The sequence below is a fragment of the Macaca fascicularis genome, chromosome 10, assembly GCF_037993035.2.
Source record: "Macaca fascicularis isolate 582-1 chromosome 10, T2T-MFA8v1.1".
Lineage (NCBI taxonomy): Eukaryota > Metazoa > Chordata > Mammalia > Primates > Cercopithecidae > Macaca > Macaca fascicularis.
Window position 1 is genome coordinate 36,221,161 of NC_088384.1, and position 285,748 is coordinate 36,506,908.

Genomic DNA, 285,748 nt, shown 5'->3' on the forward strand with positions numbered 1-285,748 from the left:
TTCTGCCTCGCTCGCTGAATTCAGTAATAAAAGTGTGTACATGTGATGAAAAGAAAGTGAATTGATGTGTGTGGTGATAATTTTCAAAGTAGGTATATTAGAGTTAAATGTTACTAACATAATAAGAAGGCAATTTATAAAATCAGTAACAAAAATATTTTATCAGGTGGTTGTGAGGCAACTTTAAGAAGTGGCTGATCCCTGTAAAAAATTAACTACGTTAGAGTCTCCACTGGAAGGTACATCACATTGTCACATTAATTTGGATAAGACACAGGCCTCAAAGAAGAAATTATTTCAAGTGGAAAGTCAAATATGTATGGAATTTAACATGTCGACAGTTATTCTGTAGCTGGTTGAATTATATAACATGTTTTAGGATACTGATTTTGGCAGAAGCTTGGTTTTGTATTTTCATTTTAATTATTTCCATTTTACTATCTTTACAATGTACTTATTTTTTTATATTGTGGCTTTCATTCTACCATTTTGAAAAACCATTGCATAGCTTTTCTCTTACAGTATGTACCCTTGGAAAAATTAAGAATTCTACATCCTTCCTCACAGAAAATTGACTTTTTTCCTGTTCAACATATTTTCAAGTAATTTTTGTATTGCGATGATGAGGCAGGCTAGATTAAATCAGAGGGGAAGATTTAATGGAATGTTCCAGAAAATTGTCTTATTTCTTCACTTGTGAATGGACACAGAATCTGTATCTATTTATTTCACAGATTCTAGGTTAACTTGTAGAGAAAGGCCATTATACTATTCTTTGAAATGTACATGTTTTATGTTAATTTACAAACTTTGAAAAGTTAGGCATTCTCTTTATCTTTTATTTAAAATATACTATAAAAGTGTAGAAATACTTAGATCTGATATAGTATGTACATCAAAAATTGAGAGCTGAGAAAATTATCTTGATCCTGCCATTGGATTTTAAAAACAGTTTCACTGAGATATAATTCACATATCAGACAGTTCAACCATTTAAAATGTGCAACTCAGTATCTATTAGTATATTCACAGCATTTTTGTCACCCTGAAAAGCAACCCCACATCTCCTAGGCATGACTGCAGCCTTCCTCCATGTCCCTTCACCTACCCCTGTTGTGGGCAACCACCATCTACCTTTGTCTCCATAGGTTTGCCTGTTTTGCATATTTCACATACATAGAGTTCTACAATATGTCGTCCTTTGTGACTGGCTTTTTCACTTAGCATAATGTTTCCAGAATTCATGCATGTTTTAGCACACATTGATAGTTTATTTCTTCTTATAGTTAAATGATATGTATTGCATGGCTATACTTGTTTTCCATTCATTCATCAGTTGATGGACCTTTAGGTTAGTTTCCACTTTTTAGCTATTATGAAAAATGCTGCTGCGAACATTCACTTACAGGTTACTATGTGAACATGTGTTTTTATTTCCCTGCTCTTGGACTTTATCCTCAGAGTTAATTGGGCAGGTATCAGCACTTGTCTTGCTCATGCTAGCCTTTCTGCCTTCTTAGTTTCTGTTTATCTAGCCTCATTCATTCAGACCTGTCAGACAATTTTTTTGTTTTCCTGAAGCTTTCTCTGACTGTTCTGACTCTCATTGACCTTATGTGTTAGCAATTGTTGTCTAGTCTGTGCAGAAGAACTTAGTCCTTAATTTTTACATGGCTTTTATTTTTTTATGGAAGATAATTTTCTCTCATTATAAATTTGCTTAATAGGGGAATAACATATAATAGGTATGCCACCTATCCTTGCATAAATTGAAAATATTTTAGCTTAGAAGTTTTTAGCATACAATTAAATACTTTATACCATACCAATTATTTCTTTTTTGAGACCTTGACACAGTAAGGTTTATATTCTAAATGTATTTTTAGCAATTAACTATCAAATCTAAACCAATTAGTCTAATAAAGGAGAATCGATCAATCACATGTTTATGTTTTTCTCACTATGAGAAAGAATCTAAATTGGCCTGTTTTCACGATGCAGTCAGAACTGTCTTTCTGGACTGCTACCAGTTTGTCAGCTGAACAGTTCTGGCTGCAGCTTGTCTGATGAATGATAGCACAGCCCCTCAATCTGAGTGCTCAGCAGAATGCTTGTGAAGGCAGCACCACAGCAACAGTTGGTCAGAGGGAACTGATTCAGGAACTTCAATTTAGCAGTAGCATCCAGGGTTTTTGGCTCAGTGTCTTTAGCCTGTCTCTGCTGGTTATGTCAGTTATGTACTATTCAATCCAGGAGGTGCTATCTACATGGTAGTACATGCATAGTCATTGCCTACTGAGTCACACAGAGAGAAAAGTTACAAATATATGCCCCCATTTGCTGCAACTCTCAGTGGTGAGAATGATTGCATGCAGTTATAGGAGACCACTTCCATTGGCATGCCACCTGCCTAACATACACAATTTTGTTAAGATACACAATTCAATTATTATGCTAGGAACAAATATTTTTGTAGCTCACTATGTTCCATGTACTCTTCTAAGTGCTTCATGTTAGTCCCCAGTTAAACATTAAAAAAAAATTTAAATACTTAGCTGACGCATGGTGGTGCATGCCGGTAGTCCCAGCTACATTGGGAGGCTGTGGTAGGAGGATCACTTGAGCTTGGAATATTGAGGCTGCAGTGAGCGGTGATGAAGCCACTGCACTCCAGCCTGGGTAACAGAGCGAGACTCTGTCTCATAAATAAAAAGTTTTGTATAGATTCCCATAGAAGTGAGTTAGACATCAGGCTTAGAGTTATTAGCCACTTTGATGTCTGCCTTGGGAGTAAAACATATAAGGGACAATATTAAACCATCTCAATCAATAGCCTCTAACTTCTTGAGAATGTTCTTATTTCATGAATTTCTAAGCAAGAGACTACCTGGATTAAGACATTTGGTGGACACCATTTTGAGATGAAGTATCTCGATTAGGAGGAAGGGAGACCTCTAGTTGACTGGAGCTTCCCAATGATATAGCTGAGTGTCCCCTGAAGAAACTTTAGAACAAGACTTTCATCATGCTATATCTCTATGGCAAAGGAAACTCTTTAAAAGAAAACAAAGGCAAACAAGTGATAATCTGATGGAAAAAAAGGGCTGGGTGCTGTAATCCCAATATTTGGGGAAGCTGAGGTGGGTGGATTACCTGAGGTCAGAAGTTCAAAAACAGCCTGGCCAACATGGTGAAACCCTGTCTCTACTGAAAATATAAAAATTAGCCAGGCTTGGTGGTGGGCACCTGTAGTCCCAGCTACTTGGGAGACCGAGGCGGGAGAATCACTTGAACCGAGGAGGTGGAAGTTGCAGTGAGCTGAGATGGCACCACTGCACTCCAGCCTGGATGACACAGTGTGACTCCATCTCAAAAAAGGGAAAAAAGGGACAAAGTATACTGGTCCAAAAAAGAAGAAAGAAAAAAGGGACAAAGTATACTGGTCAGTATCATAATGGTGAGACTGTCCCCCTTTGAGATTAGAAAATAACAGTATACTCAAAGTAATATCAGTAAGAACCAACAGAATAGACAAGAATAGAATATACAAGATTCACTATCTGCAAAAGTAATCTGCACAAAGTAGCAATGTATGAGTGTGTGGTTGAGAATATTGTCTATAATATGTGTACTAGAAGGAAGAGGCCTCAAGATAAAAGGTCAGAGCTGGAAATGTAGATTAGAGAATCTAGGTCAAAGTTTTGAGATTTTAGCAGTCCTGAGAGAATTTAAAAAGTGGAATAGCAGCTGAGCGTGGTGGCTCAGTCCTGTAATCCCAGCACTTTGGGAGGCTAAGGCAGGCAGATCATGAGGTTAGGAGTTCAAGATCAGTCTGGCCAACATAGTGAAACCCTGTCTCTACTAAAGATATGAAAAATTAGCCGGGCATGGTAGCACATACCTGTGATCCTATCTTCTTGGGAGGGTGAGGCAGGAGAATTGCTTGAACCCAGGAGGTGGAGGTTGTGTTGAGCGGAGATCGTGCCACTGCACTCCAGCCTGGGTGACAGGCTGGAGACTCCATCTCAAAAACAAGAACAACAACAATAAAAACAGAAAGGCATAGGGCCGAACAACAGGTTGCTGCATTTAGAAATAAAGTGGGGTCAGAGGAGCAGAGGGAGCATTTGGTCACTGCTCGCAGTTGCTGCTGAGTAAAGCAGGATAAAGTCCTTCATGACCCTTGGACTTTTTTATTGGAATTATTAAAAATTAGATTTCACTGTTAAAAACAACTAGTGATGAAAAATAGATTACTGGATGAGACCATGTGTCATAGAGTCCAATGGAAGGGGAGAAACAGGAAAATAGAAAAGCCACAAAAAGTAGACAAAAGTTGTGTTTTTGTTTATTATAGAAAAAAAAACTTTATTTAAAAAGAAATGGTTAAGAGAAAGGGAAAAATTGAAACCTATGAGTGAATACTTACAGAGAATGACAGTATTTAGCTCAACCTGAAGACAGATGAGGACCAAAAATGTAATGAGAACTAGATAAGAGTTTTCTAAAAATCGTCTTAGTAAGATGTAATTTAAGAAAAGTTGGAATATCTTAAACTATTAATGAAAATGTTTCTAGAACATCTTCAAAAACTAAAATGTAAATATAACTACTCTTTTTTTTTTTTTTTTACTAACTCAGTATTTTGTGTGTAAAACCCCTCATTTGTAACAAACATTTTTGACAGTTTAAATTTCAGAAAAGATAATGATGAAAGTATGAATCATTTTTAGCATTTTGAGAAAAGTGACTAGTTTTAAAATCTGCCCTTATTGGCATCAGGTTTATAAAATGCACTTTATAGCCCTGCCTAAATACATATTACTCATCAACTTATGAGAAATCATATTTTTAAGATAAAAGAGGGTCTCTGGATCTTACAAAAATAATTTTAAACACTTTTTTTAAGCCTGAAGAAAAAAATGAAGACTTAAGAAAACTTTTTGAGTTAGTATCATCACTGGAGTATAATGTGAATCAAATAAGAAAGAAAAATCATGAATTAAAAGAAGAGGCAACTGGGTTTGATTTTAATGTTGTAGAACATGTTAATCCTTTATTAATTGATTTAACTATAATTTTACTTGACTATAATCAAGATACAAATTCATTTTATGTCTACATTTTCAAAATTAAACGAATTCTACTTTAAAATGTATTTCAGAAACTCACAACACAACTTTATAGGCATGTGCCTCATGGGGGGCGGGAGTCAGCTGAGCTGTTGGGGCAAGGTTGGGATGAAAAAATTTATATTAAAAATATGTATATAAGAGAAACAACATAATCTGAAATTATTTTAGAATGACAAAATATTATACTTATTTTATTTTTATTTTTATTTTTATTTGAGACACAGTCTGGCTCTGTCTCCCAGGCTAGACTGTAATGACGCCATCTCGGCTCACTGCAACCTACGCCTCCAAGCAATTCTCCTGCCTCAGCCTCCTGAGTAGCTGGGATTACAGGTGTGTGCCACCATGCCCGGCTAATTTTTGTATTTTTAGTAGAGATGGGGTTTTGCCAAGCTGGTCAGGCTGGTCTTGAACTCCTGACCTCATGATCTGCCTGCCTCAGCCTCCCAAAGTGGCATGAGACACCATGCCTGGCCACTTATTCTTTAATGATTTTGAAAACAATGACAAAGCTTTGGACAACGTCAAGTGCACTCTTCATTATCTAGTTTGAATTTTTATTTCTGAAGATACTTTTGCTGTCTGTGGTCATCTTTTCTTCCTTTTGTAGTATCCTCTGCTGCATTCAGATTCTTTAAAGAAGACCTATTTGTGTCATTCTTTAACATCAAAATTTATCTTGATATGTAGCTTATATTTTGTTCTGCTTCTTTTTCTTTTAGATATAAAACAATGGAAATTTACTCATTTTACACAGATACCTCCGTTCTATACATGAAGTATATGTGTTATTAAACTTCTGTCTTATGGAAATAAATTCCATATGTATATAAATATATGTATAACTTAAAAGTAAAATGAGCATTCATGTTTTGATCACAGATTTTTTTTTTTTTTGAGACGGAGTCTCGCTCTGTCACCCAGGCTGGAGTGCAGTGGCCGGATCTCAGCTCACTGCAAGCTCCGCCTCCCGGGTTTACGCCATTCTCCTGCCTCAGCCTCCCGAGTAGCTGGGACTACAGGCGCCCGCCACCTCGCCCGGCTAGTTTTTTGTATTTTTTAGTAGAGACGGGGTTTCACCGTGTTAGCCAGGATGGTCTCGATCTCCTGACCTCGTGATCCGCCCGTCTCGGCCTCCCAAAGTGCTGGGATTACAGGCTTGAGCCACCGCGCCCGGCCCAGATTTTTTTTTTAAATGGAATGTGTCTTTGAATCCCCGAACTCAGCTACTTTTCTGTTTATTTACTGAGCACTTAAGTTGGTTTTCTGATTCTAATCGACATTTTTCTGTCATTGCCTTTCTCTATATGGTTTTGTATCTCTTTCATTTTGTTGACATTACGTCAGCAAAGATCTCTAGATCTCTTCTTCAAAGTCTTTAAATCATTACACGTCTCTCTGCCCCTTTCCTTTTTTCTAAAACTGCCTGTTTCCTTTTTCTCCTTAACTCAGATATTAAAGATGTTTTCTTATTTCTCTTTCTACATTGAATAATGTCCTTGATGCTTTTTGTGTGTACTTTTTTTTCTTCTTGTGGAATGTGGTCAGTGGGTATCAAAATTTATTTTTGTGTCTTTTTCAAATGTTACGTGTTTTACTTTATTATCTTGGTTACTAATCTCTGGGTTATGGCTTATATTTAGTAATAGGTTATTTTATCTTAGCATACCAACATGGATATGAATAGTTTATTTACAAAAAGTGGATGGTTAGGCCAGGTGTGGTGGCTCACACTTATAATTCCAGTACTTTGGGAGGCCAAGGTGGGTGGATTATTTGAGGTCAGGAGGTCAAGACCAGTCTGACCAACATGGTGAAACCCCATTTCTACTAAAACCACAAAATGAGCCAGGCGTGGTGGTACACGCCTGTAATCCCAGCTACCTGGGAGGCTGAGGCAGGAGAATCACTTGAATCCAGTAGGCAGAGGTTGCAGCGAGCTGAGATCACACCATTGCATTTCAGCCTGGGCAGCAAGAGTGAAATTCCATCTCAAAAAACAAAAACAAAAACTAAAACTGTAGGGTTATAATACCACTTTGCCTGCCATATATGCCATAAAATGTTCTTCATATTATGTATCTAAGATTATAATTTCATATAGAATGCTTCCAAACTATGCTCAGTTGAAACTGAAAGGATCATAGTTTATAGATTTGTTTCTTTGATATGCCATGACATAATATCTGTTTAAACAATTATTAAATATTTACTCTTAAAAATATTTACTAATTCTGTGCATTTCTGCAGATATAAGAAACTCCTGGAAATGGCAATAAATATGTTAAGTGCATTTGGAAATGAAGACTTCGGTTGCCATCGAGACTTAAAAACAGATCAACTGAAAATGGATATTCTGATTAAGAAGCTAAAGCATAAGGTAATTTTTTAAAAAAATTTATTTTATCTTAAGGTCTAGATTACTTGTGTGAGATATGCAGGTTTGTTACATAAGTAAACGTGTGCCATGATGGTTTGCTGCACCTGTCAATCCATCACCTAGATATTAAGCCCTGCAGGCATTAGCTATTGATCTCCATGCTCTCCCTCCTGACCCCAACAGGCCCCAGTGTTTGTCGTTCCCCTCCCCAAGTCCACGTGTTCTCGTCGTTCAGCTCCCACTTATAAGTGAGAAAATGTAGCGTTTGGTTTTTCGTTCCTGCGTTAGTCTGCCGAGGATAACAGCTTTGAGTTCATCCACGTCCCTGCAAAGAGCATGATCTCATTCATGTTTATGACTCCATGGTGTGTATATATCACATTTTCTTTATCCCATGTATCACTGATAGACATCTGGGTTGATTCCATGTCTTTACTATTGAGAATAGTGCTGCAATGAACATACAAACGCATGTATCTTTGTAATAGAAAAATTTATATTCCAACATACGGTAATTTTAAATCGGTTTTGGGCTTAAAAGTCATGTAATTTGGGAAAATATTAATAGTGGAAAAGCCCAAATTCTGTCAAAATATGTTGAGAAAATAGAGGGTAAATATATCTTTTCAGACTTTAAATGTTTCAGGCTCTTAATCTTCCCCATATCTGGGAAGACCTAGAAGGGGAGAGACTGGGTTACATTAATGAGGGCCATTTCAATCTCTTGGCCCTGCAGCAGCCATTTCAAAATATGTAAAAAAAATATATTTGGGGTTAAATATTTTGATTTCCTTCAGCAGCTTCTCTCTGTGATGCTGTACCAGAATCAGGTTAGAAAGTAAGCCACATTATAAGAGTTAATAAAAACCCATCTGATGAGATTTTATAGTTTGAAGCATGCGATTCCTAGTCCCTTTATTGGGGCCAAAGGAAACAAGGTCTTATTCCTCAATATAAATCTCTCAGTGCTTTAAGCAGTGAAAGATTTTTCATTTAATTTTACAGACTTGATACTAATAAAAAGGATAGTTTTTAAAATGCAAATTTTTTTTTCTATAAAAAGGACATGCTGTTGATTCTCTTATGTCTTGAATTCTGGCAAGTGATGTGAAACGAAGCAGTACCTGTCTCCAGACCACTAGTACCAAATTAATTTGTGTGGGAGGGGGGTGGTGCGTAACAGGTTTATTGAGAAATCTTGAACACACCATGCAATTTACTCATTTAAAATATACAAGTCATTGACTTTAATATTTTCAGACAGTTATGCAGTCATCATTACAATCAATTTTAGAACATTTTCGTCACCCTAAAAACAAACCCCACATCATTTAGCCATCTTCACTAGTTTTCCCTTCCTCCCTCAGCCCTAGGGAACCACCCACCTTCTTTGTATGGATTTGCCTATAAGCCTCTGAAATAAAAAGCAAGTGGTCTACTGTGACTGGCTTATTTCACTTAGCATAATTTTTCATGCTGCATCTGTGTTGTAGCAGGTATTGATGCGGGGTTTTTCTCCTTAGTTCAGCTAAATCTGGGTTCTTCTCTCGTGACCAGGAAAAATTAAGCACGCAGACACACTGAAGGGTGAGGAGGACAGAATTTATTATGTGAAAGGAAAGCTCTCAGCAAAGAGAGGGGTCCTGCCAACAGGTTTCGACCTCACAATTGAATACCCGGAGCACATGAGCTGAAGTGGCCAGGCTCCTCCCCTGCATAAGATGTGAATTCCTGGTGGCTACACCCCATCCCCGCAATGCATGTGGGCCTCCAGTTTGCTGCCAGCATGTCTAGGCAAGACAAGTCCAGTTTCCTTTATCTGCACATAACATCTGGTGTAAACACTTAAGGGCTGGTTGGAGATTCTCTGGCGACCCTTCTGTATCTGCCTAGACATTTTGCTGTCTCCTCCTCCTATCAGTATCAGTACTTAATTTCTTCTTATTGCTGAGTGATATTCCATTGTATGGATACGTCAAACATTTTATTTATCCATTCACCAGGTGATGGACTTTTGGGTTCTTTCCCACCCAAAGGTGATGGGTGTTTTGGTTCTTTCCACTTTTTGACTCCTGTGAATAATGCTGCTGTAAACATTTATGTATGAGTTTTTGTGCTTGCATATGTTTTTATTTTCCTGGAGCATATACTTATGACTGGAATTTCTGGGTCATATGGTGACTTCATGTGTAACTTTTTGGGGAGCTACCAGTTTGTTTTCCAAAGTGGCTGCACCACTTTACTTTCCCAGCAGCATTGGGTAAGGTTTTAATTTCTCTACGTTTTTCCTAACACTTACTTTCTTTTTTTATTGAACAAAGATTTTTATCCTGTGGTGTGAAGTGATACCACATGTGGTTTTGATTTACATTTTCCTAAAGACTAATTACATCAAGCATCTATTAATGTGCTCATTATCCATCTTTGTATCTTCTTTGCAGATGTATCTGTTCAAAATCTTTGCCCATTTTTAAAATTGAGTTATCTTGTTACTTATGAATTGCAAATGTTCTTTACATGTCTTATATATGTAAGTCACTTATCAGCCATATGCTTTTCACATACTTTCTTCTACTTAGTGTCTTGCCTTTTCATTTCTTGATACTGTCTTCTCAGGCACAGCAGTTTTCAATTTTGAAGTTCATTGAATCCATTTTTCCTTTGGAGTCATAGCTAAGAAAACACTGCCAAATGCAGTCACAAAGATTTATGCCAGTGTTTTCTTCTGAGGGTTTTATAGTTTTCGCTGTTACAGTTAACTGTTTTATTTTGAGTTAATTTTTAAATAAGATATTTGGTCCAAATTTATATATTTTTTTGCATGTGGATACCCAGTTGTTCCAGCACCATTTGTTGAAGAGACTATTCTTTTCCCATTTTGTTCTTTTGTTAACCTTATATGAAATCAATTGACTGTAAATGTGCAGGTTTATTTTTAGATCATCAACTCTTAGTTTGTTTATGTCTATTCTTATGCCAAGGTCAAATTGAATTTACTGAGAAGTTTCTTTAATCATGTTGCATATTACCAGTTGTCTTATGTCATAATAAAAATTAAATTTAGTGGAATATCTTTAACTTCACCTTTTGTGTCTCAGAGGAGTCTCTGGACAGCTTATACCTTACTTACTCTAAGATTTGATGGGAAGCCAGGCCTACAAGACATACTTTATTTCTTTTTTTCTCCATTCAAATCTGTAGTATCTTTTCCATTGCCTCCTGCTGTCATTTTATTTTCATTAAGTTTTGGTCACAGGATCTGCTGACATAGTCTAATATTTAGTGCATTATGTTTTGCTAACTCATTATAATTCATAGAATCTCCCATAGATATTTACCATCCAGGAAGGAGAAGTTTAAGTCTGGGCCACCAGCTTTCCTCAGTGGAAATCAAGTGAAGTCATCATCTTTCAGTTTGCAGATCCTCTTTCCACCCGGTAGCTAGTTCTGTTGTGTAGCACTGTGTGGCTAATCCTTTTCTTGGTGCAGATCTTGCATTCTCAGAAACCACAGCTCCCTGTGTAGAGCTCCTTTTACTGAAACAGAGATGCACAGCTCTGCTTTCTAGCTCAGCAGAGGATTCTTAGAATATAAAGTTTAACTCATTCCAAGAAAAAGTCTTAGGAGTGCAGCACTTAAAAATCAGGTAATGTTCAGGCAATTTATCAGAGACACATAGTAGATTAGTATTTTGACTTTCAAAATTTCAGAGCCAGCTTGTGTGCTATAGAGAAGCCTTGTGGTATAACACAGAGATGGGATGGTCTTAATGTCTCCATACAAACAAGCTTGGAGTAAGGTAAAGGAGAAATTGCATTGGATTTCTTAACACTCAAAGTACATTGTTTATTTTACTTCTGCGAGGACAGAAAATCACTCCATAATGTTCTCCTTATTTCCTTATTGAGAAAAGGAAAATAAAAATTAAATACTAGATTGATTAATAAACACTCAAAGCTTACCTTTTAGAAATTTAGTTAATTGAAATTAGGTCAATGTCTGATTTTGATTATGTAACCAAGTATTTCTAGTTGTTTTTCAAATCATATGTCTTCTTGCTTCCCAGTCTTATTTCCTAACTTGAGGGGAACCCTCGCCTTGTTATTAGAGTTCATAATTGAAGGGGTTTTAGGAAAAGTTCCTCCTCAGCAGCTTATGTCTCTCTCCTGGTTATCTGCTGCTTCTCAGTAATGTTTGCCATCAATAAATTAACCTCAACATTTATTATATCCTACTTTAAAGGAGACTCTTTTCTGTTGCATGTTGTGTTTCCTGTTGTCTCTTTTTGAAACTTATTTTTCTAACAATTACCCAGAGTTTTGTGGCTTAAAAGAAAAACTTTTTTTTTGTTAATGAACCTGTGGTTTGGAAAAAGTTTGGCCAGGACAGCTTGTCTCTGCTGCTCTCAGCTTCCCTAGGAACAGCTGATCAGTTGGGGAAATGGAATCATCTGAAGCCTTTGTTCACCCATGTGTTTGATGGTTGATGCTGGCCATTGGCTGGAACCTTTGTTTGGGCAGGCAGCATGAATACTGACACTGGCACTGCCAGGTTCTCTTTGTGGCCTGTGTGTGCTGACAATCTGGGGGCTGGATTCTAAGTGAAAGCAGTCTGGGATAGAGAAGCCACATGGTATCCCTTTTACTGCATTCTATTCATTAGGAGGAAGTCAGTAAGGTTGGCCTATATTCGGTTTTTTTAAATGGGATGAATATAGCTTTTCTTTTGACACATATATCCATAATTATGGGTTAGTGATATTTTGATACACGTATATAGGATGTAATGATCAAGCTGACTAGCACATTTACTACTTCAACCATTTTTCATTTCTTTGAATTGTGAACATTCAAAATCTTCTGGCTTTTAAAAAATATACAATAAATCATAGTTAACCATATTCACTCTACAATGCCGCAGAATACCAGAACTCATTCCTCTTATCTAACTGTAATTCTATATCCATTAACCAAACTACCTTCCCCTAGTTCTTTGAGCTTTTTTGTTGTTGTTAAGAGACAGGATCTTGCTAGTGTAGTCTGGGCTCTGGGCAACTGTAGTCACCCGGGCTGGAGACAGTGGTTTGATCATAGTTCACTGCAGCCTCAAACTCTTGGTTCTCACTATGGAGTCATTTGATGATTAAGACCAGTTGGCATAAGAAAAACTTGTGATTTAGAAATCATGTGATACTTTTGAATTGGTCTTAGCTACATCGTTCATTGATCACTTTTTAAAATTATGAATGGATTCTATTTTTATATGACCAGATTACATTAATACTAACATAATTATGATTTCAAATTTTTATAAATCAGACTTAATTGTGAATTCAGTTATTAGTTTTGATATTGCTGATAAACATTTTAAGCTTCAGCCTCTTTTTTTAACATGTTCAAAATTGCTCTTTGAATCACTGACTCAAAGTGAAAGGCAACAAACATAATAATTAGGTTATAATTGTTTTAAAAGTGTATTCTTTTCATTTGTTTTAGGGAAAGCACAGTATGAAAAACAATTAGAGCAGTTAAATAAGGATAATATGACTTCACTAAATAAGAAGAAAGTCGAGCTTAAAGATGCGGAATGTAAATTCTCCGAAATGAAGACTGCTTATAAAGAGGTTACAACTGAATTAGAAGAATATAAGGAAGCTTTTGCAATAGCATTGAAAGCTAACAATTCCGTGTCAAAAACATTAATGAAGTAAGTCAAAACATACACTCATAGGGAATGAATTAAGCTCATTAATTTGTTTTGAAAGCATAATTTTTAGTGAGATGGCTTCAGGATATTAGTAGGAAGTGAACGCTAATTTGATCATGTAATTTTGGAAAATAATGTTAGTAAATAAATGTTAGTCAAGGATAGTTTCTGTCTCTCCTCTCACTTTTTTTTTGTTTTTTTGCTTTTGTATGGCTTTTTTCCCCTGAAAAGTCTCATGTAGTTAACCTGATCTGTTAGTTTTTTTCACTAAGTATTTTTGAAGTTTTATAATTAATAAAGTGATCTTGTTATAAGATTACCTGTCAGAATTTCCCTAAATAGAAATATTAATGATTTTAATTTAATTTTTGGTAGATCACAACCTAAACCCAAAGTGTCAAGTGGTACTGCTACTCTGGGCACGATTGTTTTTGATTGTGATCTTTAGTATTATCACTAGAGGGTGCCTCAAGAAAGACTATTTGTGTAACATTTTTAAGATGTTACAGAAAGGCATCCTTGTGCAATGGTGAATAATTATCACAGGAATTTAAAGAAGTGTAATTCACAAAGTGGTTAAAAAATAACACCTTGTTCAGCCTGAAGGAGTGTGTGGAAGGCAGAGAGAACAAGCCGCACCTCCAGTGCCTTGGTCACAGTGCTGGGGGCTAATTGCCTTCAGAGATGCTTCAGTTCTTTTTGATCACCAGCCAATCTAGTTCTCCCCAGGAGCTGTTTCTCTGAATTATTCCTCAGTGCCGAATGTTTAATTGTTCCTAGATAATGGGTGAAATGTACAAGGGTGAAGCCTAAAACTGGTTTACTCAACACAAGTATTCCTAGATTTTTTTTGTTCATTTTAGTTTTCTTAACCTACATTAAGGAGTACAACATGATGTTTTGATATAATTATTTCTAGTGAAGTGGTTCTTATAATCAAGCAAATCAGTATATTCATTTTCCCGCTTTGTTACCTTTTAAATACAAGTATTTCTAACGGAACTTCAGAATCTTACAAGTAGAGCCATTTTAGAAGGCAGCAAGTATTGCCTTTTGAGCCATACATCACTGACAACCATTATCTCTTCCTTGTCTACTTTGTTTGAACTGCTTGTTCAGTATAAATCACCTTAGAAACACAGGTGCTCCTTTAGAATTATTTTAAAATTATAATTCCTTACAACAGATATGCTCTCACACATCTTCGATGTGAAAACACTGTTTAGTGGGTAATTTGGTTTACTCTCAGGGCAAGTTTTTAAAAACTGCAAGTCATTAAGAGTCATTTAAGGAAAAATGAAACACTAAGCATTTGTCTTTGCTATCTTTACAGATCGAATAAGAAAATAGCAATGATCAACACCAAGCTCCTTATGGAGAACGAGCAGGTGAAATATTTTCTCAGCACTCTTCCTATAAGGCGAGACCCAGAGTCACCTTGTGTTGAAAATCTTCCCTGTATAGGACTCAACAGAAAATATATTCCCCAAATGCCCGTAAGAATTCCTACTTCAAATCCACAGACTTCAAATAACTGCAAGAACTACTTGACTGAGGTTAGTTATATGACCGTTTCTTTTATGGGTTTCACTTCTCTAATATAATTCTTGTTTTTAATTTGGTGAAATACTGAGTTGTTCTGTTCATTTATGCGTTTTAAGTAAAGATCATAATTAGCTGTGTTAGCACAGAAAGGAAATGGGCACTTTACATTTTTTAATTCCCTGGAGCTCTCATTTTCAAGAGATACCCATTTGCTAACTTTATTCAATAAACGTGACTAAACTGACATGTTTAAAATGTCTTTAAAATCTGCATTTAAGTTAGGTTTTAGAAATAGCATGTTATTGCCTGATAACTGATGATATACTTTGAGATGCTTTGGCTTACTTTCTAACTGATCATAGTTTAGCTGTGGTTCACACCGCCTCTCTTTTTTTTTTTTTTTTGGAGGCAGTGTCTCACTCTGTCACCCAGGCTGGAGTGTGTGGCGCCATCTTGGCTCACTGCAACCTCCACCTCCCAGGTTCAAGCAATTCTCCCACCTCAGCCTCCCGCATAGCTGAGACTACAGGCGCCTGCCATTACACCCAGCTAATGTTTGTATTTTTAGTAGAGACAGGGTTTCACCGTCTTGAGCAGACTGTTCTCAAACTCCTGACCTTGTGATCTGCCTGCCTCAGCCTCCCACAGTGCTGGGATTACAGGTATGAGCCACCGTGCCTGGCTCATGTCACTTTTAAAGTTTCTTTGCACCGGCCAGGCACGGTGGCTCATGCCTGTAATCCCAGCACTTTGGGAGGTCGAGGCAGGTGTGTCATGAGGTCAGGAGTTCAGACCAGCCTGGCCAAGACGGTGAAACTCCATCTCTACTAAAAGTACAAAAAAAATTAGCTGGGTGTTGTGGTGGGCACCTGTAATCCCAGCTACTAGGGAGGCTGAGGCAGAGAAATGCTTGAACCCGGGAGGTGGAGGTTGCAGTGAGCCGAGATCACACCACTGCACTCCAGCCTAGGTGACAGAGCGAGACTCCATCTTGAAAATAAAAAAATTTTTAAAAAGTTTATTTGCACCATCTCAACTCTTCCCACCCATAATCACAACTGAATTATTGGCATCCAAACACTTTACCCCACATATGGATGTTTATTATATAATAGAATTCAAAATAATTGCATTTTATAAATTACACAAAACACTAAAATGTTCATTTCCATTTTTATGTTAAAAGCTTTGTGCTTGACCAGGCATGGTGGCTCACACTTGTAATCCCAACATTTTGGGAGGCCGAGGCAGGCAGATCACTTGAGGTCAGGAGTTTGAGATCAGCCTGGCCAACATCATGAAGCCTGTCTCTACTAAAAATACAAAAACTAGCAAGGTGTATTGGCAAGCATGTGTAATCTCAGATATTCGGGAAGCTGAGGCAGGAGAATCACTTGAACCCAGGAGACAGATGTTGCAGTGAGCCAAGATCATACCACTGCACTATAGCCTGGGTGATGGAGACTCCATCTCAAAAACAAAAAAGTTTTGTGCTTTTCTTAAGAGTACGTTCTCTGACTATAAAAATCCTGGAAGAAAATGTAGGAAGTACTCTTCTGGACATCATACTTGTCAATTAATTTATGGCTAAGTTCTCAAAGGCAATTGCAAGAATAACAAAAATTGACAAGTGTGATCTAATTAAGCTAAAGAGCTTCTGCACAGCATGAGAAACTATCACGGGATTAAACAGACAGCCTAAAGAATGGAAGAAAATATTCACAAACTATGGATACAGCAAACACCTGTTATCCAGAATCCATAAGAGACCTAAACAAATCAACAAGCAAAAAATAAATAACACCAGTAAAAATGGGAAAAGAACATGAACAGACACTTCTCAAAATAACACATGTAAGTGGCTGACAAACATATTAACAAATGCTTACCATTGCTAATCATCAGAAAACATCAGTGAGATACCATTTCACACCAGAATGACTTTTGTTTAAAAGTACAAAAAAAAAAAAAAAAAAAAAAAGATTTTGGGGAGGCTGTGGAGAAAAGGAAACACACACCGTTTGGGGCAATGTAAATTAGTTCAGCTACTATGGAGAGCAGTTTGGAAATTAAGAACTAAGAATGACCATTGGATGCAGCAACCCCATTCCTATACTAGGGGTATACCGAAAGGACAATAAATCATTGTAACAAAGATGCATGCACATGTATGTTCATTGCAGCACTGTGCACAATAGCAAAGACATGGAGTCAATCCTGGTGCCTCCAAGGTAGATTGAAAATTCAAGGTAGATTGGAAAATTCCATATATACCATGGAATACTCTGCAGCCATAAAAAGAACAAAATCATGTCCTTTGCAGCAATATGGATACAGCTGGAATCCACTATCCTAAGCAAACTAGCGCAGAAACAGAAACCAGATATCTCGTGTTTTCACTCATGTGGGAGCTACACATCGGGTGCATGTTGTCATAAACATGGGAATAATAGACACTGGGAAATAAGAACAGGGAGGGACAGAGTCGGCCAGGTTTGAAAGACTACTTATTGGGTCCTATGCTCACTACCTATGTGATGGGTTCAATTGTACTCCAAAATTTGGCATCCCTCAATATACCTTTGGAAGAAACCTACACAGGTACCACCTTAATTTAGACTACAAACTAGAAAAAAAAAGAAAGAAAGAAAAATTTACTATAAAAAAGTTTGCTATGAGTAGAGAATAGAAATTTCTTTTTAAGATAAAATTTATTGAAGTAAAACATGGATTAAACTTTATAAAGGGCAGAGTTTTGCTAAGAATTTCAAAGCAATGCATTCATTGCAAAAGATGACTTTATTTAATTTTTTAATTTTTTTTTTTTTGAGACAGGGTCTCACTCTGTCACCAGGCTGGAGTATAGTGGTGCAATCTTGGCTCACTGCAATCTCCACTTCCTGGTTTCAAGCAATTCTCCTGCCTTAGCCTCCCAAGTAGCTGGGACAGGTGTGTGTCACCACACCCAGCTAATTTTTGTATTTTTAGTAGAACTGGGGTTTCCCCGTGTTTGCCAGGATGGTCTCGCTCTCCTGATCTCGTGATCTGCCTGCCTTGGCCTCCCCAAGTGCTGGGATTACAGGCATGAGCCACCATGCCTGGCCATCGTTTAACCTTTGTACTAATAAAACACTACCTTTCTAAAATCATGTATATTCAGTAGACCAATATTAACTGTATTTTTGTCAGATTACTCTAAACAGCATTACACAGATACATCCTCTGTTATCTAAACTTAAAATAAGTAGAAATTTTACTTTATTTATGTGATTATTTTTCTATTTAAGCAAACTTCGAGTTAAGTCTAGTCACTAAAAGTACTAAAGGCCACATTTTATAAGTGACATATTATTTTCATAGTAATGTTTCTTGTTTAACTTAAACATTATTATTATTTTTACTTATTTTAGATGGAGCTGGACTGTGTAGAACAAATAATTAGAGAAACAAAGAGAAGTATGTTTCCAAAATTTATTAATTAAATTTAGGTTTATTTTAGAAATAAAATGTAAATAGCAAATGGCATTATTTTTCATTGTTGGGTTAGTAGATACTGTGTCAAGTTTTGTTTTGTTTTGTTTTGTTTTTTTTGTTAGACACATCTAATGAAAGATGTGAAAACAAAAACTTTCACGGAGAAGACTCTACTTATTCACCATAAATTTATCATGTTCCATAGCTTAAAAAATTCCAAAGAAGTCTATGCATCTCTTTTTCACTGGCTCTACAATTTCTTCAATCTTGCCATCCTCATGGAACTGTCAGCCTGCACACTGAAACAGTTCTCAGAAAACAAAGTCATCATCAAGTTCTCAGGATTTTGATAGAGATTGAAGGCCAACAGACCTCAGACTCATTTCAAAATCCTTAGCTGAGCAATAGCCCTTCATAAGCAGTCACTTGACAGGAGACATTTTAAATCTCCTGTCATTTACTGTGTCATCGGCTTACATCTGTTCTCAGGAAAAGTTCCAAATTTTTCACCATGAAATAGAAATACCCACGTCAATGTGATTCTTGTCAAGTTACTCAGCCTTGTCTCTTTCCACTTACCACATTCTGCCCTTTGCTCTAGCACCAAACGAACTCCGCAGGGCGCTTCCTCACCTCAGGCTCTTTGCCTTAGCCTCTTCCCTCTATCTGGCAAGGTTTTCCCTGTCCTTCAGGTATCAACCTATGTTATCTCCTCCACCAGAAAGCCTACGATATTGACATAAAAGTGGGCTAGATGTTACTTCTGTGTGTTCCAGTAGTGCCCTGCTGTATACCTGTCATGGTATCTATGACTGTATGTGGACATTGCCTGCCTTCTGTTTTTTTAGGTTAATAGCATATGGACTGTTGAGAGGTGGACCATATCATCTTCATCTTATAATTCCTGTGCTGGTTCTAGTACCTTAGCACGTAGCTGTTGATTACATGAATGAAGAATGAAAAAGCTCTGATATTTAAACACAATTAGAATTAATGCCATGTGTAAATTATTTAATAGTAATTTTGTATTGTAAATGTACATACATATTTCTCATTCTTATTAACTCTGATAAAGTTCTCAGTTCTTTAGTTTTCTAACTCACACTTAGTTAACTGAAGTGTTCTAGGTAAAGAACAAAATTCTTTCTTTTTCTTTCCAGCTGTTGCTGTGTTGGACACTTGCTCCCGTCTACTTTCTTCTCTAGAATCCACTGGTAAGCCACATCTAATGAAGAGAATATTTAACCATGAAGTGTTAAGGAAAAACTGTACGATTTAAAAGATTATAAAACTTTATTACTGCGCTATTTACAGAACATTTTTAATTGTTTCTCATAAAATATTTAACATTACAATATTTACTGAAGTGTAGGATATTTTTGTATCATATGTATGATGATAATTTATAGGGTATTTTAAATGATTTTTTTTAGCCTCCTTAAGTTTTAAGTGGATCTTGCAAACAAAAACCATTTTTATTAAGTTTGACATACTCAAATTGCCCAAATGTCAGCTGTTTAAACAGCCAAACAACCAAGTCATCATTGATACTTTTAGCCAAACAACCAAGTCATCATTGATACTTTAGTAAAGGTCATAGAAGGCTTATTTGCATTTTACAGTTTTTATTACTTAGGATAGTTAAGGAGTACCTGCCAGGTTTGTCCATGCTAATGTTACAATTTTCTTTTTGTAGTTCAACCGTATTTTGTATGGAGCTACTTTGAGGCTCTGTAAATATCTGGTTACTCCTCAGAACCCACTAGATTTAGCCTTTCATGGATGACTTGTGTTTTAACAATTATTACTACGATGGTTGCCAGATGATTATTTTCTTGTTCTCGTCTTTGTTCTACATGGAGAAATGAAACCAATAAATAAGAGAGGAGGGAAAGCTCATGATTCTGGTGCTCCAGTTCCCCAAGATTAGATTTCAAGCTGATTTTATGTCTTTTTGATTTGTCCCTGTTACTCCATCAGCACTTTTTTAGTTTCTGGCACAAGATGTCATCTAATCTTGTATTTTTTCTGCCCCAGCCCTGGAATGAGTGATTTTTCTTAGAAGCAGAGGTGGAGCCACTGAGGAAGCACAAGCGAGTCCTCCCCAGCACGTGCTTACTGGTCCCCAACAGAAAAACTGCTGCTGCATCCACTGAGGTACCAAGAAACAAGCAAAGGGCCTTGTGACTGTCTGGGGACAGTGCTCATGTGGTCCCTGACTCAGCCTCAAAGGTTGTGGATTAGTCTTCGTGTAGCCTCTGTGCTGTGTCTTTAGATTGGGGTCTGTGGGAAGGGCCCTGGGAGACCCAGCAGCACAGGGTGTCTCTTCTGCCAAATGTCCCTCCGTTCTTCACACTCTGACACTCAGGAATAGGGTAGATGGCATCTCCAGGCAGTGCCAGGCTGCTTACTGTCTCTTTTGAGTTGGGCCCAGAGGGCCTTTGGGGTGAGTGTGGAGCTGGTCACCTGGAGCCTGAGGCTGACTGTCTCTCCCTGTGTCTTGGAGGAAAGGCAGTGTCCCAAAAAAGACCCCAGGGCCTGACCTCTGGGCACACATGCAGGGAGGCGGGGTCTGTGAGCTGAGGGGGACATTGTAATGAGACTTTGAGCACTGCTGCTCAGGGGCCTTGTCAGTGGACCATGGTCAGAGATGACCTGGTCATCAGGACCTAGTCAGCTGGGACCTGATCAGCAGGGGCCTGGTTAGTGGTGGCCTCCTCAGTAAAGGCCTCATCAGTGGGGACCTGGCAATCTGATGTGCATATGTGTTTTTCATGGAAGTATGTTCCTTCGGGTAGATCCTTAGGAGTGGGATTGCAGCGTTGGGTGGTAGTTCTCTTTTAGGTTCTTTGAGAAATGTCCACACTGCTCTCCAGGGGATCTGAAGTAGTTTGCATTTCCTCCAACAGTGGACCTGCATTTCTTTGCTCATCTGCCCCACCAGCCTCTGTTGTTGTAGACTGTGTGTCATAATTGCCATTCTGACCAGTGTGAGATGGTATCTCAGTATGTTTCTGATTTGCATTTCTCTGATGATCAGTGAAATTGAACATGTTTTCACGCTCATTGGTTACTGGTACACCTTCTTTTAAGCGTGTGTTCATGTCCCTTACCGTTTTATAAATTGGGTTTTTTTCTGATTTTATTTGTTTAAGGTCTTTATGGTAAATCCTGGATATTAGACATTTTTCAGATGCATAGTTGGGGAGTATGTTCCCTCATTCTATAGGCTGTGTGCTGACTCTGTGGTTGTTTCTTGTTCTGTGCAGCGGCTCTTTTGTGTATTACGTCCCACTTATCAGTAATTGTTTTTGTTGCCATTGCTTTTGGGGACTTGACATATAAATGCTTTGCCAAAGCCTCTGTCAAGAAGGGTATTTGCTAGATTCTCATGCAGGATTTTTTTTAATAGTTTCAGGTATTGGATTTTTATGTATTTATGTATTTATTTACAGACCAAGTCTGGCTCTCTCATACAAGCTGGAATGCAATGGAGCAATCTCGGCTCACTGCACCTTCCAGCTTCTGGGTTCAAGTGATTCTTCTGCCTCATTCTCCTGAGTAGCTGGGAGTACAGGCACATGCCACCACGCCCAGCTAACTTTTGTTTTTTCATTAGAGATAGGGCTTCACCATGTCAGCCAGGGTGGTCTCGAACACCAGGACCTCAAGTCATCTGCCTACTTCGGCCTCCCAAAGTGCTTGGATTCCAGGAATGAGCCACCGCGCCCAGCCCAGGGTTTTCCATTTCAATCTTTGATTCATTTTGAGTTGCTTTCTGTACATGGTGACACATAGGGGCCCAGTGTTACTTCTTCTACATCTAGCTAACCACTTATCCCAGCATCACTTACTAATAGGGAGTCCTTTCTCCATTGCTTAGTGTTGTTGATTTTTTTTCCAAATATCAGATGGCTTCAGGTGTGCAGGTTTATATCTGGGTCTTCTAATCTGTTCCACTGTTCTGTGGAACCGGGTCCCCAGCTTTTCAGTGAAAACGACAAGCCATTACATTGTCTATGGGTGTTTTCTTGGAGTGTTTCCTTTGTTTTAATGTTTTTTAAATACCTTTAGCAGCCTACATGTATGGATTTCTTTTCTAAAATAATGCACACCCTATGTTTTCTTGTAGGAGTTTTGTGGTTTCAGAATTGAGTTTTAGGTCTTTAATGTATTTTGCATTGATTTTTGTGTTGTGTGACATAAGGGTCCTATTTCAGTGTTCTGTATGTGAATATTCAGTTTGCTCAAAATCATCTATTGAACAGGCTCTTTTTTTCCCATTGCATCTTTTTGGTGTTCTTTTGAAAACCGTGTTCACTAAATGTAAATTGGGGTTGAGTATTTGATTTCCTCATTCTGTCCATTTTCTTAGTTTATGCCAATAAAAGATTGTTTGGATAATTATAAAAGTTTGTGTTTTTCATTCGTGCTTTTAGCTTCTAAGTTTGTATTTTTTAACATAATTTCTATGTTTATTATAGTCTAAAGGGTACAAACGCATTAGTTACTGCCTTTGGTATATTGCATGACATTGCGACTTGCGGTCTAAGCAACCTTATCATGCAGGCAGTGGGTGGACCCACCAGGTAGGTCTTCAGCGCATACCTCATCCCTTCATCCTTTTTCATCGGATAGTCACCAGTGTTTGTTGTTTTCACTTTTACGGTAGGGTGTATTCAATGTTAGCTCCACCTTCTAAGTGAGAACATGTGGCATTTGATGTTCTGTTTTTTCCTTATTTCTCTTTAGATAATGGCCTCCAGCTCCTTTCATGTTGCTGCCAAGGACATGATTTCCTTCTTTTTTCTTTTAATTCCTGCCTAGTTTTTTGTGGTATATATGTACCACATTTTCCTTTTCGGATCCACTGTTGACAGGTACCTAGGCTGATTTCACGTGTTTGCCATTGTAAATACTGCTGCCATGACCATTTGTGTGCATGTGTGTTTTGGAAAGAAGGATTTCTTTTCCTCTGTGTATACCCCAGTGGTGGGATTGCTGGGTCAAATGGTAGTTCTGGTTCAAGTTCTTTGAGCAATCTCCGAAGTGCTTTCCATGGTGTCTGAACTACTTTACATTTTCACCAAAAGTGTACCAGTATCCCCTTTCTCTGCTGCCTCAGCAGTGCCCTTTTTTTTTTTAACTGCGTTATCACCATTCTGACCAGCGTGAGATATATCTCATTGTGCTTTTGATTTATATTTCTCTGATAATTAGGTTGAGCATATTTTCAATTCGTTGTTTGCTCATCATCATCTTTTGAGAAGTCTGTGTTTATATCCATTGCCTATTAATTATGAGGGTGGTTTTGCTAATTGATTTGTGTAAGGTCTTTAAGGTAGATTCTGGATATTAGAACTTGGTCTGGTGCATAGTTTGGGAACATTTTCTCTCATCTTGTATGTCGTCTGTCTACTCTGTGGGTAATTTCTTGTGTTGTGTGGTGGCTCTTTAGTGTATTAGGTCCCACATGTCGATTATTGATGTTGTTGCAGTGTCATGGGGGTCTTAGGCATATAAATGCTTTGTGAAAGCTGATGTCAAGAAGAGTATTTCCTAGGGTCTCTTGTAGGATTTTTGTACTTTGAGGTCTTCCATTTACATCTTTCATTCATCTGAGTGAACTTTGATACATGGTGAGAAGTAGATGCCTCGTGTTACTTACTCTTCTGCATATGGCTCGCCATTTATCCCAAGACTATTGAAAAGGGAGTTCTTTCCCCATTATTCATCATTGTGTATTTCATCCAGCATCAGGTGGTATGAAGTGTGTGGGTTTACAGGTTCTCTGTTCTCTTCCACTCATCCATGCAGAAGCAGGTCCCTAGAGTTTGAGTGCAATTTCATATCAGGGAGTGTCATGCATCCAATGTAGTTTGGATTTCTCAGAATTTCTTTGGAAATGCAGGGCATTTCCTGGTCTCACATGAACTTCAGCATTGTTTATTTCTATGTCCTTAAAACCAATTTGCTCTCTAGTATAGTTATACAATTAAAGAGTAGAGCGGGACATTTTAATCCATGCATATGTACCTTGTGTAATGATGAAAGCAAGGGATTGACTGACTATCTCTGTTACCTTGTGTAGTTATTATTTATTAGTTCTCTGTGGTCACAATATTCAGAATCCTTCTTTTCAGCCTTTTTTGGAAAATATGGTAGGATACAGTTAACTCTAGACATCCTGCCATGGAGTAGAACAGCTGAATTTATTGCTGTCATCTGAGTGTAACATTGCATCCATTTCCCAGTTCCTGTGCTGCCTCCCCAACCCCCAGGCTCTCTTCACTACTATGAAATGTTCTACTAGGAGATAAAGTCGTTTAGAGACAAAGTTGATCTCATTCTCATAGGCATGGAATCATGCCGTGTTTATTTCTCTCTTCCTGGCTCATTTCATGGAAGATCATGTCCTCCAGGTTTCTGTACGTTGTTGCAGTTGACATGGGTTCATGAATTTCTATGGCCGAGGAGGATTCCATTGTGTACCGCAGTTTCTTTATCCCTTTATCTGTGCATGAACAGGTAGGTTGATTGGATACCTTGGCTATTGTGCATAGTGCTTCAATTGCCATAAGAAGGCCGATATCTCTTCAACATAACAGATTTCATGCGCTTTCTGTGTGTAACCAGTGGTGGTATTCCTGGGTGAACGGGTAGTTGTAAAATGTTTAAGGCACCTTCAACTGTTTTCCTTCATGTGTATAGTAATGTACATTCCCACCAATAGTGTATAAAATCTCTTTTTCTGCACTTCTACATTGGCCACTGCCTGCGAATGTATGGGTTTTTTCTTGTTTTTGGTAAGTTTCATCCTAATTAGAGTGAGAGGTATCTGAGTGTGGTTTGCACCTAGACATGTGTGTGATGATTAGTGAAGTTGAGCAGCTTCTCTTTGACCTGTCAGTCAATTTCGTGGTTACTTTTCAGATGTGCCTGTTGAGGTTCTTTGCCCAGTTTTAGCTTGGGTATTAGATTTTGTTCATTTTCCCAGAGTAGTGTTAGTTTCTCATACATGTTAGATTGCAACCCCTTTCACAGATATGTTTCTGCTGAACTTTCTTTCAATGTGTAGGATGCCTTCTTTTTTTTATTATTATTACACTTAATGTTCTAGGGTACATGTGCACAACGTGCAGGTTTGTTACATATGCATACATGTGCCATGTTGATGTGCTGCACCCATTAACTCATCATTTACATTAGGTATATCTCCTATTCTATCCCTCCCCCAACCCCCGAACCCACCACAGGCCCCAGTGTGTGATGTTCCCCTTCCTGTGTCCAAGTGTTCTCACTGTTCAACTCCCACCTATGAGTGAGAACATGCGGTGTTTGGTTTTCTGTTCTTGCAATAGTTTGCTGAGAATGATGGTTTCCTGCTTCATCCATGTCCCTACAAAGGACATGAACTCATCAGGATGCCTTCTTTAATGGTTCATTGTTTCTCTTTCCCATGCGGAAGCTCTCAAATGATGTATAGTCCCATGTGTTTGTATTTATATTTGTTAGCAGTGATTTTTGTGTCCCATCCAAAAAGAACAAAAAATAAGAAAGAAAAAGTAATGCCAAATCAATTGCATAGCCTAAGGGTTTGCTGCCATAGATACTTTTTGCTGTTGTTTTCTTTCTTTTTTGCAAACTGCATGCATAGACAGAAGTTTTGCTGAAATAAACTCCCACTTTTCTTATAGGAGCTTTGTGGCTCCAGGACTGGATTGAAGTGTTTATTTTGTGTTGATTTGGGGGTATCATATTTCAGACCCTGAAATGTTGATTTCTTTGACTTGTTTTTGTCTGATATACCACAATGGGGCTTGTGTACTTGTGTTCAAATTAAGCTGTGGGACATCCTTTAGATATTGGGTTCAAACAATTCTCTCCTTCCTTGATGTTCCCTTAGGGGAGAGGTGTCAGAAAGTCTGGGAAGATCCATAGTGGGAAAAGTTTATCTGTATTTCCTGGAGACTCATGGCCAGCTCCCTTGTGCATAGGACTTCTGGAGAAGGCCAGCCCTACCACTGGCATAAATACCTCCCATCTCCAGCCCTTCAGTAAATATTTAAGTGATTCATTAAATATTTACAACTTAAAAAAGTAGAGTAACCCAGTGGAACTTGAATTTAACTAGAATTTAGGTTTGAGAGTAACTGGTCAGTAGAACAAGTGACATAGATTGGGTGACGTACTGTGGTTTTTCAGTGTTTTTTTGTTTGTTTGTTTTATTTTTTGTTTTCCTTAAACAGAGTTAACAATAATTAATTTGAATAAACAAGGAAAACATTAAACGGTTGGCAGGTGTAACGCGAACGCTATTCCATGACTTGTTCAGCCATAGCCTCAATTTGACATGCTAGACGATGAATCCTAAAGACTGGTATACGGTTACTGCACTGGAGTTACTGTTCTCATTCCAACAACTATAGAACATTCTGAATAGTGTTTTAAAATTTTATTTTAACAAAAGCTAAGAAAAAAAACCGTTACTTATACATTAAAGAAAATAAACATAAAATGGTTTCCCGCCTGACATGCAAAAGTCCCATGACCTGATCCTGGCCAGCAGGAGTATCTGGTATTGAGGAGCGGGGTCAAGATGTAGCTGAGCTGCCAGCCACCTAGATGTGGTTTCCTGGTGTCTCCGGTCTGGGTGAAGGATGATGCAGAGCCGGTGTTCTGGCCATCATCCCAATAGGGCCCAGCCACTGCAGGATGTTTCCAGCCTACTGGGATTCGGGCTCCAGCTGACAGGACAGCTTGTAGCTGCAGGACAGAGAGGCAGCTGTGAGGCCACCATGAGCCACACATCGGGTCCCTTCTCATTGCCTGCCCAGCTGGAATCCTGGGTCCCCAGCAGTCCCCATGCAACAGGGCTTGATGCTGGCGGTGGAGTCATGGCCATAGGCTCTCTGCAGCTGTCCACAGGAGAGCCTCCTCTAGGCCAGGTGGGGTGGCTGACACCTGTACTGTCAGTACTTTGGGAGGCTGAGGTGGGTGGATTGCTTGAGGCCAGGAGTTTGAGACCAGCCTGGACATCATCGTGAAACCCCACCTGTACCAGAACAACAACTGGAGAACAACCGGACACGGTGGTGGATAGCAGTAGTGCCAGCTGCTTGGGCGGCTGAGGAAGGGCTTGAGCCCAGGAGGCAGATGTTGCAGTGAGCAGAGATGGTGACACTGCAGTGCAGCATAGGCGACAGAGCCAGACCACATTTAAAAAAAAATGGAGAGCCTTCTCCCACCCTCTACCCATGTGCCAGGCCCTCACCTCTCCTTTTCACTGAGCTGCTCCATTCTTGAGAAACAAGTGACAAATTTCTCCAGAGGCCGAAGCCTGTAATTCATGGCAGCCACTTGGAGCAGCTGCATTTCTTGCAGAACTCGGACCTCCTAGAGACAGAGGATAGGATGCTGACAGGGCCTGGGTGGAAGACACTGAGGGGAACTTTGGCAGGCAGGGAGAAGGGGTTGGTCCCTGGGGCCATTCTGTGAAGGGGCCCCATACAGCCCCCAGCCTGTTCTCAGAGTTGGATGTGAACAGCCCCTCCTGCAGGAACTGGTCTTTGATTCCAGTGCCTTTCCCACTCTCTCCACTGGGATAGGTCTCCTCCTCCTCCTGTGTGTGTCAAACCCTCCCAGTAAACCTAAGATGTAGACGATGGAGCCAGGGAGTGTCCTGCCCAGGGTGGACTGTGACGTCCACATCCCCAACCTCATCCAACGAGAATGCCCCAGCTGTTCACCTTCCTCCTCTTGTTGCTGTTGCCCTGGAAGTCAGATAGAGCCCATCAGAAAGGTCCCTGGCCCACAACAGCCCCACCCCATCCCTTCCCATGCTGCACTACTGCCAGGGCCACCAGGGTCAGGGGATGTGCACATGACAGAACTTGAACCTGCCTCAGGCTCTGAGGTCTAGGGCGGGGGGCATGGGAGCTGAGGCTCAGGGACCTTCTGCCCCAACCCTCTGAGATGACAGACAGAGAAACTGAGGTCTCTCGTAGAAAGAAAGTGCTCAGTGACCCTGGAATTGCCTGCCCTTGGAAAGGCTCAATTTCACCTTCCTATTATGGGACCACCCTAGGGAGAGGCTGAGTCCAGCTCAGCCCACAGCTCAGCATCGTTGCAGTCAGGTAGCTCTGCAGCTTCACCACTCAGGGATAGGGGCTGGTGACTGCCATGGAGCCTCTGTCAGTCAGAGGTAATGAGATGGGCCTGGCACCCCCTCCCACAGGAGCAGCTGTGAGACTCTCAGGAGAGGAGGTTTTCCAAGGGCTGAGATCTAAGGGCTCTGTCCAGGCCCCTCTCCTCCCAAGCCTCAGGATCCTGGTTCCCAAGCAGCCTGCCCCAGGCTCACTCACATCCAGATCATCCGGGATGGCCGAATCCAACCTGTGTAACTCAGTCAGAAAATCCCCCAGGAAGGGGACCACGCCCTGTGCCATGGAGGGGTGGGGAGGTGGGAGGGGTAGTGGTGATGAGTATTGACCCTGAGGTGCCTGCCCAAGGCCCTGTCCCATGAAATCCCATCAGCCCCTGTCTCCCAGAACCCCCCTCCCCAGGTCTCCCAGTTGTAGCAGCCAAAGACCCTCAGCTACCTTTCCCAATTCTCTGCCTCCTCTATTCCAGCTGACCTCCAAGTCTGGCAATCACTCCTAGTTACCTCTATGGTGGGATTTTAACAAGTCACAAGGGCCTGTGGTCCCAGCCTTACCCTTCCCCACATCCACTCTGAGTTCTCCTTTCCCAGACCCTTGCTCTGGTCTCTCCAATGGAGGTTTTCCAGGCCCAGTGGCCATAGGAGGACAGGGCTGGGGAGGAAGCCCCCGCTGTCTTGATACGGAGGTCTCCAGCTGGTGGGGAAAAGAGCCCTGTCCTCTGATCCCCTGCGGTCCCTCCATGCCACAGTCTCACTCACCTTATTCTGCCTCCGCAGCCTCATCTGGGCTCTCTGGGGGTTCCTCTCCTGGGTGGCCACCTTAAAGCTCCCCGCCTGCCAGGTGTCAGGGACAGGGACAGTGAGGCTGTCTTCCCTTCCCCCAGTTATACCCCAGCCATCGCACACTTGGATCCCCAGGGACTGGCGTGAGTCACCTGGCACAGTGCTCATACCACTGGCCAGCTCCACACTCCCTGTGTGTGCACCCAATCATACAGCCAGGCCTCCCTGAGACTGTTTCCTCTTCTGTAAAGAGCCATGAAAGCCACAGCTACCTCACAGGGCCTCCTGAGTACTGTTTCCTGTAGCTGTTGTCATTGTTCTCCCCCTCATCCCTCTGAGGAAGAACCATTCAGGAGCACCCTCCAATTGCTTTCTTTTCTCGAACCTGATTTCCACCCTGTGAGGCCCGCACTACAGGCTCAGCATCCCTTCATTTTCCAGATAAAGAAACAGAGACCAAGAGTGGGCAGTGACTCCCCAGGGCCCCAAAAGAGAGGGCACCTCCTCCCCTACTGGAGGCTCTGTCTCGGCTGCCTTCACCCCACATCCCAGCACCACCACCCATCAGGGTCTTGTTCTCTGGAGTCTCTGAGTGTCTAGGACTCCAGCCTTGCAGAGTCGTGATGGGAAAGGGACAGGGCATTTTAGGAGACCTGGTTAAATGGCACCTGCGTATCTGAGCCCCACCGGAGTCTCTGCCACACAAACTGGGTTTGCGCCATGCCAAATCCACGGTTTGGCCTCGTCAGTGATCCCCCAGGGGAGTTCCATGCACAGAACTCTCTCTTCCTCCACTCAGGATGTGGCCTCCTGAGGCGACATCTCTGACGGATATGGCAGGGTTTTCCAGAATCCTGGGTGGGGTGGCATGTTGCCTTCTCATTTGCATGGAGTTTTTGAGATCTGGTCAGGGAGGATCCCCTAGGAATGCATGGATCCCCCAGATACTTGTCATGAGCATGTGTCACTGCTAACTGGTGAGAATCCTGTGACACGACCATTTTCAGATGTCTGCAAAGGGCAGAGCTGGGAGTCCCAGCAAGCACATACATGTGTCCTGAGTTTGCCCATTGGTACCCATAGCTGGGCAGTCTACTGGACTCCCTGGCACATGAGCTTCCTCTGTTGTTGTTTCCCCCAGTGTGGACTGCAGTCCCTGCCCATGGAGGTGCGCTGCAGACAGATGCAGGAGCAGAGGCCTGGCTTCCTGAGGAATTGCTGCCAGTTTGAGGAAGGAAGAAAGTCCCACCTACAATGACCACCCGCCAGCCTGGAGGAAGCTCCATGCCGGCAGCATTGACCAGCATGGGAGCCAGAGCCCTGCTAATGCTGCAGCTCATCACCGCCACTCAGAAGCCCAGCAGCCATTGCCACATCCCATTTCCAGGACCTCCTGTCCCCGTGCCCCCACGCGCCCATGGACCCACACACCTTTCCTCCTGTTTGCCCAAAGTAGGCATGGAGGGAATTTTTCAAGTGCACTTTTTGTAGGTAAGTCAAAACATTACAAAATAACCACTGCACACCAGGTCCAATGCCCTTCCAAACTCACTCTTTTCTCTGACCCTTAAACACTTGTGCCGCATCTCCCAGACTCCACTGTACCTTGATCAGCAGGTCCCTCTTCACTGCAGTGTCCTTTTTGCAGAGTTCTTTTAGATATTTTGTGCTCTTGCTATTGACAGAGGAAAGAAAAAAGGGTAAATTTGGGAATCACGGGGGAGATTTGTGAGTTCCAATCCCTTGTGTTTGAAAACTCAATGAATCTCGGCTTCCTGCGTGAGAGTTTCCAGTGGGGTCGTCTGATGACAGGGGCTCCAGAGGACCAGGGTGTGACTGTCATGCTCCTCCCCTGGCCCATCTCCACTTCACATGAGCCCCTGCGTGTTCACAGTTAGCTTCCAGCTGGACACAGTTCCACTGCTGGGTACAAACACCTGAAAGCCTCCAATTGGCTCCAGTCTGTTCCTGATGGTTAAAAAACCTTCCTCCTGAGTTAGAAATCCTTGCCTAGGAGTCCAGGGCAGCTTAGTGAGCACACCCACCAGCCCATCCCTACCTCCACCGTCCCTGTTCTCCAAGAACCTTTCAGAGTCGTTGAGGGCACATGGGGAGACCTATGGGTCCCTAGGTCAACTCTGGTGCTCCCGTGGAGGGAGCTCCTCACCTGGACACTCCTGCCCACGTCTTGTGTAGCCGATGTATTGGGTTGCTGCGCAGAGCAGAGACGATGGCGTGCACTGAGGAGAAGTTGTTGAGGCGTAGGCACTCCTGGAGAGGGAAGAGTGAGCTGTGAGGTCCAGAGTTGGAGTCCGACCCACTTCAGCCTCAGCCCTCTCCGCTGAGATCTCCCTTCCTGAATGAAGCAGAGGCCCAGGGAGCCTCAGGAGGGTACACCTGGGGCTGAGTGAATGTCACTCATCTGGGAAGATTTCAGTTCAACCCAAGGAAGGTCCCAGGTCAGAAGTGAGCAGCCACTACTGGGCCATGGGGGTCAAGGTCAGGGAAGCTCTGGGAAGAAGGGCTTAGGGGATGTGCAGGGCTCAGGCTAGAGATACAGATGCCAATCCTGAAAGCCGATGGTGGAGAAGAGGCAGTTCCCCATTTTGAGAGAGGGAATCCCAAGGCCCAACCATGGCTTACCCTGGCCACCTTGATCCAGTGCTCCACCACCCTGGCCCTGTCCTGGGCCCTCATGCTGTGGTCCCCGAGGCAGGAGGTGGTGACACAGTTGGTGAGCCTGTTGAAGTGTGCAATGGTGGCACAAACTGTGGGTGCCACATGCTCACTCCCCTTCTGATGTCGTTGGCCCCAGATGGAGCCCATGCATTCGTAGAGTTCCACCTTCTTGAACAGCTCCTTTGGGGGAGGAGGAGAGTGTCACGGACACAGCACAGCCCAGCTCAGAGTCACCCACAGTCCCAGGCAGGAAGTGAGCTCACAGTCATCCACAGTCTCTGGCATGAACAGAGCTGGAGCTGAGAAAGCTTTAAAATATGCTCCAGACCTGTGGGAGTCCCTGCATTTGGTTTTCTGCCCACCGAGGGCCCTGAATGCATCATGGCCCAGAACCCAACAAGGGTGGAAAGGGAGAGTGACGTTTTCTTCCAGGCCATTCTCACTCCAAGAAGTAGAAGGTGGCTCAGGCCTGCCCATCCTGAGGCCTCTACTTCCTCCCATCCCAATCAGCCCTCTACTCCTTCTCTCCATACCGGTGCAGTTTCCTTGCAGCAACTGCAACCCTGGGCTCTGTTTGGGTGTGTGCCATAGAATCTAATATGCATGAGATACCTAATAAGTGCTGAGGGTAGTGAGGCTCCTGAGCAGCTGGGTGAGTGACCCATGGCCCTGCCTGCCCCTCACTGATCACCTGCCCTGTCCTGCTTTCTGTCCATCCCCTGTCATTCAGTCTGCACAGTCACTCTGTGCAGCTGGCATGGGTGATTTCCCATCTCTGCTGTCCACATGCAGACAGGGAAGGCTTGTGGTTGAGGAAACTCATCCAGATCCCATGGTTGGTAAGAAGTGGGGCTGAAACTGGACCCAGGGCATTGGCTGCTCTTCAGGGAGAGGCTGGTCTGAGACAGCTGGTGCCAGACGCACAGCCTGCAAAGCCCAGCTGCTCACCGCATCTATGAGGGTCAGCTGCTCTGCCAGCAGCCTGGGAGGGAAGGTGGTGATGTCAGGCCGCTCCTCAGTGTGTTGGCTCTTGACAGTCCCGGGACAGGGACAGGGTGACTCTGGGGCTGACTGTGGCTCCAGCACTGTTCCTGGAGGGGGCCCTTCCCCTGGTGCTGGTGCTGGTGTTGAATGTCGATATCCTTGTGCATCCAGGGCTACAGGTGACTCTGGCTCCAGAGCAGGCGGCAGTTCCGCCAGCAGTGGTGGCGCTGGCTCCAGGGCCAGCATTGTTAATGCGTGTTGCCCAGGAGGTGGAGCAGGATCTGGAAAAGGAGAAAAGGTCACCATTCCAGTCACTCCTCACTGGGATTTCCAAGTATAGAAATGACTGGATGGAAATTAAGGGAATTGTACCCCGAAAACACCAGCCCTGGAAAGTCTTCTCACCATCTGGCTTGGCCTCCTTGGGCTCCGGAAGCACCAACTGGCCTAGGACAATTCCCTGATGGTCCTCCAAGCCCAGTCCAGGCCAGGTGAAGGTCCTGAAGGCCAGCTTTATCCAGAAAGATGACCGTTGCAGGGCCTGGCAGCAAACTGAAGGGTTTTCAGGGGGCCAGGTGAACAAAATGGAGCCGGTGGTGCTGGTGATGGAGTGGACAGCTGAGTCAGAGGCCTGGCCTTCTCCCACACAACCCTCCAGGGCACCCTTATGTGGTTCTGGGTCCCTGGCCTCTTGCTGCCTGTGTAGAGGACAGCCCCACCCTACCCCAAGCCATCAGTGCTGTCCTGGAAGGGGCAGACCTGGCCATGTAGCAGGGCTGTACGGACCCTTCTGCGCCCCAGCGTCCCACTGACATTCTCTTCCCAATGGCCCTGGAGCACAGCACTGTGCAGCTGGGCACTCAAGACTGCAGCTCCAGGCAGATTTGTGAGCAGCTTGCTCATCAAAGCTCCAGCTCTGGTCCTGGGGTGAGGAGGGTAGGGGCAGATGTTGGGTGGAGGAGGACAGGGAGAGCTGGGAAGGCACGGTGCTGGGGATGGGTCTCTCAGTGGCCAGTTGTGACCTCAACCTCACGTCTCCTTTGCAAGGGACCTAAGTCTCCATTTACAGAATTCACTATTTGCCTCGTGCAGGGGAAGTCCCCAGATGTCAGCCTTGTTGTGGGAATTACAGGACATATGAACCCCAGGGCTCCTTTAGTCTCTCCCCAGCCAGAGTCCACATATTTCCCCCCATGTTTTGTGGGTGAAGAGGCCCTTCAGAACCCTAAGTCCCCCCAGTTGATACTTGTTGGGCTCCGTCATTCTAGTCAGGATCTGGGAAGATGCCACCATACGTAGAGGAGGCCATGAGGGTTTCACCTCTAACATTCTGAAGATACCATTTGTTTATTGTGTCTACTGTGAGCACCTGACTCTGAGTAGAATTGAGGCCCAGGGATTGTCATCTGCCTTGTTTATGAAATTATGCCAAGTCACAAGAAGAACGATGCACAAATGAAGTGTTTTGTATGTATGTGTTGAATGAGTGAACCCCAACCATTGGAGAAACTCAGTGAGCCTCTCCAGATGTCAGAGAGGGCCTGTGGCTCCTTTCTCAGCATGAAGGGACCCCACTTCTGTCTGTATCAAGGAGAAAGTCCAGCCAGAAGGAAACTCAGAAATCGTTTACTAATGCCATTGCAGACTTGCTTTCTATGTGCCTTTCCAAACAGGAAGAGAGATGGGCCATTGTGGCAGAATGCTGAGAGCTGCTTCAGTGAGGGGGAAGAGAAAAGTAATAAACATGAATCACAGCACCCACAGCAGATTGTCCAGAGTTTTAGGCTCTAGGGACCCCTTTGTTTGCTGTGTCTTAGATCATTCAGTCCCTACAAGAACCCTGTGAGGTTCATCTCATTACTCCCTGTTCCAGAGGAGCCAACTGAGGCTCCAAGAGGTGCATCTTCAAGACACAGCCAGTAGGGGACAGAGGCACCTCGGTGCCTTGGAGGGGATGGACACTCACCTTCTAACCAGTAGTTCCAAAAAGTGTGGCACGGTGATAAAGTCCCAGGAGGGACCCAGGCAGGTGGCATAGGAGGAGATGGGTTTAGTTAGAAAGGCTGGAACCAGGGACTCCAACAGCTTCTCCCTTGTGCTGGGCTGGAAAGTTGGCATCCTGCAGATCTCATTTTCATACTAGGGGGACAAGGAGGGACATGAGAGTCAGTGGTAACACCAATGAACCACCAGAGGATCGGGATCTGGAACTCACACCAAGAAGCATCAACCCTTCAGGGACTTGTGCATGTGGAGAACCTGGGTGCCCATGGTGAAAAGGGTTCTAGGCTTTCAAGGTAAAATTGCATGTGAGGATGGGGAAGGATAAAATGATTCATGCCTTCAAGGCATCAGCATGGTGAATGTGAGCTGTGGGGCAACAGCACCCTCTGTATCAACAGCCTGCATGAAGAGCATCATCCCTGCACTCCTCAAAAATCACCCTCATGGTGGAGAAGAGGAGACGCGGGCTTTTGGATGTCAGATGCTTGCTCAGCAGCACCCGGGTCAGAAGAGAGCACCTTCCACAGGGAGGACTGGATGAAATTCCCCTAGGCCACCTGAGGCTCTGCTTCTTATATGGAAAAGAAGGGTCTGGGGAGGTCTCATCCTCTCCTTATTTTAGTGACAGCACACCGGACAAGATGCTCTAGAAGAACCCTTTGACTTAAAGGGATATGATTGTTTTTGTTCTTTAACATGAATGTGAGTCTGGAGAAACAGCTACGGCCATCCCAGCCCTGGTCAAGGGGAAAGTGCCGGAAGACTCCAGGGTGGGAGGAAGCGCATCCCAAGGCCCAGGATCTGCCAGGCGACTCGTGGAAGAGACAACGCAGGCAGGTATTGAAAGCGGGAAAGGTTACGGAAATGTATGGTTTAAAGTGGAAATGAAACAAGGTGATTCTCTCTGCCACACAGACAGCAGATTGACAAAAAGTTAAGAACATGTTAGTATTCAGGGGAGGTTGTGTTCAAAGAAGCAGCTACGTTCAGAGGCTGCTGGTGACCCTGTGAGCAGCTGGAGCCCTTTTGGAAAGTCAACTGGCTACACCTGTTGAAACTTGCTATCTGCACATCCTTTCACCCAGATTTCCCTTTCCCGGGTGTGTGTCTTCCGCAGGGGATTTGTGTATTTTATGGGTTGAATTGTGTCCCCTCCCCTAAATGTAACTGTTTCTATTCTCAACCCCAGAGACTCAGAATGTGACTGTGTTTGGACACAGAGTTCTCCAAGAGGTAATTCAGGAGAAGTGAGTTCATTAGGGTGGCCCCTAAGTTAATAGGCCTGCGCTTCTTACAAGGAGAGGTGGTCAGTGCACAGAGAAATTCAAGAGAAGACCCTGTCCTGACTGAGATAGAAATCAGCCATCTCCAAGGCAAGGAGAGAGGCCCAGAGAAACCACCCCAGACTGACAGTTTGACATTGGGCTTCCAGTCTCCAGAATTGTGAGGAACCAGATTTCTGTGGTTAAGCCATTCAGTCAGCGTGCATGTTATGGCAGCCCTGGCAAACTGCTCCAGCCTATTAGGACACACATAGGATTATGCTCCCTGTAGAAAGGCTGCCTAGAAAGGGAATTTTATCACGACAGGCTCCACCAGCACTGAGAGGCTGACCCGCTGTGGAGCATGGCCTCCCTTAAGGAATATTACAGTGACATGCAAGAGTGCAGCAGCTGCCCGGTGTGTCTGCAGGGATGAGTTCTCTGAGATGACACTTTCAACCCAGATGCATAGAGTAGCTTCACCTTCTTTTGTTGTAATCACCACCCCCCCATCTTGTCTGTGTAGAAGTGTTGGATTTTAAGTCCTGGAAGAGGTCAACAGGGCAGGGGAGCTGCCTGTTGCTGGACATACACTTAGGGTGGGGAGTTAAAATGATAACAGTATGAGTATGTGCTACAATGTTACCCTCATACCCAATTCTTGTAGCAACATGCTGAGATACTCCTGGCATAGCATCAAGTGAAAACAGAAGGATTTTCTCTGATCTTCCTCTGATAGGTGAAAGGGACTTTGCCCGTAACCAAGTTGCCACTGGGGACTAATGGCAGCCAGATTCCTTTGGGAGAGGACAGTGGCTCACTCAAGTGTGAAAGCCCTAGGACAGAGCCTAGGGAATCCCCATATTCGTGTTTGAGTCCTGGGTCCACCCTGGTTTTCTGGAATCCCTGTCTGTGGAGACCCTTCTGTGTCCAGTCTCACCCCAGACCAGCACTGGCCGTGGTTGGTAGCAGGGGGCCCCTGCCCTTCTTTGAAGAAGATGGAGAAATGGAATCCATCCAACAGCTCCTGCTTGATCTGCTGTGTGGAGCTCTGCAAAGAGAGTGAGCCAGGCGAAGAGGTGTCAGTGGCCTGCCTGGCTGACCCCATAGTGGGACACCCCCATTAGAACTCCTCCCTGGCGCCCCCTTCCCCAACAGGATTGGGCACATAGGAGCATCTGCATAGACCTCCAGCCAGAGGAGCTTGAGATCTCTGGCAGATGACAGCTTGAGGTCCTGGGATTCAGATCTGAGCAGACAAACTGTGTCCTCGATACTCACCTTCCCATCCTGAAGGCATGGTCTGGGCTGTGAACCTGACATAGTGACCAGGCTCCCAACCCCCGACAACCTACCTGCTCCTGTCCAGGGAGGGCCCCTCTTCTCCTGTTTCCCCAAACACATGGGGAGGGGCTCAGCACTGCCCTAGTGGGCACAGTTGAGGCCTGGCCTGGACGGGCCTGCCCTGGGCCCTGGGTTACCTGTGGGTGCCTTCTGGCAAAGGGCCAGAGGCGTCGAGGGTGAGGGTTGTACCAATGTCTATATTCTCGAGAAACAGTCTCATTTTGGCCTCTCCTGCGACGAGGAGGTCGGCAGCATGTTGGGACACAGCAGGAGAACATGTTGTTCTCTGGAGTGTCGACTATCAACTGAGCTGGAAATGGGGCTGTGTGTATAATATGGGTGCCTAGTTACCAGAATTCTAAGTTCTGTTGGGGTCTGTCAGTAAGGAAGTGAGGTCACATCTTGTAGGTTCCATCCTGTAAGCACCTCCTTTCCATAAGACCTACTCAAAGGCCCCACTGGGCTTCTGGCCGCTCACTCTCCCCCATCAACTCCTTACCTTTCACCATTATGCCAAAGTGTGCCCCTTCAGCACCTTGGGAAGACCTGGATGTAACCAGGGTCCCAGGTTTGAGGAGATAGTTCTGGGTCAAACAACCTTTATCTTAGCAATTGTGAGACCCTAGAGAACTCCTTTGGTGTTTTGGGGCCTCCCCAGCATGCACAATGGGGGTTATGCTAGCATCTCCTTCCTAGGGAACTCATGAGGTGTGTTTGAGATAGATTTATAAAACTCATGGTGTGGTGTTCCCTGTAGATACTGCACACACTTACAGATGGAAGAAATACAAGAAGGGGTGAGAGGTAGCATAGAAGAGAACTCCAGTGGGACTGGGGTCCACAGTGTGTTCTCAGGAGAAGACACTTTTGCTCTGGGCCTCGTCTGTCATTCTACAACAGTGGAGATTGAGATTAAATGAAATTCAGACCTCCACCTCTGACATTGTACCTTCCAGTGCCTTCTCGTCTTATTTAGACCCAGATCCTGTGCCTCATCTCAGCCTAGGGTGGGCAGCATCCACAAAGACAGCATTGAGGGGTTAGTGACTCCCTTCTGAATGATGGTATATGACACAGATGATGGAGTCGCACTTCTGGGCTAGTTCAGGATGTTACAACAAAGAGCCATAGCCTGGGGATCTGATCAAAAACAGAATTATGTTTCTCCCAGTTCTGGAGGCTGGAAGTTGGATATCAGGGTTCCAGCCTGGTCAGGCCTTAGTGAGGACTCCCGCCCCATCACTGAGCTTTTACAGTGCTGTCCTTTCCTTGGAGGATGGCTCAAATTTAGGAGCATGGGTAGACCTCCATTCAAACCCAGCTCCCACTTGTAGCTTGGTGATCGTGAGGAAGTCATAGAACATCCCTGTGCCTGTTTTCTCCTCTGAGAAATGGTGTTAGTGAGAATTGCTTCCCTTTTTAATCACAGAAAATAAAGTATGCAAAGAAGTAAACTTGGTGCCATTGGGTGGAGAGTGAGAGCCCAGCAAACCAGAGACATCAGCTTGCCCACATCAGTGGTGACGACTGCGGAGAGTGGGTGAGGCTGGGGCAGGAAGCAGGCCAGCCTGCCAGAGCCCAGGAACGGGTGAAAGGTAAGAGTGAGCCCCTCAGTCTGAATTCTCAGGGGACACAGACATGCAGGGGCTGTAGGGAGCATAATCATCAGGTCTGCTCTCATTCCCCTCGTTCCCTCCGTATCTGACATGGTCCCAGGGCCCCCTCTCCCTGTGTTTCCTCTCTGCCCTGCTTTCTTCCTGGCTGCCCTCCCAGGACTCACTTTTGGCCCTGATCAGGTGGAGTCTTGAGGTAACTATAGGTCTGTTAGTAACTCCTCTGAGCTTCAACCCGCCGTTTGTTGAGACCTCTGAGCTTAGTCAGAGACCTCCTCCTGCTGGGACCTGAGAGAGGGCTGGAGGGAGCTGACAGTGCAATGGCAGTTTTTCCTGGGGCTGCCGCTCCAGGGCCCAGTGACAGGTATCTGCTGAAGTGGAGCTTTCTTTTGGGTCTCTGGGGTTCTGAGGTGTGATTTTCCCTCTGAAGACAGGCGGAGCCCCTGGTGGGTGCCTTCACCTCAGAAATGGGTCCCCCTGAGCTGGGAGCTGTGTTCTAGCCTCAGTGTGCTAGGACACCTCTCACCTGGCCCTGCCCATTCTGGCTTCTGAAGCCCACAGAGAGGGTCTGTAGAAATTGTTAGATATGGAAGGGCTACAAATAAGTCACAGGAAGTATATTTACATAACTCAGTGGTTTTCAGCCATTACTGTACTTTTATTCAGCAGAGGAGATATTTTAAAATGCGAATACTCTGTGTCACCCTGCGGAGATTTGGATTTATTTGATGAGGCAGATGACAGGCATCTTTGGTTTTTTGTTTGCTTGTTTGATTGTAACAGGATCTTGTGCTGTGGCCCAGGTTGTAGCACAGTGGCATGATCATGGGCACTGCAACCTTGACCTCCCAGGCTCAAGGAATCCTCCCTTCTCAGCCTCCCAAGTGGGTGGGACTATGGGCATATACCACCATGCCATGCTAATTTTTGTGTTTTGTAGAGACAGGATCTCACTATTCCACCCAGGCTGTCCTTAAAGTCCTAACCTCAAGCTGTACTCCTGCCTCTGCCTCCCACAATGCTGAGTTTACAGACGTGAGCTACTGTGCCTGGCCCTGTATCTTTTAAGAGCTTCCCTAGTGCTTTGAAGAGGCACCCAAGCAAAGAAGGCTTTGCTTGCAGAAGGCTTGTGGAACCCTGTTGAGGCTGCATCTTCTTCACAGCCATCAGATTATTCCCTGAGGTATCTGCTTAGCAGTGCACAGGCTATTTACATGGAGGGCTTTGGGGAGCTGTTGGGTTTGGGTTTGGCTGGGGCATGAGTGTTGGCTGTGGGATCGTCACAACCAGGTCGTATGGGACACCCAGTCTGGGATCCTTCTTCCCAGACCACCATCCTGCCTGTCACCGCTCCTATGGCAGGTCCACAGCTGCTTGCTGGAAGGGTGTTGGGAAGTATTGGTCCTCCAGCTGTCACGTCCTCCTGTTCGGCTGAATCCCAGTGATCCTCACTTGGAGTCTGGGTCTCAGAAGGCTGTGGCCCTGGGTTCTTGGCTGGCTGAGCTGGTGCTTTTGCAGCCTCTGGGGCCCTTGTATGTGAGTCCTGACCTGAGTTGCTTCAGGAAACTTTCACCCCTGAGGCTGCCTCCTGCCTAACAGCAGAATCTTTGTGTGGAGATCTGGCTGGCCTCCCTGGCCACCATTCCAAGCCTGTCCTCATATTTTTATCCCTCTCATTTTTTCATCTTCCTCACCAAAGATAGGTTGCTTTATCTTGACGGTTTTGTTTTTTTTTTTCCATGTGGATTCCTGAACACCATCCAGCCCCTTGTTCTCTCCCCAGCCAGCTCACACTCATTTGTCACAGCTCCTGGGACTCCCATTGACACCTAGAGAACAGCCCCCCACAGTGGACTGTGCTGTTCTGTTTGCACCCTTAAATTTATCTTGCTTACAGAATGCCACTTCTGCAAACTAGTCAAGAAGGGGGAAGTGGCTCGTGGATATGCACCCTTGCTCATCCTCTTTGAAAAGGTAACCAGCTCTGATTTCTTTTTTCTTTGAGAGGGAAGATCATTCTTGTCACCCAGGCTGGAGTTCAGTGGCACAATGTTGACTCACTGCTACCTCCGCCTCCCGGTTCAAGCGATTCTCTTGCCTCGGCCTCCCAAGTAACTTGGATTACAGGTACGTACCACCACGTTCTCCTAATCTTTTTTCTTTTTAGTAGAGAGAGGTTTCACCATGTTGGTCAGGCTGGTCTTGAACTTTTGACCTCAAGTGATCCACCTGCCTTGGCCTCCCAAAGTACTGGAATTACAGGCATGGGCCACCATGCCTGGCCCCAGTTCTGAATTCTTAAGAAACTCTCAAGAGGTTCTAGGTCAGCACTGATAGACCTGGGTTCTGCAGTGCTGGGTGTGGTGGCTCACACCTGGAATGCTAGCACTTTGGGAGACCAAGGTCAGAGGCTCTCTTGAGCCCAGGAGTTTGAGACCAGTCTGCACAACATAGACCCCATCTCTACAAAAAATTTAAGATTAGTTGTGGCCAGGCAATGTGGCTGACATCTGTAATCCCAGCATTTTGGGAGGCTGAGGTGGGTGGATCACGAGGTCAGGAGTTCGAGTCCAACCTGACCAACATGGTGAAACCTCGTGTCTACTAAGAAAATACAAAAATTAGCTGGATGTGGTGGTGTGCACCTGTAATCCCAGTTACTCAGGAGGCTGAAGCAGGAGAACTGCTTGAACCAGGGAGGCAGAGGTTGTAGTGAGTCAAGATCATGTCACTGCACTCCAGTCTGGGTGAAAGAGCGAGACTCCATCTCAAAAAAAATAAGAAAAATAAAAAATAAAATTAGTTGGTTATGGTTGTGCTTGCCTGTAGTCCCAGCTACTTGGGACGCTGAGGTGGGAGGATCGTTTGAGCCCAGTAGGTCACGGCTGCCTTCTGCCATGATTGCACCACAGCGCTCCCACCTGGGGGACAGAGTGAGACCTTGTTTCAAAAAAGAACCCTTGCAATGATAGAAATGCCCCATATATGCACTGTGTGAAATGGTGGCCACTAGTTACATGTGGCTATTGAGGTCTTGATATATGACTAGAATAGCTGAATTTATTTAGTTTAATTAAAGATATATATTTTTTGACACAGCCTTACTCTGTTGCCCAGGCTGGAGTGCAGTGGCATAATCACAGCTCATTGCTCAACCTCCTGGGCTCAAATGATCCTACCTCCTCAGCCCCCCAAGTGGCTGGAACCACAGGCATGCGTCACCACACCTGGCTAATATTTAAACTTTTTGTAGAGACTAGGTCTCACTGTGTTGCCTAGGCTGGTCTTGAACTGCTGGGCTCAAGTGATCCTCCTACCTTGACCTCCCGAAGTGCTGGGATTCCAGACCTGAGCTGGCATGCCCAGCCTGGTTTAATTTCATTATACATACATACATACATACATACATACATACATACATACATTTATTTACTTATGATAGGGTCTCGCTCTGTCACCCAGGCTGGAGTGCAGTGATGCAAACACAGCTCACTGAAGCTTTGACCTCTGGGGCTCAAGCAGTCCTGCCACCTCAGCCTCCGAAGTAGCTGGGACCCCCAGTGTGTGCCACCATGCTTGGCTAATTTTTGTAGTTTTTGTAGAGATGGGGTCTTGCTATATTTCCCAGGCTGCTCTTGAACTCCTAGGCTCAAGGAGTCCTCCCGCTTCGGCCTCCCAAAGTGCTGAGATGACAGGCATGGGCCATCATGCCTGGTCCCAAGGCATATTTTTACTTCTCGTGTAGTTCAGCCTTAAGACTGTACCAGCAGATAGAGATGGAAAAGTAAGATGAATGGAATATCAAATTATATTTATAAATAAAGCAGTTACTAAGTAATGACTTTCTTTTCTTTCTTTCTTTTTTTTCTTTTCTTTTCTTTTTTTTTTCTTTCTTTCTTTCTTTCAACGGAGTCTCGCTATTGCCCATGCTGGAGTGCAGTGGCACGATCTCTGCTCACTGCAAGCTCCACCTCCCAGGTTCACAGCATTCTCCTACCTCAGCCTCCTGAGTAGCTGGGACTACAGGCGCCCACTATGATGCCCAGCTCATTTCTTATATTTTTAGTAGAAATGGGGTTTCACTGTGTTAGCCAGGATGGTCTCGATCTCTTGACCTCGTGATCTGCCTGGCCTAGACTTCCCAAAGTGCTGAGATTACAGGGTTGAGCCACCACGCCTGGCCATGTTGTTTTTTTTTTTTTTTAACCTCCATTTTCTTCTGGGTTAGATCATTCCCTGGCCGTCTTTACCCTAGCATCAGTGAGTCCTGCAGTCACTACAGCCCCCTGTGAGGTCAGATATTTTCGTCACCATCAAGTGGATCTTTATTTTTTATTTAACATTTACAATTCTGCCAGTTCTGACTCTTAAATTATCTTTGCCTTGAATTCCAGGGTCCATCTCTGATATTCAGTGAAGACGACCAGAACAGTCTGCTAGAGCAGTACCATGTGGGTCTGGATCAAAAATGCAGAAAATACGTGGTTGGAGAACTCATCTGGAATTTTGCCGATTTCATGACTAACCAGTGTAAGTGGCAGTTTGGCTCATGGGATAAGGTACCCGTCCTCATTTTTTCAGGTTGCCTTGCCCTTTCTGGATATTTTGGTTGTAAAAATATTGGAAACAAAGTGAGGAAGCTGGTTTAATCCATGTAGGTCGCGCTGAGGATTTCCTAGGTAAAGGAAGTTCTGCTTAGGAAGTAGGAAATCAGTCAGGTCCCCGCTTCCCAAATACAGTCAAAAAGCAAACTGGAGAGTCTCCTACAGTGAGATGGAAATGGTTAGCTTGCCTTTTTCTTTGTCTATTTCATAGCCAAGTAGGAAGGAAAAACTGGACCTCATTATGGATTTACTTTTGGGATACACTGATTATTCCAGAGGAAGGTACAAAGCCTGAGAAGCTGAAGGTATTTCAGTGTGTTGTATATTACTCACTTGAAAAAGCAGGCTCATCAAACACAGGTGAGTTTCAACACATCTTGAATATGGCAACATTTAAAAGTCTTCAGACCAGGCATGGTGACTCATGCCTGTAATCCCAGCACTTTGGGAGGCCAAGGTGGGAGGATCCCTTGAAGCCAAGAGTTTGAGACCAGCCTGTTAAGCAGAGTAAGACCCCATCTTTACAAAAAATAAGCACATTAGCTGTGTGTGGTGGTGTGTTCCTGTAGTTCTAGCTGCTTGGGAGGCTGAGGCAGGCAGATCGCCTGAGCACAGGAGTTGGGGGTTGCAGTGAGCTGTGATTGCACCACTGCACCTGAACCTGGGTGACAGAGTGACACCTGTCTTAAAAAAAAAATGGGTCTTCAAAGACCAGAAGATCTGTGCTGTCACATTGGGTGACTGACGGGCTGCAAATTTTGCAATGAATGTTTCCCATTTCTTCTTAGTTTATGGACTTACCACCCTTGGCAGTTTGGTGGGTTGGAGAAGGATATGGTGATGTCGGGAGTTACAATACATTACTTATAGGGGAAGACAGGCTTTTAAAGGTTAACGCTTAAAAGTGAGAAGGGAAAAGGGATGAGTGAATGAACAAGATGAGGTGAGAGGGAAGAGGGAAAGGGAAAAGGAGAACAAGAAGCTCTTCTCTGCATGGCACCTGGGATGAATGGTTTCTGGGGACATCCCTGATGGCAGTTTTGTGGAGAGGCACAAAGATTTCTGTGGTAAGAAATGAGCTGTAGGCGCAGCGCAGTGGCTGACAGCTGTAATCCCAGCACTTTGGGAGGCCAAGGAGGGCGGATCACCTGAGGTCAGGAGTTCAAGACCAGCCTGTCCAACATGGAGAAACCTTGTCTCTACTAAAAATATGAAAATTAGCCGGGCGTGGTGGCAAGTGCCTGTAATCCCAGCTACTCAGGAGGCTAAGGCATGAGAATCGCTTGAACCCGGGAGGTGGAGGTTGCAGTGAGGGAAGATTATGCCATTGCACTCCAGCCTGGGCAACAAGAGTGAAACTCCATTTCATGGAAAAAGAAAACAAAACAAAAACCAGGGGGACTGGGCACAGTGGCTCATGCCTGTAATCCCAGCACTATGGGAGGCGGAGGTGGACAGATCACGAGGTCAGGAGTTTGAGACCAGCCTAGTCAACATGGTGAAAGCGCATCTCTACTAAAAGTACAAAAATTGACTGGGCAGGGTGGCAGGCGCTGATAATCGCAGACACTTGGGAGGCTTGAACCCAGGAGGTGGAGGTTGCAGTGAGCCGAGATTGCACCACTGCACTCCAGCCTGGGCAACAGAGCGAGACTCCACATCCAAAAAAATAAAATTAAGTGAAGAAGGAGGAGGAGGAAGAGGAAGAAAAAGAAGAAGAAATAGTTAGGTGTGGTGGCTCAGGCCTATAATCCCAGCAATTTGGGAGGCAGAGGAGGAGCAGGAGGAGGAAAGGAGGAAAAGGAAACAGCCAGGTCAGTCGTGGTGGCTGGTGCCTGTGAGGAGGAAGAAGAGGAGGAGGAGGAGGAGGAGGAGGAGGAGAAAGAAACAAACAGCCAGGCCTTGTGTAGTGGCTCATGCCTGTGAGGAGGAGGAGGAGGAAAAAGAAATGGAGGAAGAAAAAGAAAAGGAGGAGGAAAAAGAAACGGAGGAGGAGCATTAAAAAGAAATGTAGGAGGAGGAGGAGGAAAAAGAAATGAAGGAGGGGGAAGAGGAGGATAAAGAAACAGAGGAGGAGGAGGAGTTGGAGGAGCAGGAGGAGTTAGAAGAGGAGGAGGAGGTGGAGGAGGAGGAGGTGGAGGAGAAGGAGGACTTGGAGGAGGGGGAGGAGGAGGAATTGGAGGAGGAGGAGGTGGTGGGATTACAGGTGTGAGCCAATGCGCCTGGCTGGAAAGCACATCTCATCATGAGATCTGGAGGGCACATATCCGAACCACATTAGCCTTCAAGGGAAATTCCGGGCACCTAGCTATTCTTGAGAAGTGAATTAGCAAGTTGATAAGAAGAAGGTAGTAATTGGCTGGGTGCACTGGCTCACACCTGTAATCCCAGCACTTTGGGAGGTCGAGACAGATAGATCAACTGAGGTCAGGAGTTCCAGATCAGTCTGGCTAACATGATGAAACCCCATGTCTACTGAAAATAGAAAAATGAACTGGATGTGATTACAGATGCCTGTTTTCCCCGCTACTGAGGAGGCTGAGGCAGGAGGATTGCTTGAACCTGGGAGGTGGACGGTGCAGTGGGCTTAGACTGGGCCATCGCTCTCCAACTTGGGAGACAGAGAGAGACTCCGTCTCAAAAAAAAAAAAAAAAAAAAAAAGAAAGAAAAAAAAGGATAGAAAAAAGGTAATAATAGCTCAGAACAATAGCCACCCAAGTCGGTTAGAGCCACAAGATATTTGATCCCCTATAGAAAGTAAAGATAACATCTTGACAAATGTCCCTAAGTTGTTTTCAGAAGTGCAGATCTCCACAGGATGAAAAATGCTGACAGCTTTCCCTTCGACCTCAGATAAGGGTGAACCCAAGACTGAACTCTCACTGGCGTTCTTTATTCCAAATTTCTTCCTGAGGGGCTTGGAGGGAATCACACTCACAGGTAAAAACTTAACACACCTTCTGCTGATCTCAAGGTTTTAGATAAAGCTTTGCTTTCTTACCAACCGTAAACTGAAGAAATAGTTGATTGGCCAGGTGTGGTGGCTCATGCCTGTAATCCCAGGAGTTTGGGAGGCTGAGGCGGGCGGATCACCTGAGGTCAGGAGTTAGAGGCCAGCCTGGTTAACATAGTGAAACCCTGTCTTGGTTAAAATTACAAAAATTTGCTGGGTGTGGTGGTGAGCACCTGTTATCCCAGCTACTCAGGAGGCTGAGGCAGGAGAATCACTTGAACTAGGGAGGTGGAGACTCAAAAAAAAAAAAAAAAAAAAGAGAAAGGAAGGCATCTTCTCTGGCACCCTTTAGTCTTATTTTTTTCTTTTCTTTTCTTTCTTTTGTTTTTTTGTTTGAGATGGGGTCTCGCTCTGTCACCTGGGCTGGAGTGCAGTGGCACAATCTTGGCTCACTGCAACCTCTGTTTCCCGGGCTTCATCAATGCTCCTGCCTCAGCCTCTCATGTACCTGGGATGATAGTGTGTGCCACACCACCGGGGTGATTTTTTTTTTGTTTTTGTTTTGTATTTCTTGTAGAGACCCTGGTCTCATTATGTTGTCCCGGCTGGTCACAAACTCCTGGGCTCAAGTCATCCTCCTGCCTCCCCCTCCCAAAGTGCTGGGATTACAGGTGTGAGCCACTAAGCCCATCCTGAATTACTGATTTTTACATACTGTATAAACTTTTGCATCCTACTTGTTCTTACTTTTGTTAAATGTGGCCTAAAGCTGCCTCATAAACAGTGAACTATATCCTAATTTAAGAATGTAAGTATTTCACTAAAGGAATATACAAGTAAAATTTTAAAGAAAGAAAATAAGAAAAAAAACATAAACATTTGAGAAAAAGCCTTTAGGCCTTGTCAATTTCTAGAATGTATTTATTTTCACTATGCTGGGGACTCCATTTCCAGTATTAAGGTCCATTCTCAGAAGGTGGATTTGCGAGCATGAGAAAAGGGGTGGGGGAGTAATCGTACAAACAATTGTGTCCAGTCCAGGTTCCTAGGACCAGAGGGACCCCTCTGTATGGCAGAGGCACCCGACAGCCGTACCTGATGTGGACCCTCAGAATGACTTTATGGTCGAAGAAGAAAGTGTGTTCGGAGCCGCAAGCTAAGGAATCAGGAGTGACAAGATCCTGGAAGGATGCCAACCTGTGAAACTCTGAGTCAAGAGGTCAAGCTGGGCACTTGGTTTCTCAGGTCGACCGCTTGGCCCTCTTCCAAGTTGTGCTTTCCTTCTTTCCTTTACTTCCTGTTCTAAAGTTTTTAATAACCATTTTTTTTAAATACTATCTCACTCTATAGCCCAGGCTGGAGTGCAGTGGCTCAATCACATCTCACTGCAACCTCCACCTCCCAGGTTCAAGAGATTCTCCTACCTCAGCCTCCCAAGTAGCTGGGATTACAGGCACTCAGCATCACACCCAGCTAATTCTTGTATTTTTAGTAGAGACATGGTTTTACCATGTTGGCCAGGCTGGTCTCGAACTCCTGATCTCAGGTGATCCACCCGCCTCAGCCTCCCAAAGTACTGGGATTACAGGCATGAGCCACCACGCCTGTTCCTGGCCTGCTTTTTAATAAAACTTTACTTCTGCTTTGCAACTTGCCTCTAATGGTTTCTACCTGATGACCCTCAAATTCTTTCTTCTGAGGAGGCAAGAATTGAGGTTGTTTCAGTTGTGTATGGATTCACCACCGGGAACCCGGATACCTTCCACCTGTAACAGGTCGAGGATGCTAGGTGAAAATGTGATGGAAGCTGCATGCTTTTTACAAATGTAGTGGTTCTCATGTCCAGCCACAGCCACTGCACCTGTGTGAAAGTCCCCTTAATAAACCTATGTCTTTTTCACTGTCTCCAGATCTCTTCCTCTACTCTTCCACAGGGTGCCTTTGCTACTGGAGTAAAGTGGGGTTCCGCAGGGCACCCTCTCCCTGCAATTTTTTTTTTTTTTTTTTTTGAGATAGATTCTTGCTCTGTCACCCAGGTTGGACTGCAGTGGTGTGACCTCGGCTCTCTGCAACCTTCGCCTCCTGGGTTCAAGTGATTCTTCAGCCTCAGCCTCCTGAGTAGCTGGGATTACAGGTGCCTGCTATCATGCCTGGCTCCTTTTTTTTTTTTTTTAGTATTTTCAGTAGAGAGGGGGTTTCGCCATATTGGCCAGTCTGGTCTCGAACTCCAGGCCTCAAGTGATCCGCCCACCTCAGCGTCCCAAAATGCAGGGATTACAGGTGTGACCCACTGCAGTTGGTCTCTCTCCCTGTATCTTCATGTATCTTCAAAGCCAAGGAGTTTCTGTCCCCTTGGTTAGGGTCGGGGTCCCAGATGTCCAGGGTCAAGGCTACGACCGCCCCGCAAGGAGGTGCATCCCTGCAAGAGGCTGCCTCCAGCAGTCATGGAAGAGGCTCCCGTGGGGCCTGCTCCAATTCCTGCTGGGGAAGGCAAGTGGAGGTGCCCCTTGAAGAAACGGGGATGCCACTAATCTCAGGGGCTCTGTCCTGGCCTGCGGCCCTGGATCGTCCAACCTCTGCTGGGATGGGGAGCAGACGACGCCCTTCTTGGCTGGAGCTGAGGGTGGGGGGTCTCGCTTCCCCAAAGGCCTAGCCCTGGATTCCAGCCACAGGTTCTACTGGGCAGCGCCTGGCGCCGCCCCGCCCCTCCAGGCCTGGCACTCGCCCTCAACAAACATGGCGCCGACGGCCTCACGCGCCTCACGCCGCAGGCGCGTCAGGCGACCGGCCGCAGGGCTTTCCCCGCGCGGCTCTCATCCCCTCAGACTGGCTGACAAGACAGGGAGCGGGAAGTATGGTCTGGCTGGTGGCGGTGTCCTGGGCGGCTCTCGGGCCGCTGTTGTGTGGCTGCGCGCAGGCGCTGCTGGGCGGGATGCTGTACACCTGGGAGAGCGCGTAGGGGCAGCGCAAGGAGCTCCACGCCTCTGAAGCTGCCAAGCCGACTTCTCCGGCAACCGAGGCCTGGGCTTCCAGGAGCAGAGGTACCGGCGACCGTTGCGAGAGGCGCCCGGAAGGCCGGCGTTGGGAATGGCGTAAGCCTCGGCGCCCGGCACGCTCCTTCACCTGAGTGCCCGGGAGCTGGGAGCCCGGAGGAGGTTAAAGGTCAACGGGCTTGGGGGCGCGGTGTTGGAGGACTGGGGAACCGGGGGGACTAGGGAGACTCAGGAGGACCAGGGCGGGGAAGGCGGAAGGAGGAGGAAGCGCTCCTGTCTAGCCGCGTCCGGTGGCCAAGGCTGAGCCCTGGGAAGTGTCCTTTCTAATATTTATTTTTAGTTTTTGAAATGTTTTTGAGAGGGGGTTTGACCCTGCCGCCCAGGTTGGAGCGGAATGGCGCAATCCTAACTTCTGAGCTCAAGCGATTCTCCCGCCCCAGCCTTGCAGGTTAGCTGGGACCGCCATGCCTAATTAAAAAAAGAAAGAAAGAAAGAAAAGAAACTTGGTCGGGCTTGGTGGCTCACGCCTGTAATCCCAGCACCTTGGGAGGCCGAGGCGGCCGGATCACGTGAGGCCAGGAGTTCAAGACCAGCGCGGCCAACGTGGTGAAACCCCATCTCTACTAAAAATACAAAGTTAGCGGGGCGTGGTGATGAGCACCTGTAATCCCAGCTACTTGGGATGCAGAGGCAGGAGAATTGCTTGAACCAGGAAGGCGGAGGTTGCAGTGAGCCGAGATCTCGCCACTGCACTCCAGCCTGTGCGACAGACTGAGACTCCGTCTCCAAACAAAAACCAACTTTTTGGTTTCGTTTTGTTTTTTAAGATACAGGGTCTCAGTACGTTCTCCAGGCTGATCTCGAACTCCTGACCTCAAGTCCTCCTCCCACGTTGACTTCCCAAAGCGCTCATTACAGGCATGAGCCACCAGACACTCGTCATGCCTGAGGGGCAAGCCGTGCACAGAGCTGGGCCCGGGGATCGGAGGAGGGGACAGTTTAGACATTCTGAGATCGGCTCTGCCGAGGTGGGAAGGTAGCTTGGTTTTCAGGGTTCAGATAGAGGACAGACGGTGACATCAGACCAAGGACGCCACCCCTGTTGCCCTCCTGACTTGGATGTGGTCAGCAGAGAAGTGGGATCCGGTGAGGTCTGGGCCGCGTTTGCCTGGTCTACATCCTCTTTTTCTTTTTCTTTTTTTTTTTTTTTGTGAGAGAGTCTCGCTGTGTCACCCAGGCTGCAGTGCGATGGCATGATCTTGGCTCACTGCAGGCTCTGCCTCCTGGGTTCAAGCGATTCTCCTGCCTCAGCCTCCCGAGTAGCTGGGACTACAGGCGCCCGCCACCACTCCCAGTTAATTTTTGTATTTTTAGTAGAAATGGGGTTTCACCATATTGGCCAGGCTGGTCTCCAACTCCTGACCTTGTGATCCGCCTGCCTCTGCCTCCCAAAGTGCTGGGATTACAGGTGTGAACCACTGTGCCCAACCTACATCCTCTGTTTCTGACTTTGTGGTATTCAGTACAAGAGAAAGAGAGGAGAGGGCTGGCTGCCAGCGTGGGCCTCACTCACAGTGTCCTAAGCAAAGCTCCCCCATTCCCCTAACCAGCCTTCCTCCCTGTGACAGGCAGTGGGTCATTTGCATCTTAGTCACAGGTCTGAACTTTCTTGCCTTTGGCTGGGATGTGCCCCTGGGTTCACCCCTGTCTCGGGAGATACTGGGTGCTATCCGCTCCAACGAGGATCTCCTGGCCCCACTGGTCCAGGTGTACAACCTGCCCTGGCAGTGGACCTGTCATCAGCAAGTTATCTGTCTTTTCCATCAGGAGTCCCCGCCATGTGTCAGGGCTTGTGCTAGGCCTGGGACCACAGCTGTGCAGCACACTGGTCCCGGATCCCTTTGGGGGCCTAGGAGCTGAGCCCAGCCCTTCTCTTTGCAGTCTGGCCCCACCTTGGACATACCGGTTCTCTCCATCTTCAATGACATCAGCCAGGACTGGGCATTTTGTCAGCTGGGTGTGATATGAACGGGAGGTGACCCTGCTGAAGCGATGGATCCAGGACCTGCACAGAAGAGTGGTGCTGAGGATTGGCAGTGCCCACTTCTATGCCATTGTGGTCAGTGTGGCCAGGAGCAGGCAGGGCGGGTGGGTGGGCACAGCTCCTGATCAGCATGGGACCCTCAGATTCCACCCACAGCCTGTTTCCTGGGTTGGGACGGTGGGAGGCCTTACCCTGCCCTGGGGGCTGTGCCCTGTGTAGGGGGATAGGTGGCCTGATCTACCCCCACTGGGATGTCGTTCTTCCCATCTGGCTGGCAGGCCCCTGAGCCCCATGCTGCGGGTTATGTGAGGGAGTGCCCGATAGCAGAGCCCCTCCTCATGCCCCGACCTGCCACCCCCTCCCCATATCTCCTATGTCTGCAGTGGGTGAATGGTGTCCACATGCTAGAGCATGAAAGGGGCTACCTCCCCTTCGAGGCTGACAGCAGCAGCCTGTTCCAGGTGGGGCCCCTGCCCACCCGCCTCTATGTCACTCTTGCCATCAACAGCCCACTCACTCCCCCACCGTGCCACCAGGGACCATCCGTATGTGACCGACACGTCCAAGTGTGTACCATCGTGCCTCCACTGCACGCACTCACCTTCCCGCCCCACCCTGTGGTCTTCCTGCCAGGGACAGGGTGGCCTTCGCAGAGAGGAGGCCCTGATCTGGGGGGCATGTGAACTGAGGGCAAAAGACCCATGGCGAGGGCCCAGCGAACCACAGTCCTCCCGTCCTAGGTATCCCAAGGGTTACTTTGTCCAGAACACAGACTTTGATTTCTTCAAGTATGCGAGACTGTAGCCGTCTGTGCTTCTGCACACGACACCAACTACCTGCATCGATGACATCAACATCACCACCGGCGTGGAGCGAGACAGTGGTGACGGCTTCTGGTAGGATCCTCCCTCAGCGGGGCCCAGGGTGGCTCTGTTTGTTCCCTATTTGGAAAACTCTCCCAGGAAAAAGGTTCTCCCAGCATCTCTAAACCTTCACAGGTTCCCATCCACCTACGAAGCTAAAATCCAGGCTGTCTGAGCGCGCACGGGCTCCCGAGATCACTCGTGGTTGATCTCACTTGGAGAAGAGGGGTCTGGCCTAACGTCACATAGCTCAGGGTGGCAGTCCTGTCCCTTCCCCACGGTGCTGCTCTCACTCTCGCTCCCCTTGTTACACATCATGCTCAAGGAACAGGCAGCTTTGGAGAGCTGGGTGCGGAGGCTCACGCCTGTCATGCCAGCTGTTTGTAAGGAGGACTTGGTAGGAGGATCACTTCAGGCCAAGAGTTCAAGAGCAGCCTGGGCAACATAGCGAGACAATCACCCCAAAAAATTAAAAAATTCGCCAGGCATGGTGATGTGTGCCGGTAGTCCCAGCTACTGAGGCAGGAGAATCAGTTGAGCATGGGAGGTCAAGGGTGCAGAGAGCCGTGACCGCGTCACTGCACTCTGGTCTGGGCAACAGAGGGAGACCCTGTCTTCTTTATTTGTATTTGTTTTTGAACTGGAGTCTCACTCTGTAGGAGCCCAGACTGGAGGACACTGGTGCACTCTTGGGTTCACTGCAACCTCCGCCTCCCAAGTTCAAGTGATTCTCCTCCCTCAGCCTCCCGAGTAGCAGCGATTACAGGCAACTTCCACCGTGTCCAGCTAATTTTTGTGTTTTTTTTTTTTTGTTTTTTTTTTATTAGAGCCAGGGTTTCACCATGTAGGCCTGGTTGGTCTTGAACTCTTGACCTCAGATGACTCACGTTCCTCGGCCTCCCAAAGTGCAAGGATTACAGGTGTGAGCTACCGTGCCTGACTGGGATACCCTGTTTTTAAGGAAAAAAAATTTTATTTATTTATTTATTTTTAATATATCTTTTTCCTTTTGTGAGATGAGGCCTTAGACTGTCACCCAGGCTGGATGGCAGTGGTGCAATGATTGACAGCTCTTTTGGGTCCGCAGTTGTAAGTTTCAAAGAATTTAGGCTGGGTGTGGTGGCTAATGCCTGTCATCCCAGCTCTTTGGGAGGCCACGGTGGGTGGATTGCTTGAGCTCAAAAGTTTGAGACCAGCCTGGGCAACATAGTGAGACCCTGTTTCAAAACGAAGAAATAATTAAAATAAATAAAGAACTTAAATAAGAATCACACAGCAAAGGTGATGCAGCATAGAGCAATTTATGTAACGGGAAAAGTATTTTGCAAGTGAAGTGCAGTATAGCCCGGGCACAGTTGCTCACACCTGTAATCCCAGCACTTTGGGAGGCTGAGGTGGGTGGATGACCTGAGGCCAGGAGTTCTAGACCAGCCTGGCCAATGTGGTGAAGCCCCATCTCAAACTCTGTCTCCAAAAAAAAAAAAGACAGTGAGTGGTGGCACACACCTGTAATCACAGCTACTAGGGAGACTGGGGCTGGAGAATCTTTTGAACCCAGAAGGCGGAGGTTACAGTGAGCCAAGATCACCCCACTGCACTGCTGGGCATGGTGGCACGTGCCTGTAATCCCAACACCTGAGGAGGCTGAGGCAGGAGAATAGCTTGAACTCAGTGGTCAGAGGTTGCAGTGAGCCGAGATGGAGTCACTGCACTCCAGCAATCCTTAGGAGACTTAAGAACTAAACATAGTATGGTCTCCTGGATGAGATCTTGGGACAGGAAAAGAACATTAGGGGAAATAGTAAAGAAATCTGAATCAAGGTGAACCTTAGTTAGTAATAATGTGTCAGTATTGGTTTATTGGGACCGGAGATGGTGGCTCACATCCTAGCACTTTGGGAGGCTAAGATGGGAAGATCTTGAGGTCAGGAGTGTGAGACTAGCCTGGGCAACATAGCAAGACTACATCTCTCTAAATTTTTTTTTTCTTTTAGTTAGTCAGCATGGTGGTATGCACTTACAGTCCCAGCTGCTAGGGAGGCTGAGGAGGGAGAATTGCTTGAGCCCAGGAGTTTGACGCTGCAGTGAGATGTGACTGTGCCACTGTGCTCCAGCCTGGTCCAATTTTTCATTAAAAAAAATTTTTTTTTTGAGATGGGGTTTTGCTCTTGTTGCCCAGGCTGGAGTGCAATGGCGAGATCTCGGCTCATTGCAACCTCCGCCTCCTGGTTTCAAGTGATTCTTCTGCATCAGCCTCCCAAGTAGCTGGGATTACAAGCGTGCCCCACCACGTCTGACTTATTTTGTATTTTTAGTAGAGACCGGGTTTCTCCATGTTGGTCAGGCTTATCTTGAACTCCCGACCTCAGGTGATCCGCCTGCCTCGGCCTCTCAAGGTGTTGTGATTATAGGCATGAGCCACCGCGCCCGGCCTTAAATTTTATTATTATTATTTTTTTAACTAAAACAAGGTCTCACTGTGTATCCCAGGCTAGTCTTGAACTCCAAGACTCAAGTAATCCTCCCACTTTGGCTTCCCAAAGTGCTGGGATCATAGGTGTGAGGTACCATGCCCAGCTAGGTTTTTTAACTGTAGCAATTTACCATACTAATTTAAGATGTTCAAAAGAAGGAAGCCAGGTACAAGGGTATGTGTGAACTTTGTGCTGTCTTGGCAATATGTCTGTAATTCTAAAACTGTTTTAAAATTAAAAGTTTACTCAACTTCCCAATGTGCTGCTAAAGAAAAAAAAATTAAAAAATTAAAAGTGTTTTATTTTGAAAATATTTCTTATTTTTTTTTTGAGACAGAGTCTCACTCTGTCACCCAGGCTGGAGTGCAGCAGTGCAGTGTTGGCTCACTGCAAGCTCTGCCTCCCAGGTTCAAGCAATTCTTCCACCTCAGCCTCCCAAGTAGCTGGGATTACAGGCGTGCGCCACCACACCCGGCTGATTTTTGTGTTTTTAGTAGAGACGGGGTTTCACCACGTTGGCCAGGCTGATCTTGAACTCCTGGCTTCAAACAGTTCACCCGCCTTGGCCTCCCAAAGTGCTGGGGCTATGGTCGTGAGCCACTGTGACCAGACTATTTTTTAAATACTTTTTAGAACCAAAGTCTTGTTATGCCTCTCAGGCTAGATTCTAACTCCTGTGCTCAAGCAGTTCTCCTGCCTCAACCTCCTGAGCAGCTGAGCTACAGCTTGTGCCACCACAGCCAGCCAAAAAGTTTATGTTTCTTTTTTAAAAAAAGAGAGGGCTTAGCACTCTCTGGAGCACAGACTTCAAATAGCAGTTGAGTCCACAATTGTGCTCCCTTCCCTCTGGATCTTTCTTCCTGAGTGCCTGTGAAAAGCAAGCTTTTCACAGGAGCTGCCTGTGCAGCTCCAGCCCGCCGGTGATTGTCGTTTCCTGACAGCCAGTCCTGTGGGCTCTGGGCTTGCTTAGCCAACCCCACAAATGCAGAAGCCAAGCTTTTACCAGTATATCTGTCTATCTAGATGTATGTCTGTATATAGCTTTTTTGTTTGTTTGTTTGTTTGTTACAGTCGGAGTCTAGCTTTGTCACTCAGGCTGGAGTGTAATGGCACGATCTCGGTTCACTGCAATCTCTGCCTCCCAGGTTCAAGCGATTCTCCTGCCTCAGCCTCCTGATTTGCTGGAACTACAGGCATGCACCACCACACCTGGCTAATTTTTGTATTTTTATTAGAGACAGAGTTTCATCATGTTGGCCAGGCTGGTCTCAAACTCCTGACCTCAGGTGATCTGCCTGCCTCGGCCTCCCAAAGTGCTGGGATTACAGGCGTGAGTCACTGTGCCCGGCTAGAAGCCATCCATATCTTTATCTATGCAGATGTGTGTCACTGTGTGTTTATGTATATCTGAATCTGTGTATCTCTCCTACTGGTTCTGCTTCTCTGGTTTGAACCCTAACACAACTATTTTTTTTTTTTTGAGTTGGAGTCTTGCTCTGTCACTCCGGCTGGAGTGCAGTTGTGTGGTCTCTGTTCATTGCAACCTCCGCATCCTGGGCACAACTAGTATTTTATAATCTGTTAGGAATTCAAATGTTTTTCAAAAGATTAAACTACATATTTAAATACATTTCAAATATAATCTTTTAAAATGATATTATGAAGCATTAAGTAAAATTCTACATTATTAGGCCAGGGACGGTGGTTTATGCCTATAACCCCAGCACTTTGGGAAGCCAAGGTGGGCAGATTGCTTGAGCTCAGGAATTTGACACCCCCCTGGGCAACATAGCAAGACCCTGTCTCCACAAAATTAGAAAAATGAGCTGGGCATGGTGGTGCGTGCCTGTGGTCCCAGCTGTTTGGGAGGCTGAGGTGGGAGGATCACTTGAGCCCAGGAATTTGAGGCAGCAGGGAAGCATGATTGAGCCATTGCACTCTAGCCTGGGTAACAGAGTAAGACCCCTTCCCACCCCCCAAAGAAGTTTACATCATTATATAATTGTACTCTAAATTATTAGCAAAATGAAAGAAAATTAAGTATTATTTAAAAATACGCAAGGTGCAGTGGCTCGTACCTATAATGCCAGCACTCTGGGAGGGCAAAGCAGGTGGATCACTTGAGGTCAGGAGTTCGATACCAGCCTGGCCAACATGGTGGAACCCCATTTCTACTAAAATTGCAAAAGTTTGCCTGGTGTGGTGGCGCGTGCCTGTAATCCCAGCTACTCAGAAGGCTGAGGCAGGAGAATCGCTTGAACCTGGGAGGTGAACGTTGCAGTGAGCTGAGATGGTGCCACTGCGCTCCAGCCAGGGTGAAGGAGCGAGACTCTGTCTCAAAAGTAAATTAATAAATAAATAGCGAAACACTTGGTTCAAATGGACATAAAGATGGAAATAACAGACACTGGGAGCTCCACAGGTGGGGAGGGAAGGAGCGGAGAGGGTTGAAAAACTGCTCATTGGGTACTATGGTCAGTGATTGGGTGATGGGTTCACTAGAAGCCCAAACCTTAGCATTTTGCAGTGTACTCATGGAACACACCTGCACATGTGCCCCGTGAATCTGAAGTTTAATACAATAAAAATAGTAAACTTAGTGCAAAAGACAATTGTAGACGTTTAATCATAAAACACTTAAGATAAAATAGCACTGATTTTTTGTTTTGTTTTGTTTTGTTTTTTTCAGGCCGTCTCATTCTGTCACCCAGGCTGGAGTGCAGTGGTGAGATCTCAGTTCACTGCAACCTCCGTCTCCTGAACTGAAGCAATTCTCGTGCCTCAGCCTCCCTAGTAACTGGGATTACAGGTGCACACCTTCCGCCTCCTGGGTTCAAGTGATTCTCTTGCCTCAGCCTCCTGAGTAGCTGGAATTAGAGGCACCCGCCACCGTGCCCAGCCAATTTTTGTTTAGTGGAGATGCAGTTTCATGATGTTGGCCAGGCTGGTCTTGAACTCCTGACTTCAGGTGATCCACCAGCCTCGGCCTTCCAAAGTGCTGGGATTACAAGCCTTGGTCACCGTGCCTGGCCAAATATTTTTCTTAAAGTCCTTCATCTTTAAATAATCTCATTTCATTTTGATGACTTTGAGATTATCTGACAGAATTCTTGGGGAAAAGGTTAGGACTGTAATCTTTTTATTGACAGCAAGCAGTGTGTTTTGCTCCAAAAAAATCGTTCTGCTTTCTTTTGGTCTTTGGGTTTCATCATGTATGAATGGGGAATTTTTTTTTTTTTTGAGACAGGGTCTCACTCTGTTGCCCAGGCTGGAGTGCAGTGGCGTGATCGTGGCTCACTGCAACCTCCACCTCCTGGGTTGAAGTGATCCTCGTGGCTCAGCCTCCTGAATAACTGGGATTACAGGTGCACACCAACACGCCCAGCAAATGTTTGTATTTTTAGTAGAGATGGGGTTTCAGTGTGTTTGCTGGGCTAGTCTCGAACTCCTGACCTCAAGTGATCCGCCTGTCTTGGCCTCCCAAAGTGCTGGGATTATAGGAGTGAGCCATTGTGCCTGACCTAGATGGAGATTTTAATCGATTCCTCAAATCAGTTTCAATTCTGTCATGTTCATTGTCTGCTTCTTCAACAAGTCTTTGAACCAGAGTTAAGAATAATGTTATTGTGTCAGTAGCCGGGCACAGTGGCTCATGTATGTAATCCCATCACTCTGCGAGGCCAAGGTGGGTGGATCACCTGTCAGGAGTTTGAAACCAGCCTGGGCAACATGGCGAAAACCCGTCTCTACTAAAAATGCAAAAATTAGCCAGGCACGGTGGCAGGTGCCTGTCATCCCAGCCACTTGGAAGCTGAGGCAGTGGGTACCTGTTTGAGAGGTTGAGGCAGGAGAATGGCATGAGCCCAGGAGGCAGAGCTTGCAGTGAGCTGAGACCACGCCACTGCACTCCAGCCTGGGCAACAGAACGAGGAGTTTCTGTCTCAAAACAAAAACAAACAAAAAAAACCCCACAAAATAAAGAAGTGGATTATTTCATAGACCAGAGCTTTCAGAACAAGCCAGTATTTTGGCTATTCTTGGACCTTTGCTTTTTTTTTTTAGAAAGAGTTTCACTCTTGTTGCCCAGGCTGGAGTGCAATGGTGCAATCTCAACTCACTGTAACCTCTGCCTCCTGGGTTCACGTGATTCTCCTGTCTCAGTCTCCCGAGTAGCTGGGATTACAGGCGTGTGCCACTATGCTTGGCTAATTTTTTATTGTTTTTATAGTAGAGATGGGGTTTTGCCATGTAGGCCAGGCCGGTCTCAAACTCTTGACCTCAGGTGATTCACCCGCCTCTGCTTCCCAAAGTTCTGGGATTACAGGCGTGAGCCACAACACCCAGCCTGCATTTTCATATAAATTTAGAATTAGCCAGGCATGTTGGCAGACATCTGTAATCCTAGCACTTGGAGAGACTGACGTGGGAGGATCACTTGAGCCCTGGAGTTTGAGGCTGCAGTGAGCCATAATTGCACCACTATACTCCAGCTTAGACAACAGAGCAAGACGCTTTCTAAAAAACATTAGAATCAGCTTGTCAATATTTATTAAGAAATATGTTGAGATTCATCCTAATGGTAACTGTTTATTAAAGAAAAAAAAAAAAGGCCAGACTCAGTGGCTCACATCTGTAATCCCAGCACTGTGGGAGGCTGGGGTGGGTGGATCCCAAAGTCAGGAGCTCGAGACCATTCTAGCTAAAACCGTAAAACCCTATCTCTACCAAAAATACAAAACAAACAAACAAAAGCTGGGGGGAAGGTGCGGCGGACGCCTGTATTCCCAGCTACTTGGGAGGATGAGGCAGGAGAATGGTGTGAACACGGGAGGTGGAGCCTGCAGTGAGTCGAGACTGCGCCACTGCACTCCAGCCTGGGTGACAGAGCAAGACTCTGTATCAAAAAAATAAATAATAAATAAAAAGAAGAAAGAAATATGTTTAGATTTTGATAAGAATTACATGTAATCTAGAAATTTTGAGGAGAACTGATCTTTATAATATTGAGTATTCTAATCCATGAACATGGTATATTTCTCCAGACTCACACAAATATTAATGAAGGCAAAAGAAAACATCAGGATGGTAGGGTTGTTGATGCAGAGAACACCCATGGGAATGTCATTCTGGCACTACTTGCCTTCTAAGGGCTGCCTCTGCTCCTTACTTCCTCTTTCTAGGTTGCCCGATTATCATGTGAACTGGTCCTATGCCCAGTGCTGATTGATTCAAGGGAATGCACCTGCCCAGACCAGTCCAATAAATGTCCTTACACAAATTTTTCGAACGGAGACTGAAGGAGAGTTGAACCAGGCTCTCTGATGGCAAAATATAAAATTTAGGAGCTCCCTGTAACCATGCTTCAGATTATGTGAACTAGAGGATTGGGAGAATTGCTGAGATAAAAGGACAAATCTCAAAGAAATGGAGACATGACAAGAGAAGAGAGTGGTGTTTGAGTCTCTGGCTCCACAGAGTTCTTAAGGCCAATGAGTTCTGAGAGATAGTCAGAACGATCTTGTTTATGAATTCCATGAGACAGTCCATAAATCTGTCTTTAGGCTTAAGCTAGTTTGAGTGGGGTTTCTGTCACTTGGAACAAGAGTCCTAACTACTGAAATTGAGTGGAGTTAAAAGGTATAGCCTCAATAGGTGAGCTAGCTCTGGCTCTAAAAGGCTTCCAGTTTGAATTACACTCCATTCCCTCTGGTGCCCCTAGAAAGAACCCTCTCTAACACAGGCCAGCAATTGGCAGACATGCTTTTGTGTTTTTTCTTTGCAGCAATTTTACTGCCTTGATCTGGGACAGATTATCAGAGGTGGGCACCCTTATCCTCTCTTTCATGCAGGATTTATCACATGTAAGTATTTGTCGTATGTTTGGATGCTACATTTTGGTTAGAATTTAATGATCATGTCTGTCATCAAGATTACCCACATGATCACTCTAAGGCTGTTGTAAGCCTAACTGACAAGTATTCCATATGTCAGGATGTGAAGTGCAACACAAAATAAGATGCAAGCATCAAATGGGACTGAGAGAGAAATGCTAGAAATCTTCACTTTTACTGCCTTTCTTGATGATAACCTTGCATCTTGTGAGGGAAATAGTGTTATAGTGATAGAAAGATAAGGTTCTGAAATTGGAAGAGGTTGGAGGCCAGGTGTGGTGGTTCATGCCTGTAATCTCAGCATTTTGGGAGGCCAAGGTGGGTGGATTGCTTGTACCCAGGAGTTCCAGTTGTGCTGGGCAACACGGTGGGACCCTGTCTCTAAAAAAAATAAATAAATAACTGGGTGTAGTGGCTCACGTCTGTAATCCCAGCTACTCAGGAGGCTGAGATGGGAGGATTGCTTGAGGAGGTCAAGGCTGCAGTGAGCTGTGATCATGCCACTGCACTCCAGCCTGGGTGACAGAGTGAGACCCTGTCTCAGAAAAAAAAAAAAAAGATTGGAGGGAAGAATTTTTGAGGATACTGTGGTGCAGGGAAAGGGCGTGCTGTGTATATGCAGATGGTCCTCAGCTCTTCAAACTTAACTCTGGAACAGGCTACCTTTCATACATTTTATATACTGTATACTGACAGACCCAACACACTTTTCAAAGGCCACATTTGAACTTTTTAAAAAATTTATTATTTTTTTAAGACAGAGTCCTGCTCTGTCACCTGGGACATAGTGCAGTGGCACAATCTTGGCACACTGAAACCTCCACCTCCTAGGTTCAAGCGATTCTCCTGCCTCAGCGTCCCAAGTAGCTGGGACTACAGGTGCATACCACCATGCCCAGCTATTTTTTTGTATTTTTAGTAGAGGCGGGGTTTGACTGTGTTAGCCAGGATGGTCTGGATCTCCTGGCCTGGTGATCCCCCCGCCTCGGCCTCCCACAGTGCTGGGATTACAGGCGTGAGTCTCCGCGCCCAGCTGGACTACTTTGAATAGGTCTTAATAGGTTTTAATTGTTAATTATTTTTAAATTGATTTCAAAATCTTCTACAACATGGATGAAACTTGAAGACATTATACTTAGTGAAATAGGCCAGACACAAAGAGACAAATGTCATTTGAGTCCACTTTTATGAGGTACCTAGAACTGGCAAATTCACATAGACAAAAAGTAGCTTTGAGGTTATCAGGGCAAGGGGGAAGGAAGAATGGGGTACTGTAGTTAATGGGTTTAGAGTTTCTGTTTGGGAAGATGAAAGAGTCCTGGAGATGGATGGTGGTGAAGGTTGCCCAAGTGTGAATGTACTTAGTGCCATGGGGCTGTACATTTAAAAATAGTTAAGTGGAAATATTAATGCTATGTATGGTTGACTGCAATTATAGAAATGGAGCCAGGTATGGTGACTCACACCTGTAATCTCATCACTTTGGGAAGCTGAGGAGGGTGAATCACCTGAGGTTGGCGGTTCAAAACCAGCCTGGCCAATGTGGAGAAACCCTGTCTCTACTAAAAATACAAAAAATTAGCCGGGCGTGGTGGTGCATGCCTGTAATCCCAGCTACTCGGGAGGCTGAGTCAGGAGAATTGCTTGAATCCGGGAGGTGGAGGTTACAGTGAGCCAAGGTTGTGCCATTGCATTCTGGCCTGGGCAACAAGCGTTAAACTCTGTCTCAAAAAAAAAGGAAATGGGGCTCTATGTAGCAGGAGAGAGAGAGGGAGAGACAAAAAATATTATACTTCTTTTTTTTTTTTTTTTTTTTTTGAGATGGAGTCTTGCAAAAGAAAAAGAAAAGGAAATGGGGCCGAACATGGCAGGAGAAAGAGTGAGAGATCAATTTTTTTTTTTTTTTTTTTTAGATTGAGTCTTGCTCTTTTGCTAGGCTGGAGTGCAGTGGCGTGAGCTTGGCTCACTGCAACCTCCACCTCCTGGGTTTAAGCCATTCTTCTGCCTCAGCCTTCCGAGTAGCTGGGACTACTGCTGTGTGCTACCATGCCCAGCTAATGTTTGTATTTTTAGTAGAGATGGGGTTTCACCATGTTGGCCAGGATGGTCTCGATCTCTTGACCTCATGATCCGCCCACCTCAGCCTCCCAAAGTGCTGGGATTACAGGCATGAGCCACAGCTCCTGGCCAATATTACACTTCTTTTTTTTGAGACAGAGTTCCTCTCTTGTTGCCCAGGTTGAAGTGCAATGGCACGATCTCAGCTTACTGCAACCTCCACCTCCCATGTTCAAGCAATTCTGCCTCAGCATCCTGAGTAGCTGGGACTATAGGTGCACACCTACACCAGGCTAAATTTTTTTTTTTTTTTTGAGACGGAGTTTCACTGTTGTTGCCCAGACTGGAGTGCAATGGCATGATCTTGGCTCACCGCAACCTCTGCCACCTGGGTTCAAGCAGTTCTCCTGCCTCAGCCTCCCAAGTAGCTGGGATTACAGACATGTGCCACCATGCCTGACTAATTTTGTATTTTTAATAGAGACAGGGTTTCTCCATGTTGGTCAGGCTGGTCTTGAACTCCTGACCTTAGGTGATTCCCCCTCCTTGGCCTCTGAAACTGCTGAGTTTACAGGCATGAGCCATAGCACCCAGCCTTTTTTTTTTTTTTTTTTCAATATTTTAGTAGAGATGGGGTTTCGCCATGTTGCCAAGGCTGGTCTCAAACTCCTGAGCTCAGGCAGTCTGCCCACCTTGGCCTCCCAAAGTGTTCGCATTACAGGTGTGAGCCACCGAGCGCAGCCCAATATTGCAATTCTTAAATACACTTCTCTATTCATTAATTGTCTTAAATGTTATATTCTCATAATTTTAAAAGAGGAAAGAGTTTTTTGGGCTGGGGCATGGTGGCTCATGCCTGTAATTCCAGGACTTTGGGAGGCCCAGGTGGGTGGATCACTTGAGGTCCGGAGATTGAGACCAGGCTGGCCAACATGGTGAAACCCTGTCTCTGTAAAAAATAGACAAGTTAGCTGGGTGTGGTGGAGCATACCTGCAGTCCCAGCTACTTGAGAGGCTGAGGCATGAGAATTGCTTGAACCCAGGAACTCAGAAGGCGGAGATTGCAGTGAGCCGAGATCATACCACCGCACTCCAGGCTGGGCAACAGAATGAGACTCAGGAGGAAAAAAAAAAAAAAATGGTTGGAGATGGTGTCTCATGCCTGTAATGTCAGCACTTTGGGAGGCTGAGGCGGGGAGATCACGAGGTCAGGAGTTCAAGACTAGCCTGACCAACATGGTGAAACCCCATCTCTACTAAAAATACAAAAACTGGCTGGGCTCGGTGACTCAAGCCTGTAATCCCAGCACTTTAGGAGGCTGAAGCAAGTGGATCACGAGGTCAGGAGATCGAGACCATCCTGGCTAACATGGTGAAATCCCATCTCTACTAAAAATACAAAAAATTAGCTGGGTGTGGTGGCAGGTGCCTGTAGTCCTAGCTACTCAGGAGGCTGAGGGAGGAGAATGGCGTGAACCCAGGAGGTGGAGGTTGCTGAGATTGTGCCACTGCATTCCAGCCTGGGTGACAAGAGCAAGACTCTGTCTCAAAAAAAAAAAAAAAAAAAAAAAAAGCCAGGCGTGGTGGCACGTGCCTGTAGTCCCAGCAACTTGGAGGCTGAAGCAGGAGAATCGCTTGAACCCGGGAGGAGGAGGTTACAGTGAGCCAAGATGCCACCACTGCACTCCAGCGTCGGTGACTGAGTGAGACTCCATCCCAAAAACAAAGTTTTTCTTGAAAATAAAAAATAAAGGCCAGGCAGGGTGACTTACACCTGTAATCCCAGCACTTTGGGATGCCAAGGTGGGTGGATCACAAGGTCAGGAGTTTGAAACCATAATGGCCAACATGGTGAAACCCTGTCTCTACTAAAAATACAAAAATTAGCTGGGCGTGGTGGTGTGCGCCTGTAGTCCCAGCTAGTTGGAGGCTGAAGCAGGACTATCAGTTGAACCTGGGAGGCGGAGGTGGCAGTGAGCCGAGGTCGCATCACTGTGCTCCGACGTGGCGACAGAGCAAGACTGTCTCAAAAAAAAAAAAAATCTCGCTGGGCATGGTGGCTCATGCCTATAATCGCAGCACTTTGGGAGGCCCAGGATCTTGAGACCAGCCTGGGCAACATGGTGAGACCCCATTTCTCCAGAAAAAAAATTAAGAGAAAAATAGCTGGGCGTGGTAGCACATGCCTGTGGTCCCAGCTACTCAGGAGGCTGAGGTGTGAGGATCGCTCGAGCCCAAGAGATCAAGGTTGCAGTGAGCTGTGATGGCGCCACTTCACTCGTTTGAGTATCAGAGTGAGACCCTCTCTCAACAAATAAATAAGCAAATAAACAAAGAAAAATCTTATGTTCACATCACAAAACCAATCACCAATTACTAGACCAGCTTCTAAGGTAGAAACACTCCGGTCTGAACCCCTGGCAGGGAGCTTGCACCCAGTAAGCCCCAGCTCAACACCACATCCTTGTACCAAGGAGAGTTTGAGATTAAAATCCAGAAAAGCAAAGTTCACTCTTCTTGTGGTTTTAGAGTCTCAGAAGGTGGTTTTATTGTTTCTTAATCATATTGAGCCTTCTTTCAGCTTTAAAGGGAATGTCACCGGGTACAGTGGCTTATGCCTGTAATCCCAGCACTTTGGGAGGCCAAGGCGGGCGGATCACCGGAGGTCAGGAGTTCGAGACCAGCCTGGCCAATATGGTGAACTCCCATCTCTACTGAAAATACAAAATTAGCCGGCTGTGGTGGTACATGCCTGTAATCCCAGCTACTCTTGAGGCTGAGACAGAATTGCCTAGAACCTGGGAGGCAAGAGTTGTAGTGAGCCAAGATCACGCCAGTCTGGGCGACAGAGCGAGATTCTGTCTCAAAGGAGAAAAAAAAAGGGAATGTCTAGATGCAGTAGCTAAGTACGCAGAAGCCGTTTCAGTGTGGGAGGCGAGGTGACTGAGTCCAGGGACTCCAGGTTTCTGGCTGAGGGGCTGAGACCGCCCATGGTCATTGTGATGAGTTGAAGGTGGAAAATGAGCTGGGCTGGGGGAAGGTGGTCATTTCCTCTGGATGTGATTAGTTTGAGAGTCCTGTTGGGTAGCTCACTGGGCATGGTCAGTAGGCAGTTGAGCTGAGAGGGTTTGGAGCTGGGATTGACTCCAGCCTCACCATGTGGGCAATAGTAGGGGTCACAGAGTGTGAAGATGGCCAAGAAAGAGGACTGAGTGGCGGTCTGGGGGAGTCAGCAGCTGGGCATGGGCCATGGAGAAACAGATGCCAGGGGAAGAGGAAAGGGGAGTCAGACCCCAAGGGGAAAAGAGTCACTGGAAAGAGGGGCAGCCCCGTGTCACATCCAGCAGAGACACCAGGTACAGCAGAAGGACTTTGGACATGACCATGAGGAGTGCCTTGTTGGCCATGACCTCGGAGAGATGGGGGTGAGAGCATGGAGGACCACACCATGTCCCCAGCACAGAAAACAGTGCCTGGTAGACAGGATTCATTTATGGATGGACGGACAGGTAAACGGATGGATGAATGGATAGATGATAGATGGATGCAAAGACAGATGAATAGGTGGACAGATGGAATGAATGATCAGAAAAGGCTTCATGAAGAAAGTGAGACTGAGCTGCATCTCCATGGATAGATATGAAAGCAGAGGAATCTCCTCTTGAGTCGGGAATGACCCAGCAACCTGGTCCAGGGAGGAAGTCAGCCTGGCAGCCTGGCTTGACTGGGGACACTTGTGGCGTATTTTAGAGGCCCTTAAAATGGAGCCAAGTGAGGTTGGGCAGGTCTGAGCCAGCTCAGCACTCCTCAGCCACACCGCACAGCTGCCTGAGGGGATGTGTCACTCAGGGAGTTGCTCGGACTCACTGGGCCAGGTTGTCATCGGCACCAACAGCTTCAGAGAGTGGGACACAGGCTGCGGTGACTCCAAGGCTGTGGACGGCACCTGCCTCAGACAGAGAACAGGCACAGAGACACTACTGGGATACTGGGCACCCCCTGCCCTGTGCCTAGGTCACAACCTCCACACTGCAGCCCTGTGCCCCTCACACCCAGCAGGTTCCTGCTCCAGCACAGCTCCTGGACTGGCCCCAGGTGCTGGCCCCGGAGGTTTCAATCCAAGCATAATTCACCAAGGCATGTGCTTGACAGCAGGACCCAGCTCACCGTTTTAGGTAGGTGGCTCTGACAACTTTCCCCAGCCTGTCCCACCCTCTCCTGTCTCTGGAAAAGTCTGCTTTCTTTCTCTGGGGCTTCTTCTCTGCCCTCCAAGTCTTAAGCATGGAACCCTTCCTTTCTCCATGGAGTCTGGGGGAAGCGGGCTAGTCTCAGGGTATCCTGCAGGAAGGGCCACCACAGTGGGAACAGCCGCCTTCAGGTTCCAACAGCAGGACACAGCCTTTGCCCGGTGCCTGGGCTGAGATTGGGCAGGGTCAGGGCTCCCCCACTCTCCCAGGGCAGATGTCTGAGTGAGGGACAGAGGCCAGTTCTGATGGGGGGCCCTGCAGTGGTCTTGGAGACAGTCCCCTGGACCCCCGGGTCTAGGCTGAGGGCTGGGTGCTCATCCAGCCTGGGAGGGCCACACGGGGGCCTGGGGACACAGGAGTCACTCCAAGGGGAGACCAGTGGAAGGCACAGGACTGGTTCTAGGCTGCAGCTCTGTGGCTTGTGCTGGGTCATGAGGACATGGGGACACCAAGGGAAAGATGAGACTGGGCGAGGTCCAAGAGCTCAGCTATCCCAGGACAGTAACAAGAAAGGAGGGGGTCTCTTGGGGCAGAGATGTGTCTGTCCCTGGAGCCCTGTCACCTCTGGGGCCCACTGTCTCCCTGTTCACTGGTCAACCTCCAGTCTTCATTTGAGGAATGGCACCTTAGACTCAGGAGGTGACTAGCAGGCAGTAAACGGGGGTGCAGAGAACTCCAGGGCCACCAGGTGAAGTCCAGGGGCATCAGAGGCTGCTGGGGTGGCCATGGGGCTGCAGTGACCCAAAGTCTGGGGGAACAGCCCCAAGAACCCAGCCAATGTGAAGGGTCCTGTGGCCGGACTGGTGGGACGGGGTCGACGGCAGAGCCCCAGGGTTTGTCCGGGTGGAGCCTGTGCTTCACCAGGAGAGGTGAGTGGGCCAGGCTGGGGCACAGCCTGGTGTCCCAGGGGATGGGAGGCTCCAGGCCATGCCAGGCATAGGCCTCCCCACACACTGCCAGAACAGTTTTGTGTGCTGTGGGAGAGACTCCTGGTTTCCAAACTCAGACTCCAGAAACCAAGAAGGAGGGAGCACAGCCTGCTGTGGGTACACACGGGGAAACCGAGGCTGTAAAGGAAATGACTGAGCCAGGACACCTGGCAAAGGTGACTTGGGAAGGCCCCTAGGAAGGTGCAGGGTTGTCTGCTCTCCAGAGGGCTCTAGTGGAAAGGAGGGAATTAAGATGGGGGGAGAGACCCTGGGTGGACCAGATGGCCACACCATGAACCCTCCCAGAGACTTTAGACAGAGAGAGGTGCTCCACAGCACCCCACGCTACCTCTGCCATCTCTCACACCCTCCTTTGTCCACACAGGCCAGCCCAAGGCCACCCCTCAGTCATTCTGTTTCCGCCATCTTCTGAGGAGATGCAAGCCAACAAGGCCACACTGGTGTGTCTCATGAGTGACTTCTATCCAGGAATCTTGACGGTGATCTGGAAGGCAGATGGTACCCCCATCACCCAGGACATGGAGATGACTGCGCCCTCCAAACAGAGCAACAAGTATGTGGCCAGCAGATATCTGAGCCTGACGCCTGAGGAGTGGAGGTCCCGCAACATCTTCAGCTGCCAGGTCACGCATGATGGGAGCACCGTGGAGAAGACAGTGGCCCCTGCAGAATGTTCATAGGTTCCCAACCCGTCCCCCACCTATGGGGGCCTGGAGCTGCAGAATCCCAGGGGACGGGTTTCTCTGCATCCCAAGCCATCCAGCCCTTCTCCCTGTACCCAGTAAACCCTCATTAAACATCCTTTGTCAACCAGAAATCCTGCTCCCTCTCTTCATTTCTTATCTCTCATACAATTTGATGCTTCTCCTGGGTTCTCAGTGTGGCGTTGGGGGAATCCTGGCACCAGTGGGAAAGCAGCCTGGAGGAGAGGATCACAGGCTCCCAGGCATGTCCCCTGGGGAAATAGGCCAGGGTAAGGGGAGTCAGCTCACTGAACACCGGTCCATCCATTCTCTCCCCCCTCCTCTTCCTCCTTGCAGCTCACCCTCCAACTCGCTGCCTGCGTTTTGGAGGGAGCTATTTCTGGCTGAGCCTCCAGATACACCCTCTGTCCCTGTCTTGGTCTGGACCTTCGCCTGACCCACGGCCTCTCTTTCCTCAGCCTGGAAATCCTACTCTAGGCCTGGAGTCCCTCTGCTTCTGGCTCTGGCCCTTGGAATGCCCTCCTTTCTCTCTGCCCAACTCCCCACCCCCAAGGGCTGGACTGTCTAGGACACTCCCACACCATCAAATTCATGAGCTCTTAAATTTGGGGCCCACCTTGATTTTTCACCTGACAGCAGGTTCAGAGGTGTGAGAAAAATAGGAGGAAGTCAGGAAGGAAGCACACATGAAAGGCCTGCAAGAGGCTCAGTACACTTGTAAAAGATAAGCTCTGAGCTCCCCAGGAACAAGTGCAAGAACGGCAATAGGTGCTCCATAATTTTTTTTTTTTTTTTTTTTTTTTTTTTTTTTTTTTTTTTTTTTTTTTTTTTTTAGATGGAGTCTCCCTCTGTTGCCCAGGCTGGAGTGCAATGGCACGATCTGAGCTCACCGTAACCTCGACCTCCCAAGTTCAACCAATTCTCCTGCCTCAGCCTCCTGAGTACCTGGGATTACAGGTACATGCTTCAACACCCAGCTAATTTTTGTATTTTTATTAGAGACAGGGTTTCACCATGTTGTTGAGGTTGGTGTGCTCCATCATTTCTAAGAGATTAAACAAGTCTGCTCGAGGGAAGTTGGTGTTGTCAATGCTGAGGCCAGGCAGCTCATCATAATTAAAAGTGGGGATGTGTTTTACCCAAGGCCTCGCTATTGATGGGATTTGGGCTCCAACATGTGCACAGGTGACTGCCTGACAGCCCTAGGACATGGAGATTTTCTCAGATGTTTGGCACAGAAAGTCACTGACCATCTTTGGAGGAAGCATCATTTTTGGGAAACACTTCTCCATTGGATCCTGAGGCTCAGGTGGAAAACCAGGTCCTGTGTTGGGAATTTCTCTGGGAGGCTCCCTGGGTCTGGGGCTCCAGCTGCTCTCTGAGAAGAAGGTGTGGGAGGAGAGAGCATGGCCCAGCCACATCCATCCCCTCCTGCATGGTTCCTGCTGAGCAGGGTGTTCGAGGGGTGGGGGCACCAGCAGTGGTCAGGCCTGTGTTTCTGTGGATGGGGCCAGGGAGGGACACTAGGGGCATCCTAAGGAGTCTCTCTGATGGCTCCTGTTTGACTTTCCTGTGGCTGCTGTCACAAATGACCCCTAATTTAGAGGCTTAAATATCACGTATTGATTCTCTCCCTGGTATGGAGTCAGACGTCCAAAATGAATCCTAGAGTCTAAAATCAGGGTGCCAGCCAGGCCAGGCTCCTTCTGAGGGCTCTGGGGAGAATCCATTTCCAGGATTTTTCCAGCTTCTAGAGGACACCCTGGGCTCCTGGCCCCTTCCTCCAACTTCAAAGCCAGAGCTCAGCATCTTCAAGTATCTCTCCCACTCTTCTCTGTCTCTTATCACTGTCTTCTCTCACCTTCCCTCTTTCTCTCCCTTTCTTTCCCTCCACCCCCACACCTGCTCTCACTCTGATCCTCCTGCCTCCTCCTTTCCCTTATAAAGACCGCACCTTGGACCCACCCAGATAACCCAGGATCATCTTCCACCTCAGGCTCCTTCACATCCTCACATCTGTAAAGTCCCTGTGGCCACACAACACTGCACATGGACAGGTCCCGGGACTGGGACACAGCCATCCCTGGGCCCTAATTCAGCCACCCACAGCTCCTTTCCCTCCTTCCTCTCTCCTTCCGGTATGAAAAGGGAATGCAGAGAGGTTGGTCAATGAATACACAGTTACAATTAGATGCAAGGAGTGTGTTCTAATGTTGGATAGCAGAGTAGGTTGGCTATGGTTAGCAATAATGTATTGTATATTTCAAAATAGCTTCAAGAGAGAACTTCAAATATACTCAACACATAGAAATGGTAAATACTCAAGGCCATACTCCAAATTCACTGTCTTAATGATGACATGTTGGATGCAGGGAACCAAACAGCACATGCGCCTCATAAAAATCTTCAATATTATGTATCAGTATAATATTTTCTATGAATAAGAAAGGCAAAAAAAGAAGTTAAGCATAAACTAGCCATTTGACCTAACAATTCCAGCCCTAGGAATTTATCTAGAAGAAATGAAAGCATGTGTTCAAAAAGATGTATACATAAATGTTCTCAGTAGCCTCATTCACTCCAGGCAACAACTGGAAAGAACGCAAGTGTCCGTCAGCTAGAGAATGGATAGACCCTTGTGGGCTATGGATACAGTGGAGCGCTGCTCAGTTATACAAAGAAAAGAAACTATGGATACAGGCCACAGGAGGGATGGACTTCAAAACATTACAGTAAGTGAAAGAAGTAAAACTCCATGAGGGAAGTTGGTGGGTATGGACATAGTTTTGAACTGGCAGAATTTTTCTGTGTTCATTGGGGTATTTGGTACTGAGTCCCTATTGACCAGGTACTGTGCTAAGTACAGCAATTAGAGAAATGAGAAGCAGACACCATCTCCATTGTGATGAGACTCACCCGATCAGCCATTTCTGATGAACACTCAGGTACCCTGACTCTCACTGCTCACATTTGCAGGCTTTACTTTATGCCACTTAAACCTCCCTATTCCCCAAGTCTTCTTTCTTTTCCATTTTGTTTTTTAGACAGAGTCTTGCTCTGTCACCCATGCTGGAGTGCAGTGGCACCATCTTAGCTCACTGCAACATCCATCTCCTGGGTTCAAGCAATTCTCCTGCCTGAGCCTCCCGAATAGCTGGGATTATAGGTGCCCACTTCAAGGCCCGGCTAATATTTGTATTTTTAGTAGAGACGGGGTTTTGCCATGTTGGCAAGACTGGTCTCAAACTCCTCCTGACCTCAGGTGATCCGCCTGCGTAGGCCTCCCAAAGTGTTGGGATTACAGGTGTGAGCCACCGCACCTAGCCCCTAAGTCTCTTTTCTTTCCAGCTCCCCTCCTTAGACACAGCTTTTTAAAGCAATCCCTGCCATACCCATGGCTGCAATTGTTTTTTATATGCTCTGATGACAAAAAAATTTAAATGTCATTTTTTTATAGCAGCTTTATTTTACATGACACCTCATTCACTACGATTGTAAATTCAAAGTTGCTCTAAGAAAGTAATAACTAGGCCGGGCGCGGTGGCTCAAGCCTGTAATCCCAGCACTTTGGGAGGCCGAGACGGGTGGATCACGAGGTCAGGAGATCGAGACCATCCTGGCTAACTCGGTGAAACCCCGTCTCTACTAAAAAAAAAAAAAGTACAAAAAACTAGCCGGGTGAGGTAGCGGACGCCTGTAGTCCCAGCTACTCAGGAGGCTGAGGCAGGAGAATGGCCTAAACCCCGGAGATGGAGCTTGCAGTGAGCTGAGATCCGGCCACTGCACCCCAGCCTGGGTGACAGAGCGAAGTCTCCATCTCAAAAAAAAATCAATCAATAACTAAAAAGGAAAGTAATAACTAAAAAGTTGTCATATTTTAGTGTGTAAATTTTAGGAAATTTCTGTAATGGTTTGACTTTGTGTGTGCGTTTTTTTTTAAACATGACTTGTGATGTCACAGAATGGAGTTATCCTACAGAGGTTCTATCTAATTTTCTACCAGAGAGCTCCATTTCAATGCAATACTTAAGAGTCCAAAACTATCCCTTTTTTTTGAGACGGAGTCTCACTCTGTCACTCAGGCTAGAATGCAGTGGCACGATCTCGGCTCACTGCAAACTCCGCGACCTTGGTCCAAGTGATTCTCCTGCCTTAGTCTCCTGAGTAGCTGGGACTACAGGCACCCACCATCGCATCTGGCTAATTTTTGTAATTTTAGTGGAGATGCGGTTTCCCCATGTTGGCTGGGCTAGTCTCAAACCCCTGACCTCATTATCCGCCCAGCTCGGCCTCCCAAAGTGCTGGGATTACAGGCGTGAGTCATTGCACCCAACTGAAAACTATCTTATTCCCCATACCTATTCCTCTTCCTCCATTCTCTGCATAGGAGAAAGTCATTGCTATTTACCCAGTCCTTCAAACTAGAGCCTCGGCAGCCTGTTTTTCCTTTTACTTGCCCTGTTCTTCCACATCTAATCATCTAGCGCTTCCTGTTCTCTCTCCCAAATGATCACAAGACTTTTCCATCCACTGCAGTCATTTCCACTGCCTTTAGCCTTACCCGTTCTTCCAGATGAACATAATGTCTCTCTCTCTCTCTCTCTCTTTTTTTTTTTTTTTTTTTTTTTGAGACAGAATCTCTCTCACCTAGGCTGGAGTTCAATGGCATGATCTTGGCTCACTGCAACCTGTAACTCCCGGGTTCAAACAATTCTCCTGCCTCAGGCTCTTGAGTAGATGAGACCACAAGCGCCCGCTACCATGCCAGGCTAATTCTTATATTTTTAGTAGAGATGATATTAGTGATCCACCCCCCTCAGGCTCCCAAAGCCCTAGGATTACTGGCGTGAGCCACCACACCCGGTTGTACCAGGGTTTTCTATTGAGTTTCTTGCCAAGGGTGACATCCAATAATAACTCCCCCGCACTTTCCTCAGGACTGGAAAGCTCAGGCAGCCCAGGGTGAATAAAAGGCTGAGTAGTACCGTCACCACAGAGGGGCAGGGTGGCCACAAGGTGGGCAGCAGCAGGGATGGGCATTGTAAGGCATTGGGTGGGGTTGTGGGGCTGGACATTGTGAGTCACTAGCCTGACCTGGCTGTTTCCTGGTAAGCAGGTGACATAGGAAGCTTTGTGGTTATAGGCATCAGCCAGGGCCAGCAACCCTCAGTCGGTAGCTGGTAGTGGAAGAAGGAGGAGCTCCGACTGTGCGACAGCAGGTCCCTGACCTCATAGATCAGCCAGTTTGGGAGGTGGCACCAGAGTAAGGGCTGAGGCCCCAGATCTGCCTGGGGTCAGGCTGCTTCTACAAGTGCTGTGCCAGCCTCAGTAGTGTGGCTGCTCGGGCAGCACCGTTTCAGTTTCATCGAAGGCTCAAGCAGGAGTGGAGAGGAGTGTGGGTGCCCCATGGGGTGTGTACTGACCTGTTGTATCGACTCCACCTGTAGCTGGTGCAGGGGGAAGGTGGCGCCCTGTTATGAATCTGTTATTTATAAGGCTGTGGCTGCTGCAACATCAGAATCCACTAGTGTAGAGCCCGGCAAGCTGGATGTGGGAGCCACGGAGGGCCACGAACTGCAGCACATCGGCAACCAAAAGATGCCCACAGGTAAAAAAGCCACGGGTGCTGTTTCCTCTCTGGCATGCCTGTGGCCACCCTCACCCCCTTCCCATAGCCTCATCCCCAGAGACATCCTCAGCTTCCAGCTCCCTCCTGCCCATAGCCAGCTTTCCCAGATCTGGGGCATGGGGGCAAAGGCTGACTCTGCCTCTTGTCTTTGTCATTGAGGCTTTTTTGATCTAGAAAAGGGAGAGCCCTTTTTTCAATGAAAATTCAAATACCCCAATTTTGGAATCCCCATCCCATTCTCTAGCTTACCTACCTGGCCAGTTTGCTACCTAAATGAAGGAACCAGGCAAGAGTCAGATTGTTTCTTTTCTACCATCCCTTATGGTAGTTTATTTTTTAAATTTTTATTTATTTATTTATTTAGATGGAGTCTTGGTCTGTTGCCCTGGCTGGAGTGCAGTGGTGTGATCTCAGATCACTGCAACCTGTGTTTCCTGGGTTCAAGTGATTCTTTAACCTCAGCCTCCTGAATAGGGACTACAGGTGCCCGCCACTACACCTGGTTATGTTTTTGTATTTTTAGTAGAGACGGGGTTTCACCGTGTTCGCCAGAACGGCCACAATTTCCTCACCTCGTGATCCACCTGCCTCGGCCTCCCAAAGTGCTGGGATTATATGCATGAGCCACCGCGCCCAGCCCACATCTTCCATTTCTTTACACTGTGTGTGCGTCCACTGAGTCAGTGGCTGCTCATGCTCGCCCCAGCCCCTGACAGTGGGACAGTTCCCCATGGGGATCAGTACCTGATGAGTGCTGAGCCTCACTCACCTAGCTGTGCAGGAGGACTCCAGTGAGGGTGATGGGCACCAGGCTAATGATAATGTTGTCCTGAGTTCTGATGTGGCACTGGCCCTTGTCTGTCTGCTGTGGATTGGAGCATCTCTTTTTATTTATTTCTTTATTTTTCTGAGACAGAGTCTCACTGGAGTGTGCAGTGGCTGGCGTGTGCAGTGGCTCAATCTTAGCTCACTGCAACCTCCACCTCCCAGGTTCAAGTGATTCTGCAGCCTCAGTCTCCCAAGTAGCTGGGATTACAGGTATGGGCCACCATGCCTGGCTAATTTTTGCATTTTTAGTAGAGACAGGATTTCACCATGTTGGCCAGGCTGGTCTCAAACTCCTGACCTCAGGTGATCCACTGCCTCAACATCCCAAAGTGCTGGGATTACAGGTTTGAGCCACCACACCCAGCCATGAATTGGAGCATTTCTAAGGCTTGAGGTAGTCATATTATGAAATACAATGCAGTATCTTCCTGATCTTCCCTGCTTTGACCAAGTGCTGAGGAATGAGCCCAGCACTGACAGATGTTGACCTGCACTGTTCTACATGATCCCTTACACTTCTCAGAATCTGCGAGCTGACCAGAAGCCTGTGGGCTTTCTATGTGTATTTCACAGTAATGTCCATGCCAACATCTCTTGTTCCCTGTACCTTTTGCTACCCAGGGTTATGTGACCACTGGGGCCCCAGTTGATGATGGGCAAAGTTTGGTAGCTTATAGGCCACACAGTTCCAGGGGCACACATAGGTGCTGGAACTCCCTGGTGTGGGGTCCTGTCACCAAGCCTGAGTGATGACACAGTTGAGTAAAACATGCCATCAACATCGGGACCCATTTTTGGGTGCACTTTTGCCTCTTCCATTCAGGAGGTCAAAATCTGGGTTCACTCCTTTCTGCACTCTCTCCATCTAAGGAGTAGGGATATTAAACTGAGTTTCAGGTACAGCTGTGGTGAGGGAAGAAAGAGGTCATTTATGTAAAGAGTATGGTGGTGCTGAAGTTTCTCTTCCTTTCTATTAGAAGAATGACATGACTTGGGAGGCTGAGGTGAGAGGACCACATAGACCAGGAATTCAAGAAAAGTGACACTTGTACTGTGCTGGGCATGTGGGGCCACATTTTGGGGGGAAAACACACATTTACAGACACACTCACAATCACTACACATTGGTTCACCCCTAGCTACCTTCCAACCCGCCTGCACACATACCCACACCATCTAAATAATACGGCTGTCTCCAGGGACTCTAGTGGATGATCACAGCTCTTCCCTGAGCCATCTGTTTCTCACACTGCACTCCCGGTCCTCACTGTTATCAGGAACCTGAAGCCAGGCAGTCTCTCCAGACAAAAACAGGCAAGAGAGTCTCCCACAACCCATCACTTAGACTTGTCATCAGCAAGGGAGTGGTCTTAGCATATGTACAGTGTTAGAGAGGCGAATGACACACACTGGGGCCTGTCAGTGGGCAGGGGAAGGGAGAGCATCTGGATAAACAGCTAATGTATGCAGGGCTTAATACTTAGCTGATGGGTTGACAGGTGCAGCAGAGCACCATGGCACAGTTTTACCCATGTAACAAACCTGTACATCCTGCACATGTATCGCAGACCTTAAAAAAAAAAAAAAATTAGGAGGTGGATGGATTGTCTGAGGTTAGGAGTTTGAAACCAGCGTGGCCAACCTGGTGAAACCCTATCTCTACTGAAAATGCAAAAATGAGCTGGGTGTGGTGGCAGGTGCGTGTAATCCCAGCTACTCCGGAGGCTGAGGCAGGAGAATCACTTGAACCCAGGAGGCATAGGTTACAGTGAGCCGAGAACAAACCATTGCACTCCAGCCTGAGTGACTGAGCTAGACTCCGTCTCAAAAAAAACGAAAAAAAGAGAGGAGCTGTAGAGAAATATCACAGGGTGAGTACTCATACCTCTGAGACCCCTTCTGAGTAGGAGTGAGCAGGACCTGGCCTTCCTGCCTGCCGAGAGCATGGTGTGGACATCATCCTAAATGCCTCAAGAATGGAGTTTCATTGCTTTCTCTTGTCATCTCCATCTCTTTGTGCAATGATGGCAGTGACACCAGCAGAAATTGGTGAGGGGTCAGAACAGGAATCAGGTCCCCACTTGTCTGACACAGAGCAGACAGGACACAAGTCAGCAGGGATGGACTTCAGGGTCAGGACAGACACAGACAGGTCCCAGGCCTGATCTTCCTGGGGCTGGAACAGATGAGTTTTTCTTTTTCACCTCTTCTGGAAGTCACTTGAGGGATGGTCCTTGAGGAGACACTGTTGGCCAAGGGTTTTCTGGCCCAGAAATGTGTGTGTGTGGTCTTTTCTTTTTCTTTTCTTTTGAGATGGAGTCTCACTCGGGAGTGAGTGGTGCAGTCTCACTGGCTGGAGTGCAGTGGTGCGATCTCAGCTCACTGCAACGTCCACCTCCCAAGTTCAAGTAATTCTCCTGTCTCAGTCTGCCAAGTAGCTGGAATTACAGGCATGGGCCAGCATGCCCAGCTAATTTTTGTATTTGTAATAGAGACGAGGTTTCTGCATGTTGGCCAGGCTGGTCTCGAGCTCCTGACATCAGGTGATCCACTCGCCTGTGCCTCCCAAAGTGCTGGGATTACAAGTGTGAGCCACCATGCCTGGCTGAAATGTGTTTCAATGGGACTGACCTCATAACACTGGGCCTGTAGCTGCAGCACTCCCAAGTAGCAGGGGAGGTGGGGAGGGACATGAGTTCCAGTGCACCAGGAGCTCAGCAAAGGGATGGTGATGGATTCCAGAGTCCAGCTCATCCTTGCAACCCTTCTGTGGAATCCAGAACACATTAGTTTCCACTTATTGTATAGAAGGTTTGGAATCTTCAGTGTCAAACTCTGTCTGTGTTATATTTTCCCACACTGTGGATAGAGGAACCCTGGCTATGGGTGTTTCCTGCCAGGGCAGTGACTGTGTCTTCCTCATTAGTCCTTATCCCAGAGGTCAGTCCTGGGGAGAACCTGTTAGGCCCCATGGGCATTGTAGTGAACACATCCCTGGGATGAGTTCAAGGTCAGCCCTGGGCCTGGATCTAGCACAGGTGTGGAAATGTTCCCTTCTCAGTCTGTCCAGCCTGTTGAGCCCTACACCAATCCTGGAGCCTGCCCCAGCTCCTGAGTCAGGGTCCCTGGAGATGAGGTTGAGCTCTTGAGGACAGTGAAGTGCCTCTGGCCCTCGGCTCCTGCTGCTCTGATCCTGTCTAGACAGGGTGTGCAGGGCCACGCTCTTCGCTTGTGTGCACGTGCGCCCCCTGCTGGCATCCCTCTGTACCTGGATATTGTCCTCATTGTTATATCCCCGGACCCACAGGACCTTTTGCAGATGTCCAGTAAGTATCCATAAATTTATGGTAGGAGCAGAGCTGCGAACTATTTTGCAAGAAAACACCAGGCGAGGAGAGTCATGTCTTCCTCATGTCTGGGTCTCCTGTGCCGTCTAGTGCGGTTCTCAGTCATATATGTGCCTCTTCATATTTAAATACATTTAAATATTTTCAATTAGAAGTTCAGGGCTGGGCGTGGCATCTCATACCTGTAATTCCAGCACTTTGAGAGGCCGGGGCGGGTGGATCAGCTGAGGTCAGGAGTTCGAGACCAACCTGGCCAACATGGTGAAACCCCATCTCTACTAAAAATGCAAAAATTTGCCCATGTGTGGTGGTGCATGCCTGTAATCCCAGCTACTCAGGAGACTGAGACAGAAGAATCGCCTGAATCCGGGAGGTGGAGGTTGCAGTGAGCCGAGATCATGCCATTGTACTCCAACCTGGGCAGCAAGAGTGAAACTCTATCTCGAAAAAAAAAAAAGAATTTCAGAACTTCATTACAGCAGCTGCCATGCAATCCCTCAGCAGCTTTCTGTTCATGCACCGGAGAGATTTCCATCCCCGCAGAATGTTCTTTCACATCTGCTGTAAGCCTGGCTGAGGGGCTGATTATTGAACTCCTCTAACTCAAAGCGTGCACCTTACAGTGGGAATCTCAGGGCTGTGAGATTGGAGGTGAGACCTATAATGGGCCATTGGAAGGAAAAAGTTGAAAGGTGGTTCCTTCAGTTCCTCTTTCTCACTTGAAGCCTGGCAAGTGTGAGCAATGCCTTTCTAGAGACCTCTGACTCCCCAGAGCCCAGGGAGAGTCTGACAACACCGAGGGAAGGGCAGAGTGATCTCGTACAACCCAGTGTGGCCTCACCTGGAGTAGGAGGGTGGGCGAGGTGCTCTCTGGAATAACTTCTTGTGGAGTTTTTGTCTCTAAAGATTGGCCAATGGACACCGTCCATGAGGGCAGCTGCATTGAGGCAGACCTGCAGGTAGAGCATGATAGTCTAGGAGGATCTCTGGGAGCAGTTGGGTGACACCTGTTGCTTTGGAAATCAGGAAAAGGTCAATGAAGTCAGAACCAAAGGAAATATGTGTAGAAGTGTGACTTGTTCCTTTTGTATTTTAATAAGATAGAGATGAGGTCATTTGCCTCCATGGGCTTTGTGTGCTGTGTTTGTAACCCTTTTTTTCCTTACTCTGGTGTTTAATGGTTACCTTTCCCAGAAGGCCAGTTTTTCCTGTCTATGTCACAGCAAACATCAAAGCCTTGACTTGAGAATGCAGAGTCTTATTAGGTCCAGGCACTGACTAAGATGCGAGGTATCTGGTGACACTCCCTCATGCTCACTACTTGAACGTAGTTGTTTCTCTGAGATGGTCTCAGAATCTTCAGTCCCACGCTCCATATGCCGCATCCAGCAAAGCTTCCTGAGGGACTCACAGTCTCCAACCACCAGGGCACTGACATTAACTCTGTGTCCTTTTAGGCCCCCCTGAGGGCCACCTGAGTTTAAAATCTCTGCCACCAAGTGAGGAAGATAATGATGATGCCCAGGTAAGACCCCATTTCTTTGCATTCTAAGGAAATGCTGCTTTCCTAATGTGAGAAACAAACTCACCCATCCACACCCAAAGAATGGACTCAGAGGCCTACAGAACAGAGAAAGTAAGAATTTTAATGATGGTCTTGCAAGATATATCTATAAATAGAAATATATATCTATAAATATATATATTTATGGTTGTCTTACTGCATTTTCTGGAAGCCCACAATGCATTGCCATCCTAGTCAGCTCAGGGGCTCTTCAAGTATTTGACTTACTACCTAAGGAGCTGAGCAGGCTGATAAGAACAGACCAAGCGAGCTGTTTTGCATGCTAGTAAACTTTTAACTTAGCCTATACTTCTTTGTTAAAGTGAGGACAACTAAGCGGGGTGGAAGGGGGACCCAGCAAGCCGGCATTGCCCATCCAACCACGAGCCTAGTATTTCTTCTGTCCTTTGCTGAGCTAAACAACTTCAAGGCACTTTGTCTTAAAAATGGACCACTGTATACACTATTTCCTTCAGCTGATTTCTTTCCTTCTCAATTAATTTTGGTATAAAATATGACAGGACACATTATGTATGACATACACAATAGTCCTTCTTGGGGTGGAGTTCACTGGGAATGTCTTCCCATCTAATACATGACATGGTAGGATGTTTTTGAATGACAGCATCCATCATCAACTGTAATGCAGAGGCATTTTCGTCCACACCGGTTTTCCTCTTCGAATTAGGCATTGTGAGTTTACCAATCTAAATCAACTTCAAAGAAATTCTGTGGGAAAAGCTCTTGTCTTTTCCATACATGTCCTCTATGCTAGAGTGTTTTGTCTTTGACATGGACTTAACCACTGTTTCAAAAGTAGTTTTCTGAAGTCATCAAGAGACTAACAGATCTGTGTAAGGGGGCGGCAGAATTGATCTGATCCTCATAGCATCTTCTTTTGTCTCATTGCAGATTTTACCACCACCTGTCCTGGGTACATACCTTGAACCAAATCACTTTCTGAGAAACAAATTTGCTGGCTTGAATATATAGAAACCTTAATCTGGATTCCTGTTAAAAAATGTTGGGGGTCTGTTGAGAGTAAATGATTTTGCAAGTGTATAGCTATGACCAGAGCGGCTGTATTAATGTGTGTGAACCTAGAGGACCAACCAGGAGATTTTGTGTGAGCCAGTGAGTCTTCACTGGGAGGAGGAGAAGTGAGTGCACCTCTCACTGACTTATCCTGATGTTGATGGTTCTAGAGAGTGGATTCTGGAAAATCTCAGCAGGGAAGAGGATGCCTTTCCAAGTAGGCAACAAGACTTCAGATGGGGTCTAATAAAACAGCATTTCCAAGAACCTTCATGTTATACCTGCTGCTTGGGAGGCTTAGGGAGGGAGTAGAAAGAGAAAAAGAAAAAGTTAATATAAGCCACGTTTGTTATTTTCAGAGTTTAATGTCATCATGGTGAGGAGTATTATGTTCATGGGCTTTTGAGTATCCTGTGTTTTCAATCACCTGTTCTTGGTTTATTATTTAAAGATGATTTTTCAGAGAATACCTGCTCTTTTCTGCCTGTGCCACTGCAAAATATCAGAGCCTTTGGTTTGGGACACAGTTCTGTGACAGGCAGTTACTTAATCCTGAATATAAAACTCTTCTGCGGTGTGCCCAGATGCATAGGAGAGATTGATCCACACATTATGAACATAGGTTTCATGACAGCACATTCATTTTTCTGTCCTTGCTGTTTACCTCTGGTATCAAGACATCTCCTTGGGCATGGAGGACAGAATGAAAATTCACTGTGGGCTCACTGAAAAGCTCCAGTGTCTTAGAAATGGAGGGAGAAACACAGCCTTGAGCACACTGTCAGTATTCCATTTCTTCATGTGAATGAGAATATGCAGTTTTACCATCATTTGTGGAAGTCGTTTTCCTTTCCCCATTGTGTATTCTTGGCACCTTTGTTGAAGATCAGCTGACTCTGTATGTATGCATTTAATTCTGTGCTGTCGATTCTATATCTGTGATACTTATGGGTGCCCCCCACAGTAGAAGCATGCTGTCTGAATTTTTCTGTTTTTTTTTTTATTTTTATTTTTAGATTTCAATCTCATGAATGTGCATCTTCCAACACTATTCTTTTTCAATGTTGCCATGGCTATTTGAGGCACATAAAAGTTCATTAAAATCTTAGGATTATCTTTTCCATTTCTGCACAGATGGCTATTGCCAGTTTGGTAGCAGTTGTTGTTAGTCTGTAGATCATGTGTGTAGTATTGTGTGTTAGTCAGGTTTAGTCTTCCTATCCATGAATATGGGAAACCTTTCAACTTATTTCTATGTTCTTTACTTTCTAGAATCTTTATGTTGACAGCTGATTAGTTAGATTTAATGTGACTGATATGAATTTGTGATTTCTTTTTTTGTTTTTTTGTTTTTGAGACAGAGTCTCACTCTGTCACCATACAGGTATGCAGTGATATGATCTCTGCTCACTGCCACCTCCACCTCCCGGGTTCAAGTGATTCTCCTGCCTTATATTCCTGAGTAGCTGGGTCTACAGATGCATGCCACCACATCCAGCTAATTTTTGTAGTTTTAGTAGAGATGTGATTTTACCTTGTTGGCTGGGATGGTCTTGATCTCTTGATCTCATGATCCACCCACCTTGGCCTCCCTAAGTGCTAGGATTACGAGCATGAGCCACCGTGCCTGGCCAAATTTGTATCTTTTGCCAATATTTTGTCTGTCTGAATGATTATGCATCAAATAAAAAATATTATGTATGCTACTTAACCAAAAATCACCCCCATACTCAGGGACAGTTTTTCATGAATTTGCTCATTTTCTATTGGTATGCATTTCCTCATTTCAGTAGCTCATGTATATTTGAACCTGGAAACTTATCCTCATGGCAGAAAGTTTTTAGAGTCATGTCTCTCAGCTTCACTGGTGTAGGTTGCGCAAGCTGTGTGAGCTTGGCCTGTTTGAATGAAGCCTGATCTTTAGGGAATCTCCTGAGGGAGAGCGACACAGAGCTGCTGAAGCCCTTGATCACAGGAACCCAAAAAATTGTGTGCACACACCATGGTTCCAGAAGAAGACTTACAAAGAGGAAATCATGACTATTTTTCATTTTAGCATTTTAATACTTAATTTTTTAAATGACCTCTATGAAAAAGAAATTGTGATCTGTCTGGTGCCGTGACTCATGCCTGTAATCCCAGCACTTTGGGAGGCTGAGGTGGGCAGATTATGAGGTCAGGAGATGGAGACCATCCTGGCTAACATGGTGAAATCCCGTCTCTACTGAAAATACAAAAAAGTTACCCAGGCGTGGTGTCGGGTGCCTGTAGTCCCAGCTACTCCAGAGTCTGAAGTAGGAGAATGGTGTGAACCCAGGAGGTGGAGCTTGCAGTGAGCCAATATCGTGCCACAGTACTCCAGCCTGGATGACAGAGTGAGACTCCGTTTCAGAAACAAACAAACTGACAAATGAACAAACAAACAAACAAAACTGTGTGATCAGTAGAACAGAGTAATTTGGGTAAAATTGAATCCTTTCCACCAATAAATTAAGTAAGTAATCCTTTAAAGGAGATGCTACATGTAGTACCAGCGTAACTGGGTCCTAATGTACTTACACAGTCTTGAATACATTAAGAAAATGCTGTTTGTTTCGTAGAGTTTCAAAACATTTGAGACGGAGGAAGGCACTCTTCCATTGACCCTTAGTGTGTGCTTTATTTCCATTTTGGGTTGACTGTTTTGTGTTGCTGCATGATGTCTTTAGTACAAGGCCAAGGCCTCCATGTCTCATGTCTTTCCTGATCCCCTCCTTTGCCATCCCTCTTCCACTCAGGGGAATAGCCCAGCATCAACTCAGTTCATGCTTGTTAATCAACCACCTCCATACACCACATCCAGAAAAGCTCCCTGAGTGACTCACAGTCACCAACCATCGGTGCACTGATCTTTCTTGTGTCCTTCCAGCTTTTTCTATGGACAACCTGAGTTTAGTATGCCTACCACCAAGTGAAGATGATGACTGGGGTGATGATGATGATGGTGATGATGATGTCCAGGTAAGAACACCTTTCTTTGTCTTGTAAGGAAATGTTGGTTTTCTGATGTGAGAAACAAACTCACCAGTCCAAACCCAAAGAATGGACTCAGGGAGCTGAAAAACAGCAAGAGTGAGATTTTCTTTCCTTTTTTTTTTTTTTTTTTTGTCCTTTTGAGACAGAGTCTCGCTCAGTTGGCCAGGCCGGAGTGCAGTGGTGCCATCTCAGCTCCATCTCCTGGGCTCAATGAATTCTCCTGCCACAACCTCCCGAGTAGCTGGGATTACACACATGTGTCCCCATGCCCAGCTAATTTTTGTATTGTTAGTGGAGATGGTGTTTCAGCATGTTGGCCAGACTGGTCTCGAACTCCGGACCTCAGGTAATCTGCCCACCTCAGCTTCCCAAAGTGTTGGGATTACAGGTGTGAGCCACTCCACCTGGCAGAAAGTGAGACTTTTAATGACAGTGTTGCAAGATCCGGTGTCTGATGGGCAGACACACCCAGCACACTTTCCACAAGCAATTTATCCCCTAGTGTGCAGGTCCCTCCCCTGGTTCCTCATAGGCTGAGAACTGTGGGGTCACAATCTTCCCAGGTGTTGCCTATTGATTTTTGGGGAGAGACTTTAGGTATTTTTCTAGAGTTGTCTTACTGCATTTTGTTGCAGCCCACAATGCATTGCTATCCTAGTCAGCTCAGGGGCACTTCAAGTATTTGACTTATGACCTAAGTAGCTGGGCAGGCTGAGAAGAACAGACAAAACGAGCTATTTTCTGGCTAGTAAACTTTCATCTTAGACTAATCTTCTTTGGTTGAAGTGAGGGCAACTAAATGGGGAGGAGAGGGGCCCCAATGAGCAGGTATTGCCTATCCAATCAGGAGCCTGGCACATCCTATTTCTTCTATCCTTTGCTGACCTAAACCGGTTCAAGGCACTTTGTGTTAAAAATGGACCACTGTATACATTATTTCCTTCATCTGATTTCTTTCCTTCTCAATTAATTTTGATATAATAATATGACAAGGCACATTATGTACGACACACACTATTCTCTTTGTGAGGATGGAGTTCAGTGGCAGTTTCCTTTCATCTAATACATGACACACTAGGATGGTTTTGAAGGACAGCATCCATCACCAACTGTAATGCAGAGATGTTTTCCTCCACACCAGTTTTTCTCCTTGGATTAGGCATTGTGCATTTACCAACCTAAACCAACGTCAAGGATAAATTTTGTGGGAAAAGCTCTTGTTTTTTCCATGAGTGTCCTCTATTCTAGAATGTTTGGCCTTTGACTTTGACTTTGACTCACCACTGTTTCACAGGTAGTTTTCTGAAGTCATCAAGAGACTCACAGAACTGTGTAAGGGGTGCAGCAGAATTGATCGGATCCTCATGGCATCTTCTTTTGTCTCATTGCAGATTTTACCATCACCTGTCCTGGGTATGTACCTTGAACTAACTCACTTTCTGAGAAACAGACTTGCTGGCTTTACTATATAGAAACCTTAATCTGGGTTCCTGTTAAACAATATTGGGGATCTGGTGAGAGCAAATGATTTTGCAAGTGTACACGTATGACCAGAGGGGCTGTAGAAATGTGTGTGAGCCCAGAGGACCAACCAGGAGATTTTGTGTAAGCCGTTGTGTCTTCACCTGGAGGCGGAGTAGTGAGTGCACCTCTCCCTGATTTATCCTGATGTTGGTCGTTCTAAAGAGTGGATTCTCGAGAATCTCAGCAGGGAAGAGTATACCTTTCTAGGTAAGTAAGAAGATTTCAAGTGCGGTGTAATAACACAGCATTTCCAGGAGCCTTCATGTTATACCTGCTGCTTGGGAGGCTGAGGGAGGGTGTAGAAAGAGAAAAAGAAAAAGTAAACGTAAGTGAAGTTTGTTCTTTTGAGTTTATGAGATTTTGAGTATCCTGTGTTTTTGATCACCTCTTCTTATTTATTATTTAAAGATGATCTTTTTAGAACACCTGCTCTTTCCTGCCTCTGCCACTGCAAAATCTCAAAGCCTTTAGTTTAGGACAGAGTTCTATCACAGGCAGTTACTTAATGCTGGAGACAAAATTCTGTGGTGTGCCCAGAGGCATAGGAGAGATTGATCCTCACCTTATGAACTGTTAAGTTTCCTGGCAGCACACTCATTTGTCTGTTTTTCCCTGCTTACCTCTGGTATCAAGAGCTCTTCCTCGGCGTGGAGGACAGAATGAAAATTCAATCTGGGCTCAGTGCAAAAGCTCCAGTGTCTTGGAAATGGAGGGAGAAGCACAACCTTGAGGACTCTATCAGCATTCTATTTCTTCATTTGAATGAGAATGTGCAGTTTTACCATCATTTGTTGAAGAGGCTTTCCTTTCCCCCGATTGTGTATTTTTGACACCTTTGTTGAAGATCAATTTACTGTATATGTGTGCATTTAATTCTGGGCTCTCTATATCTGTGAAACTTATGAGTGCCCCTATGCTAGAAACAAACTCTCTGTATTTCTGCATTTTGTGTGTGTGTGTGTGTGTGCATTTCAATCTCATGAACCTGCATCCTATAACACTATTTTTTTAACGTCATCATGGTTACATAAGGCACATAAAATTCATTAAAATTGTAGGATTATCTTTTCCATTTCTCCACTGATGGGTGTTACCAGTTTGCTAGTAATTGTTGTGAGTCTGTAGATCATTGTGTAGTATTGTGTGTTAGTCAGGTTTAGTCTTCCTATCCATGAATACAGGATGCCTTTCCACTTATTTGTACCTTCCTTATTTGCTAGGATCTTCATGTTGACAGATGATAAGTTAGATTTAACATGACTGATAAGAATTTTTGATTTCCTATACCAATATTTTGTATGTCTGAATGAATAGGCATCGTATATAATTATATATATATATAGAGAGAGAGAGAGAGAGAAAGAGAGAGAGAGAGATGGGGGGGGGAGAGAGAGAGAGAGAGAGAGAGATGGAGGTTCACTCTTCTTGCCCAGGCTGGAGTGCAATGGCATGATCTCGGCTCACTGTAACATCTGCCTCCCAGGTTCAAGCAATTCTCCTGCCTGAGACTCCTGAGTAGCTGGGATCACAGGCGCTCACCACCATGCCTGGCTAACTTTTTGTATTTTTAGTAGAAATAGGGTTTCACCATGTTGGCCAGGCTGGTCATGACCTCCTGACCTCAGGTCATCCCCCTGCCTCAGCCTCCCAAAGTGCTGGGATTACAGGTGTGAGCCAGAGTACTCGGCCAAAAAAATAATTTTTATGTAAGCTAGTTAACCAAAAATCACCCCCATACTCATGTACATTTTTTCATGAATTTGTTCATTTCTATTGGTATACATTTCCTCATTTCAGTAGATAATGTGTATTTGAACTTTTAAACTTATCTTCATGGCAGAAAGTGGTCAAAGTCAAGTCTCTCAGCTTCACTGGTGTATGTAGAGCTGGCTGTGTGAGCTTGGCCTGTTTGAATGAAGCTTGATTTTTAGGGAATCTCCCCAGGGAGAGTCACACAGGAGGTGCTGAAGCCCCTCATCACAGGGCCCCAAAAGGGTGTGTAGAAGTCGTTCTAGAATAAGACTTACAAATGGGAAATCATGACTATTTTTAATTGTAGCGTTTTAATATTGAATTTTTTAATGATCTCTATGAAAAAGAATGTGTGATTAATAGAATAGAGTGCTTTGGGTAAAATTGAGTCCATTTCACCCCTAAAATAGGCTTTTAATCAAGTAGTAAATCCTTTAAAACAGATGCTAAATGTAGTATCAGCATGATTAGATTCTAGTGTACTGACACGGTCTTGAATACACTAATTAATGGCTGTTCGTTTAGAAGAGTTTCAAAACATTTGAGAGGCAGAAAGGCACTCTTCCATTGACCCTCAGTGTGCATTTTAGTTCCATTTTGGGTTGACTGTTTTGTGTTGCTGCCCGATGCCTCTAGTACGAAGCCAAGGTCTCCATGTCTCATGTCTTTCCAGCTCCCCTCCTCTGCCATCCATCTTCCACTCAGAGGAATAGCCCAGTATCAACTCAGTCCATTCTTGTATATCAACCACCTCCATACACCACATCCAGCAAAGCTCCCTGAGTGACTCACAGTCACCAACCACCGGTGCACTGATCTTTCCTCTGTGTCCTTCCAGCTCGTCCTGAGGATGGCCTGTTTTTAAGATGCTCACCACAATGCAAAGATGAAGATGAAGATGATGATGATGGTGATGTTGATTGTGATGATGATGATGATGATGATGTCCAGGTAAGATCCCCCTTTTTTGTCTTCTACATCAATGTTGCTTTCCTGATTCTTTACTTCTCAATTAATTTTGATTTGAAAACCTGGCAATGTACATTATGTACACTGTACACTATTGTCTTTGTGGGGCTGGAATTCAGTCAGCGTGTCTTCCCAACTGATACATGGTACACTATGCTGCTTTTAAATGACAGCATGCATTATCAACTGCAATATTGAGGCATTTTCCACAATACCAGTTTTCCTCCTTGGATGAAGCATTGTGCGTTTGCATATCAAATTAAATTTAAAGGTAAATTCTGTGAATAGAGGTCTTGTTTTTCTATAGCTATCCTCTGTGCTAGTCTTTGGGGATTTTGACCTATGGCTCAATCACTGTACTGCCTTCTGGTTTTTTATCATTGTCAAGAGAATAACAGATCTGTGTGAAGCGCACAGCAGAATCTGATTCTCATAATGTTTTCTTTTATATAATTGCAGATAAGATCTTGGAAAGGAAAAGGTATGTACCATGAAATAACTCACTTCCCGAGGGAAAAACTTGCTAGCTTCATTGTATAGAAACCTGTTTCTGGGTTCCTGCTGGGAAAGAGGCTTGGGATTCTCATGAAAGTGATTTTGCCAGTATAGAACTCTGGCCCAAGAAGCTGTAGGAAGGTTTGTCAATCCAGAAGAAAGATGAGGGGATCATGGAAGAAGCAGCCTGGGGTGGGAGAAAAGCCCATCATTCAGCTTCAGCTAACGTAGGAGGAGTGGGTGAGTCACACTCTCTAATGACTTATCCTGGTGTTTTTGTTTCTAAAGACTTGATGCTGGAGAGTATAAGTGATGTGGAGACTCATCCAGGTAGGGAACTATGTGCCAGTAAAAACCCAATGGGGAAAGGTTCCCAGGAGCCTCCAGGTTATCCCTGCTGATTGTGAGGAGGGGCTGAAGGAGGGGGTATGAAATCAGAAGGAAAATGGAAATGTGTGTGAGGTCTGGCTTATTGTTTTCAGTTTCTTGGCATCATGGTAAGAACTGTCTGTATGGGCTATGAGGGTGCTGCATTCATGAGAGATTCTCTTTGCAGTCCACCCGCTCTTTTCTTTTTGTGGAACATCAGAGCCTTTGGTTTAGATTAGTCAATACTCCTTGGGATTGGTCACAAGGGGTGTAGGCTTAAGCACTGGGTGTCATCTGTGATGAAAGGAATCTGGGGGACACAGCTCTCTCACAGGCATTTCCTGGAACCTAGAGACCACAGTTCTTCTGCTGTGTGCCACGGGGAAATGGAGAATCACCCTCTAAACTTTCAGGACTTGTTAGTGCACATTCATGTTTCTGTCCTCACTGTGCGCTCCTGGTTTAAAGGGATCTCCTGGGGTGGACGGCGGGGTGAATATTCACTCTAGGCTCACTGGTAAAACTCCAGGCTCCTTTGAAGGGAGGAGGAAAGTTTGACCTTGAGCACATTTCCAGCCTCCACTTCCAACCCAGTCACAGATTCTGAGCTGAGGCTTCTTTCTCCCCAGTTCTCTAATTTTGGGGGAAGCCAAGAGTTCCCACAAAAGATGGTATCACACTACTTCCTGTCTTCAAAAATTTGGCTTTGGTTTTGTTCTGTAAGTTGACATTCATCACTCAAGTTCTAGACTTTTTGTTTGTTTCTTTCTTTCTTTTTTCTTTTTTTTGAGTATTTGGATTGCTGTTCTTGCCTTGGTTTGCTAAACATAATAAGCCCCGGGTCTATCCATGCTGCTTAGGACATGATTGTGTGTTCTTCTTATGGCTGTGTAGTATTTTGTGATGTGTATGCACCACATTAAAAAAAAAACAAAAACAAAAACTGAAATCCACTGTTGCTGGTCACCTAGGACGCTTCCACATCTTTGTTCTTGTGAATGGCATGGCCATGAATGCGGGAGAGCATGTGTCTTTTGATAGAATGATTTATTGTCTTTTGGGTAGATACCAAGTGTCGTGGAATTGCTGGGTCTGATGGTAGTTCTGTTTTAAGTTTTTTGAGAATCTCTCAACTGGTTTCCACAGTGTGAACTAGTTTTCACATTGACCAAGAGTGTAGCAGCGTTCCCTTTCCTTTGCTGCCTCACCGGCATGTTGTTTTGACTTTGGAAAATTACCCATTGTGACCAACGTGAGATGATATCTTATTGTGTTTGGGAGTTGCATTGCACTGAGGTTGTGCATTTTTTCATGTTGGTTGATCACTTGAACGTCTTCTTTTTTTTTTTTTTTTTTGAGACAGTATCTCACTTTGTTGCCCAGACTGGAGTGCAGTGGTGCAATCTTGGCTCACTGCAACCTCTGCCTCCTGGGTTCAAGTGATTCTCCTGCCTCAGCTTCCTGAGTAGCTGGGATTACAGACAACTGTCACCACGCCCACCTAATTTTTGTATGTAGATAAGGGGTTTTACCATGTTGGCCAGGCTGGTCTCAAACTCCTGACCTCAGGTGATCCACCCACCTCAGCCTCCCAAAGTCCTGGGTTTACAGGTGTGAGCCACCGTGCCTGAGTAGCAGTGATTGTTTTTGTAAGGTAAAGTCAATAACAAAAACTAGAGTTTTTGACTTCTGTTGTTGGAAGTGGTTTTTTTTCTATTTTTCTCTTTTGTCTGTTGTTTGCTTTTATATCCTGTGAGCCTAGATTCAGGTTTTCCTCACTTAAGCTCACTCTGTGTTTTCCTGCAGCAGTATTATGCTTTTAGGTCTTGTGTTTAGGGTTTAATGTATTTCGAGTTTGTGTTTGTGTATTGTATAACGTTAACGTCTTATTTCATTCTTTTGTATGTGGCTATCCAGTCATTTCAGACTGCTCAATTGAATAGACTGCTGACTCCTCATCTCATCCTTTTTCCCCTTGGGGACACAGTCCCACTCATGCTGTCACCCAGACTGGAGTGCAGTGTTGAGATCTCAGCTCTCTGCCACCTCCGCCTCCTTGCTTCGAGTGATTCTCCTGCCTCATCTTCCCAAGTGGCTGGGATTGCTGCTGTGCACCACCACACCTGACTAATATCTTTTGTATTTTTACTAGAGATAGGATTTCACCATTTTGGCCAAGCTGGTCTGAAACTCCTGACCTCAAGAGGGCCACCCAACTCGGTCTCTGAAACTGCTGGAAGTACTGGTGTGAGCCACAGCACATGGCCTCATTGCATCTTCTAGGCATTCTTTGAAAAAGAATGTGTTGACTGCAGGTATGTGTTTAGATTCTCTTAAGTCCCTAGGTTGATGGATTCATTTTTATGCCACTACTGTAGTCTTTGGATGAGTGGAGGTGTTACATGTAATTTGAAATTGGGGAGTGTGTGGCCTCCAGTTGAGTTTGTATTCCCTCGAATTGCTTTGCATATTCAGGTTCCTTGGGTCTTCAGTGGATCCATGTGAACATTTAGCCGTGTATTGTTAACATTTCATAAAACGTTTGTTTTACACTTCATGTCCAGAATTAGGGGTGCATTGGGACATTGTGATACTTGTTTGTATACCTTGAGTATGGATAAAATCAGGGAGTTTCCCATGCTTGTGACCACGTGTAAGTTTGATATCTTCGATGTGTGAACATTCAGTATCCTCCTTGGTAGCTACTTTGAAAATGGCATAACCATATTGTTAAGTATCATCGCCCTGCTTTGGAGTGGAATACCAGAATGTATTCCTCTCCTGTAACTCTCTGTGTACCTATTGGCAATCCTTGAGGTCCTGTCCTCCACCTAGTCTGTGGTGACCACTACTGTATTTTCACCTTCAGTGAGTTAAAGTTTTCAGCTCCCACATGAGTGAGAACATGTGGGCTTGGTCTTTGTCTGCCTTTCTGATGTGATTGAACAGAATATCTGCAGGTGCAGCGATGTTGCTGGAAATGATAGGATTCCATGAATTTTGATGGCATAAAAGTATTCCATCCTGTCTGGGTACCAGAGATTCTTCATCCCTTCATCTGTGGATGGACAGATAGGCTGATTTCTTTTCTTGGCTTTTGAGCATAGGGCTGAATGCCACCTGGGATGACAGATAATCTCTTCCATGCCCTGATCATGTCCTCTGTGTATATACCTAGGAATAGAATTGCTGGAGAAAATGGTAGTTGTAGTTTTAGGATTTCAAGGAACATCCAAGTGGTTTCTTTAGTGTGCATACTAGTTTACCATTTCCCACCACATGTGGAGACAAGTGCCTCCTCCGGAAATCCACACCTTGATTGGATTGTGTTTTCATATGTTTCAACTTTTTTCTGGTAGCATCTGTTGCATGTAGAGTGAGATGGAATCTTGAGTGTGTTTTTTATTTTTATGTGTGTGTGATAAGTGGTACTTGCTATGTTATTGTGAATTTGTTTTTAATTTGTTGTGTAGGACTGGGCAGAGGACCTGAAGTCATGAGGTTGATGCACAGGTCAAAGAGAAGATTCTCACCATCGCTTATGCACACAAAAGTGTAAGTGAAAATCACACTCAGATTTCATCTCACTCCAGTTAGAATGAATACTAGCAACATTTGATGGCAGTTTTGTTTCTATAGAGAGTGTGTGTGTGTGTGTGTGTGTGTGTGTGTGGGTATATACATTCACCCACACACACACAACCCAAGGGTGCAAGGGACATTTTGACATATGTATGTGTAGTATCGTGATCAAATCATCATATCTGGCATCTCTGTGATCTTCCATCATTATTATTTCTCTGTGGAGAGAATATTCAGAACCATATTTTCCAGCTGATTTTGAAAAAATTTTCTAGATTCTGTTGACCCTAGTCACCTAGTCACCCTGCTGTGCAATAGAACACCAGAACAGATTCATTGTGTCTCAGTGTCACTCTGTACCTGTTACCAATATCTAAGTGTGGTTTTGATTTACATTTTGCTGTGGTTAGAGATGTTTGCCAAGTTATCATGAACTTGTTTCAATTTGATGTGTAAGACTGGGCAAAGAACCTGAAGACCTGAGAAGGATGCACGGGTAAAAGATTCTGAATCAACATTACTGATCCTCACAAGAAGTCAATCAAAACCACACTCAGATATCATCTCACTCTGGTGAGAATGAGCGTTACCAAATTGGGACGGCAGTTTCATTGCCGTAGAGTAGGTGTGTATAACCAGCGGGTGCAAGGGACAATTTGATCTGTGTAAAGGTAGCATCATAATGAAGTTTCAGAGTCTGGCACCTCCGTGAGCTCCAGAGTTATGATTTCTCTGTGGAGAGAACATTCACAACTGACCTTTGTAGGTGTTCTGAAAATTTTGGTTTTCTGTTCTTGCCTTTTGTTCATAATGGCCTATGGCTCTGTCCAGGTTTCTGGTAAGAGCATGTATGTGTGTTTTATGACTGTGTAGTGTTCCGTGGTGTGTATGTACCACATTTCCTTTCTCTGATCCACTTCTGATGGGCACCAAGGCTGATTCATGTCTTTACGATTGTGAGTAGTACTGCCGTGAACATAGGAGTGTATGTGAGTTTTGGATGGAAGGATTTTCCTTTTTATAGATCCTTAGGAGTGGGGTTGCAGCGTTGGGTGGTAGTTCTCTTTGAGGTTCTTTGAGAAATGTCCACACTGCTCCCCAGGGGATCTGAACTAGTTTGCATTTGCCCCAACAGTGGACCTGCATTTCTTTGCTCATCTGCCCCAGCAGCCTCTATTGTTGTGGACTGTGTGTCATAATTGCCATTCTGACCAGTGTAGATCTTATCTCAGTATGTTTCTGATTTGCATTTCTCTGATGATCAGTGAGATCGAACATGTTTTCATGCTCGTTAGTTACTGGTACACCTCCTTTTAAGTGTTCATGTTCCTTGCCCTTTTATAACTTGTTGTTGGTTTTTTTTTTTTTTTTTTCTGGTTTTATTTGTTTAAGGTCTTTATGGTAAATCGTAGATATTAGACGTTTTTCAGATGAGTAGTGGGGGAATGTTTTCCCTCATTCTGTAGGCTGTGTGCTGACTCTATGGTTGTTTCTTGTTCTGTGCAGCAGCTCTTTTGTGTTTTAGGTCCCACTTATCAGTAATTGTTTTTGTTGCCATTGCTTTTCGGGACTTGACATATAAATGCTTTGCCAAAGCCTCTGTCAAGAAGGGTATTTGCTAGATCCTCATGCAGGATTTTTTTTAATAGTTTCAGGTATTGGATTTTTATGTATTTACGTATTTATTTACAGACCAAGTCTCACTCTCTCATACAGGCTGGAATGCAATGGAGTGATCTCAGATCACTGCACTTTCCAACTTCTGGGTTCAAGTGATTATTCTGCCTCATTCTCCTGAGTAGCTGGGAGTACAGGCACGTGCCACCACGCCCAGCTAACTGTTGGTTTTTTCTTAGACATCGGCTTCACCATGTTGGCCAGGGTGGTCTCAAACTCCAGGATCTCAAGTCATCCGCCTGCTTCGACCTCCCAGAGTGCTTGGATTCCAGGAATGAGCCACTGTGTCCAGCCCAGCGTTTTACATTTCAATCTTTTATTTCTTTTGAGTTGCTTTCTGTACATGATGAGACATAGGGGCCCAGTGTTATTTCTTCTACATCTAGCTAGGTCACTTATCTCAGCACCACTTGCTGATAGGGAGTCCTTTCTCCATTGCTTATTTTTGTTGATTTTTTTTTTCAAATATCGATGGTTTCAGGTGTGCAGGTGTATATCTGGGTCTTCTAATGTGTTCCACTGTTGTGTGGAACTGGGTCTCCAGCTTTTCAGTGAAAATGCCAAGCCATTACCTTGTCTATGGGTGTTTTCTTGAGTGTTTCCTTTGGTTTAATGTTTTTTAAATACCTTTAGCAGCCTACAGGTATGGATTTCTTTTCTAAAATAATGCACACCCTATGTTTTCCTGTAGGAGTTTTGTGGTTTCAGAATTGAGTTTTAGATCTTTAATGTATTTTGCGTTGATTTTTCTGTTGCGTGACATAAGGGTCCTATTTCAGTGTTTTGTATGTGAATATTCAGTTTGCTCAAAATCATCTATTGAACAGGCTCTTTATTTTCCAATTGCATCTTTTTGGTGTTCTTTTGAAAAACCTGTTCACTATATGTAAATTGGGGTTGAATATTTGGTTTACTCATTCTGTCCACTTTCTTAGTTTATGCCAATAAAAGATTGTTTGGATAATTATAAAAGTTTGTGTTTTTCATTCATGCTTTTAGCTTCTAAGTTTGTATTTTGTGACAAAACTTCTATGTTTATTATAGACTAAAGGGTACAAATGCAGATTAGTTACTGCCTTTGGTATATTCCATGACACTGAGACTTGGAGTCCAAGCAACCTTATCATGCAGGCAGTGGGTGTACCCACCAGGTAGGTCTTCGGCACATACCTCATGCCTTCATCCTTTTTCATCGGATAGTCACCAGTGTCTGTTGTTTTCACTTTTACGGTAGGGTGTATTCAATGTTCGCTCCACCTTATAAGCGAGAACATGTGGTATTTGGTGTTCTGTTTTTTCCTTATTTCTCTTTAGATAATGGCCTCCAGCTCCTTTCATGTTGCTGCCAAGGACATGATTTCCTTCTCTTTTTTTTTCTTTTTAATGGCTGCCTAGTTTTTTGTGGTATATATGTACCACATTTTCCTTTTCTGATCCACTGTTGACGGGTACCTAGGCTGATTTCATGTGTTTGCCATTGTAAATACTGCTGCCATGACCATTTGTGTGCATGTGTGTTTTGGAGAGAAGGATTTCTTTTCCTCTGTGTATACCCCAGTGGTGGGATTGCTGGGTCAGATGGTAGTTCTGGTTCAAGTTCTTTGAGCAATCTCTCCGAAGTGCTCTCCATGGTGTCTGAACTACTTTGCATTTTCACCAAAAGTGGACCAGTGTCCTCTTTCTCTGCTGCCTCGCCAGTGTCTTTTTTTGTTTTTTAACTGCGTTATCCCCATTCTCACCAGCGTGAGATAGATCACATTGTGCTTTTGATTTCTATTTCTCTGATAATTAGGTTGAGCATATTTTCAATTTGTTGGTTGCTCATCATCATCTTTTGAGAAGTCTGTGTTTATATCCATTGCCTATTAATTATGAGGGTGGTTTTGCTAATTGATTTGTGTAAGGTCTTTAAGGTAGATTCTGGATATTAGAACTTGGTCTGGTGCATAGTTTGGGAACATTTTCTCTCATCTTGTATGTCGTCTGTCTACTCTGTGGGTAATTTCTTGTGTTGTGTGGTGGCTCTTTAGTGTATTAGGTCCCACATGTCGATTATTGCTGTTGTTGCAGTGTCATGTGGGGTCTTAGGCATATAAATGCTTTGTCAAAGCTGATGTCAAGAAGGGTATTTCCTAGGGTCTCTTGTAGGATTTTTCTACTTTGAGGTCTTCCACTTACATCTTTCATTCATCTGAGTGAACTTTGATACATGGTGAGAAGTAGATGCCTAGTGTTACTTACTCTTCTGCATATGGCTCGCCATTTATCCCAAGACTATTGAAAAGGGAGTTCTTTCCCCATTACTCATCATTGTGTATTTCATCCAGCATCAGGTGGTATGAAGTGTGTGGGTTTACAGGTTCTCTATTCTCTTCCACTCATCCATGCGGAAGCAGGTCCCTAGAGTTTGAGTGCAATTTCACATCAGGGAGTGTCATGCATCCAATGTAGTTTGGATTTCTCAGAATTTCTTCGGAAATGCAGGGCATTTCCTGGTCTCACATGAACTTCAGCATTGTTTATTTCTATGTCTTTAAAACCAATTTGCTCTCTAGTATAGTTATACAATTAAAGAGTAGAGTGGCACATTTTAATCCATGTATATGTACCTTGTGTAATGATGAAAGCAAGGGATTGACTGACTATCTCTGTTACCTTGTGTGGTTATTATTTATTAGTTCTCTGTGGTCACAATATTCAGAATCCTTCTTTTCAGCCTTTTTTGGAAAATATGGTAGGATACAGTTAACTCTAGACATCCTGCTGTGGAGTAGAACAGCTGAATTTATTCCTGTCATCTGAGTGTAACATTGCATCCATTTCCCAGTTCCTGTGCTGCCTCCCCAAACCCCAGGCTCTCTTCACTACTATGAAATGTTCTACTAGGAGATAAAATCATTTAGAGACAAAGTTGATCTCATTCTCATAGGCATGGAATCATGCCGTGTTTATTTCTCTCTTCCTGGCTCATTTCATGGAAAATCATGTCCTCCAGGTTTCTGTACGTTGTTGCAGATGACATGGTTTCATGAATTTCTATGGCCGAGGAGGATTCCATTGTGTACCGCAGTTTCTTTATCCCTTTATCTGTGCATGAACAGGTAGGTTGATTGGATACCTTCGCTATTGTGCATAGTGCTACAATTGCCATAAGAAGGCCGATATCTCTTTAACATAACAGATTTCATGCGCTTTCTGTGTGTAACCAGTGGTGGTATTCCTAGGTGAACGGGTAGTTGTAAAATGTTTAAGGCACCTTCAACTGTTTTCCTTCATGTGTATAGTAATGTACATTCCCACCAATAGTGTATAAAATCTCTTTTTCTGCACTTCTACATTGGCCACTGCCTGCGAATGTATGGGATTTTTCTTGTTTTTGGTAAGTTTCATCCTAATGAGAGTGAGAGGTATCTGAGTGTGGTTTGCACTTAGACATGTGTGTGATGATTAGTGATGATTAGAGAAGCAGCTTCTCTTTGACCTGTCAGTCAATTTCATGATTACTTTTCAGATGTGCCTGTTGAGGTTCTTTGCCCAGTTTTAGCTTGGGTATTAGATTTTGTTCATTTTCCCAGAGTAGTGTTAGTTTCTCATACACGTTAGATTGCAATCCCTTTCACAGATATGTTTCTGCTGAACTTTCTTTCAATGTGTAGGATGCCTTCTTTTTTTTATTATTATTACACTTTATGTTCTAGGGTACATGTGCACAACATGCAGGTTTGTTACATATGCATACATGTGCCACGTTGGTGTGCTGCACCCATTAACTCATCATTTACATTAGGTATATCTCCTATTCTATCCCTCCCCCAACCCCCGGACCCACCACAGGCCCCAGTGTGTGATGTTCCCCTTCCTGTGTCCAAGTGTTCTCACTGTTCAATTCCCACCTATGAGTGAGAACATGTGGTGTTTGGTTTTCTGTTCTTGCGATAGTTTGCTGAGAATGATGGTTTCCAGCGTCATCCATGTCCCTACAAAGGACATGAACTCATCAGGATGCCTTCTTTAATGGTTCATTGTTTCTCTTTCCCATGAGGAAGCTCTCAAATGATGTATAGTCCCGTGTGTTTGTATTTATATTTGTTAGCAGTGATTTTTGTGTCCCATCCAAAAAGAACAAAAAATAAGAAAGAAAAAGTAATGCCAAATCAATTGCATGGCCTAAGGGTTTGCTGCCATAGATACTTTTTGCTGTTGTTTTCTTTCTTTTTTGCAAACTGCATGCATAGATACAAGTTTTGCTGAAATAAACTCCCACTTTTCTTATAGGAGCTTTGTGGCTCCAGGACTGGATTGAAGTGTTTATTTTGTGTTGATTTGGGGGTATCATATTTCAGACCCTGAAATGTTGATTTCTTTGACTTGTTTTTGTCTGATATACCACAATGGGGCTTGTGTTCTTGTGTTCAAATTAAGCTGTGGGACATCCTTTAGATATTGTGTTCAAACAATTCTCTCCTTCCTTGATGTTCCCTTAGGGGAGAGGTGTCAGAAAGTCTGGGAAGATCCATAGTGGGAAAAGTTTATCTGTATTTCCTGGAGACTCATGGCCAGCTCCCTTGTGCACAGGACTTCTGGAGAAGGCCAGCCCTACCACTTGCATAAATACCTCCCATCTCCAGCCCTTCAGTAAATATTTAAGTGATTCATTAAATATTTACAACTTAAAAAAGTAGAGTAACCCAGTGGAACTTGAATTTAACTAGAATTTAGGTTTGAGAGTAACTGGTCAGTAGAACAAGTGACATAGATTGGGTGACATACTGTGGTTTTTCAGTGTTTTTTTGTTTGTTTGTTTTATTTTTTGTTTTCCTTAAACAGAGTTAGCAATAATTAATTTGAATAAAGAAGGAAAACATTAAACGTTTGGCAGGTGTAACGCGAACGCTATTCCATGACTTGTTCAGCCATAGCCTCAATTTGACATGCTAGACGATGAATCCTAAAGACTGGTATACGGTTACTGCACTGGAGTTACTGTTCTCATTCCAACAACTATAGAACATTCTGAATAGTGTTTTAAAATTTTATTTTAACAAAAGCTAAGAAAAAAAACCGTTACTTATACATTAAAGAAAATAAACCTAAAATGGTTTCCCGCCTGACATGCAAAAGTCCCATGACCTGATCCTGGCCAGCAGGAGTATCTGGTATTGAGGAGCGGGGTCAAGATGTAGCTGAGCTGCCAGCCACCTAGATGTGATTTCCTGGTGTCTCGGGTCTGGATGAAGGATGATGCAGAGCCGGTGTTCTGGCCAGCATCCCAATAGGGCCCCAGCCACTGCAGGATGTTTCCAGCCTACTGGGATTCGGGCTCCAGCTGACAGGACAGCTTGTAGCTGCAGGACAGAGAGGCAGCTGTGAGGCCACCATGAGCCACACATCGGGTCCCTTCTCATTGCCTGCCCAGCTGGAATCCTGGGTCCCCAGCAGTCCCCAAGCAACAGGGCTTGATGCTGGCGGTGGAGTCATGGCCATAGGCTCTCTGCAGCTGTCCACAGGAGAGCCTCCTCTAGGCCAGGTGGGGTGGCTGACACCTGTACTGTCAGTACTTTGGGAGGCTGAGGTGGGTGGATTGCTTGAGGCCAGGAGTTTGAGACCAGCCTGGACATCATCGTGAAACCCCACCTGTACCAGAACAACAACAGGAGAACAACCGCACACGGTGGTGGATAGCAGTAGTGCCAGCTGCTTGGGAGGCTGAGGAAGGGCTTGAGCCCAGGAGGCAGATGTTGCAGTGAGCAGAGATGGTGACACTGCAGTGCAGCCTGGGCGACAGAGCCAGACCACATTTAAAAAAAAAATGGAGAGCCTTCTCCCACCCTCTGCCCATGTGCCAGGCCCTCACCTCTCTTTTTCACTGAGCTGCTCCATTCTTGAGAAACAAGTGACAAATTTCTGCAGAGGCCGAAGCCTGTAATTCATGGCGGCCACTTGGAGCAGCTGCATTTCTTGCAGAACTCGGACCTCCTAGAGACAGAGGACAGGATGCTGACAGGGCCTGGGTGGAAGACACTGAGGGGACCTTTGGCAGGCAGGGAGAAGGGGCTGGTCCCTGGGACCATTCTGTGAAGGGGTCCCATGCAGCCCCCAGCCTGTTCTCAGAGTTGGATGTGAACAGCCCCTCCTGCAGGAACTGGTCTTTGATTCCAGTGCCTTTCCCACTCTCTCCACTGGGATAGGTCTCCTCCTCCTCCTGTGTGTGTCAAACCCTCCCAGTAAACCTAAGATATAGAGGATGGAGCCAGGGAGTGTCCTGCCCAGGGTGGACTGTGACGTCCACATCCCCAACCTCATCCAACGAGAATGCCCCAGCTGTTCACCTTCTTCCTCTTGTTGCTGTTGCCCTGGAAGTCAGATAGAGCCCATCAGAAAGGTCCCTGGCCCACAACAGCCCCACCCCATCCCTTCCCATGCTGCACTACTGCCAGGGCCACCAGGGTCAGGGGATGTGCACATGACAGAACTTGAACCTGCCTCAGGCTCTGGGCTCTAGGGCAGGGGTCATGGGAGCTGAGGCTCAGGGACCTTCTGCCCCAACCCTCTGAGATGACAGACAGAGAAACTGAGGTCTCTCGTAGAAAGAAAGTGCTCAGTGACCCTGGAATTGCCTGCCCTTGGAAAGGCTCAATTTCACCCTCCTATTATGGGACTACCCTAGGGAGAGGCTGAGTCCAGCTCAGCCCACAGCTCAGCATCGTTGCAGTCAGGCAGCTCTGCAGCTTCACCACTCAGGGATAGGGACTGGTGACTGCCATGGAGCCTCTGTCAATCAGAGGTAATGAGATGGGCCTGGCACCCCCTCCCACAGGAGCAGCTGTGAGACTCTCAGGAGAGGAGGTTTTCCAAGGGCTGAGATCTAAGGGCTCCGTCCAGGCCCCTCTCCTCCCAAGCCTCAGGATCCTGGTTCCCAAGCAGCCTGCCCCAGGCTCACTCACATCCAGATCATCCGGGATGGCCGAATCCAACCTGTGTAACTCAGTCAGAAAATCCCCCAGGAAGGGGACCACGCCCTGTGCCATGGAGGGGTGGGGAGGTGAGAGGGGTAGTGGTGATGAGTATTGACCCTGAGGTGCCTGCCCAACGCCCTGTCCCATGAAATCCCATCAGCCCCTGTCTCCCAGAACCCCCCTCCCCAGGTCTCCCAGTTGTAGCAGCCAAAGACCCTCAGCTACCTTTCCCAATTCTCTGCCTCCTCTATTCCAGCTGACCTCCAAGTCTGGCAGTCACTCCTAGTTACCTCTATGGTGGGATTTTAACAAGTCACAAGGGCCTGTGGTCCCAGCCTTACCCTTCCCCACATCCACTCTGAGTTCTGCTTTCCCAGACCCTTGCTCTGGTCTCTGCAATGGAGGTTTTCCAGGCCCAGTGGCCATAGGAGGACAGGGCTGGGGAGGAAGCCCCCGCTGTCTTGATACGGAGGTCTCCAGCTGGTGGGGAAAAGAGCCCTGTCCTCTGATCCCCTGCGGTCCCTCCATGCCACAGTCTCACTCACCTTATTCTGCCTCCGCAGCCTCATCTGGGCTCTCTGGGGGTTCCTCTCCTGGGTGGCCACCTTAAAGCTCCCCGCCTGCCAGGTGTCAGGGACAGGGACAGTGAGGCTGTCTTCCCTTCCCCCAGTTATACCCCAGCCACCCCACACTTGGAACCCCAGGGACTGGCATGAGTCACCTGGCACAGTGTTCATACCACTGGCCAGCTCCACACTCCTGTGTGTGTCACCCAATCATACAGCCAGGCCTCCCTGAGACTGTTTCCTCTTCTGTAAAGAGCCATGAAAACCACAGCTACCTCACAGGGCCTCCTGAGTACTGTTTCCTGTAGCTGTTGTCATTGTTCTCCCCCTCATCCCTCTGAGGAAGAACCATTCAGGAGCACCCTCCAATTGCTTTCTTTTCTCGAACCTGATTTCCACCCTGTGAGGCCCGCACTACAGGCTCAGCATCCCTTCATTTTCCAGATAAAGAAACAGAGACCAAGAGTGGGCAGTGACTCCCCAGGGCCCCAAAAGAGAGGGCACCTCCTCCCCCTACTGGAGGCTCTGTCTCGGCTGCCTTCACCCCACATCCCAGCACCACCACCCATCAGGGTCTTGTTCTCTGGAGTCTCTGAGTGTCTAGGACTCCAGCCTTGCAGAGTCATGATGGGAAACGGACAGGGCATTTTAGGAGACCTGGTTAAATGGCACCTGCGTATCTGAGCCCCACCGGAGTCTCTGCCACACAAACTGGGTTTGCGCCATGCCAAATCCACGGTTTGGCCTCGTCAGTGATCCCCCAGGGGAGTTCCATGCACAGAACTCTCTCTTCCTCCACTCAGGATGTGGCCTCCTGAGGCGACATCTCTGATGGATATGGCAGGATTTTCCAGAATCCTGGGTGGGGTGGCATGTTGCCTTCTCTTTTGCATGGAGTTTCGGAGATCTGGTTGGGGAGGATCCCCTAGGAATGCATGGATCCCCCAGATACTTGTCATGAGCCTTTGTCACTGCTAATTGTTGAGAATCCTGTGACACGACCATTTTCAGATGTCTGCAAAGGGCAGAGCGGGGAGTCCCAGCAAGCACATACATGTGTCCTGAGTTTGCCCATTGGTACCCATAGCTGGGCAGTCTACTGGACTCCCTGGCACATGAGCTTCCTCTGTTGTTGTTTCCCCCAGTGTGGGCTGCAGTCCCTGCCCATGGAGGTGCGCTGCAGACAGATGCAGCAGCAGAGGCCTGGCTTCCTGAGGAATTGCTGCCAGTTTGAGGAAGGAAGAAAGTCCCACCTACAATGACCACCCCCAGCCTGGAGGAAGCTCCATGCCAGCAGCATTGACCAGCGTGGGAGCCAGAGCCCTGCTAATGCTGCAGCTCATCACCGCCACTCAGAAGCCCAGCAGCCATTGCCACATCCCATTTCCAGGACCTCCTGTCCCGGTGCCCCCACGCGCCCATGGACCCACACACCTTTCCTCCTGTTTGCCCAAAGTAGGCCTGGAGGGAATTTTTCAAGTGCACTTTTTGTAGGTAACTCAAAACATTACAAAATAACCACTGCGCACCGGGTCCAATGCCCTTCCAAACTCACTCTTTTCTCTGACCCTTAAACACTTGTGCCGCATCTCCCAGACTCCACTGTACCTTGATCAGCAGGTCCCTCTTCACTGCAGTGTCCTTTTTGCAGAGTTCTTTTAGATATTTTGTGCTCTTGCTATTGACAGAGGAAAGAAAAAAGGGTAAATTTGGGAATCACGGGGGAGATTTGTGAGTTCCAATCCCTTTTGTTTGAAAACTCAATGAATCTCGGCTTCCTGCGTGAGAGTTTCCAGTGGGGTCATCTGATGACAAGGGCTCCAGAGGACCAGGGTGGGACTGTCGTGCTCCTCCCCTGGCCCATCTCCACTTCACATGAGCCCCCGCGTGTTCACAGTTAGCTTCCAGCTGGACACAGTTCCACTGCTGGGTACAAACACCTGAAAGCCTCCAATTGGCTCCAGTCTGTTCCTGATGGTTAAAAAACCTTCCTCCTGAGTTAGAAATCCTTGCCTAGGAGTCCAGGGTAGCTTAGTGAGCACTCCCACCAGCCCATCCCTACCTCCACCGTCCCTGTTCTCCAAGAACCTTTCAGAGTCGTTGAGGGCACATGGGGAGACCTATGGGTCCCTAGGTCAACTCTGGTGCTCCCGTGGAGGGAGCTCCTCACCTGGACACTCCTGCCCACGTCTTGTGTAGCCGATGTATTGGGTTGCTGCGCAGAGCAGAGACGATGGCGTGCACTGAGGAGAAGTTGTTGAGGCGTAGGCACTCCTGGAGAGGGAAGAGTGAGCTGTGAGGTCCAGAGTTGGAGTCCGACCCACTTCAGCCTCAGCACCCTCTGCTGAGATCTCCCTTCCTGAATGAAGCAGAGGCCCAGGGAGCCTCAGGAGGGTACACCTGGGGCTGAGTGAATGTCACTCATCTAGGAAGATTTCAGTTCAACCCAAGGAAGATCCCAGGTCAGAAGTGAGCAGCCACTACTGGGCCATGGGGGTCAAGGTCAGGGAAGCTCTGGGAAGAAGGGCCTAGGGGATTGCAGGGCTCAGGCTAGAGATGCAGATGCCAATCCTGAAAGCCGATGGCGGAGAAGAGGCAGTTCCCCATTTTGAGAGAGGGAATCCCAAGGCCCGACCATGGCTTACCCTGGCCACCTTGATCCAGTGCTCCACCACCCTGGCCCTGTCCTGGGCCCTCATGCTGTGGTCCCCGAGGCAGGAGGTGGTGACACAGCTGGTGAGCCTATTGAAGTGTGCAATGGTGGCACAAACTGTGGGTGCCACATGCTCACTCCCCTTCTGATGTCGTTGGCCCCAGATGGAGCCCATGCATTCGTAGAGTTCCACCTTCTTGAACAGCTCCTTTGGGGGAGGAGGAGAGTGTCATGGACACAGCACAGCCCAGCTCAGAGTCACCCACAGTCCCAGGCAGGAAGTGAGCTCACAGTCATCCACAGTCTCTGGCATGAACAGAGCTGGAGCTGAGAAAGCTTTAAAATATGCTCCAGACCTGTGGGAGTCCCTGCATTTGGTTTTCTGCCCACCGAGGGCCCTGAATGCATCATGGCCCAGAACCCAACAAGGGTGGAAAGTGAGAGTGACGTTTTCTTCCAGGCCATTCTCACTCCAAGAACTAGAAGGTGGCTCAGGCCTGCCCATCCTGAGGCCTCTACTTCCTCCCATCCCAATCAGCCCTCTACTCCTTCTCTCCATACCGGTGCAGTTTCCTTGCAGCAACTGCAACCTTGGGCTCTGTTTGGGTGTCTGCCATAGAATCTAATATGCATGAGATACCTAATAAGTGCTGAGAGTAGTGAGGCTCCTGAGCAGCTGGGTGAGTGACCCATGGCCCTGCCTGCCCCTCACTGATCACCTGCCCTGTCCTGCTTTCTGTCCATCCCCTGTCATTCAGTCTGCACAGTCACTCTGTGCAGCTGGCATGGGTGATTTCCCATCTCTGCTGTCCACATGCAGACAGGGAAGGCTTGTGGTTGAGGAAACTCATCCAGATCCCATGGTTGGTAAGAAGTGGGGCTGAAACTGGACCCAGGGCATTGGCTGCTCTTCAGGGAGAGGCTGGTCTGAGACAGCTGGTGCCAGACGCACAGCCTGCAAAGCCCAGCTGCTCACCGCATCTATGAGGGTCAGCTGCTCTGCCAGCAGCCTGGGAGGGAAGGTGGTGATGTCAGGCCGCTCCTCAGTGTGTTGGCTCTTGACAGTCCCGGGACAGGGACAGGGTGACTCTGGGGCTGACTGTGGCTCCAGCACTGTTCCTGGAGGGGGCCCTTCCCCTGGTGCTGGTGCTGGTGTTGAATGTCGATATCCTTGTGCATCCAGGGCTACAGGTGACTCTGGCTCCAGAGCAGGCGGCAGTTCCGCCAGCAGTGGTGGCGCTGGCTCCAGGGCCAGCATTGTTAATGCGTGTTGCCCAGGAGGTGGAGCAGGATCTGGAAAAGGAGAAAAGGTCACCATTCCAGTCACTCCTCACTGGGATTTCCAAGTATAGAAATGACTGGATGGAAATTAAGGGAATTGTACCCCGAAAACACCAGCCCTGGAAAGTCTTCTCACCATCTGGCTTGGCCTCCTTGGGCTCCGGAAGCACCAACTGGCCTAGGACAATTCCCTGATGGTCCTCCAAGCCCAGTCCAGGCCAGGTGAAGGTCCTGAAGGCCAGCTTTATCCAGAAAGATGACCGTTGCAGGGCCTGGCAGCAAACTGAAGGGTTTTCAGGGGGCCAGGTGAACAAAATGGAGCCGGTGGTGCTGGTGATGGAGTGGACAGCTGAGTCAGAGGCCTGGCCTTCTCCCACACAACCCTCCAGGGCACCCTTATGTGGTTCTGGGTCCCTGGCCTCTTGCTGCCTGTGTAGAGGACAGCCCCACCCTACCCCAAGCCATCAGTGCTGTCCTGGAAGGGGCAGACCTGGCCATGTAGCAGGGCTGTACGGACCCTTCTGCGCCCCAGCGTCCCACTGACATTCTCTTCCCAATGGCCCTGGAGCACAGCACTGTGCAGCTGGGCACTCAAGACTGCAGCTCCAGGCAGATTTGTGAGCAGCTTGCTCATCAAAGCTCCAGCTCTGGTCCTGGGGTGAGGAGGGTAGGGGCAGATGTTGGGTGGAGGAGGACAGGGAGAGCTGGGAAGGCACGGTGCTGGGGATGGGTCTCTCAGTGGCCAGTTGTGACCTCAACCTCACGTCTCCTTTGCAAGGGACCTAAGTCTCCATTTACAGAATTCACTATTTGCCTCGTGCAGGGGAAGTCCCCAGATGTCAGCCTTGTTGTGGGAATTACAGGACATATGAACCCCAGGGCTCCTTTAGTCTCTCCCCAGCCAGAGTCCACATATTTCCCCCCATGTTTTGTGGGTGAAGAGGCCCTTCAGAACCCTAAGTCCCCCCAGTTGATACTTGTTGGGCTCCGTCATTCTAGTCAGGATCTGGGAAGATGCCACCATACGTAGAGGAGGCCATGAGGGTTTCACCTCTAACATTCTGAAGATACCATTTGTTTATTGTGTCTACTGTGAGCACCTGACTCTGAGTAGAATTGAGGCCCAGGGATTGTCATCTGCCTTGTTTATGAAATTATGCCAAGTCACAAGAAGAACGATGCACAAATGAAGTGTTTTGTATGTATGTGTTGAATGAGTGAACCCCAACCATTGGAGAAACTCAGTGAGCCTCTCCAGATGTCAGAGAGGGCCTGTGGCTCCTTTCTCAGCATGAAGGGACCCCACTTCTGTCTGTATCAAGGAGAAAGTCCAGCCAGAAGGAAACTCAGAAATCGTTTACTAATGCCATTGCAGACTTGCTTTCTATGTGCCTTTCCAAACAGGAAGAGAGATGGGCCATTGTGGCAGAATGCTGAGAGCTGCTTCAGTGAGGGGGAAGAGAAAAGTAATAAACATGAATCACAGCACCCACAGCAGATTGTCCAGAGTTTTAGGCTCTAGGGACCCCTTTGTTTGCTGTGTCTTAGATCATTCAGTCCCTACAAGAACCCTGTGAGGTTCATCTTCTCATTACTCCCTGTTCCAGAGGAGCCAACTGAGGCTCCAAGAGGTGCATCTTCAAGACACAGCCAGTAGGGGACAGAGGCACCTCGGTGCCTTGGAGGGGATGGACACTCACCTTCTAACCAGTAGTTCCAAAAAGTGTGGCACGGTGATAAAGTCCCAGGAGGGACCCAGGCAGGTGGCATAGGAGGAGATGGGTTTAGTTAGAAAGGCTGGAACCAGGGACTCCAACATCTTCTCCCTTGTGCTGGGCTGGAAAGTTGGCATCCTGCAGATCTCATTTTCATACTAGGGGGACAAGGAGGGACATGAGAGTCAGTGGTAACACCAATGAACCACCAGAGGATCGGGATCTGGAACTCACACCAAGAAGCATCAACCCTTCAGGGACTTGTGCATGTGGAGAACCTGGGTGCCCATGGTGAAAAGGGTTCTAGGCTTTCAAGGTAAAATTGCATGTGAGGATGGGGAAGGATAAAATGATTCATGCCTTCAAGGCATCAGCATGGTGAATGTGAGCTGTGGGGCAACAGCACCCTCTGTATCAACAGCCTGCATGAAGAGCATCATCCCTGCACTCCTCAAAAATCACCCTCATGGTGGAGAAGAGGAGACGCGGGCTTTTGGATGTCAGATGCTTGCTCAGCAGCACCCGGGTCAGAAGAGAGCACCTTCCACAGGGAGGACTGGATGAAATTCCCCTAGGCCACCTGAGGCTCTGCTTCTTATATGGAAAAGAAGGGTCTGGGGAGGTCTCATCCTCTCCTTATTTTAGTGACAGCACACCGGACAAGATGCTCTAGAAGAACCCTTTGACTTAAAGGGATATGATTGTTTTTGTTCTTTAACATGAATGTGAGTCTGGAGAAACAGCTACGGCCATCCCAGCCCTGGTCAAGGGGAAAGTGCCGGAAGACTCCAGGGTGGGAGGAAGCGCATCCCAAGGCCCAGGATCTGCCAGGCGACTCGTGGAAGAGACAACGCAGGCAGGTATTGAAAGCGGGAAAGGTTACGGAAATGTATGGTTTAAAGTGGAAATGAAACAAGGTGATTCTCTCTGCCACACAGACAGCAGATTGACAAAAAGTTAAGAACATGTTAGTATTCAGGGGAGGTTGTGTTCAAAGAAGCAGCTACGTTCAGAGGCTGCTGGTGACCCTGTGAGCAGCTGGAGCCCTTTTGGAAAGTCAACTGGCTACACCTGTTGAAACTTGCTATCTGCACATCCTTTCACCCAGATTTCCCTTTCCCGGGTGTGTGTCTTCCGCAGGGGATTTGTGTATTTTATGGGTTGAATTGTGTCCCCTCCCCTAAATGTAACTGTTTCTATTCTCAACCCCAGAGACTCAGAATGTGACTGTGTTTGGACACAGAGTTCTCCAAGAGGTAATTCAGGAGAAGTGAGTTCATTAGGGTGGCCCCTAAGTTAATAGGCCTGCGCTTCTTACAAGGAGAGGTGGTCAGTGCACAGAGAAATTCAAGAGAAGACCCTGTCCTGACTGAGATAGAAATCAGCCATCTCCAAGGCAAGGAGAGAGGCCCAGAGAAACCACCCCAGACTGACAGTTTGACATTGGGCTTCCAGTCTCCAGAATTGTGAGGAACCAGATTTCTGTGGTTAAGCCATTCAGTCAGCGTGCATGTTATGGCAGCCCTGGCAAACTGCTCCAGCCTATTAGGACACACATAGGATTATGCTCCCTGTAGAAAGGCTGCCTAGAAAGGGAATTTTATCACGACAGGCTCCACCAGCACTGAGAGGCTGACCCGCTGTGGAGCATGGCCTCCCTTAAGGAATATTACAGTGACATGCAAGAGTGCAGCAGCTGCCCGGTGTGTCTGCAGGGATGAGTTCTCTGAGATGACACTTTCAACCCAGATGCATAGAGTAGCTTCACCTTCTTTTGTTGTAATCACCACCCCCCCATCTTGTCTGTGTAGAAGTGTTGGATTTTAAGTCCTGGAAGAGGTCAACAGGGCAGGGGAGCTGCCTGTTGCTGGACATACACTTAGGGTGGGGAGTTAAAATGATAACAGTATGAGTATGTGCTACAATGTTACCCTCATACCCAATTCTTGTAGCAACATGCTGAGATACTCCTGGCATAGCATCAAGTGAAAACAGAAGGATTTTCTCTGATCTTCCTCTGATAGGTGAAAGGGACTTTGCCTGTAACCAAGTTGCCACTGGGGACTAATGGCAGCCAGATTCCTTTGGGAGAGGACAGTGGCTCACTCAAGTGTGAAAGCCCTAGGACAGAGCCTAGGGAATCCCCATATTCGTGTTTGAGTCCTGGGTCCACCCTGGTTTTCTGGAATCCCTGTCTGTGGAGACCCTTCTGTGTCCAGTCTCACCCCAGACCAGCACTGGCCGTGGTTGGTAGCAGGGGGCCCCTGCCCTTCTTTGAAGAAGATGGAGAAATGGAATCCATCCAACAGCTCCTGCTTGATCTGCTGTGTGGAGATCTGCAAAGAGAGTGAGCCAGGCGAAGAGGTGTCAGTGGCCTGCCTGGCTGACCCCATAGTGGGACACCCCCATTAGAACTCCTCCCTGGCGCCCCCTTCCCCAACAGGATTGGGCACATAGGAGCATCTGCATAGACCTCCAGCCAGAGGAGCTTGAGATCTCTGGCAGATGACAGCTTGAGGTCCTGGGATTCAGATCTGAGCAGACAAACTGTGTCCTCGACACTCACCTTCCCATCCTGAAGGCATGGTCTGGGCTGTGAACCTGACATACTGACCAGGCTCCCAACCCCCGACAACCTACCTGCTCCTGTCCAGGGAGGGCCCCTCTTCTCCTGTTTCCCCAAACACATGGGGAGGGGCTCAGCACTGCCCTAGTGGGCACAGTTGAGGCCTGGCCTGGACGGGCCTGCCCTGGGCCCTGTGTTACCTGTGGGTGCCTTCTGGCAAAGGGCCAGAGGCGTCGAGGGTGAGGGTTGTACCAATGTCTAGATTCTCGAGAAACAGTCTCATTTTGGCCTCTCCTGCGACGAGGAGGTCGGCAGCATGTTGGGACACAGCAGGAGAACATGTTGTTCTCTGGAGTGTCGACTATCAACTGAGCTGGAAATGGGGCTGTGTGTATAATATGGGTGCCTAGTTACCAGAATTCTAAGTTCTGTTGGGGTCTGTCAGTAAGGAAGTGAGGTCACATCTTGTAGGTTCCATCCTGTAAGCACCTCCTTTCCATAAGACCTACTCAAAGGCCCCACTGGGCTTCTGGCCGCTCACCCTCCCCCATTGTTTCCTTGGAGGATGGCTCAACTTTAGGAGCATGGGTAGACTTCCATTCAAAGCCCAGCTCCCACTTGTAGCTTGGTGATCTTGAGGAAGTCATAGAACATCCCTGTGCCTGTTTTCTCCTCTGAGAAATGGCGTCAGTGAGAATTGCTTCCCTTTTTAATCACAGAAAATAAAGCATGCAAAGAAGTTAACTTGGTGCCATTGGGTGGCGAGTGAGAGCCCAGCAAACCGGAGACATAAGCTTGCCCACATCAGTGGTGACGACTGCGGAGAATGGGTGAGGCTGGGACAGGAATCAGGCCAGCCTGCCAGAGCCCAGGATCGGGTGAAGGGTAAGAGTGAGCTCCTCACCTTGAATTCTCAGGGAGCAGAGACATTTAGGGGCTGTGGGGAGCACAATCATCAGGGCTGCTCTCATTCCCCTGGTTCCCTCCGTATCTGATGTGGTCCCAGGGCCCCTCTCCCTGTGTTTCCTCTCTGCCCTGCTTTCTTCCTGGCTGCCCTCCCAGGACTCATTTTTGGCCCTGATCAGGTGGAGTCTTGAGGTAACTATAGGCCTATTATTAACTCCTCTGAGGTTCAACCCACCTTTTGTTGAGACCTCTGAGCTTAGTCAGAGACCTCCTCCTGCTGGGACCTGAGAGAGGGCTGGAGGGAGCTGACAGTGCAATGGCAGTTTTTCCTGGGGCTGCCGCTCCAGGGTCCAGTGGCAGGTATCTGCTGAATTTGATCTTTCTTTTGGGTCTCTGGGGTTCTGAGGTGTGATTTTCCCTCTGAAGACAGGCGGAGCCCCTGGTGGGTGCCTTCACCTCAGAAATGGGTCCCCCTGAGCTGGGAGCTGTGCTCTAGCCTCAGTGTCCTAGGACACCTCTCACCTGGCCCTGCCCATTCTGGCTTCTGAAGCCCACAGAGAGGGTCTGTAGAAATTGTTAGATACGAAAGGGCTACAAATAAGTCACAGGAAGTGTATTTACATAACTCAGTGGTTTTCAGCCATTACTCTACTTTTATTCAGCAGAGGAGATATTTTAAAATGCGAATACCCTGTGTCACCCTGCAGAGATTTGGATTTATTTGATGAGGCAGATGACAGGCATCTTTGGTTTTTTGTTTGCTTGTTTGATTGTAACAGGATCTTGTGCTGTGGCCCAGGTTGTAGCACAGTGGCATGATCATGGGCACTGCAACCTTGACCTCCCAGGCTCAAGGAATCCTCCCTTCTCAGCCTCCCAAGTGGGTGGGACTATGGGCATATACCACCATGCCATGCTAATTTTTGTGTTTTGTAGAGACAGGGTCTCGCTATTCCACCCAGGCTGTCCTTAAAGTCCTAACCTCAAGCTGTACTCCTGCCTCTGCCTCCCACAATGCTGAGTTTACAGACGTGAGCTACTGTGCCTGACCCTGTATCTTTTAAGAGCTTCCCTAGTGCTTTGAAGAGGCACCCAAGCAAAGAAGGCTTTGCTTGCAGAAGGCTTGTGGAACCCTGTTGAGGCTGCATCTTCTTCACAGCCATCAGATTATTCCCTGAGGTATCTGCTTAGCAGTGCACAGGCTATTTACATGGAGGGCTTTGGGGAGCTGTTGGGTTTGGGTTTGGCTGGGGCATGAGTGTTGGCTGTGGGATCGTCACAACCAGGTCGTATGGGACACCCAGTCTGGGATCCTTCTTCCCAGACCACCATCCTGCCTGTCACCGCTCCTATGGCAGGTCCACAGCTGCTTGCTGGAAGGGTGTTGGGAAGTATTGGTCCTCCAGCTGTCACGTCCTCCTGTTCAGCTGAATCCCAGCGATCCTCACTTGGAGTCTGGGTCTCAGGAGGGTGTGGCCCTGGGTTCTTGGCTGGCTGAGCTGGTGCTTTTGCAGCCTCTGGGGCTCTTGTATGTGAGGCCTGACCTGAGTTGCTTCAGGAAACTTTCACCCCTGAGGCTGCCTCCTGCTTAACAGCAGAATCTTTGTGTGGAGATCTGGCTGGCCTCCCTGGCCACCATTCCAAGCCTGTCCTCATATTTTTATCCCTCTCATTTTTTCATCTTCCTCACCAAAGATAGGTTGCTTTATCTTGACGGTTTTGTTTTTTTTTTTTTCCATGTGGATTCCTGAACACCATCCAGCCCCTTGTTCTCTCCCCAGCCAGCTCACACTCATTTGTCACAGCTCCTGGGACTCCCATTGACACGTAGAGAACAGCCCCCCACAGTGGACTGTGCTGTTCTGTTTGCACCCTTAAATTTATCTTGCTTACAGAATGCCACTTCTGCAAACTAATCAAGCAGAGGGAAGTGGCTCATGGATATGCACCCTTGCTCATCCTGTTTGAAAAGGTATCCAGCTCTGATTTCTTTTTTCGTTGAGAGGGAAGATCATTCTTGTCACCCAGGCTGGAGTTCAGTGGCACAATGTTGACTCACTGCTACCTCCACCTCCCGGTTCAAGTGATTCTCCTGCCTCAGCCTCCCAAGTAACTTGGTTTACAGGTACGTACCACCACGTTCTCCTAAGCTTTTTTTAATTTTTTTAGTAGAGGTGAGGTTTCACCATGTTGGTCAGGCTGGTCTTGAACTTTTGACCTCAAGTGATCCACCTGCCTTGGCCTCCCAAAGTACTGGAATTACAGGCATGGGCCACCATGCCTGGCCCCAGTTCTGAATTCTTAAGAAACTCTCGAGAGGTTCTAGGTCAGCACTGATAGACCTGGGTTCTGCAGTGCTGGGTGCGGTGGCTCACACCTGGACTGCTAGCACTTTGGGAGACCAAGGTCAGAGGCTCTCTTGAGCCCAGGAGTTTGAGACCAGTCTGCACAACATAGAGCCCATCTCTACAAAATATTTAAGATTTGTTGTGGCCAGGCAAGGTGGCTGACACCTGTAATCCCAGCATTTTGGGAGGCCGAGGTGGGTGGATCACGAGGTCAGGAGTTCGAGTCCTACCTGACCAACATGGTGAAACCTCGTGTCTACTAAGAAAATACAAAGATTAGCTGCGCGTGGTGGTGTGCACCTGTAATCCCAGTTACTCAGGAGGCTGAAGCAGGAGAACTGCTTGAACCAGGGAGGCAGAGGTTGTAGTGAGTCAAGATCCTGTCACTGCACTCCAGTCTGGGTTGCAGAGCGAGACTCCATCTCAAAAAAATAAGAAAAATAAAAAATAAAATTAGTTGGTTATGGTTGTGCTTGCCTGTAGTCCCAGCTACTTGGGACGCTGAGGTGGGAGGATTGTTAGAGCCCAGTAGGTCAAGGCTGCCGTCTGCCATGATTGCACCACTGTGCTCCCACCTGGGGGACAGAGTGAGACCTTGTTTCCAAAAAGAACCGTTGCAATGATAGAAATGCCCCATATATGCACTGTGTGAAATGGTGGCCACTAGTTACATGTGGCTATTGAGGTCTTGATATATGACTAGAATAGCTGAATTTATTTAGTTTAATTAAAGATATATATTTTTTTGACACAGCTTTACTCTGTTGCCCAGGCTGGAGTGCAGTGGCATAATCACAGCTCATTGCTCAACCTCCTGGGCTCAAATGATCCTACCTCCTCAGCCCCCGAAGTGGCTGGAACCACAGGCATGCGTCACCACAGCTGGCTAATATTTAAACTTTTGGAGAGACTAATTTTTTTTTTTTTTGTATTTCTTCTAGAGACAGTGGTCTCATTATGTTGTCCAGGCTGATCACAAACTCCTGGGCTCAAGTCATCCTCCTGCCTCCACCTCCCAAAGTGCTGGAATTGCAGGTGTGAGCCACTAAGCCCATCCTGAATTACTGATTTTTACATACTGTATAAACTTTTGCATCCTACTTGTTCTTACTTTTGTTAAATGTGGCCTAAAGCTGCCTCATAAACAGTGAACTATATACTAATTTAAGCATGTAAGCATTTCACTAAAGGAATATACAAGTAAAATTTTAAAGAAAGAAAATAAGAAAAAGTGCATAAACATTTGGGAAAAAGCCTTTAGGCCTTGTCAGTTTGTAGAATGTGTTTATTTTCACTATGCTGGGGACTCCATTTCCAGTATTAAGGTCCATTCTCAGAAGGTGGATTTGCGAGCATGAGAAAAGGGGTGGGGGAGTAATCGTGCAAACAATTGTGTCCAGTCGAGGTTCCTAGGACCAGAGGGACCCCTCTGTATGACAGAGGCACCTGACAGCCGTACCTGATGTGTACCCTCAGAATGACTTTATGGTCAATGAAGAAAGTGTGTTCGGAGCCCCAAGCTAAGGAATCAGGAGTGGCAAGATCCTGGAAGGATGCCAACCTGTGAAACTCTGAGTCAAGAGGTCAAGCTGGGCACTTGGTTTCTCGGGTCGACCGCTTGGCCCTCTTCCAAGTTGTACTTTCCTTCTTTCCTTTACTTCCTGTTGTAACGTTTTTAATAACCATTTTTTAAATACTATCTCACTCTATAGCCCAGGCTGGAGTGCAGTGGGTCAATCTCATCTCACTGCAACCTCCACCTCCCAGGTTCAAGAGATTCTCCTGCCTCAGCCTCCCAAGTAGCTGGGATTATAGGCACTCACCATCACGCCCAGCTAATTTTTGTATTTTTAGTAGAGACATGGTTTCACCATGTTGGCCAGGCTGGTCTCAAACTCCTGATCTCAGGTGATCCACCCGACTCAGCCTCCCAAAGTACTGGGATTACAGGCATGAGCCACTACCCCCTTTCCTGGCCTGCTTTTTAAAAAAATTTTACTCCTGCTCTGCAACTTGCCTCTATCTGGTATCTACCTTATGACCCTCAGTCAAATTCTTTCTTCTGAGGAGGCAAGAATTGAGGTTGTTTCAGTTGTGTATGGATTCACCACCGGGAACTCGGATACCTTCCACCGGTAACAGGTCGAGGATGCTAGGTGAAAATGTTATGGACGCTGCATGCTTTTTACAAATGTAGTGGTTCTCATGTCCAGCCACAGCCACTGCACCTGTGTGAAAGTCCCCTTAATAAACCTATGTCTTTTTCACTGTCTCCAGATCTCTTCCTCTACCCTTCCACACGGTGCCTTCCCTACTGGAGTAAAGTGGGGTTCTGCAGGGTACCCTCTCCCTGCAATTTTTTTTTTTTTTTTTTTTTGAGATAGATTCTTGCTCTGTCACCCAGGTTGGACTGCAGTGGTGTGACCTCGGCTCACTGCAACCTTCGCCTCCTGGATTCAAGTGATTCTTCAGCCTCAGCCTCCTGAATAGCTGGGATTACAGGCGCCTGCTATCATGCTTGGCTCCCTTTTGTTTTTTTTTTTTTTTTTTTTTTTTTTTTTTTAGTATTTTCAGTAGAGAGGGGGTTTCGACATGTTGGCCAGGCTGGTCTCGAACTCCTCGCCTCAAGTGATCCCCCCACCTCAGCGTCCCAAAGTGCTGGGATTACAGGCGTGAGCCACTGCACTTGGCCTCTCTCCCTGTATCTTCGTGTATCTTCAAAGCCAAGAAGGAGCTTCTGTCCCCTTGGTTAGAGTCAGGGTCCCAGAGGTCCAGGGTAAAGGCTACGGCCACCTCCCAAGGACATGCATCCCTGCAAGAGGCTGCATCCAGCAGTCATGGAAGAGGCTCTGCTGGGGCCTGCTTGAATTCCTGCTGGGGAAAGTAAGTGGAGGTGCCCCTTGAAGAAACGGGGATGCCACCAATCTCAGGGGTTCTGTCCTGGTCTGTGGCCCTGGATCGTCCAGCCTCTGCTGGGATGGGGAGCAGACGACGCCCTTCTTGGCTGGAGCTGAGGGTGGGGGTCCCGCTTCCCCAAAGGCCTAGCCCTGGATTTCAGCCACAGGTCCTACTGGGCAGCGTCTGGCGCCGCCCCCGCCCTCCAGGCCTGGCACTCGCCCTAAACAAACATGGCGCCGACGGCCTCACGCGCCTCACGCCGCAGGCGCGTCGCGCGACAGGCCCGCAGGGCTCCGCCGGCGCCGCTCTCATCCCCTCAGACTGGCTGACAAGACTGGGAGCGGGAACTATGACCTGGATGGTGGCGGTGTCCGGGGCCGCTCTGGGGCCGCTGTTGTGTGGCTGCGCGCAGGCGCTGCTGGGCGGGATGCTGTACACCGGGGAGAGCGCGTTGCGGGAGCGCAAGGAGCTCCACCACCTCTGAGGCTTCCCAGCCCACTTCTCCGTCAACCGACGCCTGGGCTTCCAGGAGCAGAGGTACCGGTGACCGTTAGGAGAGGCGCCCGGAAACCCGGCGTTGGGAATGGGTAAGCCCCGGCGCCCTGCACCCTCCTTCACCTGAGTGCCCCAGAACTGGGGGCCTGGAGGAGGTTAAAGGTCAACGGGCTTGGGGGCGCCTGGTTGGAGGATGGGGGAACCGGGAGGACTAGGGGGACCCGGGAGGGCCAGGGCGGAGGAGGCGTTAGGAGGAGGAAGAGCTCCTGTGCAGCCGCGTCCTGAGGCGAAGGCTGAGCCTGGGCAGTGTCCTTTCTAATATTGATTTTTAGTTTTTGAAATGTTTTTGAGACGGGGTTTGACCCTGCCGCCCAGGTTGGAGCGGAATGGGGCAATCGTAACTTCTGAGCTCAAGCGATTCTCCCGCCCCAGCCTTGCAATTTAGCTGGGACCGCCATGCCTAATTAAAAAAAAAAAAGAAAGAAAAGAAACTTGGTCGGGCTTGGTGGCTCACGCCTGTAATCCCAGCACCTTGGGAGGCCCAGGCGGCCGGATCACCTGAGGCCAGGAGTTCAAGACCAGCCCGGCCAACGTGGTGAAACCCCGTCTCTACTAAAAATACAAAGTTAGCGGGGCGTGGTGATGAGCACCTGTAATCCCAGCTACTTGGGAGGCAGAGGCAGGGGAATTGCTTGAACCAGGAAGGCGGAGGTTGCAGTGAGCCGAGATCAGGCCACTGCACTCCAGCCTGTGCGACAGACTGAGACTCCGTCTCAAAACAAAAACCAACTTTTTGGTTTTGTTTTGTTTTTTAAGATACAGGGTCTCAGTACGTTATGCAGGCGGATCTCAAACTCCTGACCTCAAGCCATCCTCCCACGTTGACTTCCCAAAGTACTGATTATAGGCATGAGCCACCAGACACTCGTCAGGCCTGAGGGGCAGGCCCTGCACAGAGCTGGGCCCGGGGATCAGGAGGAGGGGACAGTTTAGACATTCTGATGTCGGCTCTGCTGAGGGGGGAAGGTAGCTTGGTTTTCAGGGTTCAGATAGAGGACAGACAGTGACATCAGGCCGAGGATGCCACCCCTGTTGCCCTCCTGACTTGGAAGTGGTCAGCAGAGAAGTGGAATCCGGTGAAGTCTGGGCCTCGTTTGCCTGTTCTACCTCCTCTTTTTCTTTGTCTTTTTTTTTTTTGAGAGAGAGTCTCACTGTGTCACCCAGGCTGCAGTGCGATGGCATGATATCCAAGGGGATGGCTCACTGCAGCCTCCGCCTCCTGGGTACAAGCGATTCTCCTGCCTCAGCCTCCCTAGTAGCTGGGACTGCAGGCGCCCGCCACCACTCCCAGTTAATTTTTGTATTTTTAGTAGAGATGGGGTTTCACCATATTGGCCAAGTTGGTCTCGAACTCCTGACCTTGTGATCCGCCTGCCTCTGCTTCCCAAAGTGCTGGGATTACAGGTATTAACCACCATACCCAGCCTACATCCTCTGTCTCTGACTTTGTGGTATTCAGTACAAGAGAAAGAGAGGAGAGGGCTGGCTGCCAGCGTGGGCCTCACTCACACTGTCCTAAGCAGAGCTGCCCCTCCCCCTAACCAGCCTTTCTTCCTCTGACAGGCAGTGGGTCATTTGCATCTTAGTCACAGGTCTGAACTTTCTTGCCTTTGGCTGGGATGTGCCCCTGGGTTCACCCCTGTCTCGGGAGATACTGGGTGCCATCCGCCCCAATGAGGATCTCCTGACCCCAGTGTCCCAGGTGTACAACCTGCCCTGGCAGTGGACCTGTCATCAGCAAGCTATCTGTCTTTTCTGCCAGGAGTCCCCGCCATGTGTCAGGGCTTGTTCTAGGTCTGGGGGCACAGCTGTGCAGCACACTGGTCCCGGATCCCTTTGGGGGCTTAGGAGCTGAGCCCAGCCCTTCTCTTTGCAGTCGGGCCCCACCTTGGACATACCGGTTCTCTGCATCTTCAATGATATCAGCCAGGACTGGGCATTTTGTCAGCTGGGTGTGGCATGAACGGGAGGTGACCCTGCTGAAGCAATGGATCCAGGACCTGCACACAAGAGTGATGCTGAGGATTGGCAGTGCCCACTTCTATGCCATTGTGGTCAGTATGGCCAGGAGTAGGCAGGGCGGGTGGGTGGGCACAGCTGCTGAACAGCATGGGACTGTCAGATTCCACCCACAGCCTGTCTCCTGGGTTGGGACAGTGGGGGGCCTTACCCTGCCCTGGGGGCTGTGCCCTGTGTAGGGGGATAGGTGGCCTGATCTACCCCACTGGGATGTCATTCTTCCTGTCTGACTGGCAGGCTCCTGAGCCCCATGCTGCGGGTTATGTGAGGGAGTGCCCGATAGCAGAGCCCCTCCTCATGTCCCGACCTGCCACCCCCTTCCCATATCTCCTATGTCTGCAGTGGGCGAATGGTGTCCACACGCTAGAGCATGAAAGGGGCTGCCTCCCCTTCGAGGCTGACGTCAGCAGCCTGTTCCACGTGGGTCCCCTGCCCTCCCGCCTCTGAGTCACTGTCGCCATCAAGAGCACGCTCACCCCCCCCACCCTGCCACCAGGGACCATCTGTATGTGACCGACATGTCCAAGTGGGTACCATCCTGCGTCCACTGCACACACCCATCTTCCCGCCCCACCCTGTGGTCTTCCTGCCAGGGACAGGGTGGCCTTCGCAGAGAGGAGGCCCTGATCTGGGGAGGCATGTGAACTGAGGGCAAAAGACCCGTGGCAAGGGCCCAGCGAACCACAGTCCTCCCGCCCTAGGTATCCCAAGGGTTACTTTGTCCAGAACACAGACTTGGACTTCTTCAACTACACAGGACTGCAGCGGTCTTTGCTTCTGTACACGACACCAACTACCTGCATCGATGACATCACCATCACCACCGGCGTGAAGCGAGACAGTGGTGACGGCTTCTGGTAGGATCCTCCCTCAGCGGGGCCCAGGGTGGCTCTGTTTGTTCCCTATTTGGAAAACTCTCCCAGGAAAAAGGTTCTCCCAGCATCTCTAAACCTTCACAGGTTCCCATCCACCCACGAAGCTAAAATCCAGGCTGTCTGAGCGGACACGGGCTCCTGAGATCACTCATGTGGTTGATCTCGCTTGGAGAAGAGGGGTCTGGCCTAATGTCACATAGCTCAGGCTGGCACTCCTGTCCCTTTCCCACGGTGCTGCTCTCACTCTAGCTCCCCTTGCTATACATCGTGGTCAAGGAACAGGCAGCTTTGAAGGGCCGGGTGTGGTGGGTGACGCCTGTCATCCCAGCTCTTTGTAGGCAGGACTTGGTAGGAGGATCACTTCAGGCCAAGAGTTCAAAACCTGCCAGGGCAACATAGCGAGACCATCACCCCAAAAAATTAAAAAATTCATCAGGCATGGTGATGCGTGCTGGTAGTCCCAGCTACTGAGGCAGGAGAATCAGTTGAGCATGGGAGGTCAAGGGTGCAGTGAGCTGTGACCGCGTCACTGCACTCTGGTCTGGGCAACAGAGGGAGACCCTGGCTCTTGTATTTGTTTTTGAGCTGGAATCTCATTCTGTAGGATCCCAGACTGGAGGGCACTGGTGCACTCTTGGGTTCACTGCAACGTCTGCCTCCCAAGTTCAAGTGATTCTCTCCCTCAGCCTCCTGAGTAGCAGGGATTACAGGCACCTTCCACCGTGTCCAGCTAGTTTTTGTGGGTTTTTTTTTAGTAGAGCAAGGGTTTCACCATGTAGGCCTGGTTGGTCTTGAACTCTTGACCTCAGATGACTCACCTGCCTCGGCCTCCCAAAGTGCAAGGATTACAGGTGTGAGCTACCGTGCCTGACTGGGATACCCTGTTTTTAGGGGGAAAAAAAATTTTATTTATTTATTTATTTATTTATTTTTAATATATCTTTTTCCTTTTGTGAGATGAGGCCTTAGACTGTCGCCCAGGCTGGACAGCAGTGGTGCAATGATTGACAACTGTTTTGAGGCCGCAGTTGTAAGTTTCAAAGAATTTAGGCTAGGTGTGGTGGCTAATTCCTGTCATCCCAGCACTTTGGGAGGCCACGGTGGATGGATTGCTTGAGCTCAAAGGTTTGAGACCAGCCTGGGCAACATTGTGAGACCCTGTTTCAAAAAGAAGAAATAATTAAAATAAATAAAGAATTTAAATAAGAATCACACAGCAAAGGTGATGCAGCATGGAGCAATTTATTGTAAAGGGAAAATTATTTTGCACGTGAAGTGCAGAATAGCCTGGGCGCAGTTGCTCACACCTGTAATCCCAGCACTTTGGGAGGGTGAGGTGGGTGGATGACCTGAGGCCAGGAGTTCTAGACCAGCCTGGCCAACGTGGTGAAGCCCCATCTCAAACTCTGTCTCCAAAAAAAAAGACAGTGAGTTGTGGCACACACCTGTAATCCCAGCTACTTGGGAGACTGAGGCAGGAGAATTGTTTGAACCCGGGAGGCGGAGGTTGCAGGGAGCCAAGATAGCCCCACTGCACTGCTGGGCATGGTGGCAGGTGCCTGTAATCCCAGCAACTGGGGAGGCTGAGGCAGGAGAATAGCTTGAACTCAGTGGTCAGAGGTTGCAGTGAGCCGAGATGGAGTCACTGCACTCCAGCAATCCTGAGGAGACTTAAGAACTAAACATAGTGTGGTCTCCTGGATGACATCTTGGGACAGGAAAAGGACATTATGGGAAATAGTAAAGAAATCTGAATCAAGATGAGCCCTAGTTAATCATAATATATCAGTATTGGTTTATTGGGACCAGGGATGGTGGCTCACATCCTAGCACTTTGGGAGGCTAAGATGGGAAGATCTTGAGGTCAGGAGTGTGAGACTAGCCTGGGCAACATAGCGAGACTACATCTCTCTAATTTTTTTTTTTTGTTTTAGTTAGTCAGCATGGTGGTATGCACTTACAGTCCCAGCTGCTAGGGAGGCTGAGGAGGGAGAATTGCTTGAGCCCAGGAGTTTGACGCTGCAGTGAGGTGTGACTGTCCCACTGTGCTGAAGCCTGGTCCAATTTTTCATTTAAAAAAATTTTCTTTTTTTTGAGGTGGGGCTTTGCTCTTGTTGCCCAGGCTGGAGTGCAATGGCAAGATCTCGGCTCACTGCAAACTCCGCCTCCTGGTTTCAAGTGATTCTTCTGCATCAGCCTCCGGAGTAGCTGGGATTACAAGCATGCCCCACCACATCCGGCTAATTTTGTATTTTTAGTAGAGACAGGGTTTCTCCATGTTGGTCAGGCTGTTCTTGAACTCCCGACCTCAGGTAATCTGTCTGCCTCGGCCTCCCACGGTGTTGTGATTATAGGCATGAGCCACCCAGCCCGGCCTTAAATTTTTTTTTTTTTTTTTTAACTAAAACAAGGTCTCACTGTGTATCCCAGGCTAGTCTTGGACTCCAAGACTCAAGTAATCCTCCCACTTTGGCTTCCCAAAGTGCTGGGATCATAGGTGTGAGGTACCATGCGCAGCTAGGTTTTTTAACTGTAGCAATTTACCATACTAATTTAAGATATTCATAAGAAGGAAGCCAGGTACAAGGGTATGTGTGAACTTTGTGCTGTCTTGGCAGTTTGTCTGTAATTCTAAAACTGTTTTAAAATTAAAAGTTTACTCAACTTGCCAATGTACTGCTAAAGAAAAAAATAATAAAAACATTAAAAGTGTTTTATTTTGAAAATATTTCTTATTTATTTTTTTGAGACAGGGTCTCACTCTGTCACCCAGGCTGGAGTGCAGCAGTGCAGTGTTGGCTCACTGCAAGCTCTGCCTCCCAGGTTCAAGCAATTCTTCCACCTCAGCCTTCCAAGTAACTGGGATTACAGGCATGTGTCACCACACCCAGCTGATTTTGTATTTTTAGTAGAGACCGGGTTTCACCATGTTGGCCAGGCTGATCTTGAACTCCTGGCTTCAAGTAGTTCACCCACCTTGGCCTCCCAAAGTGCTGGGACTATGGTCGTGAGCCACTGTGGCCGGACTGTTTTTTAAATACTTTTTACAACCAAAGTCTTGTTATGCTGCTCAGGCTAGATTCTAACTCCTGTGCTCAAGCAATTCTTCTGCCTCAACCTCCTGAGCAGCTGAGACTACAGCTTGTGCCACCACACCCAGCCAAAAAGTTTATGTTTCTTTTTTTAAAAAAGAGAGGGCTTAGGACTTCCTGGAGCACAGACTTCAAATAGCAGTTGAGTCCACCATTGTGCTCCCTTCCCTCTGGATCTTTCTTCCTGAGTGCCTGTGAAAAACAAGCTTTGGCCCTGCCTGTGCGGCTCCAGCCCACCGGTGATTGTCGTTTCCTGACGGCCAGTCCTGTGGACTCTGGGCTTGCTTAGCCAACCCCACAAATGCAGAAGCCAAGGTTTTACCAGTCTATCTATCTATCTAGATGTATGTCTGTATATAATTTTTTTGTTTCTTTGTTTGTTAGAGACGGAGTCTAGCTTTGTCACCCAGGCTGGAGTGCAGTGGCGCGATCTCGGTTCACTGCAATCTCCACCTCCCGGGTTCAAGCAATTCTTCTGCCTCAGCCTCCCGATTTGCTGGAACTGCAGGCATGAACCACCACACCTGGCTAATTTTTGTGTTTTTATGAGAGACAGATTTTCATCGTGTTGGCCAGGCTGGTCTCAAACTCCTGACCTCAGGTGATCTGCCTGCCTCGGCCTTCCAAAGTGCTGGGATTACAGGCGTGAGCCACTGTGCCCGGCTAGAAGCCATCCGTTTCTATATCTATGCAGATGTGTGTCGCTATATGTTTGTGTATATCTGAATCTGTGTATCTTTCCTACTGGTTCTGCTTCTCTGGTTTGAACCCTAAGACAACTTTTTTTTTTTGAGCTGGCGTCTTGCTCTGTCACCCAGGCTGGAGTGCAGCAGTTTGATCTCTGTTCATTGCAACCTCCGCCTCCTGGGCACAACTAGTATTTTATAATCTGTTAGGAATTCAAATGTTTTTCAAAAGATCAAACTATATATTTAAATATATTTCAAATACAAACTTTAAAAATCATACTATGAAGCGTTAAGTAAGATTCTACATTATTAGGCCAGGGACGGTGGTTTAGGTCTCTAATCCCAGCACTTGGGGAAGCCAAGGGGGGCAGATTGCTTGAGCTCAGGAATTTGACACCCCCCTGGGCAACATAGCAAGACCCTGTCTCCACAAAAATAGAAAAATGAGCTGGGCATGGTGGTGCGTGCCTGTGGTCCCAGCTGTTTGGGAGGCTGAGGTGGGAGGATCACTTGAGCACAGGAATTTGAGGCTGCAGGGAAGCATGACTGAGCCATTGCACTCCATCCTGGGTGACTGAGTGAGACCCCGTCCCACCTCCCAAAAAGGTTAACATCATTATATAATTGTACTCTAAATTTTTAGAAAAATCAAGGAAAATTAAGTATTATTTAAAAATAGGCAAGGTACAGTGGCTCATACCTATAATCCCAGCACACTGGGAGGGCAAAGCAGGTGGATCACCTGAGGTCAGGAGTTCGATACCAGCCTGGCCAACATGGTGGAACCCCATTTCTACTAAAATTGCAAAAGTTTGCCCAGTGTGGTGGCACGTGCCTGATATCCCAGCTACTCAGAAGGCTGAGACAGGAGAATCACTTGAACCCAGGAGGTGAACGTTGCAGTGAGCTGAGATGGCGCCACTGCACTCCAGGCAGGGTGAAGGAGCGAGACTGTGTCTCAAAAATAAATTAATAAATAAATAGCTAAACAGTTGGTTCAAATGGACATAAAGATGGAAATAACAGACCCTGGGAGCTCCACAGGTGGGGAGGGAAGGAGGGGAAAGGGTTGAAAAACTGCTCATTGGGTACTATGGTCAGTGTTTGGGTGATGGGTTCACTAGAAGCCCAAACCTTAGCATTTTGCAGTGTACTCATGGAACACACCTGCACATGTGCCCCATGCATCTAAAGTTTAATACAATAAAAATAATAAATTTAGTGCAAAAGACAATTGTAGACATTTAATCATAAAACACTTAAGATAAAATAGCACTGATTTTTTTTTTCTTTTTTTTCAGGCCGTCTCATTCTGTCACCCAGGCTGGAGTGCAGTGGTGAGATCTCAGTTCACTGCAACCGCCATCTCCTGAACTCAAGCAATTTTCGTGCCTCAGCCTCTCCAGTAACTGGGATTACAGGCGCACACCGTCCACCTCCTGGGTTCAAGTGATTGTCTTGCCTCAGCCTCCTGAGTAGCTGGAATTGGAGGCACCCGCCCCCGTGCCTGGCCAATTTTTTTAAGGTTAGTGGAGACGGGGTTTCATGATGTTGGCCAGGCTGGTCTTGAACTCCTGACCTCAGGTGATCCACCAGCCTCGGCCTTCCAAAGTGCTGGGATTACAAGCATTAGTCACCGTGCCTGGCCAAATATTTTTCTTAAAAGTCCTTCATGTTTAAATAATCCCATTTCATTTTGATGACTTTGAGATTATCTGACAGAATTCTTGGGGAAAAGGTTAGGACTGTAATGTTTTTATTGACAGCAAGCAGTGTGTTTTGCTCAAAAAAAATCACTGCTTTCTTTTGATCTTTCGGTTTCATCGTGTATGAATGGGGAATTTTTTTTTTTTTTTTTTGAGACAGGGTCTCACTCTGTTGCCCAGGCTGGAGTACAGTGGCATGATCGTGGCTCACTGCAACCTCCACCTCCTGGGTTGAAGTGATCCTCGTGGCTCAGCCTCCTGAGTAGCTGGGATTACAGGTGCACACCAACACGCCCAGCAAATGTTTGTATTTTTAGTAGAGATGGGGTTTCAGTATGTTTGCTGGGCTGGTCTCGAACTCCTGACCTCAAGTGATCCGCCTGTCTTGGCCTCCCAAAGTGCTGGGATTACAGGTGTGGGCCATTGCGCCTGACCTAGATGGAGATTTTAATCGATTCCCCAAGTCAGTTTCAATTCTGTCATGTTCATTATCTGCTTCTTCAAAAAGTCTTTGAACCAGAGCTAAGAATGATATTATTGTATCACTAGCTGGACGCAGTGGCTCACGTATGTAATCCCAGCACTCTGCGAGGCCAAGGTGGGTGGATCACCTGTGAGGAGTTTGAAACCAGCCTGGGCAACATGGCAAAAACCCGTCTCTAGTAAAAATGCAAAAATTAGCCAGGCACGGTGGCAGGTGCCTGTCATCCCAGCCACTTGGAAGCTGAGGCACGATAATAGCTTGAACCAGGGAGACAGAGGTTGCAGTAGTTGAGGCTGTGCCACTGCACTCCTGCCTGGGTGACAGAGGGAAACTCCACTCCACCTCAAAAAAAAAAAAAATTATTATTGCATCAGATGCTCTGTTTTGTTGGTGTTATTTTCTGACTCTCGAAGATAGTATAGAAGTGTGAAATATGGAAAAATTATTATTATTTTTTGAGACAGAGTCCCTCGCTCTGTCACCCAGGCTGGAGTGCAGTGGTGAGATCTTGGCTCACTGCAACCTTCGCCTCCTGAGTTCAAGTGATTCTCCCACTTCCTCCTCCCAAGTAACTGGGATTACAGGCTTGTGCCACCGCAGCCGGGTAATTTTTGTATTTTTTGTAGAGACGGGGTTTTGCCATGTTGGCCAGGCTGGTCTTGAACTTCAAACCTCAAATGATTCACCCGCCTTGGTCTCCCAAAGTGCTGGGATTACAGGTGTGAGCCACTGCACTCAGACTGGAAAAATTATTTTTAAATTAATTAAGTGTATCCTTGTTCAATTTGGAATTTTAGTGAATCAAAAAACTCCACGAATAGTCTCAATACAAAATAATTCAGATTTCAGATTCAGGCCAAAACAATAGTATTACACCAACAAACATACCAGTATTTCTATATTTAAAGCGAGCACAACAGGCTGCATGCGGTGGCTTGCGTGTAATCCCAAGACTTTGGGAGGCAGTGGTGGACGAGTGACTTGAGGCCAGGGGTTTGACACCAGCCTAGCCACCATGGTGATACCCTGTGTCTACTAAAAATACAAAAATTAGATGGGCGCGTTGCCACGTGCTTGTAATCCCAGCTACTCAGGAAGCTGAAATTTGAGAATCACTTGAATCCAAGAGGTGGAGGTTGCAGTGAGGTGCGAGCTGCGATGGCACCACTGCACTCCAGCCTGCAAGAGTGAGACTCTGTGTCAAAAATTAAAAAGAGCACAGTGCATAAGGATATTGGAAAATCAGAATGCTGGAGACCAAGGTAGAAGGAGTAGGGTAGAACATAAAGAGAATACATTCTCAACGAATGCTTCTTGGAATAACTCTGTGATATTTTAGACCATTAACGCATCTGCCCTAAAACAGACCTAAAGCTAATGAGTGAGTTTCCTTGCTCTATTGGTGAACTAATTAATGTTTTTTTCCTGAGAGCTACTGTGTGGCCAAATGGGCATTCCTGAGTGAAGACGCGCTACGGGCAGCATTCTGCTAGGGTTTTGTTCTTTCTTTCCTTTGTTTTCTTTTGTTTTGTTTATTTGGAGACGGAGTCTCACTTTGTCGCCCAGGCTGCAGTGCAGTGCAACCTCCTCCTCACAGGTTCATGCCATTCTCCTGCCTCAGCCTCCCGAGTAGCTGGGACTACAGGCACCTTCCACCATGCCCAGCTAATTTTTTTGTATTTTCAGTAGAGACAGGGTTTCACCATGTTATCCAGGATGGTCTTGCCCTCCTGACCTCGTGATCCGCCCACCTCAGCCACTATAGCCTTGAACTCCTGGGCTCAAATAATCATCCTGACTCAGCCTCCTGGATAGCTGGGGCTACAGGTGTGTATCATCATGCTCAGCTATTTGTGTTTTTTTTGACTTTTTCTGCAGAAACAAGCTCCTGCCATGTTGCCTGGACTGGTCTCCAATTCCTGACCTCAAGTAATCCTCCCACCTCAGCCTCGCAGTGTTGGCATTACAGGCATAAGCCACTGTGCCAAGCCTTTTATCACATCTTGAAGTCAGTAAGAAGTAGATCATCTCGTCTGGCCGGGCACGGTGGCTCATGCCTGTAATCCCAGCACTTTGGGAGGCAGAGGCGGGCAGATCATGAGGTCAGGTATCGAGACCATCCTGGCTAACGCGGTGAAACCCTGTCTCTACTAAAAACACAAAAAATTAGCGAGGGTGGTGGTGGGTGCCTGTTGTCCCAGCTACTTGAGAGGTTGAGGCAGGAGAATGGCGTGAGACCAGAAGGCAGAGCTTGCAGTGAGCCAAGACCACACCAAGGAACTCCAGCCTGGGCAACAGAGCGAGGAGACTCTGTCTCAAAAAAAAAAAAAAAAAAGAAGTAGATTATCTCATAGACCAGAGATTTCAGAACAAGCCAGTATTTTGACTACTCTTGGCCCTTTGCATTTTTTTTTTTCTTTGAGACAGAGTTTTGCTCTTTTGCCCAGGCTGGAGTACAATGGTGCAATCTCAGCTCACTGTAACATCTGCCTCCCAGGTTCACGTGTTTCTCCTGTCTCAGCCTCCCAAGTAGCTGGCATTACAGGCATGTGTCACTACACTTGGCTAACTTTTTTGTGTTTTTATAGTAGAGACGGGGTTTGCCATGTTGGCCAGGCTGATCTCGAACTCTTGACCTCAGGTGATTCACCCGCCTTTGCTTCCCAAAATTTTGGGATTACAGGCATAAGCCACCACAACCAGCCTGCATTTTCATATAAATTTAGAATTAGCCGGGCGTGGTGGCAGACATCTGTAATCCTAGCACTTGGAGAGACTGAGGTGGGAGGATTGCTTGAGCCCAGGAGTTTGAGGCTTCAGTGAGCTGTAATTGCACCACTATACTCCAGCTTAGACAACAGAGCAAGACGCTTTCTAAAAACAAAATTAGAATCAGCTTGTCACTATTTATTAAGAAATATGTTGAGATTCATCCTAATGATGACTGTTTGTTTAAAAAAAAAAAAGCGCTGGATGCAGTGGCTCACATCTGTAATCCCAGCACTTTGGGAGGCTGAGGCAGGCCAATCACAAAGTCAGGAACTCGAGACCATTCTGGCTAAAACCGTGAAGCCCCGTCTCTACCAAAAATACAAAAGAAAAAAAAAAAAAAGCCGGGCGTCATGGCGGGCACCTGTAGTTCCAGCTACTTGGGAGGCTGAGGCAGGAGAGTGGCGTGAATGTGGGAGGCAGAGCTTGCAGTGAGCCGAGATTGCACCACTGCACTCCATCCTGGGTGACAGAGCGAGACTCTGTCTCTAAAGAAATAAATAAATAAGAAAAGAAAGAAATCTGTTTAGATTTTGATAAGAATTACATGTAATCTACAAATTACTTTGAGAACTGATCTTTATGATATTGAGTATTCCAATCCATGAACATGGTATATTTCTCCAGACTCACACAAATATTAATGAATGCAAAAGAAAACATCAGGATGGTAGGGTTGTTGATGCAGAGAACACCCATGGGAATGTCATTCTGGCACTACTTGCCTTCTAAGGGCTGCCTCTGCTCCTTACTTCCTTTTTCTAGGTTGCCCGATTATTATGTGAACTTGTCCTATGCCCAGTGCTGATTGATTCAGGGGAACGCACCTGCCCAGGCCAGTTCAATAAGTGTCCTTACACAGATTTTTCAAACGGAGACTGAAAGAGGGTTGAAGTAGGCTTTCTGATTGCAAAATATAAAATTTAGGAGCTCCCTGTAACCATGCTTCAGATTATGTGAACTAGAGGGTTGGGGGAGTTGCTGAGAAAGAAGGACAAATCTCAAAGAAACGGAGACATGACAAGAGAAGAGAGTGGTGTTTGAGTCTCTGGCTCCACAGAGTTCTTAAGGCCAATGAGTTCTGAGAGATAGTCAGAACTGTCTTGTTTATGAATTCCATGAGACAGTCCATAAATCTGTCTTTAGGCTTAAGCTAGTTTGAATGGGGTTTCTGTCACTTGGAACAAGAGTCCTGACTACTGCAGTTGAGTCGAGTTAAAAGGTGTAACCTCAATAGGTGAGCTAGCTCACTTTAAAAGGCTTCCAGTTTGAATTACACTCCATTCCCTCTGGTGCCCCTAGAAAGAGCCTTCTCTAACACAGGCCAGGAACTAGCAGACATGCTTTTGTTTTTTTTTCTTTGCAGAAATGTTACTGCCTTGATTTGGGACAGATTATCAGAGTTGGGCACCGTTATCCTCTCTATCATACAGGATTTATCACTTGTAAGTATTTGTCTTATGTTTGGATGCTACATTTTGGTTAGAATTTAATGATCATATCTCTCATCAAGATTACCCACATGATCACTCTAAGGCTGTTGTAAGCCTAACTGACAAGTATTCCATATGTCAAGGTGTCAAGTGCAACCCAAAATAAGATGTAAGCACCAAATGGGACTGAGAGAAATGCTAAAAATCTTCACCCTTACTGCCTGCCTTTCTTGATGATAACCATGCATCCTGTGAGGGAAATAGTGTTATAGTCATAGAAAGGTAAGGTTCTGAAATTTGAAGAGATTGGAGGCTAGGTGTGGTGGTTCACACCTATAATCTCAGCATTTTGGGAGGCCAAGGTGGGTGGATTGCTTGTATGCAGGAGTTCCAGATGAGCTGGGCAACATTGTGGGACCCCATCTCTAAAAATAAAAAATAAAAAAAAATTAACTGGGTGTAGTGGCTCATGCCTATAATCCCAGCTACTCAGAAGGCTGAGATGGGAGGATCACTTGAGGAGGTCAAGGCTGCAGTGAGCTGTGATCATGCCACTGCACTCCAGCCTGGGTGACAGAGTGAGACCCTGTCTCCAAAAAAAAAAAAAAAAGGATTGGAGGGAAGAATTTTTGAAGATACTGTGGTGCAGGGAAAGGGTGTGCTGTGTATATGCAGAGGGTCCTCAGCTTTACAAACATAACTCTGGAACAGGCTACCTTTCATACATTTTATATACTGTATACTGACAGACCCAACACACTTTTCAAAGGACACATTTGAGCCTTTTTTTAAAAAAGTTTTTTTAAGACAGAGTCCTGCTCTGTTGCCCAGGCTGGACTGCAGTGGCATAATCTTGGCTCACTGAAAGCTCCACCTCCTGGGTTCAAGCGATTCTCCTGCTTCAGCCTCCCAAGTAGCTGGGACTGCAGGTGTGTGCCACCATGCCCAGCTATCTTTTTGTATTTTTAGTAGAGGTGGAGTTTCACTGTGTTAGCCAGGATGGTCTCAATCCCCTGGCCTGGTGATTCCCACCACCGCCTCGGCCTCCCACAGTGCTGGGATAACAGACGTGAGCCTCTGCGCCTGGCTGTACTACTCTGAATAGGTCTTCATAGGTTTTAGTTGTTAATTATTTTTAAATTGATTTCAAAAATCTTCTACAACATGGATGAAACTTGAAGATATTATACTTAGTGAAATAGGCCAGCCACAAACAAATGTCATTTGAATCCACTTTTATGAGGTACCTAGAATTGGCAAATTCACATAGACAGAAAGTAGATTTGAGGTTATCAGGGCGAGGGGGAAGGAAGAATGGGGGACTGTAGTTAATGGGTTTAGAGTTTCTGTTTGGGAAGATGAAAGAGTTCTGGAGATGGATGGTGGTGAATGTCGCCCAATAGTGTGAATGTAGTTAGTGCCAACGAGCTGTACGTTTAAAACTAAAGTGGAAATATTGATGCTATGTATGTTTGAGTGCAATTATAAAAATGGATCCAGGTGTGGTGGCTCACACCTGTAATCCCATCACTTTGGGAGGCCGAGGAGGGCGGATCACCTGAGGTTGGAATTTCAAAACCAGCCTGGCCAACGTGGAGAAACCCTATCTCTACTAAAAATACAAAAAATTAGCTGGGCGTGGTGGTGCATGCCTGTAATCCCAACTACTTGGGAGGCTCAAAAAACCCAAATCAAAAACAAAAAGAAAAATTAGCCAGGCGTGGTGATGCGTGCCTGTAATCCCAACTGCTTGGGAGGCTCAAAAAACCAAAATCAAAAACAAAAAGAAAAATTAGCCAGGCGTGGTGGCACGTGCCTGTAGTCCCAGCAACTTGGAGGCTGAAGTAGGAGAATCACTTGAACCTGGGAGGCTGAGGTTGCAGTGAGCCAAGATGCCGCCACTGCACTCCAGCCTGGGTGACTGAACGAGACTCCATCTCAAAAAACAAAGTTTTTCTTGAAAATAAAAAATAAAGGCCAGGCAGGGTGACTTACACCTGTAATCCTAGCACTTTGGGAGGCTGAGGTGGGTGAATCATGAGCTCAGGAGTTTGAAACCATAATGGCCAACATGGTGAAACCCTATCTCTACTAAAAATAGAAAAATTAGGTGAGCTTGGTGGTATGCACCTGTAGTCCCAGCTAGTTGGAGGCTGAGGCAGGACTGTCAGTTGAACCTGGGAGGCGGAGGTTGCAGTGAGCCGAGGTTGCATCACTGTGCTCCAACATGGCGACAGAGCAAGACTCTGTCTCCATAAAGAAAAAAGAAAATCTCGCTGGGCATGGTGGCTCATGCCTATAATCCCAGCACTTTGGGAGGCCCAGGAGCTCAAGACCAGCCTGGGCAACATGGTGAGACCCCATTTCTACAAAACAATATTACAAGAAAAATAGCTGGGCGTGGTAACACATGCCTGTGGTCCCAGCTACTCAGGAGGCTGAGGTGTGAGGATCACTTGAGCCCAGGAGATCAAGGCTGCAGTGAGCTGTGATGGCACCACTTCACTCCAGTTTGGGTGTCAGAGTGAGATCCTGTCTCAACAAATAAATAAGCAAATAAACAAAGAAAAATCTTATGTTCACATCACAAAACCAATCACCAAGTACTAGACCAGCTTCTAAGGTAGAAACACTCCGGTCTGAACCCCTGGCAGAGAGCTTGCACCCAGTAAGCCCCAGCTCAACACCACATCCTTGTACCAAAGAGAGTTTGAGATTAAAATTCAGAAAAGCAAAGTTCACTCTTCTTATGGTTTTGGAGTCTCAGAAGGTGGTTTTATTGTTTCTTAATTATATTGAGCCTTCTTTTAAAGGGAATGTCACCGTGTACGGTGGCTTATGCCTGTAATCCCAGCACTTTGGGAGGCCAAGGTGGGCAGATCACCAGAGGTCAGGAGTTCGAGACAAGCCTGGCCAACATGGTGAAACCCCATCTCTACTGAAAATACAAAATTAGCCGGATGTGGTGGCACATGCCTGTAATCCCAGCTACTCTTGAGGCTGAGACAGAATTGCCTAGAACCTGGGAGTCAGAGTTGTAGTGAGATCATGCCAGCCTGGGCGACAGAGCGAAATTCTGTCTCAAAGCAAAAAAAAAAAAAAAAAATAATAATGTCTAAATGCAGTAGCTAAGTACGCAGAAGCCATTTCAGTGTGGGAGGCGAGGTGACCGAGTCCAGGGACTCCAGGTTTCTGGCTGAGGGGCTGAGACCGCCCATGGTCATTGTGATGAGTTGAAAGTGGAAAATGAGCTGGGCTGGGGGAAGGTAGTCATCTCCTCTGGATGTGATTTGAGAGTCCTGTTGGGTAGTTCACTGGGCATGGTCAGTAGGCAGTTGAGCTGAGAGGGTTTGGAGCTGGGATAGACTCCAGCCTCACCATGTGGGCAAGAGTAGGGGTCACAGAGTGTGAAGATGGCCAAGAAAGAGGACTGAGTGGGGATCTTGGAGAGTCAGCAGCCAGGCATAGGCCATGGAGAAACAGATGCCAGGGGAAGAGGAAAGGGGAGTCAGACCCCAAGGGGAAAAGAGTCACTGGAAGGAGGGGCCAACCCCGTGTCACATCCAGCAGAGACACCAGGTACAGCAGAAGGACTATGGACATGACCATGAGGAGTGCCTTTTTGGCCATGACCTGGGAGAGATGGGGGTGAGAGCATGGAGGACAACACCATGTCCCTAGTATACAAAACAGTGCCTGGTAGACGGGATGGATTTATGGATGGACGGACAGGTGAATGGATGGATGAATGGACAGATGATAGATGGATGCAAAGACAGATGAATAGATGGACAGATGCATAGATGGACGGATGGACAGATGGAATGAATGATCAGAAAAGACTTCATGAACAATGTGAGACTGAGCTGCATCTCCCTGGATAGATATAAAAGCAGAAGAATCTCGTCTTGAGTTGGGAATGACCCAGTGTCCTGGTCCAGGGAGGAAGTCAGGCTGGCAGCCTGGCTTGACTGGGGACACTTGTGGTGGATTTCAGAGGCCCTTAAAATGGGGCCAAGTGACGTTGGGCAGGTCTGAGCCAGCTCAGCACTCCTCAGCCACACCACACAGCTGCTTCAGGGGATCTGTCACTCAGGGAGTTGCTGGGACCTTCTGTGCCAGCCTTGCCATCGGCACCAATAGCTTCAGAGAGTGGGATACAGGCTGGGGTGACTCCAGGGCTGTGGGCGGCACCTGCTGCAGAGAAGGGACATGCACAGAGATACTACTGGGATACTGGGCACCCCCTGCCCTGTGCCTAGGTCACAACCTCTACACTGCAGCCCTGTGCTCCTCACACCCAGCAGGTTCCTGCTCCAGCACAGCTCCTGGACTGGCCCCAGGTGCTAGCCCCAGAGGTTTCAATCCAAGCATAATTTACCGAGGCATGTGTTTGGCAGCGGGACCCAGCTCACCATTTTAGGTAGGTGCCTCTGACAATTTTCCCCAGCCTGTCCCACCCTCTCCTGTCTCTGGAAAAGTCTGCTTTCTTTCTCTGGGGCTTATTCCCCTCTGCCCTCCAAGTCTTAAGCATGGAACCCTTCCTTTCTCCATGGAGTCTGAGGGAAGCGGGCTAGTCTCAGGGTATCCTGCAGGAAGGGCCCCCACCATGGGATTAGCCGCCTTCAGGTTCCAACAGCAGGACACAGCCTGGTCCCAGTGCATGTGCTGGGATTGGGCAGGGTCAGGGCTCCTCCCCTCTCCCAGGGCAGATGTCTGAGTGAGGGACAGAGGCCAGTTCTGATGAGGGGCCCTGCAGTAGTCTTAGAGACAGTCCCCGGGACCCCAGGATCTAGGCTGAGGGCTGGATGGTCCTCTAGCCTCGGAGGGCCACCCGGGGTCCTGGGGACACAGGGGTCACCCCAAGGGGAGACCAATGGAAGGCACAGAGAGGACTCTGGGTCTGGGCTGCAGCTCTGTGGCTTGTGCTGGGTCAGGACCTGGGGACACCGAGGAACAGATGAGACTGGGCGAGGTCCGAGAGCCCAACTATCCCAGGGCAGTCACAAGAAAGGACAGGGTCTCTTGGGGCAGAGATGTGACTGTCCCTGGAGTCCTGTCACTTCTGGGGCCTGGTATCTCTCTGTTCACGGGTCGACCGCCCGCCTTCATTTGAGGAAGGGCACCTTAGACTCAGGAGGTGACTAGCGGGGAGTAAATGGGGGTGCAGAGAATTCCAGGGCCACCAGGTGAAGTCCAGGGGCATCAGAGGCTGCTGGGGTGGGCATGGGGGCTGTGGTGACCCGAAGTCTGGGCAAGCAGTCCCAAGAACCCAGCCGATGTGAAGGATCCTGTAGTCCGGCTGGTAGGACGGGGGCGTCGGCAGAGCCCCAGGGTTTGTCTGGGTGGAGCCTGTGCTTTACCAGGAGAGGTGAGTGGGCCAAGCTGGGGCACAGCCTGTTGCCCCAGGGGGTGGGAGGCTCCAGGCCATGCCACCCCACACCGTGCCAGACCAGTTTTGTGTGCTGTGGGAGAGACTCCTAGATTCCAAATTCAGACTCCAGAAACCAGGAAGGAGGGAGCACAGCCTGCCCTGGGTACACACGGGGAAACCGAGGCTGCAGAGGAAATGACTGGGCCAGGATGCCTGGGAAAGGTGACTTGGGAAGGCCCCTAGGAAGGTGCAGGGTTGTCTGCTCTCCAGAGCGCTCCAGTGGAAAGGAGGGAATTAAGAGGGAGGGAGAGACCCTGGGTGGACCAGATGGCCACACCATGAACCCTCCCAGAGATTAGACAGAGAGAGGCGCTCCACAACACCGCACACTCCCTGTCATCTCTTACCCCTTCCTCTGTCCACACAGGTCAGCCCAAGGTCACCCCCTCGGTCACTCTTTTCCTGCCATCCTCTGAAGAGCTCCAAGCCAACAAGGTCACACTGGTGTGTCTCATGAGTGACTTCTATCCGGGAATCTTGACGGTGACCTGGAAGGCAGATGGTACCCCCATCACCCAGGGCGTGGAGATGACGATGCCCTTCAAAGAGAAACAAGTGTGTGGCCAGCAACTACCTGAGCCTGACGCCTGAGTAGTAGAGGTCCCGCAACATCTTCAGCTGCCAGGTCACGCATGAAGGGAGCACCGTGGAGAAGACAGTGGCCCCTGCAGAATGTTCATAGGTTCCCAGCCCTCACCCCACCCACAGGGGCCTGGAGCTGCAGGATCCCAGTGGAGGGGTCTCTTTGTATCCCAAGCCGTCCAGCCCTTGTGTAGCCAGTAAACCCTCAATAAACCTCCCTTGTCAACCAGAAATCCTGCTCCCTCTCTTCATTTCTTATCTCTCATACAATTTGATGCTTCTCCTGGGTGCTCAGGGTGGCGTTGGGGGAATCCTGGCACCAGTGGGAAAGCAGCCTGGAGGATCACAGGCTCCCAGGCGTGTCCCCTGGGGACATAGGCCAGGATAGGAGGAGTCGGCTCACTAAACACCGGTCCATCCATTCTCTCCCATCTCCCCTTCCTCCTTGCATCTCACCCTCCAACTCCCTGCCTGTGTTTTGGAGGGAGCTATTTCTGGCTGAGCCCCCGGATACACCCTCTGTCCCTGTCCTGGTCTGGAACTTCCCCTGACCCATGGCCTCTCTTTCCTCAGCCTGGAAATCCTACTCTGGGCCTGGAGTCCCTCTGCTTCTGGCTCTGGCCCCTGGAATGCCATCCTTCTTCTCTGCCCAACTCCCCACCCCCAAGGGCTGGACTGTCTAGGACACTCCCACACCATCACATTCATGAGCTCTTAAATTTTTCCATCTGACAGCAGGTTCAGAGGTGTGAGAAAAATAGGAGGAAGTCAGGAAGGAAACACACATAAAAGGCCTGCAAGAGGCTCAGGACACTTGTAAAAGATAGGCTGTGAGCTCCCCAGGAACAAGTGCAAGAAGGGTAATAGGTGCTCCATCATTTCTTTCTTTCTTTCTTTTTTAGATGGAGTCTCGCTCTCGCCCAGGCTGGAGTGCAATGGCACGATCTTAGCTCACCATAACCTCTGCCTCCCAGGTTCAACCAATTCTCCTGCCTCAGCCTCCTGAGTAGCTGGGATTACAGGTACATGCTACAACACCCAGCTAATTTTTGTATTTTTATTAGAGACAGGTTTTCACCAGTTGTTCAGGCTGGTGTGCTCCATCATTTCCAAGAGATTACACAAGTCTTTGCTCGAGGGAAGTTGGTGTTTTCAATGCTGAGGCCAGGCAGCTCATCATAATTAAAAGTGGGGATGTGTTTTACCCAAGGCCTCACTACTGATGGGATTTGGGCTCCAACATGTGCACAGGTGACTGCCTGGCAGCCCTAGGACATGGAGATTTTCTCAGATGTTTGGCATAGAAAGTCAATGACCATCTTTGGAGGAAGCATCATTTTTGGGAAACACTTCTCCATTGGATCCTGAGCCTCACGTGGAAAACCAGGTCCTGTGATGGGAATTTCTCTGTGAGGCTCCCTGGGTCTGGGGCTCCAGCTGCTCTCTGAGAGGAAGGTGTGGGGGGAGAGCATGGCCCAGTCACACCCAGCCCCTCATGCATGGTTCCTGCTGAGCAGGGTGTTAGAAGGGTGGGGGCACCACCAGTGGTCAGGCCTGTGTTTCTGATGGTGGGGCCAAGGAAGGACACTCAGGGCATCCTAGGGAGTCTCTCCGATGGCTCCTGTTTGACTTTCCTGTGGCTGCTGTCACAAATGACTGCTAATTTAGAGGCTTAAAGCATCACGTATTGATTCTGTCCCTGGTGTGGGGTCAGACGTCCAAAATGAATCCTAGAGTGCTAAAATCAGGGTGCCAGTTAGGCCAGGCTCCTTCTGAGGGCTCTGGGGAGAATCCATTTCCAGGATTTTTTCAGCTTCTAGAGGACACCCTGGGCTCCTGGCCCTTTCCTCCAACTTCAAAGCCAGAGCTCAGCATCTTCAAGTATCTCTCCCACTCTTCTCTGTCTCTTCCCACCGTCTTCTCTCACCTTCCCTCTTTCTCTCCCTTTCTTTCCCTCCACCCCCACACCTGCTCTCACTCTGATCCTCCTGCCTCCTTCTTTCCCTTATAAAGACCGCACCTTGGACCCACCCAGATAACCCAGGATCATCTTCCACCTCAGGCTCCTTCACATCCTCACATCTGTAAAGTCCCTGTGGCCACACAACACTGCACATGGACAGGTCCCGGGACTGGGACACAGCCATCCCTGGGCCCTAATTCAGCCACCCACAGCTCCTTTCCCTCCTTCCTCTCTCCTCTGGGTATAAGAAGGGAATGCAGAGAGGTTGGTCAATGAATACACACCTACAGTTAGATGCAAGGAGTGTGTTCTAATGTTGCATAGCAGAGTAGGGTGGCTATGGTAAGCAATAATGTATTGTATATTTCAAAATAGCTTCAAGAGAGAACTTCAAATATACTCAACACATAGAAATGGTAAATACTCAAGGCCATACTCCAAATTCACTGTCTTAATGATGACATGTTGGATGCATGGAACCAAGCAGTACATGCGCCTCATAAAAATGTTCAATATTATGTATCAGTATAATATTTTCTACGAATAAGAAAGCAAAAAAAGAAGTTAAGCATAAACTAGCTATTTGACCTAGCAATTCCAGTGCTAGGAATTTATCTAGAAGAAATGAAAGCATGTGTTCAAAAAGACATATACCTAAATGTTCTCAGGAACCTCACTCACTCCAGGCAACAACTGGAAACAACCCAAGTGTCCGTCAGCTAGAGAACAGATAGACCCATGTGGTGTGTGCATACAGTGGAGTGCTGCTCAGTTATACAAAGAAAAGAAACTATGGATACAGGCCACAGGAGGGATGGACTTCAAAACATTACAGTAAGTGAAAGAAGTAAAACTCCATGAGGGAAGTTGGTGGGTATGGACATAGTTTTGAACTGGCAGAATTTTTCTGTGTTCATTGGGGTATTATGTGTTGAGTCCCTATTGATCAGGTACTGTGCTAGGTACGGCCATTAGAGAAATGAGAAGCAGACACCAGCTCCATTGTGATGAGACTCACCCGATCAGCCATTTCTGATGAACACTCAGGTACCCTGACTCTCACTGCTCACATTTGTAGGCTTTACTTAATGCCACTTAAACCTCCCTATTCCCCAAGTCTTCTTTCTTTTCCATTTTGTTTTTTAGACAGAGTCTTGCTCTGTCACCCATGCTGGAGTGCAGTGGCGCCATCTTAGCTCACTGCAACATCCGTGTCCTGGGTTCAAGCAATTCTCCTGCTTGAGCCACCCGAATAGCTGGGATTGTAGGTGCCCACTGCAACACTGAGGTAATTTTTGTATTTTTAGTAGAGACGGGGTTTTGCCATGTTGGCAAGGCTCATCTCAAACTCCTCCTGACCTCAGGTGATCCGCCTGCGTCGGCCTCCAAAGTGTTGGGATTACGGGAGTGAGTCAGCACACCTGGCCCCCAAGTCTCTTTTCTTTCCAGCTCCCCTCATTAGACACAGCTTTTTAAAGCAATCCCTGCCATATCCATGCCTTCAATTGTTTTTTATATGCTCTGATGACAATAAAATTTAAATGTCATTTATATATAGCAGCTTTATTTTACATGACACCTCATTCACTACGATTGTAAATTCAAAGTTGCTCTAAGAAAGTGATAACTAGGCCGGGCGCGGTGGCTCTAACCTGTAATCCCAGCACTTTGGGAGTCCAAGACGGGCGGATCATGAGGTCAGGAGATCGAGACCATCCTGGCTAACACGGTGAAATCCCGTGTCTACTAAAAAAAAAGTACAAAAAACTAGCCAAGCGAGGTAGCGGACGCCTGTAGTCCCAGCTACTCAGGAGGCTGAGGCAGGAGAATGGCATAAACCCAGGAGGCAAAGCTTGCTGTGAGCTGAGATCGTGCCACTGCACCCCAGCCTGGGTGACAGAGCAAAGACTCTGTCTCAAAAAAAAAAAAAAAAAAAAAGGAAAGTAATAACTAAAAAGTTGTCATATTTTAGTATGCAAATTTTAGGAAATTTCCGTAATGGTTTGACTTTGTAAGTGTTTTTTTAAAAAACATGACTTGAGATGTCACAGAATGAAGTTATCCTACAGAGGTTTCTATCTAACTTCTACCAGAGAGCTCCATTTGAATGCAATACTTAAGAGTCCAAAGCTATGTCTTTTTTTTTGTTTTTGTTTTTGAGATGGAGTCTCGCTCTGTCACTCAGGCTAGAATGCAGTGGCACGATCTCGGCTCACTGCAAACTCCACGACCTGGGTCCAAGTGAGTCTCCTGCCTTAGTCTCCTGCAAAGCTGGGACTACAGGCACCCACCATCGCACCTGGCTAATTTTTGTAATTTTAGTAGAGGTGCGGTTTCACCATGTTGGCCAGGCTGGTCTCAAACCCCTGACCTCATAATCCGCCCAGCTTGGCCTCCCAAAGTGCTGGGATTACAGTCGTGAGTCATTGCACCCAACTGAAAACTATCTTATTCCCCATACCTATTCCTCTTCCTACATTCTCTGTGTAGGAGAAAGTCATTGCTATTTACCCAGTCCTTCAAACTAGAGCCTCAGCAGCCTGTTTTTCCTTTTACTTGCCCTGTTCTTCCACATCTAATCACTAGCGCTTCCTGTTCTCTCTCCCAAATGATCACAATACTTTTCCATCCACTGCAGTCATTTCCACTGCCTTCAGCCTTACCTTTTCTTCCAGATGAACATAATGTCTCTCTCTCTCTTTTTTTTTTTTTTTTGAGACAGAATCTCTCTCTTTGGCCCAGGCTGCAGTTCAATGGCATGATCTTGGCTCACTGCAACCTCTAACTCCTGAGTTCAAACAATTCTCCTGGCTCAGGCTCTTGAGTAGATGGGACTACAAGTGCCCGCTACCACGCCAGGCTAATTCTTATATTTTTAGTAGAGATGGGGTTAGTGATCCACCCCCCTCAGGCTCCCAAAGTGCTAGGATTCCAGGCATGAGCCACCGCGCCTGGTTGTACCAGGGTTTTCTATTGATTTTCTTGCCAAGGGTGACTTCCAGTAATAACTCCCCTGCACTTTCCTCAGGACTGGAAAGCTCAGGCAGCCCAGGGTGAATAAAAGGCTGAGTAGTGCCGTCACCACAGAGGGGCAGGGTGGCCACAAGGTGGGCAGCAGCAGGGATGGGCATTGTGAGGCATTGGGTGGGGTTGTGGGGCTGGACATTGTGAGTCACTAGCCTGACCTGGCTCTTTCCTGGTAAGCAGGTGACATAGGAAGCTTTGTGGTTATAGGCATCAGCCAGGGCCAGCAACCCTCAGTCGGTAGCTGGTAGTGGAAGAAGGAGGAGCTCCGACTGTGCGACAGCAGGTCCCTGACCTCATAGACCAGCCAGTTTGGGAGGTGGCACCAGAGTAAGGGCTGAGGCCCCAGATCTGCCTGGGGTCAGGCTGCTTCTACAAGTGCTGTGCCAGCCTCAGTAGTGTGGCTGCTCGGGCAGCACCGTTTCAGTTTCATCGAAGGCTCAGGCAGGAGTGGAGAGGAGTGTGGGTGCCCCATGGGGTGTGTACTGACCTGTTGTATCGACTCCACCTGTAGCTGGTGCAGGGGGAAGGTGGTGCCCTGTTATGAATCTGTTATTTATGAGGCTGTGGCTGCTGCAACATCAGAATCCACTAGTGTAGAGCCCGGCAAGCTGGATGTGGGAGCCACCGAGGGCCACGAACTGCAGCACATCGGCAACCAAAAGATGCCCACAGGTAAAAAAGCCATGGATGCCATTTACTCACTGGCACTTAGGGAGAGAGTAGAAAGAGAAAAAGAAAAAGTTAATAAAAGCCACGTTTGTTATTTTCAGAGTTTAATGTCATCATCATGAGGAGTACTATGTTCATGGGCTTTTGAGTATCCTGTATTTTCAATCACCTGTTCTTGGTTTATTATTTAAAGATGATTTTTCAGAGAATACCTGCTCTTTTCTGCCTGTGCCACTGCAAAATGTCACAGCCTTTGGTTTGGGACATAGTTCTGTCACAGGCAGTTACTTAATCCTGAATATAAAACTCTTCTGCAGTGTGCCCAGATGCATAGGAGAGATTGATCCACACCTTATGAACTTAGGTTTCATGGCAGGACATTCATTTGTCTGTCCTTGCTGTTTTCCTGTGGTATCATGCTCCCTGGGCATGGAGGACAGAATGAAAATTCACTGTGGGCTCACTGAAAAAGCTCCAGTGTCTTAGAAATGGAGGGAGAAACACAGCCTTGAGCACGCTGTCAGCATTCCATTTCTTCATGTGAATGAGAATATGCAGTTTTACCATCATTTGTGGAAGTCGTTTTCCTTTCCCCATTGTGTATTCTTGGCACCTTTGTTGAAGATCAGCTGACTCTGTATGTATGCATTTAATTCTGTGCTCTCGATTCTATATCTTTGATACTTATGGGTGTCCCCCACAGTAGAAGCATGGTGTCTGAATTTTTCTGTTTTTTTTTTTAATTTTTATTTTTAGATTTCAATCTCATGAATGTGCATCTTTCAACACTATTCTTTTTCAATATTGCCATGGCTATTTGAGGCACATACAAGTTCATTAAAATCTTAGGATTATCTTTTCCATTTCTGCACAGATGGCTATTGCCAGTTTGGTAGCAGTTGTTGTTAGTCTGTAGATCATGTGTGTAGTATTGTGTGTTAGTTAGGTTTAGTCTTCCTATCCATGAATATGGGAAGCCTTTCAACTTACTTGTACGTTCTTTACTTTCTAGAATCTTTATGTTGACAGCTGATTAGTTAGATTTAATGTGACTGATATGAATTTGTGATTTCTTTTTTTGTTTTTTTGTTTTTGAGACAGAGTCTCACTCTGTCACCATACAGGTGTGCAATGATATGATCTCTGCTCACTGCCACCTCCACCTCTCAGGTTCAAGTGAGTGAGATGTTCTTTCCTTTTTTTCTTTTCTTTTTTTTTTTTTTTGGTCCTTTTGAGACAGAGTGTCGCTCAGTTGGCCAGGCTGGAGTGCAGTGGTGCCATCTCAGCTCCATCTCCTGGGCTCAATGAATTCTCCTGCCACAACCTCCCGAGTAGCTGGGATTACACGCATGTGTCCCCATGCCCAGCTAATTTTTGTATTGTCAGTGGAGATGGTGTTTCAGCATGTTGGCCAGACTGGTCTCGAACTCCAGACCTCAGGTAATCTGCCCACCTCAGCTTCCCAAAGTGTTGGGATTACAGGTGTGAGCCACTCCACCTGGCAGAAAGTGAGACTTTTAATGACAGTGTTGCAAGATCTGGTATCTGATGGGCAGACACACCCAGCACACTTTCCACAAGCAATTTATCTCCTAGTGTGCAGGTCCCTCCCCTGGTTCCTCATAGGCTGAGAACTGTGGGGTCACAATCTTCCCAGGTGTTGCCTATTGATTTTTGGGGAGAGACTTTAGGTATTTTTGTAGGGTTGTCTTACTGCATTTTGTTGCAGCCCACAATGCATTGCTATCCTAGTCAGCTCAGGGGCACTTCAAGTATTTGGCTTATGACCTAAGTAGCTGGGCAGGCTGAGAAGAACAGACAAAACGAGCTATTTTCCAGGCTAGTAAACTTTCATCTTAGACTAATCTTCTTTGGTTGAAGTGAGGGCAACTAAATGGGGAGGAGAGGGGCCCCAATGAGCAGGTATTGCCCATCCAATCAGGAGCCTGGCATATCCTGTTTCTTCTGTCCTTTGCTGACCTAAACAGGTTCAAGGCACTTTGTGTTAAAAATGGACCACTGTATACATTATTTCCTTCATCTGATTTCTTTCCTTCTCAATTAATTTTGATATAAAAATATGACAAGGCACATTATGTATGACACACAATATTCTCTTTGTGAGGATGGAGTTCAGTGGCAGTTTCCTTTCATCTAATACATGACACACTAGGATGTTTTGAAGGACAGCATCCATCACCAACTGTAATGCAGAGACGTTTTCCTCCACACCAGTTTTTCTCCTTGGATTAGGCATTGTGCATTTACCAACCTAAATCCACGTCAAGGATAAATTTTGTGGGAAAAGCTCTTGTCTTTTCCATGAGTGTCCTCTATTCTAGAATGTTTGGCCTTTGACTTTGACTTTGACTCACCACTGTTTCACAGGTAGTTTTCTGAAGTCATCAAGAGACTCACAGATCTGTGTAAGGGGTGCAGCAGAATTGATCTGATCCTCATGGCATCTTCTTTTGTCTCGTTGCAGATTTTACCATCACCTGTCCTGGGTACATACCTTGAACTAACTAACTTTCTGAGAAACAAACTTGCTGGCTTTAATATATAGAAACCTTAATCTGGGTTCCTGTAAAAAAATATTGGGGATCTGGTGAGAGCAAATGATTTTGCAAGCGTATACATATGACCAGAGGGGCTGTAGAAATGTGTGTGAACCCAGAGGACCAACCAGGAGATTTTGTGTAAGCCGGTGTGTCTTCACCTGGAGGAGGAGAAGTGAGTGCACCTCTCCCTGACTTATCCTGATGTTGGTGGTTCTAAAGAGTGGATTCTGGAGAATCCCAGCAGGGAAGAGGATACCTTTCTAGGTAGGTAAGAAGATTTCACGTGCAGTCTAATAGCAGAGCATTTCCAGGAGCCTTCATGTTATACCTGCTGCTTGGGAGGCTTAGGGAGGGTGTAGAAAGAGAAAAAGAAAAAGTAAACATAAGTGAAGTTTGTTCTTTTGAGTTTATGTGATTTTGAGTATCCTGTGTTTTTGATCACCTCTTCTTATTTATTATTTAAAGATGATCTTTCTAGAACACCTGCTCTTTCCTGCCTCTGCCACTGCAAAATCTCAAAGCCTTTAGTTTAGGACAGAGTTCTATCAGAGGCAGTTACTTAATGCTGGAGACAAAATTCTTCTGTGGTGTGTCCAGAGGCATAGGAGAGATTGATCCTCACCTTATGAACTGTTAGGTTTCCTGGCAGCACACTCATTTGTCTGTTTTTCCCTGCTTACCTCTGGTATCAAGAGCTCTTCCTGGGCATGGAGGACAGAATGAAAATTCAATCTGGGCTCAGTGCAAAAGCTCCAGTGTCTTGGAAATGGAGGGAGAAGCACAACCTTGAGCACACTGTCAGCATTCTATTTCTTCATTTGAATGAGAATATGCAGTTTTACCATCATTTGTTGAAGAGGCTTTCCTTTTCCCCGATTGTGTATTTTTGACACCTTTGTAGAAGGTCAGTTTACTGTATATGTGTGCATTTAATTCAGGGCTCTCTGTATCTGTGAAACTTATGAGTGCCCCTACGCTAGAAACATACTCTCTGTATTTCTGTATTTTGTGTATGTGTGTGTGTGTGTGTATTTCAATCTCATGAACCTGCATCCTCTAACACTATTTTTTTAACGTCATCATGGTTACATAAGGCACATAAAATTCATTAACATTGTAGGATTATCTTTTCCATCTCTGCACAGATGGCTGTTACCAGTTTGATAGTAATTGTTGTGAGTCTGTTGATCATGTCTGTAGTATTGTGTGTTAGTCAGGTTTAGTCTTCCTATCCATGAATACAGGATGCCTTTCCACTTATTTGTACCTTCCTTATTTGCTAGGATCTTCATGTTGACAGCTGATAAGTTAGATTTAACATGACTGATAAAAATTTTTGATTTCCTATACCAATATTTTGTATGTCTAGAGAGAGAGAGAGAGAGAGAGAGAGAGAGGGAGAGAGAGAGAGAGAGAGAGAGATGGTGGTTCACTCTTCTTGCCCAGGCTGTGCAATGGCATGATCTCGGCTCACTGTAATGTCTGCCCCCCAGGATCAAGCAATTCTCCTGCCTGAGACTCCTGAGTAGCTGGGATTACAGGCGCTCACCACCATGCCTGGCTAACTTTTTGTATTTTTAGTAGACACGGGGTTTCACCATTTTGGCCAGGCTGGTCATGACCTCCTGACCTCAGGTCATCCCCCTGCCTCAGCCTCCCAAAGTGCTGGGATTACAGGTGTGAGCTAAAGTACTAGGCCAAAAAAATAATTTTTATGTAAGCTAGTTAACTAAAAATCACCCCCATACTCGTGTACATTTTTTCATGAATTTGTTCATTTCTATTGGTATACATTTCCTCATTTCAGTAGATAATGTGTATTTGAACTTTTAAACTTATCTTCATGGCAGAAAGTGGTCAAAGTCACGTCTCTCAGCTTCACTGGTGTAGGTAGAGCTGGCTGTGTGAGCTTGGCCTGTTTGAATGAAGCTTGATTTTTAGGGAATCTCCCCAGGGAGAGTCACACAGGGGGTGGTGAAGCTCCTGATCACAGGGCCCCAAAAGGGTGTGTAGAAGTCATTCCAGAAGACTTACAATTGGGAAATCATGACTATTTTTAATTGTAGCATTTTAATACTGAATTTTTAAATGATCTCTATGAAAATGAATGTGTGATTAATAGAATAGAGTAATTTGGGTAAAATTGAGTCCATTTCACCCATAAAATAGGCTTTTAATCAAGTAATAAATCCTTTAAAACAGTTGCTAAATGTAGTATCAGCATGATTAGATTCTAGTGTACTGACACGGTCTTGAATACACTAAGAAACGGCTGTTTGTTTAGAAGAGTTTCAAAACATTTGAGAGGCAGGAAGGCACTCTTCCATTGACCCTCAGTGTGCATTTTAGTTCCATTTTGGGTTGACTGTTTTGTGTTGCTGCCCGATGCCTCTAGTACGAAGCCAAGGTCTCCATGTCTCATGTCTTTCCAGCTCCCCTCCTCTGCCATCCATCTTCCACTCAGGGGAATAGCCCAGTATCAACTCAGTCCATTCTTGTATATCAACCACCTCCATACACCACATGCAGCAAAGCTCCCTGAGTGACTCACAGTCACCAACCACCGGTGCACTGATCTTTCCTCTGTGTCCTTCCAGCTCGTCCTGAGGATGGCCTGTTTTTAAGATGCTCACCACAATGCAAAGATGAAGATGATGATGATGGTGATGTTGATTGTGATGATGATGATGATGTCCAGGTAAGATCCCCCTTTTTTGTCTTCTACATCAATGTTGCTTTCCTGATTCTTTACTTCTCAATTAATTTTGATTTGAAAACCTGGCAATGTACATTATGTACACTGTACACTATTGTCTTTGTGGGGCTGGAATTCAGTCAGCGTGTCTTCCCAACTGATACATGGTACACTATGCTGCTTTTAAATGACAGCATGCATTATCAACTGCAATACTGAGGCATTTTCCAGAATACCAGTTTTCCTCCTTGGATGAAGCATTGTGCATTTGCATATAAAATTAAATTTAAAGTAAATTCTGTGAGTAGAGATCTTGTTTTTCTATAGCTATCCTCTGTGCTAGTCTTTGGGGATTTTCACCTATGGCTCAATCACTGTACTGCCTTCTGGTTTTTTATCGTTGTCCATAGAATAACAGATCTGTGTGAAGTGCACAGCAGAATCTGATTCTCATAATGTTTTCTTTTATATAATTGCAGATAAGAGCTTGGAAAGGAAACGGTATGTACCATGAAATAACTCACTTCCCGAGGGAAAAACTTGCTGGCTTCATTGTATAGAAACCTGATTCTGGGTTCCTGCTGGGAAAGAGACTTGGGATTCTCCTGAAAGTGATTTTGCCAGTATAGAACTCTGGCCCAAGAAGCTGTAGGAAGGTTTGTCAATCCAGAAGAAAGATTAGGGGATCATGTAAGAAGCAGCCTGGGGTGGGAGAAAAGCCCATCATTCAGCTTCAGCTAACGTAGGAGGAGTGGGTGAGTCACACTCTCTAATGACTTATCCTGGTGTTTTTCTTACTAAAGACTTGATGCTGGAGAGTATAAGTGACGAGGAGACTCGTCCAGGTAGGGAACTACGTGCCAGGAAAATCCCAATGGGAAAAGGTTCCCAGGAGCCTCCATGTTATCCCTGCTGATTGTGAGGAGGGGCTGAAGCAGGGGGTATGCAATCAGAAGGAAAATGGAAATGTATGTGAGGTCTGGCTTGTTGTTTTCAGTTTCTTGGCATCATGGTAAGAACTGTCTGTATGGGCTATGAGGGTGCTGCGTTCATGAGAGATTCTCTTTGCAGTCCACCTGCTCTTTTCTTCCTGTGGAACATCAGAGCCTTTGGTTTAGATTAGTCAACACTCCTTGGGATTGGTCACAAGGGGTGTAGGCTTAAGCACTGGGTGTCATCTGTGATGAAGGGAATCTGGGGGACACAGCTCTCTCACAGGCATTTCCTGGAACCTAGAGACACAGTTCTTCTGCTGTGTGCCACGGGGAAATGGAGAATCACCCTCTGAACTTTCAGGACTTGTTAGTGCACATTCATGTTTCTGTCCTCACTGTGCGCTCCTGGTTTAAAGGGATCTCCCGGGGTGGACGACGGGGTGAATATTTACTCTAGGCTCATTGGTAAAACTCCAGGCTCCTTTGAAGGGCGGAGGAAAGTTTGACCTTGAGCACATTTCCAGCCTCCACTTCCAACCCAGTCACAGATTCTGAGCTGAGGCTTCTTTCTCCCCAGTTCTCTAATTTTGGGGGAAGCCAAGAGTTCCCACAAAAGATAGTATCACACTATTCCCTGTCTTCAAAAATTTGGCTTTGGTTTTGTTCTGTAAGTTGACATTCATCACTCAAGTTCTAGACTTTTTGTTTCTTTCTTTTTTCTTTTTTTTGAGTATTTGGATTGCTGTTCTTGCCTTGGTTTGCTAAACATAATAAGCCCCAGGTCTATCCATGCTGCTTAGGACATGATTGTGTGTTCTTATGGCTGTGTAATATTGTGTGATGTGTATGCACCACATTAAAAAAAAAAAAACAAAAACTGAAATCCACTGTTGCTGGTCACCTTTGACGCTTCCACATCTTTGTTCTTGTGAATGGCATGGCCATGAATGCGGGAGAGCATGTGTCTTTTGATAGAATGATTTATTGTCTTTTGGGTAGATACCAAGTGTCGTGGAATTGCTGGGTCTGATGGTAGTTCTGTTTTAAGTTTTTGAGAATCTCTCAACTGGTTTCCACAGTGTGAACTAGTTTTCACATTGACCAAGAGTGTAGCAGCGTTCCCTTTCCTTTGCTGCCTCGCCAGCATGTTGTTTTGACTTTGGAAAATTACCCATTGTGACCAACATGAGATGATATCTTATTGTGTTTGGGAGTTGCATTGCACTGAGGTTGTGCATTTTTTCATGTTGGTTGATCAGTTGAACGTCTTCTTCTTTTTTTTTTTGAGACAGTATCTCACTTTGTTGCCCAGACTGGAGTGCAGTGGTGCAATCTTGGCTCACTGCAACCTCTGCCTCCTGGGTTAGAGTGATTCTCCTGCCTCAGCCTCCTGAGTAGCTGGGATTACAGACAACTGTCACCACGCCCACCTAATTTTTGTATGTAGATGAGGGGTTTCACCATGTTGGCCAGGCTGGTCTCGAACTCCTGACCTCAGGTGATCCACCCACCTCAGCCTCCCAAAGTCCTGGGTTTACAGGTGTGAGCCACCGTGCCTGAGTAGCAGTGATTGTTTTTGTAAGGTAAAGTCAATAACAAAAACTAGAGTTTTTGACTTCTGTTGTTGGAAGTGGTTTTTTTTCTATTTTTCTCTTTTGTCTGTTGTTTGCTTTTATATCCTGTGAGCTTAGATTCAGATTTTCCTCAACTTAAGCTCACTCTGTGTTTTCCTGCAGCAGTTTTATGCTTTTAAGGCTTGTGCTTAGGGTTTAATGTATTTCGAGTTTATGTTTGTGTATTGTATAACGTCAACGTCTTATTTCATTCTTTTGTATGTGGCTATCCAGTCATTTCAGACTGCTCAATTGAACAGACTGCTGACTCCTCATCTCATCCTTTTTCCCCTTGGGGACACAGTCCCACTCATGCTGTCACCCAGACTGGAGTGCAGTGTTGAGATCTCAGCTCTCTGCCACCTCCGCCTCCTTGCTTCGAGTGATTCTCCTGCCTGATCTTCCCAAGTGGCTGGGATTGCTGCTGCGCACCACCACACCTGACTAATATGTTTCGTATTTTTACTAGAGATAGGATTTCACCATTTTGGCCAAGCTGGTCTGAAACTCCTGACCTCAAGAGATCTGCCCAACTCGGTCTCTGAAACTGCTGGAAGTACAGGTGTGAGCCACAGCACATGGCCTCATTGCATCTTCTAGGCATTCTTTGAAAAAGAATGTGTTGACTGCAGGTATGTGTTTAGATTCTCTTAAGTCTCTAGGTTGATGGATTCATTTTTATGCCACTACTGTAGTCTGTGGATGAGGGGAGGTGTTACATGTAATTTGAAATTGGGTAGTGTGTGGCCTCCAGTTGAGTGTGTATTCCCTAGAATTGCTTTGCATATTCAGGTTCCTTGGGTCTTCGGTGGATCCATGTGAACATTTAGCCGTGTATTGTTCACATTTCATAAAACGTTTGTTTTACACTTCATGTCCAGAATTAGGGGTGCATTGGAACATTGTGATACTTGTTTGTATACCTTGAGTATGGATAAAATCAGGGAGTTTCCCATGCTTGTGACCACGTGTAAGTTTGATATCTTCGATGTGTGAACATTCAGTATCCTCCTTGGTAGCTACTTTGAAAACGGCATAACCATATTGTTAAGTATCATCGCCCTGCTTTGGAGTGGAATACCAGAATGTATTCCTGTCCTGTAACTCTCTGTGTACCTATTGGCAATCCTTGAGGTCCTGTCCTCCACCTATTCTGTGGTGACCACTACTGTATTTTCACCTTCAGTGAGTTAAAGTTTTCAGCTCCCACATAAGTGAGAACATGCAGGCTTGGTCTTTGTCTGCCTTTCTGATGTGATTGAACAGAATATCTGCAGGTGCAGCCATGTTGCTGGAGATGATAGGATTCCATGAATTTTGATGGCATAAAAGTATTCCATCCTGTCTGGGTACCAGAGATTCTTCATCCCTTCATCTGTGGATGGACAGGTAGGCTGATTTCTTTTCTTGGCTTTTGAGCATAGGGCTGAATGCCACCTGGGATGACAGATAATCTCTTCCATGTCCTGATCATGTCCTCTGTGTATATACCTAGGAATAGAATTGCTGGAGAAAATGGTAGTTGTAGTTTTAGGATTTCAAGGAACATCCAAGTGGTTTCTTTAGTGTGCATACTAGTTTACCATTTCCCACCACATGTGGAGACAAGTGCCTCCTCCGGAAATCCACACCTTGATTGGATTGTGTTTTCATATGTTTCAACTTTTTTCTGGTAGCATCTGTTGCATGTAGAGTGAGATGGAATCTTGAGTGTGTTTTTTATTTTTGTGTGTGTGTGATAAGTGGTACTTGCTATGTTATTTTGAATTTGTTTTTAATTTGTTGTGTAGGACTGGGCAGAGGACCTGAAGACGTGAGGTTGATGCACAGGTCAAAGAGAAGATTCTCACCATCGCTTATGCACACAAAAGTGTAAGTGAAAATCACTCAGATTTCATCTCACTCCAGTTAGAATGAATAATAGCAACATTTGATGGCAGTTTTGTTTCTAGAGAGTGTGTGTGTGTGTGTGTGTGTGTGTGGGTATATATATTCACCCACACACACACAACCAAAGGGTGCAAGGGACATTTTGACATATGTATGTGTAGTATCATGATCAAATCATCATATCTGGCATCTCTGTGACTTTCCATCATTATTATTTCTCTGTGGAGAGAATATTCAGAACCGTAATTTCCAGCTGATTTTGAAAAAATTTTCTAGATTCTGTTGACCCTAGTCACATAGTCACCCTGCTGTGCAATAGAACACCAGAACAGATTCATTGTGTCTCAGTGTCACTCCGTACCTGTTACCAATATCTAAGTGTGGTTTTGATTTACATTTTGCTGTGGTTAGAGATGTTTGCCAAGTTATCATGAACTTGTTTCAATTTGATGTGTAAGACTGGGCAAAGAATCTGAAGACCTGAGAAGGATGCAGAGGTAAAAGATTCTGAATCAACATTACTGATCCTCACAAGAAGTCAATCAAAACCACACTCATATATCATCTCACTCCGGTGAGAATGAGCGTTACCAAAATGGGACGGCAGTTTCATTGCCGTAGAGTAGGTGTGTATAACCAGCGGGTGCAAGGGACAATTTGATCTGTGTAAAGGTAGCATCATAATGAAGTTTCAGAGTCTGGCACCTCCGTGAGCTCCAGAGTTATGATTTCTCTGTGGAGAGAACATTCACAACTGACCTTTGTAGGTGTTTTGAAAATTTTGGTTTTCTGTTCTTGCCTTTTGTTCATAATGGCCTATGGCTCTGTCCAGGTTTCTGGTAAGAGCATGTATGTGTGTTTTATGACTGTGTAGTGTTCCGTGGTGTGTATGTACCACATTTCCTTTCTCTGATCCACTGGTGATGGGCACCAAGGCTGATTCATGTCTTTACGATTGTGAGTAGTACTGCCGTGAACATAGGAGTGTATGTGAGTTTTGGATGGAAGGATTTTCCTTTTTATAGATCCTTAGGAGTGGGGTTGCAGCGTTGGGTGGTAGTTCTCTTTGAGGTTCTTTGAGAAACGTCCACACTGCTCCCCAGGGGATCTGAACTAGTTTGCATTTGCCCCAACAGTGGACCTGCATTTCTTTGCTCATCTGCCCCAGCAGCCTCTATTGTTGTGGACTGTGTGTCATAATTGCCATTCTGACCAGTGTAGATATTATCTCCGTTTGTTTCTGATTTGCATTTCTCTGATGATCAGTGAGATTGAACATGTTTTCATGCTCGTTATTTACTGGTACACCTCCTTTTAAGTGTTCATGTTCCTTGCCCTTTTATAACTTGTTGTTGTTGTTTTTTTTTTTCTGATTTTATTTGGTTTTTTTTTTTTTTTTTTTTTTTTGAGACAGAGTCTTACTCTGTCGCCCAGGCTGGAGTGCAGTGGCCGGATCTCAGCTCACTGCAAGCTCCGCCTCCCGGGTTTACGCCATTCTCCTGCCTCAGCCTCCCGAGTAGCTGGGACTACAGGCGCCCACCACCTCGCCCAGCTAGTTTTTTGTATTTTTAGTAGAGACGGGGTTTCACCATGTTGGCCAGCCTGGTCTTGAACTCCTGGCTTCAAGCAGTTCACCCGCCTTGGCCTCCCAAAGTGCTGGGACTATGGTCGTGAGCCACTGCGGCCGGACTATTTTTTAAATACTTTTTAGAACCCAAGTCTTGTTATGCTGCTCAGGCTAGATTCTAACTCCTGTGCTCAAGCAATTCTTCTGCCTCAACTTCCTGAGCAGGTGAGACTACAGCTTGTGCCACCACACCCAGCCAAAAAGTTTATGTTTCTTTTTTTAAAAAAGAGAGGGCTTAGGACTTCCTGGAGCACAGACTTCAAATAGCAGTTGAGTCCACTATTGTGCTCTCTTCCCTCTGGATCTTTCTTCCTGAGTGCCTATGAAAAGCAAGCTTTGGCCCTGCCTGTGCGGCTGCAGCCCGCCAGAGATTGTCGTTTCCTGACAGCCAGTTCTGTGGACTCTGGGCTTGCTTAGCCAACCCCACAAATGCAGAAGCCAAGGTTTTACCAGTCTATCTATCTATCTAGATGTATGTCTGTATATAACTTTTTTGTTTGTTTGTTTGTTAGAGATGGAGTCTAGCTTTATCACCCAGGCTGGAGTGCAGTGGCGCGATCTCGGTTCACTGCAATCTCCGCCTCCCGGGTTCAAGCAATTCTTCTGCCTCAGCCTCCCGATTTGCTGGAACTGCAGGCATGCACCACCACACCTGGCTAATTTTTGTGTTTTTATTAGAGACAGAGTTTCATCTTGTTGGCCAGGCTGGTCTCAAACTCCTGACGTTAGGTGATCTGCCTGCCTCGGCCTTCCAAAGTGCTGGGATTACAGGCTTGAGCCACTGTGCCCGGCTAGAAGCCATCCGTTTCTATATCTATGCAGATGTGTGTCAGTATATGTTTATTTATATCTGAATCTGTGTATCTTTCCTACTGGTTCTGCTTCTCTGGTTTGAACCCTAAGATAACTATTTTTTTTTTTTTTTGAGCTGGCGTCTTGCTCTGTCACCCAGGCTGGAGTTCAGCGGTTTGATCTCTGTTCATTGCAACCTCCGCCTCCTGGGCACAACTAGTATTTTATAATCTGTTAGGAATTCAAATGTTTTTCAAAAGATCAAACTACATATTTAAATATATTTCAAATACAAACTTTAAAAATCATACTATGAAGCGTTAAGTAAGATTCTACTATATTAGGCCAGGGACGGTGGTTTAGGTCTCTAATCCCAGCACTTGGGGAAGCCAAGGTGGGCAGATTGCTTGAGCTCAGGAATTTGACACCCCCCTGGGCAACATAGCAAGACCCTATCTCCACAAAAATAGAAAAATGAGCTGGGCATGGTGGTCCGTGCCTGTGGTCTCAGCTGTTTGGGAGGCTGAGGTGGGAGGATCACTTGAGCACAGGAATTTGAGGCTGCAGGGAAGCATGACTGAGCCATTGCACTCCATCCTGGGTGACTGAGTGAGACCCCATCCCACCCCCCAAAAAGGTTAACATCATTATATAATTGTACTCTAAATTTTTAGAAAAATTAAAGAAAATTAAGTATTATTTAAAAATAGGCAAGGTACAGTGGCTCATACCTATAATCCCAGCACACTGGGAGGGCAAAGCAGGTGGATCACCTGAGGTCAGGAGTTCGATACCAGCCTGGCCAACATGCTGGAACCCCATTTCTACTAAAATTGCAAAAGTTTGCCCTGTGTGGTGGCGCGTGCCTGTAATCCCAGCTACTCGGAAGGCTGAGGCAGGAGAATCGCTTGAACCCAGGAGGTGAACGTTGCAGTGAGCTGAGATGGCGCCACTGCCCTCCAGCCAGGGTGAAGGAGCGAGACTCTGTCTCAAAAATAAATTAATAAATAAATAGCTAAACAGTTGGTTCAAATGGACATAAAGATGGAAATAACAGACCCTGGGAACTCCACAGGTGGGGAGGGAAGGAGCGGAAAGGGTTGAAAAACTGCTCATTGGGTACTGTGGTCAGTGATTGGGTGATGGGTTCACTAGAAGCCCAAACCTTAGCATCTTGCAGTGTACTCATGGAACACACCTGCACATGTGCCCCATGCAGCTAAAGTTTAATACAATAAAAATAATAAACTTAGTGCAAAAGACAATTGTAGATGTTTAATCATAAAACACTTAAGATAAAATAGCACTGATTTTTTTTTTTTTTTTTTTTTCAGGCCTTCTCATTCTGTCACCCAGGCTGGAGTGCAGTGGTGAGATCTCAGTTCACTGCAACCGCCATCTCCTGAACTCAAGCAATTTTCGTGCCTCAGCCTCTCCAGTAACTGGGATTACAGGCGCACACCGTCCACCTCCTGGGTTCAAGTGATTGTCTTGCCTTAACCTCCTGAGTAGCTGGAATTGGAGGCACCCGCCCCCGTGCCTGGCCAATTTTTTTAAGGTTAGTGGAGATGGGGTTTCATGATGTTGGCCAGGCTGGTCTTGAACTCCTGACCTCAGGTGATCCACCAGCCTCGGCCTTCCAAAGTGCTGGGATTACAAGCATTAGTCACCGTGCCTGGCCAAATATTTTTCTTAAAAGTCCTTCATGTTTAAATAATCCCATTTCATTTTGATGACTTTGAGATTATCTGACAGAATTCTTGGGGAAAAGGTTAGGACTGTAATGTTTTTATTGACAGCAAGCAGTGTGTTTTGCTCAAAAAAAATCACTGCTTTCTTTTGATCTTTCGGTTTCATCGTGTATGAATGGGGATTTGTTTTTTTTTGAGACAGTGTCTCACTGTGTTGCCCAGGCTGGAGTACAGTGGCGTGATCGTGGCTCACTGCAACCTCCACCTCCTGGGTTGAAGTGATCCTCGTGGCTCAGCCTCCTGAGTAGCTGGGATTACAGGTGCACACCAACACGCCCAGCGAATGTTTGTATTTTTAGTAGAGATGGGGTTTCAGTATGTTTGCTGGGCTGGTCTCGAACTCCTGACCTCAAGTGATCTGCCTGTCTTGGCCTCCCATAGTGCTGGGATTACAGGTGTGGGCCATTGCGCCTGACCTAGATGGAGATTTTAATCGATTCCCCAAGTCAGTTTCAATTCTGTCATGTTCATTGTCTGCTTCTTCAAAAAGTCTTTGAACCAGAGCTAAGAATGATATTATTGTATCAGTAGCCAGACGCAGAGGCTCACGTATGTAATCCCAGCACTCTTCGAGGCCAAGGTGGGTGGATCACCTGTCAGGAGTTTGAAACCAGCCTGGGCAACATGGCGAAAACCTGTCTCTACTAAAAATACAAAAATTAGCTGGGCACGGTGGCAGGTGCCTGTCATTCCAGCCACTTGGAAGCTGAGGCACGAGAGAATAGCTTGAACCAGGGAGACAGAGGTTGCAGTAGTTGAGGTTGTGCCACTGCACTCCTGCCTGGGTGACAGAGGGAGACTCCACTCCATCTCAAAAAAAAAAAAAAAAAATATTATTGCATCAGATGCTCTGTTTTGTTGGTGTTATTTTCTGACTCTCGAAGATAGTAAAGTATAGAAGTGTGAAATATGGAAAAATTATTATTATTTTTTGAGACAGAGTCCCTCGCTCTGTCACCCAGGCTGGAGTGCAGTGGTGAGATCTTGGCTCACTGCAACCTCCGCCTCCTGAGTTCAAGTGATTCTCCCACTTCATCCTCCCGAGTAACTGGGATTACAGGCTTTTGCCACCACAGCGGGGTAATTTTTGTATTTTTTGTAGAGACGGGGTTTTACCATGTTGGCCAGGCTGGTCTTGAACTTCAAACCTCAAATGATTCACCCGCCTTGGTCTCCCAAAGTGCTGGGATTACAGGTGTGAGCCACTGCACTCAGACTGGAAAAATTATTTTTAAATTAATTAAGTGTATCCTTGTTCAATTTGGAATTTTAGTGAATCAAAAAACTCCATGAATAGTCTCAATACAAAATAATTCAGATTTGAGATTCAGGCCAAAACAATAGTATTACACCAACAAACATACCAGTATTTCCATATATAAAGCGAGTACAACAGGCTGCGTGCGGTGGCTTGCCTGTAATCCCAAGACTTTGGGAGGCAGTGGTGGACGTGTCACTTGAGGCCAGGGGTTTGACACCAGCCTAGCCACCATGGCGATACCCTGTGTCTACTAAAAATACAAAAATTAGATGGGCGCGTTGGCACGTGCTTGTAATCCCAGCTACTCAGGAAGCTGAAATTTGAGAATCACTTGAATCCAAGAGGCGGAGGTTGCAGTGAGGTGCGAGCTGCGATGGCACCACTGCACTCCAGCCTGCGAGAGTGAGACTCTGTGTCAAAAATTAAAAAGGGCACAGTGCATAAGGATATTGGAAAATCAGAATGCTGGAGACCAAGGTAGAAGGAGTAGGGTAGAACATAAAGAGAATACATTCTCAACGAATGCTTCTTGGAATAACTCTGTGATATTTTAGACAATTACCGCATCTGCCCTAAAACAGACCTAAAGCTAAGGAGTGAGTTTCCTTGCTCTATTGGTGAACTAATTAATGTTTTTTTCCTGAGAGCTACTGTGTGGCCAAATGGGCATTCCTGAGTGAAGACTCGCTATGGGCAGCATTCTGCTAGGGTTTTGTTCTTTCTTTCCTTTGTTTTGTTTTGTTTTGTTTATTATGAGATGGAGTCTCACTTTGTCGCCCAGGCTGCAGTGCAGTGCAAGCTCCGCCTCACAGGTTCATGCCATTCTCCTGCCTCTGCTTCCCGAGTAGCTGGGACTACAGGCACCTGCCACCACGCCCAGCTAATTTTTTTTGTATTTTCAGTAGAGACAGGGTTTCACCATGTTATCCAGGATGGTCTTGCTCACCTGACTTCGTGATCCGCCCACCTCAGCCACTATAGCCTTGAACTCCTGGGCTCAAATAATCATCCTGACTCAGCCTCCTGGATAGCTGGGGCTACAGGTGTGTATCATCATGCTCAGCTATTTGTGGTTTTTTTTGACTTTTTCTGCAGAAACAAGCTCCTGCCATGTTGCCTGGACTGGTCTCCAATTCCTGACCTCAAGTAATCCTCCCACCTCAGCCTCCCAGTGTTGGCATTACAGGCATAAGCCACTGTGCCAAGCCTTTTATCACATCTTGAAGTCAGTAAGAAGTAGGTCATCTCATCTGGCTGGGCACTGTGGCTCATGCCTGTAATCCCAGCACTTTGGGAGGCAGAGGCGGGCAGATCACGAGGTCAGGTATCGAGACCATCCTGGCTAACGCGGTGAAACCCTGTCTCTACTAAAAACACAAAAAAAGAGCGAGGAGACTCTGTCTCAAAAAAAAAAAAAAAAAAAAAAAAAAGGAAGAAAAAAAGTGGATTATCTCATAGACCAGAGATTTCAGAACAAGCCAGTATTTTGGCTATTCTTGGCCCTTTGCATTTTTTTTTTTCTTTGAGGCAGAGTTTTGCTCTTTTTGCCCAGGCTGGAGTACAATGGTGCAATCTCAGCTCACTGTGACCTCTGCCTCCCAGGTTCACGTGTTTCTCCTGTCTCAGCCTCCCAAGTAGCTGGCATTACAGGCATGTGTCACTACACTTGGCTAACTTTTTTGTGTTTTTATAGTAGAGACGGGGTTTGCCATGTTGGCCAGGCTGATCTCGAACTCTTGACCTCAGGTGATTCACCCGCCTTTGCTTCCCAAAATTTTGGGATTACAGGCATAAGCCACCACAACCAGCCTGCATTTTCATATAAATTTAGAATTAGCCAGGCGTGGTGGCAGACATCTGTAATCCTAGCACTTGGAGAGACTGAGGCGGGAGGATTGCTTGAGCCCAGGAGTTTGAGGCTTCAGTGAGCTGTAATTGCACCACTATACTCCAGCTTAGACAACAGAGCAAGACACTTTCTAAAAACAAAATTAGAATCAGCTTGTCACTATTTATTAAGAAATATGTTGAGATTCATCCTAATGATGACTGTTTGTTTAAAAAAAAAAAAAAGCGCTGGACTCAGTGGCTCACATCTGTAATCCCAGCACTTTGGGAGGCCGAGGCAGACCAATCACAAAGTCAGGAACTCGAGACCATTCTGGCTAAAACCGTGAAGCCCCATCTCTACCAAAAATACAAAAGAAAAGAAAAAAAGCCGGGCGTCGTGGCGGGCACCTGTAGTCCCAGCTACTTGGGAGGCTGAGGCAGGAGAGTGGCGTGAATGCAGGAGGCGGAGCTTGCAGTGAGCCGAGATTGCACCACTGCACTCCAGCCTGGGTGACAGAGCGAGACTCTGTCTCTAAAGAAATAAATAAATAAGAAGAGAAAGAAATCTGTTTAGATTTTGATAAGAATTACATGTAATCTAGAAATTACTTTGAGGAGAACTGATCTTTATGATATTGAGTATTCCAATCCATGAAGATGGTCTATTTCTCCAGACTCACACAAATATTAATGAATGCAAAAGAAAACATCAGGATGGTAGGGTTGTTGATGCAGAGAACACCCATGGGAATGTCATTCTGGCACTACTTGCCTTCTAAGGGCTGCCTCTGCTCCTTACTTCCTTTTTCTAGGTTGCCCGATTATTATGTGAACTTGTCCTATGCCCAGTGCTGATTGATTCAAGGGAACGCACCTGCCCAGGCCAGTCCAATAAATGTCCTTACACAGATTTTTCAAACGGAGACTGAAAGAGAGTTGAACTAGGCTTTCTGATTGCAAAATATAAAATTTAGGAGCTCCTGGTAACCGTGCTTCAGATTATGTGAACTAGAGGGTTGGGGGAATTGCTGAGAAAGAAGGACAAATCTCAAAGAAACGGAGACATGACAAGAGAAGAGAGTGGTGTTTGAGTCTCTGGCTCCACAGAGTTCTTAAGGTCAATGAGTTCTGAGAGATAGTCAGAACGATCTTGTTTATGAATTCCATGAGACAGTCCATAAATCTGTCTTTAGGCTTAAGCTAGTTTGAATGGGGTTTCTGTCACTTGGAACAAGAGTCCTGACTACTGCAGTGGAGTGCAGTTAAAAGGTATAACCTCAATAGGTGAGCTAGCTCACTTTAAAAGGCTTCCAGTTTGAATTACACTCCATTCCCTCTGGTGCCCCTAGAAAGAGCCTTCTCTAACACAGGCCAGGAACTAGCAGATATGCTTTTGTTTTTTTTCTTTGCAGAAATGTTACTGCCTTGATTTGGGACAGATTATCAGAGTTGGGCACCGTTATCCTCTCTATCATACAGGATTTATCACTTGTAAGTATTTGTCTTATGTTTGGATGCTACATTTTGGTTAGAATTTAATGATCATATCTCTCATCAAGATTACCCACATGATCACTCTAAGGCTGTTGTAAGCCTAACTGACAAGTACTCCATATGTCAAGATGTCAAGGGCAACCCAAAATAAGATGTAAGCACCAAATGGGACTGAGAGAAATGCTAAAAATCTTCACCCTTACTGCCTTTCTTGATGATAACCATGCATCCTGTGAGGGAAATAGTGTTATAGTGATATAAAGTAAGGTTCTGAAATTGGAAGAGATTGGGGGCCAGGTGTGGTGGTTCACACCTATAATCTCAGCATTTTGGGAGGCCAAGGTGGGTGGATTGCTTGTACGCAGGAGTTCCAGATGAGCTGGGCAACATTGTGGGACCCCATCTCTAAAAATAAAAAAAAAAAAAAAAAATTGGTATAGTGGCTCACGCTTATAATCCCAGCTACTCAGAAGGCTGAGATGGGAGGATCACTTGAGGAGGTCAAGGCTGCAGTGAGCTGTGATCATGCCACTGCACTCCAGCCTGGGTGACAGAGTGAGAACCTGTCTCAAAAAAAAAAAAAAAAAAAAAAAACCTTGGAGGGAAGAATTTTTAAAGATACTGTCATGCAGGGAAAGGGTGTGCCGTGTATATGCAGAGGGTCCTCAGCTTTACAAACTTAACTCTGGAACAGGCTACCTTTCATACATTTTATATACTGTATACTGACAGACCCAACACAGTTTTCAAAGGACACATTTGAGCCTTTTTTTAAAAAAGTTTTTTTAAGACAGAGTCCTGCTCTGTTGCCCAGGCTGGACTGCAGTGGCACAATCTTGGCTCACTGAAACCTCCACCTCCCGGGTTCAAGCGATTCTCCTGCTTCAGCCTCCCAAGTAGCTGGGACTGCAGGTGTGTGCCACCATGCCCAGCTATTTTTTTGTATTTTTAGTAGAGGTGGAGTTTCACTGTGTTAGCCAGGATGGTCTCAATCCCCTGGCCTGGTGATTCCCACCACCGCCTCAGCCTCCCACAGTGCTGGGATAACAGACGTGAGCCTGTGCGCCTGGCTGTACTACTATGAATAGGTCTTAATAGGTTTTAATTGTTAATTATTTTTAAATTGATTTCAAAAATCTTCTACAACATGGATGAAACTTGAAGATATTATACTTAGTGAAATAGGCCAGCCACAAACAAATGTCATTTGAATCCACTTTTATGAGGTGCCTAGAATTGGCAAATTCACATAGACAGAAAGTAGATTTGAGATTATCAGGGTGAGGGGGAAGGATGAATGGGGGACTGTAGTTAATGGGTTTAGAGTTTCTGTTTGGGAAGATGAAAGAGTTCTGGAGATGGATGGTGGTGAAGGTTGCCCAATAGTGTGAATGTAGTTAGTGCCACCGAGCTGTACGTTTAAAACTAAAGTGGAAATATTGATGCTATGTATGTTTGAGTGCAATTATAAAAATGGATCCAGGTGTGGTGGCTCACACCTGTAATCCCATCACTTTGGGAGGCCGAGGAGGGCGGATCACCTGAGGTTGGAATTTCAAAACCAGCCTGGCCAACGTGGAGAAACCCTATCTCTACTAAAAATACAAAAAATTAGCCAGGCGTGGTGGTGCACGCCTATAATCCCAACTACTTGGGAGGCTCAAAAAACCCAAATCAAAAACAAAAAGAAAAATTAGCCAGGCGTGGTGGTGCATGCCTGTAATCCCAACTACTTGGGAGGCTCAAAAAACCAAAATCAAAAACAAAAAGAAAAATTAGCCAGGCGTGGTGGCACGTGCCTGTAGTCCCAGCAACTTGGAGGCTGAAGTAGGAGAATCACTTGAACCTGGGAGGCTGAGGTTGCAGTGAGCCAAGATGCCGCCACTGCACTCCAGCCTGGGTGACTGAGCGAGACTCCATCTCAAAAAAACAAAGTTTTTCTTGAAAATAAAAAATAAAGGCCAGGCAGGGTGACTTACACCTGTAATCCTAGCACTTTGGGAGGCGGAGGTGGGTGAATCATGAGCTCAGGAGTTTGAAACCGTAATGGCCAACATGGTGAAACCCTATCTCTACTAAAAATACAAAAATTAGCTGAGCTTGGTGGTGTGCGCCTGTAGTCCTAGCTAGTTGGAGGCTGAAGCAGGACTGCCCGTTGAACCTGGGAGGCGGAGGTTGCAGTGAGCCGAGGTCACATCACTGTGCTCCAACATGGAGACAGAGCAAGACTCTGTCTCATAAAAAAAAAAGAAAATCTCGCTGGGCATGGTGGCTCATGCCTATAATCCCAGCACTTTGGGAGTCCCAGGAGCTCGAGACCAGCCTGGGCAACATGGTGAGACCCCATTTCTACAAAACAGTATTACAAGAAAAATAGCTGGGCGTGGTAACACATACCTGTGGTCCCAGCTACTCAGGAGGCTGAGGTGTGAGGATCACTTGAGCCCAGGAGATCAAGGCTGCAGTGAGCTGTGATGGCGCCACTTCACTCCAGTTTGGATGTCAGAGTGAGATCCTGTCTCAACAAATAAATAAACAAATAAACAAAGAAAAATCTTATGTTCACATCACAAAACCAATCACCAATTACTAGACCAGCTTCTAAGGTAGAAACACTCCAGTCTGAACCCCTGGCAGGGAGCTTGCACCCAGTAAGCCCCAGCTCAACACCACATCCTTGTACCAAAGAGAGTTTGAGATTAAAATCCAGAAAAGCAAAGTTCACTCTTCTTATGGTTTTGGAGTCTCAGAAGGTGGTTTTATTGTTTCTTAATTATATTGAGCCTTCTTTTAGCTTTAAAGGGAATGTCACCATGTACGGTGGCTTATGCCTGTAATCCCAGCACCTTGGGAGGCCAAGGTGGGCAGATCACCTGTGGTCAGGAGTTCGAGACCAGCCTGGCCAACATGGTGAAACCCCATCTCTACTGAAAATACAAAATTAGCCGGCTGTGGTGGCACATGCCTGTAATCCCAGCTACTCTGGAGGCTGAGACAGAATTGCCTAGAACCTGGGAGTCAGAGTTGTAGTGAGATCATGCCAGCCTGGGCGACAGAGCGAAATTCTGTCTCAAAGCAAAAAAAAAAAAGAAAAAATAATGTCTAAATGCAGTAGCTAAGTATGCAGAAGCCATTTCAGTGTGGGAGGCGAGGTGACTGAGTCCAGGGACTCCAGGTTTCTGGCTGAGGGGTTGAGACCGCCCATGGTCATTGTGATGAGTTGAAGGTGGAAAATGAGCTGGGCTGGGGGAAGGTGGTCATCTCCTCTGGATGTGATTTGAGAGTCCTGTTAGGTAGTTCACTGGGCATGGTCAGTAGGCAGTTGAGCTGAGAGGGTTTGGAGCTGGGATAGACTCCAGCCTCACCATGTGGGCAAGAGTAGGGGTCACAGAGTGTGAAGATGGCCAAGAAAGAGGACTGGGTGGGGGTCTGGGGTAGTCAGCAGCTGGTCATGGGCCATGGAGAAACAGATGCCAGGGGAAGAGGAAAGGGGAGTCAGACCCCAAGGGGAAAAGAGTCACTGGAAGGAGGGGCCAACCCCGTGTCACATCCAGCAGAGACACCAGGTACACAGAAGGACTATGGACATGACCATGAGGAGTGCATTTTTGGCCATGACCTGGGAGAGATGGGGGTGAGAGCATGGGGGACCACACCATGTCCCCAGTATACAAAACAGTGCCTGGTAGACGGGATGGATTTATGGATGGACGGACAGGTGAATGGATGGATGAATGGACAGATGATAGATGGATGCAAAGACAGATGAATAGATGGACAGATGCATAGATGGACAGATGGACAGATGGAATGAATGATCAGAAAAGACTTCATGAACAATGTGAGACTGAGCTGCATCTCCCTGGATAGATATAAAAGCAGAAGAATCTCGTCTTGAGTTGGGAATGACCCAGTCTCCTGGTCCAGGGAGGAAGTCAGCCTGGCAGCCTGGCTTGACTGGGGACACTTGTGGTGGATTTCAGAGGCCCTTAAAATGGGGCCAAGTGAGGTTGGGCAGGTCTGAGCCAGCTCAGCACTCCTCAGCCACACCGCACAGCTGCTTCAGGGGATCTGTCACTCAGGGAGTTGCTGGGACCCCCTGGGCCAGCGTTACCATCGGCACCAACAGCTTCAGAGAGTGGGACACAGGCTGGGGTGACTCCAAGGCTGTGGGCGGCACCTGCTGCAGAGAAGGGACATGCACAGAGACACTACTGGGACACTGGGCACCCCCTGCCCTGTGCCTAGGTCACAACCTCTACACTGCAGCCCTGTGCCCCTCACACCCAGCAGGTTCCTGCTCCAGCACAGCTCCTGGACTGGCCCCAGGTGCTGGCCCCGGAGGTTTCAATCCAAGCATAATTTACCGAGGCATGTGTTTGGCAGCGGGACCCAGCTCACCGTTTTAGGTAGGTGGCTCTGACAACCTTCCTCAGCCTGTCTCACCCTCTCCTGTCTCTGGAAAAGTCTGTTTTCTTTCTCTGGGGCTTCTTCCTCTCTGCCCTCCAAGTCTTAAGCATGGAGCCCTTCCTTTCTCCATGGAGTTTGGGGGAAGCGGGCTAGTCTCAGGGTATCCTGCAGGAAGGGCCCCCACAGAGGGAGCAGCCGCCTTCAGGTTCCAACAGCAGGACACAGCCTGGTCCCGGTGCATGTGCTGGGATTGGGCAGGGTCAGGGCTCCTCCCCTCTCCCAGGGCAGATGTCTGAGTGAGGGACAGAGGCCAGTTCTGATGAGGGGCCCTGCAGTAGCCTTAGAGACAGTCCCAGGGACCCCAGGATCTAGGCTGAGGGCTGGATGGTCCTCTAGCCTCGGAGGGCCACACGGGGTCCTGGGGACACAGGGGTCACCCCAAGGGGAGACCAATGGAAGGCACAGAGAGGACTCTGGGTCTAGGCTGCAGCTCTGTGGCTTGTGCTGGGTCAGGACCTGGGGACACCGAGGAACAGGTGAGACTGGGTGAGGTCCGAGAACCAACTCTCCCAGGACAGTCACAAGAAAGGACAGGGTCTCTTGGGGCAGAGATGTGACTGTCCCTGGAGTCCTGTCACCTCTGGGGCCTGGTATCTCTCTGTTCACGGGTCGACCGCCCGCCTTCATTTGAAGAAGGGCACCTTAGACTCAGGAGGTGACTAGCGGGAAATAAATGGGGGTGCAGAGAACTCTAGGGCCACCAGGTGAAGTCCAGGGGCATCAGAGGCTGCTGGGGTGGGCGTGGGGTCTGTGGTGACCCGAAGTCTGGGCAAGCAGTCCCAAGAACCCAGCCGATGTGAAGGATCCTGTGGTCGGGCTGGTAGGACGGGGGTGACGGCAGAGCCCCAGGGTTTGTCTGGGTGGAGCCTGTGCTTTACCAGGAGAGGTGAGTGGCCCAAGCTGGGGCACAGCTTGTTGCCCCAGGGGGTGGGAGGCTCCAGGGCATGCCACCCCACACTGTGCCAGAACAGTTTTGTGTGCTGTGAGAGAGACTCCTAGATTCCTAATTCAGACTCCAGAAACCAGGAAGGAGGGAGCACAGCGTGCCCTGGGTACACACGGGAAAACCGAGGCTGTAAAGGAAATGACTGGGCCAGGATGCCTGGCAAAGGTGACTTGGGAAGGCCCCTAGGAAGGTGCAGGGTTGTCTGCTCTCCAGAGGGCTCTAGTGGAAAGGAGGGAATTAAGATGGGGGGAGAGACTCTGAGTGCACCAGCTCGCCACACCATGAACCCTCCCAGAGACTTTAGACAGAGAGAGGTGCTCCACAGCACCCCACGCTACCTCTGCCATCTCTCACCCCCTCCTCTGTCCACACAGGTCAGCCCAAGGCCACCCCCTCAGTCACTCTGTTTCCGCCATCTTCTGAGGAGCTGGAAGCCAACAAGGCCACACTGGTGTGTCTCATGAGTGACTTCTATCCAGGAATCTTGACGGTGATCTGGAAGGCAGATGGTACCCCCATCACCCAGGGCATGGAGATGACTGCGCCCTCCAAACAGAGCAACAAGTATGTGGCCAGCAGCTATCTGAGCCTGACGCCTGAGCAGTGGAGGTCCCGCAACAGCTTCAGCTGCCAGGTCACGCATGATGGGAGCACCGTGGAGAAGACAGTGGCCCTTGCAGAATGTTCATAGGTTCCCAACTCGTCCCCCACCTACGGGGGCCTGGAGCTGCAGGATCCCAGGGGAGGGGTCTCTCTGCATCCCAAGCCATCCAGCCCTTCTCCCTGTACCCAGTAAACCCTCAATAAACATCCTTTGTCAACCAGAAATCCTGCTCCCTCTCTTCATTTCTTATCTCTCATACAATTTGATGCTTCTCCTGGGTTCTCAGTGTGGCGTTGGGGGAATCCTGGCACCAGTGGGAAAGCAGCCTGGAGGAGAGGATCACAGGCTCCCAGGCGTGTCCCCTGGGGACATAGGCCAGGATAGGAGGAGTCGGCTCAGTGAACACCGGTCCATCCATTCACTCCCACCTCCCCTTCCTCCTTGCAGCTCACCCTCCAACTCGCTGCCTGTGTTTTGGAGGGAGCTATTTCTGGCTGAGCCTCCAGATACACCTTCTGTCCCTGTCCTGGTCTGGACCTTCCCCTGACCCACGGCCTCTCATTCCTCAGCCTGGAAATCCTACTCTAGGCCTGGATTCCCTGTGCTTCTGGCTCTGGCCCCTGGAATGCCGTCCTTCCTCTCTGCCCAACTCCCCACCCCCAAGGGCTGGACTGTCTAGGACACTCCCACACCATCAAATTCATGAGCTCTTAAATTTGGGGCCCACTTTGATTTTTCACCTGACAGCAGGTTCAGAGGTGTGAGAAAAATAGGAGGAAGTCAGGAAGGAAACACACATGAAAGGCCTGCAAGAGGCTCAGGACACTTGTAAAAGATAGGCTCTGAGCTCCCCAGGAACAAGTGCAAGAAGGGTAATAGGTGCTCCATCATTTCTTTCTTTCTTTTTTTTTAGATGGAGTCTCGCTCTCACCCAGGCTGGAGTGCAATGGCACGATCTTAGCTCACCATAACCTCTGCCTCCCCAGTTCAACGAATTCTCCTGCCTCAGCCTCCTGAGTAGCTGGGATTACAGGTACATGCTACAACACCCAGCTAATGTTTGTATTTTTATTAGAGACAGCTTTTCACCAGTTGTTCAGGCTGGTGTGCTCCGTCATTGCTAAGAGATTACACAAGTCTTTGCTCGAGTGAAGTTGGTGTTTTCAATGCTGAGGCCAGGCAGCTCATCATAATTAAAAGTGGGGATGTGTTTTACCCAAGGCCTCACTACTGAGGGATTTGGGCTCTGACATGTGCACAGGTGACTGCCTGGCAGCCCTAGGACATGGAGATTTTCTCAGATGTTTGGCATAGAAAGTCACTGACCATCTTTGGAGGAAGCATCATTTTTGGGAAACACTTCTCCATTGGATCCTGAGCCTCAAGTGGAAAACCAGGTCCTGTGATGGGAATTTCTCTGTGAGGCTCCCTGGGTCTGGGGCTCCAGCTGCTCTCTGAGAAGAAGGTGTAGGGGGAGAGCATGGCCCAGCCACACCCAGCCCCTCCTGCATGGTTCCTGCTGAGCAGGGTGTTAGAAGGGTGGGGGCACCACCAGTGGTCAGGCCTGTGTTTCTGATGGTGGGGCCAAGGAAGGACACTCAGGGCATCCTAGGGAGTCTCTCCGATGGCTCCTGTTTGACTTTCCTGTGGCTGCTGTCACAAATGACTGCTAATTTAGAGGCTTAAAGCATCACGTATTGATTCTCTCCCTGGTGTGGAGTCAAACATCCAAAATGAATCCTAGAGTGGTAAAATCAGGGTGCTAGGCAGGCCAGGCTCCTTCTGAGGGCTCTGGGGAGAATCCATTTGTGGGATTTTTCCAGCTTCTAGAGGACACCCTGGGCTCCTGGCCACTTCCTCCAAATTCAAAGCCAGAGCTCAGCACCTTCAAGTCTCTCTCCCACGCTTCTCTCTCTCTCCCCACCGTCTTCTCTCACCCTCCCTCTTTCTCTCCCTTTCTTTCCTTCCACCCCCACACCTGCTCTCACTCTGACCCTCTTGCCTCCTTCTTTCCCTTATAGAGACCGCATCTTGGACCCACCCAGATAACCCAGGATCATCTTCCACCTCAGGCTCCTTCACATCCTCACATCTGTAAAGTCCCTGTGGCCACACAACACTGCACATGGACAGGTCCCGGGACTGGGACACAGCCATCCCTGGGCCCTAATTCAGCCACCCACAGCTCCTTTCCCTCCTTCTTCTCTCCTCCGGGTATAAGAAGGGAATGCAGAGAGGTTGTCAATGAATACACTAACAGTTAGATGCAAGGAGTGTGTTCTAATGTTGCATAGCAGAGTAGGGTGGCTATGGTTAGCAATAATGTATTGTATATTTCAAAATAGCTGCAAGAGAGAACTTCAAATATACACAACACATAGAAATGGTAAATACTCAAGGCCATACTCCAAATTCACTGTCTTAATGATGACATGTTGGATCCATGGAACCAAACAGTACATGCGCCTCATAAAAATGTTCAATATTATGTATCAGTATAATATTTTCTACAAATAAGAAAGCAAAAAAAAAGAAGTTAAGCATAAACTAGGTATTTGACCTAGCAATTCCATCGCTAGGAATTTATCTAGAAGAAATGAAAGCATGTGTTCAAAAAGACGTATACATAAATGTTCTCAGCAACCTCACTCACTCCAGGCAACAACTGGAAACAACCCAAGTGTCCGTCAGCTAGAGAATGGATAGACCCATGGGGTCTGTGCATACAGTGGAGTGCTGCTCAGTTATAAAAAGAAAAGAAACTGGATACAGGCCACAGGAGGGATGAACTTCAAAACATTACAGTAAGTGAAAGAAGTAAAACTCCATGAGGGAAGTTGGTGGGTATGGACATAGTTTTGAACTGGCAGAATTTTTCTGTGTTCATCGGGGTATTATGTGTTGAGTCCCTATTGATCAGGTACTGTGCTAGGTACGGCCATTAGAGAAATGAGAAGCAGACACCAGCTCCATTGTGATGAGACTCACCCGATCAGCCATTTCTGATGAACACTCAGGTACCCTGACTCTCACTGCTCACATTTGTAGGCTTTACTTAATGCCACTTAAACCTCCCTATTCCCCAAGTCTTCTTTCTTTTCCATTTTGTTTTTTAGACAGAGTCTTGCTCTGTCACCCATGCTGGAGTGCAGTGGCACCATCTTAGCTCACTGCAACATCTGTGTCCTGGGTTCAAGCAATTCTCCTGCCTGAGCCACCGGAATAGCTGGGATTGTAGGTGCCCACTGCAACACCCAGCCAATTTTTGTATTTTTAGTAGAGACGGGGTTTTGCCATGTTGGCAAGGCTGGTCTCGAACTCCTCCTGACTTCAGGTGATCCGCCTTCGTCGGCCTCCCAAAGTGTTGGGATTACGGGTGTGAGTCACCACACCTGGCCTCCAAGTCTCCCTCTTTCTAGCTCCCCTCTTTAGACACAGCTTTTTAAAGCAATCTCTGCCTTACGCATGGCTTCAATTGTTTTTTATATGCTCTGATGACAATAAAATTTAAATATTATTTATATATAGCAGCTTTATTTTACATGACACCTCATTCACTACGATTGTAAATTCAAAGTTGCTCTAAGAAAGTAATAACTAGGCCGGGCGCAGTGGCTCAAACCTGTAATCCCAGCACTTTGGGAGGCCAAGACGGGTGGATCAGGAGGTCAGGAGATTGCGACCACCCTGGCTAACACGGTGAAATCCCGTCTCTACTAAAAAAAAAGTACAAAAAACTAGCCAGGCGAGGTGGTGGACGCCTCTAGTCCCAGCTACTCGGGAGGCTGAGGCAGGAGAATGGTGTAAACCCAGGAGGCAAAGCTTGCTGTGAGCTGAGATCGTGCCACTACACCCCAGCCTGGGTGACGGAGCAAAGACTCTGTCTCAAAAAAAAAAAAAAGGAAAGTAATAACCAAAAAGTTGTCATATTTTAGTATGCAAATTTTAGGAAATTTCCGTAATGGTTTGACTGTGTATGTGTTTTTTTTAAAAACATGACTTGTGATGTCACAGAATGGAGTTATCCTACAGAGGTTTCTATCTAACTTTCTACCAGAGAGCTCCATTTGAATGCAATACTTAAGAGTCCAAAGCTATGTCTTTTTGTTGTTGTTGTTTTTGTTTTTGAGACGGAGTCTCGCTCTGTCACTCAGGCTAGAATGCAGTGGCACGATCTTGGCTCACTGCAAACTCCACAACCTGGGTCCAAGTGATTCTCCTGCCTTAGTCTCCTGAGAAGCTGGGACTACAGGCACCCACCATCGCACCTGGCTAATTTTTGTATTTTAGTAGAGATGCAGTTTCACCATGTTGGCCAGGCTGGTCTCAAACCCCTGACCTCATAATCCACCCAGCTCGGCCTCCCAAAGTGCTGGGATTACAGTCGTGAGTCATTGCACCCAACTGAAAACTATCTTATTCCCCATACCTATTCCTCTTCCTACATTCTCTGTGTAGGAGAAAGTCATTGCTATTTACCCAGTCCTTCAAACTAGAACCTCAGCAGCTTGTTTTTCCTTTTACTTGCCCTGTTCTTCCACATCTAATCATCTAGCGCTTCCTGTTCTCTCTCCCAAATGATCACAACATTCTTCCATATACTGCAGTCATTTCCACTGCTTTTATCCTTACCTGTTCTTCCAGATGAAAATAATGTCTCTCTCTCTTTTTTTTTTTTTTTTTTTTTGAGACAGAATCTCTCTCTTTGGCCCAGGCTGGAGTTCAATGGCATGATCTTGGCTCACTGCAACCTGTAACTCCCAGGTTCAAACAATTCTCCTGCCTCAGACTCTTGAGTAGATGGGACTACAAGCGCCCGCTACCACGCCAGGCTAATTTTTATATTTTCAGTAGAGATGGGGTTAGTGATCCACCCCCCTCAGGCTCCCAAAGTGCTAGGATTACAGGCATGAGCCACCGTGCCTAGTTGTACCAGGGTTTTCTATTGAGTTTCTTGCCAAGGGTGACATCCAGTAATAACTCCCCGGCACTTTCCTCAGGACTGGAAAGCTCAAGCAGCCCAGGGTGAATAAAAGCCTGAGTAGTGCCTTCACCACAGAGGGGCAGGGTGGCCACAAGGTGGCCTGTTGTATCGACCTGTTGTATCGACTCCACCTGTAGCTGGTGCAGGGGGAAGGTGGCGCCCTGTTATGAATCTGTTATTTATGAGGCTATGGCTGCTGCAACATCAGAATCCATGCTGTAGAGCCCGGCAAGCTGGATGTGGGAGCCACGGAGGGCCACGAACTGCAGCACATCAGCAACCAAAACATGCCCACAGGTAAAAAAGCCACGGGTGCCGTTTACTTACTGGCACACCTATGGCCACCCTCACCCCCTTCCCATAGCCTCATCCCCAGAGACATCCTCAGCTTCCAGCTCCCTCCTGCCCATAGCCAGCTTTCCCAGATCTGGGGCATGGGGGCAAAGGCTGACTCTGCCTCTTGTCTTTGTCATTGAGGCTTTTTTGATCTAGAAAAGGGAGAGCCCGTTTTGCAATGAAAATTCAAATACCCCAATTTTGGAATCCCCATCCCATTCTCTAGCTTACCTGGCTGGCCAGTTTGGTACCTAAATAGAGGAATCAGATAAGGGTCAGATTGTTTCTTTTCTACCATCCCTTAAGGTAGCTTATTTTTTTAAATTTTTATTTATTTATTTATTTATTTATTTATTTATTTAGATGGAGTCTTGGTCTGTTGCCCTGGCTGGAGTGCAGTGGTGTGATCTCAGATCACTGCAACCTGTGTTTCCTGGGTTCAAGTGATTCTTTAACCTCAGCCTCCTGAATAGGGACTACAGGTGCCCGTCACTACACCTGGTTATGTTTTTGTATTTTTAGTAGAGACGGGGTTTCATCGTGTTAGCCAGAACGGCCACAATTTCCTCACCTTGTGATCCACCTGCCTCGGCCTCCCAAAGTGCTGGGATTATAGGCATGAGCCACGGCGCCCAGCCCACATCTTCCATTTCTTTGCACTGTGTGTGCGTCCACTGAGTCAGTGGCTGCTCATGCTCGCCCCAGCCCCCGACAGTGGGACAGTCCATCACAGGGATCAGTACCTGGTGAGTGCTGAGCCTCACTCACCTAGCTGTGCAGGAGGTCTCCAGTGAGGGTGATGGGCACCAGGCTAATGATAATGTCCTGAGTTCTGATGTGGCACTGGCCCTTTTCTGTCTGCTATGGATTGGAGCATCTCTTTTTATTCATTTCTTTATTTTTTGGAGACAGAGTCTCACTCTGTCACCCAGGCTGGAGTGTGCAGTGGCTCAATCTTAGCTCACTGCAACCTCCACCTCTCAGGTTCAAGCGATTCTGCAGCCTCAGTCTCCCAGGTAGCTGGAATTTCAGGTATGGGCCACCATGCCTGGCTAATTTTTGCATTTTTAGTAGAGACAGGCTTTCACCATGTTGGCCAGGCTGGTCTCAAACTCCTGACCTCAGATGATCTACTGCCTCGGCCTCCCAAAGTGCTGGGATTACAGGTTTGAGCCACCACACCCAGCCATGGATTGGAGCATTTCTAAGGCTTGAGGTAGTCATATTATGAAATACAATGCAGTATCTTCCTGATCTTCCCTGCTTTGACCAAGTGCTGAGGAATGAGCCCAGCACTGACAGATGTTGACCTACACTGTTCTACATGATCCCTTACACTTCTCAGAATCTGTGAGCTGACCAGAAGCCTGTGGGCTTTCTATGTGTATTTCACAGTAATGTCCATGCCAACATCTCTTGTTCCCTGTACCTTTTGCTACCCAGGGTTATGTGACCACTGGGGCCCCATTTGATGATGGGCAAAGTTTGGCAGCTTATAGGCCACACAGTTCCAGGGACACACATAGGTGCTGGAACTCCCTGGTGTGGGGTCCTATCAGCAAGCCTGAGTGATGACACAGTTGAGTCATACAGACCATCAACATTGGGACCCATTTCTGGGTTCACTTTTGCCTCTTCCATTCAGGAGGTCAAAATCTGGGTTCACTCCTTTCTGCACTCTCTCCATCTAAGGAGTAGGGATATTAAACTGACCTTCAGGTAGAGCTGTGGTGAGGGAAGAAAGAGGTCATTTATGTAAAGAGTATGGTGGTGCTGAAGTTTCTCTTCCTTTCTATTAGAAGAATGACATGACTTGGGAGGCTGAGGTGAGAGGACCACATAGACCAGGAATTCAAGAAAAGTGACACTTGTACTGTGCTGGGCATGTGGGGCCACATTTTGAGGGGAAAACACACATTTACAGACACAATCACAATCACGACACATTGATTCACCCCTAGCTACCATCCAACCCTCCTGCACACAAACCCACACCATCTGAATGATATGGCTGTCTCCAGGGACTCTAGTGGATGATCACAGCTCTTCCCTGAGCCATCTGTTTCTCACACTGCACTCCAGGTCCTCACTCCTATCAGGAACCTGAATCCAGGCAGTCTCTCCAGACAAAAACAGGCAAGAGAGCCCCCTGTGATCCATCACTTAGAATTGTCATCAGCAAGGGAGTGGTCTTAGCATATGTACAGTGTTAGAGAGGCGAATGACACACACTGGGGCCTGTCAGTGGGCAGGGGAAGGGAGAGCATCTGGATAAACAACTAATGCATGCAGGGCTTAATACTTAGGTGATGCATTGACAGGTGCAGCAAAGCACCATGGCACAGTTTTACCCATGTAACCAACCTGTACATCCTGCACATGTATCGCAGAAGTTAAAAAAAAAAAAAATTAGGAGGTGGATGGATTGTCTGAGGTTAGGTGTTCGAAACCAGCGTGGCCAACCTGGTGAAACCCTGTCTCTACTGAAAATGCAAAAATGAGCTGGGTGTGGTGGCAGGTGCGTGTAATCCCAGCTACTCCGGAGGCTGATGCAGCAGAATCACTTGTACCCAGGAGGCAGAGGTTACAGTGGGCCGAGATCGAACCATTGCACTCCAGCCTGAGTGACTGAGCTAGACTCCGTCTCAAAAAAAAAGAAAAAAAGAGAGGAGCTGTAGAGAAATATCACAGGGTTAGTACTCATACCTCTGAGACCCCTTCTGAGTAGGGGTGAGCAGGACCTGGCCTTCCTGCCTGCCGAGAGCATGGTGTGGACATCATCCTAAATGCCTCAAATATGGAGTTTCATTGCTTTCTCTTGTCATCTCCATCTGTTTGTGCAATGATGGCAGTGACACCAGCAGAAATTGGTGAGGGGTCAGAACAGGAATCAGGTCCCCACTTGTCTGACACAGAGCAGACAGGACACAAGTCAGCAGGGATGGACTTCAGGGTCAGGACAGACACAGACAGGTCCCAGGCCTGATCTTCCTGGGGCTGGGACAGATGAGGTTTTCTTTTTCACCTCTTCTGGAAGTCACTTGAGGGATGGTCCTTGAGGAGACACTGTTGGCCAAGGGTTTTCTGGCCCAGAAATGTGTGTGTGGTCTTTTCTTTTTCTTTTTTTTTTTTTTTTTTTTTTTGAGATGGAGTCTCACTCTGGAGTGAGTTGTGCGATCTCACTGGCTGGAGTGCAGTGGTGCAATCTCAGCTCACTGCAACGTCCACCTCCCAAGTTCAAGTAATTCTCCTGCCTCAGTCTGCTGAGTAGCTGGAATTACAGGCATGGGCCAGCATGCCCAGCTAATTTTTGTATTTATAATAGAGACGAGGTTTCTGCATGTTGGCCAGGCTGGTCTCGAACTCCTGACATCAGGTGATCCACTCGTCTCGGCCTCCCAAAATGCTGGGATTACAGGTGTGAGCCACCGTGCCTGGCTGAAATGTGTTATAATGGGACAGACCCCCTAACACTGGGCCTGTAGCTACAGCACTCCTGAGTAGCAGGGGAGGTGGGGAGGGACATGAGTTCCAGTGCACCAGGAGCTCAGCAAAGGGATGGTGACTGATTTCAGAGTCCAGCTCATCCTTGCAACCCTTCTGTGGAATCCAGAACACATCAGTTTCCATTTATTTTATAGAAGGTTTGGAATCTTCAGTGTCAAACTCTATCTGTGTTGTGTTTTCCCACAGGTTGGATAGAGGAACCCTGGCTATGGGTGTTTCCTGCCAGGGCAGTGACTGTGTCTTCCTCATTAGTCCTTATCCCAGAGGTCAGTCCTGGGGAGAACATGTTAGGCCCCATGGGCATTGTAGTGAACACATCCCTGGGATGAGTTCTAGGTCAGCCCTGGGCTGGGATCTAGCGCAGGTGTGGAAATGTTCCCTTCTCAGTCTGTCCAGCCTGTTGAGCCCTACACCAATCCTGGAGCCTGCCCCAGCTTCTGAGTCAGGGTTCCTGGAGATGAGGTTGAGCTCTTGACGACAGTGAGGTGCCTCTGGCCCTCGGCTCCTGCTTCTCTGATCCTGTCTAGACAGGGTGTGCAGGGCCACGCTCTTCCCTTGTGTGCATGTATCCCCCCTGCAGGCATCCCTCTGGATCTGGATGTTGTCCTCATTGTTATATCCCCAGCCCCACACAGTGACTGGACCTTTTGCAGATGTCCATTAAGTAACCATAAATGTATGGTAGGAGCAGAGCTGCGAACTATTTTGCAAGAAAACACCAGGTGAGGGGGGTCATGTCTTCCTCATGTCTGGGTCTCCTGTGCCATCTAGTGCGGTTCTCCGTCATATATGTGCCTCTTCATATTTAAATACATTTAAATATTTACAATTAAAAGTTCAGGGCTGGGCATGGCGTCTCATACCTGTAATTCCAGCACTATGGGAGGCCGGGGGGTGTGGATCAGCTGAGGTCAGGAGTTCGAGACCAACCTGGCCAACATGGTGAAACCCCATCTCTACTAAAAATGCAAAAATTAGCCCATGTGTGATGGTGCATGCCTGTGAGCCCAGCTACTCAGGAGACTGAGACAGAAGAATCGCCTGAATCCGGGAGGCAGAGGTTGCAGTGAGCCGAGATCATGCCATTGTACTCCAGCCTGGGCAGCAAGAGTGAAACTCTGTCTTGAAAAAAAAAAAAATTCAGAACTTCATCACAACAGCCACCATGCAATCCCCCAGCAGCCTTCTGTTCATGCAGCAGAGAGATTTCCATCCCCGCAGAATGCTCTTTCACATCTGCTGTAAGCCTGGCTGAGGGGCTGATTATTGAACTCCTCTAACTCAAAGCGTGCACCTTAAAGTGGGAATCTCAGGGCTGTGAGATTGGAGGTGAGACCTATAATGGGCCAGTGGAAGGAAAAAGTTGAAAGGTGGTTCCTTCAGTTCCTCTTTCTCACTTGAAGGCTGGCAAGTGTGAGTAATGCCTTTCTAGAGACCTCTGACTCCCCAAGCCCAGGGAGAGTCTGGCAACACTGAGGGAAGGGCAGAATGATGTCCAGTGTGGCCTCACCTGGAGTTGGAGTGTGGGTGAGTTGCTCTCTGGAATAACTTCTTGTGGAGTTTTTGTCTCTGAAGATTGGCCAATGGACACCGTCCATGAGGGCAGCTGTGATGAGGCAGACCTGCAGGTAGAGCATGATAGTCTAGGAGGATCTCTGGGAGCAGTTGGGTGACACCTGTTGCTTTGGAAATCAGGAAAGGGGCAATGAAGTCAGAACCAAAGCAAATATGTGTAGAAGTGTGACTTGTTCCTTTTGTATTTTAATAAGATAGAGACGAGGTCATTTGCCTCCATGGGCTTTGTGTGCTGTGTTTGTAACCATTTTTTTTTCTTGCTCTGGTGTTTAATGGTTACCAGAAGATCAGTTTTTCCTGTCTATGTCACAGCAAACATCAAAGCCTTGGTCTTTGACTTTTGAATGCAGAGTCTTATTAGGTCCAGGCACTGACTAAGATGCGAGATATCTGGTGAGACTCCCTCATGCTCACTACTTGAACATATTTGTTTCTCTGAGATGGTCTCAGAATCTTCAGTCCCACGCTCCATATGCCGCATCCAGCAAAGCTCCCTGAGGGACCCACAGTTTCCAACCACCAGGGCACTGACATTACCTCTGTGTTCTTTTAGGCCCCCCTGAGGACCACCTGAGTTTAAAATCTCTACCACCAAGTGAGGAAGACAATGGTGATGCCCAGGTTAGACTCCCTTTCTTTGCATTCTAAGGAAATGCTGCTTTCCTGATGTGAGAAACAAACTCACCCATTGAAACCCAAAGAATGGACTCAGAGGCCTGCAGAACAGAGAAAGTGAGAATTTTAATGATCATCTTGCAAGAGATAGAAATATATATATATTTATTTATGGTTGTCTTACTGCATTTTGTGGAAGCCCACAATGCATTGCCATCCTAGTCAGCTTAGGAGCTCTTCAAGTATTTGACTTATGACCTAAGTAGTTGGGCAGGCTGAGAAGAACAGACGAAGCAAGCTATTTTGCAGGCTAGTAAACTTTCAACTTAGACTATACTTCTTTGTTAAAGTGAGGACAACTAAGCGGGGTGGAAGGGGGACCCAACAAGCCGGCATTGCCCATCCAACCAGGAGCTTAGTATTTCTTCTGTCCTTTGCTGAGCTAAACAACTTCAAGGCACTTTGTCTTAAAAATGGACCACTGTATACACTATTTCCTTCACCTGATTTCTTTCCCTCTCAATTAATTTTGGTATAAGGATATGATGGGACACATTATGTGCAACATACACAATAGTCCTTCTTGGGGTGGAGTTCACTGGGAATGTCTTCCCATCTAATACATGACATGGTAGGATGTTTTTGAATGACAGCATCCATCATCAACTGTAATGCAGAGGCATTTTCCTCCACACAAGTTTTCCTCTTCGAATTAGGCATTGTGAGTTTACCAATCTAAATAAACTTCAAAGAAATTCTGTGAGAAAATCTCTTGTCTTTTCCATGCATGTCCTCTATGCTAGAGTGCTTTGTCTTTGACATGGACTCAACCACTGTTTCAAAAGTAGTTTTCTGAAGTCATCAACAGATGAACGGATCTGTGTAAGGGGGCAACAGAACTGATCTGATCCTCATAGCATCTTCTTTTGTCTCACTGCAGATTTTACCATCACCTGTCCTGGGTACGTATCTTGAACTAACTCATTTTCTGAGAAACAAATTTGCTGGCTTGAATATATTGAAACCTTAATCTGGATTCCTGTTAAAAAATGTTGGGGGTCTGGTGAGAGCAAATGATTTTGCAAGTGTATAAGTATGACCAGAGGGGCTGTAGAAATGTGTGTGAACCCAGAGGACCAACCAGGAGATTTTGTGTGAGCCAGTGAGTCTTCACTGGGAGTAGGAGAAGTGAGTGCACATCTCATTGACTTATCCTGATGTTGGTGGTTTTAAAGAGTGGATTCTGGAGAATCTCAGCAGGGAAGAGGAAGCCTTTCCAGGTAGGCAACAAGACTTCAGATGGGGTCTAATAAAACAGCATTTCCAAGAACCTTCATATTATACCTGCTGCTTGGGAGGCTTAGGGAGGGTATAGAAAGAGAAAAAGAAAAAGTAAATATAAGCCGCGTTTGTTATTTTCAGAGTTTAATGTCATCATGGTGAGGAGTACTATGTTCATGGGCTTTTGAGTATCCTGTATTTTCAATCACCTGTTCTTGGTTTATTATTTAAAGATGACTTTTCGGAGAATACCTGCTCTTTTCTGCCTGTGCCACTGCAAATTGTCACAGCCTTTGGTTTGGGACATAGTTCTGTCACAGGCAGTTACTTAATCCTGAATATAAAACTCTTCTGCGGTGTGCCCAGATGCATAGGAGAGATTGATCCACACCTTATGAACTTAGGTTTCATGGCAGGACATTCATTTGTCTATCCTTGCTGTTTACCTCTGGTATCAAGACATCTCCCTGGGCATGGAGGACAGAATGAAAATTCACTGTGGGCTCACTGAAAAGCTCCAGTGTCTTAGAAATGGAGGGAGAAACACAGCCTTGAGTACACTGTCAGAATTCCATTTCTTCATGTGAATGAGAATATGCAGTTTTACCATCATTTGTGGAAGTCGTTTTCCTTTCCCCATTGTGTATTCTTGGCACCTTTGTTGAAGATCAGCTGACTCTGTATGTATGCATTTAATTCTGTGCTCTTGATTCTATATCTGTGATACTTATGGGTGCCTCCCACAGTAGAAGCATGCTGTCTGAATTTTTCTGTTTTTTTTTTATTTTTATTTTTAGATTTCAATCTCATGAATGTGCATCTTCCAACACTATTCTTTTTCAATGTTGCCATGGCTATTTGAGGCCTTTTGAATCCTAATCCATGGCTAATTGAATCCTAATCTTAGGATTATCTTTTCCATTTCTGCACAGATGGCTGTTGCCAGTTTGGTAGCAGTTGTTGTTAGTCTATAGATCATGTGTGTAGTATTGTGTGTTAGTTAGGTTTAGTCTTCCTTTCCATGAATATGGGAAGACTTCCAACTTACTTGTACGTTCTTTACTTTCTAGAATCTTTATGTTGACAGCTGATTATTTAGATTTAATGTGACTGATATGAATTTGTGATTTCTTTTTTTGTTTTTGAGACAGAGTCTCACTCTGTCACCATACAGGTGTGCAATGATATGATCTCTGCTCACTGCCACCTCCACCTCCCGGGTTCAAGTGATTCTCCTGCCTTATCCTCCTGAGTAGCTGGGTCTACAGATGCATGCCACCACATCCAGCTAATTTTTGTATTTTTAATAGAGATGTGATTTTACCTTGTTGGCCGGGATGGTCTTGATCCACCCACCTTGGCCTCCCAAAGTGCTAGGATTACAAGTATGAGCCACCGTGCCTGGCCAAATCTGTATCTTTTGCCAATATTTTGTCTGTCTGAATGATTATGCATCAAATAAAAAATATTATGTATGCTAGTTAACCAAAAATCACCCCCACACTCAGGGACATTTTTTCATGAATTTGCTCATTTTCTATTGGTATACATTTCCTCATTTCAGTAGCTCATGTATATTTGAACCTGGAAACTTATCCTCATGGCAGAAAGTTTTCAGAGTCATGTCTCTCAGCTTCACTGGTGTAGGTTGCGCAAGCTGTGTGAGCTTGGCCTGTTTGAATGAAGCCTGATCTTTAGGGAATCTCCTGAGGGAGAGCGACACAGAGCTGCTGAAGCCCTTGATCACAGGAACCCAAAAAATTGTGTGCACACACCATGGTTCCAGAAGAAGACTTACAAAGAGGACATCATGACTATTTTTCATTTTATCATTTTAATACTTAGTTTTTTAAATGACCTCTATGAAAAAGAAATTGTGATCTGTCTGGTGCAGTGACTCATGCCTGTAATCCCAGCACTTTGGGAGGCTGTGGTGGGCAGATTATGAGGTCAGGAGATGGAGACCATCCTGGCTAACATGGTGAAATCCCATCTCTACTGAAAATACAAAAAAAGTTAGCCAGGTGTGATGACGGGTGCCTGTAGTCCCAGCTACTCCAGAGTCTGAAGTAGGAGAATGGTGTGAACCCAGGAGGTGGAGCTTGCAGTGAGCCAATATCGTGCCACAGAACTCCAGCCTGGATGACACAGTGAGACTCTGTTTCAGAAACAAACAAACTAACAAATGAACAAACAAATGAACAAAAATGTGTGATCAGTAGAACAGAGTAATTTGGGTAAAATTGAATCCTTTTCACCAATAAATTAAGTAATTAATCCTTTAAAACAGATGCTAGATGTAGTACCAGCATAATTGGGTGCTAATGTACTTACACAGTCTTGAATACGTTAGGAAAATGCTGTTTGTTTCGTAGAGTTTCAAAACATTTGAGACGGAGGAAGGCACTCTTCCATTGACCCTTAGTGTGTGCTTTATTTCCATTTTGGGTTGACTGTTTTGTGTTGCTGCATGATGTCTTTAGTACAAGGCCAAGGCCTCCATGTCTCATGTCTTTCCTGATCCCCTCCTTTGCCATCCCTCTTCCACTCAGGGGAATAGCCCAGCATCAACTCAGTCCATGCTTGTTAATCAACCACCTCCATTCACCACATCCAGAAAAGCTCCCTGAGTGACTCACAGTCACCAACCATCGGTGCACTGATCTTTCTTGTGTCCTTCCAGCTTTTTCTATGGACAACCTGAGTTTAGTATGCCTACCACCTAGTGAAGATGATGACTGGGGTGATGATGATGATGGTGATGATGATGTCCAGGTAAGAACACCTTTCTTTGTATTGTAAGGAAATGTTGGTTTTCTGATGTGAGAAACAAACTCACCAGTCCAAACCCAAAGAATGGACTCAGGGAGCTGAAAAACAGCAAGAGTGAGATTTTCTTTCCTTTTTTTTTTTTTTTTGTTTTTTTCTTTTTGAGACAGAGTCTCGCTCAGTTGGCCAGGCCGGAGTGCAGTGGTGCTATCTCAGCTCCATCTCCTGGGCTCAATGAATTCTCCTGCCACAACCTCCCGAGTAGCTGGGATTACACGCATGTGTCCCCATGCCCAGCTAATTTTTGTATTGTTAGTGGAGATGGTGTTTCAGCATGTTGGCCAGACTGGTCTCGAACTCCGGACCTCAGGTAATCTGCCCACCTCAGCTTCCCAAAGTGTTGGGATTACAGGTGTGAGCCACTCCACCTGGCAGAAAGTGAGACTTTTAATGACAGTGTTGCAAGATCCGGTGTCTGATGGGCAGACACACCCAGCACACTTTCCACAAGCAATTTATCACCTAGTGTGCAGGTCCCTCCCCTGGTTCCTCATAGGCTGAGAACTGTGGGGTCACAATCTTCCCAGGTGTTGCCTATTGATTTTTGGGGAGAGACTTTAGGTATTTTTGTAGGGTTGTCTTACTGCATTTTGTTGCAGCCCACAATGCATTGCTATCCTAGTCAGCTCAGGGGGACTTCAAGTATTTGGCTTATGACCTAAGTAGCTGGGCAGGCTGAGAAGAACAGACAAAACGAGCTATTTTCCAGGCTAGTAAACTTTCATCTTATACTAATCTTCTTTGGTTGAAGTGAGGGCAACTAAATGGGGAGGAGAGGGTCCAATGAGCAGGTATTGCCCATCCAATCAGGAGCCTGGCATATCCTATTTCCTCTGTCCTTTGCTGACCTAAACCGGTTCAAGGCACTTTGTGTTAAAAATGGACCACTGTATACATTATTTCCTTCATCTGATTTCTTTCCTTCTCAATTCATTTTGATATAATAATATGACAAGGCACATTATGTACGACACACACTATTCTCTTTGTGAGGATGGAGTTCAGTGTCAGTTTCCTTTCATCTAATACATGACACACTAGGATGTTTTTGAAGGACAGCATCCATCACCAACTGTAATGCAGAGACGTTTTCCTCCACACCAGTTTTTCTCCTTGGATTAGGCATTGTGCATTTACCAACCTAAACCAACGTCAAGGATAAATTTTGTGGGAAAAGCTCTTGTCTTTTCCATGAGTGTCCTCTATTCTAGAATGTTTGGCCTTTGACTTTGACTCACCACTGTTTCACAGGTAGTTTTCTGAAGGCATCAAGAGACTCACAGATCTGTGTAAGGGGTGCAGCAGAATTGATCTGATCCTCATGGCATCTTCTTTTGTCTCGTTGCAGATTTTACCATCACTTGTCCTGGGTACGTACCTTGAACTAACTCACTTTCTGAGAAACAAACTTGCTGGCTTTAATATATAGAAACCTTAATCTGGGTTCCTGTTAAAAAGTATTGGGGATCTGGTGAGAGCAAATGATTTTGCAAGTGTATAGGTATGACCAGAGGGGCTGTAGAAATGTGTGTGAACCCAGAGGACCAACCAGTGGATTTTTTGTGAGCTGGTGTGTCTTCACCTGGAGGAGGAGAAGTGAGTGCACCTCTCCCTGACTTATCCTGATGTTGGTCGTTCTAAAGAGTGGATTCTGGAGAATCTCAGCAGGGAAGAGGATACCTTTCTAGGTAGGTAAGAAGATTTCACGTGTAGTCTAATAACACAGCATTTCCAGGAGCCTTCATGTTATACCTGCTGGTTGGGAGTCTGAGGGAGGGTGTAGAAAGAAAAAAAGAAAAAGTAATCGTAAGTGAAGTTTGTTCTTTTGAGTTGATGAGATTTTGAGTATCCTGTGTTTTTGATCACCTCTTCTTATTTATTATTTAAAGATGATCTTTCTAGAACACCTGCTCTTTCCTGCCTCTGCCACTGCAAAATCTCAAAGCCTTTAGTTTAGGACAGAGTTCTATCAGAGGCAGTTACTTAATGCTGGAGACAAAATTCTTCTGTGGTGTGCCCAGAGGCATAGGAGAGATTGATCCTCACCTTATGAACTGTTAGGTTTCCTGGCAGCACACTCATTTGTCTGTTTTTCCCTGCTTACCTCTGGTATCAAGAGCTCTTCCTCGGCGTGGAGGACAGAATGAAAATTCAATCTGGGCTCAGTGCAAAAGCTCCAGTGTCTTGGAAATGGAGGAAGAAGCACAACCTTGAGCACACTGTCAGCATTCTATTTCTTCATTTGAATGAGAATGTGCAGTTTTACCGTCATTTTTTGAAGAGGCTTTCCTTTCCCCCCATTGTGTATTTTTGACACCTTTGTTGAAGATCAATTTACTGTATATGTGTGCATTTAATTCAGGGCTCTCTATATCTGTGAAACTTATGAGTGCCCCTACGCTAGAAGCATACTTTCTGTATTTCTGTATTTGTGTGTGTGTGTGTGTGTGTGTGTGTATTTCAATCTCATGAACCTGCATCCTCTAACTCTATTTTTTTAACGTCATCATGGTTACATAAGGCACATAAAATTCGTTAAAATTGTAGTATTATCTTTTCCATTTCTGCACAGATGGCTGTTACCAGTTTGATAGTAATTGTTGTGAGTCTGTAGATCATGTCTGTATTATTGTTAGTCAGGTTTAGTCTTCCTATCCATGAATACAGGATGCCTTTCCACTTATTTGTACCTTCCTTATTTGCTAGGATCTTCATGTTGACAGCTGATAAGTTAGATTTAACATGACTGATAAAAATTTTTGATTTCCTATACCAATATTTTGTATGTCTGAATGAATAGGCATCATATATATATATATATATATAGAGAGAGAGAGAGAGAGAGAGAGAGAGATAGAAAGAGAGAGAGAGAGACAGGAGGAGAGAGAGAGAGAGAGAGATGGAGGTTCACTTTTCTTGCCCAGGCTGGAGTGCAATGGCATGATCTCGGCTCACTGTAACGTCTGCCTCCCAGGTTCAAGCAATTCTCCTGCCTGAGACTCCTGAGTAGCTGAGATTTCAGGCGCTCACCACCATGCCTGGCTAACTTTTTGTATTTTTAGTAGAAATGGGGTTTCACCATTTTGGCCAGGCTGGTCATGACCTCCTGACCTCAGGTCATCCACCTGCCTCAACCTCCCAAAGTGCTGGGATTACAGGTGTGAGCCAGAGTACTCGGCCAAAAAAATAATTTTTAAGTAAACTAGTTAACCAAAAATCACCCCCATACTCATGTACATTTTTTCATGAATTTGTTCATTTCTATTGGTATACATTTCCTCATTTCAGTAGATAATGTGTATTTGAACTTTTAAACTTATCTTCATGGCAGAAAGTGGTCAAAGTCACGTCTCTCAGCTTCACTGGTGTAGGTAGAGCTGGCTGTGTGAGCTTGGCCTGTTTGAATGAAGCTTGATTTTTAGGGAATCTCCCCAGGGAGAGTCACACAGGAGGTGCTGAAGCCCCTGATGACAGGGCCCCAAAAGGGTGTGTAGAAGTCGTTCCAGAAGACTTACAAAGAGGAAATCATGACTATTTTTAGTTGTAGCATTTTAATATTGAAATTTTAAATGATCTCTATGAAAAAGAATGTGTGATTAATAGAATAGAGTAATTTGGGAAAATTGAGTCTATTTCACCCCAAAAATAGGCTTTTAATCAAGTAATAAATCCTTTAAAACAGATGCTAAATGTAGTATCAGCATGATTAGATTCTAGTGTACTGACACGGTCTTGAATACACTAAGAAACGGCTGTTTGTTTAGTAGAGTTTCAAAACATTTGGGAGGCAGGAAGGCACTCTTCCATTGACCCTCAGTGTGCATTTCAGTTCCATTTTGAGTTGATTGTTTTGTGTTGCTGCCCGATGCCTCTAGTATGAAGCCAAGGTCTCCATATCTCATGCCTTTCCAGCTCCCCTCCTCTGCCATCCATCTTCCACTCAGGGGAGTAGCCCAGTATCAACTCAGTCCATTCTTGTATATCAACCACCTCCATACACCACATGCAGCAAAGCTCCCTGAGTGACTCACAGTCACCAACCACCGGTGCACTGATCTTTCCTCTGTGTCCTTCCAGCTCGTCCTGAGGATGGCCTGTTTTTAAGATGCTCACCACAATGCGAAGATGAAGATGATGATGATGATGATGGTGATGTTGATTGTGATGATGATGATGATGATGATGATGATGTCCAGGTAAGATCCCCCTCTTTGTCTTCTACATCAATGTTGCTTTCCTGATTCTTTACTTCTCAATTAATTTTGATTTGAAAACCTGGCAATGTACATTATGTACACTGTACACTATTGTCTTTGTGGGGCTGGAATTCAGTGAGCGTGTCTTCCCAACTGATACATGCTATGCTGCTTTTAAATGACAGTATCCTATATCAACTGGAATACTGAGGCATTTTCCACAATACCAGTTTTCCTCCTTGGATGAAGCATTGTGCGTTTGCATATCAAATTAAATTTAAAGGTAAATTCTGTGAATAGAGGTCTTGTTTTTCTATAGCTATCCTCTGTGCTAGTCTTTGGGGATTTTGACCTATGGCTCAATCACTGTACTGCCTTCTGGTTTTTTATCATTGTCAAGAGAATAACAGAGCTGTGTGAAGTGCACAGCAGAATCTGATTCTCATAATGTTTTCTTTTATATAATTGCAGATAAGAGCTTGGAAAGGAAACGGCATGTACCATGAAATAACTCACTTCTCGAGGGAATAACTTGCTGGCTTCATTGTATAGAAACCTGATTCTTGATTCCTGCTGGGAAAGAGACTTGGGATTCTCGTGAAAGTGATTTTGCCAGTATAGAACTCTGGCCCAAGAAGCTGTAGGAAGGTTTGTCAATCCAGAAGAAAGATTAGGGGATCAAGTAGGAAGCAGCCTGGGGTGGGAGAAAAGCCCATCATTCAGCTTCAGCTAACGTAGGAGGAGTTGGTGAGTCACACTCTCTAATGACTTATCCTGGTGTTTTTCTTTCTAAAGACTTGACGCTGGAGAGCATTAGTGATAAGGAGACTCATCCAGGTAGGGAACTACGTGCCAGGAAAATCCCAATGGGAAAAGGTTCCCAGGAGCCTCCAGGTTATCCCTGCTGATCGTGAGGAGGGGCTGAAGGAGGGGGTATGAAATCAGAAGGAAAATGTAAATGTGTGTGAGGTCTGGCTTGTTGTTTTCAGTTTCTTGGCATCATGGTCAGAACTGTCTGTATGGGCTATGAGGGTGCTGCGTTCATGAGAGATTCTCTTTGCAGTCCACCTGCTCTTTTCTTCCTGTGGAACATCAGAGCCTTTGGTTTAGATTAGTCAACACTCCTTGGGATTGGTCACAAGGGGTGTAGGCTTAAGCACTGGGTGTCATCTGTGATGAAGGGAATCTGGGGGACACAGCTCTCTCACAGGCATTTCCTAGAACCTAGAGACACAGTTCTTCTGCTGTGTGCCACGGGGAAATCAAGAATCACCCTCTGAACTTTCAGGACTTGTTAGTGCACATTCGTGTTTCTGTCCTCACTGTGCGCTCCTGGTTTAAAGGGATCTCCCGGGGTGGATGGTGGGGTGAATATTCACTCTAGGCTCATTGGTAAAACTCCAGGCTCCTTTGAAGGGAGGAGGAAGGTTTGACCTTGAGCACATTTCCAGCCTCCATTTCCAACCCAGTCACAGATTCTGAGCTGAGGCTTCTTTCTCCCCAGTTCTCTAATTTTGGGGGAAGCCAAGAGTTCCCACAAAAGATAGTATCACACTATTTCCTGTCTTCAAAAATTTGGCTTTGGTTTTGTTCTGTAAGTTGACATTCATCACTCAAGTTCTAGACTTTTTGTTTGTTTGTTTCTTTTTTTTTCTTTTTTTGAGTATTTGGATTGCTGTTCTTGCCTTGGTTTGCTAAACATAATAAGCCCCAGGTCTATCCATGCTGCTTAGGACATGATTGTGTGTTCTTCTTATGGCTGTGTAGTATTTTGTGATGTGTATGCACCATATTAAAAAAAAAAAAAAAAACAAAAACTCAAATCCACTGTTGCTGGTCAGCTAGGATGCTTCCACATCTTTGTTCTTGTGAATGGCATGGCCATGAATGCGGGACAGCATGTGTCTTTTTGATAGAAGGATTTATTGTCTTTTAGGTAGATACCAAGTGTCGTGGAATTGATGGGTCTGATGGTAGTTGTGTTTTAAGTTTTTTGAGAATCTCTCAACTGGTTTCCACAGTGTGAACTAGTTTTCACATTGACCAAGAGTGTAGCAGCGTTCCCTTTCCTTTGCTGCCTCACCAGCATGTTGTTTTGACTTTGGAAAATTACCCATAGTGACCAACGTGAGATGATATCTTATTGTGTTTGGGAGTTGCATTGCACTGAGGGTGTGCATTTTTTCATGTTGGTTGATCACTTGAACGTCTTCTTTTTTTTTTTTTTTGAGACAGTATCTCACTTTGTTGCCCAGACTGGAGTGCAGTGGTGCAATCTTGGCTCACTGCAACCTCTGCCTCCTGGGTTCAAGTGATTCTCCTGCCTCAGCCTCCTGAGTAGCTGGGATTACAGACAACTGTCACCACGCCCACCTAATTTTTGTATGTAGATAAGGGGTTTCACCATGTTGGCCCGGCTGGTCTCAAACTCCTGACCTCAGGTGATCCACCCACCTCAGCCTCCCAAAGTCCTGGGTTTACAGGTGTGAGCCACCGTGCCTGAGTAGCAGTGATTGTTTTTGTAAGGTAAAGTCAATAACAAAAACTAGAGTTTTTGACTTCTGTTGTTGGAAGTGGTTTTTTTTCTATTTTTCTCTTTTGTCTGTTGTTTGCTTTTATATCCTGTGAGCTTAGATTCAGGTTTTCCTCAACTTAAGCTCACTCTGTGTTTTCCTGCAGCAGTTTTATGCTTTTAGGTCTTGTGTTTAGGGTTTAATGTATTTCGAGTTTGTGTTTGTGTATTGTATAACATCAATGTCTTATTTCATTCTTTTGTATGTGGCTATCCAATCTTTTCAGACTGCTCAATTGAACAGACTGCTGACTCCTCATCTCATCCTTTTTCCCCTTGGGGACACAGTCCCACTCATGCTGTCACCCAGACTGGAGTGCAGTGTTGAGATCTCAGCTCTCTGCCACCTCCGCCTCCTTGCTTCGAGTGATTCTCCTGCCTCATCTTCCCAAGTGGCTGGGATTGCTGCTGTGCACCACCACACCTGACTAATATCTTTTGTATTTTTACTAGAGATAGGATTTCACCATTTTGGCGAAGCTGGTCTGAAACTCCTGACCTCAAGAGGTCCACCCAACTCGGTCTCTGAAACTGCTGGAAGTACTGGTGTGAGCCACAGCACATGGCCTCATTGCATCTTCTAGGCATTCTTTGAAAAAGAATGTGTTGACTGCAGGTGTGTATTTAGATTCTCTTAAGTCCCTAGGTTGATGGATTCATTTTTATGCCACTACTGTAGTCTTTGGATGAGGGGAGGTGTTACATGTAATTTGAAATTGGGGAGTGTGTGGCCTCCAGTTGAGTGTGTATTCCCTAGAATTGCTTTGCATATTCAGGTTCCTTGGGTCTTCAGTGGATCCATGTGAACATTTAGCCGTGTATTGTTCACATTTCATAAAACGTTTGTTTTACACTTCATGTCCAGAATTAGGGGTGCATTGGGACATTGTGATACTTGTTTGTATACCTTGAGTATGGATAAAATCAGGGAGTTTCCCATGCTTGTGACCACGTGTAAGTTTGATATCTTCGATGTGTGAACATTCAGTATCCTCCTTGGTAGCTACTTTGAAAACGGCATAACCATATTGTTAAGTATCATCGCCCTGCTTTGGAGTGGAATACCGGAATGTATTCCTCTCCTGTAACTCTCTGTGTACCTATTGCCAGTCCTTGAGGTCCTGTCCTCCACCTAGTCTGTGGTGACCACTACTGTATTTTCACCTTCAGTGAGTTAAAGTTTTCAGCTCCCACATGAGTGAGAACATGCGGGCTTGGTCTTTGTCTGCCTTTCTGATGTGATTGAACAGAATATCTGCAGGTGCAGCCATGTTGCTGGAAATGATAGGATTCCATGAATTTTGATGGCATAAAAGTATTCCATCCTGTCTGTGTACCAGAGATTCTTCATCCCTTCATCTGTGGTTAGACAGGTAGGCTGATTTCTTTTCTTGGCTTTTGAGCATAGGGCTGAATGCCACCTGGGATGACAGATAATGTCTTCCATGTCCTGATCATGTCCTCTGTGTATATACCTAGGAATAGAATTGCTGGAGAAAATGGTAGTTGTAGTTTTAGGATTTCAAGGAACATCCAAGTGGTTTCTTTAGTGTGCATACTAGTTTACCATTTCCCGCCACATGTGGAGACAAGTGCCTCCTCCGGAAATCCACACCTTGATTGGATTGTGTTTTCATATGTTTCAACTTTTTTCTGGTAGCATCTGTTGCATATAGAGTGAGATGGAATCTTGAGTGTGTTTTTTATTTTTGTGTGTGTGTGATAAGTGGTACTTGCTATGTTATTGTGAATTTGTTTTTAATTTGTTGTGTAGGACTGGGCAGAGGACCTGAAGACATGAGGTTGATGCACAGGTCAAAGAGAAGATTCTCACCATCGCTGATGCACACAAAAGTGTAAGTGAAAATCACACTCAGATTTCATCTCACTCCAGTTAGAATGAATACTAGCAACATTTGATGGCAGTTTTGTTTGCAGTGTGTGTGTGTGTGTGTGTGTGTGGGTATATATATTCACCCACACACACACAACCCAAGGGTGCAAGGGACATTTTGACATATGGTATGTGTAGTATCATGATCAAATCATCATATCTGGCATCTCTGTGACCTTTCATCATTATTATTTCTCTGTGGAGAGAATATTCAGAACCGTAATTTCCAGCTGATTTTGAAAAAATTTTCTAGATTCTGTTGACCCTAGTCACCTAGTCACCCTGCTGTGCAATAGAACACCAGAACAGATTCATTGTGTCTCAGTGTCACTCTGTACCTGTTACCAATATCTAAGTGTGGTTTTGATTTACATTTTGCTGTGGTTAGAGATGTTTGCCAAGTTATCATGAACTTGTTTCAATTTGATGTGTAAGACTGGGCAAAGAATCTGAAGACCTGAGAAGGATGCACAGGTAAAAGATTCTGAATCAACATTACTGATCCTCACAAGAAGTCAATCAAAACCACACTCAGATATCATCTCACTCCGGTGAGAATGAGCGTTACCAAAATGGGACGGCAGTTTCATTGCCGTAGAGTAGGTGTGTATAACCAGCGGGTGCAAGGGAAAATTTGATCTGTGTAAAGGTAGCATCATAATGAAGTTTCAGAGTCTGGCACCTCCGCGAGCTCCAGAGTTATGATTTCTCTGTGGAGAGAACATTCACAACTGACCTTTGTAGGTGTTTTGAAAATTTTGGTTTTCTGTTCTTGCCTTTTGTTCATAATGGCCTATGGCTCTGTCCAGGTTTCTGGTAAGAGCATGTATGTGTGTTTTATGACTGTGTAGTGTTCCGTGGTGTGTATGTACCACATTTCCTTTCTCTTATCCACTGCTGATGGGCACCAAGGCTGATTCATGTCTTTACGATTGTGAGTAGTACTGCCGTGAACATAGGAGTGCATGTGAGTTTTGGATGGAAGGATTTTCCTTTGTATAGATCCTTAGGAGTGGGGTTGCAGCGTTGGGTGGTAGTTCTCTTTTAGGTTCTTTGAGAAATGTCCACACTGCTCCCCATGGGATCTGAACTAGTTTGCATTTCCCCCAACAGTGGACCTGCATTTCTTTGCTCATCTGCCCCAGCAGCCTCTATTGTTGTGGACTGTGTGTCATAATTGCCATTCTGACCAGTGTAGATCTTATCTCAGTATGTTTCTGATTTGCATTTCTCTGATGATCAGTGAGATTGAACATGTTTTCATGCTCGTTATTTACTGGTACACCTCCTTTTAAGTGTTCATGTTCCTTGCCATTTTATAACTTGTTGTTGTTGTTGTTTTTTCTGATTTTATTTGTTTAAGGTCTTTATGGTAAATCGTAGCTATTAGACGTTTTTCAGATGTGTAGTTGGGGAATGTTTTCCCTCATTCTATAGGCTGTGTGCTGACTCTGTGGTTGTTTCTTGTTCTGTGCAGCAGCTCTTTTGTGTTTTAGGTCCCACTTATCAGTAATTGTTTTTGTTGCCATTGCTTTTCGGGACTTGACATATAAATGCTTTGCCAAAGCCTCTGTCAAGAAGGGTATTTGCTAGATTCTCATATAGGATTTTTTTTAATAGTTTCAGGTATTGGATTTTATGTATTTACATATTTATTTACAGACCAAGTCTCACTCTCTCATACAGGCTGGAATGCAATGGAGTGATCTCGGCTCACTGCACCTTCCAGCTTCTGGGTTCAAGTGATTCTTCTGCCTCATTCTCCTGAGTAGCTGGGAGTACAGGCACGTGCCACCACCCCCAGCTAACTTTTGGTTTTTTCTTAGACATCGGCTTCACCATGTCGGCCAGGGTGGTCTCAAACTCCAGGACCTGAAGTCATCCACCTGCTTCGACCTCCCAGTGTGCTTGGATTCCAGGAATGAGCCACTGTGTCCAGCCCAGCGTTTTACTTTTCAATCTTTGATTCCTTTTGAGTTGCTTTCTGTACATGGTGAGACATAGGGGCCCAGTGTTATTTCTTCTACATCTAGCTAGGTCACTTATCTCAGCACCACTTGTTGATAGGGAGTCCTTTCTCCATTGCTTATTTTTGTTGATTTTTTTTCAAATATCGATGGTTTCATGTGTGCAGGTTTATATCTGGGTCTTCTAATGTGTTCCACTGTTCTGTGGAACCGGGTCTCCAGCTTTTCAGTGAAAATGCCAATCCATTACCATGTCTGTCAGTGTTTTCTTGGAGTGTTTCCTTTGGTTTAATGTTTTAAAATACCTTTAGCAGCCTACATGTATGGATTTCTTTTCTAAAATAATGCACACCCTATGTTTTCTTGTAGGAGTTTTGTGGTTTCAGAATTGAGTTTTAGGTCTTTAATGTATTTTGCATTGATTTTTGTGTTGCGTGACATAAGGGTCCTATTTCAGTGTTTTCTATGTGAATATTCAGTTTGCTCAAAATCATCTATTGAACAGGCTCTTTTTTTCCAAATGCATCTTTTTGGTGTTCTTTTGAAAAACGTGTTCACTATATGTAAATTGGGGTTGAATATTTGGTTTACTCATTCTGTCCACTTTCTTAGTTTATGCCAATAAAAGATTGTTTGGATAATTATAAAAGTTTGCGTTTTTCATTCATGGTTTTAACTTCTAAGTTTGTATTTTGTGACATAATTTCTATGTTTATTATAGACTAAAGGGTACAAATGCAGATTAGTTACTGCCTTTGGTATATTCCATGACACTGAGACTTGGGGTCCAAGCAACCTTATCATGCAGGCAGTGGGTGTACCCACCAGGTAGGTCTTCGGCACATACCTCATGCCTTCATCCTTTTTCATCGGATAGTCACCAGTGTCTGTTGTTTTCACTTTTACGGTAGGGTGTATTCAATGTTAGCTCCACCTTATAAGTGAGAACATGTGGTATTTGGTGTTCTGTTTTTTCCTTATTTCTCTTTAGATAATGGCCTCCAGCTCCTTTCATGTTGCTGCCAAGGACATGATTTCCTTCTCTCTTTTTTTTTTTATTGGCTGCCTAGTTTTTTGTGGTATATATGTACCACATTTTCCTTTTCTGATCCACTGTTGACGGGTACCTAGGCTGATTTCACGTGTTTGCCATTGTAAATACTGCTGCCATGACCATTTGTGTGCATGTGTGTTTTGGAGAGAAGGATTTCTTTTCCTCTGTGTATACCCCAGTGGTGGGATTGCTGGGTCAGATGGTAGTTCTAGTTCAAGTTCTTTGAGCAATCTCTCCAAAGTGCTTTCCATGGTGTCTGAACTACTTTGAATTTTCACCAAAAGTGGACCAGTGTCCTGTTTCTCTGCTGCCTCGTCAGTGTCTTTTTTTTTTAACTACGTGATCCCCATTCTGACCAGCGTGAGATATATCTCATTGTGCTTTTGATTTATATTTCTCTGATAATTAGGTTGAGCATATTTTCAATTTGTTGGTTGCTCATCATCATCTTTTGAGAAGTCTGTGTTTATATCCATTGCCTATTAATTATGAGGGTGGTTTTGCTAATTGATTTGTGTAAGGTCTTTAAGGTAGATTCTGGATATTAGAACTTGGTCTGGTGCATAGTTTGGGAACATTTTCTCTCATCTTGTATGTCGTCTGTCTACTCTGTGGGTAATTTCTTGTGTTGTGTGGTGGCTCTTTAGTGTATTAGGTCCCACATGTCGATTATTGCTGTTGTTGCACTGTCATGTGGGGTGTTAGGCATATAAATGCTTTGTCAAAGCAGATGTCCAGAAGGGTATTTCCTAGGGACTCTTGTAGGATTTTTGTACTTTGAGGTCTTCCATTTACATCTTTCATTCATCTGAGTGAACTTTGATACATCGTAAGAAGTAGATGCCTAGTGTTACTTATTCTTCTGCATATGGTTCGCCATTTATCCCAAGACTTTTGAAAAGGGAGTTCTTTCCCCATTACTCATCATTGTGTATTTCATGCAGCATCAGGTGGTATGAAGTGTGTGGGATTACAGGTTCTCTGTTCTCTTCCACTCATCCATGTGGAAGCAGGTCTCCAGAGTTTGAGTGCAATTTCACATCAGGGAGTGTCATGCATCCAATGTAGTTTGGATTTCTCAGAATTTCTTCGGAAATGCAGGGCATTTCCTGGTCTCACATGAACTTCAGCATTGTTTATTTCTATGTCCTTACAACCAATTAGCTCTCTAGTAAAGTTATACAATTAAAGAGTAGAGTGGGACATTTTAATCCATGCATATGTACCTTGTGTAATGATGAAAGCGAGTGATTGACTGACTATCTCTGTTACCTTGTGTAGTTATTATTTATTAGTTCTCTGTGGTTGCAATATTCAGAATCCCTTTTTTCAGCCTTTTTTGGAAAATATGGTAGCATACAGTTAACTCTAGACATCCTGCTGTGGAGTAGAACAGCTGAATTTATTCCTGTCATCTGAGTGTAACATGGCATCCATTTCCCAGTTCCTGTGTTGCCCCCCCAACCCCCAGGCTCTCTTCACTACTGTGGAATGTTCTACTAGGAGATAAAGTCATTTAGAGACAAAGTTGATCTCATTCTCACAGGCATGGAATCATGCCGTGTTTATTTCTCTCTTCCTGGCTCATTTCATGGAAGATCATGTCCTCCAGGTTTCTGTACATTGTTGCAGATGACATGGTTTCATGAATTTCTATGGCCGAGGAGGATTCCATTGTGTACCGCAGTTTCTTTATCCCTTTATCTGTGCATGAACAGGTAGGTTGATTGGATACCTTCGCTATTGTGCATAGTGCTACAATTGCCATAAGAAGGCCGATATCTCTTCAACATAACAGATTTCATGCGCTTTCTGTGTGTAACCAGTGGTGGTATTCCTAGGTGAATGGGTAGTTGTAAAATGTTTAAGGCACCTTCAACTGTTTTCCTTCGTGTGTATAGTAATGTACATTCCCACCAATAGTGTATAAAATCTCTTTTTCTGCACTTCTACATTGGCCACTGCCTGCGAATGTATGGTTTTTTTGTTGTTTTTTTTTTTTTTGGTAAGTTTCATCCTAATTAGAGTGAGAGGTATCTGAGTGTGGTTTGCACTTGGACATGTGTGTGATGATTAGTGAAGCTGAGCAGCTTCTCTTTGACCTGTCAGTCAATTTCATGATTACTTTTCAGATGTGCCTGTTGAGGTTCTTTGCCCAGTTTTAGCTTGGGTATTAGATTTTGTTCATTTTCCCAGAGTAGTGTTACTTTCTCATACAGGTTAGATTGCAACCCCTTTCACAGATATGTTTCTGCTGAACTTTCTTTCAATGCGTAGGATGCCTTCTTTTTTTATTATTATTATTACACTTTATGTTCTAGGGTACATGTGCACAACGTGCAGGTTTGTTACATATGCATACATGTGCCACGTTGATGTGCTGTACCCATTAACTCATCATTTACGTTAGGTATATCTCCTATTCTATCCCTCCCCCAACCCCCGGACCCACCACAGGCCCCAGTGTGTGATGTTCCCCTTCCTGTGTCCAAGTGTTCTCACTGTTCAATTCCCACCTATGAGTGAGAACATGCGGTGTTTGGTTTTCTGTTCTTGCAATAGTTTGCTGAGAATGATGGTTTCCAGCTTCATCCATGTCCCTACAAAGGACATGAACTCATCAGGATGCCTTCTTTAATGGTTCATTGTTTCTCTTTCCCATGCAGAAGCTCTCAAATGATGTATAGTCCCCTGTGTTTGTATTTATATTTGTTAGCAGTGATTTTTGTGTCCCATCCGAAAAGAATAAAAAATAAGAAAGAAAAAGTAATGCCAAATCAATTGCATGGCCTAAGGTTTGCTGCCATAGATAATTTTTGCTTTTGTTTTCTTTCTTTTTTGCAAACTGCATGCATAGACACAAGTTTTGCTGAAATAAACTCCCACTTTTCTTATAGGAGCTTTGTGGCTCCAGGATGGGATTGAAGTGTTTATTTTGTGTTGATTTGGGGGTATCATATTTCAGACCCTGAAATGTTGATTTCTTTGACTTGTTTTTGTCTGATATACCACAATGGGGCTTGTATTCAAATTAAGCTGTGGGACATCCTTTAGATACTGGGTTCAAACAATTCTCTCCTTCCTTGATGTTCCCTTAGGGGAGAGGTGTCAGAAAGTCTGGGAAGATCCATAGTGGGAAAAGTTTATCTGTATTTCCTGGTGACTCATGGCCAGCTCCCTTGTGCACAGGACTTCTGGAGAAGGCCAGCCCTACCACTGGCATAAATACCTCCCATCTCCAGCCCTTCAGTAAATATTTGAGTGATTCATTAAATATTTACACCTTGAAAAAGTAGAGTAACCCAGTGGAACTTGAATTTAACTAGAATTTAGGTTTGAGAGTAACTGGTCAGTAGAACAAGTGACATAGATTGGGTGACATACTGTGGTTTTTCAGTGTTTTTTTGTTTGTTTGTTTTATTTTTTGTTTTCCTTAAACAGAGTTAGCAATAATTAATTTGAATAAAGAAGGAAAATGTTAAACAGTTGGCAGGTGTAACGCGAACGCTATTCCATGACTTGTTCAGCCATAGCCTCAATTTGACATGCTAGACGATGAATCCTAAAGACTGATATACGGTTACTGCACTGGAGTTACTGTTCTCATTCCAACAACTATAGAACATTCTGAATAGTGTTTTAAACTTTTATTTTAACAAAAGTTAAGAAAAAAAACCGTTACTTATACACTAAAGAAAATAAACATAAAATGGTTTCCCGCCTGACATGCAAAAGTCCCATGACCTGATCCTGGCCAGCAGAAGCAGCTGGTATTGAGGAGCAGGGTCAAGATATAGCTGAGCTGCCAGCCACCTAGATGTGGTTTCCTGGTGTCTCCGGTCTGGGTGAAGGATGATGCAGAGCCGGTGTTCTGGCCAGCATCCCAATAGGGCCCCAGCCACTGCAGGATGTTTCCAGCCTACTGGGATTCGGGCTCCAGCTGACAGGACAGCTTGTAGCTGCAGGATGGAGAGGCAGCTGTGAGGCCACCATGAGCCACACATCGGGCCCCTTCTCATTGCCTGCCCAGCAGGAATCCTGGGTCCCCAGCAGTCCCCATGCAACAGGGCTTGATGCTGGCAGTGGAGTCATGGCCATAGGCTCTCTGCAGCTGTCCACAGGAGAGCCTCCTCTAGGCCAGGTGGGGTGGCTGACACCTGTACTGTCAGTACTTTGGGAGGCTGAGGTGGGTGGATTGCTTGAGGCCAGGAGTTTGAGACCAGCCTGGACATCATCGTGAAACCCCACCTGTACCAGAACAACAACAGGAGAACAACCGCACACGGTGGTGGATAGCAGTAGTGCCAGCTGCTTGGGAGGCTGAGGAAGGGCTTGAGCCCAGGAGGCAGATGTTGCAGTGAGCAGAGATGGTGACAGTGCAGTGCAGCCTGGGCGACAGAGCCAGACCACGTTAAGAAAAAATGGAGAGCCTTCTCCCACCCTCTGCCCATGTGCCAGGCCCTCACCTCTCCTTTTCACTGAGCTGCTCCATTCTTGAGAAACAAGTGACAAATTTGTCCAGAGGCCGAAGCCTGTAATTCATGGCAGCCACTTGGAGCAGCTGCATTTCTTGCAGAACTCGGACCTCCTAGAGACAGAGGACAGGATGCTGACAGGGCCTGGGTGGAAGACACTGAGGGGACCTTTGGCAGGCAGGGAGAAGGGGCTGGTCCCTGGGGCCATTCTGTGAAGGGGCCCCATGCAGCCCCCAGCCTGTTCTCAGAGTTGGATGTGAACAGCCCCTCCTGCAGGAACTGGTCTTTGATTCCAGTGCCTTTCCCACTCTCTCCACTGGGATAGGTCTCCTCCTCCTCCTGTGTGTGTCAAACCCTCCCAGTAAACCTAAGATGTAGAGGATGGAGCCAGGGAGTGTCCTGCCCAGGGTGGACTGTGACGTCCACATCCCCAACCTCATCCAACGAGAATGCCCCAGCTGTTCACCTTCCTCCTCTTGTTGCTGTTGCCCTGGAAGTCAGATAGAGCCCATCAGAAAGGTCCCTGGCCCACAACAGCACCCCCCCATCCCTTCCCATGCTGCACTACTGCCAGGGCCACCAGGGTCAGGGGATGTGCACATGACAGAACATGAACCTGCCTCAGGCTCCGGGCTCTAGGGCAGAGGGCAAGGGATCTGAGGCTCAGGGACCTTCTGCCCCAACCCTCTGAGATGACATACAGAGAAACTGAGGTCTCTCGTAGAAAGAAAGTGCTCAGTGACCCTGGAATTGCCTGCCCTTGGAAAGGCTCAATTTCACCCTCCTATTATGGGACTACCCTAGGGAGAGGCTGAGTCCAGCTCAGCCCACAGCTCAGCATCGTTGCAGTCAGGTAGCTCTGCAGCTTCACCACTCAGGGATAGGGACTGGTGACTGCCATGGAGCCTCTGTCAGTCAGAGGTAATGAGATGGGCCTGGCACCCCCTCCCACAGGAGCAGCTGTGAGACTCTCAGGAGAGGAGGTTTTCCAAGGGCTGAGATCTAAGGGCTCCATCCAGGCCCCTCTCCTCCCAAGCCTCAGGATCCTGGTTCCCAAGCAGCCTGCCCCAGGCTCACTCACATCCAGATCATCCGGGATGGCCGAATCCAACCTGTGTAACTCAGTCAGAAAATCCCCCAGGAAGGGGACCACGCCCTGTACCATGGAGGGGTGGGGAGGTGGGAGGGGTAGTGGTGATGAGTATTGACCCTGAGGTGCCTGCCCAAGGCCCTGTCCCATGAAATCCCATCAGCCCCTGTCTCCCAGAACCCCCCTCCCCAGGTCTCCCAGTTGTAGCAGCCAAAGACCCTCAGCTACCTTTCCCTATTCTCTGCGTCCTCTATTCCAGCTGACCTCCAAGTCTGGCAGTCACTCCTAGTTACCTCTATGGTGGGATTTTAACAAGTCACAAGGGCCTGTGGTCCCAGCCTTACCCTTCCCCACATCCACTCTGAGTTCTGCTTTCCCAGACCCTTGCTCTGGTCTTTCCAATGGAGGTTTTCCAGGCCCAGTGGCCATAGGAGGACAGGGCTGGGGAGGAAGCCCCCGCTGTCTTGATACGGAGGTCTCCAGCTGGTGGGGAAAAGAGCCCTGTCCTCTGATCCCCTGCGGTCCCTCCATGCCACAGTCTCACTCACCTTATTCTGCCTCCGCAGCCTCATCTGGGCTCTCTGGGGGTTCCTCTCCTGGGTGGCCACCTTAAAGCTCCCCGCCTGCCAGGTGTCAGGGACAGGGACAGTGAGGCTGTCTTCCCTTCCCCCAGTTATACCCCAGCCACCCCACACTTGGAACCCCAGGGACTGGCGTGAGTCACCTGGCACAGTGTTCATACCACTGGCCAGCTCCACACTCCCTGTGTGTGTCACCCAATCATACAGCCAGGCCTCCCTGAGACCGTTTCCTCTTCTGTAAAGAGCCATGAAAACCACAGCTACCTCACAGGGCCTCCTGAGTACTGTTTCCTGTAGCTGTTGTCATTGTTCTCCCCCTCATCCCTCTGAGGAAGAACCATTCAGGAGCACCCTCCAATTGCTTTCTCTTCTCGAACCTGATTTCCACCCTGTGAGGCCCGCACTACAGGCTCAGCATCCCTTCATTTTCCAGATAAAGAAACAGAGACCAAGAGTGGGCAGTGACTCCCCAGGGCCCCAAAAGAGAGGGCACCTCCTCCCCTACTGGAGGCTCTGTCTCGGCTGCCTTCACCCCACATCCCAGCACCACCACCCATCAGGGTCTTGTTCTCTGGAGTCTCTGAGTGTCTAGGACTCCAGCCTTGCAGAGTCGTGATGGGAAAGGGACAGGGCATTTTAGGAGACCTGGTTAAATGGCACCTGCGTATCTGAGCCCCACCGGAGTCTCTGCCACACAAACTGGGTTTGCGCCATGCCAAATCCACGATTTGGCCTCGTCAGTGATTCCCCAGGGGAGTTCCATGCACAGAACTCTCTCTTCCTCCACTCAGGATGTGGCCTCCTGAGGCGACATCTCTGACGGATATGGCAGGGTTTTCCAGAATCCTGGGTGGGGTGGCATGTTGCCTTCTCATTTGCATGGAGTTTCTGAGATCTGGTTAGGGAGGATCCCCTAGGAATGCATGGATCCCCCAGATACTTGTCATGAGCCTTTGTCACTGCTAAGTGTTGAGAATCCTGTGACACGACCATTTTCAGATGTCTGTAAAGGGCAGAGCGGGGAGTCCCAGCGAGCACATACATGTGTCCTGAGTTTGCCCATTGGTACCCATAGCTGGGCAGTCTACTGGACTCCCTGGCACATGAGCTTCCTCTGTTGTTGTTTCCCCCAGTGTGGGCTGCAGTCCCTGCCCATGGAGGTGCGCTGCAGACAGATGCAGCAGCAGAGGCCTGGCTTCCTGAGGAATTGCTGCCAGTTTGAGGAAGGAAGAAAGTCCCACCTACAATGACCACCCACCAGCCTGGAGGAAGCTCCATGCCAGCATCATTGACCAGCATGGGAGCCAGAGCGCTGCTAATGCTGCAGCTCATCACCCCCACTCAGAAGCCCAGCAGCCATTGCCACATCCCATTTCCAGGACCTCCTGTCCCCGTGCCCCCACGCGCCCATGGACCCACACACCTTTCCTCCTGTTTGCCCAAAGTAGGCCTGGAGGGAATTTTTCAAGTGCACTTTTTGTAGGTAAGTCAAAACATTACAAAATAACCACTGCACACCAGGTCCAATGCCCTTCCAAACTCACTCTTTTCTCTGACCCTTAAACACTTGTGCCGCATCTCACAGACTCCACTGTACCTTGATCAGCAGGTCCCTCTTCACTGCAGTGTCCTTTTTGCAGAGTTCTTTTAGATATTTTTTGCTCTTGCTATGGACAGAGGAAAGAAAAAAGGGTAAATTTGGGAATCACGGGGGAGATTTGTGAGTTCCAATCCCTTTTGTTTGAAAACTCAATGAATCTCATCGTCCTGCATGAGAGTTTCCAGTGGGGTCATCTGATGACAAGGGCTCCAGAGGACCAGGGTGTGACTGTCATGCTCCTCCCCTGGCCCATCTCCACTTCACATGAGCCCCTGCGTGTTCACAGTTAGCTTCCAGCTGGACACAGTTCCACTGCTGGGTACAAACACCTGAAAGCCTCCAATTGGCTCCAGTCTGTTCCTGATGGTTAAAAAACCTTCCTCCTGAGTTAGAAATCCTTGCCTAGGAGTCCAGGGCAGCTTAGTGACCACACCCACTAGCCCATCCCTACCTCCACCGTCCCTGTTCTCCAAGAACCTTTCAGAGTCGTTGAGGGCATATGGGGAGACCTATGGGTCCCTAGGTCAACTCTGGTGCTACCGTGGAGGGAGCTCCTCACCTGGACACTCCTGCCCACGTCTTGTGTAGCCGATGTATTGGGTTGCTGCGCAGAGCAGAGACGATGGCGTGCACTGAGGAGAAGTTGTTGAGGCGTAGGCACTCCTGGAGAGGGAAGAGTGAGCTGTGAGGTCCAGAGTTGGAGTCCGACCCACTTCAGCCTCAGCCCCCTCTGCTGAGATCTCCCTTCCTGAATGAAGCAGAGGCCCAGGGAGCCTCAGGAGGGTACACCTGGGGCTGAGTGAATGTCACTCATCTAGGAAGATTTCAGTTCAACCCAAGGAAGATCCCAGGTCAGAAGTGAGCAGCCACTACTGGGCCATGGGGGTCAAGGTCAGGGAAGCTCTGGGAAGAAGGGCTTAGGGGATGTGCAGGGCTCAGGCTAGAGATACAGATGCCAATCCTGAAAGCCGATGGCAGAGAAGAGGCAGTTCCCCATTTTGAGAGAGGGAATCCCAAGGCCCAACCATGGCTTACCCTGGCCACCTTGATCCAGTGCTCCACCACCCTGGCCCTGTCCTGGGCCCTCATGCTGTGGTCCCCGAGGCAGGAGGTGGTGACACAGTTGGTGAGCCTGTTGAAGTGTGCAATGGTGGCACAAACTGTGGGTGCCACGTGCTCACTCCCCTTCTGATGTCGTTGGCCCCAGATGGAGCCCATGCATTCGTAGAGTTCCACCTTCTTGAACAGCTCCTTTCGGGGAGGAGGAGAGTGTCACGGACACAGCACAGCCCAGCTCAGAGTCACCCACAGTCCCAGGCAGGAAGTGAGCTCACAGTCATCCACAGTCTCTGGCATGAACAGAGCTGGAGCTCAGAAAACTTTAAAATATATTCCAAACCTGTGGGAGTCCCTGCATTTGGTTTTCTGCCCACCGAGGGCCTTGAATGCATCATGGCGCAGAACCCAACAAGGGTGGAAAGTGAGAGTGACGTTTTCTTCCAGGCCATTCTCACTCCAAGAACTAGAAGGTGGCTCAGGCCTGCCCATCCTGAGGCCTCTACTTCCTCCCATCCCAATCAGCCCTCTACTCTTTCTCTCCATACCGGTGCAGTTTCCTTGCAGCAACTGCAACCTTGGGCTCTGTTTGGGTGTCTGCCATAGAATCTAATATGCATGAGATACCTAATAAGTGCTGAGGGTAGTGAGGCTCCTGAGCAGCTGGGTGAGTGACCCATGGCCCTGCCTGCCCCTCACTGATCACCTGCCCTGTCCTGCTTTCTGTCCATCCCCTGTCATTCAGTCTGCACAGTCACTCTGTGCAGCTGGCACGGGTGATTTCCCATCTCTGCTGTCCACATGCAGACAAGGAAGGCTTGTGGGTGAGGAAACTCATCCAGATCCCATGGTTGGTAAGAAGTGGGGCTGAAACTGGACCCAGGGCATTGGCTGCTCTTCAGGGAGAGGCTGGTCTGAGACAGCTGGTGCCAGACGCACAGCCTGCAAAGCCCAGCTGCTCACCGCATCTATGAGGGTCAGCTGCTCTGCCAGCAGCCTGGGAGGGAAGGTGGTGATGTCAGGCCGCTCCTCAGTGTGTTGGCTCTTGACAGTCCCGGGACAGGGACAGGGTGACTCTGGGGCTGACTGTGGCTCCAGCACTGTTCCTGGAGGGGGTCCTTCCCCTGGTGCTGGTGCTGGTGTTGAATGTCGATATCCTTGTGCATCCAGGGCTACAGGTGACTCTGGCTCCAGAGCAGGCGGCAGTTCCGCCAGCAGTGGTGGCGCTGGCTCCAGGGCCAGCATTGTTAATGCGTGTTGCCCAGGAGGTGGAGCAGGATCTGGAAAAGGAGAAAAGGTCACCATTCCAGTCACTCCTCACTGGGATTTCCAAGTATAGAAATGACTGGATGGAAATTAAGGGAATTGTACCCCGAAAACACCAGCCCTGGAAAGTCTTCTCACCATCTGGCTTGGCCTCCTTGGGCTCCGGAAGCACCAACTGGCCTAGGACAATTCCCTGATGGTCCTCCAAGCCCAGTCCAGGCCAGGTGAAGGTCCTGAAGGCCAGCTTTATCCAGAAAGATGACCGTTGCAGGGCCTGGCAGCAAACTGAAGTGTTTTCAGGGGGCCAGGTGAACAAAATGGAGCCGGTGGTGCTGGTGATGGAGTGGACAGCTGAGTCAGAGGCCTGGCCTTCTCCCACACAACCCTCCAGGGCACCCTTGTGTGGTTCTGGGTCCCTGGCCTCTTGCTGCCTGTGTAGAGGACAGCCCCACCCTACCCCAAGCCATCAGTGCTGTCCTGGAAGGGGCAGACCTGGCCATGTAGCAGGGCTGTACGGACCCTTCTGCACCCCAGCGTCCCACTGACATTCTCTTCCCAATGGCCCTGGAGCACAGCACTGTGCAGCTGGGCACTCAAGACTGCAGCTCCAGGCAGATTTGTGAGCAGCTTGCTCATTAAAGCTCCAGCTCTGGTCCTGGGGTGAGGAGGGTAGGGGCAGATGTTGGGTGGAGGAGGACAGGGAGAGCTGGGAAGGCACGGTGCTGGGGATGGGTCTCTCAGTGGCCAGTTGTGACCTCAACCTCACGTCTCCTTTGCAAGGGACCTAAGTCTCCATTTACAGAACTCACTATTTGCCTCGTGCAGGGGAAGTCCCCAGATGTCAGCCTTGTTGTGGGAATTACAAGACATATGAACCCCAGGGCTCCTTTAGTCTCTCCCCAGCCAGAGTCCACATATTTCCCCCCATGTTTTGTGGGTGAAGAGGCCCTTCAGAACCCTAAGTCCCCCCAGTTGATACTTATTGCGCTCCGTCATTCTAGTCAGGATCTGGGAGGATGCCACCATACGTAGAGGAGGCCATGAGGGTTTCACCTCTAACATTCTGAAGATACCATTTGTTTATTGTGTCTACTGTGAGCACCTGACTCTGAGTAGAATTGAGGCCCAGGGATTGTCATCTGCCTTGTTTATGAAATTATGCCAAGTCACAAGAAGAACGATGCACAAATGAAGTGTTTTGTATGTATGTGTTGAATGAGTGAACCCCAACCATTGGAGAAACTCAGTGAGCCTCTCCAGATGTCAGAGTGGGCCTGTGGCTCCTTTTTCAGCATGAAGGGACCCCACTTCTGTCTGTATCTAGGAGAAAGTCCAGCCAGAAGGAAACTGAGACATCGTTTACCAATGCCATTGCAGACTTGCTTTCTATGTGCCTTTCCAAACAGGAAGAGAGATGGGCCATTGTGGCAGAATGCTAAGAGCTGCTTCAGTGAGGGGGAAGAGAAAAGTAATAAACATGAATCACAGCACCCACAGCAGATTGTCCAGAGTTTTAGGCTCTAGGGACCCCTTTGTTTGCTGTGTCTTAGATCATTCAGTCCCTACAAGAACCCTGTGAGGTTCATCTTCTCATTACTCCCTGTTCCAGAGGAGCCAACTGAGGCTCCAAGAGGTGCATCTTCAAGACACAGCCAGTAGGGGACAGAGGTACCTCGGTGCCTTGGAGGGGATGGACACTCACCTTCTAACCAGTAGTTCCAAAAAGTGTGGCACGGTGATAAAGTCCCAGGAGGGACCCAGGCAGGTGGCATAGGAGGAGATGGGTTTAGTTAGAAAGGCTGGAACCAGGGACTCCAACAGCTTCTCCCTTGTGCTGGGCTGGAAAGTTGGCATCCTGCAGATCTCATTTTCATACTAGGGGGACAAGGAGGGACATGAGAGTCAGTGGTAACACCATGAACCACCAGAGGATCGGGATCTGGAACTCACACCAAGAAGCATCAACCCTTCAGGGACTTGTGCATGTGGAGAACCTGGGTGCCCATGGTGAAAAGGGTTCTAGGGTTACAAGGTAAAATTGCATGTGAGGATGGGGAAGGATAAAATGATTCATGCCTTCAAGGCATCAGCATGGTGAATGTGAGCTGTGGGGCAACAGCACCCTCTGTATCAACAGCCTGCATGAAGAGCATCATCCCTGCACTCCTCAAAAATCACCCTCATGGTGGAGAAGAGGAGACGCGGGCTTTTGGATGTCAGATGCTTGCTCAGCAGCACCCGGGTCAGAAGAGAGCACCTTCCACAGGGAGGACTGGATGAAATTCCCTCTAGGCCACCTGAGACTCTGCTTTTTATATGGAAGGGAAGGGTCTGGGGAGGTCTCATCCCCTCCTTATTTTAGTGACAGCACACCGGACAAGATGCTCTAGAATTACCCTTTGACTTAAAGGGATATGATTGTTTTTGTTCTTTAACATGAATGTGAGTCTGGAGAAACAGCTACGGCCATCCCAGCCCTGGTCAAGGGGAAAGTGCCGGAAAACTCCAGGGTGGGAAGAAGCGCACCCCAAGGCCCAGGATCTGCCAGGCGACTCGTGGAAGAGAAAACGCAGGCAGGTATTTAAAGCGGGAAAGCTTACGGAAATGTATGGTTTAAAGTGGAAATGAAACAAGGTGATTCTCTCTGCCACACAGACAGCAGATTGACAAAAGTTAAGAACATGTTAGTATTCAGGGGAGGTTGTGTTCAAAGAAGCAGCTACGTTCAGAGGCTGCTGGTGACCCTGTGAGCAGCTGGAGCCCTTTTGGAAAGTCAACTGGCTACACCTGTTGAAACTTGCTATCTGCACATCCTTTCACCCAGATTTCCCTTTCCCGGGTGTGTGCCTTCCGAAGGGGATTTGTGTATTTTATGGGTTGAATTGTGTCCCCTCCCCCAAATGTAACTGTTTCTATTCTCAACCCCAGAGACTTAGAATGTGACTGTTTGGACACAGAGTTCTCCAAGAGGTAATTCAGGAGAAGTGAGTTCATTAGGGTGGCCCCTAAGTTAATAGGCCTGCGCTTCTTACAAGGAGAGGTGGTCAGCACAGAGAGCACTTCCAGAGAAGACCCTGTCCTGACTGAGATAGAAATCAGCCATCTCCACGACAAGGAGAGAGGCCCAGAGAGACCACCCCAGACTGACAGTTTGACATTGGGCTTCCAGTCTCCAGAATTGTGAGGAACCAGATTTCTGTGGTTAAGCCTTTCAGTCAGCGTGCATGTTATGGCAGCCCTGGCAAACTGCTCCAGCCTATTAGGACACACATAGGATTATGCTCCCTGTAGAAAGGCTGCCTAGAAAGGGAATTTTATCATGACAGGCTCCACCAGCACTGAGAGGCTGACCCGCTGTGGAACATGGCCTCCCTTAAGGAATATTACAGTGACATGCGAGGGTGTAGCAGCCGCCCGGTGTGTCTGCAGGGATGAGTTCTCTGAGATGACACTTTAAACGCAGATGCATAGAGTAGCTTTACCTTCTTTTGTTGTAATCACCACCCCCCACAACTTGTTTGTGTAGAAGTGTTGGATTTTAAGTCCTGGAAGAGGTCAGCAGGGCAGGGGTGCTGCCTGTTGCTGGACATACACTTAGGGTGGGGAGTTAAAATGATAACAGTATGAGTATGTGCTACAATGTTACCATCATACCCAATTCTTGTAGCAACATGCTGAGATACTCCTGGCATAGCATCAAGTGAAAACAAAAGAATTTTCTCTGATCTTCCTCTGATAGGTGAAAGGGACTTTGCCTGTAACCAAGTTGCCACTGGGGACTAATGGCAGCCAGATTCCTTTGGGAGAGGACAGTGGCTCACTCAAGTGTGAAAGCCCTAGGACAGAGCCTAGGGAGTCCCCATATTCGTGTTTGAGTCCTGGGTCCACCCTGGTTTTCTGGAGTCCCTGTCTGTGGAGACCCTTCTGTGTCCAGTCTCACCCCAGACCAGCACTGGCCGTGGTTGGTAGCAGGGGGCCCCTGCCCTTCTTTAAAGAAGATGGAGAAATGGAATCCATCCAACAGCTCCTGCTTGATCTGCTGTGTGGAGCTCTGCAAAGAGAGTGAGCCAGGCGAAGAGGTGTCAGTGGCCTGCCTGGCTGACCCCATAGTGGGACACCCCCATTAGAACTCCTCCCTGGCGCCCCCTTCCCCAACAGGATTTGGCACATAGGAGCATCTGCGTAGACCTCCAGCCAGAGGAGCTTGAGATCTCCGGCAGATGACAGCTTGAGGTCTTGGGATTCAGATCTGAGCAGACAAACTGTGTCCTCGACATTCACCTTTCCATCCTGAAGGCATGGTCTGGGCTGTGAACCTGACATACTGACCAGGCTCCCAACCCCTGACAACCTACCTTCTCCTATCCAGAGAGGGCCTCTCTTCTGTTTCCCCCAAACACATGGGGAGGGGCTCAGCACTGCCCTAATGGGCACAGTTGAGACCTGGCCTGGACGGGCCTGCCCTGGGCCCTGTGTTACCTGTGGGTGCCTTCTGGCAAAGGGCCAGAGGCGTCGAGGGTGAGGGTTGTACCAATGTCTATATTCTCGAGAAACAGTCTCATTTTGGCCTCTTCTGCGACGAGGAGGTCGGCAGCATGTTGGGACACAGCAGGAGAACATGTTGTTCTCTGGAGTGTCGACTATCAACTGAGCTGGAAATGGGGCTGTGTGTATAATATGGGTGCCTGGTTACCAGAATTCTAAGTTCTGTTGGGGTCTGTCAGTAAGGAAATGAGGTCACATCTTGTAGGTTCTATCCTGTAACCTCCTCCTTTCCATAAGACCTACTCAAAGGCCCCACTGGGCTTCTGGCCACTCACCCTCCCCCATCAACTCCTTACCTTTCACCATTATGCCAAAGTGTGCCCCTTCAGCACCTTGGGAAGACCTGGATGTAACCAGGGTCCCAGGTTTGAGGAGACAGTTCTGGGTCAAACAACCTTTATCTTAGAAGTTGTGAGACTGTAGAGAACTCCTTTGGTGTTTCGGGGCCTCCCCAGCATGCACAATGGGGGTTATGCTAGCATCTCCCTCCTAGGGAACTCATGAGGTGTGTTTGAGATAGATCTTATAAAACTCATGGTGTGGTGTTCCCTGTAGATATTGCACACACTTACAGATGGAGGAAATTCAAAAAGGAGTGATAAGTAGCGTGGAATAGAACTCCAGTGGGCCTGGGGTTCACAGTGTGATCTCAGGAGAAGACACTTTTGCTCTGGGCCTCCTCTTTCATGCTGCACCGGTAGAGGTTGAGATTAAATGAAATTCAGGCATCCTCCTTCTCTGACATTGCACCTTCCAGTGCCTTCCCATTTTATTTAGACCCAGACCTTGTGCCTCATCTCAGCCTAGGGTGAGCAGTATCCACAAAGACAGCACTGAGGGGTTAGTGACTCCCTTCTGAATGATGGAGTATGACACAGGTGATGGAATCGCACTTCTGGGCTAGTTCAGGATGTTACAACAAAGAGCCATAGCCTGGGGAGCTGATCAAAAACAGAATTATGTTTCTCCCAGTTCCGGAGGGTGGAAGATGGATATCAGGGTACCAGCCTGGTCAGGCCTTAGTGAAGTCTCCCATCCCATTCACTGAGCTTTTACAGTGCTGTCCTTTCCTTGGAGGATGGCTCAACTTTAGGAGCATGGGTAGACCTCCATTCAAAGCCCAGCTCCCATTTGTAGCTTGGTGATCTTGAGGAAGTCATAGAACATCCCTGTGCCTGTTTTCTCCTCTGAGAAATGGCATTAGTGAGAATTGCTTCCCTTTTTAATCACAGAAAATAAAACATGCAAAGAAGTTAACTTGGTGCCATTGGGTGGAGAGTGAGATCCCAGCAAACCAGAGACATCAGCTTGCCCACATCAGTGATGACGACTGTGGAGAGTGGGTGAGGCTGGGGCAGGATGCAGGCCAGCCTGCCAGAGCCCAGGATCAGGTGAAGGGTAAGAGTGAGCTCCTCACCCTGAATTCTCAGGAGACACAGACATGTAGGGGCTGTGGGGAGCACAATCATCAGGGCTGATCTCATTCCCCTGGTTTCCTTCATATCTGTCGTGGTCTCAGGGCCCCTCTCCCTGTGTTTCCTCTCTGCCCTGCTTTCTTCCTGGCTGCCCTCCCAGGACTCACTTTTGGCCCTGATCAGGTGGCGTTTTGATGTAACTATAGGCCTATTAGTAACTCCTCTGAGGTTCAACCCACCTTTTGTTGAGACCTCTGAGCTTAGTCAGAGACCACCTCCTGCTGGGACCTGAGAGAGGGCTGGAGGGAGCTGACAGTGCAATGGCAGTTTTTCCTGGGGCTGCCGCTCCAGGGCCCAGTGGCAGGTATCTGCTGAATTTGATCTTTCTTTTGGGTCTCTGGGGTTCTGAGGTGTGATTTTCCCTCTGAAGACAGGCGGAGCCCCTGGTGGGTGCTTTCGCCTCAGAAATGGGTCTCCCTGAGCTAGTAGCTTTGCTCTACCCTCAGTTTGCTAGGACCTTCACACGTGGCCCTGCCCATTCTGGCTTCTGAAGCCCACAGAGAGGGTCTGTAGAAATTGCTAGATACGAAAGGGCTACAACTAAGTCACAGGAAGTGTATTTACATAACTCAGTGGTTTTCAGCCATTACTATACATTTACTTCAGCAAAGGAGATATTTTAAAATGCGAATACCCTGTGTCACCCTGCGGAGATTTGGATTTATTTGATGCTGCAGAAGAAGACACACATCTTTGGTTTTTTGTTTGCTTGTTTGATTGTAACAAGATCTTGTGCTGTGGCCCAGGTTGTAGCGCAGTGGCATGATCATGGGCACTGCAACCTTGACCTCCCAGGCTCAAGGAATCCTCCCTTCGCAGCCTCCCAAGTGGGTGGGACTATGGACATATACCACCATGCCATGCTAATTTTTGTGTTTTGTAGAGACAGGGTCTCGCTATTCCACCCAGGCTGTCCTTAAAGTCCTAACCTCAAGCTGTACTCCTGCCTCTGCCTCCCACAATGCTGAGTTTACAGACGTGAGCTACTGTGTCTGACCCTGTATCTTTTAAGAGCTTCCCTAGTGCTTTGAAGGGGCACCCAAGCAAAAAGGCTTTGCTTGCAGAAGGCTTGTGGAACCCTGTTGAGGCTGCATCTTCTTCACAGCCATCAGATTGTTTCCTGAGGTATCTGCTTAGCAGTGTACAGGCTATTTACATGGAGGGCTTTGGGGAGCTGTTGGGTTTGGGTTTGGCTGGGGCATGAGTGTTGGCTGTGGGATCTGTCACAACCTGGTCCTATGGGACACCCAGTCTAGGATCCTTCTTCCCAGACTACCGTCCTGTCTGTCACTGCTCCTATGGCAGGTCCACAGCTGCTTGCTGGAAGGGTGCTGGGAAGTATTGGTCCTCCAGCTGTCACGTCCTCCTGTTCTGCTGAATCCCAGTAATTCTCACTTGGAATCTGGGTCTCAGAAGGGTGTGGCCCTGGGTTCTTGGCTGGCTGAGCTGGTGCTTTTGCAGCCTCTGGGGCTCTTGTGTGTGAGGCCTGACCTGAGTTGCTTCAGGAAACTTTTGTCCCTGAGGCTGCCTCCTGCTTAAGAGTAGAGCCTTTGTGTGGAGATCTGGCTGGCCTCCCTGGCCACCATGCCCTGCCTGTCCTCATTTTTTTATCCCTCTCATTTTTTCGTTTTCCTCACCAAAGATAGGTTGCTTTATCTTGACGGTTTTGTTTTTTTCCATGTGGATTCCTGAACCCCATCCAGCCCCTCGTTCCCTCCCCAGCCAGCTCACACTCATTTGTCACAGCTCCTGGGACTCCCGTTGACACATTAAGAACAGTCCCCCACAGTGGACTGTGCTGTTTGCACCCTTAAATTTATCATGCTTACAGAATGCCACTTCTGCAAACTAGTCAAGAAGAGGGAAGTGGCTCGTGGATATGCACCCTTGCTCATCCTCTTTGAAAAGGTAACCAGCTCTGATTTCTTTTTCTTTGACAAGATCATTCTTGTCACCGAGGCTGGAGTTCAGTGGCACAATGTTGACTCACTGCTACCTCCGCCTCCCAGTTCAAGTGATTCTCCTGCCTCGGCCTCTCAAGTAACTTGGATTATAGGTATGCACCACCACGTTCTCCTAATTTTTCTTTTTTTTTTTTAGTAGAGGTGAGGTTTCACCATGTTGGTCAAGCTGGTCTTGAACTTTTGATCTCAAGTGATCCATCTGTCTTGGCCTCCCAAAGTGCTGGAATTAGAGGTATGGGCCACCATGCCTCGCCTCAGTTCTGAATTCTTAAGAAACTCTTGAGAAGTTCTAGGTCAGCACTGATAGACCTGGGTTCTGCAGTGCTGGGTGCGGTGGCTCACACCTGGAATGCTAGCACTTTGGGAGACCGAGACCAGAGGCTCTCTTGAGCCCAGGAGTTTGAGACCAGTCTGCACAACATAGACCCCATCTCTACAAAAAATTTAAGATTAGTTGCGGCCAGGTGAGGTGGCCTACACCCGTAATCCCAGCATTTTGGGAGGCCGAGGTGGGTGGATCACGAGGTCAGGAGTTCGAGTCCAACCTGACCAACATGGTGAAACCTCGTGTCTACTAAGAAAATACAAAAATTAGCTGGATGTGGTGGTGTGCGCCTGTAATCCCAGCTTCTCAGGAGGCTGAAGCAGGAGAACTGCTTGAACCAGGGAGGCAGAGGTTGTAGTGAGTCAAGATCATGCCACTGCACTCCAGTCTGGGTGACAGAGTGAGACTCCATCTCAAAAAAATATGAAAAATAAAAAATAATATTAGTTGGTTATGGTTGTGCTTGCCTGTAGTCCCAGCTACTTGGGACGCTGAGGTAGGAGGATTATTTGAGCCCAGTAGGTCAAGGCTGCCATCTGCCATGATTGTACCAGTGTGCTTCCACCTGGGGGACAGAGTGAGACCTTGTTTCCAAAAAGAACCCTTGCAATGATAGAAATGCCGTATATATGCACTGTGTGAAATGGTGGCCACTAGCTACATGTGGCTATTGAGGTCCTGATATATGACTAGAATAGCTGAATTTATTTAGTTTAATTAAAAATAATTTTTTTTGACACAGCCTTACTCTGTTGCCCAGGCTGGAGTGCAGTGGCATAATCACAGCTCATTGCTCAACCTCCTGGGCTCAAATGATCCTCCCTCCTCAGCCCCCCAAGTGGCTGGAACCACAGGCATGCGTCACCACAGCTGGCTAATATTTAAACTTTTTGTAGAGACTGGGTCTCACTGTGTTGCCTAGGCTGGTCTTGAACTCCTGGGCTCAAGTGATCCTCCTGCCTTGACCTCTCAAAGTGCTGGGATTACAGACTTGAGCTGCCATGCCCAGCCTGGTTTAATTTCATTATACATACATACATATATACATACATACATTTATTTACTTATGATAGGGTCTCGCTCTGTCACCCAGGCTGGAGTGCGGTGATGCAAACACAGCTCACTGAAGCTTTGACCTCCGGGGCTCAAGCAGTCCTCTCACCTCAGCCTCCCAAGTAGCTGGGACCCCCCTTGTGTGCCACCATGCTTGGCTTATTTTTGTAGTTTTTGTAGAGATGGGGTCTTGCTATATTTCCCAGGCTGCTCTTGAACTCCTAGGCTCAAGCAGTCCTCCCACTTTGGCCTCCCAAAGTGCTGAGATGACAGGCATGAGCCATCATGCTTGGTCCCAAGGCATATTTTTACTTCTAGTTTAGTTCAGCCTTAAGACTGTACCAGCAGATAGAGATGGAAAAGTAAGATGAATGGAATATCAAATTATATTTATAAATAAAGCAGTTACTAAGTAATGACTTTCTTTCTTTTCTTTTCTTTTCTTTTCTTTTCTTTTCTTTTCTTTCTTTCAACAGTCTCGCTGTTGCCCATGCTGGAGTGCAGTTGTACGATCTCTGCTCACTGCAAGCTCCACCTCCCAGGTTCACACCATTCTCCTGCCTCATCCTCCTGAGTAGCTTGAACTACAGGCGCCCACTACCATGCCCAGCTCATTTCTTGTATTTTTAGTAGAAATGGGGTTTCACCGTGTTAGCCAGGATGGTCTCTTGACCTCGTGATCTGCCCAGCCTCAACTTCCCAAAGTGCTGGGATTACAGGGGTGAGCCACCATGCCTGGCCATGTTGTGTTTTTTTTTTTTAAAACCTCTTTTTTTATTCTGGGTTAGATCATTCCCTGGCTGCTTTTACCCTAGCATCAGTGAGTCCTGCAGTCACTACAGCCCTCTGTGAGGTCAGATATTTTCATCACCATCAAGTGGATCTTTATTTTTTATCTAACATTTGCAATTCTGCCAGTTCTGATTCTTAAATTCTCTTTGTCTTGAATTCCAGGATCCATCTCTGATGTTCAGTGAAGACGACCAGAACAGTCTGCTAGAGCAGTATCATCTGGGTCTGGATCAAAAGCGCAGAAAATACATGGTTGGAGAACTCATCTGGAATTTTGCCGATTTCATGACTAACCAGTGTAAGTGGCAGTTTGGCTCATGGGATAATGTACCCGTCCTCATTTTTTCAGGTTGCCTTGCCCTTTCTGGATATTTTGGTTGTAAGAATATTGGAAACAAAGTGAGAAAGCTGGTTTAATCCATGTAGGTCACGCTGAGGATTTCCTAGGTAAAGGAAGTTGTGCTTAGGAAGTAGGAAAGCAGTCAGGCCCCCGCTTCCCAAATACAGTCAAAAAGCAAACAGGAGAGTCACCTACAGTGAGATGGAAATGGCTAGCTTGCCTTTTTCTTGTCTGTTTCATAGCCAAGGAGGAAGGAAAAACTGGACCTCATTATGGATTTACTTTTGGGATACAGTGATTATTCCATAGGAAGGTACAAAGCCTGAGAAGCTGAAGGTATTTCAGTGTGTTGTATATTACTCACTTGAAAAAGCAGGCTCATCAAACACAGGTGAGTTGCAACGCATCTTGAATATGGCAACATTTAAAAGTCTTCAGACCGGGCATGGTGACTCATGCCTATAATCCCAGCACTTTGGGAGGCCAAGGTGGGAGGATCCCTTGAAGCCAGGAGTTTGAGACCAGCCTGTTAAGCAGAGTAAGACCCCATCTTTACAAAAAATAAGCACATTAGCTGTGTGTGGTGGTGTGTTCCTGTAGTTCCAGCTGCTTGGGAGGCTGAGGCAGGCAGATCGCCTAAGCACAGGAGTTGGGGGTTGCAGTGAGCTGTGATTGCACCACTGCACCTGAACCTGGGTGACAGAGTGACACCTGTCTTAAAAAAAAAATGGGTCTTCAAAGACCAGAAGATCACGTTGGGTGACTGACGGGCTGCAAATTTTGCAATGAATATTTCCCATTTCTTCTTAGTTTATGGACTTACCACCCTTGGCAGTTTGGTGGGTTGGAGAAGGATATGGTGATGGTGGGAGTTACAATACATTACTTATAGGGGAAGACAGGCTTTTAAAGGTTAACGCTTAAAAGTGAGAATGGAAAAGGGATGAGTGAATGAACAAGATGAGGTGAGAGGGAAGAGGGAAAGGGAAAAGGAGAACAAGAAGCTCTTCTCTGCATGGCACCTGGGATGAATGGTTTCTGGGGACATCCCTGATGGCAGTTTTGTGGAGAGGCGCAAAGATTTCTGTGGTAAGAAATGAGCTGTAGGCCCAGCGCAGTGGCTGACAGCTGTAATCCCAGCACTTTGGGAGGCCAAGGAGGGCAGATCACCTGAGGTCAGGAGTTGAAGACCAGCCTGGCCAACATGGAGAAAGCTTGTCTCTACCAAAAATATAAAAATTAGGCGGGCATGAGGGCAAGTGCCTCTAATTCCAGCTACTCGGGAGGCTAGGGCATGAAAATTGCTTGAACCCGGGAGGTGGAGGTTGCAGTGAGGGAAGATCACACCATTGTACTCCAGCCTGGGCAACAAGAGTGAAACTCCATGTCATGGAAAAAAAACAAAAACAAAAACCAGGGGGACTGGGCGCAGTGGCTCATGTCTGTAAACCCAGCACGATGGGAGGTGGAGGTGGACAGATCACGAGGTCAGGAGTTTGAGACCAGCCTAGCCAACATGGTGAAACCCCATCTCTACTAAAAGTACAAAAATTGACTGGGCATGGTGGCGGACGCTGGTAATCCCAGATACTTGGGAGGCTTGAACCCAGGAGGTGGAGGTTGCAGTGAGCCGAGATCGCACCACTGCACTCCAGCCTGGGCAACAGAGCAAGACTCCACATCAAAAAAAAAAATAAAATTAAATGAAGAAGGAGGAGGAGGAAGAGTTAAAAAAAAAAGAAGAAGAAATAGCTAGGTGTGGTGGCTCAGGCCTGTAATCCCAGCAATTTGGGAGGCAGAGGAGGAGCAGGAGGAGGAAAGGAGGAAAAGGAAACAGCCAGGTCAGTCGTGGTGCCTGGTGCCTGTGAGGAGGAGGAGGAGGAGGAGGAGGAGGAGGAGGAGGAGGAAAAAGAAACAAACAGCCAGGCCTTGTTTAGTGGCTCATGACTGTGAGGAGGCGGAGGAGGAAAAAGAAATGGAGGAAGAAAAAGAAAAGGAGGAGGAAAAAGAAATGGAGGAGGAGGAGAAAGAAACAAACAGCCAGGCCTTGTTTAGTGGCTTATGCCTGTGAGGAGGAGGAGGAGGAGGAGGAGGAAAAAGAAATGGAGGGGGAGGAGGAAAAAGAAAAGGAAGAAGAAAAAGAAAAAGAGGACGAAAAAGAAATGGAGGAGGAGGAGGAAAAAGAAATGAAGGAGGGGAAAGAGGAAGATAAAGAAACAGGAGGAGGAGTTGGAGGAGGAGGAGTTGCAGGAGGAGGAGGAGTTGGAGGAGGAGGAATTGGAGGAGGAGGAGTTGGAGGAGGAGGAGGAGGAGTTGGAGGAGGAGGAGTTGCAGGAGGAGGAGGAGTTGGAGGACGAGGAGGAGGTGGGGGAGAAGGAGGAGGTGGAGGAGAAGGAGGAGTTGGAGGAGGAGCATGTGGTGGGATTACAGATGTGAGCCACTGCAACTGGCTGGAAATCACATCTCATCATGAGATCTGGAGGGCACATACCCGAACCACATTAGCCTTCAAGGGAAATTCCGGGCACCTAGCTATTCTTGAGAAGTAAATTAGCAAGTTGATAAGAAGAAGGTAGTAATTGGCTGGGTGCACTGGCTCACACCTGTAATCCCAGCACTTTGAGAGGTCAAGACAGATAGATCAACTGAGGTCAGGAGTTCCAGATCAGTCTGGCTAACATGGTGAAACCCCATGTCTACTGAAAATACAAAAATTATCTGGATGTGACAACGGATGCCTGTTATCCCAGCCACTAATGAGGCTGAGGCAGGAGGATTGCTTGAACCCGGGAGGCAGATGGTGCAGTGGGCTTAGATTGGCCCATTGCTCTCCAGCCAGGGAGACAATGAAAAAAAAAAAAAGAAAAAGAAAAAGAAAAGGAAAAAGGTAATAATAGCCACCCAAGTCGGTTAGAGCCACAAGATATTTGATCCCCTATAGAAAGTAAAGATAACATCTTGACAAATGTCCCTAAGTTGTTTTCGGAAGCGCAGATCTCCACAGGATGAAAAATGGTGACAGCTTTCCCTTCGACCTCAGATAAGGGTGAACCCAGGACTGAACTCTCACTGGTGTTCTTTGTTCCAAATTTCTTCCTGAGGGCCCTGGAGGGAATCACACTCACAGGCAAAAACTTAACACCCCTCTGCTGACCTCAAGGTTTTAGATAAAGCTTTGCTTTCTTAGTCAACTGTAAACTGAAGAAATATTTGAAATGGCCAGGCGTGGTGGCTCACGCCTGTAATCCCAGGAGTTTGGGAGGGTGAGGCCAGCGGATCACCTGAGGTCAGGACTTCGAGGCCAGCCTGGTTAACATAATGAAACCCTATCTTTGTTAAAAATACAAAAATTAGCCGGGTGTGGTGGTGAGCACCTGTAATCCCAGCTACTCAGGAGGTTGAGGCAGGAGAATCACTTGAACCAGGGAGGTGGAGGTTGCAGTGAGCCGAGATTGGGCCATTGCACTCCAGCCTGGGTGACAGGGCGGGACTCAAAAAAAAAAAAAAGAAAGAAAAACGAAGGCATCTTCTCTGGCACCCTTTAGTGTTTTTTTTTCTTTGTGTTTTTTTTTTTTTGTTTGAGATGGGGTCTCGCTCTGTCACCTGCACTGGAGTGCAGTGGCACAATCTTGGCTCACTGCAACCTCTGCTTCCCAGGCTTCATCAATGCTCCTGCCTCAGACTCTCATGTACCTGGGATGATAGTGTGTGCCAGATCACCGGGATAATTTTTTTTTTTTTTTTAATTTCTTCTAGAGACAGTGGTCTCATTATGTTGTCCAGGCTGATCACAAACTCCTGGGCTCAAGTCATCTCCTGCCTCCACCTCCCAAAGTGCTGGAATTGCAGGTGTGAGCCACTAAGCCCATCCTGAATTACTGATTTTTACATACTGTATAAACTTTTGCATCCTACTTGTTCTTACTTTTGTTAAATGTGGCCTAAAGCTGCCTCATAAACAGTGAACTATATACTAATTTAAGCATGTAAGCATTTCACTAAAGGAATATACAAGTAAAATTTTAAAGAAAGAAAATAAGAAAAAGTGCATAAACATTTGGGAAAAAGCCTTTAGGCCTTGTCAGTTTGTAGAATGTGTTTATTTTCACTATGCTGGGGACTCCATTTCCAGTATTAAGGTCCATTCTCAGAAGGTGGATTTGCGAGCATGAGAAAAGGGGTGGGGGAGTAATCGTACAAACAATTGTGTCCAGTCCAGGTTCCTAGGACCAGAGGGACCCCTCTGTATGACAGAGGCGCCCGACAGCCATAATTGATGTGTACCCTCAGAATGACTTTATGGTCAAAGAAGAAAGTGTGTTCGGAGCCCCAAGCTAAGGAATCAGGAGTGGCAAGATCCTGGAAGGATGCCAACCTGTGAAACTCTGAGTCAAGAGGTCAAGCTGGGCACTTGGTTTCTCGGGTCGACCGCTTGGCCCTCTTCCAAGTTGTACTTTCCTTCTTTCCTTTACTTCCTGTTCTAAAGTTTTTAATAACCATTTTTTAAATACTATCTCACTCTATAGCCCAGGCTGGAGTGCAGTGGCTCAATCTCATCTCACTGCAACCTCCACCTCCCAGGTTCAAGAGATTCTCCTGCCTCAGCCTCCCAAGTAGCTGGGATTACAGGCACTCACCATCACGCCCAGCTAATTTTTGTATTTTTAGTAGAGACATGGTTTCACCATGTTGGCCAGGCTGGTCTCAAACTCCTGATCTCAGGTGATCCACCCGACTCAGCCTCCCAAAGTACTGGGATTACAGGCATGAGCCACTACCCCCTTTCCTGGCCTGCTTTTTAAAAAAATTTTACTCCTGCTCTGCAACTTGCCTCTATCTGGTATCTACCTTATGACCCTCAGTCAAATTCTTTCTTCTGAGGAGGCAAGAATTGAGGTTGTTTCAGTTGTGTATGGATTCACCACCGGGAACTCGGATACCTTCCACCGGTAACAGGTCGAGGATGCTAGGTGAAAATGTGATGGAAGCTGCATGCTTTTTACAAATGTAGTGGTTCTCATGTCCAGCCACAGCCACTGCACCTGTGTGAAAGTCCCCTTAATAAACCTATGTCTTTTTCACTGTCTCCAGATCTCTTCCTCTACCCTTCCACACGGTGCCTTCCCTACTGGAGTAAAGTGGGGTTCCGCAGGGCACCCTCTCCCTGCAATTTTTTTTTTTTTTTTTTTTGAGATAGATTCTTGCTCTGTCACCCAGGTTGGACTGCAGTGATGTGACCTCAGCTCACTGCAACCTTCGCCTCCTGGGTTCAAGTGATTCTTCAGCCTCAGCCTCCTGAGTAGCTGGGATTACAGGCGCCTGCTATCACGCCTGGTTCCTTTTTTTTTTTTTTTTTTTTTAGTATTTTCAGTAGAGAGGGAGTTTCGACATGTTGGCCAGGCTGGTCTCGAACTCCTGGCCTCAAGTGATCCGCCTACCTCAGCGTCCCCAAGTGCTGGGATTACAGGCCTGAGCCACTGCACTTGGCCTCTCTCCCTGTATCTTCTTGTATCTTCAAAGCCAAGAAGGAGCTTCTGCCCCCTTGGTTAGGGTCGGGGGCCCAGAGGTCCAGGATCAAGGCTACGGCTGCCTCCCAAGGAGGTGCATCCCTGCAAGAGGCTGCATCCAGCAGTCATGGAAGAGGCTCCGCTGGGGCCTGCTCCAATTCCTGCTGGGGAAAGCAAGTGGAGGTGCCCCTTGAAAAACGGTGATGCCACCAATCTCAGGGGTTCTGTCCTGGCCTGTGGCCCTGGATCATCCAGCCTCTGCTGGGATGGGGAGGAGACGACGCCCTTCTTGGCTGGAGCTGAGGGTGGGGGTCCCGCTTCCCCAAAGGCCTAGCCCTAGATTCCAGCCACAGGTCCTACTGGGCAGCGCCTGGCGCCACCCCGCCCCTCCAGGCCTGGCACTCGCCCTCAACAAACATGGCGCCGACGGCCTCACGCGCCTCACGCCGCAGGCGCTTCGCGCGACAGGCCCGCAGGGCTCCGCGGGCGCGGCTCTCATCCCCTCAGACTGGCTGACAAGACTGGGAGCGGGAAGTATGACCTGGCTGGTGGCGGTGTCCTGGGCCGCTCTGGGGCCGCTGTTGTGTGGCTGTGCGCAGGCGCTGCTGGGCGGGATGCTGTACACCCGGGAGAGCTCCTCGCGGGAGCGCAAGGAGCTCCACTCCCTCTGAAGCTTCCAAACCCACTTCTCCGACAACCGACGCCCGGGCTTCCAGGAGCAGAGGTACCTGCGACCGCTGCGAGAGGCGCCCGGATGCCCGGCGTTGGGAATGGCGTAAGCCCCGGCGCCCTGCACCCTCCTTCACCTGAGTGCCCCAGAGCTGGGTCGGAGGAGATTAAAGGTCAACGGGCTTGGGGGCGCGGGGTTGGAGGACGGGGGAACCGGGGGGACTAGGGAGACTCAGGAGGGCCAGGGCGGAGGAGGCGGGAGGAGGAGGAAGCGCTCCTGTCCAGCCGCCTCCGGAGGCGAAGGCTGAGCCCGGGCAGTGTCCTTTCTAATATTTATTTTTAATTTTTAAAATGTTTTTGAGACTGGGTTTGGTCCTGCTGCCCAGGTTGGAGCGGAATGGGGCAATCCTGACTTCTGAGCTCAAGCGATTCTCCCGCCTCAGCCTTGCAAGTTAGCTGGGACCGCCATGCCTAATTTAAAAAAAAAGAAAGAAAGAAAGAAACTTGGTGGGGCTTGGTGGCTCACTCCTGTAATCCCAGCACCTTGGGAGGCCGAGGCGAGTGGATCACCTGAGGCCAGGAGTTCAAGACCAGCCCGGCCAACGTGGTGAAACCCATCTCTACTAAAAATAAAAAAATTAGGCCGGCGTGGTGATGAGCACCTGTAATCCCAGCTACTTGGGATGCAGAGGCAGGAGAATTGCTTGAACCAGGAAGGCGGAGGTTGCAGTGAGCCGAGATCTCGCCACTGCACTCCAGCCTGTGCGACAGACTGAGACTCTGTCTCAAAACAAAAACCAACTTTTTCATTTTGTTTTGTTTTTCAAGATACAGGGTCTCAGTACCTTATCCAGGCTGATCTCGAGCTGCTGACTTCAAGCCATCCTCCCACGTTAACTTCCCAAAGCGCTTATTACAGGCATGAGCCACCAGACACTCGTCAGGCCTGAGGGGCCGGCCCTGCACAGAGCTGGGCCCGGGGATCAGGAGGAGGGGACAGTTTAGACCTTATGATGTCGGCTCTGCCGAGGGGGGAAGGTACCTAGGTTTTCAGGGTTCAGATAGAGGACAGACAGTGACATCAGGCCAAGGACGCCACCCCTGTTGCCCTTCTGACTTGGATGTGGTCAGTAGAGAAGTGGGATCCGGTGAGGTCTGGGCCGCGTTTGCCTGTTCTACCTCCTCTTTTTCTTTGTCTTTTTTTTTTGAGAGAGAGTCTCACTGTGTCACCCAGGCTGCAGTGCGATGGCATGATCTTGCCTCACTGCAGCCTCCGCCTCCTGGGTTCAAGCGATTCTCCTGCCTCAGCCTCCCTAGTAGCTGGGACTACAGGCGCCCACCACCACTCCCAGTTAATTTTTGTATTTTTAATAGAGATGGGGTTTCATCATATTGGCCAGGCTGGTGTCGAACTCCTGACCTTGTGATCCGCCTGCCTCTGCCTCCCAAAGTGCTGGGATTACAGGTGTGAACCACCATGCCCAGACTACATCCTCTGTTTCTGTTTTTGTGGTATTCAGTACAAGAGAAAGAGAGGAGAGGGCTGGCTGCCAGCGTGGGCCTCACTCACAGTGTCCTAAGCAAAGCTCCTTCATCCCCCTAACCAGCCTTCCTCCCTGTGACAGACAGTCGGTCATTTGCATCTTAGTCACAGGTCTGAACTTTCTTGCCTTTGGCTGGGATGTGCCCCTGGGTTCACCCCGTCTCAGGAGATACTGGGTGCCATCTGCCCCAACGAGGGTCTCCTGACCCCAGTGGCCCAGGTGTACAACCTGCCCTGGCAGTAGACCTGTCATCAGCAAGCTATCTGTCTTTTCCACCAGGAATCCCCACCATGTGTCAGGGCTTGTTTTAGGCCTGGGGCCACAGCTGTGCAGCACACTGGTCCCGGATCCCTTTGGGGGCCTAGGAGCTGAGCCCAGCTCTTCTCTTTGCAGCCTGGCCCCACCTTGGACATACCGGTTCTCTCCATCTTCAATGACATCAGCTAGGACTGGGCATTTTGTCAGCTGGGTGTGGTATGAACGGGAGGTGACCCTGCTGAAGCGATGGATCCAGGACCTGCACACAAGAATGGTACTGAGGATTGGCAGTGCCCACTTCTATGCCATTGTGGTCAGTGTGGCCAGGAGCAGGCAGGGCGGGTGGGTGGGCACAGCTGCTGAACAGCACGGGACCCTCAGATTGCACTCGCAGCCTGTTTCCTGGGGTGGGACGGTGGGGGGCCTTACCCTGCCCTGGGGGCTGTGCCCTGTGTAGGGGGATAGGTGGCCTGATCTACCCTACTGGGATGTCATTCTTCCCATCTGACTGGCAGGACCCTGAGCCCCATGCTGCGGGTTATGTGAGGGCATGCCCGATAGCAGAGCCCCTCCTCATGCCCCGACCTGCCACCCCCTCCCCATATCTCCTATGTCTGCAGTGGGTGAATGGTGTCCACACGCTAGAGCATGAAAGGGGCAACCTCCTCTTTGAGGCTGATGTCAGCAGCCTGTTCCAGGTGGGGCCCCTGCCCTCCTGCCTCTGCGTCACTGTCGCCATCAAGAGCACGCTCACCCCCCCACCGTGCCACCAGGGACCATCCGTACGTGACCGACACGTCCAAGTGGGTACCATCCTGCCTCCACTGCACGCACCCATCTTCCCGCCCCACCCTGTGGTCTTCCTGCCAGGGACAGGGTGGCCTTTGCAGAGAGGAGGCCCTGATCTGGGGGGCATGTGAACTGAGGGCAAAAGACCCGTGGCAAGGGCCCAGCGAACCACAGTCCTCCCGCCCTAGGTATCCCAAGGGTTACTTTATCCAGAACACAGACTTTGACTTCTTCAACTACAGAGGACTGCAGTGGTCTGTGCTTCTGTACACGACACCAACTACCTGTATCGATGACATCAACATCACCACCGGTGTGGAGCGAGACAGTGGTGACGGCTTCTGGTAGGATCCTCCCTCAGCGGGGCCCAGGGTGGCTCTGTTTGTTCCCTATTTGGAAAGCTCTCCCAGGAAAAACGTTCTCCCAGCATCTCTAAACCTTCACAGGTTCCCGTCCACCTACGAAGCTAAAATCCAGGCTGTCTGAGCGGGCACGGGCTCCCAAGATCACTCATGTGGTTGATCTCGCTTGGAGAAGAGGGGTCTGGCCTAACGTCAGATAGCTCAGGCTGGCAGTCCTGTCCCTTCCCCACGGTGCTGCTCTCACTCTAGCTCCCTTTGCTACACATTGTGATCAAGGAACAGGCAGCTTTGGAGGGCTGGGTGCGGTGGCTGACACCTGTCATCCCAGCTCTTTGTAGGGAGGACTTGGTAGGAGGATCACTTCAGGCCAAGAGTTCAAGACCAGCCTGGGCAACATAGTGAGACCATCACCCCCAAAAATTAAAAAATTCACCAGACATGGTGATGCGTGCTGGTAGTCCCACCTACTGAGGCAGGAGAATCAGTTGAGCATGGGAGGTCAATGGTGCAGTGAGCTGTGACCGCGTCACTGCACTCTGGTCTGGGCAACAGATGGAGACCCTGGCTCTTTTATTTGTATTTGTTTTTGAGCTGGAGTCTCACTCTGTAGGAGCCCAGACTGGAGGGCATTGGTGCACTCTTGGGTTCACTACAACGTCTGTCTGCCAAGTTCAAGTGATTCTCCTCCCTCAGCCTCCCAAGTAGCAGGGATTACAGGCACCTTCCACCGTGTCCAGCTAATTTTTGTGGGTTTTTTTTTTAGTAGAGACGGGGTTTCACCATGTAGGCCTGGTTGGTCTTGAACTCTTCACCTCAGATTACTCACCTTCCTTGGCCTCCCAAAGTGCAAGGATTACAGGTGTGAGCTACCGTGCCTGACTGGGATACCCTGTTTTTAAGGGGAAAAAATTTTTATTTATTTATTTATTTTTAATATATCTTTTTCCTTTTGTGAGATGAGGCCTTAGACTGTTGCCCAGGCTGGACGGCAGTGGTGCAATGATTGACAACTGTTTTGGGGCCGCAGTTGTAAGTTTCAAAGAATTTAGGCTGGGTGTGGTGGCTAATGCCTGTCATCCCAGCACTTTGGGAGGTGAGACTTTCGCAATGGCGAGATCTTGGCTCATTGCAACCTCCGCCTCCTGGTTTCAAGTGATTCTTCTGCATCAGCCTCTGGAGTAGCTGGGATTACAAGCATGCGCCACCACGTCTGGCTAATTTTGTATTTTTAGTAGAGACCGGGTTTCTCCATGTTGGTCAGGCTGTTCTTGAACTCCCGACCTCAGGTGATTCGTCTGCCTCGGCCTCCCAAAGTGTTGTGATTATAGGCATGAGCCACCGCTCCCGGCCTTAATTTTTTTTTTTTTTTAACTAAAACAAGGTCTCACTGTGTATCCCAGGCTAGTCTTGAACTCGAGACTCAAGTAATCCTCCCACTTTGGCTTCCCAAAGTGCTGGGATCATAGGTGTGAGGTACCATGCCCAGCCAGGTTTTTTAACTGTAGCAATTTACCATACTAATTTAAGATGTTCATAAGAAGGAAGCCAGGTACAAGGGTATGTGTGAACTTTGTGCTGTCTTGACAATTTGTCTGTAATTGTAAAACTGTTTTAAAATTAAAAGTTTACTCAACTTCCCAATGTGCTGCTAAAGAAAAAAATAATAAAAACATTAAAAGTGTTTTATTTTGAAAATATTTCTTATTTATTTTTTTGAGACAGGGTCTCACTCTGTCACCCAGGCTGGAGTGCAGCAGTGCAATGTTGGCTCACTGCAAGCTCTGCCTCCCAGGTTCAAGCAATTCTTCCACCTCAGCCTCTCAAGTAGCTGGGATTACAGGCATGCGCCACCACACCCGGCTGATTTTTGTGTTTTTAGTAGAGACGGGGTTTCACCATGTTGGCCAGGCTGGTCTTGAACTCCTGGCTTCAAGCAGTTTACCCACCTTGGCCTCCCAAAGTGTTGGGACTACGGTCGTGAGCCAGTGTGGCTGGACTATTTTTAAATACTTTTTAGAACCAAAGTCTTCTTATGCTGCTCAGACTAGATTGTAACTCCTGTGCTCAAGCAATTCTCCTGCCTCAACCTCCTGAGCAGCTGAGACTACAGCTTGTGTCACCACACCCAGTCAAAAAGTTTATGTTTCTTTTTTTTAAAAAAGAGAGGGCTTAGGACTTCTTGGAGCACAGAATTCAAATAGCAATTGAGTCCACAATTTTGCTCCCTTCCCTCTGGATCTTTCTTCCTGAGTGCCTGTGAAAAACAAGCTTTGGCCCTGCCTGTGCGGCTCCAGCCCACTGGTGATTGTCCTTTCCTGACAGCCAGTCCTGTGGACTCTGGGCTTGCTTAGCCAACCCCACAAATGCAGAAGCCAAGCTTTTACCAATCTATCTATCTATCTAGATGTATGTCTGTATATATTTTTTTTGTTTGTTTGTTTGTTAGAGATGGAGTCTAGCTTTGTCACCCAGGCTGGAGTGCAGTGGCGCGATCTCAGTTCACTGCAATCTGTGCCTCCCGGGTTCAAGCAATTCTCCTGCCTTAGCCTCTCGATTTGCTGGAACTGCAGGCATGCACCACCACACCTGGCTAATTTTTGTGTTTTTATTAGAGACAGAGTTTCATTGTTTTGGCCAGGCTGGTCTCAAACTCCTGACCTCAGGTGATCTGCCTGCCTCGGCCTTCCAAAGTGCTGGGATTACAGGCATGAGCCACTGTGCCTGGCTAGAAGCCATCCATTTCTATATCTATGCAGATGTGTGTCACTATATGTTTGTGTATATCTGAATCTGTGTATCTTTCCTACTGGTTCTGCTTCTCTGGTTTGAACCCTAACACAACTATTTTTTTTTTTTTTTTTTTTTTTTGAGCTGGCATCTTGCTCTGTCACCCAGGCTGGAGTGCAGCAGTTTGATCTCTGTTCATTGCAACCTCCTCCTCCTGGGCACAACTAGTATTTTATAATCTGTTAGGAATTCAAATATTTTTCAAAAGATCAAACTACATATTTAAATACATTTCAAATACAAACTTTAAAAATCATACTATGAAGCGTTAAGTAAGATTCTACATTATTAGGCCAGAGACGGTGGTTTAGGTCTCTAATCCCAGCACTTGGGGAAGCCAAGTGGGGTAAATTGCTTGAGCTCAGGAATTTGACACCTCCCTGGGCAACATAGCAAGACCCTGTCTCCACAAAAATAGAAAAATGAGCTGGGCATGGTGGTGCATGTCTGTGGTCCCAGCTGTTTGGGAGGCTGAGGTGGGAGGATCACTTGAGCCCAGGAAGTTGAGGCTGCAGGGAAGCATGACTGAGCCATTGCACTCCAGCCTGGGTGACAGAGTGAGACCCTGTCCCACCCCCCAAAAAAAGTTATCATCATTATATAATTGTACTCTAAATTATTAGCAAAATGAAAGAAAATTAAGCATTATTTAAAAATAGGCAAGGTGCAGTGGCTCATACCTATAATCCCAGCACTCTGGGAGGGCAAAGCAGGTGGATCACCTGAGGTCAGGAGTTCGATACCAGCCTGGCCAACATGGTGGAACCCCATTTCTACTAAAATTGCAAAAGTTTGCCCAGTGTGGTGGTGCATGCCTGTAATCCCAGCTACTCAGAAGGCTGAGACAGGAGAATCACTTGAACCCAGGAGGCAAATGTTGCAGTGAGCTGAGATGGCAGCACTGCACTCCAGGCAGGGTGAAGGAGCGAGACTGTGTCTCAAAAATAAATTAATAAATAAATAGCTAAACAGTTGGTTCAAATGGACATAAAGATGGAAATAACAGACACTGGGAACTCCACAGGTGGGGAGGGAAGGAGGGGAAAGGGTTGAAAAACTGCTCATTGGGTACTATGGTCAGTGTTTGGGTGATGAGTTCACTAGAAGCCCAAACCTTAGCATTTTGCAGTGTACTCATGGAACACACCTGCACATGTGCCCCATGAATCTAAAGTTGAATACAATAAAAATAATAAACTTGGTGCAAAAGACAATTTTAGAAGTTTAATCATAAAACACTTAAGATAAAATAGCACTGATTTTTTTTTTTTTTTTCAGGCAGTCTCATTCTGTCACCCAGGCTGCAGTGCAGTGGTGAGATCTCAGTTCACTGCAACCGCCATCTCCTGAACTCAAGCAATTCTCGTGCCTCAGCCTCTCCAGTAACTGGGATTACAGGCGCACACTGTCCACCTCCTGGGTTCAAGTGATTGTCTTGCCTCAGCCTCCTGAGTAGCTGGAATTGGAGGCACCCACCCCCGTACCCAGCCAATTTTTTTATTGTTAGTGGAGAGGGGGTTTCATGATGTTGGCCAGGCTGGTCTTGAACTCCTGACCTCAGGTGATCTACCAGCCTTGGCCTTCCAAAGTGCTGGGATTACAAGTTTTAGTCACTGTGCCTGGCCAAATATTTTTCTCAAAGTCCTTCATGTTTAAATAATCCCATTTCATTTTGATGACTTTGAGATTATCTGACAGAATTCTTGGAGAAAAGGTTAGGACTGTAATCTTTTTATTGACACCAAGCAGTGTGTTTTGCTCCAAAAAAATCACTCTGCTTTCTTTTGATCTTTCGGTTTCTTCATGTATGAATATGGATTTGTTTTTTTTTTTTTTTTTTGAGACAGTGTCTCACTCTGTTTCCCAGGCTGGAGTGCAGTGGTGTGATCGTGGCTCACTGCAACCTCCACCTCCTGGGTTGAAGTGATCCTCGTGGCTCAGCCTCCTGAGAAACTGGGATTACAGGTGCACACAAACACTCCCAGTGAATGTTTGTATTTTTAGTAGAGATGGGGTTTCAGCATGTTTGCTGGGCTGGTCTCGAAATCCTGACCTCAAGTGATCCGCCTGTCTTGGCCTCCCAAAGTGCTGGGATTACAGGTGTGAGCCATTGTGCCTGATCTAGATGGAGATTTTAATCGATTCCCCAAGTCAGTTTCAATTCTGTCATGTTCATTATCTGCTTCTTCAAAAAGTCTTTGAACCAGAGCTAAGAATAATATTATTGTATCAGTAGCTGGACGCAGTGGCTCACGTATGTAATCCCAGCACTCTTCGAGGCCAAGGTGGGTGGATCACCTGTCAGGAGTTTGAAACCAGCCTGGGCAACATGGCGAAAACCCGTCTCTACTAAAAATACAAAAATTAGCCAGGCACGGTGGCAGGTGCCTGTCATCCCAGCCACTTGGAAGCTGAGGCACGATAATAGCTTGAACCAGAGGTTCAAGACAGAGGTTGCAGTAGTTGAGGCTGTGCCACTGCACTCCTGCCTGGGCAACAGAGGGAGACTCCACTCCATCTCAAAAAAAAAAAAAAAAAAATTATTATTACATCAGATGCTCCGTTTTGTTGGTGTTATTTTCTGACTCTCGAAGATAGTAAAGTATAGAAGTGTGAAATATGGAAAAATTATTATTATTTTTTGAGACAGAGTCCCTCGCTCTGTCTCCCAGGCTGGAGTGCAGTGGTGAGATCTTGGCTCACTGCAACCTCCGCCTCCTGAGTTCAAGTGATTCTCCCACTTCATCCCCCTGAGTAACTAGGATTACAGGTTTGCGCCACCACAGCTGGGTAATTTTTGTATTTTTTGTAGAGACGGGGTTTTGCCATGTTGGCCAGGCTGGTCTTGAACTTCAAACCTCAAATGATTCACCCGCCTTGGTCTCCCAAAGTGCTGGGATTACAGGTGTGAGCCACTGCACTCAGACTGGAAAAATTATTTTTAAATTAATTAAGTGTATCCTTGTTCAATTTGGAATTTTAGTGAATCAAAAAACTCCATGAATAGTCTCAATACAAAATAATTCAGATTTCAGATTCAGGCCAAAACAATAGTATTACACCAACCAACATACCAGTATTTCCATATTTAAAGTGAGCACAACAGGCTACGTGCGGTGGCTTGCCTGTAATCCCAAGACTTTGGGAGGCAGTGGTGGACGGTTCACTTGAGGCCAGGGGTTTGACACCAGCCTAGCCACCATGGTGATACCCTGTGTCTACTAAAAATACAAAAATTAGATGGGCGCGTTGGCACGTGCTTGTAATCCCAGCTACTCAGGAAGCTGAAATTTGAGAATCACTTGAATCCAAGAGGCGGAGGTTGCAGTGAGGTGCGAGCTGCGATGGCACCACTGCACTCCAGCCTGCGAGAGTGAGACTCTGTCTCAAAAATTAAAAAGGGCACAGTGCATAAGGATATTGGAAAATCAGAATGCTGGAGACCAAGGTAGAAGGAGTAGGGTAGAACATAAAGAGAATACATTCTCAATGAATGCTTCTTGGAATAACTCCGTGATATTTTAGACAATTACTGCATCTGCAGTAAAACAGACCTAAAGCTAATGAGTGAGTTTCCTTGCTCTATTGGTGAACTAATTAATGTTTTTTTCCTGAGAGCTACTGTGTGGCCAAATGGGCATTCCTGAGTGAAGACTCGCTATGGGCAGCATTCTGCTAGGATTTTGTTCTTTCCTTTGTTTTGTTTTGTTTTGTTTGTTTTGAGATGGAGTCTCACTTTGTTGCCCAGGCTGGAGTACAGTGCAAGCTCCGCCTCCCAGGTTCGTGCCATTCTCCTGCCTCAGCCTCCTGAGTAGCTGGGACTACAGGCACCTGCCACCACGCCCGGCTAATTTTTTTGTATTTTCAGTAGAGACAGCGTTTCACTATGTTAGCCAGGATGGTCTTGCTCTCCTGACCTCGTGATCTGCCCACCTCAGCCACGATAGCCTTGAACTCCTCGGCTCAAATAATCATCCTGACTCAGCCTCCTGGATAGCTGGGGCTATAGGTGTGTATCATCCTGCCCAGCTATTTTTTTTTTTTTTTGACTTTTTCTGCAGAAACAAGCTCCTGCCATGTTGCCTGGACTGGTCTCCAATTCCTGACCTCAAGTAATCCTCCCGCCTCAGCCTCCCAGTGTTGGCATTACAGGCATAAGCCACTGTGCCAAGCCTTTTATCACATCTTGAAGTCAGTAAGAAGTAGATCATCTCGTCTGGCCGGGCACGGTGGCTCATGCCTGTAATCCCAGCACTTTGGGAGGCAGAGGCGGGCAGATCACGAGGTCAGGTATCGAGACCATCCTGGCTAACACGGTGAAACCCCGTCTCTACTAAAAACACAAAAAATTAGCGAGGGTGGTGGTGGGTGCCTGTTGTCCCAGCTGCTTGAGAGGTTGAGGCGGGAGAATGGTGTGAGCCCAGGAGGTAGAGCTTACAGTGAGCCAAGACCACACCAAGGAACTCCAGCCTGGGCAACAGAGCGAGGAGACTCTGTCTCAAAAAAAAAAAAAAAAAAAAGGATTATCTCAGACCAGAGCTTTCAGAACAAGCCAGTATTTTGACTATTCTTGGCCCTTTGCATTTTTTTTTTTCTTTGAGACAGAGTTTTGCTCTTGTTGCCCAGGCTGGAGTACAATGGTGCAAGCTCAGCTCACTGTAACCTCTGCCTCCCAGGTTTGCGTGTTTCTCCTGTCTCAGCCTCCCAAGTAGCTGGGATTACAGGCATGTGTCACTACACTTGGCTAACTTTTTTGTGTTTTTATAGTAGAGATGGGGTTTGCCATGTTGGCCAGGCTGATCTCGAACTCTTGACCTCAGGTGATTCACCCGCCTGTGCTTCCCAAAATTTTGGGATTACAGGCATAAGCCACCACAACCAGCCTGCATTTTCATATAAATTTAGAATTAGCCGGGTGTGGTGGCAGACATATGTAATCCTAGCACTTGGAGAGACTGAGGTGGGAGGATTGCTTGAGCCCAGGAGTTTGAGGCTTCAGTGAGCTGTAATTGCACCACTATACTCCAGCTTAGACAACAGAGCAAGAGGCTTTCTAAAAAAAAAATTAGAATCAGCTTGTCAATATTTTTTTTTTTTTTTTTTTTTTTTTTTTTTTTTTTTTGAGACGGAGTCTCGCTCTGTCACCCAGGCTGGAGTGCAGTGGCCGGATCTCAGCTCACTGCAAGCTCCGCCTCCCGGGTTCACGCCATTCTCCTGCCTCAGCCTCCCGAGTAGCTGGGACTACAGGCGCCCACCACCTCGCCCGGCTAGTTTTTTGTATTTTTTAGTAGAGACGGGGTTTCACCGTGTTAGCCAGGATGGTCTCGATCTCCTGACCTCGTGATCCGCCCGTCTCGGCCTCCCAAAGTGCTGGGATTACAGGCATGAGCCACCGCGCCCGGCCAATATTTATTAAGAAATATGTTGAGATTCATCCTAATGATGACTGTTTAAAAAAAAAAAAAAAGCGCTGGACGCAGTGGCTCACATCTGTAATCCCAGCACGTTGGGAGGCCGAGGCAGGCAGATCACAAAGTCAAGAACTCGAGACCATTCTGGCTAAAACCGTGAAGCCCCATCTCTACCAAAAATACAAAAGAAAAGAAAAAAAGCCGGGCGTCGTGGCGGGCACCTGTTGTCCCAGCTACTTGGGAGGCTGAGGCAGGAGAGTGGCGTGAATGCGGGAGGCAGAGCTTGCAGTGAGCCAAGATTGTGCCACTGCACTCCATCCTGGGTGACAGAGGGAGACTCTGTCTCTAAATAAATAAGTAAATAAATAAGAAAAGAAAGAAATCTGTTTAGATTTTGATAAGAATTACATGTAATCTACAAATCACTTTGAGGAGAACTGATCTTTATGATATTGAGTATTCCAATCCATGAACATGGTCTATTTCTCCAGACTCACACAAATATTAATGAATGCAGAAGAAAACATCAGGATGGTAGGGTTGTTGATTCAGAGAACACCCATGGGAATGTCATTCTGGCACTACTTGCCTTCTAAGGGCTGCCTCTGCTCCTTACTTCCTTTTTCTAGGTTGCCCGATTATTATGTGAACTTGTCCTATGCCCAGTGCTGATTGATTCAGGGAAACGCACCTGCCCAGGCCAGTCCAATAAATGTCCTTATACAGATTTTTCAAACGGAGACTGAAAAAGAGTTGAACTAGGCTCTCTGATTGCAAAATATAAAGTTTAGGAGCGCCTGGTAACCATGCTTCAGATTATGTGAACTAGAGGGTTGGGGGAATTGCTGAGAAATAAGGACAAATCTCAAAGAAACGGAGACATGACAAGAGAAGAGAGTGGTGTTTGAGTCTGGCTCCACAGAGTTCTTAAGGCCAATGAGTTCTGAGAGATAGTCAGAACGATCTTGTTTATGAATTCCATGAGACAGTCCATAAATCTGTCTTTAGGCTTAAGCTAGTTTGAGTGGCGTTTCTGTCACTTGGAACAAGAGTCCTGACTACTGCAGTTGAGTGAAGTTAAAAGGTATAACCTCAATAGGTGAGCTAGCTCTCGCTTTCAAAGGCTTCTAGTTTGAATTACACTCCATTCCCTCTGGTGCCCCTAGAAAGAGCCTTCTGTAACACAGGCCTGCAACTGGCAGACATGCTTTTTTTTTTTTTCTTTGCAGGAATTTTACTGCCTTGATTTGCGACAGATTATCAGAGGTGGGCACGGTTATCCTCTCTTTCATACAGGATTTATCACATGTAAGTATTTGTCTTATGTTTGGATGCTACATTTAGGTTAGAATTTAATGATCATATATCTCATCAAGATTACCCACATGATCACTCTAAGGCTGTTGTAAGCCTAACTGACAAGTATTCCATATGTCAAGATGTTAAGTGCAATGCAAAATAAGATGCAAGCATCAAATGGGACTGAGAGAGAAATGCTAGAAATCTTCACCTTTACTGCCTTTCTTGATGATAACCTTGCATCCTGTGAGGGAAATAGTGTTACAGTGATAGAAAGATAAGATTCTGAAATTGGAAGAGATTGGAGGCCAGGTGTGGTGGTTCATGCCTGTAATCTCAGCATTTTGGGAGGCCAAGGTGGGTGGATTGCTTGTACGCAGGAGTTCCCGATGAGCTGGGCAGCATTGTGGGACCCCATCTCTAAAAATAAAAATTAAAAAAAAATTAACTGATTGTAGTTGCTCATCCCTATAATCCCAGCTACTCAGGAGGCTGAGATGGGAGGATCGCTTGAGGAGGTCAAGGCTGCAGTGAGCTGTGATCATGCCACTGCACTCCAGCCTGGGTGACAGAGTGAGACCCTGTCTCAAAAAAAAAAAAAAAAAAAAAAAAAAAAGATTGGAGGGAAGAGTTTTTGAAGATACTGTGGTGCAGGGAAAGGGTGTGCCATGTATATGCAGAGGGTCCTCAGCTTTCCAAACTTAACTCTGGAACAGGATACCTTTCATACATTTCATATACTGTATACTGACAGACCCAACACACTTTTCAACGGACACATTTGAGCCTTCTTTAAAAAAATTGTTTTAAGACAGAGTCCTGCTCTGTCACCCAGGCTGGACTGCAGTGGCACAATCTTGGCTCACTGAAACCTCCATCTCCTGGGTTCAAGCGATTCTTCTGCTTCAGCCTCCCAAGTAGCTGGGACTGCAGGTGCGTGCCACCATGCCCAGCTATTTTTTTGTATTTTTAGTAGAGGCGGGGTTTCACTGTGTTAGCCAGGATGGTCTCGATCCCCTGGCCTGGTGATTCCCCCCACCGCCTCGGCCTCCCACAGTGCTGGGATTACAGACGTGAGCCTCTGCGCCTGGCTGTACTACTTTGAATAGGTCTTAATAGGTATTAATTGTTAATTATTTTTAAATTGATTTCAAAAATCTCCTACAACATGGATGAATCTTGAAGATATTATACTTAGTGAAATAGGCCAGCCACAAACAAATATCATTTGAATCCACTTTTATGAGGTACCTAGAATTGGCAAATTCACATAGACAGAAAGTAGATTTGAGGTTATCAGGGCGAGGGGGAAGGAAGAATGGGGGACTGTAGTTAATGGGTTTAGAGTTTCTGTTTGGGAAGATGAAAGAGTTCTGGAGATGGATGGTGGTGAAGGTTTCCCAATAGTGTGAATGTAGTTAGTGTCACCGAGCTGTACATTTAAAACTAAAGTGGAAATATTGATGCTATGTATGTTTGAGTGCAATTATAAAAATGGATCCAGGTGTGGTGGCTCACACCTGTAATCCCATCACTTTGGGAGGTTGAGGAGGGCAGATCACCTGAGGATGGAATTTCAAAACCAGCCTGGCCAACGTGGAGAAACCCTATCTCTACTAAAAATACAAAAAATTAGCCAGGCGTGGTGGTGCACGCCTATAATCCCAACTACTTGGGAGGCTCAAAAAACCCAAATCAAAAACAAAAAGAAAAATTATCCAGGTGTGGTGGTGCATGCCTGTAATCCCAACTACTTGGGAGGCTCAAAAAACCAAAATCAAAAACAAAAAGAAAAATTAGCCAGGCATGGTGGCACGTGCCTGTAGTCCCAGCAACTTGGAGGCTGAAGTAGGAGAATCACTTGAACCTGGGAGGCGGAGGTTGCAGTGAGCCAAGATGCCGCCACTGCACTCCAACCTGGGTGACTGAGCGAGACTCCACCTCAAAAAACAAAGTTTTTCTTGAAAATAAAAAATAAAGGTCAGTCACGGTGGCTTAGGCCTATAATCCTAGCACTTTGGGAGGCGGAGGTGGGTGGATCATGAGCTCAGGAGTTTGAAACCATAATGGCCAACATGGTGAAACCCTATCTCTACTAAAAATAGAAAAATTAGGTGAGCTTGGTGGTGTGCGCCTGTAGTCCCAGCTAGTTGGAGGCTGAGGCAGGACTCTCAGTTGAACCTGGGAGACGGAGGTTGCAGTGAGCCAAGGTCGCATCACTGCACTCCAACGTGGTGACAGAGCAAGAATCCATCTCAAAAAAGAAAAAAGAAAATCTCGCTGGGCATGGTGGCTCATGCCTATAATCCCAGCACTTTGGGAGGCCCAGGAGCTCGAGACCAGCCTGGGCAACATGGTGAGACCCCATTTCTACCAAAAAATATTACAAGAAAAATAGCTGTGCGTGGTAGCACATGCCTGTGGTCCCAGCTACTCAGGAGGCTGAGGTGTGAGGATCACTCGAGCCCAGGAGATCAAGGCTGCAGTGAGCTGTGATGGCACCACTTTATTCCAGTTTGGGTATCAGAGTGAGACCCTGTCTCAACAAATAAATAAGCAAATAAACAAAGAAAAATCTTATGTTCACATCACAAAACCAATCACCAATTACTAGACCAGCTTCTAAGGTAGAAACACTCTGGTCTGAACCCCTGGCAGGGAGCTTGCACCCAGTAAGCCCCAGCTCAACACCACATCCTTGTATCAAAGAGAGTTTGAGATTAAAATCCAGAAAAGCAAAGTTCACTCTTCTTGTGGTTTTGGAGTCTCAGAAGGTGGTTTTATTGTTTCTTAATTATATTGAGCCTTCTTTTAGCTTTAAAGGGAATGTCACCGGGTACGGTGGCTTATGCCTGTAATCCCAGCACCTTGGGAGGCCAAGGTGGGCAGATCACCTGAGGTCAGGAGTTCAACACCAGCCTGGCCAACATGGTGAAATCCCATCTCTACTGAAAATACAAAATTAGCCGGGTGTGGTGGCACATGCCTGTAATCCCAGCTACTCTGGAGACTGAGACAGAATTGCCTAGAACCTGGGAGTCAGAGTTGATGTGAGATCACGCCAGCCTGGGTGACAGAGCGAAATTCTGTCTCAAAGCGAAAAAAAAAAAAAAGAATGTCTAAATGCAGTAACTAAGTACGCAGAAGCCGTTTCAGTGTGGGAGGCGAGGTGACTGAGTCCAGGGACTCCAGGTTTCTGGCTGAGGGACTGAGACCGCCCATGGTCATTGTGATGAGTTGAAGGTGGAAAATGAGCTGGGCTGGGGGAAGGTGGTCATCTCCTCTGGATGTGATTAGTTTGAGAGTCCTGTTGGGTAGCTCACTGGGCATGGTCAGTAGGCAGTTGAGCTGAGAGGGTTTGGAGCTGGGATTGACTCCAGCCTCACCATGTGGGCAATAGTGGGGGTCACAGAGTGTGAAAATGGCCAAGAAAGAGGACTGGGTGGGGGTCTGGGGTAGTCAGCAGCTGGTCATGGGCCATGGAGAAACAGATGCCAGGGGAAGAGGAAAGGGGAGTCAGACCCCAAGGGGAAAAGAGTCACTGGAAGGAGGGACCAGCCCCGTGTCACATCCAGCAGAGACACCAGGTACAGCAGAAGGACTTTGGACATGACCATGAGGAGTGCCTTTTTGGCCATGACCTGGGAGAGATGGGGGTGAGAGCATGGGGGACCACACCATGTCCCCAGCACAGAAAACAGTGCCTGGTAGACAGGATGGATTTATGGCTGGACGGACAGGTGAATGGATGGATGAATGGACAGATGATAGATGGATACAAAGACGGATGAATAGATGGACGGATGGACAGATGGAATGAATGATCAGAAAAGGCTTCATGAACAATGTGAGACTGAGCTGCATCTCCCTGGATAGATATAAAAGCAGAAGAATCTTGTCTTGAGTCGGGAATGACCCAGTGTCCTGGTCCAGGGAGGAAGTCAGCCTGGCAGCCTGGCTTGACTGGGGACACTTGTGGTGGATTTCAGAGGCCCTTAAAATGGGGCCAAGTGAAGTTGAGCAGATCTGAGCCAGCTCAGCACTCCTCAGCCACACCACACAGCTGCTTCAGGGGATCTGTCACTCAGGGAGTTGCTGGGACCCACTGGGCCAGCGTTGCCATCGGCACCAACAGCTTCAGAGAGTGGGACACAGGCTGGGGTGACTCCAAGGCTGTGGGCGGCACCTGCTGCAGAGAAGTGACAGGCACAGAGACACTACTGGGATACTGGGCACCCCCTGCCCTGTGCCTAGGTCACAACCTCCACACTGCAGCCCTGTACCCCTCACACCCAGCAGGTTCCTGCTCCAGCACAGCTCCTGGACTGGCCCCAGGTGCTGGCCCCGGAGGTTTCAATCCAAGCATAATTCACCGAGGCATGTGTTTGGCAGCGGGACCCAGCTCACCGTTTTAGGTAGGTGGCTCTGATAACTTTCCCCAGCCTGTCCCACCCTCTCCTAATCTCGGGAAAAGTCTGCTTTCTTTCTCTGGGGCTTCTTCTCTGCCCTCCAAGTCTTAAGCATGGAACCCTTCCTTTCTCCATGGAGTTTGAGGGAAGCGGGCTAGTCTCAGGGTATCCTGCAGGAAGGGCCAACACAGTGGGAAAAGCCGCCTTCAGGTTCCAACAGCAGGACACAGCCTGGTCCCAGTGCCTGTGTTGGGATTGGGCAGGGTCAGGGCTCCTCCCCTCTCCCAGAGCGGATGTCTGAGTGACGGACAGAGGCCAGTTCTGATGAGGGACCCTGCAGTAGCCTTAGAGACAGTCCCCAGGAGCCCAGGGTCTAGGCTGAGGGCTGGATGCTCCTCCAGCCTGGGAGGGCCACACGGGGGCCTGGGGACACAGGGGTCACCCCAAGGGGAGACCAATGGAAGGCACAGAGAGGACTCTGGGTCTAGGCTGTAGCTCTGTGGCTTGCGCTGGGTCAGGACCTGGGGACACCGAGGAACAGATGAGACTGGGTGAGACTGAGAGAGTCCAACTCTCCCAGGACAGTCACAAGAAAGGAGAGGGTCTCTTGGGGCAGAGAAGTGTCTGTCCCTGGAGTCCCGTCACCTCTGGGGTCCAGTATCTCTGTTCATGGGTTGACCTCCCACCTTCATTGGAGGAAGGGCACCTTAGACTCAGGAGGTGACTAGCGGGGAGTAAATGTGGGTGCAGAGAACTCCAGGGCCACCATGTGAAGTCCAGGGGCATCAGAGTCTGCTGGGGTGGGCATGGGGATTGTGGTGACCGAAGTCTGGGCAAGCATTCCCAAGAACCCAGCGGATGTGAAGGATCCTGTGGTCGGGCTGGTGGGACGGGGGCGACGGCAGAGCCCCAGGGTTTGTCTGGGTGGAGCCTGTGGTTTACCAGGAGAGGTGAGTGGGCCAAGCTGGGGCACAGCCTGTTGCCCCAGGGGACGGGAGGCTCCAGGCCATGCCAGGCCTGGGCCTTCCCACACCGTGCCAGGACAGGTTTGTGTGCTGTGGGAGAGACTCCTAGATTCTAAACTCAGACTCCGGAAACCAGGAAGGAGGGAGCACAACCTGCCCTGGGTACACACGGGAAAACCGAGGCTGCAGAGGAAATGACTGGGCCAGGATGCCTGGAGAAGGTGACTTGGGAAGGCCCCTAGGAAGATGCAGGGTTGTCTGCTCTCCAGCGGGCTCCAGTGGAAAGGAGGGAATGAAGAGGGAGGGAGAGACCCTGGGTGGACCAGATGGCCACACCATGAACCCTCCCAGAGACTTTAGACAGAGAGAGGCGCTCCACAACACCGCACACTCCCTGTCATCTCTTACCCCTTCCTCTGTCCACACAGGTCAGCCAAAGGCCACCCCCTCGGTCACTCTTTTCCTGCCATCCTCTGAAGAGCTCCAAGCCAACAAGGTCACACTGGTGTGTCTCATGAGTGCTTCTATCTAGGAATCTTGACGGTGCCCTGGAAGGGAGATGGTACCCCCATCACCCAGGGCGTGGAGATGACCACGCCCTCCAAACAGAGGAACAAGTGCATGGCCAGCAGCTACCTGAGCCTGACGCCTGAGCAGTGGAGATCCCGCAACATCTTCAGCTGCCAGGTCACGCATGAAGGGAGCACTGTGGAGAAGACAGTGGCCCCTGCAGAATGTACTACTTTGAATAGGTCTTAATAGGTTTTAATTTTTAATTATTTTTAAATTGATTTCAAAAGTCTTCTACAACATGGATGAAACTTGAAGATATTATACTTAGTGAAATAGGCCAGCCACAAACAAATGTCACCGTGGAGAAGACAGTAGCCCCTACAGAATGTTCATAGGTTTCCAACCCTCAACCCACCTACAGGGGCCTGGAGCTGCAGGATCCCAGGGGAGGGGTCTTTCTGCATCCCAAGCCATCCAGCCCTTCTCCCTGTAGCCAGTAAACCCTCAATAAACATCCTTTGTCAACTAGAAATCCTGCTGCCTCTCTTCATTTCTTATCTCTCATATAATTTGATGCTTCTCCTGGGTGCTCAGTGTGGCATTGGGGGAATCCTGGCACCAGTGGGAAAGCAGCCTGGAGGAGAGGATCACAGGCTCCCAGGCATGTCCCCTGGGGAAATAGGCCAGGATAGGAGGAGTCGGCTCACTGAACACCGGTCCATCCATTCTCTCCCACCTCCCCTTCCTCCTTGCAGCTTACCCTCCAACTCGCTGCCTGCCTTCTGGAGGGAGCTATTTCTGGCTGAGCCTCCAGATACACCCTCTGTCCTTGTCCTGGACCTTCTCCCCACCCATGGCCTCTCTTTCCTCAGCCTGGAAATCCTACTCTGGGCCTGGAGTCCCTCTGCTTCTGGCTCTGCCCCCTGGAATGCCGTCCTTCCTCTCTGCCCAACTCCCCACCCACAAGGGCTGGGCTGTCTAGGACACTCCAACACCATCAAATTCATGAGCTCTTAAATTTTGGGCCTACCTTGATTTTTCACCTGACAGCAGGTTCAGAGGTGTGAGAAAAATAGGAGAAAACCAGGAAGGAAACACACATGAAAGGCCTGCAAGAGGCTAAGGATCCTTGCAAAAGATAGGCTCTGAGCTCCCCAGGAACTAGTGCAAGAAGGGTAATAGGTGCTCCATCATTTGTTTCTTCTTTTTTTTTTTTTTAGATGGAGTCTCGCTGTGTCACCCAGGCTGGAGTGCAATGGCACGATCTTAGCTCACCGTAATCTCTGCCTCCCAGGTTCAACCAGTTCTCCTGCCTCAGCCTCCTGAGTAGCTAGGATTACAGGTACATGCCAGAATGCCTGGCTAATTTTTGTATTTTTGTTAGAGACAGGATTTCACCATGTTGTTCAGGCTGGTGTGCTCCATCATTTCAAAGAGATTAAACAAGTCTTTGCTTGAGGGAAGTTGGTGTTTTATTTATTTATTTATTTTTTGAGACGGAGTCTCGCTGTGTGGCCCAGGCTGGAGTGCAGTGGCCCGATCTCGGCTCACTGCAAGCTCCACCTCCCGGGTTCACGCCATTCTCCCGCCTCAGCCTCCGAGTAGCTGGGACTACAGGCGCCTGCCACCACGCCTGGCTAGTTTTTTTGTATTTTTAGTAGAGACGGGGTTTCACCGTGTTAGCCAGGATGGTCTCGATCTCCTGACCTCGTGATCCACCCACCTCGGCCTCCCAAAGTGCTGGGATTACAGGCTTGAGCCACCGCGCCCGGCCAAGTTGGTGTTTTCAATGCTGAGGACAGGCATCTCATCATAATTAAAAGTGGGGATGTGTTTTACCCAAGGCCTCACTACTGATGGGATTTGGGCTCTGACATGTGCACAGGTGACTGCCTGGCAGCCCTAGGACATGGAGATTTTCTCAGATGTTTGGCGCAGAAAGTCACTGGTCATCTTGGGAGGAAGCATCATTTTTGGGAAACACTTCTCCATTGGATCCTGAGCCTTAGATGGAAAACCAGGTCCTGTGTTGGGAATTTCTCTGGGAGGCTCCCTGGGTCTGGGGCTCCAGCTGCTCTCTGAGAAGAAGGTGTGGGAGGAGAGAACATGGCCCAGCCACACCCAGCCCCTCTTGCATGGTTCCTGCTGAGCAGGGTGTTAGAGGGGTGGGGACACCAGCAGTGGTCAGGCCTGTGTTTCTGTGGGTGGGGCCAGGGAGGGACACTCGGGGCATCCTAGGGAGTCTCTCCGATGGCTCCTGTTTGACTTTCCTGTGGCTGCTGTCACAAATGACCGCTAATTTAGAGGCTTAAAACATCACATGTTGATTCTCTCCCTGTTGTGGAGTCAGACATCCAAAATGAACCCTAGAGTCTAAAATCAGGGTGCCAGCCAGGCCAGGCTCCTTCTGAGGGCTCTGGGGAGAATCCATTTCCAGGATTTTTCCAGCTTCTAGAGGACACCCTGGGCTCCTGGCCCCTTCCTCCAACTTCAAAGCCAGAGCTCAGCATCTTCAAGTCTCTCTCCCACTCTTCTCTCTCCCTCCCCCCACCGTCTTCTCTCACCCTCCCTCTTTCTCTCCCTTTCTTTCCCTCCACCCCCACACCTGCTCTCACTCTGACCCTCCTGCCTCCTTCTTTCCCTTATAAAGACCCCACCTTGGACCCACCCAGATAACCCAGGATCATCTTCCACCTCAGGCTCCTTCACATCCTCACATCTGTAAAGTCCCTGTGGGCCACACAACACAGCACATGGACAGGTCCCGGGACTGGGACACAGCCATCCCTGGGCCCTAATTCAGACACCCACAGCTCCTTTCCCTCCTTCCTCTCTCCTCCGGGTATAAGAAGGGAATGCAGAGAGGTTGTCAATGAATACACTAACAGTTAGATGCAAGGAGTGTGTTCTAATGTTGGATAGCAGAGTAGGGTGACTATGGTTAGCAATAATGTATTGTATATTTCAAAATAGCTATAAGAGAGAACTTCAAATATACTCAACACATAGAAATGGTAAATACTCCAGGCCATACCCCAGATACACTGACTTGATGATGACATGTTGGATGCACGGAACCAAGCAGCACATGTGCCTCACAGAAATGTCCAATATTATGTATCAGTGTAATATTTTCTATGAATAAGAAAGGCAAAAAAACAAGTTAAGCATAAACTAGCTATTTGACTTAGCAATTCCACCCCTAGGAATTTATTTAGAAGAAATGAAAGCATGTGTTCAAAAAGACGTATACATAAACGTTCTCAGCAACCTCATTCACTACAGGCAACAACTGGAAACAACCCAAGTGTCTGTCAGCTAGAGAACGGATAGACCCATGTGGTCTGTGCATACAGTGGAGCGCTGCTCAGTTATACAAAGAAAAGAAACTATGGATACAGACCGCAGGAGGGATGAACTTCAAAACGTTACAGGAAGTGAAAAGTAAAACTCCACAAGGGAAGTTGGTGGGTATGGACATAGTTTTGAACTGGCAGAATTTTACTGTGTTCATTGGGGTATTAGGTATTGAGTCCCTGTTGACCAGGTACTGTGTTAGGTACAGCAGTTACAGAAATGAGAAGCAGACACCAGCTCCATTGTGATGAGACTCACCCGATCAGCCATTTCTGATGAACACTCAGGTACCCTGACTCTCACTGCTCACATTTGTAGGCTTTACTTAATGCCACTTAAACCTCCCTATTCCCCAAGTCTTCTTTCTTTTCTATTTTATTTTTTAGATAGAGTCTTGCTGTCACCCAGGCTGGAGTGCAGTGGCACCACTTTGACTCACCGCAAAGTCCATCTCCTGGGTTCAAGCAATTCTTCTTCCTCAGCCTCCTGAATAGCTGGGATTATAGGTGCCCACCACCACGCCCAGCTAATTTTTGTATTTTTAGTAGAGATGGGGTTTTGCCATGTTGGCAAGGCTGGTCTCGAACTCCTCCTGACCTCAGGTGATCCGCCTGCGTAGGCCTCCCAAAGTGTTGGGATTACAGGTGTGAGCCACCGCACCCGGCCCCTGAGTCTCCTTTCTTTCCAACTCCCCTCATTAGACACAGCTTTTTAAAGCAATCCATGCCATACCCATGGCTTCAATTGTTTTTTATATGCTCTGATGACTATACAATTTAAATGTCATCTTTATATAACAGCTTTATTTTACAGGACACCTCATTCACTATGATTGTAAATTCAAAGTTACTCTAAGAAAGTAATAAATAAAAAGTTGTCATATATTAATATGTAAATTTTAGGAAATTTCTGTAATGGTTTGATTTCATGTTTGTATTTTTTAAAACATGAGTTGTGATATCACAGAGTGGAGTTAGCCTACAGAGGTTTCTACCTAACTTTCTAGCAGAGAGCTCCATTTCAATGCAATACTTGAGTCCAAAACTATCTTTCTTTTTTTGAGACGGAGTGTCGCTCTGTCACTCAGGCTATTGTGCAGTGGCATGATCTCGGCTCAGTGCAAACTCCGCCACCTGGGTCCAAGTGATTCTCCTGCCTCAGCCTCCCGAGTAGCTGGTACTACAGGCACCCGCCATCGCACCCGGCTAATTTTTGTAATTTTAGTAGAGCTGGAGTTTCACCATGTCGGCCAGGCTGGTCTCGAACTCCTGACCTCATAATCCACCCAGCTTGACCTCCCAAAGTGCTGGGATTACAGGCGTGAGTCATTGTGCCCAGCTGAAAACTATCTTATTCCCCATACCTATTCCTCTTGCTACATTCTCTGTGTAGGAGAAAGGCATTGCTATTTAACCAGTCCTTCAAACTAGAGCCTCAGCAGCCTGTTTTTCCTTTTACTTGTCCTGTTTTTCCACATCTAATCATCTAGCACCTCCTGTTCTGTCTCCCCACAAGACTTTTCCATCCATTGCAGTCATTTCCACTGCCTTTAGCCTTACCTGTTCTTCCAGATGAACATAATGTCTCTCTCTTTCTTTTTTTTTTTTTGAGACAGAATCTCTGTCATCCAGGCTGGAGTTCAATGGCATGATCTTGGCTCACTGCAACCTGTAACTCCTGGGTTCAAACAATTCTCCTGCCTCAGGCTCTTGAGTAGATGGGCCTACAGGTGCCCGCCACCATGCCAGGCTAATTTTCATATTTTTAGTAGAGATGGGGTTTCACCATGTTAGCCAGGCTGGTCTGGAACTCATGACCTCAAATGATCCACCTACCTCGGCCTCCCAACGTAATGTGTCTTAATTGGTCCCATTGCTTCCGTCAGTCCTCTATTGCGCAGAGACCTCACAGCAAACACATCTGATAGGAACTTCTCACCTTTGTGTGGTTCATTGTCTCTCATGTTTCCAGGATAAAATTTAAACTCTACTTAAACTCTACTGCTGGACAGTGAATGAGCCTTGGTATTCCAGGTTCATCCACTGTCCAGCAGTGTAGCCTCAGACAACTGTAAGCCTTTGTTTGCTCACCTGCCTGAACTCACTGAGCGGTTGTGGGACCTTGGGGAAGTTACTTGACTTTCCCATCCAGATTTATGCTGTAAACTGTGTACAATGGGACTGTTTCTGAGGGTTAAATGAGTATGCCACAGTTGGAACACTGTCAGGCACATAATGCTTGCCAGATGTTGACTATTCATCTTTATCCTATGAGGACAATGGTACCCCACTATGGGGTTCTTAATTTTGTATAAGAAGATAATGCTTTATGATTTGTTAGTGAAAGAAATGTCTGAGGCTGGGCGTGATGGCTCATGCCTGTCATAGCAGCACTTTGGGAGGCCGAGTCAGGTGGATCACCTGTCAGGAGATCAAGACCAGCCTGACCAACATAGTGCAACCCTCATCTCTACTAAAAATACAAAAATTAGCCAGATGCAGTGGCACATGCCTGTAGTCCCAGCTGCTCAGGAAGCTGAGGCTGAAGAATCGCTTGAACCTCGGAGGTGGAGGTTGCAGTGAGCCGAGATCATGCCACTGCACTTCAGCCTGGTCAACAGAGCAACACTTCATCTCAAAAAATAAATAAGTAAATAAAAGAAACATCTGAGTACCCCTGCCATGGAAAGAAAAAACAGAGGGAGAAAAGGGAGTTGGTAAGTCATAGCATTACAGAGCTGGGAAGGATGTGTTCAGTCCCTATTTTATAGACCAGGAGGGGAAAGTGTGATGTGTCCCAGGCTTTCATTCAGGATATACAGCCATGACTCTCTATTGAGAGTGGGACCAGTGCCCTGGGGGTAGCTATGGTGGAGTTGCAGATAAGAACTAACACTTATAAGACAGGAGAGAAGCATTTAGTTACAAAAGTAGTCAAAAACTTGTGTATAACCACATTTGGTGAGCAAATGAAAGCTGTCAGACTCCGAAAAACAGAAATGCTCCTGGAAGTGACTTAGTAAATGGGGTTTTTTTTTTTTTTTTTCTTGAGACTTTCACCTTTGTCAGCCAGGCTGGAGTGCAATGGTGTGATCTTTGCTCACTGTGCAACCTCTGCCTCCTGGATTCAAGCACTTCTCCTGCCTCAGCCTCCCGAGTAGCTGGGATTACAGGTGCCCACCACCACACTAAGCTAGTGTTTTGTATTTTTAGTAGAGACAGGGTTTCACCATGTTGGACAGGCTGGTCTCGAATTCCTGACCTCAGGTGATCCACCCCATCAGACTCCCAAAGTGCTAGGATTACAGTCATGAGCCACCACTCCCGGGTGTACCAGGGTTTTCTATTGAGTTTCTTGCTGAGGGTGACTTCCAGTAATAACTCCCCCGCACTTTCCTCAGGACTGGAAAGCTCAGGCAGCCCAGGGTGAATAAAAGCCTGAGTAGTGCAGTCATCACAGAGGGGCAGGGTGGCCACAAGGTGGGCAACAGCAGGGATGGGCATTGTGAGGTATTGCATGGGGCTGTGGGGCTGGACATTGTGTCACTAGCCTGACCTGGCTGTTTCCTGGTAAGCAGGTGACATAGGAAGCTTTGTGGTTATAAGCATCAGCCAGGGCCAGCAACCCTCAGTTGGTAGCTGGTAGTGGAAGGAGGAGGAGCTCCAACTCTGCTGTCTCACAGCAGTTTTTGTGCCTCTTGGCACTTGTCGTGTTCGTTTATTTTTCAATGAAGACAGCAGGTCCCCGACCTCATAGACCAGCCAGTTTGGGAGGTGGCGGCAGAGTAAGGGCTGAGGCCCCAGATCTGCCTGGGGTCAGGCTGCTTCTACAAGTGTTGTGCCAGCCTCAGTAGTGTGGCTGCTGGGACAGCACCATTTCAGTTTCATCGAAGTCTCAGGCAGGAGTGGAGAGGAGTGTGGGTGCCCCATGGGGTGTGTACTGACCTGTTGTATTGACTCCACCTGTAGCTGGTGCAGGGGGAAGGTGGCACCCTGTTATGAATCTGATATTTATGAGGCTGTGGCTGCTGCAACATCAGAATCCACTACCGTAGAGCCTGGAAAGTTGGATGTGGGAGCCACAGAGGGCCACAGCCTCCCAAAGTGCTGGGATTACAGGTGTGAGCCAGAGTGCTCAGCCAAAAAAATAATTTTTATGTAAACTAGTTAACCAAAAATCACCCCCATACTCGTGAACATTTTTTCATGGTAGAAAGTGTTCAAAGTCACGTCTCTCAGCTTCACTGGTGTAGGTAGAGCAGGCTGTGTGAGCTTGGCCTGTTTGAATGAAGCTTGATTTTTAGGGAATCTCCCCAGGGAGAGTCACACAGGAGCTGCTGAAGCCCCTGATCACAGGGCCCCAAAAGGGTGTGTAGAAGTCATTTCAGAAGATGACTTACAAATGGGAAATCATCACTATTTTTAATTATAGCATTTTAATATTGAATTTTTAAATGATCTCTATGAAAAAGAATTGTGATTAATAGAATAGAGTAATTTGGGTAAAATTGAGTCCATTTCACCCATAAAATAGGCTTTTAATCAAGTAATAAATCCTTTAAAATAAATGCTAAATGTGGCATCAGCATAATTAGATCCTAGTGTACTGACATGGTCTTGAATACATTAAGAAAATGCTGTTTGTTTTGTAGACTTTCAAAACATTTGAGAGGCAGGAAGGCACTCTTCCATTGACCCTCAGTGTGCATTTATTTCCATTTTTGGTTGACTGCTTTGTGTTGCTGCCCGATGCCTCTAGTACAAGTCCAAGACCTCCATGTCTCATGTCTTTCCTGCTCCCATCCTCTGCCATCCCTCTTCCCCTCAGGGGAATAGCCCAGCATCAACTCAGTCCATGCTTGTTAATCAACCACCTCCATACACCACATCCAGCAAAGCTCCCTGAGTGACTCACAGTCACCAACCTCCGGTGCACTGATCTTTCCTCTGTGTCCTTCCAGCTCTTCCTGAGGATGGCCTGTTTTTAAGATGTTCACCACAATGCAAAGATGAAGATGATGATGAAGATGGTGATGATGATGATGATGGTGATGTCCAGGTAAGACCCACATTTTTGGCTTCCACAGCAATCTTGCTTTCCTAATTCTTCTCAATTAATTTTGATTTGAAAACCTGGAAATGCACATTATGTACACTGTACACTATTGTCTTTGTGGGGCTGGAATTCAGTAGGAGTGTCTTCCCAACTGATACTTGGTATGCTATGCTGCTTCTAAATGACAGCATCCATTATCAACTGGAATACTGAAGCATTTTCCACAATACCAGTTTTCCTCCTTGGATGAAGCATTGTGCGTTTGCATATCAAATTAAATTTAAAGGTAAATTCTGTGAATAGAGGTCTTGTTTTTCTATAGCTATCCTCTGTGCTAGTCTTTGGGGATTTTGACCTATGACTCAATCACTGTACTGCCTTCTGGTTTTTTATCATTGTCCAGAGAATAACAGATCTGTGTGAAGCGCACAGCAGAATCTGATTCTCATGTTTTCTTTTATATAATTGCAGATAAGAGCTTGGAAAGAAAGCGATATGTACCATGAAATAACTCACTTCCTGAGGAGAAAACTTGCTAGCTTCATTGTAGAGAAACCTGATTCTGGGTTCCTGCTGGGAAAGAGGCTTGGGGTTTTCCTGAAAGTGATTTTGCCAGTATAGAACTCTGGCCCGAGAAGCTGTAGGAAGGTTTGTCAACCCAGAAGAAAGATTTGGGGATCATGTATGAAACAGTGTGGGTTGGGAGACTAACCCATCATTCAGCTTCAGCTAAAGTAGGAGGAGTGGGTGAGTCACTCTGATGACTTATCCTGCTGGTTTTGTTTCTAAAGACTTGACGCTGGAGAGTATAAGTGACAAGGAGACTCATCCAGTCCCAGGAGCCTCCAGGTTATCCCTGCTGATTTTGAGGATGGGCTGAAGGAGGGCATTTGAAATCAGAAGGAAAATGGAAATATGTGTGAGGTCTGGCTTGTTGTTTTCAGTTTCTTGGCATCATGGTAAGAACTGTCTGTATGGGCTATGAGGGTGCTGCATTCATGAGAGATTCTCTTTGCAGTCCACTTGCTCTTTTCTTCCTGTGGAACATCAGAGCCTTTGGTTTAGATTAATCAACACTCCTTGGGATCAGTCACAAGGGGTGTAGGCTTAAGCACTGCGTGTCATCTGTGTTGAACCTAGAGACACAGTTCTTCTGCTGTGTGCCAAGGAGAAATCGAGAATCACCCTCTGAACTTTCAGGACTTGTTAGCACACATTCATGTTTCTGTCCTCACTGTGCACTCCTGGTTTAAAGGGATCTCCCGGGGTGGATGGCGGAGTGAATATTCACTCTGGGCTCACTGGTAAAACTCCAGTTTCCTTTGAAGGGAGGAGGAAAATTTGACCTTGAGCACACTTCTAGCCTCCACTTCCCAATCCAGTCACAGATTCTGAGATGAGGCTTCTTTCTCCCCAGTTCTCTAATTTTGGAGGAAGCCAAGAATTTCTTCCCACAAAAGATAGTATCACACTATTTCCTGTTTTCAAAAATTTGGCTTTGGTTTTATTTTCTAAGTTGATATTCATCACTTGAGTTCTAGACTTTTTCTTTTTCTTTCTTTGTTTTCTTTTTTTTGGGCTGGAGTCTTGCTCTGTTACCCAGGCTTGAGTGCAGTGGCAGGATATTGGCTCACTGCAAGCTCTGCATCCCAGGTTCATGCCATTCTCCTGCCTTGACCTCCCGAGTAGCTGGGAGTACAGGCACCTGCCAACACACTTGGCTAAGTTTTTGCATTTTTGACAGAGACAGGGTTTCACCATGTTGGCCAGGCTGGTCACAAACTCCTGACCTCAGGTGATCTGACTGCCTCAGCCTCCCAAAGTGATCAGATTATAGACGTGAGCAACCATGCCTGGCCAGGGTTATTTTTAATATAATTGTATCTATCTCAAGTAATGTTGCTTTGAGTATTTTTGTCAATGGTTTTGGAATAACACCAGCACTCACTTCTGTGGAGTAGACTGTTAGAAGGGGGCATATCTTTCATCATCATAAATCATGCCAAACTTTTTCCTAAATGATGACACAAATTCATGCTCCTTTAACAGCATATGTGAGTAGCTCCCCATGGGCAGTCAGTTCAGTGACAGCACCACTCATTATCTGATCGGTAGGCACCCCACTAGCACATGGAGAGAACAGGGAGGCCTAAGATGAGTCCGGGCCATGAAAGGTCTCCAGGGAGGGGATCGTGAAAGATGTGAAAAGCATCCTGGAGTGGAAGGTAGCCCTGCAGCTTAGCGGTCCAGTTTCCCTCACTGATCTGACTTGGTATAGCATAGAGATGCTCACAGAGCAGCCTCCAGTATCCTCCCACTTCCCTAAAGGCTTAAACACACCATGATGTGTATCAGTTTCTTAAAGAGCACAATAGCAAATGTGCTATTTTGAACAACCAAAATGACAGAGAAGTGGCCTAATTTCCTATAAGTGTTTCAGGGAGGGGAGGTGGTGAGGCTCCACTGGGGAAATGCTCATGGCCAGAGAAAGATGAGGCCTGAGGACTGGCGGTTGGGCTCAGCCACATGGAGACCACATAGTGCCCTACAAGAGCAATCTGGTGGTGTGCTGCTGGGGAGGGGAGAAGGCCAGAGCCATAGAACCTGTGCAGAGATTCAGAACCAGAGGGCTCCTCAGAACAGGCACAGGAGATGGTCTGTAAGGACCTGTCCCACTCCAATGAGGGTATGAGGGGCAGGGAGAGAGGAAAGCAGCCCCACATAGGAGGATGCCTAGGGTAGGGAAGCAGGTCTCAGAAGAGCTAGGTTTCAGTCCAGGCAAGAAAGGAAAGAATGTTCCTGGGAGATGCTGAGGCCCTGGGGCCTCCAGAGGGCTTGGAAAAAAGATTTCAGCAGATGGAGTCAGAAAAGGAGTGTTCAGGGCCGTGAAGGGGAGGTGAGCTGAGCTTCTTGCAGCCCTTGGTGCAAACAGGGATGAAGGACGTAATGAGATGAGTCCTGAGTCTGAGGCAGAGAGCGGTGAGGAGGCCGTGGGTTTGGAAAGGGAGGGAAGGGTCTGGCTGGGAGAAGCAGTGTTCTGACCCTCTACAGTCCTTCCAGGGAAGGTCAGAGTCCAGAGAGGTCCAGGGCTCCCTCCTAACGCTTGCCCAAACCAGTGTACCCCTGGTCAGGAGGGGGTGCTGTGTAGACTGCTGTGGAGTGAGGGAGCAGCTTCTCCTGGGTATAGGACCCCAGGCACCTGCAGGATGCAGGGTTCCAGGCTCCCTCAGATGCCTGCTGATCTGTCTCCTCTGAGGGTTGTAAACAGTGTTCTTGGGCACCCACAATGTACAAGGCGCTTATTTTCAGCATGATGCACCTGGCACTGCCAAAATGATATTTTGGCATTTATGATAGGCACAATTACTATCCCCACTTTAGAGCTAGAAAAACTGAGGCACTGAGCAGTTAATGAACTTGCCCCAGGTTCTGTAGATAAACAGTTCTTCCATAGATAGAACTGGGGTCTCAACACAGCAGGCTCCCTTCATAGTGTGGGCTTATAGCCACTGGCTGTCCCACTACCCTTGTCCAGCCTCAGCTCTCTGGGGTGGCAGTTTGTGCCTTTGGGCTACAGTTGAATGACCAGTTGCCTCTTCCAGGCTGGCTCTCATACCTCTTCTGGCAGCAGCTTCTTAAATCCCAGAAACTGATAACGGTGTGGTAAATGGGCCTTGGAGAATGGAGGCAAGGGTGTGGTGCTCAGGACTTCTAGGTCTCAACATAGGCTGTGTTCCTGGCCCTCCCCTTGTAGCAGAGGCACCTCCATCCCTGGCTGATGAGTTCCCACATCTCTAATATCTCCTCAGCCTGGACTACAGAAGCAGGAGCCCAGGAGATGCTGGCGTGGAGGCTGCTCAGTGGGATGATGTCATGGTGTACAAAGCTGGGAGCCTGCTCTCACTGAAAAGGAATTGTCTTCTTCACCCAGGGTGAAGCCCTCCCAGGAGCTGACCAGGGAGCTGAATTAACAGGGCAGACCAGCACGTGCTACAGGGACATCTGAGGGAGGCTCAAGCTCCGCAGTGAGGCGTTTTCCATGACTTGGCATAGAGAAGTGATTCCTAAGCTCCCCTCCTGGACAGCACCAGGAACGTGCCTTGGAGGTGGCTAGGCTTCAGACCATCCTGGGGGCATGCTTGGGTGACTTTAGAGAATGCAGCTCTTTGCTGGGAAGATCTTAAGGAGGAAACCAGAACCTCTCCCTGTCCTGAGCTGTCATCCTTGGGGGAGCCTCTTGGGACAGAGTCATCCTCAGTCATAAGAACCTGCATCGGGTCTCACCTTTTGCCTCCCTCCTGCCAGCCAGGGTGGGGAGGGGGCAGACCTGGCTGAGCAGAACCACACCCAGCCACACCCCATGGATCAATCACTGGAGTTTCTGAAACCTGGGTGGTGCCTGGTGCAGCTGCGTTCCTTCCTTCCCAAGTTCCTGCCCCCAGCTTTGCCCATGGAGGTCTCAGTCTTCTCTACATTCTGAGGAAAACTCTTGGCCCCAGCAGAGAGTGAAACTCCAAGGCCATCTCCCACCCACCCCAGCACTGCGTTCAGCCTGTACCATCCAGGACCCAGTGCCTCTGGGCCTGGCATTTAGGCTTTGGCAAAAGTGTGAGAAGAGACATGACTGTGCTCCAGAAACAGAAAGTGCTATTCCAACTTGAAATAAAGAGACTGAGCGCATTGATTCAGGTGCAGAGGTGGCTGATCAGGTCTAACCCAATGAGGGGCTCAGGGTTTCCACTCAATGACATTGATGGCGATCTGGGTCACCTGCTGTAAGGCCTTGCACTCATAAGCTTTGTTGTCATTGTCCTCCTCTGGGACACGGAGGGTATGCACGTGGGCCTGCACAACCTTGCAGCCCTCAGGGGCCTCTGGCAGCATGGTGAGGGCCTTGGTGGCCTTCAGGTACACCCTGCCCATGGGTGAGTGTAGCAGCTTCAGGAGCAGACTGGTGACTTGTGCGTCCAGGGCCACATACTTCTCAGCAGGCCACCAACACAGGGAATTGCTAACAGCCTGTGGGGGCCTCTTCTCACCCCCTCTCACCCCAGCCCTCTATTGAACCTCATGCCTGCAGTCTCAGGGGAGGTGCCACCCTGTCCCCCTGCTACAGGGATTCCCTGATTCATTCACGCAGTGAGATGCTGAGGCAAGAGTTGGGTTTCCCATCTCAGCACTCTTTTGGACTGGGTAATTCTGAACTTGGGACCAAAACCCCTGCTATGACCTTTGGGTCTGGAGCAGCAAACAGAGCAAAGCCTTGTCCTTAGGAGCTCTCCTTGGGGATGACACAGAAAGTGATGGCAAGGATGGTGGTCACAGTGGACACAGGAGGATGCAGGGAGGCTGGGGAGGCCACAGTTTCAGAGAGAAAGCTCTCTCCTGGAAAGCCACTTTCCTGGTCCCATGGAAAGGGACCTCTGTCCAAACCTAAGAATGATGAGGCTGGGACAGGGCCTGGGAACATGCATTTCCACAGACCACCCGGGGTCTGGTTCAGGGACCACACTTGGAGAAATACTCACCCAGGCATCTAAAGAGACTCTCAGAAGAAAGAGAAGCCAGGACTTAGGGAAGGCAAGAGGGCCCCCCCAGCAAGGGGATGTGACCACAACCCAGGGAGGGACGCTGGGGGTCGGTGACCGGCCCATCCTCACAATGAGGGGCCCAGTGTGGGAACACCCCCCAACCACCACAAGCTCTGAGTCTTTGTGTTCCCACAGGTTTGAGGCCACGATGTTGACTGTGATCCTGTGTGACCTGGGATGAGACAAGACACTGCGCCTCCATTTCCTCAGCTGTGAAGGCAGACATCACCTTGCTGGAGGGTTTTCTAAATGTGAGGTTTGGAGACAATGCCTGGCACACAGGAGGCACTCAGTGACCGCTGGGTGTCAGGATCATCACCAGTGCTTTTCCTGTTCTCGCCTTCCTCATGGGGAGGAGGTGCCAGACCCTCTCCTGCATCCTCCTGCAGGCAGGGGCCAGCGGGTCCTGGATGAGCTCCTGGAGCTGCTCCTCCCTCTGCAGCTTCCACAGCAGTGAGCAGATCAGACCCTTGCTGATGACACCGTGGGGCCCTGCACGACAGGAAAGGGCACTGAGGGTAGACCGGCCACACCCCTCCCGTGCTGGTTGGCCTCAGGGATCAGGAAGGATTTTGCAGAGCAACTGGGTGGGTTTGAAAAGAGAACTTGCAAATTACCCATCACCCCCCAAAGCTGCCTGGCCAGGGGCCTGAGAAGCCAGCAGGAGGCTGTGGGTGAAGCCATGTCAGGGGCTGAGTGAGAGGACAGGAACAGAGGACCCAGGAAGGGCCAGCCTTTTGTCACTGGCATCTCAGGGGGCATCTGCCATAGCAGGGCACAGTGTCCTGAGAGGCAGCAGCCACCCCCGGGAGATCCAGCAGCTCACTGCTTCAGGGCCTACGCCCACCAGGAGACCCTCAGGTCTTCCCTACCACTGCCCTAGAATAGGGGAGCCAACAAAGACCCCCCTTCCCACCCAAAATATTTCAAACGAGTTGGAGACTCATGCCTGGTCATACCAGCCCCTGAGAAGAGCCTGGGTTCAACTCTGAGATGGAAGACCTAGAGTGTAGGTCAGTGTCTCATACACCAACAAGAGCTGTGCCCCAACTAAAGCGATAGGAAGCCATAGGCTCTGGCCAAGGGGTCTTGAAAGGACGTCTGGCTCTGTGGGAAGGGGGTCTCCACATGGCACAGCTGGTGCAGGTACTGGCAGGAGTACAATGAGGCAAGCCTCCCCCATAAACAGGCCCCACCTGGCTCCTCCCAGCTGGAGATGGAAGCCTGGGAGGGAAGTGGTTGGTTCAGCCTGGAGAGCCTGTGGGGCAGGTAAGAGTTGAGAGATTTTATGGAGAGCCTGTGGGGCAGGTAAGAGTTGAGAGATTTTATGGAATATGGAGGCCTATGGAGGAGAGAAGCCAGAGGGGTGAGGAGGAACATCAATCCCTAGAGGGGCCTGGGCAGGCACTAGCTTTCACTAAGGAGTTACTATTTTGTCCATCATGAACTTGTTTCAGTTAAATTTTCTTCTTTTTTTTTTCTGAGGTCATTTAATAGATGCAGTATACCTAATTCATATGGCTGTATGAGGATTTTTAAAACTACTGTATATAATGCAGAATATTTTAACATCTTTTACTTGGTAGCTACTTACAATCCTTTCTAAATGTAAAACATAAATTATCAAAATGTGAGAATCAGATTTAGAGAGCCGACATAAAATCATCAGTTAGTGACTATTATGACTCAGAGGCGTATATTTCTGCTTTTCATTGGAGACTCAGGGTGCCCTCGCCATTAGTTCCTTTAGCCTTAACAGCAGAGGTTTTTTTCTTAGGGTCATTGAGACTGGGCACATCTCAGAGTTAATATACATTGATAAATTAGTTAAGTAAGAAATAGAAAAAAGCTGAACTCATGAGAAAATTTGAGAAGACAGAGCACATAAACAGGAGTGTAATTCACAATAGTTTAGGTTTCGCTAGCAAAAATAATCCAAAATCTCAGTGACTTAATAAAGATTCAATTGGGCTACATATTTAGAAAGAGTTGAGACACTGCAGAGTGCACAGCAATCAAATTCCAACCAAAAAAAAAAAAAAAAAAAATTTCCAACCTAATGGAGTTTGTATTCCAATAACATGTCAGCATTTTCATACTTCTAAATCAAATATGTATATTCTTAGATAGGTTTATGAAGATACACTCCAATAGCAGATTGGAGAGCTTCAATTCCTATGTTTGATCCCTTATTAAGCTACTCGTAAGTAAAAATAACCTTCTATTGTAGTGTAAGTGATATGTAATATATCTCTGTATTAATATATATGTTAATTTGCTCCATATATTCTTTTATCTGGGACACAAGCTGAAAGGATTAGAAATTTCAGCTCTTAAAGTTTGTATGCCCAAAGGGGCACACATAATTTTCCTTCACATTTCATTAGCTAAAACAATCCATATGGCCAAGTCTTTGTCCTTTCAGGTAAAACATAAAATTAACTCCAAACCAAGGAAGAGAATAAGTATGAACAATATTTATCTAACATAAAATTATAAAAATTTCAGTGTGTAAACTAACAAAATCCATCTCATTTCATGAGGTATAAAATGTATAAAATGTTATTTCTTTATAATTTATTAAGTATTTCTTTATGATTTTAAAGGCATTTGGAAAAAATGAAATAAAACAGAAGTCTCATGTTGCTCTGGAGCCACAGAATAGAGCCCACATGTTCCATATGGCATATGGTTCTTGGACTGGGGATATCAATGATTGACATTAGGCATGATGTATGCACATGACCTCGGGAAAGTATTGTATTTATAGAAGGTATAGGATTTTTTTCCTCTGATTTTCTTTTATAATCTTTTCAAATCAATAAGGCTGAATTATAATCATATTTTATAAATAAAGTTAGATTTGAGCTCTAGCTATATAATAAATTCATTTGAGGTAACCCATTATGAAGATATGGAACAAATATATTGAAATAAAATTAAAATAATAATTTTATTTTTAATTTTATGTAGCTGGGATTACAGACATGCACCACCACGCCCAGCTAATTTTTGCATTTTTAGTAGAGATGGGGTTTCTCCATGTCGGTCAGGCTGGTCTCAAACTCCCGACCTCAGGTGATCCACCCGCCTTGGCCTCCCAAAGTGCTGGGATTACAGACGTGAACCACCGTACCCGGCCAAAATTATTTTTAAGAGAAAATACTAATAAAATGAAACAGTATTAAATACATTTTAACTATTAACTATAAATATCTATTTCAAGAGATTTGAGTGAAAATACCATTCTACGTTAAAATAAAAAATATAATGTTCAATAACAATAGTAATAACATGTTCTCAAAGGTTCAAGGGGCTAAACCTAATTAACAAAAGTTAACTATAAACATCTTAAAATTTATCTAATTATCTGAAATAGAAACTTCTGTTCTTTCCTGTATTTCTCCATTTTTCCCATTTCTAATGTCTACTTCTATTCATTTTGTATTTTCCTGTTTTGAGGCCATTTAAAGAGGATATGTCAGGTATTCAGAAAGCCAAGAGCTGAACCTAAATACTCTGAACCTATCTGAACTTAATTTTGTCCAAGTTTTTTTAATGTTTGAAAATTTGTTCAACAGGGGATACTAAGAGGAAACTTTAGGGGTAAAGGGGATTTAGGTTAAACAGACCTAACAGGATTCTTACTGAAGACAGGCCAAGCTGATCAGAAATCATCTGGAGAGTGGTGGGAGATAACAAATTGGATCAGATATCAAAGGTTATCAGTATTGGGAGTGTGGGATTCTCTGCAAGTTTCTTCCTAAACCTGAGAGATGTGGGCCAGACTAGGAAGAACGCTGAAGGCTGAGACCTAGAGGGGCCTTAGAGGATCATGACAAGAATTTTGGCAAGAGGAGAGGCTTTGTCAACACAAACATGTATTCAGCAATATTATCGAGTACAGATGCATGCATATAAAAATACTGAAAGGAAATATAAGAAAATGTTTAAAAATGTTTTAGTGGCTTTATTTATTTTATGTAATTTAAATATATATATAAAATTAAGTTATACTTTGAACACATACTAACACATTCAAAGAGTTAAGTATACGTATGGTAATACATAATAGTTACAAAATAAGCAAGGTCTTCATGGAAATGATTTTAGAATTTCCACAGTTTATTACTTAGTGTTTTATTAGCAGGCCTGTAACTTCTTCTACTGCCCATTCATTGCCCATTTTATTAAAAATTCCTCAAGTGGATGCATTGGAATGGAAGAAACACTGACTCTTTCCTTCAAAGAAGGAAACAACAAACCTTGTTTGACAACCCTGGTCAAATAAGACAAGGATCAAGTGGCCAGTGGTAAAGAAAGTTGGTCAAACTAACGAATGACAGTTTAGATTAAAAGTGAATTTTGTTTAACCCAATTATTCTTATCCTATGCACACAAATTTGAGTTTAAGGTAGTTTGATGTAGATGGTCACCCCATTCCAAAGCCTGGGTCCAAATACCCTAAGGGTACAGGAGGAGCCAGCTTTCTTCAGAAGGTGACGAGAGCATTGCAAAGTACTGAGGAAAACTTTCTTTACAGCATCTTTTTTCATCATTCCATATGTTGCTCCTTATAGTTGCAACTGCTCCCCTTATACATGTCTCTTTTGAGACTTCTCACTTATCTAAGGCTCTATTGTTCCTCCTCATCTTATTTTTTTTATACATAGCATAGTCTCTCTCCCTCCTTACCATGCTGAAAAGGCTTCTGACTTGCTGTTCTGGCCAGGAAACATTTCTGCAGTGCATATTGGAGTGGAACGACTTACAGAGTGTCAGGGCAAGTCCTTGCACTTGTTTTATGCTTAGGACACAACACAAAAGATAATTTTCTACGTTAAAGATTGTATGATTTTATCTTGACTTCAGAAACTGGTCATATTTTTTTACTTTAGTTTCTAAGAACTCCAGAGCTGACCTTGAAACAGCTTTAATAATTCCAATGAGACATTTGTTATTTATCCTTTTTAAAAAAGACTTTTCTACTTTAAATCATTTTATTATTGCTCTAAATTTGCCAGGTTCATTTTAGAGTTTTATAAACTGATTTAAAACTAATTTACATTAAGTTGGAATAAAGTTAACCAAATTAATACAAACATATCTTATTGTATTTCACTTCTCTTTATTGTGCTTTACAGATATGGCCTTTTTTCCTCTTATTTACAAATGAAATGTTTGTGACAACCCTGGTGAAACAAGTATATTGGTATGATTTAGCAAACAGCCTGTGCTCACTTTGTGTCTTGGTTTCACATTTTGGTAATCATCACAATTTTAAAAACATTCCCTTATTATTATATTTGTTACGGTGATCTGTGATCAGTGATCATTAATGTCATGGGAGGTGGAGTTCCTCCAACCTGGGCAACAGAGTGAGACTCCATCTCCAAAAAAAAAAAAAAAAAAAAAAAAAAAGGAGTTTTTTTATGTAGAGTACAAAATAATATCTGACCTTAAGGCGTGTGCAAATTTTTCTGAATTAATTAAGACTTAAATATCAACACGAGCGATTGTTTTTGTTACAATCACTAGGTGGATGTTTCGATACTTTCCTCTGAAAAATGCATCTACAAAATTTTCACATAATTTAAAAACATCCACAGATATGTAGCTATGCATTCAGTTTACGGATTAAGAATTCAGCTCCTCAGAAGTAAAAGATTACATGAGAAAATATCTGATATTGAGGTGGCAAGGAATTATAATGTTGACATGTATCCCATTAAAAAGTGCAGACAGTTGTGGCTATCTAAGACATTGGGTATTACTGAGGTGCATCCATGTGCCTGGTGAGAAGACTTCTAAGAGTCCGTTTGGGAATAATGAGAATGTGAGCATTCCCCTCCCAAACACAGTGATTTAGGTCACTTTTATTATTTCAGAAATTCCGGATACTTTACTACTTATATTAAATTGCCCTCGAAAGGATACTTGCCATTACTTAATGTCTAATATGAAGAAAAGACAAATGTATGTGATCTGCAGTGCATAGTAATAATACAAACTGAATAATATATTAAAAATTTCCACTCCACTTTCCATGAAATAAAGCATTGATTCTAAATGTATTCTCTATTTGTCAAAACAAATAGAAACTATTTAGTATTTCATTTATAAAATAAATTAATTAATGATGTCTCCAAGTTAATTTTTTCCTTCTTCCCCCATATCATTTTTGTGTTATATAAGAGAGCATAATTTTCTACTCTACCCTGGAATTAAGAAACAAAACATAAAGTATGATATTTAACCCAAGGCTACCACATTTTTTTCAGTTTATTTAATAGGTTCTCATATATCTGAAAAAGAAAACTTAAGACATAAACATGACCAAACTAAAATAACATACTTTTTCTTCTATTTGCTTTATTTCTTGAATCCAATGATATGTCTTCATCTACCTCTGAGAATACACTTAAAACTACAGAAGCAAATTAACATTCTCCCAATTAACATGTAGTGCAATATTTAAGTTCATCTCATTGAACACATATTGGATGAAATTTACAATACTAAAAGTGCTCTTATAAATACTGCAATGTCTAGATGGAAGACAAGCTAGTCAGGTGGCAGAGTGAACATCATTCTGGTAGGCCTTTTCAAGCTGTCACTTGCAAGATGTTTGGACTGCTGAGAATGTTAGCCATAATTAATCTCAGAGATAGGAGGCTGAGAATGGGTGAGGTGATGTTGAAATGCATGAAATGATGACTAGTCATAATAAAAGATAATAGATGTGGCCACATTGCTTTGAGAAAATTTAGAGACTATCTTGGGTCACAATGATACATTTCTGCCTTATTTGTGGAATGTGTTGAATGAAATTATGTCACACACGTAGACTTCCAGATCCTTGTGTCTAACCCGTTTTCCTTGGCTTTGTAGGAGAACATGTATTCTAATGAAGCTCACTTTAAGGCAAATATTTCTTGAAAATACAAAACTGATAGATACATGTATGCAGGTTTCCTTCTTATATGTCTGTTATAAACAATGAGGTTGTATTTCTCCTTTAGTGTTTAATGTGTTTCATCAGATAATGCCCTAGAAGTTTCATCAAATTTTTCTGTCCACCTTTTGAAGGTATAGAAGAGTGAAAAAAATGGAGTCTCCTGCTTCACTAATAAAACTAGGACAAAGGCCATTTAAACTTAAATATGTGAAACACTTGGTTTTATTAATTTCAAGCATTTTAAACCTCTAAATTTGGACTGGAATAAAGACATTTCATAGGAAAACAGAAATATTTTTATTTGTTTATTTTTTAATCTTGATAACTTTTAATAGTTTATATAGCCATAGTGGCAGCTTTTATATGTGTACATACATTTAAATACAGTTTCATACCATAAATAGCCATATGGCAAAATATCTGCCTCTAGGCAGAAAAATAAAATCTTTGCCACTAAAAGAACACCTTTAAGTGATACTGAAAAGAATAGATGTGAGGTATTTTTTTATCTAAAGTGACCATAGCCTATATTAAGACATATTCACTGTAACAATTCAAGTTTTAAAATCCTTGTTTTGTAACTCAAAAATGTGTCTTTTAAAAAAAACACACCTTTATATTTATTGCTATTGTACATTTATTTGGCAGGAAACAGGGATGTTTGATGTCTTGCAATGATAAAACAATCATATTCAACAGAAAATTATCTCACATTCTGCATGCCTTTTGAATATTCTATAAGACAATTACATAAGTGAAAAACCAATTTGTAGATATCTGAGTGAGTATGACTATTTAATAAATGTGAATAAAAACATTTCAGAACATTTTAATGTACACTGCATTTTTCAATAGTAAGATTTTAGGTTAAAATAAGATTATACTTCAAAAAGCTTACCATTTCAAAAATAAATCATATCACTGCTGGCAATGCCATTTTCATATTTGAGATGTTAGTCCAACATATTGCTTATCCATTTGCTTTTGTTTGATTTTATTGTTATTACCTTCATGGTAATGCTAAAATACACACACACACACACACACAAACACACACACCTGAGATGTGCAGGCTTTCGTCCAAGCTCACTAGTATTAATCAAAAATCGACCAGAGGTAGGGAAAAATAAAACTTATTCAAAAAGACGATTGCAATAGGGAGAACATTCCAAACTCAATGTACAAGGGTCTCAGGATCAAACAGGAAAAGGCTTTCCTTTTCTAGGGAAGGATAAGCAGGGCTGGCAGAAGCCTCCTTGGAGAGAAGGACAGGCAGTGGTGTGAGCAGGTGGCAAAACCAGGATGCTCCAACAAAAATCGTTTCTCTACGAGGCCTGCTCATTTTTGGAGTGAGCTGTTAGGGGCCTGGTCTGTCGTTTAGTGTTTGTTCAGTTTTAGGTGGTGAGCCAAGGTCCAGGGGCCTGAGGAGAGGAGACAAGACTGACTGAAGTTTGATCAAGTCAAGTTGATGGGTAGTTATGAGTAATTGTGAGCAATTGGTTAGCTTTGGGCTCAGCACACACCCCAACTTATGTTGTTTACCACAAACAAAACTTGTCCCTAAAAATTATTAGGAATGGCATTAGACATAGTGAAGGTTTGCAAACTGATTTTCAGGGTTGGGCTGGTCTTCGCGTTTTTGTTAACCTTGAGGACTAGATGTATCATTTGTTAAGTGTGTTACTGGACTGACAGCTGCTCCCTATAATAAGTAGAAGAATCACTGGATATAATAAAAAGATAATTATTGAAGGTTGGATAAACGGGTTGGTGGAGAGATGGGCGAATGCGCTGGTGCCACATGCTCATCGCCTTCTGCTGCCTGCAGCTGGTGGCAGCGCTGGAGCAACAGATCTTTGACTTCCCGGGCCACCTACCAGTGAGCTCCTACCCTAGCCAATTTCCTATTCCTCGTGGCGCCTATCCTGGGCATTGTGGGCACCGCAGCCTGGCTGGCGCTGTGAACTGGCCGGAGTGCGTTTATCACCTGCTTCTACCGGAGCCTGGACCCAATGTCCCAAGACCGCGACTTTCTCACAGCATCCAAATGGCCCTGCACCGATCCAGGGATGGAGAACGCGCAGGGCTGCCGGCGACCCCTGTCCTGAACTTCCCCTGGCCCTGGGAGGCTGCCTGCTGCACTGTCCCTGCATAGAAGCCCTCAGCAGCGCCCGCAGATCCTCCTGGCACTGCTCCGCTCCCTGTTCGCTAGCTATGGGAGCAAAATCTTCCTGAAGGAGGAGGCAGCTTTAACTTCATCAGCGGCTCCACTCCTAGGGATGCCAGGTGCCCCAGAAGACGTCACATTGACACCAGCAGCCTCTGTGAACTTGGGGTAGCCCTGCCCCGCCTGCCCTGGCTCCGTGCCCTTGGCGTTGGACTGACCTCGGCAGCCGCAAGCTCGGTCAGGACCAGCGGGCACAGCCCTGGGGGCTCAGGACCCACTGCAGCCTGCGCGGGCCCCTTGGGTCTGCAGTCAGAGAGGTGGAGAAGCAGCCTTTGACTGGGACTTGTTCCTTCACAAGCAGGACTTCAGAAGAATGGGGCGGGCATGGGAGGGGCCGCGGAGTCCGCATTTTAAAAAATCTCAGCCTTGGTGTGGGTTGGAGCTTTTCTCCCTTCTCCAGCCTCTTCCTTTCACCCTTCACCCAGCTTCCTGCCCCTGTCCAGAGAGAAAGAGCAGGAGGGCGCGCCCTTTCCATCTCACCGCACTCACTCCCCAGCCTGAGGAAAGCGCGAAGAACTAGGGACCGCAGCCCTGGCTTCTCATCACAGGTCCATCACTATCTCTGGGTGACAGCTAGCAGAGCCCTAGCCCTCTCGATGCCTCAGTTTCTCCACCTCAAGTCGTTGAAAGAGTCCCTTGGCAAGTGAGCTCTTCTCACCTTCTCATTTGACTCTGAATTCTGTGGGCTGGGGTGTGATTACAAATCCCATTTTGCAGATTTAGAAACTGATGCCAAGAGAGATGAAGTGGTTTGCTTGAGGCCACACTGCTAGATTTTGGGGGAAGCAGGGCTTGAACGCAGCAGACTTTCTGTAGTTTCAGACTCTAAAACCCAGTGTCTGCTCTGAGTTCCGTTCACTTCAGGCCCCTCATTACATTCAGGCCCCTCACTACATTCAGGCATCACAGCCACTGCTTGCCAAGGCCTCTCCTCAACCACCATCTTGTCAAAGGTGACAAGAGTCACGTTTGCTCCAGTTCCCAGCAAGTTCCTCATCTCCATCAGAGACTGCCTCAGCATGGATTCCATAGTCCATATCATTATCAGCGTTTTGGTCAAAGTCATTCAACAAGTCTCTTGGAGTTTCAAACTTTCCCACATTTTCCTGTCTTCTGAGCACTGCAAATTGTTCCAACCTCTGCCAGTTACCCAGTTCCAAAGTTGATTCCACATTTTTGCACATCTTTTCAGTCGTGCCTCACTCTACTTGTACCACTTTACTGTATTAGGATGTTGTAACAGTGCTGATAAAGACATTTCTGAGACTGGGAAGGAAAAGAGGTTTAATGCACTTATAATTCCACATAGCTGGGGAGGCCTGACAATCTAGAAGGCAAGGAGGAGCAAAACACCTCTTACATGGATGGCAGCAGTCAAAAAGGGAGAGCTTGCGCAGTGAAACTCTCATTTTTAAAACCATCAGATCTCATGAGATTCATTCACCATCAAGAGAACAGTGCAGGAAAGTCCTGCCACCATAATTCAATGACCTCCCATGGGTTCCTCCCAGAAGACATGGGAATTTTAGGAGTTACAATTCAAGATGAGATTTGGGTGGGAACACAGCCAAATCATATCAAATAGTAATTCTGTTTTAAGTTCTTCACAAGTTGCCAAACTGCTTTCCACCATGGCTGGACTAACTTACAGTCCTACCAGCAGTTATAAGCATTTTCTTTTCTCTAAAACTTTGGTAGCATTTGTTATTTTTGACTTTTTAGTAATAGCCATTTTGACTGGTGTGAGCTGGTATCTCATTGTGGTTTTGATTTGCATTTCTCCAGTGATTAGTTACATTGTGTGTTTTTTCATATCCTTTTTGGCCACATGTATGTCTTCTTTTGAAAATTGTCTATTCATGTCCTTTGCCGACTTTTCTGATTCAATAAATGGTGATGGGATAATTAGGTAGCCATATGCAGAAAATTGAAACTGGACCCCTTCCTTACACCATATACAAAAATTAACTCAAGATGGATTAAAGACTTAAATGTAAAACCTAAAACTATTAAAACCTTGGAAGATAACTTAGGAGATACCAATCTGGATATGGGACTCAGCAAAGATTTCAAGACAAAAATGCCAAAAGCAACTGTAACAAAAATGAAAAATTGACAAATGGGGCCTAATTAAACTAAAGACCTCCTGCACGGCAAGAGAAACTATAAGCAGGGTAACCATAAAACCTACAGAATAGGAGGAAATATTTGTAAACTGAGCATCTGACAAAGGTCTGATATCCAGAACCTATAAGGAACTTAAACAAATTAACAAGCCAAAAAAATTTCCTTTTTTCTGTAAACTGAATTTGGTTTTTTAACATCTAATAGAAGTACAGAACAAGGAAATGGAAAAGCATGGTAGATGTTAGAGAGAACAGCACATATCAGGGAACAAAGATACTGTTTTACTTCAGATGAACAGGATACAAAGATTGATACAGATGTAGAAAAAAGTCAATCCTCCTGCCTTGTTCAGTCCTTGTTCAGGGACTAGGTAATTAAGGCAACTAGATGAAAGTCTTCCATGCTTGAATCTATGTGGAACTGGAGAAGAATCATACTACATAGTGTTCTTATTTTCATCAAAGTCACATTAAAATGGCAAAGGTATATAGGGATAAATATCAGAGAGTTGTGAGGAAAAATTGAAGTGCGATGGAGTTTTTGTTCATTCAAATAAATCAAGTAAAACATTATTTCAATAACCATACTTCACTTTTTATCAAGCATTGGAAATATTCTCGACTAAATGATCAATCAGCAATAAATTGTGTGTGCTCTGATCATGAGTCTTTAATCAGAAGCTCGAGAGGTAAACTTAAACCTGAACCTTTGCATTTTCTCTTCAGAAACTCTTCCCATAAGGAATCTTAAATTTGCCTCCAAGGTGACTTAGGACATTGTTTTAATCTATCTTAATTCTCACTTTATTAGATCCTTTAGGGATTCTTTAAGATTAAATATTAATTCTTGATAACAATTTCCTGTGTTTATACAGAATATTGTTTACACTTATCTTTATAAATACTTTACCTAAATATTAGGCTTTGTTATTTTCCTTAAGGAGAAGGAGCCACCCAAGTTGCCATTTCTAAACATAATTATTATACAGATGAATCAATCGATACTTCCTCTTCCAATCAGCTTCACAGAAATATATTCATCCCATTTCTAACTGTAAATAATTATCTGAGACCCAAAGACAACTTAGCTTCTTGGATAGGCTCAGTAGTCTCATACCTAAAACTATTGTTCTTTGTTACTTAAAATTTTAACATAAATCTTCCATTGAAATAGTCAAAGCAAACTCTACAGGAATACTTCATGTTTCAGATAAATTCAGTGTTCTAAAGGTAATTAATGAAGAAAAAGCATGGCTCCCAACAAAAGTAATATAAAATATGTAAGTGATTTCTCTTTGATCTTGAGAAAAATACATCAAATTTTTAAATTTACCACTGCTTTAAAATAAAAGATGCATCTCTCAAAAAAATAAAAAGTAAACAAAAATTAGGTGTCATAAATGGATTATGAATATGACTTATTCATAAACAATTTAAGCAGTCTAAGACTATAAATCTGCTATAGTTACTATCCAATAGTTCAACCTTAATTAAGAATCAAGGAACTTGGGGAATGTCAAAACAATGACAATGCTCAGCTTAAAAGAAATTCAAATTATGACTAAATGATGTATCTAAGGTCAAAAAGTTCAATATCAGAAACAATTTGTTTGAATATATAATTTAAAAATAAGGAAATATTTTCCTCTCTTGGATTCATCATGCATATTCATATAAAAGGAACGCATCTTTTTTCTCATTATACAAATACATAATTTTCCTGCAGCACCTTAGATTATTGGCTAAACCTACAAACAGAAATTTAGAAAATCTTTCATATTTTATGATGATATGCTGCATATCATATCCATATATTATCAATTCTAGTGTTGGAAGTATGATATAACTCACCTCATTTTCTGAACCACCTATAATAGAATCATCTGGAGGGCTTTTTTTTTTTTTTTTTTTTTTTGAGACAGGATCTCTCTGTGTCGCCCAGGCTGGAGTGCAGTGGCGCAATCTCGGCTTATTGCAAGCTCCACCTCCCGGGATCACGCCATTCTCCTGCCTCAGCCTCCTGAGTAGTTGGGACTACAGGTGCCCACCACCACGCCTGGCTAATTTTTTTTTTTTTTTTTTTTTTTGTATTTTTGGTAGAGATGGGATTTCACTATGTTAGCCAGGATGGTCTTGATCTCCTGACCTCGTGATCCACCTCCCTCAGCCTCCCAAAGTGCTGGGATTACAGGTGTGAGTCACCGCACCTAGCCCTGGAGTGCCTTTAAAAATGAAAATTATGGAATTTCTCCTTAGACTTGCTTTTCTAGTCTGAAAAAGTGGGAATAATAATAACAAATAACTCGTGGGATTTTTGTAATAATTAAGTGAGAAAACTCACGTAAATCCTTTAGCACGGTGTTTGATATCTCATTATTATGTTGTATTGGGATTGGGAATCTACCCTTTTATTCATAACTAAATTTTGAGAACCACAGGTAACTGATATTGCATATTAACCTGCTATCTTAAGCCAAAAAACTCTTAACCAGAAATGTCAGCTGGGATGTATCTAGTTTTAAATCTGGAGTTTCCAGTTGGATTATTTACAGAGAACTTTACAATGTGAACAAAATATTAGAATATCACCAAAATTGTGTACAGGGAACCATATGAAGACTTCAGCATAATTTTATTATCATCATTTTGATAAGGGAGGAGGCAGGGAAATTCTAGGCAGACAAGGGCAGGTCCCTGGTGAAACCCCACCTTCAAGCGGAAGTGGTCTAAAACCTGTGGCCCAAAGAGAGAACTGCTATTCATGTTTGCCTGCTCTCTCCTGATTGGTTCTTTCTGAATAATGTCTTTTTACCGATTGAATATTACATTTTCCAAAACTATCTATGGCCCACCCCGTCCCCATATTGTACCTATAAAGACCCCAGACACAGTCAGTAGAGGGGAGAGACCGCTTGACTTTGGAGAGGAGATGGCTAGACTTCGGAGAAGAAGAGACAGCTTGACTTCAGGGAAGGTGGCTGGAATTCAGGCAGAACTATCTGCCCTTCCCATCCCCTCTCCAGCTCCCATATCCTCTGAGAACCATTCCCACCGCTCAATAAAATTCTCTGCCTTCACCATCCTTCGAGTGCCCATGCAACCTCATTCTTCTTGGATGCCAGAGAAGAGCTTGGGGCCCACCAAGTGTGGGTACCCAAAGAGGCTGTCACACCAGCCCTCTGCCCTCACTGGTGGAGGGCAGTTGCCACACGGGATGAGGCAAGAGGACAACTGAGCTGTTAACACACAGCCATCCACAAATGGTCTCACTAAAGGAGAGCTGTAACACCCCCTCTGGGGTTTTGTGGTCACAGACTCCCCTACTTGGGCGCTGCCACAGGTCCGGCACAGAGCTTGCTCTCACCAGCAGCAGCTGGTCCCGCATTGGCTGACTCATATGTTCCCTCCCACAAGGGGCTGGGCACAGTGGGCCGTGTAAATGTTTGTCCCTGTCACAAATCTGATGAAGGGGCCAAGAAAAATCTTGCATCAATTTTAAATAAGCTGGGTATGGTGGCTCACACACTTTGGGAGACCAAGGTAGGTGGATCACCTGAGGTCAGGAGTTCAAGAGCAGCCTGACCAACATGGTGAAACCCCGTCTCTACTAAAAATACAAAAATTAGCCAGGCGTGGTTGTGTATGCTTGTAATTCCAGCTACTCGGGAGGCTGAGGCAGGAGAATTGCTTGAACCTGGGAGGCAGAGGCTGCAGTGAGCCGAGATTGCGTGCTGCACTCTAGCCTGAGTGACAGAGTGAGATTCCATCTCAAAAAAAAAAAAAATAATAAATAAAAAAAAAATAAAAATAAAAATTTCTAAACATGAAAGTAAACAGAGATAAAGTGGACTTTACAAAATTCGTATTTATTAAAATGTAATATGAGAATTCAAATACCTATCACATGATTGGAGAAGATAAAGGGAAAGATAGATGTATACATGGATGCATATGTGCATACATACACAGAAGAAAGCTCTTTCTTGGGTCATGCTCTGAAAAGTATGATTAACTTAATACTTTGGAACTAGAAAAAATGTAAAGACATTCATGTGGATAAGTATATGAATGTAGAATTTCTGATAATTTCTTTCTTAATTTTTTACTATATAAAGTATTAAAGATGATCCTAAGGGAATGTTTTATTTCTTTGATTTATTTTTTCTATCATAAAATCAGCCCTCTTCTATACCCCATAGTATACTTGTACTTCACCTTACAATTGTGAAATTCAGTAATTACTAATTTCAGAGAATTTTGGGCTCAGCATAGGCCACTGCTTACATTTAACACTAATTAAAGATGTATCATCTGCTGAATTCCAAAGGGTGCTTTTTTAAAATACTAAACTAGAAAATATCTGTAAATGACTTTCCACTTCTTGTAAGACCATGAAACACACTCTGAAATTTCTAATTGATGTCTTTGAATATCGATGTGTGCTAAACCAGTGGAATTTCATATCCTGCCACTTTTTAAATCCTGCCATTATTTAAAATGAAGGTGGTATATAAAAGTAACTCCATGTACAACCATATTTACAAAACAAAAAGCTTACTTCAAATATAACAACACAGGTAAGTTAAAAGTAAGAGAATAAATAAGATATACCAAGAAAACATTCATTTTAAAAAAGAAATCAGAAGTGACTATAAGAAAAAGCAAAAAAAATCACTGAATTATTTAACAGGTTTTATTTTATTTTTTATTTTATTTACTTATTTAATTTTTATTTGTTTATTTATTTATTTTTTGAGACGGAGTCTCGTTCTGTCACCCAGGCTGGAGGGCAGTGGTGCGATCTTGGCTCACTGCAAGCTCCGCCTCCCTTGGCTCACTCACCACCTCCCTTGGCTGGGGGGAGGGAGTTCCCCTTCACTGTGTGGTTCTCAGGTGGGAACTCTGCCTGTTCTTTCTCTTCCTGATTCACGCTAGCCTTCTAGTCAACTTTGAAGAGAGAACCTGGATACCTTGGTTGCTGGTGAAGGATTCACAGGCTTATGGTTTTTTTCTTTTCTTTTTTTACTTTTATTATACTTTAAGTTCTAGGGTACATGTGTACAACGTGCAGGTTTGTTAAATAGCTTTACATGTGCCATGTTGGTTTGCTGCACCCGTTAACTCATCATTTACATTAGGTATTTCTTCTAATGCTATCTCTCCTCTTGCCCCCCAACCCGTGACAACGCCCTGTGTGTTCCTCACCCTGTGTCCAAGTGTTCTTATTGTTCAATTATCACCTATGAGTGAGAACATGCGGTGTTTAGTTTTCTGTACTTGTGATAGTTTGCTCATCATGATGGTTTCCCGCTTCATGCACGTCCCTGCAAAAGACATGAACTCATCCTCTTTTATGACTGCATAGTATTCCATGGTGTGTATGTGCCACAGTTTCTTAATCCAGTCTATCATTGATGGACATTTGGGTTGGTTCCAAGTTTTTGCTATTGTGAATAGTGCCACAATAAACATACATGTGCATGTGTATTTATAGTGGCATGATTTATAACCTTTGGATATATACCCAGTAATGCGATCGCTGGGTCAAATGGTATTTCTAGTTCTAGATCCTCGAGGAATCGCCACACTGTCTTCCACAATCGTTGAACTAGTTTACACTCCTGCCAACAGTGTAAAAGCATTCCTATTTCTCCACAGCCTCTCCAGTGTCTGTTGTTTCCTGACTTTTAAATAATTACCATCCTAACTGGTGTGAAATGGTATCTCATTGTGGTTTTGATTTGCATTTCTCTAATGACCAGTCATGGTGAGCTTTTTTTATTTTTTATGTTTGTTGGCTGCATAAATGTATTCTTTTGAGAAGTGTCTGTTCATATCCTTTGCCCACTTTTTCATGGGGTTGTTTTTTCTTGTAAATTTGTTTGAGTTCTTCGCAGATTCTGGATATTAGCCCTTTGTCAGATGGGTAGATTGCAATAATTTTCTCCCATTCTGTAGGTTGCCTGTTTACTCTGATGGTAGTTTCTTTTGCCATGCAGAAGCTCTTAAGTTTAATTAGATTCCATTTGTCAATTTTGGTTTTTGTTGCCATTGCTTTTGGTGTTTTAGACATGAAGTCCTTGCCCATGCCTATGTCCTGAAAGGTATTGCCTAGGTTTTCTTCTAGGGTTTTTATGGTTTTAGGGCTAAAAGTCTCCAATCCATCTTGAATTAATTTTTGTATAAGGTGTAAGGAAGTGATCCAGTTTCGGCTTTCTACATTTGGCTAGCCAGCTTTCCCAGCACTGTTTATTAAATAGGGAATTCTTTCCCTATTTATTGTTTTTGTCAGGATTATCAAAGATCAGATGGTTGTAGATGTGTGGTGTTATTTCTGAGGGCTCTGTTCTGTTCCATTGGGCTAGATCTCTGTTTTGGTACCAGTACCATGCTGTCTTGGTTACTGTAGCCTTGGAGTATAGTTTGAAGTCAGGTAGCATGATGCCTCCAGCTTTGTTCTTTTTGCTTAGGATTGTCTTGGCAATGCAGACTCTTTTTTGGTTCCATATGAATTTTAAAGTAGTTTTTTCCAATTCTGTGAAGAAAGTCATTGGTAGTTTATTGGGGATGGCATTGAATCTATAAATTACCTTGGGCAGTATGGTTATTTTCATGATACCGAGTCTTCCTATCCATAAGCATGGGATGTTCTTCCATTTGTTTGTGTCCTCTCTTATTTCCTTGAGCAATGGCTTGTAGTTCTCCTTGAAGAGGTCCTTCACATTCCTTGTAAGTTGGATTCCTAGGTATTTTATTCTCTTTGTAGCAACTGTGAATGGGAGTTCACTCATGATTTGGCTCTCTGTTTGTCTGCTATTGGTGTATAAGAATGCTTGTGATCTTTGCACATTGGTTTTGTATCCTGAGATTTTGCTGAAGTTGCTTATCAGCTTAAGGAGATTTTGGGCTGAGACAGGGGTTTTCTAAATATACAATCATGTCATCTGCAAACAGAGACAATTTGACTTCCTGTTTTCCTAACCGAATACCCTTTATTTATTTCTCCTGCCTGATTACCCTGAACAGAACTTCCAACAGCACGTTGAATAGGAGGGGTGAGAGAGAGCATCCCTGTCTTGTGTCAGTTTTCAAAGGGAATGCTTCCAGGTTTTGCCCATTCAGTATGATATTGCCTGTGGGTTTGTGATAAATAATTCTTAATATTTTGAGATACATTCCATCAATACCTAGTTTATTGAGAGTTTTTAGCATGATGGGCTGTTGAATTTTGTTGAAGGCCTTTTCTGCATGTATTAAGATAATCATGTGGTTTTTGTCGTTGGTTCTGCTTATGTGATGGATTATGTTTATTGATTTGCATGTTGAACAAGCCTTGCATCCCAGGGATGAAGCCAACTTGATTGTGGTGGATAAGCTTTTTGATGTGCTGCTGGATTTGGTTTGTCAGTATTTTATTGAGGATTTTTATGTTGATGTTCATCAGGGATATTGGTCTAAAATTCTTTTTTTGTTGTGTCTCTGGCAGACTTTGGCATCAGGATGATACTGGCCTCATATAATGAGTTAGGGAGGATTCCGTCTTTTTTTATTGATTGGAATAGTTTCAGAAGTAATGGTACCAGCTTCTTTTTGTACCTGTGGTAGAATTCGGCTGTGAATCCCTCTGGTCCTGGATTTTTTTTGGTTGGTAGGTTATTAATTATTGCCTCAATTTTAGAGCCTGTTATTGGTCTATTCAGAGATTCAACTTCTTCCTGGTTTAGTCTTGGGAGGATGTATGTGTTCGGGAATTTATCCATTTTTTCTAGATTTTCTAGTTTATTTGCATAGAGGTGTTTATAGTATTCTCTGAGGGTAGTTTGTGTTTCTGTGGGATTGGTGGTGATATCCCCTTTATCATTTTTTATTGCGTCTATTTGATTATTCTCTCTTTTCTTCTTTGTTAGTCTTGCTAGTGGTCTTTCAATTCCGTTGATCTTTTCAGAAAACCAGCTCCTGGATTCACTGATTTTTTGAAGGGTTTTTTTTTCTTTTTTGTCTCTATCTCTTTCAGTTCTCTTCTGATCTTAGTTATTTCTTCCCTTCTGCTAACTTTTGAATTTGTTTGCTCTTTCTTCTCTAGTTCTTTTAATTGTGATGTTAGGGTATTGATTTTAGATCTTTTCTGCTTTCCCTTCCGGAAATTTAGTGCTATAAATTTCCCTCTACACACTGCTTTAAATGTGTCCCAGAGATTCTGGTATGTTGTGCCTTTGTTCTCATTGGTTTCAAAGAACACCTTTATTTCTGCCTTCATTTCACTATTTACCCAGTAGTCATTCAGGAGCAGGTTGTTCAGATTCCATGTAGTTTTGCAGTTTTAAGTGAGTTTCTTAATCCTGAGTTCTAATTTGATTGCACTGTGGTCTTAGAGACAGTTTGTTGTGATTTATATTCTTTTATATTTGCTGAGAAGTGCTTTACTTTCAACTATGTGGTCAATTTTGGAATAAGTGTGATGTGGTGCTGAGAAGAATGTATATTCTATTGATTTGGGGTGGAGAGTTCTGTAGATGTCTATTAGGTCTGCTTGGTGCAGAGCTGAGTTCAAGTCCTGGATATCCTTGTTAACCTTCTGTCTCATTGATCTAATATTGACAGTGGTGTGTTAAAGTCTCCCACTATTATTGTGTGGGAGTCTAAGTCTCTTTGTAGGTCTCTAAGGACTTGCCTTAGGAATCTGTGTGCACCTGTATTGGGTGCATATATATTTAGGATACTTAGCTCTTCTTGTTGAATTGATCCCTTTACCATTATGTAATGGCCCTCTTTGTCTCTTCTGATCTTGTTGGTTTAAAGTCTGTTTTATCAGAGACTAGGATTGCAACCTCTGGTTGTTTTTGTTGTTGTTGTTTTGTTTTGGTTTGGTTTGGTTTGGTTCCCATTTGCTTGATAGATCTTCCTCCTTCTCCTTATTTTGAGCCTATGTGTGTCTCTGCACGTGAGATGGGTCTCTTGAATACAGCACACTGATGGTTCTTGATGCTATCTAATTTGCCAGTCTGTGTCTTTTAGTTGGTGCATTTAGCCCATTTACATTTAAGGTTAATATTGTTATGTGTGAATTTGATGCTGTCATTATGATGTTAGCTGGTTATTTTGCTCGTTACTTGATGCAGTTTCTTCTTAGCATCAATGGTCTTTGCAATTTGGCATGTTTTTGCAGTGGTTGGTACTGATTGTTCCTTTCCATGTTTAGTGCTTCCTTCAGGAGCCCTTGTAAGGTAGGCCTGGTGGTGACAAAGTCTCTCAGCATTTGCGTGTTTGTAAAGGATTTTATTTCTCCTTCACTTACGAAGCTTAGTTTGGCTGGATATAAAATTCTGGGCTGAAAATTATTTTCTTTAAGAATGTTGAATATTGGCCCCCACTCTCTTCTGGCTTGTAGAGTTTCTGCTGAGAGATCCACTGTTAGTTTGATGGGCTTCCCTTTGTGGGTAACCCCACATTTGTCTGTGGCTGCCCTTAACATTTTTTCCTTCATTTCAACCTTGGTGAATCTGGTAATTATGTGTCTTGGGGTTGTTTTTCTGGAAAAGTATCTGTGGTGTTCTCTGTATTTTCTGAATTTGAATGTTGGCCTGCCTTGATAGGTTGGGGAAGTTCTCCTGAATAATATCCTGAAGAGTGTTTTCCAACTTGGTTTCATTCTCTCTGTCACTTTCAGGTACACCAATCTAACATAGATTTGGTCTTTTCATATAGTCCCATATTTCTTGGAGGCTTTGTTCATTTCTTTTTACTTTTTTCTCTAAACTTCTCTCACTTTATTTCATTCATTTGATCTTCATTCACTGATACCTTTTCTTCCACTTGATTGAATTGGCTATTGAAGCTTGTGCATGCATCACATAATTCTTGTGCCATGGTGTTCAGCTCCATCAGGTCATTTAATGTCTTCTCTATACTGTTTATTGTAGTTAGCGTGTAGTATTTGACTTTCTGTTTCTGAGTTTTTCACTTAAGATAATGGCCTTTAATACCATCAGTGTTGCTGCAAGAGACATGATTTTATGGCTGAGTAGTATTTTCTATATCCAGTTCTCCATTGATGGACATTTAGGTTTATTTCTTTTTTTGAAATTGTGAATAGTGCTGTGATAAACACGAGTGCAGTTATATTTTTGATATACTGATTTATTTTCCTTTGGGTATATACCCAGTGATGGAATTGGGTCAAATGGTAGTTCTGTTTTTAGTTCTTTGAGAAATCTTCATATTGTTTTCCATGGAGGTTGTACTTATTTACATTTTTACCAACAGTATATAAGCATTCCCATTTCTTCACATCCTCACCAACATCTTTTTTTTTTTTTTTGACTTTTTAATAATAGCCATTCCGACTGGTATAAGATTATATTGTACTATTTTAATTTTTATTTCTCTGATTAGAAATATTGAGCATTTTTCATGTTTGTTGACTGCTTCTAGGTACTCTTTTGAAAAATGTGTTTTATCCTTTGCCCCACTTTTTAATGGTGTTGTTTGTTGTTGTTTTATTGTTGTTGTGTTGTTAGAATTCCTTGTAGTTCTGGATGTAAGCCCTTTATTGGATGCATAGTTTGCAAATATATTTTCCCACTTTGTAGATTGTCTGTTTACTTTGTTAATTATTTCTTTTGCTGTGTGGAAACTTTTTAGTTTAATTGTCTCGTTTGTTTATTTTTGTTGCATTTGCTTTTGAGGACTTGGTCATAAATTCTTTGCCTAGACCAATGTCTGGAAGAGTTTTTCCTAAGTTTTCTTCTAGGATTTCTGTGGTTTCAGGTCTTACACTTTGGTCTTTGATCCATATTGAGTTTATTTTTGTATATGTTGAGAGGTATGGGTCCAGTTTTACTATCCCACATGTGGTTATCCAATTTTACTGGCACTGGTTATTTATAGGGTGCCATTTTCCCAGAATATATTTTTGTTGACTTTTTTAAAGATAAGCTGCTTGTAGGTATGGGGCTTTATTTTTGAGTTGTCTATTCTGTTCCATTGATCGATGTGTCTATGTTATGCCAGTACCATGCTGTTTTGGTTTCTATAGTTTTGTAGTATAATTTGAAGACAGGTAATGTGATGCCTCCAGCTTTGTTCTTCTTGCTTAGAATTGCTTTGGCTATTCAGGCCCTTTTTTTGGTTCCATATTAATTTTAAGATTGCTTTTTCTAATTCTGTGACAACTGACATTGGTAATTTGATAGGGATTGTGTGGAATCTGTAGTTTGCCTTGAACAGTATGGTCATTTTAATGATACTGCATATTCTAATTTATAAGTGTGGGGGTTTTTCATTTGTTTATGTCATCTAGGATTTTTTTCATCAGTGTTTCGTAGTTCTCCTTCTAGAAGTCTTTCAGCTTCTAGGTTAAAGATATTCCCAGTATTTTTTTGTAGATATTGTAAATGGGATTTTTTTTTTTCTTGATTTGGTCTTTGGCTGGCTCATTGGTGTCTATAAACACTACTGATATTTGTACATTAATTTTTTATCCTGAAGCTTTACTGCTTCCTTTGTCAAATTTAAGAATTTTTGGCAGCATCTTTAGGGCTCTTCAGGAATAATATTATATCATCATCAAACAGGGATAGTTTGACTTCCTCTTTTCCAATTTGAATGCATTTTATTTCTTTTTTCTGCCTGATTGCACTGGCAAGAAATTCCAGTACAGTGTTGAGTAAGAGTAGTGAAAGTTGGCATCCTTGTCTTGCTCTAGATCTTACAGGAAATGCTTTCAACTTTCCCATATTAGATATGATGTTGTTGGTTACACATGGACACAAAGATGGGAAGAGTAGACGTGGGACACTCTAAATTAGGGGAGGGAGGATGGGGAGAAAGCGTTGGGAGATTACCTGTGGGGTACTATGTTTGCTACTTGGGCAACAGGATCATTAGAAACCCAAACCTCAGCATCACAAAATATACCCATATAAAAAACCTGCACAGGTACCCCCTGAATCTAAAATTTTTAAAAATGAGATAGAATTATTAAGAAAATGAGATAGAATTTAGGTAATGCATATTTTAGCCTTATGATTGAAGTCTTTGCAAAAAGTGAGGAAAAAGTCTTCTTATTCATTTCCTTATGCACAAAACATGTCCTCAGAAATATTTCTACCAGCATCATTAAATGTATTTTCAAATTTCTCTATTTAGGGCCCTGTGCTAGTTGCTAAGGATGTAGGTAAAACAAGTGAACAAGAAAATCCTGTTCTGAAAGGTCTTCTGATTCTGGTGGGAGAAAGAAAAAGAGATTGATATTAATCAGCTGCCCTCTTGGAATAAGCAGAAATACTACAACATTCTTATAGATGAATGATGCACAGGAGGATCTGAAAGGTTTCTATTTTTTAAAAAGTATGATGTTGGCTGTGGGTTTGTTGTATATAATCTTTATTACATTGAGGTATATTTCTTCTATGCCTAGTTTGTTGAGGATTTTTATCATGAAGGGATGCTGAGTTTTATTGGATGCCTTTTCTGCATCTGTTGAGATGATCATATGGTTTTTGTTTCTAATTCTGTTGATGTGATATATCACACTTACTGATTTCCATATGTTGAACTATCCTTCCACCATTGGGATAAATTCCACCTGATCATGGTGTAGTATCTTTTTGATGTGCTGTTGGATTACATTTTTTAGTGTTTTGTTGAGGATTCCCTCCTTATCTATGTTTTAGAATAGTTTCAAAAGAATGGGTATTAATTTTTTTTGTATGTTTGGTGTAATTTGGCTGTGAATCCTCCTGATCCTGGGATTTTTTTGTTGAGAGATTTTTTTATTACCGATTTCAATCTCATACCAATTATTTGTCTGTTCAGGAATTCTCTTTTATCCTGGTTTAATCTTGGGAAATTGTGTGTTTTCAGGAATTTATCCATTTACTCTAGGTTATCTAAATTGTAAATACTTGTTTGTAATAGTCTTTAGTGACCTTTTGTACTTCTGGGGTATCAGTTGTAATGTCTTCTTTGTCATTTCTGATTGTGTTTATTTGGGTCTTCTTTATTTATTTCTTAGTCTAGCTAGTGGTTTATCAGTTTTGTATATCTTTTCAAATAACTATTTTTTTTTTGTTTTATTGATCCTTTGTATTTTTGGGGGGTTCTATGTTATTTATTTTTGTTTTGTTCCTTGTTATTTATTTTCTTCTGCTAACTTTGGGTTTGGTTTGTTCTTTTTCTAGTTCCTTGAGGCGTGACATTAGCTTGTAAATTTGTGGTCCTTCTACTTTTTTGATATAGGCATTTAATCTTAAGACTTCCCTCTTGGCACTGCTATTGCTGTATATCACAGGTTTTGGTATGTTGTGTTTTTATTTTCACTTGTTTCAAAAAATGTTTAATTTCCATCTTAATTTCTTTATTGACCTAGTGACTGTTCAGGAGCATGTTATTTAATTCCCATGTATTTATATAGTTTCCAAAGTTCCTCTTGCTGTTGATTTCTAGCTTTATTCCACTGTAGCCTGAGAAGATACTCGATATGATTTTGATTTTTAAAAATTTAAGACTTGTTTTGTGACCTAACTTGTAGTCTAAGAGAGTGTTCCATGTGCTGATGAAAAGATATATATTGGGTAGAATGCTTTGTAAATGTCTATTATGTCCATTTGGTCTCAAGTCTAATTTAAGTCCAATGTTTGTTAATTTTTATCTTGATGATCTGTCTGGTGCTGTGAGCAGGATGTTGAATTCCCCCACTATTATTGTATTGTGTCTATCTCTTTTTTCAGGTCTAGGAATATTGGATTTCTGAATTTGGGTGCTTGATGTTGGATATATATGTATTTGGGATTGTTACATCCTCTTGCTAAGTTGATCTCTTTATCATTATATAATGATCTTTTTTGTCTTCTTTAAAATGACTTTTGTTGTACAGTTTTTAAGTATACCTAGTCTTGCTTACTGTTGATTTTCATTTGTGTGGAATATCTTTTTCCACCTGTTTATTTTTAGTTTATATGTGTCTTTATGGGTAAGATGAGTATCTTACAGGCAGCATATAATTATGCTATGGTTTTACAAAATTCATTCTGCCAATCTTTATCCTTTAAGTAGAGCATTTATTCTATTTATATTCAAGGTTAACATTGATATATAGGATTTTGTTCTTGTTATATTGTTGTTTTCAAGTTATTTTATAACTTCTTTTTTTATTTTTTTCTGTCTTTGTGGTTTGATGAAATTCTGTCATGTTGCCATTTTATATTTTTCCCTTGCTCCTTGCGCAGTTGTTTTATATAAACTGTGAATTTTATATCTTTTGTATATTTTTGTGAATATCAACCTTTTTTTTCCGTGTTTAAGACCCTTTTGAGCATTTCCTATAGGACTAGATTAGTGGTGACAAAGTCTCCTAGCATTTGCTTGTCTAGAGAAAACTTTAATTCTCCTTCATTTATGAAGTTTATCAAAAAGATACAAACTTCTGGCTGACAGTGTTTTTCTTAAACACTTTGTGAAGATACCGTCTCATTCACTTCTGGCCTGCAAGGTTTCTGTTGGAAAGTCTGCTGTTAGTTTGACGCAGTTTCCTTTATAGGTGACTAGATACTTTACTCTTGCTAATTTTAAAATACTTTCACTTTTACTTTAGACATTCTGAATATAATATGCCATGGTTAAGTCCTTTGTGCAATGTATTTTCCTGGGGATCACTGGGCCTCCTGTATCTGGATGTCTGACTCTCTTGATAAACTTGGGAAGTTTTCATTCATTATTTCCTTACATATATTTTCTAAAGTTTTGGTCTATCTACATCTGAGGGTGATATGGTTTGGATCTGTGTCCCCACTCAAATCTCATGTTGAAGGTGGGGCACCAATGTTGGAGGTGGGGCCTAGTGGAAAATGATTGGATCACTGGGGCAGTTTCTCATAAATGGCTTAGTATCATTTCCTTGCTGCTGTTCTTGTAATAGTGAGTGAGTTATTGTGAGATATGGTTGATTTAAAGTGTGTAGTGTGCACCTTCCTTGCCTCTTTCTCCTACTCCAGCCATGTGATGTGCCTCACTCCCCCTTTGCCTTCTGCTATGATTGGCAGCTTTCTGAAGCCTCCTTAGAAGCAGAAACCAGTATGCTTTCTGTATATCCTGCAGAACTGTGAGTCAATTAAACCTCCTCTCTTTATAAATTATCCAGTCTCAGGCATTTCTTTATAGCAGTGCAAAAATGGACTAATAGAGGGTGATCTCAGGAATATTGATAATTCATAAGTTCCATCACTCTGTGTAGTCCCAGACATCTTGAAGATGTTGCTCATTCTTAGTTTTTTTTTTTTGTCTAAATGAATAATTTCAAAAGGCCTGTCTTCAATTTCTGAGATTTATTATTCTGATTATTTTATTATTAATGATTTCAATGTATTTTGTATTTCTTTCAATGAATTTTTTAGTTCTAGATTTTCTGCTTGCTTTTTCTTTAAAATATTGATCTCTCTGGTAAATTTCTCAGTTCTTATCCTGAATTGATTTTATGATTTCTTTGTATTTGTTTCTAGATTTCTCTTGTGAAGAGGTGGCCTGCCCCTCTACACCTGTGGGTATATTTTGTCAGGTGGGACAACAGACTGAGAAAAGAAATAAGACACAGAGACAAAGTACAGAGAAACAACAGTGGCCCAGGAGATCAATACTCAGCATACCAAGGACCTGAACCAGCACCGGTCTCTGAGTTCCCTCAGTTTTTATTGATTATTATTTTCATTATATCAGCAAGAGGAATGAGGTAGGAGAGCAGGATGATAATAGGGAGAAGGTCAGCAAGAAAACATGTGAGCAAAAGAATCTACATCACAATTAAGTTCAAGGGGATGTACTATGCCTGGACGTGCACGTAGGCCAGATTTATGTTTCTCTCCACCCAAACATGTCAATGGAGTAAAGAATAACAAAGCAGCATTGCTGCCAACTTTTCTTGCCTCCCACCATAGGGCAGTTTTTCTCCTATCTCAGAATTGAACAAATGTACAATCGGGTTTTATACCAAGACATTCAGTTCCCAGGGGCAGGCAGGAGACAGTGGCCCTCCTCTATCTCAACTGCAAGAGGCTTTTCTCTTTAACTAATCCACCTCAGCACAGACCCTTTATGGGTGTCGCGCTGGGGGACGGTCAGGTCTTTCTCATCCCACAAGGCCATATTTCAGACTATCACATAGGGAGAAACCTTGGACAATACCTGGCTTTCCAAGGCAGAGGTCCCTGTGGCTTTTCACAGTGCATTGTGCCCCTGGTTTATTGAGACTAGAGAATGGCGATGACTTTTACCAAGCATACTGCTTGTAAATATTTTGTTAACAAGGCATGTCCTGCACAGCCCTAGATCCCTGAAACCTTGATTCCATACAACACATGTTTCTGGGAGCACAAGGTTGTGGCACAGTGGCTGGGGCAAAGTTACAAATTAACAGCATTTAAGCAAAGCAATTGTTCAAGGTACAGGTCAAAGTGGAATTTTTTATGTCTTCCCTTTCTTCATAGACACAGTAACAGTCTGATCTTTTTTCTTTTCCCTACAGTCCTGTATCTCATTGAGCTTCTTTCAAATAAACATTTTGTATTCCCCATGTGGCATTCTGAGCAATTCCTTTTATATTAGGGTCTGTTGCTGAATGTATTAGCATGTTCTTGCATTGCTATAAAGAAATATCTGAAACTGGGTAACTTATAAGGAAAAGAAGTTTAATTGGCTCACAGTTTTGTGGACATTACAAGAAGAATAGTGACAGCTGCTTCTGGAGGAGCCTCAGGAAGCTTCCAATCGTGGCAGAAGGCCAAGGGGGAGCACACACATCACATGGTGAAAGCAGGAGCAATAGAACAAAGGGGAGGTGTTACACACTTTTAAATGAACAGAACTCATGAAAACTCACTCACTATTATGAGGACAGTACCAAGAGGGATGGTGCTAAATTATTCATGAGAAATCCACTCCCATGATCCCGTCACCTTTCACCAGTCCCCACTTCCAACCTTGGGAATTACATTTCAATATGAAATCCAAACTATATCACTGGACAATTGTTGTAGTCCTTTGGTGGTGTCATATTTTCCTGCTTTTTTATGTTTCCTGTGTCATTCTATTGATATGTACATATCTTGTGTTCCAATTTTTTAAAATTGCGTTTGTAGAAAAATATGTTTTCCTAAGGATATATGTACGTTGTTGACTAAAGAAATTACTCTGGCTTTGATTTTGTGTGCTTGTGGTAGTGTGATCTTTTTATGACTTCTTTGGCAGTACATAGGGTCAGTGGTTTCTGTGATTTCCTCAGTGGCTTAGGGTGTAGATATTAGTTGAAGTTGTGCTGAAGTTTACCTGGGGACTTGGACACCAGAGAACCAGTTTTTGGGCCCTGGCAGTGACAGCAGTGGGCCACATGTGTCTGTTTTTAGGCCAGCAGCCTAAACTCAGGTCAAAAATTTGTGATCAGTGAAGGCATAGAAATCTCCAGAAAAGTTAAAAGCACAAAATCATTATGTCTGTGAATATTAAATAAATTAATTAAAGCATTTCAAATGTTCGGTCTGCATTTTATGCACTGAGGGAGGATAATATCAGAAAGAAGTTCAATTGCTTTTAATTAGTGTACACAGAAAAGAATGCATTCCTTCACATTTCAATTTCCCACTTGGAACTATCCCTCCAAATTTAATATTTGACACAGTTAATAGCTATGACTTGCAATCTCTTTACTGTAATATATATGGACATAATGGGTAAAATTAAAACTTTCAAGCCTTTAGTAAAGACGGGTGTCTATTAATTGATGTCTTCTAGGTTGGGATGGTCAGAAAAAAATAAACAAAATAGAAACTAAAAATTTTCCTGTAGTATTTGTAGGGTTTTCAAAATTGGTAGCACACAATTTGTGGTCAACTCTCTCCAGCTATTTTTCTGCCTCCTAATTCAGGAGTGACACTTTCCGTGCCTATGCTTTCCCCCAGGGCAGCTGAGAATTAAATGCCTCAGAATTAGCAATATGCTTGTCAGCAAGAGTTGTACTTTCAGCTGCACCCCACATTAAGTTTAATTTCTAGAGAATTGTTGATGCACTGCAGTAAATCAGTAACATTTGATGCTTATTTAGTTATTCTTCTGGCATTTGTGTATTTTAAAAAGATATGTTTATGAAACTAACTTTAGTGAAAAATGAGTTTTTATTTTCTAAATTTGTCATCTGACTTTTTGAGGTTGCCACTTATTGCCATTTGTCAATCAACCCCCTCAAGTTGACACCCAAAATGCTCATAATTACTTTTGTTATTATGACCAATCATAGGTCTTTCAGGGTTCCTCAACTAATATGGAAAAAATGTATGTTTAAAATGACACTTTTGATTAATGTAACAAACAGTTTTTAAAAATAGATTTTATTCTTAAATCTACAGGAGGCAAAGTGAAAAGATCACTCACCATTCAAATATTATTTATAAAATAAAACCACTTTAAAAGTTAAATTTTGTGATGAAGGTAAAAAAATAAATTTTACCAGACTTTTTCCCCTCAATGGAACATATTCATTCTATACAAATAGTTCTTGGGTTCTTATAAATGACTTCTTTCTTTCATTATATGCCTTATCTTTTCTTCAGATGTCTGATCTAACCCCACATATGTTATGATCAGTCTTTTTTTGCCCAGTGCATTTAATGGTGTTATTTTCCCCATCATTATCCATGATCATGTCTACACTTTGAGACTTATGATATTGAGAACAGCCTAAAATTAAGTCAGTAAAATGAGAGTGAACTTAATTTGCATTGTGTGTTTTCTGAGAATAGCTTTACCCTTAGCCCTAGCAGTATCTAGTTGTCACTTCTCATATTGAGAGCTAAAATGTGTTCAGATTTTATTTTTTTAGTGTATCAAATAAAACTCAATTATTTTTTGCACTCTGACCAAAGTGTAAGCAACTTCTATGGATTTTTTATTTATTTTATTTCTCCTAGTTTGTCATCCTGTTATTGCAAATTCCATGATTTTTTCATAATAAATTTGCCAGAATCATTAGAATAAATTAACGATGCAATGTTTAAAATTTGCATAAAAATAAAACACTTTTGATATATTGAAGACAACAATCAGTTCAGTTGTGTCAACTGAGATATATTTTTTAAATATACAATAAAAATAATTTATTATTAAAAGTAATTATTTGTACACCTGTTCCATGGGGACCATGGTTCTTTCCTGTCCAGGCTCAGTAGCAATGCCCTTCAGGTTCTCATGGAGAAATACACCATTTGATAATTCAGAAAGTCAAGTCCTTTTCAGTGTGTGATGGCCACTTAACAGAGGGAAGGGCATGAATTAGAGAGGGTGAGCTCAATGTCTATTGGTAGTGGGAGAAGAAAATGCTAACATTATCAATGTTATTTTATCTAACTATTTACATCATTTCTTTTTGATGTATGGTTTATAACATGGAGTATATCAATAAAATTACATAAATATAGTCAATAAATCATTGTACACATATTATTAATCCATACCCAACTATTTTGTTACTGGTGATGGAGTGTAATCCTAATATTTAGAGAACATTAAGTCATTAATTTAATATGATCCTACTATTTCTGGTTCCAAATTGCTAGTAGAATCCAACTGTGCCAAGGGTGCCACTGTATGCTGGTAGGAGCTCTCTGTCGTTTGGTTCTTGCAGCTAAAATAAACGTGTTCTCTTACTAGATTAAGTCTTTAAAAAAGTAACAATTACTTAATTAACTATACAACATATGTCTTATAACATTTTATATATGTATCAGGTGGCTTTAAGGCAATTTTCTACCTCAGTCATTAATCAGCCTAGCCTGATTATTAGCCAAGAATGCTGCCAACATTTCTGCTTTGCCTTACATATTCATATTTATGGGACAGTACAGTAATAAATGTCCTTGAATATAGAGACGGACACACCTTCATCTCATAAGAATCTGAGTGAAGGTGGTGGTTTTCTATTTCTCCATGTCATGAAGCTAAACCGTTCTTAGTTCTGGATTAAATTCAACTGATGAAATAATGATGCCCGAACCCAAGCTAAATAACATGAGACAGTAACTGCATCATTATTCTGTGAAACTTTACAAGATATTCTGGTATTGCAGATATTCTGAGAAAACTTTAGGGGAATTACCTTTACTATTGCAGATAGCATTTTTCTAGGCATTTGAGAGTATCCCTGCAGTAAGTGATGTCTCAGGAAAAGAATCAACATGTGATTATTTAGGTGCAAGTTCATGCTTGTCAAGCAGTGACTAAAGTGGCAATTTTTTTCTTGATAATTGACAGGTGGCACTCCTGTACTGAGAGGAAGAGAGTCTCATAAAATATTTCTGGGATGAAAAATAAACTTGGAGAAAATCAGCATCATTTTTAGGTAAAAGAATTAGATTATTGGTAAACACACAATATAATCTTTAAGGGGCAATAATGCCCCTTAAGTAAGTTCATTTTAATTCTCAGATACTGAGAATATTTCACAGTTCATAGCAAAGGAAATATAAGGTTTCAGATGAAATAAAGATTGAGAATCAGCTGATTGAAAATAAGGGTATTATCATTAATTATTATAGTGCATTGGGTAGAATTACTGAGTCCAAAATCACAGGAGAGTGATGAAGAAATGAGATGTATCAAAGTGATGGGATGTGAGAAAGAGTCAACTAGATATTAGCATTTGTTTGTTGGTGATTCTTTCCTATTAGAATAAATTTTTATTTAATTTAACTGAGCAAATACCATTGAGCAATTTTATATGTTCCTTACCATTCTAGATGCTTAATATAGAATGCAGAAATATTAAACAACAAGGATATGATTTCTAAAAGGAGAGGCATAGGTATAATAGAAGTTTAGAAATTGTGTACCTACACAGGCATAATTATGAATGTGTTGATGTTTTACATATATAAGTTATTTGGTGTAGAAAACAGTGCAGAGATTGGATTATGCAGAATTTATATGATATAGTTAACCAAGAAGAAGTGGGTAAAATTAAAATAATGATGTGATCATTTTGGACACTAAAGAACAAACATTGATAATGTGAGATCCATTGTTTTGGTCCCAGATATATGAAATATGTTTATTTTTGTCATTAATATGAACACACTTTTCACTTCAGTTATGCTTAAAAGTTTTTGTTTGTTGGTTTTTTTTTTCTGAATCTGCCATTGGACTTTCAGCCAATGCCTTTTTGCTTTTCTTCCACAACTTCACACTCTTTCAGGATCACAAACCTAAGCCATATGTCACTTGGCCTTCATTCAGGTAGTGATGATCCTCACTGTAGCAGATGTTTTGCATCCAGATATGTGTGAATCACTGCATTTTGGGAATAACTTCAAATGCAAGTCCTTGATCTACATAAACAAAGTGACAAGGGGCCTCTATATCTGTACCACCTGTCTCCTGAGTATACACCAGGCCAGCACAATCAGCCTCAGCACCTTCTGGTTGGCAAGCTTTAAACATAAATTTACAAATAAAATTGTCAGTGTCCTCTTTTTTCCTTTTTCCTTTTTTTTTTTTTTAATTCCCTCAATTTGTCTTTCAGTAGTAACATAATATTCTTCACTGTGGCTTCTTCCATTGTGACCCAGACCAATCTATTTAAGGTCAGCAAATACCCATGAAGCCCATCATGTGGGGAGTGTTTTTTATTCTGACATTATCCAGGGATGTCTTCCTTGTAGGATTATGCTGCTGTCAAGTGCATACATGGTGATCTTTTTGTCCAAGCATCAGAGGTGATCCCAGCATCTTCAGAGTACCAGCTACTCCCCAAGATCCTCACCAGAGAAAAGGGTTACCCAGATCATCCTGCCACTGGTGAGTTGCTCTGTGGTCATGTACTCGGTGAACCTTATCATCTCATCGTCTTCAGCCCTGTTATGGACATATAACCCAATCATCCTGAGCATCCAGAACCTTGTAGGCAATGTCTATGCCACTCTTGTTCCATTGATACAAATCAGTTCTGATAGAAGAATAGTTAATATTCTCCAGAAAATGGGATTAAAGTGCTACAAATTTTTAATGTATTGGTGATGAAAAATATTTCTAAAAAGTAGACTCATTCTATAGTTAAATTGTTCAAGTATCCCCAAATTTAGCTTATTGAGTTTAAATAAAATGCATGGAATTACACTTTTATTATATTTTTATGCTTCTGAAACTGAGGCATCTAAGGACTATGTAGTTTCTTCTGTTCCGTGTCCACCATAGATTGACATTTCAATATCAAGTCTTTAAC

General features: G+C 45.8%; 4 protein-coding genes, 3 long non-coding RNA genes and 1 pseudogene across 58 annotated transcripts; 6 read left to right on the top strand and 2 right to left on the bottom strand.

The window, feature by feature from the left end:
* Window positions 1–26,680: 26,680 nt before the first annotated feature.
* On the bottom strand, window positions 26,681–37,222 carry LOC135965503 (ral-GDS-related protein-like). Its single transcript, XM_065522574.2, has 12 exons — window positions 37,055–37,222; window positions 34,815–34,987; window positions 33,254–33,447; window positions 32,813–33,129; window positions 31,829–32,044; window positions 31,353–31,456; window positions 30,791–30,860; window positions 29,162–29,236; window positions 28,605–28,679; window positions 27,990–28,013; window positions 27,515–27,636; window positions 26,681–27,006 (listed from the first exon to the last, which is right to left on the bottom strand). The coding sequence occupies exons 1-12, from the start codon at window positions 37,220–37,222 to the stop codon at window positions 26,967–26,969; spliced, it is 1,578 nt and encodes a 525-aa protein (XP_065378646.1). The 3' UTR covers window positions 26,681–26,966.
* Window positions 30,298–43,601, top strand: LOC123567226 (uncharacterized). 2 transcript variants are annotated; one of them, XR_010578508.1, is made up of 6 exons: window positions 30,298–30,676; window positions 33,020–35,689; window positions 38,888–39,053; window positions 40,012–40,254; window positions 41,077–41,198; window positions 43,466–43,601. It is a non-coding gene; the product is annotated as an uncharacterized lncRNA (long non-coding RNA). The 2 variants fall into 2 exon arrangements; XR_006690111.2 differs by lacking the exon at window positions 33,020–35,689 and having other exon boundaries at window positions 30,304–30,676.
* A 291-nt stretch (window positions 43,602–43,892) lies between these two features.
* On the top strand, window positions 43,893–48,534 carry LOC123567282 (uncharacterized). Of its 8 annotated transcripts, XR_012418377.1 has the most exons (4): window positions 45,552–46,363; window positions 46,466–46,616; window positions 47,207–47,300; window positions 47,666–48,534. It is a non-coding gene; the product is annotated as an uncharacterized lncRNA (long non-coding RNA). The 8 variants fall into 8 exon arrangements; XR_012418378.1 differs by lacking the exon at window positions 47,207–47,300 and adding an exon at window positions 43,893–44,035 and having other exon boundaries at window positions 46,186–46,616; XR_012418380.1 differs by lacking the exons at window positions 45,552–46,363; window positions 47,207–47,300 and adding an exon at window positions 43,893–44,035.
* A 918-nt stretch (window positions 48,535–49,452) lies between these two features.
* Window positions 49,453–111,120, top strand: LOC107126511 (aspartate-rich protein 1-like). Of its 22 annotated transcripts, XM_074003210.1 has the most exons (17): window positions 49,453–49,670; window positions 51,564–51,741; window positions 52,407–52,562; window positions 60,786–60,864; window positions 69,689–69,810; window positions 71,438–71,585; window positions 74,301–74,461; window positions 80,115–80,182; window positions 81,134–81,155; window positions 81,427–81,473; window positions 84,165–84,256; window positions 84,418–84,617; window positions 85,663–85,684; window positions 88,386–91,695; window positions 92,854–92,935; window positions 103,307–103,655; window positions 105,998–111,120. In XM_074003210.1, exons 6-11 carry the CDS (start codon window positions 71,566–71,568, stop codon window positions 84,183–84,185), a joined length of 339 nt encoding a protein of 112 aa, XP_073859311.1. In that variant the 5' UTR covers window positions 49,453–49,670; window positions 51,564–51,741; window positions 52,407–52,562; window positions 60,786–60,864; window positions 69,689–69,810; window positions 71,438–71,565; the 3' UTR covers window positions 84,186–84,256; window positions 84,418–84,617; window positions 85,663–85,684; window positions 88,386–91,695; window positions 92,854–92,935; window positions 103,307–103,655; window positions 105,998–111,120. The 22 variants fall into 22 exon arrangements, 4 of the variants coding, with proteins under 4 accessions (XP_073859311.1, XP_073859310.1, XP_065378650.1 ...); XR_012418404.1 differs by lacking the exons at window positions 74,301–74,461; window positions 84,165–84,256; window positions 84,418–84,617; ... (3 more) ...; window positions 103,307–103,655; window positions 105,998–111,120 and having other exon boundaries at window positions 81,427–81,472; XM_074003209.1 differs by lacking the exons at window positions 49,453–49,670; window positions 51,564–51,741; window positions 52,407–52,562; ... (5 more) ...; window positions 84,418–84,617; window positions 85,663–85,684 and having other exon boundaries at window positions 70,574–71,585; window positions 88,386–88,997; window positions 89,300–91,695.
* Window positions 99,661–106,729, bottom strand: LOC135965504 (ral-GDS-related protein-like). Its single transcript, XM_065522580.2, has 11 exons — window positions 106,551–106,729; window positions 106,232–106,425; window positions 105,791–106,107; window positions 104,807–105,022; window positions 104,332–104,435; window positions 103,770–103,839; window positions 102,141–102,215; window positions 101,584–101,658; window positions 100,969–100,992; window positions 100,494–100,615; window positions 99,661–99,984 (listed from the first exon to the last, which is right to left on the bottom strand). The coding sequence occupies exons 1-11, from the start codon at window positions 106,727–106,729 to the stop codon at window positions 99,945–99,947; spliced, it is 1,416 nt and encodes a 471-aa protein (XP_065378652.1). The 3' UTR covers window positions 99,661–99,944.
* Window positions 111,121–116,838: 5,718 nt separating the features above from the next.
* On the top strand, window positions 116,839–201,011 carry LOC123567285 (uncharacterized). 23 transcript variants are annotated; one of them, XM_074003206.1, is made up of 13 exons: window positions 116,839–117,115; window positions 118,960–119,137; window positions 119,860–119,959; window positions 125,060–125,283; window positions 130,084–130,162; window positions 137,069–137,188; window positions 137,418–141,828; window positions 144,311–144,332; window positions 146,984–147,084; window positions 147,561–147,582; window positions 186,413–186,454; window positions 189,964–190,045; window positions 200,384–201,011. In XM_074003206.1, exons 7-13 carry the CDS (start codon window positions 141,769–141,771, stop codon window positions 200,451–200,453), a joined length of 399 nt encoding a protein of 132 aa, XP_073859307.1. In that variant the 5' UTR covers window positions 116,839–117,115; window positions 118,960–119,137; window positions 119,860–119,959; window positions 125,060–125,283; window positions 130,084–130,162; window positions 137,069–137,188; window positions 137,418–141,768; the 3' UTR covers window positions 200,454–201,011. The 23 variants fall into 23 exon arrangements, 1 of the variants encoding a protein (XP_073859307.1); XR_012418394.1 differs by lacking the exons at window positions 137,069–137,188; window positions 137,418–141,828; window positions 144,311–144,332; ... (3 more) ...; window positions 189,964–190,045; window positions 200,384–201,011 and adding exons at window positions 119,445–119,628; window positions 134,458–134,573; window positions 135,952–136,399; XR_012418381.1 differs by lacking the exons at window positions 137,069–137,188; window positions 137,418–141,828; window positions 144,311–144,332; ... (3 more) ...; window positions 189,964–190,045; window positions 200,384–201,011 and adding exons at window positions 127,635–127,775; window positions 134,455–134,573; window positions 135,952–136,399.
* An 18,660-nt stretch (window positions 201,012–219,671) lies between these two features.
* Window positions 219,672–238,711, top strand: LOC102139777 (uncharacterized; annotated as a pseudogene).
* An 11,993-nt stretch (window positions 238,712–250,704) lies between these two features.
* LOC123567283 (uncharacterized) lies at window positions 250,705–257,288 on the top strand. The gene is made up of 2 exons (XR_010578519.2): window positions 250,705–251,784; window positions 252,318–257,288. It is a non-coding gene; the product is annotated as an uncharacterized lncRNA (long non-coding RNA).
* The last annotated feature ends 28,460 nt before the right edge of the window (window positions 257,289–285,748 follow it).

Coding starts and splice junctions, on each gene's coding strand:
- LOC135965503 (XM_065522574.2), bottom strand. CDS start 37,222: ATGGGGTCAGCCAGGCAGGCCACTGACACCTCTTCGCCTGGCTCACTC. Junction 34,988..37,054: donor ACGGCCAGTGCTGGTCTGGG/GTGAGACTGGAC, acceptor TTGTCCCCCTAG/TATGAAAATGAGATCTGCAG. Junction 28,014..28,604: donor CCATCCCGGATGATCTGGAT/GTGAGTGAGCCT, acceptor TCTGACTTCCAG/GGCAACAGCAACAAGAGGAG.
- LOC107126511 (XM_065522577.2), top strand. CDS start 71,410: ATGTTCTCAGTAGCCTCATTCACTCCAGGCAACAACTGGAAAGAACGC. Junction 71,586..74,300: donor ATGGACTTCAAAACATTACA/GTAAGTGAAAGA, acceptor CTCCACCTGTAG/CTGGTGCAGGGGGAAGGTGG. Junction 80,183..88,385: donor AAGATAATGATGATGCCCAG/GTAAGACCCCAT, acceptor GTGTCCTTCCAG/CTCGTCCTGAGGATGGCCTG.
- LOC135965504 (XM_065522580.2), bottom strand. CDS start 106,729: ATGAGCAAGCTGCTCACAAATCTGCCTGGAGCTGCAGTCTTGAGTGCC. Junction 104,436..104,806: donor ACTGGATCAAGGTGGCCAGG/GTAAGCCATGGT, acceptor TTCCCTCTCCAG/GAGTGCCTACGCCTCAACAA. Junction 103,840..104,331: donor ACGTGGGCAGGAGTGTCCAG/GTGAGGAGCTCC, acceptor CTCTGTCAATAG/CAAGAGCACAAAATATCTAA.
- LOC123567285 (XM_074003206.1), top strand. CDS start 141,769: ATGTGGGAGCCACCGAGGGCCACGAACTGCAGCACATCGGCAACCAAA. Junction 144,333..146,983: donor TTTACCATCACCTGTCCTGG/GTACATACCTTG, acceptor GTGTCCTTCCAG/CTCGTCCTGAGGATGGCCTG. Junction 190,046..200,383: donor TCGCTGATGCACACAAAAGT/GTAAGTGAAAAT, acceptor TGTTTCCCCCAG/TGTGGGCTGCAGTCCCTGCC.